Raw genomic sequence first — 288,358 nt, 5'->3', positions numbered from 1 at the left:
ATTTGGGATAGCTGGGTTTAAATCACAGGCTTATACAGATGTAGGATCTCAATTTGATCACTCTTTTGTTGCTGAGAATGTTCCTGCACAGCAGGGAATGCAAACGTGTAGTGTATTTTAGTTTTTAAAAGGCTTCTAAAGTTTGTCATTTACACTTTGAAATTTCAGACTTGATTTGCCCTAACGAAAAATTACAAAATGTCCATGAATTATAATCCACATAATAATTCACATTTACTATTGCTGCAGGATTATTTTCCTGCTGTAACAAACTGGCTCACATTAAGGTCCTACATCTGTAGGCATCTGTATGGGTTTAAATCAGCTGTCCCATTGAGCTCCTGAATCCTGTCACCGCAGATGTCAAGTGACAGGGCAAACAGACAGACGGGCATTCACACCAACAGAAGGCAAGGCACCTCTCTATGGCCTGCCCATATTACCACTTTGTATTCTTCTAAAGAGAGGCCAGACATATGCCACACAGACACTGAAGAAAGACCACAACACCAGCTGCAGCTAAAGAGGGTTAGCTTTGGGTTTTCTCAATTCCCCCCAGTAAAAACACACACTTAAAAATAAGTACTTTAAAAAGATATCATAACTACATTACAATCATGTTAGAGAAAGTTATACATACACTTAAATGTTCAAGGGCAATATTTATTTTCTACTAGCTAAGAGCAGAGCAACATTTACTATGTCATTTTTAAAGCCACCTACCTATACAATGGATTGGGAATAAGTATCCAGAAATACAAAACGCAAATCTATGATGAACACATATCTTTCACTCTTTGTTCATGGTATACATCTGAATACAGTTTTGGAAATGGGCTGTTGTGTTCATTTGGGGCCTCAGCACAATGATGTAGACCTTGGGCATGAAGTAGCCACTGAGTATACCGAGCACACTGGACACTATGGCCAGCACATGCATGGCCATGGCAAACTCCCCCCTGCTGACAAAATAGATTGTGAAGAAGCTGATCCAGGAGATCATGTATATCATGAGACTAACGGTGATACACTTGGCCTCGTTGTAGTTGGCTGGCAGGTCTTTGCCCATGTAACTGAAGGAGAAGCAGAGCATGCTGAGCAGAGAGACATAGGCTAGCTCTATCATGGCCCCGAAAGAGAGGGTGTTACTACACTCTGTGACGATGCTGTCGGAGTAGAAGGCCACATCCAGGGAGGGGTACGGGGGGTTTAGAGTAACACGGAGCACAGAGATCAACAACACTATCATGGAAACAACGAAGACGGTGACTTCAGGCCCGTGGTTCTTAGCCCAGGTATCATAGGCCCGGGGCAGCTTGGAGGACAGCTTAAAGATGCACACCACCTGGAAGGAGCGGACTGTGACGCAAGCCAGACACACGGTAAAGCTGAAGACGAAGAGCGGCTGCTTGAGAAGGCAGGCAGTCCGAGACGGGAGGTCAAAGTGGCACAGGGCACTGGCAGCCGCGGCGGTTAGGGCTAGAAGCATCACCAGGCAGGTGCGCCCGCCGGCCGACTTGGCCACAGGGGTGTGCAGGTTGAGGAGGAAGATGACCCCTGTCCCCAGGGTCATGAGCAGGGTCAGAGCCAGGAGGAGCAGCAGGGCGACAGACAGGGGGCCACCCCAGGCCAGCAGCAGGACCGTCCGATCTAGACACACCTCGCTCTCCGCTGGGGACCACTGGTAAAGCTCACACTTCTGGCACCTGGTGGATCCTATAGAGTGACATACCATAACATCAATGCTGGGGTCAGTTCAATATTTATAGTGCAGAGTTTCCAAAGATGAAGGGGCTTAGCTACATTCACACATTGAGATTAAAAGCATCCCCATAATTGAATGGATAGCAGTGATTACAACATCATCAGAGACTGTATTCCCATCATGTGCTATTCGAGTAGACTGCTAAATAGCTAACTAAATAGCTAACAAAATGTTTACACAGACTATCTGAGTTGACCTTTGTATTTTATTCTCTATGCACACTGACAGGGCCCTACACACTACACCCACTGATACTCCAACACACATATAAATACTCACTCCATCATTTGCTCACACACATAATATGCACATACATTTATACTGACTCTACACACACTCACATACAATCATCATATATGCTGCTGCTACTCTGTTTATCATATATCCTGATGCCTAGTCACCTTACCCCTATACATATCGACCTCTAACGATCCAGTATCCCTGCACATTGTAAATATGGTACTGGAACTGACCCTGTATATAGCATGCTTACTTACTTTATTGTGTTCTTCTTGTTTCTTATTTTTACATCTTGTGTGTTTTAGTTCTACCTTGTTATTTGTAGTATTACATTGTTATTGATTACTGCATTGTTGGGGTTAGAGCTAGCAAGAAATGCATTTCACTGTACTTGTGTGCATGTGACATTAAAACTTGAAACTTGAAAGCTAGTGCTACCACCTGCTATAGGAGACAGTTTATGGAAGGGCAACATATGCCACCTGCTGGACACTTTTAAACAGTAAAAATTTTATATTCTTTAACAGACAGGGCTTGGACAATGGATGAGCATACAAGACAACTGGTTGGTGTAATCTGTAATCTCACCAGTCTTGTTGAGGAAGGTTTGAGCAGCACAGGCCAGGCAGTCGAAGCAGCACTTGTGTTGTCCCGTCTGCAGCTTCCTGTGTCCTTTAGGGCATTCTGGGGAGCATATCGACGGAGGCACCTCCTAGACACAACCAGAAACACACACCGATGTTCCTAGTCCACCTATAACCAGGGTTTCCTCTTTCTATTTATATAGTACCCAAAACTATTCTAAAATGTAATCTGACAATGGGTATGATTATAATACTACTGTGTAAATGCTGTAATACTGAGCCTTTACTTTTCCTGTGTATCCGTTGTCACCATCCCATTCAATTTGAGCAGGGTCCACTGTTAGTTCAGTGGGGTCTGGTGTGTAAGAGCCCACTTCAAGGAGAGACCACTCTGTTCCCCTCCAAACCCAGGTTACGATGTCATATCCTGTGGGCGGGTCTCCGTTCTCATAAAAGTAAATAGAGGAGTTCCCAACAGAGAATCTCACCTGCTTCAACAGTGGCAGAAGCTGAGGGATAGACAGAAGATAAAGAACATAGCTGTGACAGTAAACATGGTTTACTGTAGATTTACAATAGTACATGGCAATCAAGTGTGTAGTGGACTTGTACTCCCTTTCTTTAGAGTGGGCTTTTTACATTTTAGTCATTTAGCAGACGCTCTTATCCAGAGCGACTTACAGTTAGTGAGTGCATACATTTTCATACTGGCCCCCCTGTGGGGTCTCCTGGTCACGGCCAGTTGTGACACCGCCTGGGATTGAACCCGGGTCTGTAGTGGCACCTCAAGCACTGCGATGCAGTGCTCAGATACCCACTCGTGAGTATCTGAGGGTGGTTTTAACCTAAAAGACTTGGAATTGTATCAACTCGCTACCCAAGGCTTTTACTTGCGACATATAGTTAAATGCACTAAAGAGGAACAATAGGTACATATTGAAGATGCGCATGCTCATCCACAGAATACTTTTACGTATCAATTTTCAAAGGATAAATCTAAGAACATTAACAACTTCATAGTTAAGAACACTATAACAATATTGAAGAAAATGAAACGTATTCTACAAGAATCAAAATTAATCCCTAAAAACACAACCTTATGGAACAATCCATGGATAGCATTTCAGAAATCACAGATAAATTGGTCCACAAGGAAAACTAAAGGCATAGAAACCGTAAATGACTTGGTAACAGGAAAGACATTTATTTCAGTGAGAGAATTATAAAGTAACTTTGGGCTACAGTAGATACAATACATGACCAGAAGTATGTGGACACCTGCTCGTCCAACATCTCATTCCAAAATCATGGGCATTAATATGGAGTTGGTCCCCCGTTTGCTGCTATAACAGCCTCCACTCTTCTGGAAAGGGTTTCCACTAGATGTTGGAACATTGCTGCGGGGACTTGCTTCCATTCAGCCACAAGAGCATTAGTGAGGTCGGACACTGATGTTGGGCGATTAGGCCTGGCTCGCAGTTGGCATTCCAATTCATCCCAAAGGTGTTTGATGGGGTTGAGGTCAGGGCTCTGTGCAGGCCAGTCAAGTTCTTCTACACCGATCTCGTCAAACCATTTCTGTATGGACCTAGCTTTGTGCATGGGGGCATTGTCATGCTGAAACAGGAAAAGGCCTTCCCAAAATTGTTGCCACAAAGTTGGAAGCACAAAATCGTCTAGAATTTCATTGTATGCTGTAGCGTTTACACCACTCCAGCCGACGCTTGGCTTGTGTGCGGCTGCTCGGCCGTGGAAACCTATTTCATGAAGATCCCGACGAACAGCTCTTGTGCTGACGTTGCTTCCAGAGGCAGTTTGGAACCCGGTATTGAGTGTTGCAACCGAGGACTGATGATTTTCACTCGCTACGCGCTTCAGAGGTCCCGTTCTGTGAGCTTGTGTGGCCTGCCACTTCGCGGCTGAGCCGTTGTTGCTCCTAGATGTTTCCACTTCACAATAACAACACTTACAATTGACCCGGGGCATCTCTAGCAGGGCAGAACTTTGCCGTACTGACTTGTTGGAAAGGTGGCATCCTATGACGGTGCCACGTTGAAAGTCACTGAGCGCTTCAGTAAGGCCATTCTACTACCAATGTTTGTCTATGGAGATTGCATGGTGGTGTGCTCAATTTTAAACACCTGTCAGCAACAGGTGTGGCTGAAATAGCCGAATCCACTAATTTGAAGGGGTGTCCACATACTTTTGTATATATAGTGTACGTCATGACTGTAAACACATCTTGCTTTAACAATTTAACATTTGCTAAACAGCACCCCGATAGACTACTGCAGCCTCACTCTACCCATGACAAAGTAATTTTTTTATCACGCGAAAATGAAAATAAATGATTTGGTTTCATTTTTATTATGGAAGATTGAATAAGTTATGTTTCAAATAGTTTGCTTGGAATGATTTGTAGCTATCGTCTCGACTATCTGTGCATTAGAGTCCATCCAACTCAGTTTCCCTGCCGGAAAAACGCGATTCCGTAAAGTGTATTCGCGCACGCAAATTCGAGCAGATGGTTTGACCACGTTTTGCGAGTGTAGGCTCACTTGACCGCAGTCAATATTGGGCTAGGAATCCCCCTCCAGAGTAGTACAATGGAATTGCAGTATTGATGAGGGCAAGTCCATTCTGTGAGACATTTAAGTTGTGATTTTGCGTGAAAATAACGTTTTGTTGTTGGCTTGTTGATGGTATACACACCTTACAGTGTAGCTTTATCAATTCCTACATTAAAAAACGACATATTTAAGCTCAGAACTTCATTTTAAAACCACGCATCAGTTCAACAACTCCTCCTTTCAAGACAGTAACATTACTTACTTTTTGACTACAGTACCACCATTTTGAAAACACTAACCTGCCAAGGTAGCACTTCAGACTTTTGGCATTCACCCAAGCCACAACCAAGTGCTTGGTGCAGTGCATGGGCCACAGCATATACAGCCTTGTAAACATTATAAGAGGATTTGATGTCATAGTCCTCCAAAGAGAAGTTTTCTGCTGCCATGCTGGAGAGGTCCATATTTTGCAAACATTCAACACTCAGGTCCATCGTGCCATTGGAGGTGCCACTAAGTAACTTTGGAACAGCATGGCTTTCGAACTCCTCAAACCCAGCTAAGGCTGCGTATTTGATGGAGATGCCTAGTACAGTCCCAATGGTGCGGATCCCTGGTATCCCCAACACTAGAGTGGCCACTGACCAGTCCTCTGTCCCTATCCACACCTTACCAGTTACACCCTGCTCTATGACAAACGGGAAGAACTGACTGACTTTGGTCTTGCTGGAGAACACAACAATAGTGTTGACCTTGGTCTTCACAATGTTCTTGACTATGTTCCTCATGGTCTGGTTGTTGGCGGAGGTGAGTTCGGGGATGACCCCTTGGTAGGCGATGCAGATGTCAAAGTGGGCAGCCTGATGGGAGAGACTCTCTATGCCCTGGAGGCCATAGGAGTCGTCGCTGCCCAGTAGAACGATCCAGGTCCAGTTAAAACGCACCAGCAGCTGGACCATGGCGTCCACCTGGTTCTTGTCACTGGGGATGGTGCGGAAGAAGGCTGGGTAGAGGAGCTTGTTACTCAGCATCTCATTGGAGGCTTCATAGGAGATCTAGGAAAAATATCACAGATAAGAGGAGGAGGAGGAGGAGGAGGAGGAGGAGGAGGGGAAGGAGGAGGGGGAGGAGAGGGAAGTAACGGAGGAGGTGGAAGAGGAGGAAGAGGAGGAGGGGGGAAGGAGGAGGAAGAGGAGAGGGAGGAGGAGTAGGGGGAGGAGAAAGAAGAGGAGGAAGAGGAAGAGGAGGAGGACAAAGTATAAAGTATAGATAGGTTCAAAAAAACCTAAGATAAGATCAAAATGAAGAGCAATAGAAGACTAAAACAAATGGTCACAACTGTATTCCATTCTCAGTCTAGGGAGCATAGAGATTAGCATCAGTTTTACTGGTGACCAAAAACTGGATTTAGAGAATACACTGTACCTGTGGCACTAGATAAGAGCCCAGCACTGCAGCAGGGGTGAAGGTGTAACTGCTACTATCAGGCCCGATCACTGCCACTGCCCTCTGGTCACCACCTGTCTTGTTCCCTAAAGTTCTCTGGTATTGTTGGGCCAGCATGTCCAGAGTGGCCAGCACACTGGCTGGTAGGTTGCAGGTGTCATACACCTGGTAACCCAGCGTTACCCCTGGGAGAAGATGCTGGTTTTTGGTGCCATTGTTGATCTCCTCCACAGCGAATCTCATGGCTTGTATCAAATGATAGCCATGTTTATTAGATTTGCCTCTGAATAGGATAATTGATTGCAAGCAGAATCAAAAGAAATGAAACCATGAATCCATTACTTAAAGAAAGTGTTTGATTCAAGTCACAATAACTCACTGATTCTCTATAATTAACTAAAATTCCAGGGAAATAGATTAACAAAATATGTCCTCTTGTGAGATCTTTGCTATTGGACTTACTCTTTACAGGCTCCCAGGTCTGGTAGGTTGGAGCTGGAGGTGGCCAACTTATGTAGGGGAAAGAGACCAGAGATGGAGTAGTCCCCTGGAAGCTGCAGACCGGTTCCCTCAGTCAGTTGACGGCCAGCCAGGATCAGAACCAACCAGCCCAGGACGACACACACACCACCACACACACTCATACCTCAACATCAACAAACCACAGCTCTGAACTGGAACTATGGGCATTCTACCTTTTTTTATAGTAGAATGGATGGATGGGTGGAGTGGAAAGAAGGTGGAATGGAGGGAGAGAGGGAGGGAGGGGATGTGGATGTGGATGTGGATGGTTTTGCATCTTTCCCAGTGATGATGATGAAGTAAGGAACATTTGCATTTTGAGATTGGTTTTTCGTACAGTAGAGTTAGCTTACCATTGAAATGAACTGCATGAATGTACAAGAGTAGAATCTTAATTTGATCACTCTTTTGTAGCCTACTTTTGGCCAGCTATAGCCTAACCACCGATCAAGCAACATAATGGACTAAATGTTCAAATCCTGTTGCTGCAGGATTATTTTGCTGTGACAATATAGGTCAAATTAAGATCCTAGATCTGTAATAGCCCATGAAAAAGGAGTCCGTTGTGTCAATATCAATCACAGGCAAGTGACAGTGCAATTAACTGGCGTTCGACTGTAGTTTCATGGTTGTATCAGTGGTATGTTGGACTCAAGGTCCAGACTGGGCTGCTAAAATGCAGGAGTGATTAAGGGAGCCACCACACACTTAAAATCAATGCAAATGTCAGATTGCTTTGACTGGAAAGTTAGCCACAACTTAAATCAGAGCTGGTATTTTTCCTGTCTTATCTGTTTTGTAGTGATTCTTGAGGGAGGGGGAAGGGAAATCATGATTAGAATATGTTGGGGGGGGGGAACACCTTTTCTAACAAGAGCACATCAGGGTACTAAAATCATTCCAACATATCTTCTGCTCCATTTTCCATGAGTGGTGGACAGTCAATATAGAAACCTTCCATAAGTTGTTATTGCTGCTATCACTGGTTAGGCTGAATTTCCATTCTCTATCCATTATTTTTAGCAAAACCACAGTGAAATTTGAGGCCCAGATTGTGCCCCATGTGTAAACACACCTTTAACCACTGACAGCCTATTTGCCTCATGCTCACACACTGCAGGATCTGCAAACTCAAAAGGAGACCACAGTTTCCCTTTGTTTTGACAGCAATATTAGACATTTTGTCAACCTCATTATTACAAATGCAAATGCCATGTAAAGTAAGAACATTGTACAAGCTTGGCAAAATAAAGTATTTCCATGTCCATCAACATAGTTGCACTGAGAACATTTGCCTAGATGTAGGTTTCCAGCCATGGGAGGGGCAAAAAATGCATCTGTGGTTTTTAGTGCTGAGAGATTAGTGCTTTTTGACAGGGGCGCAACTTTGGTTTTAGAAATGGGGGGACAAATTATTATGATTATTATTATTTTTTTGTGTGTCATAAAGGCAAGTTCACACATATACAGTACTAGCCAAAAGTTTGGACGCACCTACTCATTCTAGGGTTTTTCTTGATTTTTTACATTGTAGAATAATAGTGAAGACATCAAAACTATGAAATAACACATATGGAATCAAAAAAGTGTTAAACAAATCAAACTATATTTTATATTTGAGATTCTTCAAAGTAGCCACACTTTGCCTTGATGACAGCTTTGCACACTCTTGGCATTCTCTCAACCAGCTTCATGATGTAGTCACCTGGAATGCATTTCAATTAATAGGTGTGCCTTGTTAAAAGTACATTTTTGGAATTTCTTTCCTTCTTAATGAGTTTGAGCCAATCAGTTGTGTTGTGACAAGGTAGGGGTGGTATACAGAAGATAGCCCTATTTGGTAAAAGACCAAGTCCATATTATGGCAAGAACAGCTCAAATAAGCAAAGAGAAACGACAGTCCATCATTACTTTATGACGTGAAGGTCAGTCAATCCGGAAATTTCAAGAACTTTGAAAGTTTCTTCAAGTGCAGTCGCAAAAACCAAGAAGAAGACTGATGGAGTGCTGCATCAGATGACCTGGCCTCCACAATCCCCCGACCTCAACCAAATTGAGATGGTTTGGGATGAGTCGGACCACAGAGTGAAGGAAAAGCAGTCAACAAGTGCTCAGCATATGTGGGAACTCCTTCAAGACTGTTGGAAAAGCATTCCAGGTGAAGCTGGTTGAGAGAACGCCAAGAGTGTGCAAAGCTGTCACCAAGGCAAAGGGTGGCTATTTGAAGAATCTCAAATATAACATATATTTTGATTTTTTGGTTACTACATGATTCCACATGTATTATTTCATAGTTTTGATGTCTTCACTATTATTCTACAATGTAGAAAATAGTAAAAATGAAGAAAAACCCTTGAATGAGTAGGTGTGTCCAAACTTTTGACCGGTAGCGTATATATAAAACACAAGGAAATCATGTTTTTGACTGCACTGGGTCGTTAAAGACTCCACATATCCTGATTCCACCATCCTACTTAAGGACAGGAACCATGGGTGTTGCCCATTCACTCACGCTGACCGGCTCCAGTACTTTGTTTATGACTAAAGCGTCCAAGTCAGCCTTGACTTTTGGTCTGACAGCATTGAGGATGCCTGGTTGTTCTTTAAAAGTGCTTTCCTCTCAATCTCTTAAATAAGCATGCCCCATTCAAAAAATTCAGAACTAAGAACAGATATAGCCCCTGATTCTCCTCAGACTTGACTGCCCTTGACCAGCACAAAAACATCCGGTGGTGTACTGCATTAGCATCGAACAGCCCCCGCGATATGCAACTTTTCAGGGAAGTCAGGAACCAATATACACAATCAGTTAGGAAAGCAAAGGCTAGCTTTTTCAAACAGAAATTTGCATCCTGTAGCACTAACTCCAAAATGTTTTGGGACACTGTAAAGTCCATGGAGAATAAGAGCACCTCCTTCCAACTGCCCACTGCACTGATGCTAGGAAACACTGTCACCACCGATAAATCTACAATAATCGAGAATTTCAACAAGCATTTTGCTACGGCTGGCCATGCTTTCCACCTGGCTACCACTACCCCGGCCACCAGCTCTGCACCCTCTGCTGCAACTTGCCCATGCAAGACCTCTGGCAGTCTCTATGGGGGTGCCACAGGGTTCAATTCTCGGGCCGACTCTATTCTCTGTGTATATCAATGATGTCGCTCTTGCTGCTGGTGACGCTCGGATCCACCTCTATGCGGACGACACCATTTTGTATACATCTGGCCCTTCATTGGACACTGTGTTAACAAACCTCGAAACGAGCTTCAACACCATACAACACTCCTTCCGTAGCCTCCAACTGCTCTTAAACACTAGTAAAACTAAATGCATGCTCTTCAACCGAACACTGCTTGCACCCGCCCACCCGACTAGAATCACTATTCTCGGCGGGTCTGACCTAGAGTATGTGGACAATTACAAATACCTAGGTGTCTGGTTAGACTGTAAACTCTCCTTCCAGACTCACATTAAGCATCTCCAATCAAAAGTTAGATCTAGAATCGGCTTCCTATTTCGCAACAAAGCCTCCTTCACTCATGCTGCCAAACATGCCCTCGTAAAACTGACTATCCTACCGATCCTTGACTTCGGCGATGTCATTTACAAAATAGCCCCCAACACTCTACTCAGCAAATTGGATGTAGTCTATCACAGTGCCATCCGTTTTGTCACCAAAGCCCCATATACTACCCACCATTGTGACCTGTACGCTCTTGTTGGCTGGCCCTCAGTACATATTCGTCGCCAAACCCACTGGCTCCAGGTCATCTATAAATCACTGCTAGGCAAATCCCTGTCTTATCTTAGCTCACTGGTCACCATAGCAACACCCACCCGTAGTCTGCGCTCCAGCAGGTATATCTCACTGGTCATCCCCAAAGCCAACACCTCCTTTGGCCGCCATTCCTTCCAGTTCTCTGCTGCCAATGACTGGAACAAACTGCTAAAATCTCTGAAGCTGGAGACTCTTATCTCCCTCACTAACTTTAAGCATCAGTTGTCAGAGCAGCTTACCGATCACTGCACCTGTACACAGCCATTCTGCCAACTACCTCATCCCCATATTGTTATTTATTTTGCTAATTTGCACCCCAGTATCTCTATTTGCACATCATCTTTTGCACATCTATCATTCCAGTGTTAATACGAAATTGTAACTATTTTGCACTATGGCCTATTTATTGCCTTACCTCCATAACTTTTTTTTATTTTTTATAACTTACTACATTCGCACACACTGTATATATATTTTCTGTTGTATTTTTGACTTTATGTTTTGTTTACCCTATATGTAACTCTGTGTTGTTGTTTTTATCGCACTGCTTTGCTTTATCTTGGCCAGGTCGCAGTTGTAAATGAGAACTTGTTCTCAACTGGCTTACCTGGTTAAATAAAGGTGAAATAAAAATAATAATAATAAAAAGAAAATAAGGTATGGGCCATGCTTTCAGAAACGTTGGTTGTTGTCTGACTTAATGCTAAGCTTCACTGTAATGTATCTCATGCTGCCCAGCTCTCCATTAAATACTTCTCCATGTTTCTTTAAGATGGTGGGTAGGCCCGTGTCTCTGTGTGTTATTGTACGCACTGATGGCCAGTCCAGTGTGATTTGCTCCAGCCACGAACATCCCAGAAGCGATGGATAGTCTCATTTCACAACGTAGAGTGGCAGCTTTTAAGTTTGTACATTTATCTGAGCTGTGACCTCAGTGAGGCCTCTCACGGCAACAGATTTATCTGTGTAAGTCTGACACAGTTGAGGCTCCTCAGAGGAGAAAGGGGAGGACCATCCTCAGTGAATTTCATAAAAATTTTTATAGCGAGAAAAAAAGAAGAAACCCGCACACTGCTCTTGATAGTATCACTGCTCTTTAATAAGCTTTACGTATCGGCCTCAATTGCCTTTTTAAATAGTGAAACATTTGAAAAGTTATGCTTTTTAGAGAAAACTATACTAAATATATTCACGACACCAAATAATTGATTAAAACACACACAAAGGTCTACAGTAGCCTCAAAAGCACTCTGTAGGGTAGCACCATGGTGTAGCCGGAGGACAGCTAGCATCCGTCCTCCTCTGGGTACATTGACTTCAATACAAAACCTAGGAGGCTCATGCTTCTCACCCCCTTCCATAGACTTACACAGTAATTATGACAACTTCCGGAGGACGTCCTCCAACCTATCAGAGCTCTTGCAGCATGAACTGACATTTTGTCCACCCAATCAAAGGATCAGAGAATTAATCTAGTACTGAAAGCATAAGCTACAGCTAGCTAGCACTGCAGTGCATAAAATGTGGTGCGTAGTTGACTCAAAGAGAGAGAAAGACAAGAGTTGAACAGTTTTTAACAAATTAATTTCTTCAAAAATGAAGGAGCAGAGAGAGAGCTAGCAATATTTACTCATTTTTTTCCACTTTCACTTACTTAGCTAGCTAATGCAGCTAGCTAGTTAAGCCTACTCAAACACCTGGCTCAAACAGAGGGATGCTATGTTAGCTAGCTGGCTGTGACTATCCAACACTGGAACTCTTCCAAGTCAAGTCAAGGCTTTTGGTTGTACTAATTTATTGCCACTGGGCCCGTCGGTGTAACAGCTAAACTGCTTACTGACTGTACACTAATGTTACTGCATGATTGTAGTGGGTTTACTAACTCGTTAGTTCTATTAGTTATGTTGACTATGACATTACTTTAGCTAATATGGTGACAACGATGTAGGCTGTGTGTAGCGGTTAGCAGTTATGTTATGAAGGTTTGGCTTGGAAAGGTTTTTCCCCTGGTCACAGTCAGCTGATGTGTTGTGCATTGAAGTCCACAAGCGAAGGGAAAAGGTGAGAGGAGGAGAGCGTGTAGATGCGAGAAGGAATACAACGAGCTGTTTGTATGTGGCTGCTATGAAAGTGAACTGTGTTAACGTGATCAGGGGTGTATTTATTCCGCCGATTCTGTTGAAAGACTTTTCTTAAACGGAAGCAAACAGAACGAAACGGGGATAAACATACCTGAATTTGTCCAATAGAAACTCTCGTTTGCAACTGTTGGACTAATGATTACACCCTAGATCAGCTAGATGCAGGCAAGAGTGCGCAAGGCGGTATTGAATGTGTCACTGTCTATCCATGTGTCACTGTTTGCCACCTCAAATTTTTCTCTCGACTTGTGTGCACCTACCGTTGTAAATGTTCATTCATAGGCCAGGTTGTAGCAACCTCATGATAGGTATAGGTACAATTTGAGTATCATGTAGTAGCCTAAACCTATTGATGTTATGTTGAACTGGGTGAATGGAATATGAATGACAGTCATCCAATATGCTGTAATAGAAATAAGGCCATGCTCATAAAAACAACAATAGTTCCTATTGATCGCCCAGAGGAAGGTTTGGTCTATGTCCCATGAACTTGATGATAAACTTAATTACAACTATTTATTATGGAATCGGTGGCAGCTGGGAAAAGTGTCAAGAGTCAGACACTGTCTTATCAACATTTTCCATGAGTAAAAAACAATCAGGGAAGCTTTTTTCCTCTGAACCTATTCATGCCTTTACTGAGGAGGCAGAGAAGAGGTTGTTGCTCACGTTTGTCATCCAAAGTTTCCTGGGGGGAAGATTAGGAAGCCTCAAAAACCTCCAACTGGTGTCTCTGGCCAGAAAAGCTCAAGCAGCATTTCTTGTGGAGGCTTTTTGGTCTCTAACAACTCCCCACAGGTCTACGACAATGCTGTGAATCTGTTCACAAAGGCCATGGCCCAACAAATTATGGACAACTTCTCCCAGTTTTCTGATCCCTCAATTGCGATAGAGCCCACAGGAAAGCAAGGAATATCTCAAGATGAAGGCAACATCCATGTCAGAGAGGTGACGTCTGTTCTCCCCACTGAGTCTGCTGTTGAGAAACAGCTATGCCAGTTCTCCTGGCTGACCAGAAAGTCAAAGATGTTCAAGATAAACTCTAAAGTAGACGAGATATATGTCTAAGTTATCATTGAGCAGCCATGTGAAGTGTAGAAATATTCAAGAAATGTACTAACAATATTATCCATTAACATTGTATTTTTTTGTGGTAACAATTAGCGGTCCAAGAAGAGCAACAAGAAAAACAGCCAGGCCTCAGAGGCAGTACAGGACCAGGCTAAGATTTCCCCACGAGGATGACTATTACATAAATAAGTCCATACATTAAGACCCCTCTGCTCTAGGGTTATGTTTAAATACATAGTGTAAATAGTTTATAAAAAAGGTTATTGGGCTTTTATACAATTCCACTACCTATGCCTCCATCATTACAGTGAATAGAAAAGTTGGTGGGAAAATGTTTGACGGACACAAAATCATGCTCATGTCAACCCTCTCTCCTGTCTCTAACACCCAACATGGCACCAGAAACGGCCATGTCTCCACTACAGAAGCACTCCCTGTTTGTGAGGATGTTTTCAGCAATCAACTGTTTCAAAAAGTCCTTCAGCAAGACCTTGTAGAGGAAGTCTAATTATACACTCATTAAATATCATTGCATTTATTAATTATATAGCTTTGGTCTTTACTATATATATTTTCTGTCTAATATCTAATACCTCATTTCACACAGTGGTGAATGTAACGGTCTGAAATGTGTTGCAACATTCTAGTAATTCAGCTGAATTATATTTGTCATCAAGCAAAGAAAAGCACAAATTGAAATCTTACACAGTAGGCTATCAATTTGCTATCTGCCCCAAGAGAGAATGTTAAAATAAAGAGCAATCTTTTTATTAAATTACATTTTATTCAATATATGGTTGTCATACAGTACATTTGCAAGCATCAGCATTCAGCTGCATTCTGCACATAAAATACAAATACGAAACTTGCAGCCAGCAAATCCCTGGCAGCCATGACTTTTCCCAAAGAAACTAACAGATATATTCAAATAGTAATGTCAAAAATCATGAACAATTAAAACATGATTATCCTTTTTTATGATTCAAAATCGCTCTTTATTTTTTATTTTTTGGAGAGCATACAAACGATACTGAAATCTAGACAAACATCAATAACAGGCTGTGTGTATCATAAATAATAAATGTTAGTGCTAAAGTAGCATTTAACAAAAATAGAACAAACGTAATAAGGCAATTCATATTAATTCTGAGTCCAGCGTACATACAGTGGGGAGAACAAGTATTTGATACACTGCCAATTTTGCAGGTTTTCCTACTTACAAAGCATGTAGAAGTCTGTAATTTTTATCATAGGTACACTTAAACTGTGAGAGACGGAATCTAAAACAAAAATCCAGAAAATCACATTGTATGATTTTTAAGTAATTAATTTGCATTTTATTGCATGACATAAGTATTTGATCACCTACCAACCAGTAAGAATTCCGGCTCTCACAGACCTGTTAGTTTTTCTTTAAGAAGCCCTCCTGTTCTCCACTCATTACCTGTATTAACTGCACCTGTTTGAACTCGTTACCTGTATAAAAGACACCTGTCCACACACTCAATCAAACAGACTCCAACCTCTCCACAATGGCCAAGACCAGAGAGCTGTGTAAGAACATCAGGGATAAATTTGTAGACCTGCACAAGGCTGGGATGGGCTACAGGACAATAGGCAAGCAGCTTGGTGAGAAGGCAACAACTGTTGGCGCAATTATTAGAAAATGGAAGAAGTTCAAGATGACGGTCAATCACCCTCGGTCTGGGGCTCCATGCAAGATGGAGCCCCAGTTGTGTCTTAGCTCTCTCTAATAACACCTGTGACTGCTTTATGCCTCTCTCCCATGTCAATTATGCCTTGCCTATTGCTGTTTGGGTTAGTTCTTATTATACAATTTCACTGTAGAACCCCTAGTCCCTCTCAAACTACCTCATATAGTTCCTTTGTTCCACCCCCCATACACGCCAAGACCGGCTCAATCGATGCCTCCAATGACGCTATCTCTTTCATTGTTACCCAACGCTTAGGGTTACCTGAACTGTACTCATATCCTTCCATATCCTTTTCTGTACATAATGCCCTGAATCTTTTCTACAACGCCCGGAGAACTGCCCCCTTTATTCTATGTACCCAACGCACTAGAAGACCAGTTCTTAAAGCCTTTAGTCGTATCCTTATTCTAGTCCTCCTCTGTTCCTCTGGTGATGTAGAGGCTAACCCCTGCAGCCCCCAGTATCACTCCTATTCCCCAGGAGCTATCATTTGTTGACTTCTGTAACCGTAAAAGTCTTGGTTTTCTGCACATAAATATCAGAAGCCTCCTTCCTAAGTTTGAGTTATTCACTGCGTTAGCACACTCCGCCAACCCTGATGTTCTAGCAGTGTCTGAATCCTGGCTTAGGAAGGCCACCAAAAATTCTGAAATTTCCATCCCCAACTATAACATTTTCCGTCTAGATAGAACTGCCAAAGGGGGTGGAGTTGCAATCTACTGTAGAGATAGCCTGCAGAGCTCTATCATACTATCCAGGTCTGTGCCCAAACAGTTTGAGCTCCTACTTCTAAAAATCCACCTTTCCAGAAATAAGTCTCTCACTGTTGCCGCTTGCTACAGACCCCCCTCAGCCCCCAGCTGTGCCCTGGACACCATATGTGAATTGATTGCCCCCCATCTATCCTCAGAGTTCGTACTGCTTGGTGACCTAAATTGGGATATGCTTAACACCCCGGCCATTCTACAATCTAAACTAGATGCCCTCAATCTCACACAAATTATCAACGAACCTACCAGGTACAACCCTAAATCCGTAAACATGGGTACCCTCATAGATATCATCCTGACTAACTTACCCTCTAAATACACCTCCGCTGTCTTCAACCAGGATCTCAGCGATCACTGCCTTATTGCCTGCGTCCGTAACGGGTCCGCGGTCAAACGACCACCCCTCATCACTGTCAAACGCTCCCAAAAACACTTCAGCGAGCAGGCCTTCCTAATTGACCTGGCCCAGGTATCCTGGATGGATATAGATCTCATTCCGTCAGTAGAGGATGCCTGGTTGTTCTTTAAAAGTAATTTCCTCTCAATCTTAAATAGACATGCCCCATTCAAAAAATATAGAACTAAGAACAGATATAGCCCCTGGTTCTCCTCAGACTTGACTGCCCTTGACCAGCACAAAAACATCCTGTGGCGTACTGCATTAGCATCAAATAGCCCCCGCGATATGCAACTTTTCAGGGAAGTTAGGAACCAATATACACAAGCAGTTAGGAAAGCAAAGGCTAACTTTTTCAAACAGAAATTTGCATCCTGTAGCACTAACTCCAAAAAGTTTTGGGACACTGTAAAGTCCATGGAAAATAAGAGCACTTCCTCCCAGCTGCCCACTGCACTGAGGCTAGGAAACACTATCACCACCGATAAATCTACAATAATCGAGAATTTCAACAAGCATTTTGCTACGGCTGGCCATGCTTTCCACCTGGCTACCACTACCCCGGCCACCAGCTCTGCACCCTCCGCTGCAACTTGCCCATGCCCCCCCCGCTTCTCCTTCACACAAATCCAGACAGCTGATGTTCTAAAAGAGCTGCAAAATCTGGACCCCTACAAATCATCTGGGCTAGACAATCTGGACCCTTTCTTTCTAAAACTAGCCGCCGAAATTGTCGCAACCCCTATTACTAGCCTGTTCAACCTCTCTTTCGTAACGTCTGAGATCCCCAGAGATTGGAAAGCTGCCGCGGTCATCCCTCTCTTCAAAGGGGGTGACACTCTAGATCCAAACTGTTACAGACCCATATCCATCCTGCCCTGCCTTTCAAAAGTTTTTGAAAGCCAAGTCAACAAACAGATCACCGACCATTTCGAATCCCACCGTACCTTCTCCGCTATGCAATCCGGTTTCCGAGCTGGTCATGGGTGCACTTCAGCCACGCTCAATGTCTTAAACGATATTATAACCGCGATCGATAATAGACAGTACTGTGCAGCCGTTTTCATTGACCTGGCCAAGGCTTTCGACTCTGTCAACCACCGCATTCTTATTGGCAGACTAAATAGCCTTGGTTTCTCAAATGACTGCCTCGCCTGGTTCACCAACTACTTCTCAGATAGAGTTCAGTGTGTCAAATCGGAGGGCCTGTTGTCTGGACCTATGGCAGTCTCTATGGGGGTGCCACAGGGTTCAATTCTTGGGCCGACTCTTTTCTCTGTGTATATCAATGACGTCGCTCTTGCTGCTGGTGACTCTCAGATCCACCTCTACGCAGACGACACCATTTTGTATACATCTGGCCCTTCATTGGACCCTGTGTTAACAAACCTCCAAACGAGCTTCAATTCCATACAACACTCCTTCAGTAGCCTCCAACTGCTCTTAAACACTAGTAAAACTAAATGCATGCTTTTCAATCGAACGCTGCTGGCACCCGCCCACCCGACTAGAATCACTACTCTCGACGGGTCTGACCTAGAGTATGTGGACAACTACAAATATCTAGGTGTCTGGTTAGACTGTAAACTCTCCTTCCAGACTCACATTAAGAATCTCCAATCCAAAGTTAAATCTAGAATCGGTTTCCTATTTCGCAACAAAGCCTCCTTCACTCATGCTGCCAAACATGCCCTCGTAAAACTGACTATCCTACCGATCCTTGACTTCGGCGATGTCATTTACAAAATAGCCTCCAACACTCTACTCAGCAAATTGGATGTAGTCTATCACAGTGCCATCCGTTTTGTCTCCAAAGCCCCATATAATACCCACCACTGTGACCTGTACGCTCTTGTTGGCTGGTCCTCACTACATATTCGTCGCCAAACCCACTGGCTCCAGGCCATCTATAAATCACTGCTAGGCAAATCCCCGCCTTATCTTAGCTCATTGGTCACCATAGCAACACCCACCCGTAGTCTGCGCTCCAGCGGGTATATCTCACTGGTCATCCCCAAAGCCAACACCTCCTTTGGCCGCAATTCCTTCCAGTTCTCTGCTGCCGATGACTGGAACAAATTGCAAAAATCTCTGAAGCTGGAGACACTTATCTCCCTCACTAACTTTAAGCATCAGTTGTCAGAGCACCTTACCGATCACTGCACCTGTACACAGCCCATCTGAAATTAGCCCGCCCAACTACCTCATCCCTATATTGTTATTTATTTTGCTCATTTGTACCCCAGTATCTCTATTTGCACATCATCTCTTGCACATCTATCATTCCAGTGTTAATATCAATTGTAATTATTTTGCACTATAGCCTATTTTATTGCCTTACCTCCATAACTTGCTAAATTTGCACACACTGTATATTATATGTATTTCTGTTGTATTTTTGACTTTGTTTTGTTTTACCCCATATGTAACTCTGTGTTGTTGTTTTTATCGCACTGCTTTGCTTTATCTTGGCCAGGTCGCAGTTGTAAATGAGAACTTGTTCTCAACTGGTTTACCTGGTTAAATAAAGGTGAAATAAAAAAAAAGAAAAAAAAAAAAGATCTCAACTCGTGGGGCATCAATGATCATGAGGAAGGTGAGGGATCAGCCCAGAACTACACGACAGGACCTGGTCAATGACCTGAAGAGAACTGGGACCACAGTCTCAAAGAAAACCATTAATAACACACTACGCCGTCATGGATTAAAATCCTGCAGCGCACGCAAGGTCCCCCTGCTCAAGCCAGCGCATGTCCAGGCCCGTCTGAAGTTTGCCAATGACCATCTGGATGATCCAGAGGAGGAATGGGAGAAGGTCATGTGGTCTGATGAGAAAAAATAGAGCTTTTTTGTCTAAACTCCACTCGCCGTGTTTGGAGGAAGAAGAAGGATGAGTACAACCTCAAGAACACCATCCCAACCGTGAAGCATGGAGGTGGAAACATCATTCTTTGGGGATGCTTTTCTGCAAAGGGGACAGGACGACTGCACCGTATTGAGGGGAGGATGGATGGGGCCATGTATCGCAAGATCTTGGCCAACAACCTCCTTCCCTCAGTAAGAGCATTGAAGATGGGTCGTGGCTGGGTCTTCCAGCATGACAACGACCCGAAACACACAGCCAGGGCAACTGAGGAGTGGCTCCATAAGAAGCATCTCAAGGTCCTGGAGTGGCCTAGCCAGTCTCCAGACCTGAACCCAATAGAAAATCTTTGGAGGGAGCTGAAAGTGCCCAGGGACAGCCCCGAAACCTGAAGGATATGGAGAAGGTCTGTATGGAGGAGTGGGCCAAAATCCCTGCTGCAGTGTGTGCAAACCTGGTCAAGAACTACAGGAAACGTATGATCTCTGTAATTGCAAACAAAGGTTTCTGTACCAAATATTAAGTTCTGCTTTTCTGATGTATCAAATACTTATGTCATGCAATAAAATGCAAATGAATTACTTAAAAATCATACAATGTGATTTTCTGGATTTTTGTTTTAGATTCCATCTCTCACAGTTGAAGTGTACCTATGATAAAAATGACAGACCTCTACATGCTTTGTAAGTAGGAAAACCTGCAAAATCGGCAGTGTATCAAATACTTGTTCTCCCCACTGTATCAGTAGCCTGGTCCCAGATCTGTTTGAGCTGTTTTGCCAACTCCTATGGTTGTTATCATGCCAAACCAACCATAGGAGTTGGCTAAAGAGCACAAACAGATCTGAGACCAGGCTAGTATATCAGTAGGCACATGGGTATTATTTAAATTACCATGTCTGTTCATATTTACCCTCTGAAAATACTGAGTGACACCATGTTGAGGCCAGATGTACTAAACGTTGGCACTGGTACAATGTTTTCACCTGCTCGTTTTAGAGAGATTTGAACATAAACATTTAGGAAAAAGGTAAAGAAATGTTAAGAGAAAGAATGAGAGTAAATGAAGACAGTGTTGTGGTTTAGTTTTTAGCTTTGTATTTAGGTCTCTGTTTTCTTTGATTGTCTTCTGAAAATGATAGGTAGTGCAAATGCTTAGTATATCTGCCCCCAAGTCTTCTAGGCTGTCAGATTAATAGACTAATCATAACTGGCCAGCAAAAAAAGTAATGGAGGTTAGTCCAGAAAAATAAGGCTTGCTTATTGCATAGTACAGTACTTAAACTCAGTTTTACCCCTCCTGTGATGGCTGTGTCCAGATATGGGGGAAATAGGACACATTTACTGACTTTTACAGTATCTGCAAAGGCACTCCGGGCCTTCCTTGTATGCGCATAAGCAATGGCATCTACAGTAAGGCAATCTCAGAGTGCATCCGAATCTGACTTCAGTGTGTGAAGCCTGACCTCTTGTGTCTAGTACATGAAATGCAATTTCCCTGCCAACACTTATTCTGAAATATATCATATGGACCACTTTGATAGACCACTGGCTGAATATGTCCGGATTTCTGTATCTTAACATGGTTAGGATGAATACTGGGGTGAATACACAGTTAAATGACCATAGGTGTACAGTAAATTGAGTGTGTGTGGAGATACTCGTGTTGAGTAGGGGTGAACACTAGTCAGTGGTAGGCCAGTGAGAAGCAGTGAGGAAGAACCAAAACTGCACCTTGTTGAGGAATACAAGTTCATTCCTGTATGGGTAATAAACGGTGAAGCACCAATAGTTTACATTGAGTCCACAGGACTCCTCCTAGATCAACTGGAAACCTGCTGAAGGAGAGGGGATCACAGCATTTCCTCCATCATCTCCTCCGGATCAGGTGGTGGAGGGAGGGGCCGGAGGGTCAAGGGTCAGGGTTCAGTTATCAGCTGACCCCTCCTACTGCCTCTCCGTCCTTCTCCAGCTCCTCCTGGATCTCATCACTGTTCCCTGAGTCGCTGCTCGCCACCGAGCTGAATGATGGAGACTTCCTGTATCAGAGGAGGGAAATAAGGAAGATGTCAGTCATATCCTCTGTATGATTAGGCCTACTGTATTGACAGAGCAAGTCCAGAATGACTTTACTAGACTAGTGCTTGATAACATGTAAGGTGAAACAACTAACAATGTCTGATGGTAAATCCATTTTTTTGTACAAAAAACAACAATGAGACTGATTAATGTTGACGTTTCGGCATCAAATGGAAAAATGGCCAATTGCATTGAAATTACATTGTTTCTCATCATATGTGGAGAAAGAGGTGTGTCTGACCTGCCGTTGCCCCCTGAACCCTTGATGAGTCTTCTGCAAGTCTCCATCTGCACATCCAGGCCTCTCTTCATAGAACACATCTCCATGTACTCCTGTAGGTGACGGTTCATATCACTCTTAGCTGTAGCCAACTCATACTGGGGGGGATTGAAAGGAGAAGCAGAGGTTGAGGGATAAAGATGGGACTGTAGCCAAACATTAATAACAATGAATGACTAACACACAGGAGAGTGAGTCACACTACATTAACTGTGACCTCTGTTCTCTTCATCTCTCACCTCTATTTGCCCCATGGTCTCCTGGTACTCCTTCTCTCGGTTCTGGAAAAGCATCTCGGTCTCGTCGATCAGGCTGCCCAGACTGCCATCCTGAGAGGCCTAACAATCCACAACAGACCCATTTAAAGTGTGTACTGTAGCAACATTCAAAATACAGTAGTAGACTTTACTTTGCAAGTTTCAAGTTTTAATGTCACATGCACAAGTACAGTGAAATGCCTTTCTTGCAAACTCAAAACTCAACAATGCAATAATCAAACAAAATATCAAAGTTGGGTCGGAGCTTGCAAAACAGAGGTCATCCAGTACAGCGCCATCTTTTTGCAGCTTGGAGACTAGTGCTATCTACAATAAGCACTTTCATACAGTTAACATTCGTACAGTTGTAGAATGTAGATGGATAGATAAGGTAGATTAACATCGGTCGAACACACAGTTAAACAACACACAATTAGACAATAAACAATAAAATAAATTCAAATAAATAATTACACAGTTGTATTGACATATTTCCTTTACATTCTCTGAGGCCACTCAGAATAAAGGCTTTACAGCGCAAGGGCATGAGGTGATTAAATCATCAACAGACATTTTTAGTTAAAGTTCCCAGACACTGCTTTTGGATGAGCAGTAGGGGGAGCACTAACCTGCCCAGGGCCCTGCCCCTGTCCTTCTGCTGCAGCACAGGCGCCTGCAGTAGCGCTGGCTGCAGCACAGGGGGTGTTGTAGTTGGCGAAGTCCTCCCAGAGGAGCAGTGTCTCCCCATTCTCCTCCCAAGCCAGGCTGTCACAGTCGTCATCAAAGTCAAACGTTTCCCTCCTGGTGACAAAGGAATTATCATCTGAGCAAGTTCTGCATACAAGAGAGGGATGGAGAAGTGGGGAGAGGGAGGGACAGAGAAAAAGAGAGGAGACATGAAGGTGGAAAGGGAGGGGAGAAAAGAGAGAGGACAAAAAGAGAAGGGGGAAACCAAACCGAAAGGCATGCACATTTAAAAAGGGTTGCCAAATGAAGAGGACAGGGAAGAGAGAGAAAACAAACAGACAGACAGTGACTGACAGACAGATGAAAACATGACACAGTAACAAAGGACACATGAAACTGACTAGGAGATGCTATCTAACGAGACACTATGGTGGGGATATAATTCACAGAATCATACTGTATGGCTCAAACCACACAGTTAGTTGGATAACATATTGACCTTAGTCCTTGAACTAAACCAGGTCAAAATCGACATGTTCCGGGTCAACGGCAAAGATAAAATATCCAGCACTCATTAGCAATTTAGGCAAAACAGGAAGTTACATAACACAGGTCAAAGGTTGGGCCACTCACAACTGGTTGAGCATGCGTTTCATCTCGTCTGTGATGTTGAGTGACCCTACGACCTGCTCCTTCTCCTCCTCCTCTCCACCCCCAGACTCAGCTTCCATCTCAGGACTCCTCTCCTCACACACAGCCTTACGTTCTTTCCTCCTGCACGACGCAGCAGCAGCGCCCTGTGACAAACACACCACACACTAGTCAGCTGTGTGTGAACTCATTCATAGCACCTACTACATGTGTGTGAAGGGGAGTGAGAGTGTGTGTGTGTAAAATACAGAATTTCATGGACATCTTTATTCCTTCTTCATATGGAATGGCCCAATATACTGGCGTTTGACACTGTACCGTACATAAGCAAACATATCTATTTACCTTGCTCTCTGGGGGTGCTCTGGAGGGGCTCATGTGGGGACTCATGTTGAACATCTTGCTCATGTCTTCGGAGTTGCGTTGATGGGCCACATCACATAGCTTGGCCGTGATGTCAATGCGTCTGCAGATATCCATGTCCACCTTCATGGCCTTCTCCTGGATCGCAGTGTCCAATTCTGACATTTCCTAAAGGATGGAGTTGATTGTCACAGTCAGATAATATCCATGAGCTGAAGTCAACGCTTACATTTGCCTAATACTGTCAGAAAGAGAGTATCGTTTTCTGAGGCAACATTTTCCTATTACGTAGTTAAATCTAATTTGAAGGCCATGACTTGCACTTTAAAAGTAATAAACTAACTGAAAAGGCACTTAAAAGGTGCCATTGTTTGACAATAAACAAATGAACTTAAAAGGGTTCAGAAGTCACTGGGAAGGGCCAACAGTCATTGCGTGTGAAACAACAGTCTGGGTGGGTTTTGGCTAATCTGTGAGCGTAGCTACTCCAGACCACAGACTAGGAGAGTGTGGAGTGTTCATTAGAAAGCTGGCCAAAACCACAGGGCCTCAAAGAACAGGGGGAGGCTGTGTGAGGTGAGCCATAAGGGTTTCTCATCTCACTGCTACTCGGCCTCTGTCTGTCTGTCTGTCCGTCCGTCCATTTGTCCGCCCACCAACCGTTCATCTGTCTGTCTGCCTTTCTGTTTGTGTGTGCAGCTAATTTAGCTCCCACCAATTCCAAAGGAATTTCTTGGCCTCAGTGTTCAAGGGAGGGTGTCTATGTGAAGTATGATAAAAATGTGTGGTGAGCATTCTGACTGCCAGGCTGTACATATCACCTACAGCTGAGAGTGGCAGCATGCATCAGTTACAGAAGAGGTGGGTGGATGGATGGATAACTAAATGTACGTTGGGTGGGTGGTAATAAATGGGTGTAATTAAAAAATATACATAAAGTGTCAAAAAGTTGTATTAAAACAACTTACAGTAAGTTCAACCAGTCCACACAATTTAAAGTAGGTTGGGTGTTTCTAGTTTAAATGAAGCACACACTACTAAGTGATTACTTTGTACTTACTTTTTTACCATGCCATTTCTGTGTCAATAGGAGAATAAGGGAATGTTAAATAAATCCTATGCATCATTACTTACATTATCGGTCATGAGGCTCTTGAAGACCACCAGCTCTGTCTTGAGTCTCTCCACCTTGTCAGTGAGCTCCCCCTGAACCACCACAGACTCCTGGGCACTCTGGAGAGGGCAGACCATGGACACACAGCCACATCACACTCATCTCCTGACACACCAAGGTTCAATATCAAATCAAATGTATTTATAAAGCCCTTTTTACATCAGCAGATGTCACAAAGTGCTTATACAGAAACCCAGCCAAGCAATACATATGTAGAAGCACAATAAACTATTACACGTTTATGAATAACCATGCGTTAATTCTAAACCCCTTAAGGAGTTTATTCCATGTTTATCCCTTGTTTTCATTTTGAAAATGTGTCTTTAAACATCTTACAAACATTACAATTCAACTCCTATTGCAACAGTATCCCTTTCTCAAGAAAAAGTCTGCATAACATGTTGAAAATACATTTTATTACTCTACAATCCACTATTTTGATGCATCACAGCAACAAAATGTCAAAGTGGATTGAGTTCTGGGTTTTGGGCCAAGATCTCCAATAAAAGTAATCTGGAATTCAGCATTTTCTCCATACTGGTCCCCTGTGGGAATCAAACCCATAACCCTGGCATTGCAAGGACCCTACTCTACTAACTGAGCCACACGGGATACATATGTCAGAGGCATCCGGAGATAAGTTATCACAACTCCTGAATAGGTAGCTTACTGGCAGTCATGCAAAATACCCACACACATGACACAGAGTAGAGGTGTTCTTGCATCGGTTCCAAAAAGTTGGAGGACAATCAGACCCGGACGGATCCTATCATAAAAAAAAGAGGGACCAGGAACCGAATGGACCCGAGAACAATCAGACATAGACCCGTCTAGACCAGACCTGAGAGACATTTAAAATATATATCAGCCAAGTTGCTCTTCTGGTTAACAAATAGGTCTTTATATTTTGGCTACGCCTTCTATAAATAAATAAATTCACCTTATTAGCTAAAATAAATATGCTATAGGCTATGCAGAGCCGTGGTCAGGTCCACTCAGGTCTATCAGCTGTACTTACATAGACCCAAGACCCGATGACAATCAAACTGGACCCGACCCGGGCCTGAGGGAAAAGTTAGAATTTTGAACCCGGACCCGGATCTCGGGTATTCAGCTTCAGGTGGACCTGTGAAGACCTCTAACACAGAAGCTGAGCCTGCATCCCAAGAATCTGTATTTTCTCCCAGAGTGTGCACTTTTTCACTTCCTTTCATGGATTGTCCCTTTACGGACAATGCCGTTTGAACTTTGGATTTGAAAGGAAATGACTGGTATAAGAAATATGTTGGAAACTCCCTCTAGTCCAGCCCATGCCTAGATACTTCAGGAGAAAAGACACAGTATTGGGATGCAGTGAGCTAGAAGTGGGAGAGTGGTGTGGGTATGATGATTTAAGATGGCAGAGATGAGCGCTCACCTCCTGTAGTGTCTCCACCATGGCCTCCATCTGCTGGCGCTTAGACAGCTCCTCCTCCCATCTGGAACACATCACACACACACACACACACACACACGCACGCACGCACGCACGCACACACGCACACACACACGCACGCGCACACACACACACGTTTGTTTTACTATCCTTGTGGGGACCAAACAATTGATTCCCATTCGAAATCCTATTTTCCCTAACCCTAAACCTAACCCTTAACCTTGCCCTAACCCTACCACTAACTGTAACAATAACCCTTTAGCCTAAAATAGCCTTTTTCCTTGTGGGGACCAGCGAAATATCCCTACTTGTCCAAATGTTCCTTGTTTTACTGTCCTTGTGAAGACTTCTGTTCCCCACAAGGATAGTAAAACTAAAAACACACACACACACACACGGTTTGGTCAGTGCAGTCCCAGGGTCAGCCCTGTATACATCCTAACCCAGATTATTAGATCAGACGCCCCTGTAGCCTGTTTACTCACAACTGCCATGGGAGCGCAACAGGGCTGGGTTCAATTCTAATTGAAAGCAGTCAATTCAGTGATTGTAATTTTAAAAATCCCCAAATTAAAAAACTTTTGAAACATATTTTTATTTAAAGGTAATTGAAAATAGATTCAATTTTTCCCAATTTTGAATTGTTATTTAAGTTTACTTCCTGAATTGACTGCCTTGAATTCGAATTGACCCCAGCCGTGGAGCGCAAGCAATCAACAAACCATGATGGTGAAATCATCAACTTGGAAGGCAGAGAGTCTTTTCTACTCATTCAGCCCTTTTCTTTGTCCTCCGTTTCGTTTGTCCACTAAATGCACGGAGGACAGTGTTAATGTCAGGGCAGTCCATAACTGTCCACAGCATTACACTTCACCTACTGTAGCTTTGACCTTGTCCTTCTCACTGAGTCACAGCAACAACGTGACCAACTTTGGAAAAATTGACAAGCCATTATGAATTATCATATTGTGTCAGTCATACATCAAAAGTTACCAATGATGTAACTTATGTTGTGTGTGCAAGATAATGTCTAGGTTGAGTTTCCGCTGCCCCAAAGACATGTGAGCTTGTTATGTTGACATTGGCTCGTCTGCTATGTACATATACTTTTATATCAGTCTAAGCCCTGTATGGACAGTGATGACAGCAGCTTAATTAGACTAAGAGAGAGAGATGTAAAAGCCTTTAGGGTAATTCATCAAATAACATTGGACTGTTCTATATGCTATAACCATTTACCACCCTGTGGGCAAAGATTACTTACAGCGATTGGGAGAATAAAAGTGAAAAGGTGTGGGTAGTTGTATTGTATTTGCTCAGTTACACAATGCCACCCATTCAATGTTCTTAAACATTTTATTTGAATGTTTCAACATAATGCCCCCATAGACATCACTTACTAGACAATTATCCTTGGATACTGAGACAAATAGAGAACAGTGGCTCTCTTTTGAGGAACGCTACAAAATGGGCAAGGAAAAGATCTCACTGACAACACTATGCACTCAGTGGCCCCCCATCACCTTGAAGCATCAGGAGAGGGGTTGCCACTGCCAGATATGCTAACGACACAGGAATAGCCAAGAATCACCTCTTGATTAAATTACATCAGTGTGTTGTTTCAACCTAAATGCACTTCAGATTATCTCTCTCTTTCTCATTTACACATCAGTTAGGTTTACTATATGGCCAAGACATAATTCTAGATCAGATTATGTACACAGACTTTTATCAGTCCAAGAACTACTTGTCTTTCTGGAGAGCCGATCTGTGGAGAGATAGCTGTTTACTCAGTTAATATACAGTCAGACTGTGACTGAGATTCACCCCTGTATCCTCTTACTCTTTGGTTCCCGAGGCTTGTGACCAAAATGGAAAAACATTGAAGCTAAATTTAGAGGACATACAGTATCTAATCCAAAAACACCAAGGCTGTTAACTTGTCAACATGGATATGCTTACTTATACATGCCCTTTAGCAGATGCTTTTTTCCAAAGCGACTTACAATCACACATTCATACATTTTTATATGGGTGGCCCAAGCGGGTATTTAACCCACAATCCTGCCGTTGCAAGCGCTATGCTCTACCTACTGAGCTACACAGGTCCACCATGCTAATTTAGCAAAGGCCTTTTGACTTCAATGGTACAGTTTGATATACCATCTTCAAAGAAAGTGTTACTATGAACACAAAATGAAGCTAATAGTTTTCTTTTTGATCTGCAAAGTTGCCTTTGGGGATTTCATGCTAGAGGGGACTTGTGTGCTACCGTTCGTCACTTTTGCCAGCAGATTTTGGGTGGTCAGTTAAACCAGTGTTCTGCTCCAGGCTACTGATTTTCAAAGGTATAAAAAAGACAGGAAGGCTTGAGGAACTGGAGCAATGAAAGGGGACACCATTGTCTAGAAAAAGTAGCTCCTTATAACTAAGAGCCGTATTGTTTAACTACTGCCACCCATCCACTCACTCTTCTTTAGTATTTAAACTAACTAGGTCAAAACTGTAGTTCAAAAAAGGTACAAGCTTCTGCACAAGCTAAGCTGATATGACAATCAGAAACATTCATTATTAAAGTAGATGGAACGTGATATCAAGCATTCTACAGATAAAATATTCCAGACAGATCTCTTTCTCCTTTTAATGTATTTGGTGACTCACAAAGACACCAAAATAGGATAGGGGTTGAATTAAGGAGTGCACTCTCCATCTCTCTCTCTGCAGGACAGCTTGGGGCAGGGAGCGGAGGGGGGTGTTTACACAGCCAGACACCAATCCCATTAGGAGGCAGGTCCTTGTGCCAGGAGCCAGGATGCAGTGCTGGCTAGACACCCCTAACAGTAGCAAAACAACAGAACACACCCATCTTTAATACCACCATCCACTGGATAAGGATGGAACATGGGTGGGTTAGAATGGTGAAGGCCACTCTTAAAGCCACAATCTGTCATATTTCCAGCCACTAATTGATAATTTCAACTAATAAAATATAGGCTACACCTTTTTGGAAGAATATGGGATTAATTCAGAGGAAGCAGTCAACAGATAGTTTGCATGGGGCGTTATAGTAATCAGGTCAGTGGTCCCTGATCAGGGTTGGGTTCATTAGGGATAAATTTTGAAACAGAGTGAAAAATGGGGAGGTACTATCTGAACATTCCAATTCAGTTGCTTGAAAGTGTAGAGCCCATTTTAATCCTGATGAATATCAACAAGCTTCATACAAAAATAATTCATTCAAGGGTATAACATCAAGTGTAAAAAAAATGTTTGAACTTTGAACCTGAAATTCACTGGTCAAAGGCCGCCAATACCCCCTTTGTCAAAAAATAAGTTGCTGACCATACAAACCTAATTGGTAGCACTCATATTAACACTTTGTCATCAAAGTCAGCTCATTCTTTCAGCGCTCTTTCTTTTTAAAACACAGCTTTCTCTGTTTGTTGAAACAATGGGCCCTTGTTAAAGCCTCACAACGTTAATGAGTGGAACACACCATAACTCTGAAGTACATGTAGACCCAAAACTTCAAACAATCAAATGCGAATGAAGCCCTAGTTAATAAACTAATAAATATATGCCATTTAGCGGTCATGTTCAGTTTGGCACGTCATATGACAATGGTTTGTTAGCCCATACAGTTAAGTCAGAAATTAGATTGATGAATGCCCATGCATTGCCTAACAGCTAGTATTCCACAATCCAGGTTTATAAATTGGACCTTTATCCTGGTTACTCTTATTGACGGGCGCTTTGAGAGAAATCGATCACGAACACTCATTGGTAAATTAGGTTTGAATTTTCAGAGGCACAGAGAAGGAAAATAAGAGGCCCCTCTCATAATATCAGATGTTTTTACCATCGAGGACCACTTTGGAAACAAGTGTTTTATTTAATACTTTTAAGTGCTATCCTCTGGGAATACAATGTACATCTTGTTGTAGGCTAAATGTTTTTACCCAAATAAATTAAATTTGACGTGGTTAATCCACCTCAGTGTGTGTGTGTCCATAATGCTTTAATAAATAGCCTATATTTTAAATTAAAATGTGCATTACATTGGCACTGGAATTCCAACCCAGGGCTAAATAACCCTGACATTGCATTCCACTGGAGAACAACAGGGCAAGGAGCACCTGAGCCCAACAGAGAGGCAGATGGGATACTCCTACTCCTCTGACGGTCCTACTGTGGCCTCCATCGGGTTGGGCCTCCTCCTACACTGTTATATTATTCCACACCTATCAGAGGAGGCATGGGTCAGTGTGGAGTGAAACAACATGCGACCAAACCTGTATGAGTGACAAAGTAAAATACCTGTTGTACAATATTCCCTGCCATTCTGGGTGCTACTTCACTCACCTGTTCTGACATTTGCATATTCTCCGGTCAGAATCTGACTGAACTTGTTGAGTGTAGCAGTGCATTTAAGTACCTTATCATAATGCATACTTCCTTAATTAGGTGTGCATGCAAAGCAATGCACAACTCTAGATTTCTTACATACTCATTATTATTAGATTTATTCCGCTCGCTCTAGCGCTTAAATGACTTAAGCTATTAACACGAAACCAACTTCCAAATGTGCAGACTGCCCCAATATTTTTTTTCTAGCATTTATACTTTTTGTACTACAACAATATTTAAAAGTGCCATAGACTTACAGTGCCTTCAGAAAGTATTCACACCCCTTGACTTTTAACACATTTGGTTGTGTTATAGCCTGAATTTAAAATGGATTGAGATTTTGTGTCACTGGCCTACACAGAATACCCCATCATGTCAAAGTGGAATTATGTTTTTTTAAATTTGTACAAATTAATTAAAAATGAAAAGCTGAAATGTCTTCAGTCAATAAGTATTCAATCCCTTTGTTATGGCAAGGCTAAATAAGTTAAGGAGTAAAAATGTGCTTAACAAGTCACATAATAACTTGCATGGACTTAACATGATTTTTGAATGACCACCTCATCTCTGTACCCCACACATACAATTATATGTAAGGTCCCTCAGTCGAGCTGTGAATTTCAAACACAGATTCACCCACAAAGACCAGGGAGGTTTTACAATACCTCGCAAAGAAGGGCACCTATTGGTAGATTGGTAAAAATAAAAAAGCAGACATTGAATATCCCTTTGAGCATGGTGAAGTTATTAATTACACTTTGGATGGTGTATTAATTCACCCAGTCACTACAAAGATAAAGGTGTCCTTCCTAACTCAGTTGCCAGAGAGGAAGGAAACCGCTAGGAATTTCACCAATGGTGACTTTAAAACAGTTACAGAGTTTAATGGTTGTGATAGGAGAAAACTGAGGATGGATCAACAACATACTCCACAATACTAACCTAAATGACAGAGTGAAAAGAAGGAAGCCTGTACAGAATAAAAATATTACAAAACATGCATCCTGTTTGCAATAAGGCACTAAAGTAAAACTGCAAAGGATTTGTGGCAAAGAAATTAACTTTATGTCCTGAATAAAAAGCGTTATGTTTGGGGCAAATCCAACAACATATCACTGAGTACCACTCTTCATATTTTCAAGCATGGTGGTGGCTGCATCACGTTATGGGTATGCTTGTCATCGGCAATGAACAAGGAGTTTCTTAGGATAAAAATAAACGGAATAGAGCTAAGCACAGGCAAAATGCTAGAGGAAAACCTGGTTCAGTCTGCTTTCCAACAGACACTGGGAGACAAATTCACCTTTCGGCAGGACAATAACCTAAAACAGGTGAAAGCTATGATCCCTTATTGACGTCACATGTTAGATCCACTTCAATCAGTGTAGATAAAGGGGAGGAGACAGGTTAAAGAAGGATTTTTATGCCTTGAGACATGGATTGTGTATGTGTGCCATTCAGAGGGTGAATGTGCAAGACAAAATATTTAAATGCCTTTGAACGGGGTATGGTAGTAGGTGCCAGGCGCACCGGTTTGTGTCAAGATGTGCAACGATGCTGGGTTTTTCCACACTCAACAGTTTCCCGTGTGTATCAAGAATGGTCCACCACCCAAAGGACATCCAGCCAACGTGACAAAAGATAACTCACCAAACGTAACTCAAACAGTTTAAGCTAGAGATATAACATTTACATTTTAGTCATTTAGCAGACGCTCTTATCCAGAGCGACTTACAGTTAGTGAGTGCATACATTTTATTTATATTTTTCATACTGGCCCCCCGTGGGAATCGAACCCACAACCCTGGTGTTGCAAACACAATGCTCTACCAACTGAGCTACATCCCTGCCGGCCATTCCCTCCCCTACCCTGGACGACGCTGGGCCAATTGTGCGCCGCCCCATGGGTCTCCCGGTCGTGGCCGGCTACGACAGAGCCTAAACCAACTTTCTCATGTTCAGGCTATCCTAACTTCAAATTCTTAAAAACTCTTATCAACTATAATTATATAAATTAACTATAATTATATACATTTGCATAAAATAACTAACCAACAGTAACTCTTGAACCGTTCAAGCTATAGGGACCAAACGACATTTCACATGTTCAGGCTATCCTAACTTCAAATTCTTTAAAACGTTTATCAACTCTAACTATATAAATGTGCATAAAAACAACCCACCAATAGTACCTCTTGAACCGTTCAAGCTAGACACCAAACCAACTTTCACATGTTCAACCGATCATATCCTATCAATCAATTGATTGATCGTTCACAAGCTAGCATGCACACCACTTTTCTAGTTGTATATTGTGTTGTCGTTTTCTACTTTAGCACAGCGAATCTAGTTATTTTCCATTGCTAATTAATTTGCACATGGCGGCCTCATGCCCAGTAATTGGTACATGTATAGAGCATGTGTAGACAGTGTTCTTTATTATAGCTGCAGACACACAGATTGAGGTCAGCTTTTGAATGACTAGCAACATTTAGTGAAGGTACACTCTATTACAAGTGGTCCTTCGAATAGCTGGATTAGTACATCAGCTGCGCAATGGTATACTCCAGTGACAACTGCAAACACAGTGTCCCCGTCCCAGCAGGACCCGGCGGGTCCCGACACACCTGGAGGACTATGTGTTGAGCTTCCCTCCACAACACCATGTTCCAAAAGCAATGATGGAGCCATCCTACATGACAACATCAGAGGCATCACTCCCCAGCCAGGGGACTGGCATCAACTATTCAACTCCCCAGGTCGGGGAGAGAGAACACGAGGATGAGAGATTGCGACGCATGGAGGCATCTGTTGTGGACATGAGCAAGCAGATGAAGGAACTCTCAGTTGTTATGGGCAACCCAGCACGGGGGCCCTACCCCCACAACTACATATATCCTTATCTCAGCAGCCCATACCAATACCCCTCCTACATCCCGCAATACAGCAACCTCCCTCACCTGTAGCCTATCCCCATCCAAGCCCAAACACTAATACCGGGAGTCAGCCCAATTCACTCCCAGTGAGAAATCCTACAGCTGCTCAAGTTGAACTGACACAGCTGGTTCCAGCTTCTCAACCCGGGCCACAACCAGCTCCTCAACCCGGGCCACAGCCAGCTCCAAAACCCGGGCCACAGCCAGCTCCACAACCTGGGCCACAACTAGCTCCTCAGCCAGTACCACCATATCCAGTGCCTCCATTTGTACCTCAGCATATATCAATGTATCCCTATCCAGTGCATCCTCCTGTGCCCAACATGATGGAGATGGCCATTGCATCATCCTACGGTATCCCCAAGCCTAAACTACCCTCTTCATCTCTGGTAAGGAGAGTGACTTTATCATGTCAAAGAAGGGCCTGGACAGTGTACTCGGCCGACATAGGCACCTAACAGAGGACTACAAATACAAGGATTTGCTGGATCACCTTCAGCTGCCCAGTGCCTACCAGGTGGCTAAACGGTATGTGAATGATCCAACCCCATGTACCAAGTCTATGCAGGCCCTTCAGCAGAGGTACAGTCAACCCAGACAGTTGGTCCAGGGAGAATTAAAGGCCATCCTGAACTATCCTGCTGTCAAGCCCAGCGACGCCCAGGGGTTTGAAGATTTTTCCTAAGCCGTCAACACACTAGTGGGTCTTGAATTGCCTGGGTCTTCCAGGTCTGAACTAAGTTGTGGATCTCACGTTGACACATTGCTCACCAAGCTGCCCTCCAGCTACAGAAACAGTTACACTGAGCACTGTATATCCCGGGGAATCACCGCAGTGGCAGCAACAAAACCTACACACTACCGGATCTCGCACAGTAGCTCAAAAGAAGTGTCAGGCCATTCAAGTCTCCCGGTGACCTATACTAGCCAGCCAGACCTCCCACGAGTGGACTTCAGAGAGCAGAGATCCCACGACACAACACAAACAGTGTATTCGGAAAGTATTCAGACCACTTGACATTTTCCATATTATGTTACGTTACAGCCTTATTCTAAAATGGATTAAATGTTTTTTTTCCCTCATCAATCTACACACAATACCCCATAGTGACAAAGCAAAAATGAGTTTCTCCCATTCTTCTCTGCAGATCCTCTCAAGCTCTATCAGGTTGGATGGGGAGCGTCGCTGCACAGCTATTTGGCTGGTTCTGGCTGGCCCACTCAAGGACAGAGGCCACTCCTGCATTGTCTTGGCTGTGTCCTTAGGGTCGTTGTCCTGTTGGAAGGTGAACCTTCGCCCCAGTCTGAGGTCCTGAGCGCACTGGTGCAGGTTTTCAACAAGGATCTCTCTGTACTTTGCTCCGTTCATCTTTCCCTCGATCCTGACTAGTCTCCAAATCCCTGCCGCTAAAAAACATCCCCACAGCATGATGCTGCCACCACCATGCTTCACCGTAGGGATGGTGCCAGGTTTCTTTCAGACGTGACGCTTGGCATTCAGGCTAAGAGTTCAATCTTGGTTTCATCAGACCAGAGAATCTTGTTTCTCATGGTCAGAGTCCTTTAGGTGCCTTTTGGAAAACTCCAAGCGGGCTGTCATGTGCCTTTTACTGAGGAGTGGCATCCGTCTGGCCACTCTACCATAAAGGCCTAATTGGTGGAGTGCTGCAGAGATGGTTGTCCTTCTGGAAGGTTCTCCCATCTCCACAGAGGAACTCTGGAGCTCTGTCAGAGTGGCCATAGGGTTCTTGGTCACCTCCCTGACCAAGGCCCTTCTCCCCTGATTGCTCAGTTTGGCCGGGCGGCCAGCTCTAGGAAGACTCTTGTGGTTCCAAACTTCTTCCATTGAAGAATGAAGGAGGCCACTGTGTTTTTGGGGACCTTCAATGATGCAGAAATGTTTTGGTACCCTTCCCCAGATCTGTGCCTCGACACAATGCTGTCTCGGAGCTCTACGGACAATTCCTTTGACCTCATGGCTTGGTTTTAGCTCTGACATGCACTGTCAACTGTGAGACCTTATATAGACAGGCGTGTGCCTTTCCAAATCAAGTCCAATCAATTGAATTTACCACAGGTGGACTCCAATCAAGTTGTAGAAACATCTCAAGGATGATCAATGGAAACAGGATGCACCTCAGCTCAATTTCGAGTCTCATAGCAAAGGGTCTTAATACTTATGTAAATAAGGTTTCTATTTTTTATTTGTAATAAATTTGAAAAGATCTCTAAAAACTTGTTTTCACTTTGTCATTATGGGGTATTGTGTGTAGATTGATGAGGATTAAAAAAAAATATCCATTTTAGAATAAGGCTGTAACGTAACAAAATGTGGAAAAAGTAAAGGGGTCTGAATACTTTCCGAATGCACGGTACATACACATTACACACACGCGCACACTCACTTTTACACTCATCATTTGCTGCTGCTGCGCTGCTCTTTCTTTCTTTAATTATCATCATCATCATCATCTATCCTGACGCCTAGTCACTTTACCCTGCCTTCATGTACATATCTACCTCAAATACCTTGTACCTCTGCACATTGGTACTGGTACTCCCTGTATATACAGTGAGGGAAAAAGGTATTTGATCCCCTGCTGATTTTGTACGTTTGCCCACTGACAAAGACATGATCAGTCTATAGTTTTAATGGTAGGTTTATTTGAACAGTGAGAGACAGAATAACAACAACAAAATCCAGAAAAAACACATGTCAAAAATGTTATAAATTAATTTGCATTTTAAATGAGGGAAATAAGTATTTGACCCCTCTGCAAAACATGACTTAGTACTTGGTGGCAAAACCCTTGTTGGCAATCAGAGGTCAGACGTTTCTAGTTGGCCACCAGGTTTGCACACATCTCAGGAGGGATTTTGTCCCACTCCTCTTTGCAGATCTTCTCCAAGTCATTAAAGGTTTCGAGCCTGACGTTTGGCAACTCGAACCTTCAGCTCCCTCCACAGATTTTCTATGGGATTAAGGTCTGGAGACTGATTAGGCCACTCCAGGACCTTAATGTGCTTCTTCTTGAGCCACTCCTTTGTTGCCTTGGCCGTGTGTTTTGGGTCATGTCTATGTGAGGTCGTCGGAGGTCGTCGGGTAAGCTTGGCGTCGGGTAAGCTTGGCTTTATACATAGCTTGGGCTTTATCGAATAAGGCTTAAACTATGTATTTAGATTGTAGTTAGGTATTGTAGGTAGTTATCGTGGGTTGTTGTATGTAATTATTGTAGGTTAGTATTGTATTCGGCTATGCCCGGTGTAGCACGAAGCTAGCTAGCTAACCCACCACCTGGACTAGCTGGCGAGTAGCTATTAGCAACGGTATAGTTGTTTCACGCCTGAGAGTGCCTGTAATTACGCCAGCTGGCTGCCTACAATAATTACATACAATAATTGCCTACCATTCAGCTGTTTTCTAACCTCATTGTCTGAACCGTTAACGTTAGGTAGCAAGTGGCTACTGTGTTTAAAATTTAGCTAGCTTGTTGCTACCTGGATAGCTACTAGTAAACAATAGCTGGAACGACCGAGCGAACAGACGCGAACTGGCTGAGTCAATTCAGTGGCTAGCTTTGCACTTGGCTAGCTAACAGTAGCTGCTAGGGGTAAGTCATAACCTACATTTGTGTTTTGTTTTTTACATATTGATAGCCCGAGTCGTTCAAGGAATTCGGGACATGGGTGACTAGTTAACGTTAGTTTGGCTCTCTCTGTGTGTTCGTGCCGTGAAAGGAGGGGTTCTTCTTTGTCTGAAAGCAATGGCTAGCTAGTTTGCTAACTATTCTAGCTAACTAACTGGCTGAATAAGTTGACGACGGACTCGCTCAAGCTGTCGGGACTAACCCACAACGTTAGACACGGACACGAACGATCTGCTTGCGTGTTGATACACTGGTGGTTTGTTGTGGCCGAGTATTGGCGCTAAACCGTGTTGTTGGAGTCCGGCATGCTAGCTGGCTGTGGCGTCTTATGACTAAGTGCCTGGACGATTTTTCACGGAATAATACTGCACCTAGTTAGCTAGCTGAATAAACTAAGTTAGTCTATTCCTAGAAAACATTGAACCGCTGTAGTTTTACAACAATTATAGTTTCTGAGGTGGAAGTTGGGAGAGTTATATTTGGGAGTTGTGGTGAGGGAGGCCCCGCTCTCTCCTTTCCCAGATGTTTAGTTCATTTCATTCCGATCTCCTCTGCATTATTGTAGCCATCTGCTGCAGCCTGTCAACTATGCCTCTGCCTATCCATGTTCTCTCCTCTCCGCACAGGCTACACAAACGCCTCACACCGCGTGGCTGCTGCCTCTCTAACCTGGTGGTCCCTGCACGCTCCACCCACGTGGAGTTCCAGGTCTCAGGCAGCCTCTGGAACTGCCGTTCGGCTGCCAACAAGGCAGAGTTCATCTCAGCCTATGCTACCCTCCAGTCCCTTGACTTCTTGGCGCTGACGGAAACATGGATTACCACTGAAAACACTGCTACTCCTACTGCTCTCTCCTCGTCTGACCATGTGTTCTCGCATACCCGAGAGCATCTGGTCAGCGGGGTGGTGGCACAGGAATCCTCATCTCTCCCAAGTGGACATTCTCAATTTTTCCCCTGACCCATCTGTCTATCTCCTCATTTGAATTCCATGCTGTCACAGTCACTAGCCCATTTAAGCTTAATATCCTTGTCATCTATCGCCCTCCAGGTTCCCTTGGAGAGTTCATCAATGAGCTTGACGCCTTGATAAGTTCCTTTCCTGAGGATGGCTCACCCCTCACAGTTCTGGGGGATTTCAACCTCCCTACGTCTACATTTGACTCATTTCTCTCTGCCTCCTTCTTTCCACTCCTCTCCTCTTTTGACCTCACCCTCTCACCGTCCCCCCCTACTCACAAGGCAGGCAATACGCTTGACCTCATCTTTACTAGATGCTGTTCTTCTACTAATCTCACTGCAACTCCCCTCCATGTCTCCGACCACTACTTTGTATCCTTTTCTCTCTCGCTCTCCTCCAACACTACTCACTCTGCCCCTACACAGATGGTAATGCGCCGTCACAACCTTCGCTCTCTCTCTCCCGCTACTCTCTCCTCTTCCATCCTATCATCTCTTCCCTCTGCTCAATCCTTCTCCCTCCAATCTCCTGATTCTGCCTCCTCAACCCTCCTCTCCTCCCTTTCTGCATCCTTTGACTCTCTATGTCCCCTATCCTCCCGGCCGGCTCGGTCCTCCCCTCCAGCTCCGTGGCTTGATGACTCATTGCGAGCTCACAGAACAGAGCTCCGGGCAGCTGAGCGGAAATGGAAGAAAACTAGACTCCCTGCGGACCTGGCATCTTTTCACTCCCTCCTCTCTACATTTTCTTCATCTGTTTCTGCTGCTAAGGCCACTTTCTACCACTCTAAATTCCAAGCATCTGCCTCTAACCCTAGGAAGCTCTTTGCCACATTATCCTCCCTGCTGAATCCCCCCCCCCCTCCTCCCTCTCTGTGGATGACTTTGTCAACCATTTTGAAAAGAAGGTTGACGACATCCGATCCTCGTTTGTTAAGTCAAATGACACTGCTGGTCCTGCTCACACTGCCCTACCCTATGCTTTGACTTCTTTCTCCCCTCTCTCTCCAGATAAAATCTTGCGACTTGTGACGGCAGGCCGCCCAACAACCTGCCCGCTTGACCCTATCCCCTCCTCTCTTCTCCAGACCATCTCCGGTGACCTTCTCCCTTACCTCACCTCGCTGATCAACTCATCCTTGACCGCTGGCTATGTCCCTTCCGTCTTCAAGAGAGCGAGAGTTGCACCCCTTCTCAAAAAACCAACACTCGATCCCTCTGATGTCAACAACTACAGACCAGTATCCCTGCTTTCTTTTCTCTCCAAAACTATTGAGCGTGCCGTCTTTAGCCAACACTCTTGCTATCTCTCTCAGAATGACCTTCTTGATCCAAACCAGTCAGGTTTCAAGACTGGTCATTCAACTGAGACTGCTCTTCTCTGTGTCACGGAGGCTCTCCGCACTGCTAAAGCTAACTCTCTCTCCTCTGCTCTTGTCCTTCTAGACCTGTCTGCTGCCTTTGATACTGTGAACCATCAGATCCTCCTCTCCACCCTCTCCGAGCTGGGCATCTCCGGCGTGGCTCACTCTTGGATTGCGTCCTACCTGACCGGTCGCTCCTACCAAGTGGCGTGGCGAGAAGCTGTCTCCGCACCACGTGCTCTCACCACTGGTGTCCCCCAGGGCTCAGTTCTAGGCCATCTCCTATTCTCCCTATATACCAAGTCACTTGGCTCTGTCATATCCTCACATGGCCTCTCCTATCATTGCTACGCTGACGACACACAATTAATCTTCTCCTTTCCCCCTTCTGATAACCAGGTGGCGAATCGCATCTCTGCATGTCTGGCAGACATATCAGTATGGATGACGGATCACCACCTCAAGCTGAACCTTGGCAAGACGGAGCTGCTCTTCCTCCCGGGGAAGGACTGCCTGTTCCATGATCTCGCCATCACGGTTGACAACTCCGTTGTGTCCTCCTCCCAGAGTGCGAAGAGCCTTGGCGTGACCCTGGACAACACCCTGTCGTTCTCCGCTAACATCAAGGCGGTGACCCGATCCTGTAGGTTCATGCTCTACAAATATTCGGAGAGTACGACCCTGCCTTACACAGGAAGCGGCACAGGTCCTAATCCAGGCACTTGTCATCTCCCGTCTGGATTACTGCAACTCGCTGTTGGCTGGGCTCCCTGCCTGTGCCATTAAACCCCTACAACTCATCCAGAATGCCGCAGCCCGTCTGGTGTTCAACCTTCCCAAGTTCTCTCACGTCACCCCGCTCCTCCGCACACTCCACTGGCTTCCAGTTGAAGCTCGCATCTGCTAAAAGACCATGGTGCTTGCCTACGGAGCTGTGAGGGGAACGGCACCTCCGTACCTTCAGGCTCTGATCAGTCCCTACACCCAAACGAGGGCATTGCGTTCATCCACCTCTGGCCTGCTGGCTCCCCTACCTCTGCGGAAGCATAGTTCCCGCTCAGCCCAGTCAAAACTGTTCGCTGCTCTGGCACCCCAATGGTGGAACAAGCTCCCTCACGACGCCAGGACAGCGGAGTCACTCACCACCATCTGGAGACATTTGAAACCCCACCTCTTTAAGGAATACCTGGGATAGGATAAAGTAATCCTTCTACCCCCCCCCCCTTACCCCAACCCAAACCCCAACCCCCAAAAAATAAAAAATATAAATAAAAACTAACCAACATTTTTTTTTGTTGAAAAAATAAATAAAAAACATTGTAAAGTGGTGATCCCACTGGCTATAAGGTGAATGCATCTATTTGTGAGTCGCTCTGAATAAGAGCGTCTGCTAAATGACGTAAATGTAAATGTAAATGTCATTGTCATGCTGGAATACTCATCCACGACCCATTTTCAATGCCCTGGCTGAGGGAAGGAGGTTCTCACCCAAGATTTGACGGTACATGGCCCCATCCATCGTCCCTTTGATGCGGTGAAGTTGTCCTGTCCCCCAAAGCATAATGTTTCCACCTCCATGTTTGACGGTGGGGATGGTGTTCTTGGGGTCATAGGCAGCATTCCTCCTCCTCCAAACACGGTGAGTTGAGTTGATGCCAAAGAGCTCAATTTTGGTCTCATCTGACCACAACACTTTCACCCAGTTCTCCTCTGAATCATTCAGATGTTCGTTGGCAAACGTCAGACGGGCCTGTATATGTGCTTTCTTGAGCAGGGGGACCTTGCGGGCGCTGCAGGATTTCAGTCCTTCACGGCGTAGTGTGTTACCAATTGTTTACTTGGTGACTATGGTCCCAGCTGCCTTGAGATCATTGACAAGATCCTCCCGTGTAGTTCTGGGCTGATTCCTCACCGTTCTCATGATCATTGCAACTCTATGAGGTGAGATCTTGCATGGAGCCCCAGGCCGAGGGAGATTGACAGTTCTTTTGTGTTTCTTCCATTTGCGAATAATCACACCAACTGTTGTCACCTTCTCACCAAGCTGCTTGGCGATGGTCTTGTAGCCCATTCCAGCCTTGTGTAGGTCTACAATCTTGTCCCTGACATCCTTGGAGAGCTCTTTGGTCTTGGCCATGGTGGAGAGTTTGCAATCTGATTGATTGATTGCTTCTGTGGACAGGTGTCTTTTATACAGGTAACAAGCTGAGATTAGGAGCACTCCCCTTAAGAGTATGCTCCTAATCTCAGCTCGTTACCTGTATAAAAGACACCTGGGAGCCAGAAATCTTTCTGATTGAGAGTGGGTCAAATACTTATTTCCCTCATTAAAATGCAAATCAATTTATAACATTTTTGACATGCGTTTTTCTGGATTATTTTGTTGTTATTCTGTCTCTCACTGTTCAAATAAACCTACCATTAAAGTTATAGACTGATCATTTCTTTGTCAGTGGGCAAACGTACAAAATCAGCAGGGGATCAAATACTTTTTTCCCCCTCACTGTAGCTCCATTCTTGTGTATTTTATTTTATTCCTTGTGTTACTATTTTAAATTCTGCATTGTTGGGAAGGGCTCGTAAGCAAGCATTTCACAGTTAAGTATACACTAGTTGTATTCGGCGCATGATTTGCTCAAGTAAGCCACAGAAACCCAAGATGGCTACCATCTACCTTAACAGTGAACATGAGACACAGAGCGTTTCTCCTCCAACATGCAGTTCTCCATCCCCTGACACCGGTTCTGCTTCCACACCCAAGAGGAGTAAATGCAAGCCTTTTTGCCTTTACTGTAGTTCTGAGGATCACTTCCTAAACTCCTGCGCAGACTTCATCAAGTTGAACCCTGCTCAATGGGCTACATGGGTCCAGGACAAAGGCTACTGCTGGCGGTGTGTGGTCACAAGCCAGCGGACTGCACCCTTAAGAAATCCTGTCTAGCCTGTGGTGAGTTGCACCTGACTATCCTACACGACATGGCCATGACACAGAGCCACGCCCAGACTGTTGGCACACTCACAACTAGCGTTCACCTCAATAATTCTAGCCACTCAGGACGAGTCCTGCTGAAGGTCATTCCAGTCCGACTCTGGAACAACACAAAGTCAGTTGACACCTTTGCCCTACTGGATGATGGTTCAGAGAGAATTGTCATTCTCCCTGAGGTGGCCCACCAACTCGATCTACAGGGACCAGAAGAGCAGTTGGCAGGACAGTACAGTAGGACATCATCCAGCTCAAGGGCTCAACCGTGTCTTTCCAAATAGCAGCAGCCTCCAACCCCCGGGTAAGACATCCCATAACCAAGGCTTTCACGTGGACAAACTATCTCTAGCTGAACAGTCCTGACCAGCTGCCGCTCTAAAGCGCCAATATGGGTTCCTGCGAGGACTGCCGCTCCAAACCTTCGAAAGGGTCAGTCCAGGCCTTCTGATAGGATCAGACAACCCACACTTAAATCACTCCTACTCAGCCTGTGTGCCCGGGCCCACCAGAGAGATCCATCGCAGTGTGCACCGCACTGGGTTGGGCCGTCCAAGGCCCTACTGACCACCTCTCTAACTCAAGCCCAGTGGGCCGGCCCCCTAAGAGACCCATCTCTGCTTCACCTCCAAGTTCCTCCAAGCCTGAGGACTCCAGTGCTGCAGTGAATGGGCCCACATTCTGCGGCCTCATAATAGCCGTACCAGAGCCCAGCTACAAGGCCAGCCAGCAGTCCCATCATGGAGCAGTTGCCCCGAGGCCTTCATCCTCTGCTCCTCGCCAGCGTCTGCCTAAGGCAGGCAGGAGACAGCGCAGACGTCGACACCAAGTCCTCCCAATACAGAGGAACTGTTTATCACAGCCCTTACCTGACCAGCTCGTGTTGGTTGAGTTAATCATGTACAGCCCACAAAGCTCTGCAGGGACTTTTAGTTTAATTAGAAGTACGGCTTACGTATTTGGGGGCAGTTGTACAATATTCCCTGCCATTCTGGGTGCTTCTTCACTCACCTGTTCTGCGCATGCGGACATTTGCATATTCTCGGGTCAGAACCTAACCAAACTTGTTGAGTGCAGCAGCACATTTCCCCCTGGCACACCTTACCTTTTGTCGTTTGCTTACCGATAATAACTTTGTACATGTGTGCGTTCATGCAACAGTAAGTACCTTATCATAATGCATACTTCCTTAATTGTATATTGTGTTGTTGTTTTCTACTTTAGCCCACCGAGTGTAGTTATTTTCCATTGCTATTTGATTTGCACGTGGCGGCCTCATGCCCAGTAATTGGGACATGTACAGTGAGGGAAAAAAGTATTTGATCCCCTGCTGATTTTGTACGTCTGCCCACTGACAAAGAAATGATCAGTCTATAATTTTAATGGTAGTTTATTTGAACAGTAAGAGACAGAATAACAACAACAAAAATCCAGAAAAACGCATGTCAAAAGTGTTATAAATTGATTTGCATTTTAATGAGGGAAATAAGTATTTGACCAACCTCTCAATCAGAAAGATTTCTGGCTCCCAGGTGTCTTTTATACAGGTAACGAGCTGAGATTAGGAGCACACTCTTAAAGGGAGTGCTCCTAATCTCAGTTTGTTACCTGTATAAGACACCTGTCCACAGAAGCAATCAATCAATTAGATTCCAAACTCTCCACCATGGCCAAGACCAAAGAGCTCTCCAAGGATGTCAGGGACAAGATTGTAGACCTACACAAGGCTGGAATGGGCTACAAGACCATCGCCAAGCAGCTTGGTGAGAAGGTGACAACAGTTGGTGTGATTATTCGCAAATGGAAGAAACACAAAAGAACTGTCAATCTCCCTCGGCCTGGGGCTCCATGCAAGATCTCACCTCATAGAGTTGCAATGATCATGAGAACGGTGAGGAATCAGCCCAGAACTACACAGGAGGCTCTTGTCAATGATCTCAAGGCAGCTGGGACCATAGTCACCAAGAAAACAATTGGTAACACACTACGCTGTGAAGGACTGAAATCCTGCAGCGCCCGCAAGGTCCCCCTGCTCAAGAAAGCACATATACATGCCCGTCTGAGGTTTGCCAATGAACATCTGAATGATTCAGAGGAGAACTGGGTGAAAGTGTTGTGGTCAGATGAGACCAAAATGGAGCTCTTTGGCATCAACTCAACTCGCCGTGTTTGGAGGAGGAGGAATGCTGCCTATGACCCCAAGAACACCATCCCCACTGTCAAACATGGAGGTGGAAACATTATGCTTTGGGGGTGTTTTTCTGCTAAAGGGACAGGACAACTTCACCGCATCAAAGGGACGATGGATGGGGCCATGTACCGTCAAATCTTGGGTGAGAACCTCCTTCCCTCAGCCATGGCATTGAAAATGGGTCGTGGATGGGTATTACAGCATGACAATGACCCAAAACACACGGCCAAGGCAACAAAGGAGTGGCTCAAGAAGCACATTAAGGTCCTGGACTGGCCTAGCCAGTCTCCAGACCCTAATCCCATAGAAAATCTGTGGAGGGAGCTGAAGGTTCGAGTTGCCAAACGTCAGCCTCGAAACCTTAATGACTTGGAGAAGATCTGCAAAGAGGAGTGGGACAAAATCCCTCCTGAGATGTGTGCAAACCTGGTGGCCAACTACAAGAAACGTCTTACCTCTGTGATTGCCAACAAGGGTTTTTCCACCAAGTACTAAGTCATGTTTTGCAGAGGGGTCAAATACTTATTTCCCTCATTAAAATGCAAATCAATTTATAACATTTTTGACATGCGTTTTTCTGGATGTATTTGTTGTTATTCTGTCTCTCACTCTTCAAATAAACCTACCATAAAAATTATAGACTGATCATTTCTTTGTCAGTGTGCAAATGTACAAAATCAGCAGGGGATCAAATACTTTTTTCCCTCACTGTATAGAGAATGTGTAGAGAGTGTTCTTTATTGTAGCCTCAGACACGCAAGGTACTAATTACATCTTTTTTGTAGTATCCTACCATGTTCCATGTGCTTATGTACATTCTTCCACTAGTTATTTAGCTATAATCTGCATGCTAGTGAAGACGGAGAATTGCTAGCATGCACTGCTAAGACTGCCTCCTTTGAAGTTGCAGTCAAGGCCCCTCTCTTTAGCCTTCTGGCCTTTTCATTTAATAGCTCTGCCCTGCCCCCTTGTGGAGCTTTTCAGTTACCGTTTCCTATGTAAATCAATGTTGCATTTATATCTGTCACTAACAACTTTCCATCCACAGTTGTTTTGCTAGTAAAGTCATACCGTATTTTAAAAAAATAATCACGACAGCTGTGATGGAAAAAGGTAGTTTCGGTACAATTTTATAAATGCCGACAGATAATTTGTTCGTTCGACACGTTGGGATCTTTTTGTGTCTGTAAAATTAATTATGCGAGAAATGGTGGTGGAAATGCCTTCATACACAAATATATAACAACCATCATATTGATATAAACTTGGAGACACACAATGATATGGTGCGTGGTCCTCCCACTATGACTCGGGAAACCATGCAGTTTATTAGGCAACAGATGAAATAAGTTATAATGAACTTCACAGGGTGGTGAAAGTGCACAGTGATCATGATGCTTTCTAATAAATATCGAGGGTCTTATTCTGGTGACATGCTGATCGATGCTTGACTGCCGTTTGACAAATACAAATATTCTTGCTTTTATCCATAATAACCTCATCATGTACACTAGCCTACCAGCAAAGACTACCCAAACTGTATCTGCGAGCTGTTGGCTAGAGCGCACGTGCCAAGACCAGAGTAGGCATATTTGCTATTCAACGCAACAGTTTTTGTGACAAAACTATCGGTAGAGTTGAAAATGTGATGGAAACACATTGACCTTCTGATTTTTATTCGGTACATGAAAACCAGTGTTGCCAACTCCTCAGTAAGGAAAGTAGCTATTGGCTGTCCTAAAAGTTGCTAGAAGTCGCTAAATGACGCCATCACATCATTTGCATAATTGGCCATGTGCATGTAATTGTGATGGAAACTGTAGGAGAGAGGAATAAAGTTGTGGGAGAGACAAAAAGTGAGTAAAAAACACCCTACATTTACATCCCGCCCTGAATGTAAACCTGGGCGGGATCAGCCAGCGGCGGCTTCCCGCATGCGCGATTCATTTGCAGTCTGGATGCGGAGGGGTGAACATCTGCTCTGACTGCAGCTGGGAGGGACTGCTGCGCGAGGACTGGGCCGCCTGTGAGTGCTTTGGGACGGGGGTAACAAAACACCCACTGCTCGTTGAGAAGAGTAAGAACGATACGTGATTTCACGTCAGAGTCTCCAAAAGTCTCCAATAACACTAGAAAAATAATAATAAATCGCTAGATTTGTCGCTAGTCGCTGTTTTGAAAATGTGTCGCTAGAGGGGTCTGAAAACTCGCTAAATATAGCGACAAAGTCGCTAAGTTGTTAACACTGATAAAAACTTAAGCGACAAAGTACATTTTGTGTGCACTACGTCATCACGCACTGATTTTTATCCGGAACAAGTCTGTTGTGTGGAAACACACCACTGGTGGGAAAATGCGAATATTTTCTTTATGTGGATTTTTTTATATTCACATGAAAATCTGTAGCCAATTGGATAGAAACTGTGGGGATCTAGATGTGATGCCTAGATTAGAAGGAATGCATTAATGATTAAACATAATGGGTTTGTACTGTACTGATATAAATTGTTTCACATAACAAGCTGTGATTCATGTGAGGAACGTTAGGGGGTAGGATGAGATAAGAACTTGTGATTCTCACATACACGAACACTGCCTCTTTGTTAAACCATCATACTCAAGGACATGTGTACTGCAAAAAGGTGCTGACTCTACAAGTTGTGATGATAACAACTTATGCCTGGCAACAGTGTGCAACGGTGGAGCGCCAAGGGTCTGGGACCAGCCTGTGCGCCAACGATTGGCTGAGTAAGTCTAAACCACGCTCAGTCTCTACTCTGATTGGCCAGCAGGGAGCGGGAACTATCTCTGTCAGAGTATTTGAAGAAGAACTTAGAACAATGCATCAGTTCTCTGAGTGCCCTGTGTGGTATTTCAGTGGCCCCGTATATACGAACATCATATTTACCATTGAAGTGGTTTGCATTCATTAAAATACTAGTCTATTTTAGAAGACGTGTATTGACCTCTTTTGTTCCTAATACCAGATTTGAATTGACGCAACTTAACAAAACCTAGCTATTGTCAATGTGACTTATTTACTGTTATAGAAGATTAATATGTTACTTCATTGTAATATTGCTATATCCTGATATTGTATTTTAATCACAAATCATTTCTCTCTCTTTATTCTGTACTTTCAGAAACCACACACACACACACATTTATAACCCCCGTAAATATAATTGTCATTAAACATCATAGCTGGAACTGTAGTTGCTGACATCTTTCTTACTGATGAGGTCAGCTTTTGTATGACTAGCAACATTTCAATCAAATCAATCAAATGTATTTATAAAGCCCTTTTTACATCAGCAGATGTTACAAAGTGCTTATACAGAAACCCAGCCTAAAACCCCAAACAGCAAGCAATGCAGATGTAGAAGCACGGTGGCTAGGGAAAAACTCCCTAAAAAAGGCAGGAACCTAGGAAGAAACCTAGAGAGGAACCAGGCTCTGAGGGGTGGCCAGTCCTCTTCTGGCTGTGCCGGGTGTAGTTTATAAGAGTACATTGCCATTAAGGCCAGATCGTTCTTCAAGATGTTCAAACGTTAGTGGACGTACACTCCATTACACATGTAATCACAACAAAATAATTCACTAAACACTGGTAGATCTGAAAAGGAATGGACCTAGGGTCAAGTACATTTATTTTCAGTAGCATAATATGGCCAGTTAATTATTTGTCTTATGTTGTGGGTTGTACGAAAGGCTACTACGACTACACTTGTGTGTTGGGGTAAATTGTCTGAAACTGGTGCTTCTCAAAATTGTTGTTTTTGTGTCAAGTTTTAAAATAACATACTTAGCCTACACACTTACCATACAATAACAATTGAAATAGTTCTGGTATTAAAAAAGCAACAAATGAAACGCAGAAGCATAGTTCCTAAACTGCCAAGCCCTTCCTTCCAGCCTCCCACTTATCAATAAGAACATACCTTTGTGACAGTCTAGAATTGCGATTTTGTGAAGAATCATTGTGATTCACTCCCTTCAGTGTGTGTGTGTGTGTGTGTGTGGGGGGGGGGGGTTGTGGCATGATGAGTGTCTGATGGCATGCTGCCATTTAATTCCCAGTGCAGACAGGAACAGCTTAGGACTCTCCACTTCCCCTGCTCCCAGACCAGCTGTTCAAGACAATACTGAGGGGCCATAATATTACATCATGATCTTAACCCTCAAGCTACCAACATATTTCATATTTTGTCCTTGTTTTCGAAAGAAAAGCAAATTTTTTGTCCATTAAAATAACATCAAATTGATCAGAAATACAGTGTAGACATTGTTAATGTTGTAAATGGCTATTGTAGCTGGAAATGGCTGATTTTTAATGGAATATCTACATAGGCGTACAGAGGCCCATTGTCAGCAACCATCAGTCCTGTGTTCTAATGGCACATTGTGTTTGCGAATTCAAGTTTATCATTTTAAAAGGCTAATTGATCATTAGAAAACCATTTTGCAATTATGTTAGCACAGCTGAAAACTGTTGTGCTGATTAAAGAAGCAATAAAACTGGCCTTCTTGAGACTAGTTGAGTATCTGGAGCATCAGCAATTGTGGGTTTGATTACAAGCTCAAAATGGCCAGAAACAAATAACTTTCTTCTGAAATTCGACAGTCTATTCTTGTTATGAGAAATGAAGGTTATTCCATGCGAGAAATTGCCAAGAAACTGAAGATCTCGTACAACGCTGTGTACTACTCCCTTCACAGTACAGCGCAAACTGGCTCTAACCAGAATAGACAGGGGAGTGGGAGGCCCCGGTGCACAACTGAGCAAGAGGACAAATACATTAGTGTCTAGTTTGAGAAACAGACGCCTCACAGGTCCTCAACTGGCAGCTTCATTAAATAGTACCCGCAAGGTTAGCTCCAGGTAAATATTGCAATCCTTTAGCCACTCCTGGACCTGTGTCCAAAAACAAGCTACAAATGGACAGTACAAAAACAAATTATCTAATGATTCTGTCTCTTCGCAGCAAAATCTACAGAGCTGGGAAGATTGTCTCCCCCATATAAATAACATTCTATTGGTAGCAAGAATTTTATATAATCATTTAAAATTGAAAGATTCTAAGTTTTGAATCCGGTGTTGTTTTGCGTATCAGTTCATAAACACTATGCCATGGGATCGGTACGTCAAAAATCTCTTCCCAACTATTTTGCAATCTATATGGGACGGCTGTCAATCCTTTGGTCCTTAAATGAAACTGGTATACTTTTTTATTTATCACAGTTTTCTTTAACCAATTATGTTATTTAATGCAAGGCCGACAGACAAGTTCCTTACTTTCTCCCCCTTCCACTTTCCTCTTCCATTTTTGCGGTAAGGCTGCAATTATTTGGTTGTAATTTTGGGTAGAGCAGACATTTCCATATGTTTTTGTTAGCTGCATGTGTGACATAACTCCACCAGTCCTACCGATGATATCATTTACGAAGATTATACCTTTTTTAAACATTTTGTCAAAAAAAATAGTTTTTTTGTCAATTAGTATATTTGAGTTTAACCACAATATTTGTTGCATTATTTGTTCTGTCATTTCTGGACAATTAAATTGAAATTGCAACCAACTTTCTATGGCTTGTTTTAGAAATAGTGATATTTGGGAGATTATTTGCTTTTCAAATAACTGAAAGTGAGAGGTTGTAATTGGAATAACGGGAAAAAGGCCATTCTTGAACATTGGGTGAGACAATCTTACTAATTTGCTAGAGAACCAGTTCGGATTTAAGTATAACTTTTATATGACTGAAGCTTTTAGTGATAGGTCTAATGCTTTAATATTTAATAATTTCTGTCCTCCGAATTCATATTCATTATATAAATAGGACACTTTATTACCTAATAACAATATTTGCCAGTCTTTGTTTATGACAAGAGTTTTATGCTCTTTCTGATGTTTTATATAAAATATAATCAAATGAAATTGCCAGTGGCAGTGGCAGTTTTCCAGTACATTGTGATGATATGGCGTGGGTAAGAAATGACAGATTCAAGCCTTTGAGGCACTAGTCATTACTGTTCAAAACTGAGTGTAGAAACACTAATTACAAAAGTTACAGCTGGAGGGGGCTGGAAGGGTCTTGAACCTCTTGACAAGATCACTAGGTATTGTAAGGTAACTTACTGGCCTTATTTCAGAAAGCAAAGCACATCCTGCACTTCACTCTCACAAATCCCTTGCACCCATAACAATGAGACACACTTACATTGGATTCCCGACAGTGCCATCTCAGTTCTGACACCAGTGTAGCGAATTCAGAGGGTAGCCCAAACAGAACCTGGGTCCCTGCAACCATCAGCCCAACACCTTAAGCTTTAGACCAAGGGGCTGAAACCTCTGAACACAAGGTTGCTACAATTTGTATGTAAATGTAAAGTAAACAAGAACTTGTCAACAACCTATCAACAACTTCTCACCAAGTTCAACAAGGTCCTCAACAATCTGTCAAATAAGTAAAAACATTTGTCAGACACTTGGATAAGATTGTGAGATGCCTTGTTCTGAATGGCTTGATTGATTGCATCTTTGCAAAAGTTTGCTTGACAACTTAACAATTGAAAGGGTTAATTGAAAGTGACATCACTTACTTTTTTCTGTACTCGTCTCTATCTCTCTTGATTTTAGCTAACACATTGTACAGGGCTCGCAGTTCTGGGGTGACGGTGTCGACTTGAACTCCAACACCAACACCATCCGGCTGCATCCATGACACCCCGGGGCTGTGGAGCCTAGTCTCGAGTCGGTCCCCAAACCTCCTTGTGTGGGTGAAGTTCCATATCGTACCTGGTAGGTCTACCCGTTGCTGGAATCCAGCCAGAGACAGGTCCAAAGCGCCCGTTTGGGTTGTTTGTTCTCGGCTAAAGTAGGCTCTGTAGCGGGATTGCTCCAATGCTAGCTGTAGTTGATTTTCTAACAACTTGTTTCTACGCTCCAATTCATGAACTTTAGCAAGGAAACATCTAAATCGCAGGTTAAGGGTTTTCAAGGCATGAATATTGGAACCCAGATCGTTCCGTAGGGCACTAGACACCCTAGCACTAGTACCGGACGCTGGCGCTCCAACGGGGACCCCAGCGGCACCCGGAGATTGCGAACCCTCAGCAAAGGCCATCGAATTCATCATTTCGTTTGAGTTCAATGGGCAATACATTCAATAAAAAATCGCCACGGTATTCCGAGGGGCTTAACTGGTCATCTTCAATTAGCCTACTACTAGGCCTACTGGATTTTTCACCCCCGCCCTGCCGTACAAATAGGCCAGCCCTCCACAATGCGGTCCGCGATGATGTGATTCTTTGAAATGAGCTTATGCGACTACAAATCTCGCAACCATTGCTGTGAACGCCATGTCATTGTGTCATCTTGGGCAATGTAGGCATGTAGACTCGACATAAAGATAAAATACGTATGTCACCTTCTTCATGATGCTCTTGTTGAAGGCGAATGCATCTCCACGCAAAATGGTTAAGGACGCTATTTAGCCCCAGGCTATGTAGCCTGCGCACTTTCTGAACCCGCACCTTCTCCGTATTGCTGCTGATATTTTAACTAGTTTTTCCAAAGTCATTCGCATTCATTCATTTCTCCTGCGATGCCCATCCTTTTTAATAGAGTCGTCCCAGTGAGCCAGATGCTGCCGAAGAAGCCTGAAAACAAGGCTCTGACCCTATTACTGGTATTATGTTACAGCCAAATGAAAACACCCTCTCCACTGCTACGCCCCACCTGCCCGCCAGCTAACTTGCCTGAATATTCTGAAATAACTTTTTATTTATTTTTTAGAAAGATAAGCTTGAATCGGCATGTTTTAAACATATCTAAATGTAGCTTTCATAATGAACCAGAAAATCAATAGTTATTTCTGGTTGTTTATCAAAGTTATCTGGTCAACTCATAGATCCTGCTATGTATGTATGTACAGCGCATTCGGAAAGTATTCAGACCCCTTCCCTTTTTCCACATTTATGTTACAGCCTTATTCTAAAATTGATTCAATACATTTTTTCCCTCATCAATCTACACACAATACCCCATAATGACAAAGCGAAAACAGGTTTATAGACATTTTTCCAAATGTATTAAAAATAAAAAACATTAATACCTTATTTACATAAGTATTCAGACCCTTTGCTATGAGCCTCGAAATTGAGCTCAGGTGCATCCTGTTTCCATTGATCATCCTTAAGATGTTTCTACAACTTGATTGGAGTCCACCTGTGGTAAATTCAATTGATTGGACATGATTTGGAAAGGCACACACCTGTCTATATAAGGTCCCACAGTTGACAGTGCATGTCAGAGCAAAAACCAAGCCACGAAGTCGAAGGAGTTGTCCGTAGAGCTCCGAGAGCGGATTGTGTCGAGGCACAGATATGGGGAAGGGTACCAAAACATTTCTGCAGCATTGAAGGTCCCCAAGAACACAGTGGCCTCCATCATTCTTCAATGGATTGATGAGGGGAAACAACTATTTAATCGATTTTAGAATAAGGCTGTAACATAACAAAATGGAAAAAGTCAAAGGGTCTGAATACTTTCCGAATGCACTGTATACCCAGCTGGTGAGCTTCGCTGAGCTTATGCTGTAGGCCTACTGGCCATAATAATAAGAAACAATAACATTAGTCAAAATGCATTTTACTCCAGCTGCCAATTTATGCTACTGTAGACTTGACCTATAACTACTTCTATTTTATTCAAACACACCAAATAAAATTGTGGTAATATTAATTTAATTGAAAAGATTTTCCCCCTTTTCTCAGATTCACCAAATATCGCTGAAAGACTAACTGCGGACGAAAATGAATTCGGCACAAATGGACGGCACTGCGTTTAGCGGTCATGAAAGTTGGCTGCGGATTCAGCACCAAGGGAGTGGACAGCGCCGCGGTGCGGCCAGCTGTAAATGAGCTAAGATTACAGCACCTGAGTTTGGTGTGGCTTTCCCATTATTTTATGGAGGATTTAAAGAGATTGATTGGTTACGGTTTTTTGTACACAAATGAAGCATTATAATTGTATGTTCTTCCTAATGTACACACACACACACACTGAAACAGGACAGTTATCTAGAAAATATTTTATTATAATAATTTCTGTTGTTAAATACCCAATGGCAGAGTCGAGATATGGAAGAGACTCAATCAAAGTAGAATAAAGGACATTTATGATATGGCTCATATTTCCCAAACTGTATTAATATATCTTCTCAATATAATGCGCTGACAGTTCAAAATTGCATCAGTTAAAAATAAAATATTCCATTGGTAGAACAGTGAATTCCAAAAGATGTCCTCTATGGCTCACTCTCCAGTCTCAATGACCATGTCCTCCATCACTGTGGACTGTGTGAGCTGTCTCTATGAGATTAGTCTCTAGTGTGTAAACATATAGGCACTTTCTGTATGACTGGCCATTTGGCCTGTGGCCTGTGTGCAGTGGGGCAAACTGTAGAATAGGGCCTCGGTGGGCTGTAACAGTGGCTCCACTTCTCCTGCCCTCCTCTCCTCTCCTCTCCTTCCTCCGTTTCCCCAGGAGGGGCTATTTATTGCACATAACCTCGAATAAAAACAACATCAATGACAAAACCAAGACAACTTAAGAAAAGGATCACCATGTTAGATAATGTCTTGCAGTCCCTCTGCTTTTCATTGGTCTGTGTCTGTCAGTGCAGTCACCCCTTGGCCTCCTACTCCTCCTCTTCTTCCTTCTCCTCCTCCAGACCTAGACCTCGATGGTCTTGAAGTAGATGCGGGTGTAGATGGTGTCTAGCTGGCTGTGCAGGGCATGGAAGGAGGGCCGCTTGGAGGCCTCAGGGTTCCAGCACGCCAACATAATGCGATAGATGTTGGGGGGACATCTACTGGGACAAGACAACCTGTAGCCTGTCGACAGGAGCTCCAGCACCTCCTTATTGCTCTTTCCTGTGTGTGTGTGTGTGTGTGAGAGATCGAGAGCGAAAGAGGGAGAATAATAAATATTATTCAGAGGGAAATATTCAAAAGCATTTTTACAGATAGAGGTAATAGATTAACTGTAATGAGGATTGACTTTTCCTCTTGTGATATGTGTTGTATATGGTAAAAATAAGAATATTGTCTTGAAAAGATTTGACACACACACACCGTCGTATGGCATCTTTCCTCGTGACATCATCTCATAGAGCAGCACACCAAAGGACCAGACGTCAGACTTGACAGAGAAGCGCTGGTAGAGAGCAGCCTCAGGGGCCGTCCATCTCACTGGGATCTTAGTGCTTCTGCTGGCTGTGTACACACTGTCCTACACACACACACACACACAGAGAGGGGGGACATATCCAACCATTTATGTTGACTAAGAATTTCTTCATATTCCCATGGAAATGTGCCCCAAAAAATTGCTTTTTAAGCAAGAATCCTTGCTTTATCTGAGAGTGAACAATTTCTCATTAACCAGGATAAGTAAGCCCAACATACAGTATATTTTTCTAAAGCATTAGTTTACCTATAGGTTCTCTCTCTTCATTTCTCCATACATTTCACATTCATGTCACATCCATTATATCCTTACCTTAATGATCCGTGCCAGTCCAAAGTCAGCCACCTTACAGACCAGGTCATCTCCCACCAGGATGTTCCTGGCCGCCAGGTCCCTGTGCACGATGTGTCGGTCCTCCAGGTAGGCCATGCCCTCGCCCACCTGGCTGCCCATGTAGATGAGGTGGGCAGAGGTCAGTACATGACCCTCCGGCGCTGGGAACAGCACAGGGAGCACACGGGTTAGGATCTGTCAAGCATTATAAGGTCTGCATAGTTACTCAACTGCTTTAACATGTACATTTATTAGTTTAAAACGTTTCAATCTCAAATGGATCTTTGTCAGGTCACCTGAGTTGGAGCTATTTAATATGCAAGCCCTATATTAGTCCTGCTATTACATTATTTTTTTCAGCCAAGCAACCAATGACTGATGAGGTTTTTGAATACTTATGTTATTGGTCAAGCATAATCATCTGTTAACACACACACACTGAATGCAATGTAAAGACTGCAGAACAGAGGGGAGGGTGTGACTGACTCACTGCCCAGGTAGGACTTGAGGCTGCCCTTGGTCATGAGCTCAGTGACGATGTAGACGGGCTCTCCTCTGGAACACAGGGCCAGCAGCTGGATTAGCTTGGGGTGGTGAAGGTTCTTTAGCGCCTGGACCTCCTTCACAAACTCATCCTGCTTAGTGTCCTCTGCAGGGGAGAGAGAAACAGAGAGACAGAGAGAGGCTGACATCAGTGCTGTCCAGGTAAGAGTTTATGTGATAAGGAGCTTAGGACTGACCCTATGAAGCATTATAATCCCTTTATGAACCATGTGAGAGCCCTGACCTGAATGGACTGACTCAAAGTTAGAGAGTATGTAATTGTGTGTTTTGTGAATGCATGCGTTCCTGCCTTTTAGAATGTTTTGCCATTGCAGCATTTGCCCATCTGCAGTATGTCTTTGAAAATAATTCCCTCATCAATTGTCACTCAAATATTTGCCACAATTCTGCTTGTAGTGTGCTGAATCATGTATAACACTGTAGTTAATATGATAGCAGCGAGAGCTAGCATGCTTACCTTGTTTGAGCATCTTGATGGCCACCTTCTTGTTCTGGTTGATCCACAGGGCCTCCCACACCTCTCCAAAGTGGCCCTCCCCCAGCTTCCTTTGCAGTTTAAACTCCTCCCGAGGACGCTCCCAGGGCTCCATGTCAAACAGCTCCCTCTGGGGACACCACAACAACACTGTTACAAGCAGCCTCCATTAACTGGACACCACAACACTGTTACAGCCGCACAGAACTCAGCTGTGCTTCATTTTGTTTGCCCAGTACAATGGAACCAATGAAATAGTCCCAAAAGTGCAAACTACAAGGAAAATTATTACGCATGTCTGTCAAATAAAATACAATTGTATTTGTCACATGCGCCGAATACAACAGGTGTAGACTTTATCGTGAAATGCTTACTTATGAGCCCTTTCCCAAAAATGAGTTAAAAAGTAAGAAAATTAGCAAATAGAAATAGAAAACAGTAACACAATAGATAACAATAATGAGGCTTTATACAAGGACTACCGGTACCGTGTCAATGTGCAGGGGTACGAGGTAGTTGAGGTAAGAGGTAATATGTACATGTAGGTAGGGGTAAAAGTGGCTAGGCAATCAGGATAGATAATAAACAGAGTAGCAGCAGCGTATGGGAAGAGTGTATATGTGTGTGTGTGGCGTCAATATGCATGTGTGTGTGCAAAAAAGGGTTGTCACTAGTTACCACAGCCACAAGGTAAATATTGGTAATAGTAATCTTTTTTGAAAATTTAAGGTTAGGTATAAGGTTAGCATTGTGGTTAAGGTAGTGCAACTGTAGAATGTTTTGATGATCTGAGGGCCCATGCCAAATCTTTTCAGCCTCTTGAGGGGGAAGAGGCGTTGTCGTGCCTTCTTCACGACTGTGTTGGTGTGTGCGGATCGTGTTAATTTCTTAGTGATGTGGACACAGAGGAACTTCAAGCTCTCGACCCGCTCCACTACAGCCCCGTCGTGTGTGTGTGTATATGATGCTCAGATGGCTTTAGTACATTCAAAGATAGGGAAGTTTCTTTAAAAACACAAGCTCTTTTAAAAAGACAAATTTATTATTTGATACTTAGACTCATAGATAATAAAGTGCTACAAAAGTAGTGTGTCAATCAATAAATGATCAATAAATAATCTACAAAGGATGATTTATATATACTTAAATGATTACCAAGTTTACATTGTGATCGTCTTGGCAAATCAAAATACACAACATCAATGGTTAAATAAAATAAAAAATACAAATGAAATGTAACATCTTCTCCTTTCAATCTCATGAATAGATGAACTTGAAATAAACAACTGGCTTTCTTTTCCAGAGACTCAGTCTACATGTTTGTGTGTTTCATACAACAACAAAATGAGGAAGCCACAGAAGTGTCAAAACTGCATTAAAGACATGCTAGTCTTCGTATGAGCTTCTTATGTACTCTTCTTTTTAGTCAAATTGAACATGGAGGACAACAATGATTTTGGCACAAATTAAACTACACCTACAATCAAATTGTGTATAAAATTGCAACAGTATCAGTCTAACTGCTAAGAAATATAAATGCAAATACTATAGAAATTCACAAATTGAAAAGCAGAAAATTATGAAATAAGAAATTGTGAAATAAAAAGGCCCTGTGTGTGTCTGCGGGCGGGGCTTTCCACAGCCTCTGACTCAGTCACATCATCTCTGCTGGGAAGGAAGAGAGAAGAGACCTGAATCACGGAGAGGTCTCCAGTAAAAACAGCCTGATCACTGCTACTACACTACCGCTTCTTGATTCCGTAATTATGTCAAAGTGAACAGATAATTTTGTATGTTTTGATTTCGGGGAATATGTGGGCCAAAAACTCTGGATGTGTGTTTGTGATCCGGGTGGTACACACACCTGCTGTGCACATGGCTCATCCAGAGGAACTCCTAGACTCCTGGAGTTGTTCTGGTGGTATTGGATTAGCTCCCCCAGAGTGGCGAAGGAAATCTTGTCTGACACAAGGAACGCCCCGATCGATGAACGCTGGATTCGGAAATGGAACACTTTCCCATCGTTTCTGGCTGTGGAGGAGAGGGCAAATATGATTTGACTGTTTTATATTTTACACATTTCAAAAGCAGGGTGGTTTGTACACAATAACAGACACATTCCAAAAGTATTCCTTTTGAAATGTCTTCTGTCACACACACACTTGGCCAAAGTAATATTAGCAACAAGACATATGAGCATTGACTTGGACATTCCTCACTTGGCTTACAGTGGGTGATCAGATGAAGGTGGTTCTCAACTACGGAAGTACTTTATTGCCACCCATTGGTGAATGAACGGTTGCACTTCCTTTCCCACACATTTTTCCACTGGTATTTGTTTGCATACTATTTAATAGTGAAATTGTGTGGTAACAACATATAATAAAAAATTTGAACTCTATTTAATATAATACATGTAATTTAATAGGATCTCTGTGGGTAACAATGGGTCCTTTCTGCTATTTACTTCAATTAATTCAACAGAGCTACCCGGTAGGCTACCAAATGGTGCATATGGTGCTTGTGTTAATTAATTCCAAAGAAACAAACATGAAATTCACAGATTATTACCAAGTAATTAACATGTGACCATGCAATATGGGCTTACCGGAGATGGTGTATTCATCACTGTGGCTCTCGCTGATGCGCACCAGGAACGAGCCATCCTTATTCTGAGAAGCCAGGAGCAGTTTCTCAGCCTTCAGCCGGTTGATGTTCCCATAGTACCACCTCAACAGACGTAGACAGATGGATAGATGAACAGACAGACAGGGAAAGAGGAAGACAGACAAAAAAGAGACACATGCACAATTGCACACGGGAGCAGACAAGATCACACACACCGACACACTCACACAATAAGCACGACAGGCTGGCGAGATTGGATGAACATGATGAGGTAGGCTAAATTATAAATCTTATATTGTCCCCTAAAAAACAACCGCATTGAACCCCCCGAATATCAATGTAATCTAATAATTGATCTATTTCTCATACTCAAGCTGCTTTGAGTGGAAAAGTAGGTGTGGTTCATAGGCTAGACTCCATTCAGAGAGTAAGGAAGGCTATTTACACTAAATATCAAGAATGGCTGCGGCTGTGCTGTGCTGCAAACACTAGGTACATTTCCATGACACTTAGGTTTCACCTGAAACTCTTGTCAGGTGCGGGTGTGAGCTGAGTTGAAAGATTATCATTTGTTTAAAATGTGTGTATCCACTGCTGTACCTCCCATAGAGTCGTTCCTAAAGCTACAACTTGACTGCAGTTGCACCAATCTGAGCACAAAGACAGGAACTTTATTTGGAAACGGTAGCCACATACATAAATGTAATACAGTGACATTGTTATACACTACAATGCTGTCAACTGTGCAGTAGTGAACATGAAGGAAGGGAGGGAGGGGTGCTGTGTCACTTCTGTCAACACTGTCAACAAACACTGACATTATTTAATCTTAATTAGTTCTATTTGAAAGAATGATCATGCCAAATCTTGTTTTTGGAACCTAAAATAAAACATTATGTTAAAGATAGCCTACCCAGTAAGCAAAAATATGTTGAAAAAAACGTATAAAAGACGTACAGTGGGGAAAAAAAGTATTTAGTCAGCCACCAATTGTGCAAGTTCTCCCACTTAAAAAGATGAGAGAGGCCTGTAATTTTCATCATAGGTACACGTCAACTATGACAGACAAAATGAGGAAAAAAAATCCAAAAGATCACATTGTAGGATTTTTAATGAATTTATTAGCAAATTATGGTGGAAAATAAGTATTAGATCAATAACAAAAGTTTCTCAATACTTTGTTATATACCCTTTGTTGGCAATGACACAGGTCAAACGTTTTCTGTAAGTCTTCACAAGGTTTTCACACACTGTTGCTGGTATTTTGGCCCATTCCTCCATGCAGATCTCCTCTAGAGCAGTGATGTTTTGGGGCTGTCGCTGGGCAACACGGACTTTCAACTCCCTCCAAAGATTTTCTATGGGGTTGAGATCTGGAGACTGGCTAGGCCACTCCAGGACCTTGAAATGCTTCTTACGAAGCCACTCCTTCGTTGCCCGGGCGGTGTGTTTGGGATCATTGTCATGCTGAAAGACCCAGCCACGTTTCATCTTCAATGCCCTTGCTGATGGAAGGAGGTTTTCACTCAAAATCTCACGATACATGGCCCCATTCATTCTTTCCTTTACACGGATCAGTCGTCCTGGTCCCTTTGCAGAAAAACAGCCCCAAAGCATGATGTTTCCACCCCCATGCTTCCCAGTAGGTATGGTGTTCTTTGGATGCAACTCAGCATTCTTTGTCCTCCAAACACGACGAGTTGAGTTTTTACCAAAAAGTTCTATTTTGGTTTCATCTGACCATATGTGGTCCTCTGTAGCTCAGCTGGTAGAGCACGGCGCTTGTAACGCCAAGGTAGTGGGTTCGATCCCCAGGACCACCCATACACAAAAATGTATGCACGCATGACTGTAAGTCGCTTTGGATAAAAGCGTCTGCTAAATGGCATATTATTATTATTATTATTATTATTATTATTATTATTATTATTATTATTATTATTATTATTATTCTCCCAATCCTCTTCTGGATCATCCAAATGCACTCTAGCAAACTTCAGACGGGCCTGGACATGTACTGGCTTAAGCAGGGGGACACGTCTGGCACTGCAGGATTTGAGTCCCTGGCGGCGTAGTGTGTTACTGATGGTAGGCTTTGATACTTTGGTCCAAGCTCTCTGCAGGTCATTCACTAGGTCCCCCCGTGTGGTTCTGGGATTTTTGCTCACCGTTCTTGTGATCATTTTGCCCCCACGGGGTGAGATCTTGCGTGGAGCCCCAGATCGAGGGAGATTATCAGTGGTCTTGTATGTCTTCCATTTCCTAATAATTGCTCCCACAGTTGATTTCTTCAAACCAAGCTGCTTACCTATTGCAGATTCAGTCTTCCCAGCCTGGTGCAGGTCTACAATTTTGTTTCTGGTGTCCTTTGACAGCTCTTTGGTCTTGGCCATAGTGGAGTTTGGAGTGTGACTGTTTGAGGTTGTGGACAGGTGTCTTTTATACTGATAACAAGTTCAAACAGGTGCCATTAATACAGGTAACGAGTGGAGGACAGAGGAGCCTCTTAAAGAAGAAGTTACAGGTCTGTGAGACCCAGAAATCTTGTTTGTTTGTAGGTGACCAAATACTTATTTTCCACCATAATTTGCAAATAAATTCATAAAAAATCCTACAATGTGATTTTCTGGATTTTCTTTTCTCAATTTGTCTGTCATAGTTGACGTGTACCTATGATGAAAATTACAGGCCTCTCTCATCTTTTTAAGTGGGAGAACTTGCACAATTGGTGGCTGACTAAATACTTTTCTTCCCCACTGTATCTTCCGGACGTAAAAAAATATGTATTTTCCGGATGTTGAAAATACGTATTTTCCGTACGTTAAAAGGGGTTTTAAAATTATAGTTGAATTTTTTTTCCAGACGTTCAGATCAGGTTGATCTTCGGTTCCGAATGAACGTTGGAAATACATCATTTACAGACGTTGAAAATACTTATTTTTTGGTCATTGATTCTATGGCCAAATTTCAACAGCACGTACTGAAGATTGTTAAATATAATATTTATTATCGCTCCCATCTGTCAACTGCACTTACAGCGCATTCGGAATGTATTCAGACCCCTTTTTCCACATTTTGTTACGTTACAGCCTTATTATAAAATGGATTAAATTGTTATTTTCCCTCAATCAATCTACATACAATACCCCAAAATAATGAAGCAAAAACAGGTTTTTAATAAAAAAACAAATATTACATTGACATTAGGATTCAGACCTTTTCCTCAGTACTTTGTTGAAGCACGTTTGGCAGCAATTACAGCCTCAAGTCTTCTTGGGTATGACGCTACAAGCTTGACACACCTGTATTTGGGGAGTTTCTCCCATTCTTCTCTGCAGATCCTCTCCAGCTCTGTCAGGTTGGATGGGGAGCGTCGCTGCACAGCTATTTTCAGGTCTCTCCAGAGATGTTCGATCGGGTTCAAGTCCGGGCTCTGGCTGGGCCACTCAAGAACATTCAGAGACTTGTCCCGAAGCCACTCCTGCGTTGTCTCGGCTGTGTGCTTTGGGTCGTTTGTGCTGTTGGAAGGTGAACCTTCACCCCAGTCTGAGGTCCTGAGCACTTTGGAGCAGGTTTTCATCAAGGATCTCTCTGTACTTTGCTCCGTTCATCTTTCCCTCTATCCTGACTAGCCTCCCAGTCCCTGCCGCTGAAAAACATCCCCATAGCATGATGCTGCCACCACCATGCTTCACCGTAGGGATGGTGCCAGGTTTCCTCCAGACGTGACGCTTGGCATTCAGGCCAAAGAGTTCAATCTTTGTTTTATCAAACCAGAGAATCTTGTTTCTCATGGTCTGAGAGTCCTTTAGGTGCCTTTTGGCAAACTCCAAGCGGGCTGTAATGTGCCTTTTACTGGGGAGTGGCTTCCGTGTGGTCACTCTACCATAAAGGCCTGATTGGTGGAGTGCTGCAGAGATGGTTGTCCTTTTGGAAGGTTCTCCCATCTCCACAGAGGAACTCTGGAGCTCTGTCAGAGTGAACATCGGGTTCTTGGTCACCTCCCTGACCAAGGCCCTTCTCCCCCAATTGCTCAGTTTGTCCGGGCAGCCAGCACTAGGATGAGTCTTTGTTGTTCCAAACTTCTTCCATTTAAGAATGATGGAGGCCACTGTGTTCTTGGGGACCTTCAATGCTGCAGAAATATTTTGGTACCCTTCCCCAGATCTGTGCCTCGACACAATCCTGTCTCGGCGCTCTACGGACAATTCCTTCGACCTCATGGCATAGTTTTTGCTCTGACATGCACTGTCAACTATGGGACCTTATATAGACAGGTGTGTGCCTTTCCAGATCATGTTCAATCAATTGAATTTACCACAGGTGGACTCCAATCCAGTTGTAGAAACATCTCAAGGATGATCAATGGAAACAGGATGCGCTTGAGCTCAATTTCGAGTCTCATAGCAAAGGGTCTGAATATTTGTTTTTTATTTTTAATAAATTTGCAAACATTTATAAAAACTTGTTTTCGCTTTGTCATTATGAGGTATTGTGTGTAGATTGATGAGGGACAAAATGTGTTTAATCCATTTTAGAATAAGGCTGTAACGTAATAAAATGTGGAAAAAGGGAAGGGGTCTGAATACTTTCCGAATGCACTGTGTGTGTGTGTGTGTGTATTATATATATATATACATACACACACACTGAACAAAAATATAAACGCAACATGTAAAGTGTTGGTCCCATGTTACATGAGCTAAAATAAAAGATCCCAGACATGTTCCATACACACAAAAAGCTTATTTCGCTCAAATTTGGTGCCCACATTTGTTTACATCCCTGTTAGTGATCATTTCTACTTTGCCAATATAATCCACCTGACAGGTGTGGCATATCAATAAGATGATTAAACAGCATGATCATTACACAGGTGCACCTTGTGCTGGGGACAATAAAAGGCCACTCTAAAATGTGCGGTTTTGTCACACAACACAATGCCACAGATGTCTCAAGTTTTGAGGGAGCGTGTAATTGGCATGCAGGAATGTCCACCAGAGCTGTTGCCAGATAATGTAATGTTAATTTCTCTACCATAAGCTGCCTCCAACGTCGTTTTAGAGAATTTGGCAATACAGTTGAAGTCGGAAGTTTACATACACCTTAGCCAAATCCATTTAAACTCAGTTTTTCACAATTCCTGACATTTAATCCTAGTAAAAATTCCCTGTCTTAGGTCAGTTAGGATCACCACTTTATTTTAAGAATGTGAAATGTCAGAATAATAGTAGAGAGAATTATTTATTTCAGCTTTTATTTCTTTCATCACATTCCCAGTGGGTCAGAAGTTTACATACACTCAATTAGTATTTGGTAGCATTGCCTTTAAATTGTTTAACTTGGGTCAAACGTTTTGGGTAGCCTTCCACAAGCTTCCCACAATAAGTTGGGTGAATTTTGGCCCATTCCTCCTGACAGAGCTGGTGTAACGGAGTCAGGTTTGTAGGCCTCCTTGCTCGCACACGCTTTTTCAGTTCTGCCCACAAATGTTCTATAGGATTGAGCTCAGGGCTTTGTGATGGCCACTCTAATACCTTGACTTTGTTGTCCTTAAGCCATTTTGCCACAACTTTGGAAGTATGCTTGGGGTCATTGTCCATTTGGAAGACCCATTTGCGACCAAGCTTTAACTTCCTGACTGATGTCTTGAGATGTTGCTTCAATATATCCACATAATTTTCCTTCCTCATGATGCCATCTATTTTGTGAAGCGCACCAGTCCCTCCTGCAGTAAAGCACCCGCACAGCATGATGCTGCCACCCCCGTGCTTCACGGTTGGGATGGTGTTCTTCGGCTTGCAAGCAACCCCCTTTTTCCTCCAAACATAACGATGGTCATTATGGGCAAACAGTTCTATTTTTGTTTCATCAGACCAGAGGACATTTCTCCAAAAAGTAAGATCTTTGTCCCCATGTGCAGATGCAAACCTTAGTCTGGCTTTTTTATGGCGGTTTTGGAGCAGTGGCTTCTTCCTTGCTGAGCGGCCTTTCAGGTTATGTCGATATAGGACTCGTTTTACTGTGGATATAAATACTTTTGTACCTGTTTCCTCCAGCATCTTCACAAGGTCCTTTGCTGCTGTTCTGGGATTGATTTGCACTTTTCCACCAAAGTACGTTCATCTCTAGGAGACAGAATGTGTCTCCTTCCTGAGCGGTATGACGGCTGCGTGGTCCCATGGTGTTTATACTTGCGTACTATTATTTGTACAGATGAACGTGGTACCTTCAGGCGTTTGGAAATTGCTCCCAAGGATGAACCAGACTTGTGGAGGTCTACAATTTTTTTTCAGAGATATTGGCTGATTTCTTTTGATTTTCCCATGATGTCAAGCAAATAGGTACTGAGTTTGAAGGTAGGCCTTGAAATACATCCACAGGTACCACCTCCAATTGACTCAAATGATGTCAATTAGCCTATCAGAAGCTTCTAAGGCCATGACATCATTTTCTGGAATTTTCCAAGCTGTTTAAAGGCACAGTCAACGTAGTGTATGTAAACTTCTGACCCACTGGAATTGTAATACAGTGAATTATAAGTGAAATAATCTGTTTCTAAACTATTGTTGGAAATAGTACTTGTGTCCTGCACAAAGTAGATGTCCTAACCGACTTGCCAAAACTATAGTTTGTTAACAAGAAATTTGTGGAGTGGTTGAAAAACGAGTTTTAATGACTCCAACCTAAGTGTATGTAAACTTCCGACTTCAACTGTACGTCCAACCGGCCTCACAACCGCACACCATGTGTAACCCTGCCAGCCAAGGACCTCCACATCCAGCATCTTCACCTGCGGGATCGTCTGAAACCAGCCACCCGGACAGCTGATGAAACTGAGGAGTATTTCTGTCTGTAATAAAGCCCTTTTTTGAGGGAAAACTCATTCTGATTGGCTGGGCCTGGCTCCCCAGTGGGAGCCTTTGCCCTCTTAGGCCCACCCATGTCTGCGCCCCTGCACAGTCATGTGAAATCCATAGATTAGGGCCTAATACATTTATTTTCAATTGACTGATTTCCTTATATGAACTGTAACTCAGCAAAATCGTTGAAATTGTTGCATGTTGCATTTATACTTTTGTTCAGTATATATATATATATATATATATATATATATATATATATATATATATATATATATATATTAAAATAATTTCTGGGATGGTAGAAACAATTCTGTGTAAACTTAAATGACTAAAACCAGATAAAAGTATGTAGAAAAGATAATAAAACTATATATTTATTTATTTATTTATATAAGACAATCTTTGAGAAGTAACAATCACCAAAATAAAAACTAGACAGTCAGGGAGAATCAAAAATTCAAAAAATGTCATGGCATAGGGCCCCCATTGATTTTGTTATAATGTTGAGTCACTCAGCATAAGAACACGGTATAAGCCATGGTAAAACGTGTAGAATTGCAGGAAGTTTGCTTTAAAATCAAAACATTTCTCAGCTCCATTGCAAAATGTGTAGAATTGCATGGAAATTAGCTTTAAAACTGAAATGTTTTCTCTCAGCCCCACGACAAAATGTGTAGATTTGCAGGAAACTAACTTCTAAACTGTAAAATGTTCTCTATGCCGCATGGCAAAACGTGTAGAATTGCTGGAAATTAGCTTTAAAACAGCAAAAAGTTGGCTGCAGAGTCCACTATCCCCCCCCCCCACTAACTTTGCCACCGCTGCTGAAAAAAATCCTAGGGGAAACACTGCACTGAATTGTGAGTCGCTCTGGATAAGTGCACCTGCTGAATGACCAAAATTTTAATTTAAAAAACAAACACTTGCAAAGCATGCAGGGTATTATTCTAATGAACCCCACCCACAAACAAGTAGAAATTTGGTCGGTCCGGACCAGACCAAATCTGAACGAATCATAGACGTCTTGGCTATGTTTCACAAGTTGAACAGCACAGTACGGTACGGCACAGTTCAGTACGGTACAGGACAGTAGAGTTTTATTCAGTAGAGTCCAGTACAATATGGTACAGTAGTTTAATTCAGTAGAGTAGAGTACAGTATAGTTTAATTCAGTAGAGTAGAGTTCAGTACAGTTTAGTTCAGTAGAGTACACTATGCTGTACTATACTCTACTGAACTATACTTTTCTTTTATTGTACTCTACTAATTAAACTGTACTGTACCATACTGTACTCTACTGTGCTCTACTGTACTGAACTATACTTTACTTTTCTTTACTGTATTGTACTCTGCTGTGCTCTACTGTACTGTACTGTGCTGTACTGTGCTGTCCAAACTTGTGAACCATAGATGTCTCTGATTGGTTCAGATTTGGTCCGGCTCATCGAACATCTCATTCCAAAATCATGGGGATTAATATGGAGTCTGTCCCCCCTTTGCTGCTATAACAGCCTCCACTCTTCTGGGAAGGCTTTCCACTAGATGTTGGAACATTGCTGCGGGGACTTGCTTCCATTCAACCACAAGAGCATTAGTGAGGTCGAAACACTGATGTTGGGCGATTAGGCCTGGCTCGCAGTCGGTGTTCCAATTCATCCCAAAGGATTTCGATGGGGTTGAGGTCAGGGCTCTGTACAGGCCAGTCAAGTTCTTCCACTCCGATCTCGACAAACCATTTCTGTATGGACCTCACTTTGTGCACGGGGGCATTGTTATGCTGAAACAGGAAAGGGCCTTCCCCAAACTGTTGCCACAAAGTTGGAAGCACAGAATCGTCTAGAATGTAATTGTATGCTGTAGCGTTAAGATTTCCCTTCACTGGAACTAAGGGGCCTAGCCCGAACCATGAAAAACAGCCCCAGACCATTCTTCCTCCTCCACCAAACTTTACAGTTGGCACTATGCATTTTAGTGGAGGCTGCTGAGTGGAGAACGGCTCATAATAATGTCCGGAACGGTGCAAATGGAATGGCATCAAACACATGGAAACCATGTGTTTGATGCCATTCCACTTATTCCACACCAGCCATTACCATGAGCCCATCCTCCCCAATTAAGGTGCCACCAACCTCCTCTGATGCATTGGGGCTGGTAGCATTCTCCTGGCATCTGCCAAACCCAGATTCGTCCGTCGGTCTGCCAGATGGTGAAGCGTAATTCATCACTCCAGAGAACGTGTTTCCACTGCACCAGAGTCCAATGGCGGCGAGCTTTACACCACTCTAGCCAATGCTTGGCGTTGCGCATGGTGATCTTAGGCTTGTGTGCGGCTGCTCGACCATGGAAACCCATGTTATGAAGCTCCCGACGAACAGTTCTTGTGCTGACGTTGCTTCCAGAGGCAGTTTGGAACTCGGTAGTGAGTGTTGCAACCGAGGATATAGGATTTTTACGCGCTAAGCGCATCAGCACCGTTCTGTGCGCTTGTGTGGCCTAACACTTCACGGCAGAGCCGTTGTTGCTCCTAGAAGTTTCCACTTAACAATAACAGCACTTACAGTTGACCGGGGAAGCTCTAGCAGGGCAGAAATTTGACGAACTGACTTGTTGGAAAGTTGGCATCCTATTACGGTGCCACATTGAAAGTCACTGAGCTCTTCAGTAAAGCCATTCTACTGCCAATGTTTGTCTATGGAGATTGCATGGCGTTGTGCTCAATTTTATACACCTGTCAGCAACGGGTGTGGCTGAAATAGCCAAATTCATTAATTTGAAGGGCTGTCCACAAACTTTTGTATATATAGTGTATGTTTTAGCCAAATCAAGGCCCTTCCAGATATAGCTGCAGGAAGATGTTGCAGAGTGCTGCATTTTTTTTGCCCGAGCTATGCTAAAGAAGGCTATATTTGTCCTCTAATACAGGACTAGTAAAAGGCACAGCCCACTACTTTTGTGAAGAAAAAAATGTAATAATAATAATTCAAATTTTTCAGCAGCACCCCCTACTTCCCGCGGCTATGGGTCCTGAAATCAATTAAGGCCGGTCCAGATCATACCAAAAAAAGACAGCTGGTCCAAACAGGACCAAAATAATACGTCCAAAAGACGTCGCTGTCGGTTCATGCTTAGCGGGATACCTTCTTGGTAAACCTGGAAGGTTAAACATGATCCTACACAATATGGTGGACAATAGCCAATCAAACCCGAAACGAGTGAATGAAACATGGTGAAATCTCAACTGCATATTATGAATGAAACAATAATTAGGTTGCCCGCGCGCATAGACGCGCCACTCACTTGTGATTAGCGAACTCGTCCTGTAGAATGGCCACATATGTAGCCGGGACCAGTCCGGACTCCATCGAACCGGTAAGTTTTTTGGCAAGCACATAATCCCCCCTCTTTTCTATTACTGACAGCTTGTCACCTTCCTTGATAGTCAGCTCTTCCTCGCTCCTGGCTTCGAAATCGAAAAGAGCCGCATAGAGCTGAGTCTGTTTCTTCTTGGGTGACGGGGCACGGATATCACCTGAAATAGTGGGGATTTCGGCTGGTCGGGTCATATTTGGGTAATGGAATTCGGGCCATATCCAGTTCCATAGTCGACTAAAGCAGGGCATGCAACTACGACAACAACCTTCCATCCCAAGCCAGTCGCCGAGGTATCCAGTTTATTTTAGGGAACCACGACACTACGACGCGAAAATAAATGTGTTAATAGGAAAGCCAGAGGCCTATACAGTTTCGAGACGTCTTCGAGCTGCCCTTTATCTCCTTCACAGCAAACATAGTGCTGCATCAGCGATAAATAGGTTGATAATCAGGAGAAACCTGTTTTATGTTGAGATGGATCAGGGACACAATACTGTTGGCCGTGGGAATGCGGAAACGACATATTGTAGAGAGGAGACGATATCCATGTCCAATTGTGCCCACATTGGTCCTCAGTCATTTGCCAAGTGCGCCTAAAAAATAGGAAATAGCCTACCTATACTTGTCCTCCAATGAATGATAACCAAATACCGCATCTCTCTGGAATACGGTCAAAATCTCTGCACTGCAAGTGGCATTTGCTGAGCCAGGTCCACGAAATGCGTGCAGTCCCAGGGTTTTGGTTTGGAACACTAGACATTTCCCGCTGTCGCTACATCTGTGAACCTGTCCGCCTGCTGCTCGTGCTTGTCTATTAAATCAACAACACCCCAGTCCATCTACTATACCCTTGACTCTGGTGCAAGTGATCTAGTCGCAAGTGATCTAGTCAGTGCGTATAGGCAACACCCATGGTTTTTCATTCCCTATCGATTATACATAATTCCCTTTATCAAATTAATATACTAATAAATGTTTTTCTTAGCTTAGTTTTACTGTTAAAAAATAAAGATGCTGGTAACACAATTATAACATTTTGGTTACCACAGTGTATAATGTAGAGGTAGACTATATAAATATGGTAATGGTGTACACCTCAATTCCTCATTGGTTTGTAAATATATTGCTATAATTTGATTTCCTGTAATCAAATCAAATCAAATCGAATTTGTCACATATACGTGTTTAGCAGATGTTATAGCAGGTGTAGTGAAATGCTTGTGCTTCTAGCTCCGACAGTGCAGTAATATCTAACAAGTAATATCTAACAATTTCACAACATATACCCAATACACACAAAACTAGTAAGGAATGGAATTTGAGAAAATATACATATGGACAAGCAATGACAGAGCAGCATGGACTAAGATACAGTAGAATATTATAGAATAGAATGCAGTATATACATATGAGATGAGTAGTGCAAGATATGTAAACATTATTAAAGTGACTGTAAACATTATTAAAGTGACTAGTGTTCAATTTCTTAAAGTGGCCAGTGATTTCAATAGGCAGCAGCAGCCTCTAATGTGCTAATGATGGCTATTTAACAGTCTGATGGCCTTGAGATAGAAGCTGTTTTTCATTCTCTCGGTCCCAGCTTTGATGCACCTGTACTGACCTCGCCTTCTGGATGATAGTGGGGTGAACAGGCAGTGGCTCGGGTAGTTGATGTCCTTGATTATCTTTTTGACCTTCCTGTGACATCAGGTGCTTTATGTGTCTTGGAGGGCGAGTAGTTTGCCCCCAATAATGCGTGCAGTTGCCGTACCAGGTGGTGATACAGCCCGACAGGATGCTCTCAATTGTGCATCTGTAAAAGTTTGTGAGGGTTTTCGGTGCCTAGCCAAATTTCTTCAGCCTCCTGAGGTTGAAGAGGCTCTGTTGCGCCTTCTTCACCACACTGTCTGCGTGGGTGGACCATTTCAGTTTGTCGGTGATGTGTACGCCAAGGAACTTGAAGCTTTCCACCTTCTCCACTTCGGTCCCGTCGATGTGGATAGGGGGGTGCACACTCTGCTGTTTCCTGAAGTCCACGATCATCTCCTTTGTTTTGTTGATGTTGAGTGACAGGTTATTTTCCTGGCACCACACTCCCAGAGCCCTCACCTCCTCCCTGTAGGCGGTCTCGTCATTGTTGGTAATCAAGCCTACTACTGTTGTGTCGTCTGCAAACTTGATGATTGAATTGGAGGCGTGCTTGGCCACGCAGTCATGGGTGAACGGGGAGTACAGGAGGGGGCTGAGCACGCACCCTTGTGGGGCCCCAGTGTTGAGGATCAGCGAAGTGGAGATGTTGTTTCCTACCTTCACCACCTGGGGGAGGCCCGTCAGGAAGTCCAGGACCCAGTTGCACAGGGCGGGGTTCAGACCCAGGGCCTCGAGCTTAATGATGAGCTTGGATGGTACTATGGTGTTGAATGCTGAGCTATAGTCAATGAACATCATTCTTACATAGGTATTCCTCTTGTCCAGTTGGGATAGAGCAGTGTGATGGCGATTGCAATGAACACAATATAAATGTAAACGTATAGCCTACAATATAGCATTCATCTGTCAGTAGAGTACATGTTATCTTGGCCAGGTCACAGTTGTAAATGAGAACTTGTTCTCAACTGGCTTACCTGGTTAAATAAAGGTGAAATAAAATAAAAAAACATTATGTTGTGCAATTTACTGTATATAACAACAAAACAATACAACATATCCACTAAAGGTAATACTTATACATATACACTGCTCAAAAAAATAAAGGGAACACTAAAATAACACATCTTAGATCTGAATGAATGAAATAATCTTATTAAATAATTTTCTCTTTACATAGTTGAATGTGCTGACAACAAAATCACACAAAAATTATCAATGGAAATCAAATGTATCAACCCATGGAGGTCTGGATTTGGAGTCACCCTCAAAATGAAAGTGGAAAACCACACTACAGGCTGATCCAACTTTGATGTAATGTCCTTAAAACAAGTCAAAATGAGGCTCAGTAGTGTGTGTGGCCTCCACGTGCCTGTATGATCTCCCTACAACGCCTGGGCATGCTCCTGATGAGGTGGCGGATGGTCTCCTGAGGGATCTCCTCCCAGACCTGGACTAAAGCATCCGCCAACTCCTGGACAGTCTGTGGTGCAACGTGGCGTTGGTGGATGGAGCGAGACATGATGTCCCAGATGTGCTCAATTGGATTCAGGTCTGGGGAACGGGCGGGCCAGTCCATAGCATCAATGCCTTCCTCTTGCAGGAACTGCTGACACACTCCAGCCACATGAGGTCTAGCATTGTCTTGCATTAGGAGGAACCCAGGGCCAACCGCACCAGCATATGGTCTCACAAGGGGTCTGAGGATCTCATCTCGGTACCTAATGGCAGTCAGGCTACCTCTGGCGAGCACATGGAGGGCTGTGCGGCCCCCCAAAGAAATGCCACCCCACACCATGACTGACCTACCGCCAAACCGGTCATGCTGGAGGATGTTGCAAGCAGCAGAACGTTCTCCACTGCGTCTCCAGACTCGGTCACGTCTGTCACGTGCTCAGTGTGAACCTGCTTTCATCTGTGAAGAGCACAGGGCGCCAGTGGCGAATTTGCCAATCTCGGTGTTCTCTGGCAAATGCCAAATGTCCTGCACGGTGTTGGGCTGTAAGCACAACCCCCACCTGTGGACGTCGGGCCCTCATACCACCCTCATGGAGTCTGTTTCTGACCGTTTGAGCAGACACATGCACATTTGTGGCCTGCTGGAGGTCATTTTGCAGGGCTCTGGCAGTGCTCCTCCTGCTCCTCCTTGCACAAAGGCGGAGGTAGCAGTCCTGCTGCTGGGTTGTTGCCCTCCTACGGCCTCCTCCACGTCTCCTGATGTACTGGCCTGTCTCCTGGTAGCGCCTCCATGCTCTGGACACTACGCTGACAGACACAGCAAACCTTCTTGCCACAGCTCGCATTGATGTGCCATCCTGGATGACCTGCACTACCTGAGCCACTTGTGTGGGTTGTAGACTCCGTCTCATGCTACCACTAGAGTGAAAGCACCGCCAGCATTCAAAAGTGACCAAAACATCAGCCAGGAAGCATAGGAACTGAGAAGTGGTCTGTGGTCACCACTTGAAAAACCAGTCCTTTATTGGGGGTGTCTTGCTAATTGCCTATAATTTCCACCTGTTGTCTATTCCATTTGCACAACAGCATGTGACATTTATTGTCAATCAGTGTTGATTCCTAAGTGGACAGTTTGATTTCACAGAAGTGTGATTGACTTGGAGTCACATTGTGTTGTTTAAGTGTTCCCTTTATTTTTTTGAGCAGTGTATTTTGTAAAAACAACCCTTCCCTTATTACATCCCTGGCAAAATACAAAAATACCTTGGTTTCTGTTTGATAGATAGCACACTGTTTTATTAGTATATTTAGCTTTGTGATGTACAGCTTGGGAGAAAAAAAGTCACATATTTAAGTTTGGAAACATTTTACCTTAGCAGTGACATCACACTTAACAAAGCTTCATTTCAAATCATTGGTTTTTCATTAATCAAAGTGATATGTTAGGTAAAATAACCACCCATGCTGTTTTGCATTAAACAAACAGAAATATATTTTTTTTCTTTTTTTTTCAATCTTTAAGTTGCTTCACATATATATATTATCAACACTTCTAAAGAATAAAAATATTTAGCCACATGTACTGGAAAAAAGGTATCCACTGTTATATATAACACAATAAATATAAAAAAGAATAATTACTTTGATATAATTTATATGGTATCAAAGAGGGAAATGGGCCTTCAGTAAGACGTGTTAAAAAAGTGATGTCCTTTTCCTGAGGTTTTTGTCTGCAGTTGAGTTTTTTCTCACTAAATATACTAGTAGTCTAGAAAACCCTGCAAAGGGCATGTCAATGGCTTATAATTCACTGAGGAACAAATTCTCGTATATTGGTAAAGTGGTCACACCAGAGCTTCAGTTCACTGTGACTCACTGGTTTGTGTGTATCAGGTCAGCTAAGGAGAGGGCATTCCTTAAGCCAAGCACACAGCTCTCCCACAACCAGTTTCTAAATATGTGTACGTGTGACATTAACCTTATTTAGACACGGTCCCATTTCCCATCAATGTACAAGGTATCAGATTAACTTAAAACAGGGTGGAGAGAAATTACCAAATGAAATAAAACAAAACAACAAAAAATTATAGCAAAAATCTGTACATGTAAACATCACACTTCCACTGAGTCCAAAATCAGGAGGAAAATACAGTTTCACATTGGTATTAGGTACAAATCAAAACTGAGAAAGACAATCAGCTTCTGGTACAGTAGGTAAAGTGGAAAACCTAAAACAGAACCGAGGAATCCAAAGCACCACCAAATTATAAAATAAAACAGACTATGGTCGGAAAAACTATTTTAATTTCACTGTAGCAGTACACTGCCATGTTAGAAAAATAAAAAGTTACGTCTTTTTTTTTCTCCTTTCTTGTTTTTTATGTCGCGCTATACATCTGACCAAAGCAGATCTTTATTTTTAAATGTGTGTTCATTCGTGGTACCCTGACCAGCACCACACATATTTTTGCTCCTGTCCGAGTGGAACCATCTCTATTGGGGGGTGACATTTGTAAAGTCAATGAGGTCCAATGTCAGTTGGTGCTTAAAACAGTATGATCAGGGATAAGGGAATCACACCTTTCCCACACTCAAAACACTGCCCCTTCACTGAAGTGCTGACACTGCTGCATAGCATTCCCAGGTGGAGAGATACATACCGTAATCTGGGAGTTGGAGTTTCATGAAGGCCATGGTTAAGGCCGCAGACTTGGTCTGAGCTTGGTTGGCACTTTCTCTGGCATGTCAAGTTTTTTTGGCCCTAAGCAGGAGAATAATCATGGCTCCAATCAACAACATGTTTGATGCTAATCACAAGGTCAACAATGCTAATCTTAACAGAGAGCACTCCCTCAAGCATTTGGCAGGGTGTGGGTTTTGTGTTGGGCACAGATGTCACATCACTAAACGTGATGCTGGTCAGGTTGGTTGTTAAACGTGTTGACATCCTTGTTTGGAATGTACAGTATAGGCATACAGAGTAACTTCACTTGAGATGTTGGTATTGTACAAAATATTATTTGAAAATACCACTTACTTGCACTACAAAATATGTATAAAATAATAATAAAAATAGAAATCAGATAAAAATGTGTATCGACAGTGGGCAACTATGAGTGCTCCACTGCCATTGAGGAGCCAGAAGTTTGAGTAAGAATGCTGTGATTATGGCTGAAATACTCAAAGACGCACTGTATACAATAGCTGCACACAGAAAGGAATGGAAATGAAACAGTGAGCAAGTTACATATTCCCAAGATTGTCTTTTGCCTATTTTTACAGTATGTTTTCTTAACGTATGTAGCTGTCTGTGAGAAACTACAGAGCAAACCCCAGAGGTGCAAACGGAGGAGGGAGGAGTATTTAGCGAGAGCTTTACTATATAATCTCATCTCTTACCACCTTCTTAAAGATACATTTAATTGTCCCTTGTCTATATTACAAATGCATAACTTCACAATCTTCTTCTTCTTTTTCACTAAACCATATAGCAGACGTTTGTGGCATGTGACGTTACAAAATTCAGCAACTGGTCATTTCTAAAGAGGTAGGATCCATCCATCCATCGCTCTGTGTTGACCTGGGGTAGTAGGGAAATACAGAGGACGGCAAAACTGGCACTACCAACTGCTCTGTAAGATCAGAAACTCTTACAGCACTATGTACAGTTTGGCCACAGTGCTGCGTGTACTACTTGTCTGGCAATCCTTTGAAACCTCAAACCTGCAGTGGCAAAAAAGGCAGTTTTAAGACTGAAGTGAATAAGACAGTTAAGAGAATCCCCTTCTAAATTAATTCTAGCCTACCCAGACAAAAAAAACTGCATATTAATCTACTGTACTGAGAGAATTGTAGCCTAAGACCCCAGGGCATGAGCAGAGTGAAGGATGGATCCGCAGAAATGAGGGCGATACTAATAAGAAAACACATTTTGAAGCCATCACAGCCACATTGAGAGAGAACACAGTGAGGGGGTTTCCTCTTGACTGGTCATTTTGCATATTTCTCTTGTGTTTGTCGTTTTTTTACCCACTAAGCAGATTCAATCAAGAGCTTGCTCTGAGATAAAGAGGACTTCTTGGACTTTCTATCTAGGTATACTATTTCCATTAATGAAATATTTTTTCTTAATCAAATTGTACTCATTATGGAGATCAGATTTGACATTGCACATGTATGCTGGGCGGATAGATCAAGGTGTTGTTCTGTGGTTCAGTGTCGCCAGTGCTCCATTCAATCTCTCACAGGGGTCTTGACTAGATGGGATGCCGCTAATGTCATTAGTGACTTTTTGTAGCAGGTTAGGAGAACTTATGCAGCAGGTTAGGAGAATTAACATAGCAGGTTAGGAGAATTAGGTTAAGGTTAGGAAAAGAGTTAAGGTTAGCTAAAATGCAAAAATTCTCCCTGACGTGACTCGAATATACACGTTTTGACATCACTTTGACATTAGGGGAATCCCTTCTAGACATGACCTCTCACAGGCCACGGAGCTAGCGCACCTAAATCAATGGCTTTCATTTACACGATAGTGGTGGTCGTATGTGATACGTTGTACAACTCGCACTTTGGGCTCAGGTAGCCTCTTTTTTGTTAACACTATGCAGTCAAGGGCCAGGAATGTGATGATTATCAACTGCATTGCGATACTCTTCCTCTTTCCTTTAGTAGGACACACCTCACCAGTGCAAGATGGACCCCTGAACAAGCAGGGCCTTCATCACAGATTTCTGTTGCTTCAGTGTGCAAAAGGGAGCAAATTACAGTGACACAACATTGAGCCCCTTCAGGCCTGCCTCTTGAAGAAACATTTAGTATTTTATTTCTCCCATTCTAAAAAGGTACAAACCTCCCAGACTTTGACCGCACATTGTACAGTAAGATAGATAGGCCCAGATCACCCTTGTGAATGGCTGCAAGAGGAGCACATTGATCCTTATTATATGCCTCCAGAGGTTCATACTCATGAAGAAAACTAAAAAGAAAAAAGTTAATGTAAAAACAACACAGCCTTATGAAAGAACAAAAATATCAACCAGAGTGCCTAGTAGCAGAGAGAAGCAACTGACTCAGATGGCATGTCGTTTTCAAATATTAGATTTTTGTCTCTTATCCGTCTTCAGTAGTTCTTGCTTATTTTTGTTTGTGTTGTTGTCTTGAGGTGCTCTGGTTGTGCAGGAGGCTGGCGTCCTGACTTGAGGTTATAGGTCTGTGGCAAAGGTCCGGTCCATATAGCAGCAGCGTGGATTAATGGCCATCTCAAAGAGTCAATAGACAAAGAAATACAGAATTCCTCCCAGAACCAAGCTGGACGGAGCTCAGGTAAGGTTGGGTCGGGGGGGTATAGGTCCGGAGGAGTGGGGTAGGTTAGAGAGAGGAATGCAGAACCAGACCCAGAAAGAGACGGTATCATCGAGTGATGAGTGTTGACAACCAGGTCGGACAAACCAAAACCTGGAATTGATGGGGGAGCAACGAGCCATCAGGGGGTGGAAAACATGTAGATCTCTGGAAAAAAATCTCCAGCTATCTTCGGAGAGGTTCAGTCTCCCACAGAACATACTTCCTTGCCCCCAGTCCTTCACTTTACTGATGCTTCTAGAATCAAATATGGACTGAATATATACAGTACACAAATAACGGGACAAACAATACTTTGTTTGGGATCAAATTTGAACTATAGTTACAATATTTATTCTGGAATCTTCTTGAAATGGTTAAGACTTTGCTTCCTGCAGGTCTTTGAAAACACTGAACACATCAGGTACTGGTGAGCGTTGTGTGATGGCGCCACCCAGTATGAATGAAGTACTAGAACGGTTGGTTGGTAGATCTGAGGTATTTCCATGTGGAAAAGATGGCGTCTCCATAATGCATAAGTTAAAGTGTTGCTCCCAGGACATCAAGGTCTTTATTCCTCAAGGGGAGGTGAGGTCTGAATCAGGGGAAAGTGCTTTAGGACACAGACAGCTTATTTACAGCGAGCGTCTCTTTTTTTCTTTTTTTTCCCCAGTCTTCTTCTTTAGCCTCTGTTCCTTAACAAAGTGGTTCAAAGTGTCTTAGAGTTAGTGCTCTCTTTTTAGATCAGTCAACACCCCTTTTCAGTAGCTCGGAATGGAGCCAAAAGAAACGTAAATATTCTACAGGCTTTGAAAAAACAAAACAAAACAAATTCAAATCAAAGTATTTGTCATCAACAAACAATTTTTTTGTACTAATCAGGGAGTACTTTCATTGTTATTGGGGATGGCGAGGTTGGTGAGGGGATCTGTGTCCTGCAGCACATAGAGCTTCCTGGCACACAAAAAGGATCCACTTATTTTCTTCATACACAAGGGGGCGCTCTTCTCTCATTACAGCACAACCCTGCAGTGTTCCCCAGTGCACCAGCCCCACCAATCTCTCCCCCACACTAGGTAGACTAATTTCCGGCTGTCTGGGACTCTCTGTGTCATCCCTCTTTTTCCCACAAAGCTGTGAGAGTGATGGAGGGCTGTTATGATTGGGAGGGAGCGTGTTCCTTTACAGGTGGTTCAAGAGAGGGAGAAACACTGTTCCAAAGTGGTCACAGACAGTGCTCTTTCCCTCCACGCACTAATGCCAAAACAATCAAGGGGGTTTGGACTATTAGACTAGAGGAAGGTAGCACTGTTGCATGCCTTCTTTCCTGGCGATGGAGAGAATGTAAAGGTTGGTGGAGGAGGACGAATCACGGACAGATGGATCTGGTGAGTGGGAGAGTGGTTGGTCGGTTAGTTAGGGGTCGTGTGGGAGAGTCGGAGTGAGAGAGGGAGAAGGAGTGAGTCGGGGGGAGGTGGGGTTTTCATCTCAGTTCTGCTGCAGGATCAGGGTCTCCAGCTCGTCGGCCGAGCGGAGCAGGAAGGCAGCTGACTCGCGGTAGCCGGCGATGAGCTGCCGCACGGCTGTGATCTCCGTGGGGCTGAGCTGTGCCGAGGCCCCACTCCCTCCGCCGCCACCGCTCCGCCCGTGGCTGTTGGAGCTGGCCGATGACGAGTTGGACACCAGGGACTTCATGCTGAGGTCAGTAGGGCCTGGGGAAAGACACACTCAAATTAAGACACCTACTGGGGGCATTTTACTACAAATGTAACTCTTAGAAATCATAAATATGCATTCTTATCCACTTATCAACAGTAGGAAATATATTTTAGATGAGTTCCACCTGTATGTTTGTAAATGTTTGCTACATGCAAATACGGGCAAGAATAGTTTTCTCAATAGGTCTCAGTCCATTCTAAACTAGGCCAGTGATGCTGCTACAGTACGAGCAACATGCTTCAGGTAAGCTAAGGTATGCTGCTACTCTAAGATGCCATTCGCTGGCCAATCAAAGACGTGAAGCATGCTCTCTCACCGTTGCTCTGAGCAGTGGCGGTTGTCAAGGAGACAGGGTGTTGCATGCTTGCTCCCAAGCCCCCGTAACCACGGTAACTGTAGTTGAGCCCACCATTGATGTAGAGCTGGTCCTGGGAGTAGGCTGAGGCGGCCAGAGAGTAGGCAGAGTGGGCCAGGGAGGCCGGCTCGTGAGAACTGGGCTTGTCAAGTGCTATCTGCTCCTCCTGGGGGGAGACGAGAGAGAGTTTTCAGTCCCACTTTCACGTATATAATAAGAACAGACTTTGCCATTGGCTATTGGAAAACATCCACAGTACATCCATCCACCTGAGAAAATAGACACGTACACACACACACACACAACACACACACCGACTAACACACCGACGAACACACACACACACACACACACAGAGTACTCACATGTGCCTGGTAGACATCCAGGCGCAGCCTCTTGGCAGCCTTGCGTGTCTCGCTCTCACAGGCGGCTGCCAGGATGTTCTCAGCCATGGCTGAGGTGAGGTGAGGTGGGGTGGGTCGTGTCTGGCAGGGGAGAGACAATCAGCACAAATTCATCCCCACGTCAGAGCAGAGTACCCTTTTTAAGGTTGAATAAAGCTTGTTATAGCCAGTACTGTCTGCTCTTTGCTTAAGAATAGACAGTTATGCTTTGCTTGAATTCTTGCCAGAATAATCAACACTGCATACAGTAGTGTGTACACAGTAGGCACCATAATGTGAACATCCCAACATTGTGTGAAAATAACACATTGACCACAGGGGGGCAGTACAGAGCATATATAAAACACTAATAATACAGAACATTTTCAGAAGCACCTGCTCATTACAAAAAGTTTCCAACTCATCTATTACAGATGAAGCTCATTCCTAACCAGATTCATGAGCACTGACTACATTTTTAACAGAATATTTGACCAGGTAAGGAACAAAATTAAAGTATTATATCCTGATCTAAGAACCAATGTTGATACAAACCAGCAAAGAAAATCAATGATGATGAATCCTATGGGAGTACTGTTGCTAGACAGAGCCCAGACAACATCTATACATGGGGGATGGAGGGGGCCAGAGCAAATGGCTACCAGACCAGTCACACACAGGACCACGAGAGAGGGAGGGATGAGAGAGGGGGTATGAATGAGAGGGGTGAAAGATGAGAGGGAGAGAGAGGTGTGGTACGTCTAGACCAGCCACACACAGAATGAGGAATGAGAGAGAGACAGAGATGGAGGGATGAAAGAGAGTAGGAATGAGAGAAGGATGAGAGGAGATATGGTAGATGCGGTACGTACCTCCATGCCGTTCTTCTTCATGCGGCGGCAGGATTTGAGGTAGGTGCGGATGCGCTTGCGAGCACGCAGCTCGAACTCTGGGAACTGGCGGCTGCATGACTCGATGATGGCCTGGATCTTCTCCTTGGGCTGCTTTGAGATGGGCACCATGCGGTCCAGGTTCTCATCCACAAACAGACGCACAAACATCTGAAAAGAAGATTTAAAAAATCCTGTAGAAAAAAAGGTGTCTGCTCTGCTAGCTATTTGCTGTTTACAGTGCTCCTGAGGTGAAGGTCATGTAAAGGTGAGGTGAGAGGAGCTCTTACATTGTGTGTGTTTGTGTGTGTCTGTTTGCACATGTGTGGTGTGTGTGTGCATGTGCGCATGCTGTGTGTGTGGTTGAGGTGAGAGCAGCTCTTACGTTGAAGGCCTTTAGTCTCTCGGGGTCCATGCCCTCTGTGTCGTTGATCTTGTCACTGTCGTCGTGATCATCATCGTCATCATCGTCGGCCGCCGCTACGCCTCTGCTCACGGTCAGGTCCTCGGCACACGTCTCCATCTTCAATGAGTCGTAGCTTCCTGAGCTGTACTGAGGAGACTGTCACACACACACACATATAGGTGCACGTGCGCATTCACACACAGGTTCGTACACAAACACACACACATCAAAACACACATGCACAGGTGCACACACACACACAGAATAAGCACAGACAAAGAAAGAACAGACACAAAGCCGGGGTAAGGTTTTCACTCCGTCTGTATGCTAGGTGACATTGAAAGCACCCGGCACAATCTCAATCATGAGGAACACTGAAGACAGTGAGACACAAAACACTGCTAGCTGTTGTTGTGCCTAAACTGTTCTATTTGTCTGATCCTTCCAATGCGGCAAAGAAGATGCTTTCAAGGACAAGGCTGCATTGTCAGAGCATGGTGAAGTGTGTGTCTAATTCAATAGCCAGGGAGCAGGAAGGAAGAACCTTTTATCCCCTCTCTCCTTTCATACTGTCCTCCACTGACTCCTGTATGGATGTTCATCACAAGTACAGCAACACAACTAGGCTACTTCTCCTGGCACAGCCGCTCTCACTGCTCTCATGCACATTCTCTTGCTGGTTTTCTATCACGACTAATGTCTTGGATTCCGACCTGAGAGCGTTCTCAGAATGGTGTCTATTAATTCTCCATCCACTGGAAATTGATAAGTAATTGCAGTTTGGCGAGATCTCAATGGAATCTTCTCTCAGCTTTGTCCAATGCCCTGGCAATGAACCTCACCTTCTTGTGCATTCCTCACCCATCATAGTCGGTCATAGCAAGACATTGGTCATCTATAACAATGGCACACTGAGCTGTCAAGACTATTCCTCACACGGTACTGGTTGGCTCATTGCTCAACATTATCACTTTGTGTGTAATAAATCACCATTAGACCTGGGGTCAAATACTATTTGAAATCATTCAAATACTTTGAAATACTTTTACTGTTTGCTTAAGTCTGCCTGGAGTGCCAGATGGGCGAGGCTTGCAGTTTTACATACTATTCTATTGGTTCATTGCACCAGGTAAACTCAATCAATCCCAGCTAAAGTATTTTAAATATTTTCAAACACAGATCTGGGCAGAAGGCCTCACCTTGTTGCCGTAGTCCCTGATCGAGTCTCTGTCCAGGCGCAGCTCAGCGGCATGGGGGAGAGGCTTGACGGGGTACTTCCTGCGCAGCTCGTCTGGGGTGTCGGGCTGGAAGGGGCCCATCAGGGCAGACCCAGGTAGCCTGGTTTCACTCAGGTTGACTGGAGCCTGTTGGTCCTCGGACGATGAAGACGAGGAGGTGGTGCTGAAGTCAAGCGGGGCCGGGGGCCCGTTACCGTTTACCACCTTCCTGTAGGGGGTTCCCCCCACGCACCCTTCAGACCCCGGGGCTGCCCCGCCCGCAGACGGAAGGGTCATGGTGTGCATGCCGTTCCCGCTGCCGCTCTCCGAGGATGAGTCGTCTGTTGAAACAAAGGGAGGAACACCAGTTAGACTGGTAGAATCATCATCAGAACACTACACTGGAAACACACAGGGAGGAACACCAGTTAGACTGGTAGAATCATCATCAGAACACTACACTGGAAACACACAGGGAGGAACACCAGTTAGACTGGTAGAATCATCATCAGACACAACATCAGCTCCAGACATTTAGAGAGGGAGGGGAAATATAAAGTGTAGCCTACATCACACCTTGAGTATGAATCCCACCCTCAACCCAGCCAAGGCCTCAGTGTGTCAGTACCGCCAATTAGCAGTAGAGAGAGCTGTTGTAGTCAGTAAGAATGCCCATGGACTAATGCCCATGGAAGAATGCCCATGGAACACTCAGTGTGGTGGCTTTATAGTGCACTCAGTACAGTGTTACAGCCATGGTGCAGCAGGCAGGCAGAGAGGCAGGCAGAGAGACGTGTGCTACGGTGCTGTGAGTTAGTTAATTAAAGCCATCCAAGCAGGACCAAGGCCAGACAGTCAGTTATACTTATTCATGAGAGCAAGTACAGAGAGCAGAGAGAGAAGCAGCGCCACCTCCCCTGTACCCCAGTCACACACTGTATGCTACACACAATAGAACCAGGCAAACTAACACCAAGTCTGACCATCCATGAGCCCAGCTCGTCTACTTGTCTCTACACAGACACACACATCCCTCCCCTCCTCTCTCCCCACCAAAGAAAATGGTGCCCTCCCCATCCACCAGCCTGTGGTGAGCAGCTAGCTCCTTAACTCAACCAGAGGCAGCTACTAAATAAGTGATTGTTTAGTGCATGGCTCTGCCACTGAGCCACGCTGATGGATGGCCTGTGTGTTTTTCCACAGTCCTCCTTGTCCCCATCTCGGTCAGACGCACACACACACACACACACACACACACACACACACACACACACACACACACACACACACACACACACACACACACACACACACACACACAATGACTAGAAGTAGGAGGGGCTGTAGTATCTCTGTGCATTGCTGTGTAGTGCTCCACCACCTCTCATTGGCTAGTATAGGTTAGTGGTGGTGGAATGGGCCTAAGGACCCCTGCTTGTCCTCATCACACAGACTCCCATTCTCACAGACACACTGCCTGGCCTGTGTGCATAACCCTCTGAGTGGGACTAAGAGGGGCTCACGTGCCTCTCCCAGTGTGTGTGTGTGTGTGTGTGTAGATTTGGACTTAATGCCTACGTACCGTTTGGAGAGTGTGCGTGCAGTGAGGACAGTATTGGGGTCAGCTTTCCAAAGCCACCAACGAGGGAGGGGAGGGGAGGAGAGACAGCCAGACGCATAGAGCAGGTCAATGACAGAGAGGGAGGGGGAGGGAAGGAAAGGAGAGGGGGGAGGGAAGGGAGCTTGGGGAGGTAGGCAAGAAGCAAGGGCAGGGAGAGCAAGAAGGTAGAGATTTAGAAAGGGTGCAAGAGAGGGATCAGAGAGAGTTGGTTATTCCATGGTAGAGGGAGGTATGGGTAGAAAGTAGAGACCAGTGTGTGGGGATAGAGAGGGGGAGATGAGAGGCTAGGAACTAGGAAGGTGGTCAGAGGGGGGTTGGGGGTAAAGAGCAGGTCAGGGAGAGGGAGAGAAAGGCAGAGGGAAGAGGAAGAGAGGGGATGAAGCAAGGGAGAGCAGGAGGAGGGAGATAGTGGGAGGAGGGAGAGAGCAGGAGGAGGGAGATAGTGGGAGGAGGGAGAGAGCAGGAGGAGGGAGATAGAGTGGGAGGAGGGAGAGAGCAGGAGGAGGGAGATAGAGTGGGAGGAGGGAGCGAGCGGGAGGAGGGAGCGAGCAGGAGGAGGGAGATAGAGTGGGAGGAGGGAGATAGTGGGAGGAGGGAGAGAGCAGGAGGAGGGAGATAGTGGGAGGAGGGAGAGAGCAGGAGGAGGGAGATAGTGGGAGGAGGGAGAGAGCAGGAGGAGGGAGATAGAGTGGGAGGAGGGAGCGAGCGGGAGGAGGGAGCGAGCAGGAGGAGGGAGCGAGCAGGAGGAGGGAGAGAGCAGGAGGAGGGAGATAGAGTGGGAGGAGGGAGAGAGCAGGAGGAGGGAGATAGAGTGGGAGGAGGGAGCGAGCGGGAGGAGGGAGCGAGCAGGAGGAGGGAGATAGAGTGGGAGGAGGGAGATAGTGGGAGGAGGGAGAGAGCAGGAGGAGGGAGATAGTGGGAGGAGGGAGAGAGCAGGAGGAGGGAGATAGTGGGAGGAGGGAGAGAGCAGGAGGAGGGAGATAGAGTGGGAGGAGGGAGCGAGCGGGAGGAGGGAGCGAGCAGGAGGAGGGAGCGAGCAGGAGGAGGGAGAGAGCAGGAGGAGGGAGATAGAGTGGGAGGAGGGAGAGAGCGGGAGGAGGGAGCGAGCAGGAGGAGGGAGATAGAGTGGGAGGAGGGAGCGAGCAGGAGGAGGGAGAGAGCAGGAGGAGGGAGATAGAGTGGGAGGAGGGAGCGAGCAGGAGGAGGGAGATAGAGTGGGAGGAGGGAGAGAGCAGGAGGAGGGAGATAGAGTGGGAGGAGGGAGCGAGCGGGAGGAGGGAGCGAGCAGGAGGAGGGAGCGAGCAGGAGGAGGGAGAGAGCAGGAGGAGGGAGATAGAGTGGGAGGAGGGAGAGAGCGGGAGGAGGGAGCGAGCAGGAGGAGGGAGATAGAGTGGGAGGAGGGAGCGAGCAGGAGGAGGGAGAGAGCAGGAGGAGGGAGATAGAGTGGGAGGAGGGAGCGAGCGGGAGGAGGGAGCGAGCAGGAGGAGGGAGATAGAGTGGGAGGAGGGAGAGAGCAGGAGGAGGGAGATAGAGTGGGAGGAGGGAGCGAGCGGGAGGAGGGAGCGAGCAGGAGGAGGGAGCGAGCAGGAGGAGGGAGAGAGCAGGAGGAGGGAGATAGAGTGGGAGGAGGGAGAGAGCGGGAGGAGGGAGCGAGCAGGAGGAGGGAGATAGAGTGGGAGGAGGGAGCGAGCAGGAGGAGGGAGAGAGCAGGAGGAGGGAGATAGAGTGGGAGGAGGGAGCGAGCGGGAGGAGGGAGCGAGCAGGAGGAGGGAGATAGAGTGGGAGGAGGGAGCGAGCAGGAGGAGGGAGATAGAGTGGGAGGAGGGAGCGAGAGGCAGAGGCTGAGAGGGATGAAGAGAGATTGAGAGAAAGGGAGAGGCAAGAGAGGGGAGGGAGAGAGAGGGGGGAGAAGGAAGGTGAAGAGCAAAAAGGCAGGAAAGGAAGGTGTTAGAAAAAGAGAACGGGAGAACGATGGGGAGAGAAGGACAGAGAGGCTGTGGTGGTGGTGGGTTATGGCAGCAGAGGGAGGGAGGGAGGGAGGCAGGCGGTGTGTATTTATTCAAGTATAAAAAGTATTCATGCACAGAGAATAAGGCCAGGCTAATTCCTGCCAGCTCAACACAAATCCCCCTCAGCAAGACCGTGGTCGCCTGCTGGGGGAGTCACCGTCCTCTGCTGCTCTTAAAGGCACACGACACCCAGCTCTTTCCTGTATCTGTATCCTCCCTGTACTGTACTGTACTTTACTGTCAGCAGCACCCATTTTGGGTAACAATGAATTTGTATGCTACCTGTCCCTATCCAAATATACCAAACATGCCAATATGGCAAACATGTAGGCTAATTTACTCAGCATAGCACAACTGAAGATCTAGATGCTGAGACAGACAGACAGACAGAGTACACATAGGGTTATAGTACAGTTAAGACACAAACACACACACAGACAGAGTACGTTTAACACTGAGTAACAGTGGCTATGCATGTTGATGGAGACCAGACAGAGTAGAGGATGGCAGACTACAAGGCCTTTAGTAGTCTAGGAATGCAGAGTGCAGACAGACAGACAGACATGCTGCTAAAGTAATATGGGTGGACACTTCTGCTTTCTCCCACCCACAGCTTTAATGACTACTAATGACTCATAGGCTACATCTCAAATGGCACTATATTCCTTACACAGCGCACTACTTGTCTCTACTTGTCCTTCGCAGTGAAAATGTACACAGCGTGGTAAATATGATCACCTCTCCAGTCTCAACACAATGCTACAGTACAGGCAGCTAGGACCACAAACACTTTACACAACAAGTGTGGTTAGTGCCCTTGAAATAACTAGGAGGACACACTGTTTTTGGGCAAAAGGCAACAGATGAGATATGGGTTACGTCCCAAATGGCACCATATTCCCCACAGGCCCTGTTCAAAAGTAGTGCACTATGTTGGGAATAGGGTACCATTTGGGACACAACCAGTGTTGCACTCCAACCTAACCAGACATTAGGTATCAACACAACACACACTGAACTTTCTGTCCACCAAAGATTAATGTGGCTTTTAAAGAGGAGGACGGCAGAGCAACAAGTTACGCTAATTTCCTTGAAAGTTTGCAAGAGAGAAAGAGATAGAGAGCGAGAAAGAAAGAGAAAGAAAGAGCTAGGGAGGGATGGAAAGATAGGGGAGAGAGAGAGTATATAGTGGAGAGAGAAATGTGTGTCAACCACAGCAATACTCTCTGATCACTGCTCACGCATCACTGCTTTGAACACTGCTCTTCTCCTCTACCTGCAACTTTCCCTTTCTCTGCAATATAAAATCTAATCAAATTGTATTTGCCACATGCGCTGAATACAACAGGTGTAGACCTTACAGTGAAATGCTTACTTACAAGCCCTTAACCAACAATGCTGTTTTTAAGAAAATAAAAAAAGTGTTAAGTAAAAAATAGCAAATAATTAAAGAGCAGCAGTAAAATAAAATAACAGTAGGGAGGCTATATACAGGGGGTACCGGTACAGAGTCAATGTGCGGGGGCACTGGTTAGTCTAGGTAATTGAGGTAATATGTACATGTGGGTAGAGTTAAAGTGTCACGATCGCCAATAAAGTAGGACCAAAGCGCAGCGTTGGGAGTGAACATGATGACTTTAATGTAGAAATGACGACAAAACAAAACACGATCCGTAACGTCCTCAGTACACTGACTGAACATAGAACAAAAACCCACAACTAACACAAGAAAACCTACATCTTAAATATGGCTCCCAATCAGAGATAACGAGCCGACAGCTGACACTCGTTACCTCCGATTGGGAGTCATTGAATACAAACAAGGAAACACAACCACAACCTAGAAATAGACACAACAGAACTCCCCACCTAGAAATAAACGTGACAGACATGCAACCATAAAACATCACCCAAAACCCAACAAAACAACATACACCCTGGCTCAAATACACAAGTCCTGGAGCCAGAGTGTGACAGTACCCCCCCCTAAAGGTGCGAACTCCGGGCGCACCAGCATACAGTCTAGGGGAGGGTCTGGGTGGGCGTCTGTCCACGGTGGCGGTTCTGCCCCTGGTCGTGGTCCCCATCCCACCTTAGTCACCACCCGCTTCCCTAGCCTCCTCCACATTACCACCCCCCAACTACACCCCACTGGGTTAAGGGGCGGCACCGGACTAAAGGGCAGCACCGGACTACGGGGAAGTACCGGACTAAGGGGCAGTACCGGACTAAGGGGCAGTACCAGGCTGAATGGCGGATACTGGCTGGACGGCTCTGGTGGCTCCTGGCTGGTCGGCTCTGGCGGATCCTGGCTGGACGGCTCTGGCGGATCCCGGCTGGACGGCTCTGGCGGATCCCGGCTGGACGGCTCTGGCGGATCCCGGCTGGACGGCTCTGGCGGATCCCGGCTGGACGGCTCTGGCGGATCCCGGCTGGACGGCTCTGGCGGATCCCGGCTGGACGGCTCTGGCGGATCCTGGCTGGACGGCTCATGGCTGGCTGATGGATCTGGCTGCTCATGGCTGGCTGACGGATCTGGCTGCTCATGGCTGGCTGACGGATCTGGCTGCTCATGGCTGGCTGACGGATCTGGCTGCTCATGGCTGGCTGACGGATCTGGCTGCTCATGGCCGGCTGACGGATCTGGCTGCTCATGGCCGGCTGACGGATCTGGCTGCTCATGGCTGGACGGCTCTGGCTGGACAGGGCTGACGACGCACCCCGTAGGCTCGGGGCGTTGAGCAGGGACAGGCAGAACCGCACTGGGGACACACACCCCTGGCCCTACACGGGGATCAGGAACGGGCCGGACCGGACTGGAAACACCCCCCAGTACCTCTCTCCGTGCCTCCACACTTTCCATCCCCTTCGTAACCAGTGGCCCCCTTAAACTGGCGGCCATATCTGCCAACCTCTTGCACTCCTCCGGGCCGTACACCTTCTGCCCCGACGTCGTGAGCCCCCCCCTAAAAATTTTCTGGGGGTCTCTCCTCTCGGTGGACCAGGCCTCCATAGTCCTCTCCCAACCTTCGCTCCTCTGGCTCCACCACCCGTTATCCAACTGCCGCTTGGTCTCGTTGTGGTGGGTTTTTCTGTCACGATCGCCAATAAAGTAGGACCAAAGCGCAGCGTTGGGAGTGAACATGATGACTTTAATGTAGAAATGACGACAAAACAAAACACGATCCGTAACGTCCTCAGTACACTGACTGAACATAGAACAAAAACCCACAACTAACACAAGAAAACCTACATCTTAAATATGGCTCCCAATCAGAGATAACGAGCCGACAGCTGACACTCGTTACCTCCGATTGGGAGTCATTGAATACAAACAAGGAAACACAACCACAACCTAGAAATAGACACAACAGAACTCCCCACCTAGAAATAAACGTGACAGACATGCAACCATAAAACATCACCCAAAACCCAACAAAACAACATACACCCTGGCTCAAATACACAAGTCCTGGAGCCAGAGTGTGACATAAAGTGACTATGCATAAATAATAAACAGAGTAGCAGCAGCCTAAAAGAAGGGGTTGGGGTGGGGTGGGGTGGGGGGGCAATGCAAATAGTCCGGGTAGCCATGATTAGCTGTTCAGGAGTCTTATGGCTTGGGGGTAGAAGCTGTTAAGAAGCCTTTTGGACCTAGACTTGGCACTCCGGTACCGCTTGCCATGTGGTAGCAGAGAGAACAGTCTATGACTAGGGTGGCGGAAGTCTTTGACAATTTTTAGGGCCTTCCTCTCTCCCTCCTCTCCGATGTGATCAGGACAACATAGAACATCTGGAACATCTGTTTTTGGGCTAGGGGATAGGTCTGTTTCTATTCTATATGCATGCAGGATAAATGTAAAAAAGCCACATCCCTGCTCCCTCTAGGAAAAATAGAAATCCATCCCTGCCTCCCTCCATCCCTGACTCTCTCTCTCCTGAGGAGGCGTGCAGGAGGCCCCTGTGAATTCTGAATGTCACTTTGATACATGGGAGTGTTTAGCAGGCCGAGGGGCACTAGGGCAGAGGAGACTGTTTGTGTTTAAGACAGGTCTCAGAGAGCAAAGGACACATGCACGGACAGGTGCTTGCTCACACACACACCTAAAAAGACCTTGCGTCTCCAAACAGGAAAGGCCTCAGAGCACAAACACACTTCAACACACGCTTGCGCGCACACACACCTAAAACGCCTTCTAGCAGCCAGGGCAGAGGCAGACTCAGGGGACGTGGAGGGGGTGAGACAGTCAATCAATGTTTTACCCATGCTCCTCTCTGGGAGGCAGTCAAGGCGCTCCACAGCAGACAGACACAGGAAGAGGAGGAGGACGCTGTATCAGCCATCCTGACAATATTAATCTCCAACTGTTCTCACACACCACTGGGCATCAACACACATTTTTACATTTACATTTTAGTCATTTAGCAGACACTCTTATCCAGAGCGACTTACAGTTAGTGAGTGCATACATTATTTTTTTCTCATACTGGCCCCCCGTGGGAATCAAACCCACAACCCTGGCGTTGCAAACGCCATGCTCTACCAACTGAGCTACATCCCTGCCGGCCATTCCCTCCCCTACCCTGGACAACGCTGGTCCCAATTGTGCGCCGCCCCATGGGTCTCCCGGTCGCGGCCGGCTACGACAGAGCCTGGATTCGAACCAGGATCTCTAGTGGCACAGCCTTAGACCACTGCGCCACTCGGGAGGACACAAATGCACACACACACTGCAGTGCAAACCACCTTGTTGCTTTTGTTTCAGCTGATCAGAGACAACATACAGTATTATAGCAGCGTTTATCGTTTCAGACAGGTGCACACTTTCAAATCTACTAAGTCACAGTGTGAGCCTTTTCAATCAAGTCAACATTCATTGCTAGTAATCTACCCATTTCTAATTGAACACAAGATACAGTGCCTTCAGAAAGAATTCACACCCTTCACTTTTTCCACATTTTGTTGCGTTACAGCCTGAATTTAAAATTGATTAAATTGTATCACTGATCTACACACAATATCACATAATGTCAAAGTGGAATTTTGATTGTAGAACATTTTAGAAATTAATAACAAATTTAAAGCTGAAATGTCTTGAGTCAATAAGTATTCAACCCCTTTGTTATAGCAAGGCTAAATATGTTCAGGAGTAAAAATGTGCTTAACAAATCACATAATAAGTTGCATGGACTCATTCTGTGTTCAATAATAGTGGTTAACATGATTTTTGAATGACTCCCTCGTCTTTGTGACCCACACATACAATAATCTGTATGGTCCCTCAGTTGAGCAGTGAATTTCAAACACAGATTCAACCACAAAGACCAGGGAGGTTTTTCAATACTTCGCAAAGAAGGGCACCTATTGGTAGATGTATACAAATAAAAAAAGCAGACGCTGAATATCCCTTTGAGCATGGTGAAGTTATTAATTAGGCTTTGGATGGTGTATCAATATACCCAGTCACTACAAAGATACAGGCGTGCTTCCTAACTCAGTTTCCAGAGAGGAAGGAAACTGCTCAGGGATTTCACCATGAGGCCAATGGTGATTTTTAAACAGTTCCAGAGTTTAATGGTTGTGATATGAGAAAACTGAGGATGGATCAACAACATTGTAGTTACTCCACAATACTAACCTAAATGACAGATTGAAAAGAAGGAAGCCTGTACAGAATAAAACATATTCCAAAACATGCATCCTGTTTGCAACAAGGCACTTAATTAAAAAGGTAACTTTTTGTCCTGAATTCAAAGTGTTGTGTTTGGGGCAAATCCAACACAACACATGAGTACCATTCCTAATATTTTCAAGCATGGTGGTGGCAATGTTATGGGTATACAATGACTAGGGAGTTTTATGTCATTGGCAATGACTAGGGAGTTTTTTGGGATAAAAATAAACGGAATACAGCTAAGCACAGGCAAAATCCTAGAGGAAAACCTGGTTCTGTCTTCTTTCCAACAGACACTGGGAGACAAATTATATAATATAATATGCCATTTAGCAGACGCTTTTATCCAAAGCGACTTACAGTCATGTGTGCATATATTTTTACGTATGGGTGGTCCCGGGGATCGAACCCACTACCCTGGCGTTACAAGCGCCATGCTCTACCAATTGAGCTACAGAGGACCACACCTTTAAGCAGCAGGACAATAACCTAAAACACAAGGCCAAATATACACTGGAGTTGCTTACCGAGATGACATTGAATGTTCCTGAGTGGCCTAGTTACAGTTTTGACTTAAATCGGCTTGAAAATCTATGGCAAGACTTTAAAATTGCTTTCTAGCAATGTTCAACAACCAACTTGACAGAGCTTGAAGAATTTTGTACAATCCAGGTGTACAAAGATCTTAGAGACTTAGAGACCCAAAAGGACTCACAGCTGTAATTGCTGCCAAAGGTTTTTCTAACATGTATTGTCTCAGGGGGTGAATACTTATCTAATCAATATATATTAGTGTTTTATTCTTCATTATTTTTTAAATAAATGTTAGAATTTTCTTCCACTTTGACAGAGTATTTTGTGCAGATCGTTGACCAAAAATTACAATTATATCAATTTTAATCCCACTTTGTAACACAACAAAATGTGGAAAAAGTCAAGTGGTGTAAATACTTTCCTACAGTGTTTAGACGTGAGAGTAAAAAGAGAGCAATATATCACAACCCACTTGGTCTGTCTTAACTCCATTCCCTCCCCAGAAATGAGAGAGAAGCATTTTAATCAATATGATTTAATCTGTTGCGGCAATTCTATATTTTCTATAAATCAATGTTTCTATTGTAGTTGGCCTCTTGTACATTGATTTAAATAAACTGGACAGATTAAAGCCTGGCATTAATTAAGGGAATTGTTTCTTTAGTGTAGCGAAGGCCCAATAAATTAAATTCCCCTTTGCCGTGTAAACAAAACAGCCAGCGGTGGCGGCGGCACTCCGGTCTACACTGTGCAGAGAGAGAGAGACTCACCGCGTTGCTGCCTCAAAAAACACTGTCTGTCCACGATTCAATCAACTCAGTCTGACTGCATCAGAGGAACTAAAGCATGAAGCTACAGGGAGCTAACAATACTGCTCAACCATGTGGGAGAGCACACACACACTGAACACACACACAGCCATGTAGGAGCATACACACACGAATACGCACACACACACACACACACACACACACACACGTAAACCGTAAACACACAGTAATGTGCACTTAAAAGCGCACAACCTGGAGGCGAGTAGCGTCTATAGCCACTGACGCACTCACACAAAAGCATATTCAAATACTAGCCTAGGTTATATGTGCAAGGACTTTCAGAGACAAACAAACATGGAAACAGACATGGCAACAACAACATATAGGCCTAGGCCTAGCCTACATAATAACCAACTAGGCTATACACCAGGCAGTATTTTTGTTGAGCGGATGGTCAGGGGGCCGGAACATAATTACAAATAATTCCTAAACTGCAAATTGGCCAGGTAGCCATGATTAGCTGTTCAGGAGTCTTATGGCTTGGGGGTAGAAGCTGTTAAGAAGCCTTTTGGACCTAGACTTGGCGCTCCGGTACCGCTTGCCGTGCGGTAGCAGAGAGAACAGTCTATGACTAGGGTGGCTGGAGTCTTTGACAATTTCTAGGGCCTTCCTCTAACACCGCCTGGTATTGAGGTCCTGGATGGCAGGAAGCTTGGCCCCAGTGATGTACTGGGCCGTACGCACTACCCTCTGTAGTGCCTTGCGGTCTGAGGCCGAGCAGTTGCCATACCAGGCGGTGATGCAACCAGTCAGGATGTTCTCGATGGTGCAGCTGTATAACTTTTTGAGGATCTGAGGACCCATGCCAAATCTTTTCAGTCTCCTGAGGGGGAATAGGCTTTGTCGTGCCCTCTTCACGACTGTCTTGGTGTGTTTGGACCATGATAGTTTGTTGGTGATGTGGACACCAAGGAACTTGAAGCTCTCAACCTGTTCCACTACAGCCCCGTCGATGAGAATGGGGGCATGCTCAGTCCTCTTTTTTTTCCTGTAGTCCACAATCATCTACTTTGTCTTGATCACGCTGAGGGAGAGGTTGTTATCCTGGCACCACACGGCCAGGTCTCTGACCTCCTCCCTTTAGGCTGTCTCATCGTTGTCGGTGATCAGGCCTACCACTGATGTGTCGTCGGCAAACTTAATGATGGTGTTGGAGTCGTGCCTGGCCATGCAGTCATGGGTGAACAGAGAGTACAGGAGGGGGCTGAGCACGCACCCCTGAGGGGCCCCCGTGTTGAGGATCAGCGTGGCAGATGTGATGTTACCTACCCTTACCACCTGGGGGTGGCCCGTCAGGAAGTCCAGGATCCAATTGCAGAGGGAGGTGTTTAGTCCCAGGGTCCTTAGCTCAGTGATGAGCTTTGAGGGCACTATGGTGTTGAACGCTGAGCTGTAGTCAATGAATAGCATTCTCACGTAGGTGTTCCTCTTGTCCAGGTGGGAAAGGGCAGTGTGGAGTGCAATAGAGATTGCATCATCAGTGGATCTGTTGGGGCGGTATGCAAATTGGAGTGGGTCTAGGGTTTCTGGGATAATGGTGAGAATGTGAGCCATGACCAGCCTTTCAAAGCACTTCATGGCTACAGACGTGAGTGCTACGGGTTGGTAGTCATTTAGGCAGGTTATCTTAGTGTTCTTGGGCACAGGGACTATGGTGGTCTGCTTGAAACATGTTGGTATTACAGACTCAGTCAGGGACATGTTGAAAATGTCAGCAAAGACACTTGCCAGTTGGTCAGCGCATGCTCGGAGTACACGTCCTGGTAATCCGTCTGGCCCTGCGGCCTTGTGAATTTTGACCTGCTTAAAAGTATTACTCACATCGGCTATGGAGAGCGTGCTCACATAGTCATCCAGATCAGCTGATGCTCTCATGCATGCTTCAGTGTTGCTTGCCTCAAAGCGAGCATAGAAGTGATTTAGCTCATCTGGTAGGCTTGTGTCACTGGGCAGCTCGCGGCTGTGCTTCCCTTTGTAGTCTGTAATAGTTTTCAAGCCCTGCCACATCCGACGAGCGTCTGAGCCGGTGTAGTACGTTCAATCTTAGTCCTGTATTGACTCTTTGCCTGTTTGATGGTTCGTCGGAGGGCATAGCGGGATTTCTTATAAGCGTCCGGGTTAGAGTCCCGCTCCTTGAAAGCGGCAGCTCTACCCTTTAGCTCAGTGTGGATGTTGCCTGTAATCCATGGCTTCTGGTTGGGCTATGTACGTACGGTCACTGTGGGGACGACGTCATCGATGCACTTATTGATGAAGCCAGTGACTGATGTGGTGGCCTACCGAGTGGCACAGTGGTCTAATGCACTGCATCGCAGTGCTAGCTGTACCACTAGAGATCCTGGTTCGAATCAAGGCTCTGTCGTAGCCGGCCGCGACCGGGAGACCCATGGGGCGGCGCACAATTGGCCCAGCGTCGTCCAGGGTAGGGGAGGGAATGGCCGGCAGGGATGTAGCTCAGTTGGTAGAGCATGGCGTTTGCAACGCCAGGGTTGTGGGTTCGATTCCCACGGGGGGTATGAAAAAAATTAATATATGTATACACTCACTAACTGTAAGTCGCTCTGGATAAGAGCGTCTGCTAAATGAGGGCGAGGGAGAGCTTTGTACGCGTCTCTGTGTGTGAAGTAAAGGTGGTCTAGAGTTTTTTTTTTCTCTGGTTGCACATTTAACATGCTGGTAGAATTTCGGTAGAACGGATTTAAGTTTCCCTGCACTAAAGTCCCCGGCCACTAGGAGCGCTGCCTCTGGATGAGCGTTTTCCTGTTTACTTATGGCCTTATACAGCTCATTGAGTGCAATCTAAGTGCCAGCATTGGTTTGTGGTGGTAAATAGATAGCTACGAAAAATATAGATGAAAACTCTCTTGGTAAATAGTGTGGTCTACAGCTTATCATGAGATACTCTACCTCAGGCGATCAAAACCTCGAGACTTAGTATTAGATTTTATGCACCAGCTGTTGTTTACAAATATACACAGCCCGCCACCCCTTGTCTTACTGGAGTCTGCCATTCTATCCTGCCGATGTAGCGTATATCCCGCCAGCTGTATGTTATCCATGTCGTCGTTCAGCCCCGACACAGTGAAACATAAGATATTACAGTTTTTAATGTCCCGTTGGTAGGATAACCTTGATCTTAGGTCGTCCAATTTATTTTCAAATGAATGAACATTGGCTAATAGGATTGATGGAAGAGGCAGTTTACTCGCTCGCCGTCGGATCCTTATAAGGCACCCCGACCTACGTCCACGATATCTCCGTCTCTTTCTCATGCGAATGACGGGGATTTGGGCCATGTCTGGTGTCTGTAGAATATCCTTTGCGTCCGACTCGTTAAAAAAAATCTTCATCCAATACAAGGTGAGTAATTGCTGTCCTGATATCCAGAAGCTCTTTTTGGTCATAAGAGACGGTGGCAGAAACATTATGTACAGAATAAATTACAAATAACGCAAAAAAACACACAAAATAGTACAATTGGTTAGAGGGCTGTAAAATGGCAGCCATCTTCTCAGGCGCCATCTGCCAAGCCGCCTGTCATAAAGGCAGTGTGAAAGTGTGGTAACAGGGTGACATTGGTATAGTATAGGTATGAGAGATTCATCAGAAGAAAGAGTGAGAGCACAGAGTAAAGGCTAGTGGAGAGAAAGAGAGAGGGAGAGAGAGAGAGAGAGAGCGGGAGAAGGAGAGAAAGAAAGGAGAGTGCAGAGCACAGAGAGAGAGAGAACGAGAAAGTGAGTGAGCTAGAGAGAGAAAGAAAGAGAGAGCAGGAGATAATGAGAGCGAAACGGAGCGAGAGAGATAGAGATGCAGAGATGGATAGAGAGGAGAGTGCAGAGAGGAGAGTAGAGAGAGACGTGTGCAGGACGGGTCACTGAAGAGGAAGGTCAGGTCAATCTATTGCACAGGGATCACAGCAGCGTTCTGCCTGGCCTCTATGGGACCATGTGACTTCATGACATAGTGGCTGAGGAGGGTCACATGGTAGAGCCCTGTGACAAAAGTACAACCAATCGCACAAACATCTTCATTCAGCCAGGGCCTGGGAAAGCACAAACATTTATGTATGGGCTACAGTGTGTGTTTCAGCTTGTGTGTCTGTGTGTGTGTGTGTGTGTTAAAAATATGTCCCTGTGTGTACAACAGCCCCTCTGAGGACTGGCCCCCGCAGGGAGAGGGAGAGGCTGGAGCCCAGGCAGCAGTAACTCCTGTGGTTCCTGTGCCATCTGTACCTGGGCCAAGAGGAATGTGAATGAGAGGCTTTCCAGGGCCCAGCCAGGTCAAGCTTGTGTCTACAACACTAAAGAACATCCTAAAGTCAAACTTCAGCTGGCTCGCCTCTCTCCTTCAGACACTACTCACGGCATATGGCCCGGCCAGTGCAAATAATATTGCTAGCCGCTGTACGTCCTATTACATTTATACAATTATCCTCTTAGTTTTTAATACGGATGAATCGATTTCTTCTGTCATTAGCAGGGCCTAGGTGTTGATTAGACGGATGCGGTGCAGCGGTGGTGGTAGCCAATGGGAGGGCCCAGTGAGGGAGGGGACTGCTGGATGGAGAGGAGCGGGGGGTAGTGGAGGTGCTCTAATGCGGCGGCCCTGTCGTTTTTCATTTACAGCTCCAGTACGCTCTGACAGCTTGAGGCTTTTTTTCCCTCTCCCCTCAGAGCTGACCTAAGTGCGAGCAGTAACAGATGCTAATTCCTTCACTCCCACTTCCCCAATCTCCCCGAGGGGGGTGGGGGGTGACCGGAGTGGTGGATAAGAGAGGGGGGTGCGCTGACTCCCCTTCGCAGGATTACAATGGATTATCCCGCTAAGAAGCGGCACGAGCTGCTCCCCATGCCTGCGCAAGGCCCTGGCATCCCCATAGCAACAAGACATTCCCTGCTGCCCCTCTCTCCATCCCACCTCCCTTCATCTGTCTCTCCCCATGCCTGCGTAGGCATCAGTGACACCTGTCCCCCTCTGACAGCCCAGCCCACTCAGGGTGTGTAGCAGGGAGTAGGGGGGAGAGAGGGAGAAAGAGGGACATCACAGAGGGCAGAGGGGAGAGAGGGAGAGGGACAGCAGGAGACAGAGCAAGACCAGGGGGATGTGTGTGTGAGAGAGAAAGGGAGGGAGAGAGAGAATGAAGGAGCGATAGCAGCAGTGAGGCAGGAGAATGAGGGGAAAGGGAAGAGAGGGAATGAAAAGAGAGAAAAAGGGAGAGAGATGACAGGGAGTATGGAAGAAAGCGTGAGCATGAATAAGGAGGAGAGGAGGGGGGAGAGTGGCGAGCCTCCTGTAGGGTTTGTCCTCTACTGTCTCAGTAGCCCCTGACATGGACAATAATCTTCCCTTCTGACACCTGGGGAACAGGAGCCGCTCTGCGCTGAGAGACCCATCTGTGCAGAGACGCATTCCACACACAAACAGGGTATGCTAACATGTACACACCAGCACGTCACACACACAAATAAGTAGGCGGGAAAGCAGGCACACAGCCACACACGCATACAAACACACAAGCAGGCACACACACACCAGACACATACTGGACACACTACACCACCATATTATAGCAAAACCAACAATACAGTTAATTCTATTTAAAAAGACGCCAGTGCATGTGATCACAGGGAGTGTAATCAGGTTGATTGAAACTTGAAGGGCACTTCGTCAGTTTGGAGTTCAAAGCCACAGAGCCACATAATTAGAGGATGGCTCATCATCATCATCATCTACCACCACCATCTTTAACCTTTTACAGTCTAGGCCCTGTCTAACCCGGGGGGGGGGGTTAGACAGGATATGTCTGTCCTATATCTGAGAGATATAAGAAATATCAGGGAACTATTTTATAAGTATTTAACCCCTTATTTTTGGCACTAAACTATCTCCATATATACTTCCATTCATTTTTAAAACTGGTATCCCGGGAGGCCTTCAGACAAGTCTTGTGAGGATTGTGGGTGTCCTAGAGCAAAACAACCGACATGTACGTGTTCATGAGAGTCTCGCAGAGGGGTCACATTAGTATGTAGCCCAAACTGTTTGGATGCTACAGACAGAAGTTGGCAGATCGGCTGTACTGACTTCAGATGAGTCCCAAGACGTTTGTGGAGGTCGTAGAGCAAAACGGAGAACACCAATAGTTTGTATGCCAAACCGTTCAGACGCTATTGACGATTTAGTGAGAAGACCGATTTTCGGGATGTTTCATGGTCTGACAAACACAACTCTAGCTCTGCCACCTTTCACCGCAGATGCGGAAATGCGACAAAAAAAAAAACGGATCTCTCTAGCTTAAACTAACGGATTTTGAATGGGATGTTTTTATTATGCTAATTAGATTTTCGCTGGGCCGCGGAAATCGACTCTAGGGGGTTAATAAAGGGAAAGTCCACACACACACACAGCCTCCTCTCTGCCTCCAGCCCCATAGGGAACATGACTTAGAAGGAGCCATACCTACAATACAGTTCAGTAGGGGGAACAATAGTCTCCTCGACAGAGGGAACAAAAGCCCAGCATCTATCCTCTCCTGGAGGTCTGGCTGGCTCTGGATGGCCCATTCTTTGGGTGTCAGTGAAACGAGCCTCGGCGGGGCAGAGAGGGAGAAAGCCTCTCATTGTTCTGGGTGACACACAGATGCTGGCAGCAGTGGCTGAGTCGTGTTCTGGGGGCGGGGGGTGAGGCGGGGGATGTGGGGATCGGGATGGGTAGAGGGAGGAGGTATCACGGAGAGGCACAAAGCCACAGGGGAGGACAGTGTGTCCGCCTGCCTGCCCTACAACACGACATCAACCTCCTAGTGTTACAGTATCACCCACAACAACAGCACACACGCTCAACATTACTTCTTAGGGACAAAAGGAACAATGGCTATTCACAACACTACAAAAGATACAAATCATCATTACCACCACAATGATTATAATAATTCCAGATAATAATAATCCCATAATACACTACGCAGCATTACACAGTTGAGCTGCTTGCAAAATAGCCTACCGCAAATGCGGAATCTGGGCAGCCAATCAACTCAAAATAGGATATGATGATGAGCGCTGAGTAGTAAACAATGATGCCAGCAGCGTGAAGGGAGGCTGACTCAGTAGGGAGAAGAGACTGACTGACTGACTACAGGGAACAGAACATCTCTCTCTGATGGCTGGCCTTTAACCAAGTCAGCCTCATACTACTAACTACTAACTGTCATTTATCTCATTCAGGTAAGGTCCCTCTCTCTGGTCTCGCTCCCTCTTTCTCTCTCTCTCTTCCCGGGGATACTGCCCCAGCGGGTTGAGGGTGGAAGCAGGGCCGGCAGGCTGGATGGTAACCAGAGTCCCAGGCCTGGGTTGGGGCCTAGATTGGCTGAGGGCTGGATGGGAAGCAGGCATGCAGGCAGCGGCAGAAAGAAAAGAACAGGGGGCAAGGCTAGGTCTCCCTGCTGAATGGACATGATTGTACGCTATAAAAGGGGAGAGACAAAAAGCCCATTTAATGGCCTGGTGAAAGGAGGGACGGATGGCAATGCAGAGGAGGAGAGGAGAGTGAGGGGAGAGGAGGAGGATTCAGTAACAAGAGAGGAGTCCCGTGTAGCTCAGTTGGTAGAGCATGGTGCTTGCAACGCCAGGGTTGTGGGTTTCGATTCCCACGGGGGACCAGTATGAAAAAATGTATGCACTCACTAACTGTAAGTCGCTCTGGATAAGAGCGTCTGCTAAAAATGTAAATGTAGGAGGGATGACAAATCACACACTCTGCAGTCCCATGCCTCCCTCCCTACGCTCAGAGAGAGAGAGGCGCTTATTCAGCTTTATAGTCTGTCTGTACATTTAGCAGACGCTCTTATGTATCAAACAAAAACATGAAACACAAAATATATTCTGACGTACTGTATAGGGTATGGGACAAATAGGGATTTAGTAATAAGCCTGTACAATTAGGCCTATTCCAGCAAAATACAACATCCACTGTAAAAACAATTCTAGTGTTTGTGTCCCCAAGAATTTCTCTTAGATTGACATGATGGTTTTCTAAACCAGACAGGATCCACCTATAGATGATATATAGCTAGGTTAGAACTAATGGATCTGCTGATTTACAGAAACATCCCAATGTTTAATGACTCATTAGCCATTCTTCTGCTTCTCTCCCGTCACTCACCCACTGATCTACTGTTGCAACTGTAGTGTTGCTCTCCCACTCTCCTGAGGGAAGATAAGGGGAGGAGAACAGAAGAGAGGAAGAGAGAGAGAGAGAATACTAGATAGAGGATTTGGACAGTCTAACACACTAGCTACTGTACCTCGCATCTTTCTCTCCTCTGATGAAAGCAAATTCATATTGCATTATGTACGCGCCTAAAAAAGGAGAGTGGGGAGAAGAATCCACACAGATAGGTTACATCCAGTAATACCCCAGCCCCCCTCTCTTTAGAGGCACACAGACAGTCATTTGGTGCATTTGGTAGTCATCTTTCCCAGATTGAATGATTATCAATATTCATGGAGACGGGCAATCTGGAATGAAATAGCTTTCTGGGGAGGGGTGGGCTGGAGGCACCACCATCGTGACCATGATGAAGGCAGGGCACATCCATTTTTCCTGTACAGTATTCACGTATGTCGGGCTGCTTCTGACACACTAACGGGTGAACTAGGACTGGACACAATTGGTGTCAGAGGCTGGGAGCCAGACTAGTTACAGTATTATCAAGTGTACAAGTCTTGTCAACATGCACACTCCCTGGCAGTCAGTGGCATCTGACCAGAACAGAATGTCCAAAGAGAGGAGAGGAGAGGATGGGGGGGGGTTAACAATGGGCCACTCCCTTTGGACTGACACTGCAGCTTCAAAGCGGAGGAGAGGGAAAGAGACGGAGAGAAAAAAGGAGAGAGAGAGAGGGAGAAGCAGAGGATGGGGGTGGACTCTGAGGGCTGGGGGAAGGGCCTGAGAGGAACATGTGTGGTGTTAAAGGAAACATCTTCATTTTGCAAATGGGGAGAAGAGGGAGGAAAGAGTGGGAGGGAAGGAGATGGAGCGAGAGCGAGGGAGGAAGGAGGGAGAGAGGGAGATGGAGAGAGAGGGTGGACTAAAAAGAAGAGACAAAATGCAAGCAGAAGGGGGAGGGAGGGAGGGAGAGAGAGAGGGGGTTGGGGAACGAAGGCAAGCAAATGCCTTTTCCGCCAGTAGATATCCAATATTTCACAGCTAAAAGTGTTCACTCACATGCAGGAGATTCAATACCAGAGTACCATTTTTTTCTTTCTCACATCCTGAACCCAAGATACCTGTCTCTTATTCACATCTCTGTGCTAGAGAAGAAGAGTCCACAAACACACAGCACAAAATAGGCATAGATTGGACTGGCCTGATGCTGGTATATATTGTTGTATTGTAAGCAGAGGAATAGGACTTCTACTGAAGCACTGGGTTTTCATAACAAAGAGACACATAGAAAATCATACTGCACTTTAAGACCTTCCTTCAGCAAATGCTCAGTTTGGGGATGAAGCTCCAATTGAATTATATGATGGATAAAATTATCACTATAGCTTATTTAGTGTGAGCGATCACATGCATTTCTGAGAAAAAATATTGTACCCCCTGCGCGTCCCCTGTCTTTCAACCTTCCCCTCCCCAAACTTGAACAGAATGGATTATTGAAGGAAGGAGAACCCTAGATGAAATGTGGATTGTTCAGTCATCAGCAGTCAGGATGAGAGAGAAAGACTGCTCCAATACTGCAACAGTATTTATGCTACAAAGTATTTCACATTCTCCATGGCTGCACTGAAAGATCATACATTCACACAAGCATTCACACACACACGCACATGGACACACACACATACACACCTGCAGTGTCCACCAGGCCAATTACAGCATGATTCAGCAGCATGATTCTATTTAAAGAGCCCACATTCGTGCCCCCTCCTCACAATTAGGTGTATGTGTGTGTATGTACAGTGCCTTGCAAAAGTATTAATCCCCCTTGGTGTTTTTCCAATTTTGTTGCATTAAACCTGTAATTTAAATGGATTTTTATTCGGATTTCATGTAATGGACATACACAAAATAGTCCAAATTGGTGAAGTGAAATGAAACATTTCATAAAAATAAATAACGGAAAAGTGGCGAATGCATTTGTTCAGTGAGGGAAAAAAGTATATGATCCCCTGCTGATTTTGTACGTTTGCCCACTGACAAAGACATGAGCAGTCTATAATTTTAATGGTAGGTTTATTTGAACAGTGAGAGACAGAATAACAACAACAAAATCCAGAAAAACGCATGTCAAAAATGTTATAAATTGATTTGCATTTTAATGAGGGAAATAAGTATTTGGCCCCTCTGCAAAACATGACTTAGTACTTGGTGGCAAAACCCTTGTTGGCAATCACAGAGGTCAGACGTTTCTTGTAGTTGGCCACCAGGTTTGCACACATCTCAGGAGGGATTTTGTTCCACTCCACTTTGCAGATCTTCTCCAAGTCATTAAGGTTTCGAGGCTGACGTTTGGCAACTCGAACCTTCAGCTCCCTCCACAGATTTGACGGTACATGGCCCCGTCCATCGTCCCTTTGATGCGGTGAAGTTGTCCTGTCGCCTTAGCAGAAAAACACCCCCAAAGCATAATGTTTCCACCTCCATGTTTGACGGTGGGGATGGTGTTCTTGGGGTCATAGGCAGCATTCCTCCTCCTCCAAACACGGCGAGTTGAGTTGATGCCAAAGAGCTCGATTTTGGTCTCATCTGACCACAACACTTTCACCCAGTTCTCCTCTGAATCATTCAGATGTTCATTGTCAAACTTCAGACGGCCCTGTATATGTGCTTTCTTGAGCAGGGGGACCTTGCGGGCGCCGCAGGATTTCAGTCCTTCACGGCGTAGTGTGTTACCAATTGTTTTCTTGGTGACTATGGTCCCAGCTGCCTTGAGATCATTGACAAGATCCTCAGTGTAGTTCTGGGCTGATTCCTCACCGTTCTCATGATCATTGCAACTCCACGAGGTGAGATCTTGCATGGAGCCCCAGACCGAGGGAGATTGACAGTTATTTTGTGTTTCTTCCATTTGCGAATAATCGCACCAACTGTTGTCACCTTCTCACCAAGCTGCTTGGCGATGGTCTTGTAGCCCATTCCAGCCTTGTGTAGGTCTACAATCTTGTCCCTGACATCCTTGGAGAGCTCTTTGGTCTTGGCCATGGTGGAGAGTTTGGAATCTGATTGATTGCTTCTGTGAACAGGTCTATTTTATACAGGTAACAAACTGAGATTAGGAGCACTCCCTTTAAGAGTGTGCTCCTAATCTCAGCTCGTTACCTGTATAAAAGACACCTGGGAGCCAGAAATCTTTCTGATTGAGAGGGGGTCAAATACTTATTTCCCTCATTAAAATGCAAACCAATTTCTAACATTTTTGACATGCGTTTTTCTGGATTTTTGTTGTTGTTATTCTGTCTCTCACTGTTCAAATAAACCTACCATTAAAATTATAGACTGATCATTTCTTTGTCAGTGGGCAAACGTACAAAATCAGCAGGGGATCAAATACTTTTTTCCCTCACTGTATTCACCCCCTTTGCTATGAAGCCCCTAAATAAGATCTGGTGCACCCAATTACCTTCAGATGTCACATAATTAGTTAAATAAAGTCCACCTGTGTGCAATCTAAGTGTCACATGATCTGTCACATGATCTCAGTATATATACACCTGTTCTGAAAGGCCCCAGAGTCTGCAACACCACTAAGCAAGGGGCACCACCAAGCAAGCGGCACCATGAAGACCATGGAGCTCTCCAAACAGGTCAGGGACAAAGTTGTGGAGAAGTACAGATCAGGGTTGGGTTATAAAAAAACGTTTAACATCCCACGGAGCACCATTAAATCCATTATTAAAAAATAGAAAGAATATGGCACCACAACAAACCTGCCAAGAGAGGGCCGCCCACCAAAACTCACAGACCTGGCAAGGAGGGCATTAATCAGAGAGGCAACAAAGAGACCAAAGATAACCCTGAAGGAGCTGCAAAGCTCCACAACGGAGATTGGAGTATCTGTCCATGGGACCACTTTAAGCCATACACTCCACAGAGCTGGGCTTTACAGAGGAGTGGCCAGAAAAAAGCCATTGCTTAAAGAAAAAAATACACGTTTGGTGTTCGCCAAAAGGCATGTGGGAGACTCCCCAAACATATGGAAGAAGGTACTCTGGTCAGATGAGACTAAAATTGAGCTTTTTGGCCATCAAGGAAAACGCTATATCTGGCGCAAACCCAACACCTCTCATCACCCAGAGAACACCATCCCCACAGTAAAGAATGGTGGTGGCAGCATCATGCTGTGGGGATGTTTTTCATCGGCAGGGACTGGGAAACTGGTCAGAATTGAAGGAATGATGGATGGCGCTAAATACAGGGAAATTCTTGAGGGAAACCTTCCAGCAGGACAATGACCCAAAGCATACTGCTAAAGCAACACTCAAGTGGTTTAAGGGGAAACATTTAAATGTCTTGGAATGGCCTAGTCAAAGCCCAGACCTCAATCCAATTGAGAATCTGTGGTATGACTTAAAGATTGCTGTACACCAGCGGAACCCATCCAACTTGAAGGAGCTGGAGCAGTTTTGCCTTGAAAAATCCCAGTGGCTAGATGTGCCAAGCTTATAGAGACATACCTCAAACAAAACTTGTAAATAGAATGAAATAAACCCAAACTTGTTTCTCACACATGTAGCATAGGTTGTGAGCTCTGCAAACAACGTGTCCACTCCAACAATGAGAACGGTAAACGACTGTAATAATAATATATTTGGTATTTTATTAGGATTACCATTAGCTGTTGCGAAAGAGCAGCTACTCTTCCTGGGATCCACACAAAACATGAAACATGAACATAATACAGAACATTAATAGACAAGAACAGCTCAAGGATAGAACTACATCAATTTAAAAAAGGTACACGTAGCCTACATATCAATACATACACATAAACTATCTTACTTTTTGGAATGTAGTGTCAAAAAAGCAGAGCATGTCTTTATTACGGACAGACCTCTCCCCATCTTTACAACCATTGAATCTATATGTTTTGACCATGACAGTTTACAATCTAAGGTAACACCAAGTAATTTAGTCTCCTCAACTTGTTCAACAGCCACACCATTCATTACCAGATTCAGCTGAGGTCTAGATCTTAGGGAATGATTTGTACCAAATACAATGCTCTTAGTTTTAGAGATGTTCAGGACCAGTTTATATATATATATATATATATATATATATTGAATGCATTAACATAAATTACCATAACCAAACAAACCTTGTAGATTATAAATGATTAGAATTAACGGTAAATGTACTACTGGTGATATATGTAATGGTGAATTGATAGACACTAACAAACAAAGGGCAAACAATTCACACAATGAAGTTATGAAACAATGAATGCACACGAATTGGCGGGAGAGAGTACATCTATGCCACACTCCCCTTCTTTTTGACTCAATATTTGAAATTATTCCCAAGACACATTATCTTCACACATACTGTAGGTCTAAGGAATACTCTCACAAACGTTGTCAGGTCCAAAGCAGTAGCCATTTACAATTTCGAAACAAATGGTATTTCTACTTATGTTGTCAAATTGCTTAGTGTGACAAGGCAAATACTCTCGTGGCACGCATGCCTTACGTTGCCGATGCCTGTCTTAGAGTGATGGACTGTGCCATCCCCGCGGCCTCCACTATGGATTAGTCCACTGAGACAGGCGCGAATCAGACAGGTGTCTCGTGTGCTATAAAAAAAATTACAATAATTGCGAATGCTCAAAATAAAAAAATTGACCAACAGCCTATCGTCCAAACAATCGACCAGTCGACTAAATGGGGTTAGCCCTAATATATACATATAATCTATATAAATATACACTCAGGTGTACCTAATAAACTGGTACCGGGTCGGACCCCTCTTTGCCTCCAGAACAGCCTGAATTATTTGGGGAATGGAAACGTTGCTCAATTGGTATTAAGGGACTTAACATGTGCCAGGAAAACATTCCCCACACCATTACATCACTGCCTCCAGCCTGTACAGTTGACACCAGGCAGGATGGAGCCATGGACTCATGCTGCTTACGCCAAATCATGACACTGCCATCAGAATGATGCAACAGGAACCGGGATTCGTCAGATCAGGCAGTGTTTTTCCACTCCTCAATTGTCCAGTTCCACTGGAGCCGCTTCCTCTTGTTTTTAGCGGATAGGAGTGGAACCTGGTGTGGTCGCCTGCTGCAATAGCCCATCTATGACAAGGACCGACGAGTTGTGCGTTCCGAGCTGCCGTTCTGCACACCACTGTTGTACTGTGCCGTTATTTGCCTGTTTGTGGACCGCCTGTTAGCTTGCACGATTCTTGCCATTCTCCTTCGACCTCTCATCAACGAGCTGTTTTCGCCGCCAGGACTGCCGCTGACTGGATGTTTTTTGTTTGTCGCACCATTCTCTGTAAACCATAGACACTGTCGTGCGTGAAAAGCCCAGGAGGCCGACCGTTTCTGAGATACTGGAACCGGCGTGCCTGACACCGACGATCATACCATGCTCAAAGTCGCTTAGGTTACTCGTTTTGCCCATTCTAATGTTCAATCAAACAGTAACTGAATGCCTCAATGTCTGCTTTATATAGCAAGCCACAGCCACGTGAATCCCTGTTTGTAGGAGCGAACCATTTTCGTGAACGGGGTGGTGTACCTAATAAACTGGATGTACAGTATATACATATAATGGTGTGTAAAGACAGTATGGACAGTATATGAATAGAAAAGGTGTGCACAGCAGTAGTTATATAGGATGAGCCATGACTAGAATACATCATATACATATAAAGTGGGTAAGACAGTATGTAAACATTATTAAAATGACCAGTGTTCAATGGCTATGTACAGTTGAAGTCGGAAGTTTACATACACCTTAGCCAAATACAGTGGGGAAAAAAGTATTTAGTCAGCCACCAATTGTGCAATTTCTCCCACTTAAAAAGATGAGAGAGGCCTGTAATTTTCATCATAGGTACACGTCAACTATGACAGACAAATTGAGAAAAAAAAATCCAGAAAATCACATTGTAGGATTTTTTATGAATTTATTTGCAAATTATGGTGGAAAATAAGTATTTGGTCACCTACAAACAAGCAAGATTTCTGGCTCTCACAGACCTGTAACTTCTTCTTTAAGAGGCTCCTCTGTCCTCCACTCGTTACCTGTATTAATGGCACCTGTTTGAACTTGCTATCAGTATAAAAGACACCTGTCCACAACCTCAAACAGTCACAATCCAAACTCCACTATGGCCAAGACCAAAGAGCTGTCAAAGGACACCAGAAACAAAATTGTAGACCTGCACCAGGCTGGGAAGACTGAATCTGCAATAGGTAAGCAGCTTGGTTTGAAGAAATCACCTGTGGGAGCAATTATTAGGAAATGGAAGACATACAAGACCACTGATAATCTCCCTCGATCTGGGGCTCCACGCAAGATCTCACCCCGTGGGGTCAAAATGATCACAAGAACGGTGAGCAAAAATCCCAGAACCACACGGGGGGACCTAGTGAATGACCTGCAGAGAGCTGGGACCAAAGTAACAAAGCCTACCATCAGTAACACACTACGCCGCCAGGGACTCAAATCCTGCAGTGCGAGATGTGTCCCCCTGCTTAAGCCAGTACATGTCCAGGCCCGTCTGAAGATTGCTAGAGTGCATTTGGATGATCCAAAGGGAATTGGGAGAATGTCATATGGTCAGATGAAACCAAAATATAACTTTTTGGTAAAAACTCAACTCGTCGTGTTTGGAGGACAAAGAATGCTGAGTTGCATCCAAAGAACACCATACCTACTGTGAAGCATGGGGGTGGAAACATCAAGCTTTGGTGCTGTTTTTCTGCAAAGGGACCAGGACGACTGATCCGTTTAAAGGAAAGAATGAATGGGGCCATGTATCGTGAGATTTTGAGTGAAAACCTCCTTCCATCAGCAAGGGCATTGAAGATGAAACGTGGCTGGGTCTTTCAGCATGACAATGATCCCAAACACACCGCCCGGGCAACGAAGGAGTGGCTTCGTAAGAAGCATTTCAAGGTCCTGGAGTGGCCTAGCCAGTCTCCAGATCTCAACCCCATAGAAAATCTTTGGAGGGAGTTGAAAGTCCTTGTTGCACAGCGACAGCCCCAAAACATCACTGCTCTAGAGGAGATCTGCATGGAGGAATGGGCCAAAATACCAGCAACAGTGTGTGAAAACCTTGTGAAGACTTACAGAAAACGTTTGACCTGTGTCATTGACCAAATACTTATTTTCCACCATAATTTGCAAATAAATTCATTAAAAATCCTACAATGTGATTTTCTGGATTTATTTTCTCATTTTGTCTGTCATAGTTGACGTGTACCTATGATGAAAATTACAGGCCTCTCTCATCTTTTAAAGTGGGAGAACTTGCACAATTGGTGGCTGACTAAATACTTTTTTTCCCCACTGTACATTTAAACTCAGTTTTTCACAATTCCTGACATTTAATCCTAGTAAAAATGCCCTGTGTTAGGTCAGTTAGGATCACCACTTTATTTTAAGAATGTGAAATGTCAGAATAATAGCAGAGAGAATTATTTATTTCAGCTTTATTTCTTTCATCACATTCCCAGTGGGTCAGAAGTTTACATACACTCAATTAGTATTTGGCAGCATTGCCTTTAAATTGTTTAACGTGGGTCAAACGTTTTGGGTAGCCTTCCACAAGCTTCCCACAATAAGTTGAGTGAATTTGGCCTATTCCTCCTGACAGAGCTGGTGTAACTGAGTCAGGTTTGTAGGCCTCCTTGCTCGCACACGCTTTTTCAGTTCTGCCCACAAATGTTCTATAGGGTTGAGCTCAGGGCTTTGTGATGGCCACTCCAATACCTTGACTTTGTTGTCCTTAAGCCATTTTGCCACAACTTTGGAAGTACAGTGAGGAGAACAAGTATTTGATACACTGCCGATTTTGCAGGTTTTCCTACTTACAAAGCATGTAGAGGTCTGTAATTTTTATCATAGGTACACTTCAACTGTGAGAGAGACGGAATCTAAAACAAAAATCCAGAAAATCACATTGTATGATCTTTAAGTAATTAATTTGCATTTTATTGCATGACATAAGTATTTGATCACCTACCAACCAGTAAGAATTCCGGCTCTCACAGACCTGTTCGTTTTTCTTTAAGAAGCCCTCATGTTCTCCACTCATTACCTGTATTAACTGCACCTGTTTGAACTCGTTACCTGTATAAAAGACACCTGTCCACACACTCAATCAAACAGACTCCAACCTCTCCACAATGGCCAAGACCAGAGAGCTGTGTAAGGACATCAGGGATAAAATTGTAGACCTGCACAAGGCTGGGATGGGCTACAGGACAATAGGCAAGCAGCTTGGTGAGAAGGCAACAACTGTTGGCGCATTTATTAGAAAATGGAAGAAGTTCAAGATGACGGTCAATCACCCTCGGTCTGGGGCTCCATGCAAGATCTCACCTCGTGGGGCATCAATGATCATGAGGAAGGTGAGGGATCAGCCCAGAACTACACGGCAGGACCTGGTCAATGACCTGAAGAGAGCTGGGACCACAGTCTCAAAGCAAACCATTATTAACACACTACGCCGTCATTGATTAAAATCCTGCAGCGCACGCAAGGTCCCTCTGCTCAAGCCAGCGCATGTCCAGGCCCGTCTGAAGTTTGCCAATGACCATCTGGATGATCCAGAGGAGGAATGGGAGAAGGTAATGTGGTCTGATGAGACAAAAATATAGTTTTTTGGTCTAAACTCCACTTGCCGTGTTTGGAGGAAGAAGAAGGATGATACAACCCCAAGAACACCATCCCAACCGTGAACCATGGAGGTGGAAACATCATTCTTTGGGGATGCCTTTCTGCAAAGGGGACAGGACGACTGCACTGTATTGAGGGGAGGATGGATGGGGCCATGTATCGTGAGATCTTGGCCAACATCCTCCTTCCCTCAGTAAGAGCATTGAAGATGGGTCGTGGCTGGGTCTTCCAGCATGATAACGACCCAAAACACACAGCCAGGGCAACTAAGGAGTGGCTCCGTAAGAAGCATCTCAAGGTCCTGGAGTGGCCTAGCCAGTCTCCAGACCTGAACCCAATAGAAAATCTTTGGAGGGAGCTGAAAGTCCGTATTGCCCAGCGACAGCCCCGAAACCTGAAGGATCTGGAGAAGGTCTGTATGGAGGAGTGGGCCAAAATCCCTGCTGCAGTGTGTGCAAACCTGGTCAAGACCTACAGGAAACGTATGATCTCTGTAATTGCAAACAAAGGTTTCTGTACCAAATATTAAGTTCTGCTTTTCTGATGTATCAAATACTTATGTCATGCAATAAAATGCAAATTAATTACTTAAAAATCATACAATGTGATTTTCTGGATTTTTGTTTTAGATTCCATCTCTCACAGTTGAAGTGTACCTATGATAAAACTTACAGACCTCTACATGCTTTGTAAGTAGGAAAACCTGCAAAATCGGCAGTGTATCAAATAATTGTTCTCCCCACTGTATGCTTGGGGTCATTGTCCATTTGGAAGACCCATTTGCAACCAAGCTTTAACTTCCTGACTGATGTCTTGAGATGTTGCTTCAATATATCCACATCATTTTCCTTCCTCATGATGCCATCTATTTTGTGAAGTGCACCAGTCCCTCCTGCAGCAAAGCACCCCCACAGCATGATGCTGCCACCCCCGTGCTTCACGGTTGGGATGGTGTTCTTCGGCTTGCAAGTGCCCCCTTTTTCCTCCAAACATAACGATGGTCATTATGGCCAAACAGTTCTATTTATGTTTCATCAGACCAGAGGACATTTCTCCAAAAAGTACGATCTTTGTCCCCATGTGCAGTTGCAAACCGTAGTCTGGCTTTTTTATGGCGGTTTTGGAGCAGTGGCTTCTTCTTGCTGAGCGGCCTTTCAGGTTATATCGATGTAGGACTTGTTTTACTGTGGATATAGATAATTTTGTACCTGTTTCCTCCAGCATCTTCACAGGGTCCTTTGCTGTTGTTCTGGGATTGATTTGAACTTTTCGCACCAAAGTACGTTCATCTCTAGGAGACAGAACGCGTCTCCTTCCTGAGCGGTATGACGGCTGCATGGTCCCATGGTGTTTATACTTGCGTACTATTGTTTGTACAGATGAACGTGGTAACTTCAGGCGTTTGGAAATTGCTCCCAATGATGAACCAGACTTGTGGAGGTCTACAATCTTTTTTCTGAGGCTGATTTCTTTTGATTTTCCCATGATGTCAAGCAAAGAGGCATTGAGTTTGAAGGTAGGCCTTGAAATACATCCACAGGTACACCTCCAATTGACTCAAATTATGTCAATTAGCCTATCAGAAGCTTCTAAAGCCATGACATCATTTTCTGGAATTTTCCAAGCTGTTTAAAGGCACAGTCAACTTAGTGTATGTAAACTTCTGACCCACTGTAATTGTGATACAGTGAATTATAAGTGAAATAATCTGTCTGTAAACAATTGTTGGAAAAACTACTTGTGTCATGCACAAAGTAGATGTCCTAACCGACTTGACAAAACTATAGTTTGTTAACAAGAAATTTGTGGAGTGGTCGAAAAACAAGTTTTAATGACTCCAACCTAAGTGTATGTAAACTTCCGACTTCAACTGTACATAGGGCAGCAGTCTCTAAGGTGCAGGATAGAGTACCGGGTGGTAGCCGGCTAGGACAGTGACTAAGGCTAGTGGTGACTGTTTAACAGTCTGATGGCCTGGCGATAGAAGCTGTTTCTCAGTCTCTCGGTCCCAGCCTTGATGCACCTGTACTGTCTCCGCCTTCTAGATGGTAGCGGGGTGAACAGGCCGTGGCTCGGGTGGCTGAGGTCCTTGATGATCTTCTTGGCCTTCCTGTGACACCGGGTGCTGTAGATGTCCTAGAGGGCAGGCAGTATGCCCCCAGTGATGCGTTGGGCTGACCGCACCACCCTCTGCAGAGCCCTGCGGTTGTGGACGGTGCAATTTCCGTACCAGGCGGTGATACAGCCCGACAGGATGCTCTCGATGGTGCATCTGTAGAAGTTTGTGATGGTCTTAGAGGCCAAGCTGAATTTGTTCTGCCTCCTAAGGTTGAAGAGGTGCTGTTGCGCCTTCTTCACCACACTGTTTGAGTGAAGGGAACATTTCAGGTTATGAGTGATGTGCATGCCGAGGAACTTGAAGCTTTTGACCCTCTCCACTGTGGCCCTGTCGTTGTGGATGGGGGCATGCTCTCTCTGCTGTCTCCTGTAGTCCACAATCAGCTCCTTCGTTTTGTTGACATTGAGGGAGAGGTTATTTTCCTGGTACCACTCCACCAGGGCTCTCACCTCTTCCCTGTAGGCTTACCACTGTTGTGTCGTCAGCAAACTTGATGATTGTGTTGGAGACGTGCGTGGCCAAGTGAATATCGCCTACGTTAATTTAATGTTCCTCTTTAGGATCCATTGAGGAGAATGATGGAGCAGTTGAAAATCTACATAGATACTGTAGGTTGTTGTTTATCCTGCTATGTATGTATGTGTATTTTTACACAGTCTATGACACAAAAAGGTGTGTTCTCACTCTCACTGACACATAATGCAGAAAACACTGAGCGTAATTCCCCAGACGCGAACACACTGCTTTAATTTATGTGCATAAAGTAAATATTTCCCTGCTCCGATGCTTTCAAGGAACACACTGCTGAGTTCTACATTTCATCGCTTTTCTCTCCCACTGCCACATATTGATACAGATTGGATGCAGAAAAACGATAGAAGATAGAGGTACACTACATCACCAAAAGTATGTGGACACCTGCTCGTCGAAAATCTCATTCCAAAATCATGGGCATTAATATGGAGTTGGTCCCCCCTTTTCTGCTATAACAGCCTCCACTCTTCTGGGAAGGCTTTCCAGTAGATGTCGGAACATTGCTTCGGGACTTCCATTCAGCCACAAGAGCATTAGTGAGGTTGGGCACTGATGTTGGGCGATTAGGCCTGGCTCGCAGTCAGCTTTCCAATTCATCCCAAAGGTGTTCGTTGGGGCTGAGGTCAGGGCTCTGTGCAGGCCAGTCAAGTTCTTCCACACTGATCTCGACAAACCATTTCTGTATGGACCTCGCTTTGTGCACGGTGGCATTGTCATGCTGAAACAGGAAAGGGCCTTCCCCAAACTGTTGCCACAATGTTGGAAGCACAGAATCGTCTAGAATGTCATTGTATGCTGTAGCGTTAAGATTTCCCTTCACTGGAACTAAGGGGCCTAGCCCGAACCATGAAAAGCAGCCCCAGATCATTATTCCTCCTCCACCAAACTTTACAGCTATCTTTAGAAAAAATATATATTCAGCTAGAGTTATACTAACCTTTTTGCAACCCCTTTAGCTTTGCTAGCTAGCTTGCTGGCTAGCTACAGAGGTTAGCTGGCTAGTTAGCTACCGTAGTTGACTACTGCCATCAAGTTGTTGTTGTGTTCCACCGTTAGCAGAACGCATACTGGCATTTGACTACAGCGCAGGAAAAGGGAATCCGGACAGACTATGGACACGGTAGACACATTTAAATGTAGGTGTAGACGCATGATGTATTCGGAATTCCATGATCAGAACTCTATGATCAGAATACTAAAGCTGCATGAACTGTCAAGTCTAGACATGGCCTCTGTGTACAGTGTGTCAGGGTGTGTGTGGGAGGGTGAGGTAGGCCGTGTCTAGACTTGACAGTTCATGCAGCTTTTGTATTCTAATCATGTAGTTCTGATCATGGAATTCCGAACACGGCATGCGTCTACACCTACATTTAAATGTGTCTACCGTGTCCACAGTGTGTCCGGATTCCCTTTTCCCGCACTATATTCAAATGCCAGTATGCATTCTACAAATGGTGGAATAGGCCAAATTTGATAATAACACAACAACAACTGATGGCAGTAGCTAACAGCTGTAGAAAACTAGCCAGCTAACCTCTGTAGCTAGCCAGCAAGCTAGCAAGCAACACTAAAGGGATTGCAAATGGGTTAGCATAACTCTAGCCAAACAAAACATATATATTTTTTTATATTAGCTAGCTGGCCAGTACTTATGAGGCCAGGAAACACGTTCCTCAAACGCTAGGTATACACTTTCGGTAGCCTGATTGCGCCCAGACTGAGGAGAAATCCGCACACAATGCATCCCTGACCACCTCCTGAAGTGGTCAGACAGATCTGAACACAATCAGACCACAAAGCAACTTTTGTGCGTCTAGACCCGTCTTTTCAATGCGATCAAGTGTCAAGTGTAGACACGACCAGAGACCCCCATTCCATTCCCATACCGCACTGCTCTTGGCTACGGTAAATTAAATTTGTTGCAGATTTTTGTTCCGCATGAAAGACTCAGCAGGAAGGTGAAATCAATCTAGGTCACTGACATTTAGCGTGGCCACTCTCCTCTAAGGAATGTCATTAGGATTTTCATCATGTTTAATATGCAGCCTCTCGTGCTCATTGCGCTTGGTAGGCCATTGCACACCGTGCCTGCAGTGTGATTTAGCACTAATTCATTTTATTAAGCTCCTCCCTCTCTCTCTATTGCTGCGCTCACTCTCCGTTTTTTGGGGGAACTGCTTAGACACAGACACACCCCTTCTGGACCAATTAGGTCTTCTATTTCTCATCTTTCGCTCTCTCTCCCCTTGCTTCCTCTCTGTGTTTTCCATCTGTGTTCTCTCTCTCTCATCCTACTCTCCCTATCTCTCTCTTTGTCTCTCTCTCTGCTCTCTCTTTCCCTCTCTGTCCATCAAGAGGAGTGCTGCTGCTGATGTGACAAATAACATTTGATTTGATTTGCTCACTGTATCTCCGATTCTCCATCTCTCCCTAACTGACTGACTGACTGACTTCCTTCAAGGGAAAGAAGTCTGCTAGTAGAGGAAGTGCTGATGCTGTCAGTCACCACAAACCCATTCTCATTCACTTCAGAGTCAGACACCACACTCTTACAGTCCTCATGAGAAGTGCCCGCTATTTCCAAAGAAGAATACATGATTCAAATCATTACAGCTTTCAATCATCAGGTTTGGTGAGACTGGTGAGACTACTGTATGTGCACAGAACAATGTTTATGTTTGCACAAAACATACAAACAAATAAAAGGACACAACAACTGTAGGCTAGCTAGTCAGACAATCAGTATGCACTACGGTTCTTCACTGGGTTCACCAGGCATTCTCCCAAAGTGGAACACACACAACGCGTCCAGAAACATAAACTCAAATGACTTAGGGCCTAAATGCTGAATTCAGCTCCAATTTAAAAAAGGCCCCCCGGGGCCAAACTCCACCAAAAGTCATTCTCTCAGTCCACTGAGGTTTCCTTAATTAAATTATCTTGCTACAGAGTACAGCAGCACAGTACATTAATCACCATCACACCAAGGAATCTGCCTCATTTCATTCACATCTACAGTCACCGTACGTGCCAAATGGCACCCTATTCCATACATAGCGCGCTACTTTTGACCATGGCCCATAGGTAATAAAATGCCATTTGGGACACAGCCACTCACTCTGCCCATTCTCTATGATCCCCACTGACTGTGTATTTGTGACGAGTACTGAGGATACGAAGAGGCAGGACACAGACGCAGGAATTAACAAGGTCAAGGTTTACTCAAACAATGACAAAGAGAATTAACAAAGATAGAGTACATGACACGAAGCAAAACAATCACACACGACATCCCACAGAACAGTCCAGGGCTAAATAGGGGTAGTGATGAGATGATGAGGTGCAGGTGCGCTGGAGGTGATTAGGGTGCGTTGGGTTTCCATTCCGGTGTTGCAGAGGTGGTGCGCCCAGACTGGTGGCTCAGTAGACCGGCGAATCAGAGCGCCGGAGGGGAGCAACGGGAGGAGACGTGACAGTATTAAAAGAAAAGACATTAAAGATTCAAGATAAGACAAGACATTCTTCACCCTTCTCCTGAGGTGTGCAAGTGCACACAACCTGTCAAAGATTTAACAATGGTGGAAACTCCCTCTCCAGCCAATACGTAAACACTAATCCAAAACTTTTAAATCCATGATGGGACGTGTGCAAGTCCACACTTGGCCTCGCCTGGAGAAAGAGTCTTTAGACCAGGGGTTCCCAAACTGTTTTGACCCCATTTTGATTTTTAAAAGATTGTGACCACACCATGTGAAAGAAGTGACGTAATCAGCGGCCAATGTTTACTTTTTTAATTTGGGCTAAGACAGTCTATTACAAATCAGTCTGACAGTACTTTTGACAGTATTTCAATCTGAAGGAAGTATGGCTTTAAGTGACAGAAAGGTATAGGGAAGTTCAGAAGATCCTCAGGCAATCATCTTGATCTTCTGTGTAGAAAATAACATAATTGATGATGTTCTTTTCCCCCCAGTCTGATTTGTGCCTGGTCTTGTCCACTCTGTTCTAAAGAGTCCTGAGCGGCTTGGGGGTACATATACACTGAGTGTACAAAACATTAAGAACTCTTTCCATGACATAGACTGACCAGGTGAATCCAAGTGAAAGCAAAACATGTTTTCCTTTACCTTTATTTTAACAGGAAAGACATAGTGAGACCTAGGTGTCTTTTACAAATGCGCCCTGTACACTACCGGTCAAAAGTTTTAGAACACCTACTCATTCAAGGGTTTTTCTTTATTTTTACTATTTTCTACATTGTAGAATAATAGTGAAGACATCAAAACTATAACATAACACATATGGAATCATGTAGTAACCAAAAAAGGGTTAAACAAATCAAAATATATTTGAGATTTGAGATTCTTCATAGCCACCCTTTGCCTTGATGACAGCTTTGCATACTCTTGGCATTCTCTCAACCATCTTCACCTGGAATGCTTTTCCAACAGTCTTGAAGGAGTTCCCACATATGCTGAACACTTGTTGGCTGCTTTTCCTTCACTCTGCGGTCCGACTCATCCCAAACCATCTCAATTTGGTTGAGGTCGGGGGATTGTGGAGGCCAGGTCATCTAATGCAGCACTCCATCACTCTCCTTCTTGGTCAAATAGCCCTTACACAGCCTATAGGTGTGTTGGGTCATTGTCCTGTTGAAAAACAACTTATAGTCCCACTAAGCCCAAACCAGATGGGATGACGTATCGCTGCAGAATGCTGTGGTAGCCATGCTGGTTAAGTGTGCCTTGAATTCTAAATAAATCACAGACAGTGTCACCAGCAAAGCATCCCAACACCATAACACCTCCTCCTCCATGCTTTATGGTGGGAAATACACATGCGGAGATCATCCGTTCACCCACACTGCATCTCACAAAGACACGGCAGTTGGAACCAAAAATCTCAAATTTGGACTCGGTCTAATGTCCATTGCTTGTGTTTCTTGGCCCAAGCAAGTCTCTTCTTCTTATTGGTGTCCTTTAGTAGTGGTTTCTTTGCAGCAATTCGACCATGAAGGCCTGATTCACACGGTCTCCTCTGAACAGTTGATGTTGAGATGTGTCTGTTACTTGAACTCTGTGAAGCATTTATTTGTGCTGCAATTTCTGAGGCTGGTAACTCCAATGAACTTATCTTCGGCAGCAGAGGTAACTCTGGGTCTTCCATTCCTGTGGCGGTCCTCATGAGAACCAGTTTCATCATAGCGCGTGATGGTTTTTGCGACTGCACAAGTTCTTGAAATGTTCCATATTGACTGACCTTCATGTCTTAAAGTAATGATGGAGTGTCGTTTCTCTCTGCTTATTTGAGCTGTTCTTGCCATAATATGGACTTGGTCTTTTACCAAATAGGGCTATCTTCTGTATACCCCCATACCTTGTCACAACACAACTGATTGGCTCAAATGCATTAAGACGGAAAGAAATTCACAAATTAACTTTTAAGAAGGCACACCTGTTAATTGAAATGCATTCCAGGTGGCTACCTCATGAAGCTGGTTGAGAGAATGCCAAGAGTGTGCAAAGCTGTCATCAAGGCAAAGGGTGGCTATTTGAAGAATCTCAAATATAAAATATATTTTGATTTGTTTAACACTTTTTTGGTTACTAGATGATTCCATATGTGTTATTTCATAGTTTGATGTCTTCACTGTTATTCTACAATGTAGAAAATAGTAAAAATAAAGAAAAACCCCTGAATGAGTAGGTGTTCTAAAACTTTTGACCGGTAGTGTATATACACATTAAAATACAAAAACACAGTCATGGGAAGCACAAATAAAGCTATGATCCCATATTGATGTTACTTGTTAAATCCACTTCAATCAGTGTAGATGAAGGGGAGGAGACAGGTTAAAGAAAGATTCTTAAGCCTTGAGACAATTGAGACATGGATTGTGTATGTGTGCCATTCAGATGGTGAATGGGAAAGACAAAATATTTAAGTGCCTTTGAACAGGGTATGGTAGTAGCTGCCGGGTGCGCCGGTTTGTGTCAAGAACTGCAACGCTGCTGGGTTTTTCAAACTCAACAGTTTCCCTTGTGTATCAAGAATGGTCCACCACCCAAAGGACATCCAGCCAACTTGACACAACTGTGGGAATTATTAACATGGGCCAGCATCCCAGTGGAATTGTGTCTGTTCTGAGAGCAAAAGGGGGGAACTCAATATTATTAAGGAGTTCCTAATGTTTGGTATACTCAGTAGATGTGTTCCAGAGTGTCTTATCTTCAAGTGAACGGTTCAAGAGATAGAGGCACATTTGTAGGAAGAAAACAGAAACTGACGTAACCTCGGTTCTATGAATCAAGCACGATTTCAGAGAAGCCCAGGAGCCAGGCTTTCTTTGGAGTGGTGGATTGTGGATTTTGGTCAATGGGAAAGTTTATTTCTGGAGCTCGCCGTGAGTTGTGATTTGGTAGCTGCAGGCTGTCAGCACTCATGTGTCTGTGTGTGTGGATGGTCCGTTAGATGGATCCGCACGGGTTGATGGACACCTCCAGCAGAATTGTATTCTTACATCTGCTATGGGCTACGGCATCGCAAAGATATTCCCTAAAGTCCTACACTGGATTTATGGCAGATTTTAGGAACGGAATATGCAAACCAGAGTTTTCAAGGTGTTTGTGGGGGCTGCGCGTTGCAGTAATTCGGTAATTTTGTGGCTCTGGGGGTGTTTTCTATAGGGCCTGCCAAATCCGGGCTAAACTGAAATGCTTCGGCCATGCATCCGATCGCGGGTGGGGTGGCATTTCGGCAAAGCCCCAAAGCCATGTTTTCTTTGGAGGGGTGGATTGTGGATTTGTATTTTTTTATGTTAGTATCAATGTGGTCACAGTTGGTTCTTGTTGAAGAGGCAGCAGATAACGTTAGCTTGCTATAGCTAGCTATCCTCTTAATCCATTCTGAATGAATTTGTGGTTATTTCTATCTAGCTGGCAAAATAAGTGAGCTAGATTTTGTTTGTGTACTGCCATATGTCGATAACATAGCTAAGTTTGTCACTGGTATGGGCTAGTAAATATCCTAAACCTAACCAGTTAGACAGTGATAGCCGCAAGCTAAAACTGGGGAGAGAGGGAGGAGAGAATTCCCTTTCTGTTTCCTCTGCTGCTGGCAAGCTAATGTTCAGTCAAATAAGTTTTTCCACATGTAATTGATGAAATTAGATTGTAATTGTGTCAATATGTTGTGAATATAGTAGAACAATTCTCACAGCCGTTTTCCATACTAAAAGGTGAAGTGCCACTTGGTGCGCACCAGCTTACCATGTACAGTTGGCTTCAGACAATATGTTCCTCCACCGTGTGAGTCATAGAAATTACGATCTTGCGTTCGGGGCTTTCCGGCAGTGTTTGTGGTTTTTATATGCAGGGAGTATAAATTGTACAATTGTAAACTAACAACAACAAAAATCAAGTTAGAGCCCATGTATTTTAGTTAATATACAGAACCAACTACATATATATCTGATAAGGTCCATTATCTGCTACCTGGACTTTAAACCTAGTCACCAGGAGCCGGTTGCAACAGTCAGTTGTAGGCATATGGTAAAATGTAAATTCTAGGCCTATAATGGAGCAGGCGTAGGGTGTTTATTCAGGTAGGCTGACACAGACAGATTCCCAGGAGAAGTGGAAAACAAGACTTCCCACGCATTGTTGACTTTGTCTTTATTTCATTAAAGAGGCAATAGCCTAGTGTCTAGGCTAATGTTTTTGACTGGATAGCCAGTTCGGGATTTTTTTTATTTAGTATGGGCCCTAAATTATTCCTCAATAATGCCCAAACGGTAAGACAGATCTATAATGGTTTATTTATGGAGTGATTGGCATACATACACTATCCTTTGTTTGGTTATGGCGTTCTCACAGTATCTTTTTAGTCCTGCCTCTGGGTCACTTTTTACCATTTAGGCCTGTCTCACACTGTATCCTTTTAGTCGTCCCTTACTCTCTCCTCCTCCCTCGCTCAGTGTATCTTTTCAGTCCTCCCTCCCTTTCCCTCACTGTATTCCTCTGTCTCCTCCTTCCACCCTCTGTCTGTGTTTCCTTTCACAGTCCTTCCCCTCTCCAGGTCTCTCCCACTGTGCTGTGCTGTCTGAGGCCCTGCCTGCAGCATTGTGTTGTCTCTGGCCTTGAGATGTGTTTGACAATGCTGAGGAGAGAGAGAGAGAGAGAGAGACCCTCATTCCTGCTCTCCCTCCCACACAGCAGCCACACAAAGGGCCAGACTGTGGAGCCCCACCCGGCCCCGCTCCCACACACGGCCTCCGAGCCCGGCATACACAATGCCAGTTGCACACACACACACACACACACACACACACGCACACACACTGCCTCTACCTTAGTAGTCCAACCTGACCTCACAGCCAGAGGAAAACAAGGGGATAAACATTTCCCTCTGGCAGAATGGACTGCCAGGAAACAGCATTGGGAGAGTGTGTGTGCTCTGATAGTTAAGTAGAGAGAGAGCAGAGAAGGTCTGACTGGGTGTGTGTGTGTGTGCGTGTGTGTACACGTGTACCACTCAGCGATCACATACAGTTGAAGTCGGAAGTTTACATACACCTTAGCCAAATACATTTAAACTCAGTTTTTCACAATTCCTGACATTTAATCCTAGTAAAGATTCCCTGTCTTTGGTCAGTTAGGATCACCACTTTATTTTAAGAATGTAAAATGTCAGAATAATAGCAGAGAGAATTATTTATTTAAGCTTTTATTTCTTTCATCACATTCCCAGTGGGTCAGAAGTTTACATACACTCAATTAGTATTTGGTAGCATTGCCTTTAAATTGTTTAACTTGGGTCAAACGTTTCGGGTAGCCTTCCACAAGCTTCCCACAATAAGTTTGTTGAATTTTGGCCCATTCCTCCTGACAGAGCTGGTGTAACTGAGTCAGGTTTGTAGGCCTCCTTGTTAGCACACGCCTTTTCAGTTCTGCCCACAAATGTTCTATAGGATTGAGCTCAGGGCTTTGTGATGGCCACTCCAATACCTTGATTTGTTGTCCTTAAGCCATTTTGCCACAACTTTGGAAGTATGCTTGGGGTCATTGTCCATTTGGAAGATCCATTTGCGACCAAGCTTTAACTTCCTGACTGATGTCTTGAGATGTTGCTTCAATATCTCCACATAATTTTCCTTCCTCATGATGCCATCTATTTTGTGAAGTGCACCAGTCCCTCCTGCAGCAAAGCACCCCCACAGCATGATGCTGCCACACCCGTGCTTCACGGTTGGGATGGTGTTCTTCAGCTTGCAACCTACCCCCTTTTTCCTCCAAACATAAAGATGGTCATTATGGCCAAACAGTTCTATTTTTGTTTCATCAGACCAGAGGACATTTCTCCAAAAAGTATGATCTTTGTCCCCACCGACTTGCCAAAACTATAGTTTGTTAACAAGAAATGTGTAGAGTAGTTGAAAAACGAGTTTTAATGACTCCAACCTAAGTGTATGTAAACTTCCGACTTCAACAGTATATTCCGGTGATGATGGGGATTGACAGGAGACTCAGATACAGGCCAGCTATGTCAAGGAGTGAAACATTCACAAAATGAGGTGTCCAATGACATGTTCGTACAGTACGACAGGCCTGCAGGTATTGAGGAGCAGGCTTAGTCTCAACCCAACCAGGAATAGATAGTGGGGGTGAGGAGAGGAGGCTACCACAACAGGCAGCCCTCATGCAGCACTAAATGGGGGAGAGAAAGAGAGCGAGAGAGAGACCCAACCCCCATGATTAACATTAGAGGAAGGCACAGAAGAGAAGAGAACAGAACACATTTCTGGTGTTAACAGCCTTCCTACAGACTGCACCTCATTAACCTTTTCATGCGTGAGTTCCAAATATCTCTAACCGTTGCCCCTGCGTGAGTTTTTAATGCGCGTGATGTCAGAATGCTCTCACTGTTCTTGTGATTGTTACGCAACAAGACAGTTACCCACGCTGCCCTCAAACCAAGGTACGCTGCCTGCTAATTATCTATAGGCTATGTTTCATCTTGTCAATTTCTAATTATTTTCGAACAAGTCTTATTTTCTAACATCAGTTTGAATTGAGGTGTTCCGTCTCCTCGTTAATTCACATAAAAAGTAGCCCATTTCACTGTTGCGGACAATTTATGTTTGAAGCTTTACTGAGCCAGACAAAGTTCTCTCTTGAATGAGAGCCCAAGCACTTCCCTAGTGTTTCCCCAGATCAAGTATAAAGACATTGCGCATCTCTAGTCAGAACAGGCCTTGCACAAACGTTTTCCCCCAGCACATTTTCTGGCTGGCGCCCGCATTGCCTTCATGGTTGTTTTCCTTACAAATTGACTTTGAACATACAGTGAGGGAAAAAAGTATTTGATCCCCTGCTGATTTTGTACGTTTGCCCACTGACAAATAAATGATCAGTCTATAATTTTAATGGAAGGTTTATTTGAATAGTGAGAGACAGAATAACAACAACAAAAATACAGAAAAACGCATGTCAAAAATGTTATAAATTGATTTGCATTTTAATGAGGGAAATAAGTATTTGACCCCTCTGCAAAACATGACTTAGTACTTGGTGGCAAAACCCTTGTTGGCAATCACAGAGGTCAGACGTTTCTTGTAGTTGGCCACCAGGTTTGCACACATCTCAGGAGGGATTTTGTCCCACTCCTCTTTGCAGATCTTCTCCAAGTCATTAAGGTTTCGAGGCTGACGTTTGGCAACTCGAACCTTCAGCTCCCTCCACAGATTTTCTATGGGATTAAGGTCTGGAGACTGGCTAGGCCACTCCAGGACCTTAATGTGCTTCTTCTTGAGGCACTCCTTTGTTGCCTTGGCCGTGTGTTTTGGGTCATTGTCATGCTGGAATACCCATCCACGACCCACTTTCAATGCCCTGGCTGAGGGAAGGAGGTTCTCACCCAAGATTTGACGGTACATGGCCCCGTCCATCGTCTCTTTGATGCGGTGAAGTTGTCCTGTCCCCTTAGCAGAAAAACACCCCCAAAGCATAATGTTTCCACCTCCATGTTTGACGGTGGGGATGGTGTTCTTGGGGTCATAGGCAGCATTCCTCCTCCTCCAAACACGGCGAGTTGAGTTGATGCCAAAGAGCTCCATTTTGGTCTCATCTGACCACAACACTTTCACCCAGTTCTCCTCTGAATCATTCAGATGTTCATTGTCAAACTTCAGACGGCCCTGTATATGTGCTTTCTTGAGCAGGGGGACCTTACGGGCGCTGCAGGATTTCAGTCCTTCACGGCGTAGTGTGTTACCAATTGTTCTCTTGGTGACTATGGTCCCAGCTGCCTTGAGATCATTGACAAGATCCTCCCGTGTAGTTCTGGGCTGATTCCTCACCGTTCTCATGATCATTGCAACTCCACGAGGTGAGATCTTGCATGGAGCCCCAGGCCGAGGGAGATTGAAAGTTATTTTGTGTTTCTTCCATTTGCGAATAATCGCACCAACTGTTGTCACCTTCTCACCAAGCTGCTTGGCGATGGTCTTGTAGCCCATTCCAGCCTTGTGTAGGTCTACAATCTTGTCCCTCACATCCTTGGAGAGCTCTTTGGTCTTGGCCATGGTGGAGAGTTTGGAATCTGATTGATTGATTGCTTCTCCCTTTAAGAGTGTGCTCCTAATCTCAGCTCGTTACCTGTATAAAAGACACCTGGGAGCCAGAAATCTTTCTGATTGAGAGGGGGTCAAATACTTTGTTGTTATTCTGTCTCTCACTTGCTTAAGCTCCGGTGTGGAGCAGCTGACCGGTACCTGACCAGGCACTGGTGACCCAGGCACGGGTTGTGCCGGACTGACGACGCGCACCCCTGGCCTGGTGCGTGGAGCAGGAACGGGCCGGACTGGGCTGACGACTCGCACCCCTGGCTTGGTGCGTGGAGCAGGAACGGGCCGGACCGGGCTTACGATGCGCACCCCTGGCTTGGTGCGTGGAGCAGGAACGGCCCGGACCGGGCTGACGATGCGCACCCCTGGCTTGGTGCGTGGAGCAGGAACGGGCCGGACCGGGCTGACGACTCGCACCCCTGGCTTGGTGCGAGTGGCAGGAACAGGCCGGGCCGGGCTGGCGACGCGCACCGTAGGCTTGGTGCGAGGAGCAGGAACAGGCCGGGCCGGGCTGGCGACGCGCACCGTAGGCTTGGTGCGAGGAGCAGGAACAGGCCGGGCCGGGCTGGCGACGCGCACCGTAGGCTTGGTGCGAGGAGCAGGAACAGGCCGGGCCGGGCTGGCGACGCGCACCGTAAGCTTGGTGCGTGGAGCAGGAACAGGCCGGGCCGGGCTGGCGACGCACACCGTAGGCTTGGTGCGAGGAGCAGGAACAGGCCGGGCCGGGCTGGCGACGCGCACCGTAGGCTTGGTGCGAGGAGCAGGAACAGGCCGGGCCGGGCTGGCGACGCGCACCGTAGGCTTGGTGCGAGGAGCAGGAACAGGCCGGGCCGGGCTGGCGACGCGCACCGTAAGCTTGGTGCGTGGAGCAGGAACAGGCCGGGCCGGGCTGGCGACGCACACCGTAGGCTTGGTGCGAGGGGCAGGAACAGGCCGGGCCGGGCTGGCGACGCGCACCGTAGGCTTGGTGCGTGGAGCAGGAACAGGCCGGGCCGGGCTGGCGACGCACACCGTAGGCTTGGTGCGAGGAGCAGGAACAGGCCGGGCCGGGCTGGCGACGCACACCGTAGGCTTGGTGCGAGGAGCAGGAACAGGCCGGGCCGGGCTGGCGACGCGCACCGTAGGCTTGGTGCGTGGAGCAGGAACAGGCCGGGCCGGGCTGGCGACGCACACCGTAGGCTTGGTGCGAGGAGCAGGAACAGGCCGGGCTGGCGACGTGCACCGTAGGCTTGGTGCGTGGAGCAGGAACAGGCCGGGCCGGGCTGGCGACGCACACCGTAGGCTTGGTGCGAGGAGCAGGAACAGGCCGGGCCGGGCTGGCGACGCGCACCGTAGGCTTGGTGCGTGGACCAGGAACAGGCCGGGCCGGGCTGGCGACGCACACCGTAGGCTTGGTGCGAGGAGCAGGAACAGGCCGGGCCGGGCTGGCGACGCGCACCGTAGGCTTGGTGCGTGGAGCAGGAACAGGCCGGGCTGGGCTGGCGACGCACACCGTAGGCTTGGTGCGAGGGGCAGGAACAGGCCGGGCCGGGCTGGCGACGCACACCGTAGGCTTGGTGCGAGGAACAGGAACAGGCCGGACCGTACTGGGAACACACACCACTGGCCTTAAACGGGGATCAGGAACGGGCCGGACCGGACTGGCAATACCTCTCAGTACCTCTCGCCGTGCCTCTACAACTTCCTTCCCTCCTCTCACCAATGGCTCCCGTAACCCGGTGGCCTTCTCTCCTCGTCTCCCATTTCGCCCTGTGGCAGCCTCCTGCTGCCCAGTCGCCCATGCCGTGTGCCCCCCCTAAAAAATTTCTGGGGTTGCCTCTCGTCCGTCCGACGACGACACTGTTGACGCCGTTGCTCCTCTCTCGCCAGGGCCTTAATCTTAGCCCATGGCCCCTTGCCCCCGAGCATGTCCTCCCAGGACCACGATTTGCCCACCTGGGCCATCGCCAACCTCTCCAGCTCCTTTCCCGGCGCTTCCTCCCATGTCCAGGCCGCCTGCTCCTGGACACGCTGCTTGGTCCTGGTATGGTGGGATCTTCTGTCACGATCGTTAGAGAGAGTGGACCAAGGCGCAGCGTTGCAGGCAAACATATTTATTTAAAGAGAGTAAACACTCGAACAAAACAACAAACGATACGTGCAGTCCTACGGTATAGACCAAAAGGAACAAACCAACTGGAAAAAGATCCCACAACTATTGTGGGAAAACAGCCTCTATAAATATGGCTCCCAATCAGAGACAACCAGCAACAGCTGACACTTGTTGCCTCTGATTGGGAACCACTCTGGCCAACACAGAAATACAATACATAGAATCCCGACATAGACCAACAACACATAGAATATACACACCCTGGCTCAACATATAGAGTCCCAGAGCCAGGGTGTGACATGCTTTCAAGACAACTGTGAAATCTGAAAAATACTAGGTCAAATCATGACGTCAATGATCTTCAGGTCGGAAAGTCAGAGCTCTAGGAAAAGGCCAGAGTTCCCGAGTTGGAATTCAGAGTTGGATGACCGTTCAAAACTATTTTTCCCAGTCGGAGCTAATTTTTTCCCCAAGTTGCAAGTTGTCCTGAACGCACTGAAGTCGGAAGTCAGAGATTTCACAGTTCCCAGTTGTTTTGAACGTGGCATCAGATTGTAACTTTTGTACCTCAGGGTTGCCAGCTCAGACCCCCCTTTCCAGGGGTTTTATTTTAATTTAATTTTAATTTAGCGTATAAACTTCTGTTGTTTTTGCCCCCCATTTATTGATAAATCCCCCATCATAGTAATATTTCCTGCATTATATTCCCCCATGATACCTTCCCCCATTTCTACCCCCCATGGACTTGAAACCCCCCACAAATGAAATTAACCCCCCCACAAACCCCCCTAAAATGGTTTCATCCCTGTTTAGCTTTCGTGCTATGGTTAGGCTAGGCAGTAGGCTTGTATTTGGTGTGATTTGTCAAAAACGGTAAACGACTTGTCAAGTCATGTGCTCCGGTTCTTGTATACACTGTAACAAGTACATCAACGATTTGTAATATGCTGAATAGTGGCTAAACTAAGTTAATAGTTTTCAGGCAATGAGTGCAGCCATCTTTGACTTTGTTTATTTGCGTCTTATAGTGAATGGCATTCTGGGATTAGGGAGTTTTTGCCAAGTCAAACATAAACAAACATGGCTGCCATCATAAAGAATTTAGCTGCTGTTAGCTTAGCTGACACACATTCCTTTTCTAAACAACATTACATTAGTCTCTTGTGCTCACCAGAGATGTGGTACATTGTAAACTAGTCTAGCTGTTAGGTCGCTAACTTATGTTTAGTTTTTTGTCAGCGCAACATGTTATTTAGACTGGTTTATGGAATGGGTTTGGCTGTGGATGTGTTCCGTGTGATGCTTATCTTTCACAATAAAAGGTAGAATTGCTGAATAAAGTTTAAGACCTTTATTTTCCATCAGTACAAAAAAATATTTAGATGCTGTTCAGACAACAATGCTGTTTAGACGCGTTTGTTGCGTCATACGTTCTGTTGCTACTGTTCCAATCACATATTTGAGATCGTACGCTGCAGGGACCACTCAACAAGGATCACAAATACGTGATCATACACGTCAAAGGGTTAACAGGAGCCATGTTCTGAGATGACACTCATGGATCCGTACAACTGTACAAGCACACACATCTTTTCAGAGTTCTTCTCCTACTAATAATATTGACAATGGCACTAGACTATAATCCACACAGTAGCCTACACATAGAGCCTACTGTAGGCCTAATATATCATATTCTGGAGAATGCAATCGTTCCATTGAAGGCCTGCCTCATAGAAAAGGGGACAGAAAGGGAATGGAGAGAGACAAAAGAGGAGAGGCTGCTTCAGTTGTGTTGAGCCTGAGCTTTGTCACTTGTAATCTGGGAGGCTGGGGCAGGCAGAGGCAGGGTAGGTGGCTGGGCTGACTGGCTGCTGGATGGTGGGAGGGGAGGGGTGAAGGGAGATGGTGCTGATGGAGTCGGGGGTCTGCTGGTTATCGATACTGGCGCAGGAGGAGGAGGAGTCAGGAGTGGCCCATTATTTGTCTGTGAAGCACTGCACAAAGACTCTCTCCACAGCTAATAGCCGATGGGGGTTTTCTAGCCTTATGAATAACAATAGGAAGGGGAACGAGGTAGGTAGCACTGACACAGGCACACACTGCTGGAAACAAAGGAAAGTATGATTAGGCTATGTTCTGGGTCTGAACCTGTATAAACACAACAACAAACATACAAAGCCTTTCCTACCTTGCTTAAAATCACTGATGTAGGCTACTAAGTAAAAGCAAAGAGTGAAGCTGATATCGGTGAGTGTAATTATCCAATTTCCGAGGGTTCACCCTTGAAAGAGGTGTTTAGTATTCACTGTGTGAGCCAGCATTTGTTATACAGTGGTGGCTAGAGGGCGCTGTGTCGTGCCCATTATTTTAGGCCTCAACAGTCCATTAACAGCAGCCCACTCTGATAGCACCTTTACAGCCTTACAGCCAGCACCTTCCTCCCTGAACCACAAATTATTAACACTTTATGGCCTGCTGTAAAACTGCATGACCGCAATCAAGACGTAGTTCCGGTCTGTGCTTTAGCTGGCTAATGTTACACAGACCAACACAAAGATAAAGTAGATGCAAGCAAACTCAATGTAAAAGAAAAGTAGGCTGTGTCATTCTTGTTTTGTGGTTGTTTCATGAGGGGGGATGGGAACATACAGCACCAGAGGACAGGAGGACTGTCTGTCTGTCTGTCTGTGTATGTGACCTACTGACCTTTGTTCTCATTGTGTTTAATGCTCTCTTGTACAAGATGGAGGCAGTACCAGCCACTGAGCTTCATTCTGGGAGTTAAGTGCTGGCACTCTGTGGCTGCATGCTCTCCCCCTCCCAATCTCACTAGCCAGCACATAAATGCTATAGCCTACAGGCACACACACACACACACACAATTTTGCACATACTTGTACCTGCGTGCACATACACAGACAAGGGAGTGCACACACACAGACAAGCACGAGCGCACACACACAGACACACACGCACACAGGGCCAAGATTATAGCCTGCTGCTGGCGTCTCCTATCTGCCTTTTACACCAGAGCAAGGACTTTTCATAAAACACTTAAAGAACACACACACATATAAAAAACCCACAGCCACCAGCCACAACCTGTTCTCTACCCTCACAAACCACCACCAACCCCCCTCCTCCTCTGTGTGACACTGTCGAGTTCAAAGCCAACCACCAGCATTGTCTTGTTTTTCTGACGCTTTGTTTTTAGTACAAACAATACTCCAAAAGATGTTTAACAATAAGCAGAGGAGCATCTCTGTAGACACTCACTCTAACAATAGATAGACAACGATTAGGCCTACAACATGCCGGATGTTGAAAGCAGAGACATAAGGGATTAACTCTTGGTCCTGTACTTGTGTCATTTTAACACCTTGCCAGCCACACACTCAGCCAGTCAAGACCATTATTCACGTTTCTACTGTATACGTGCAATTTCTCCACATTGTCCATACACATTGCTCTCAAAGTTTGCCATAATCTTAGGCAAGATGTCTTTAAGTAGTTTAATTGACAATAGTTTGCAACGCTAGGGTTGTGGGTTCATTTCCCACGGGGTTCCAGTATGAAAAAATTATAATAATAATTATGCGCTCTGGATAAGAGCGTCTGCTAAATGACTAAAATGTAAATGTAAAAAAAGATAAGCAAACACATAGCATCACACACATATCATACTGATATTACACTCCACACTAACTCTAGTTAGACCTATGTCTATGACTGAGCTCTAAGCAAGGGAAAACAGGAGACAAGTATTAACACATAGCCTAGAGAGTGTCTGACCGGAGCAGGAAAGGGAGGGGACTGTGTGTGTACAGCCAGACTGTATAGCCTCTGACTGTCACGACTTCCTCCGAAGCTGCCTCCTCTCCTTGTTCGGGCAGGCTTCGGTGTTCGTCGTCACCGGCCTTCTAGCCACTACCGCTCCTCATTCCATTTGTTTTGTTTAGTTTATTACACACACCTGGTTCATATCCCCTAATTAGTATCTGTGTAAGTATTCCCTCTGCCCCCCCTTGTCTTTGTGTGTGATTGTTTATTGTGGAGGTCACTATAGCTCGGTGGAGCTGTATTGTATCTTTTATCGCCGGGATTTTCACCCTTGTGCCTTGTTTTCTCCAGTGCGCCGTATTTACAGCACTGGAGTCTTTTACGCATTGCTGAGTACCGCTGTACTGCCGAATAAACCATTTATTCTGTGATTTACCCTCCTGCGCCTGACTCCGTCCAAATCACCCGCTACAGAATCACATACCCAACAGCATGGAGTCAGCAGGAAACGGGAATATGCCTGGAGTCGTGGAGCATTCCAACATGCTAGCCAGCTTGGGCGAAGCGATGGATCGGGTTCTCCAGGTCTTCCAACACCTGGAGAGGAGAGGATCCGACCCTTCGGTACAGCAGAGCGACCGGATCCAGCCACCCACACCCCAACACCCAGAGGGATTCACCTATCCCGACCAAGGGAGTACGACGGGACAGCGGCCCGCTGCCAGGGATTCCTCCTGTCCACCATCAGCCTGGCTCCCTCGTCTCCTGCCTCTCGGGGAAAGCCCTGGAGTGGGCCAATGCGGTCTGGAATGAAGGAGGAGACGCGTTGGACAACTACGGGGCATTCGCTCGCCTCTTCCGGGCAGTCTTCGATCATCCCCCCGAAGGCAGGGGGCAGGGGACGAGGACCGCGCCAGACTTTGCCCTGGAGTTTAGAACTCTTGCGGCGGGGTCCGGATGGAACAAGCGGGCCCTCATCGACCACTTCCGGGTGCAGCCTGCGGGAGGACGTCTGAAGGAAGCTAGCCTTCCGGGATACCACGTTGACTTTCAACCAGCTGGTGGACATGGCCATCCGGTTGGACAACCTGCTGGCTTCCAGAGGACGTCCTGGAAGGGGCCTGCCGTTTCACCCCCCTGCAACCCGATTACGTTCCGATGGAGCTGGGTGGTGCAGCGATCCAGCAGAACGGAGGACGACATATCCAGTGTCACTCTTGTGGCAAGAGAGGACATTCTGCTGCACGCTGTCGTCAGGGTTATTCTGGATCTGGAGGCGGCAGGTAGGGCACTCTCGCGCCACCCCAGGTAGCGCAAACCCACACTCGGTCAGAGCCCTCTGCTGCGCACTTCACCATACACGTCAACTTCCCTGAGCACACGGTAGTTCCCCAGTGTAAGGCACTGGTCGATTCAGGCGCAGCTGGGAACTTTCTTTAGCGAATAGCGACAGGTCTTTAGCGAATAGGTTATGTATCAAATTGGTTCCCCTACCCATTCCATTGCCCATCAAAGCACTTGACAATCGACCAATAGGGTCAGGTTTTGTTAGGGAGGTTACAGCACTAGTCACGATGATTATGCAGGAGACCCATAGGGAGCAAATCACCTTTTATATTATTGAGTCCCCAGATTTCCCTGTTGTGTTGGATCTTCCCTGGCTCGCACTACACAACCCCACCTTTTCATAGCCGCAGAGGGTTCTCACAGGGTGGTCGCAAGAGTGTCAGGGTAGGTGTCTAGCTGTTTCCGTTGGTGCAACCACGGTGGAAATTCTAGACACTACCTCCACCATGCGCATTCCCCCCGAATACCTCGACTTGGCGCAAGCGTTTTCCAAAACGCAGGCGACCAAATTACCACCTCATCGGGCGGGGGATTGCGCAATAAACCTCTGGTTAGACGCTGTGCCTCCCAGGAGTCATGTCTATCCCCTGCTGCAGGCTGAAACGGAGGCTATGGAGAAATACATCTCCGAGTCCCTGCGTCAGGGGTTCATACGTCCCTCCATTTCGCCCGCCTCCTCAAGTTTTTTGTGAAGAAGAAAAACGGAGGTCTGCGCCCTTGCATTGATTACCAAGCACTGAACAAGGGGACAATACAATATAGTTATCCTCTACCCCTCATTCCATTTGTGATCGAGTCAATGCATGGGGCGCGCTTCTTCACGAAATTCCTTCCTCGGATACCACATCACCACCTCAGGTGTGGAGATGGAGGGAGACCGCATTTCAGCTGTGCGTAATTGGCCGACTCCAACCACGGTAAAGGAGGTGCTTTATTGGCTTTGCCAATTACTATCAGAGGTTTATCCGGGGCTTTGGCAAGGTTGCAGCTCCCATCACCTCTCTGTTGAAGGGTGGGCCGTCCCGGCTCCGCTGGTCTGCTGCAGTTGGCTCTGTTCACCTCAGCCCCGGTACTGGCCCATCCCATGCCATCATTACCGTTCGTAGTGGAGGTGGATGCATCCGAGGTAGGGATAGGCGCTGTCCTATCTCAATGCTCGGGCACGCCACCCAAGCTCCGCCCCTGTGCCTTCTTCTCTAAGAAGCTCAGCCCGGCGGAGCAGAACTACGACGTTGGTGATCGGGAGCTGTTGGCTGTTGTCAGAGCCCTGACCGCGTGGAGGCACTGGCTCGAGGGGGCGAAACACCCTTTCCTTGTCTGGACTGACCACCATAACCTGGCCTTGTTCTTCACCCGGTTTGATTTCATGTTGTCATACATACCAGGTACTAAGAACGTGAAGGCAGACACATGTCACGGCTGTACAACACAGAGGAGAGGCCCATAGACAACACACCCATACTCCCAGCCTCCTGCATTGTGGCGCCGGTAGTGTGGGCCGTCGACGCGGACGTAGAGCGGGCGTTACGCACAGAGCCATCTCCACCTCAGTGGCCAGCGGGGCTGCGGTACGTGCCGTCTCTTGTCCGTGATCGTCTGATCTATTTGGGACACAAGTCCCCCTCCTCTGGTCACCCAGGTATCGGCCGTACAGTGCTCTGCCTGACCGGGAAGTACTGGTGGCCTACCTTGACTAAGGACGTGAGGGTGTATGTCTCCTCATGCTCGGTGTGCGCCCAGAGTAAGGCACCTAGGCACCCCTCAGCGGGTAAGTTACATCCCTTACCAGTTCCACAACGGCCATGGTCCCACTTGTCAATTGACTTCCTCATTGATCTTTCCCTCTCTCAGGGTAACACCACCATCTTGGTTGTTGTGGACCACCGCCTCCTTCCTCTGCCCGGTCTCCCCACGGCCCTGCAAACTGCGGAAGCCCTGTTTACACACGTCTTCCAGCACTACGGGATGCCAGAGGACATAGTGTCTGACCTGGGTCCCCAGTTTATATCAAGGGTCTGGAAGGCGTTCATGGAACCACCCACTACACTGACTGAGTTTGTTTTTTCTCAATATGCATACTACCGTGCTCTGAGCACGCAAATTGGAGCAGGAAACGGTCAGAGTATGAGTCCAAATCAAAGTATGCGAAACGGAGCATGGAGGGCAGTTCTCAGATGTGTACTTCGTTTGTACACATTTTGAAGCATCGATGCAAGCTTCAACTTAAATATTCCCAGGACTGTTGACACAATATGATGCAACCATGTAAAAACGTATTCAACCTCTTTGTTATGGCAAGCCTAAATAGGTTCAGGAGTAAAGATGTGCTTAACAAGTCACATACTAAGGTGCATGGACTCACTCTTTTGCAATAATAGTGTTTAACATGTTTTTTTTAATGAATACCTCATCTCTGTACCCCACTCATACAATCCTCTGTAAGGTCCCTCAGTCGAGCAGTGAATTTTAAGCACAGATTCAACCACAAAGACCAGGGAGGTTTTCCAAGGCCTCGCAATGAAGGGCACCTATTGATAGATGGGTATAAATAAAAAAAGCAGACATTGAATATCCCTTTGAGCATGGTGAAGTTATTAATTACACTTTGGATCAATCACCCAGTCACTACAAAGATACAAACGTCTTTCCTAACTCAGTTGCCGGAGAGGAAGGAAACCGCTCAGGGATTTCACCATGAGGCCAATTGTGACTTTAAAACAGTTACAGTTTAATGGCTGTGATAGGAGAAAACTGAGGATGGATCAACAACATTGTAGTTACTCCACAATAATAACCTAATTGACAGAGTGAAAAGAAGGAAGATGGTACAGAATAAAAATAATCCAAAACATGCATCCTGTTTGCAACAAGGCACTAAAGTAATACTGCAAAAAATGTGGCAAAGCAATTAACCTATTGTCCTGAATACAAAGTATTATGTTTGGGGCAAATCCAATACAACACATTACTGAGTACCACTCTCCATATTTTCAAGCATAGTGGTGGTTGCATCATGTTATGGGTATACTTGTAATCGTTGAGGACTGGGGAGTTTTTCAGGATAAAAAAGAAATGGAATGGAACTATGCACAGACAAAATCCTAGAGGACAGCCTGGTTCAGTCACATTCCACCAGACACTGGGAGATTAATTCACGTTTCAGCAGGACAATAACCTAAAACACAAGGCCAAATATACACTGGAGTTGCTTACCAAGAAGACAGTTAATGTTCCTGAGTGGCCGAGTTACAGTTTTGACTTATAATCTACTTGAAAATCTATGGCAAGACCTGAAAATGGTTGTCTAGCAATGATCACCAACCAATTTGACAAAGCTGGAAGAATTTTGAAAAGAATAATGGGCAAATGTTACACAATCCATGTATGTACCCAGAAAGACTCACAGCTGTAATCACTGCCAAAGGTGCTTCTACAAAGTATTGACTCAGGGGTGTGAATACTTATGTAAATGTGATATTTCTGTATTTCATTTTCAAAACATTTGCAAACAGTCATTATGGGAAAAAAATCAATTTTATACATTTTGAATTCAGGCTATAACACAACAAAATGGGGAATAAGTCAAGAGGTATGAATACTTAAGGCACTGTATCTAGCTAATAACTATGAAGTAACAAGCTTGCATTTGCTTTATGTAGTTATCATGTTTCGTCTTTATTGGTCAAAGGAAATGCAGTAGCACTGGAGTGGGTAGTGCTTCTCAAATGCATTCTGTACAATCTCGTCCTCACAAGAACGTACTCAAGAGAACGTCCTCAGAGAACGAACTTGGAGCATGAGAGTGTGGAGAACGATAGTATTGGGAAACACCCTCAGTGTCTCAGGTTAGCCTAGCCTAGTGCAGTACATAGTGTACAGCGCCACATCCATCCATCATCAGGGAGTGCCTGTCCCTGGAGCAGGCAGACTAAAGCTCACACACTCCCCAGCCCCATGCAGCCCCAGCCCCCAGCCCTGACTCCCCCTCCATCCTCCCTCCATCAGCCAGCCCAACACAGCCAGGCAATATCCTCAAGGCTAGGAGGGACATAAAAGAGTGCGGTTGAGGGTTAGGATAATGAGAAAATGGAGTTCAATCAATCAATCAATCAATTTTATTTTATATAGCCCTTCTTACATCAGCTAATATCTCGAAGTGCTGTACAGAAACCCAGCCTAAAACCCCAAACAGCTAGTAATGCAGGTGTAGAAGCACGGTGGCTAGGAAAAACTCCCTAGAAAGGCAAAACCTAGGAAGAAACCTAGAGAGGAACCAGGCTATGAGGGGTGGCCAGTCCTCTTCTGGCTGTGCCGGGTGGAGATTATAACAGAACCATGCCAAGATGTTCAAAAATGTTCATAAGTGACAAGCATGGTCAAATAATAATCAGGAATAAATCTCAGTTGGCTTTTCATAGCCGATCATTAGAGTTTAAAACAGCAGGTCTGGGACAGGTAGGGGTTCCATAACCGCAGGCAGAACAGTTTAAACTGGAATAGCAGCAAGGCCAGGCGGACTGGGGATAGCAAGGAGTCACCACGGCCGGTAGTCCCGACGTATGGTCCTAGGGCTCAGGTCTCTCAGTTGGCTTTTCATAGCCGATCATTTAGAGTTGAAAACAGCAGGTCTGGGACAGGTAGGGGTTTCGTAGCCGCAGGCAGAACAGTTGAAACTGGAATAGCAGCAAGGCCAGGCGGACTGGGGGCAGCAGGGTGTCATCATGCCCGGTAGTCCTGACGTATGGTCCTAGGGCTCAGGTTCTCAGAGAGAAAGAGAGAACGAGAGAATTAGAGAGAGCATACTTAAATTCACACAGGACACTGGATAAGACAGGAGAAGTACTCCAGGTATAACCAACTAACCCCAGCCCCCCGACACATAAACTACTGCAGCATAAATACTGGAGGCTGAGACAGGAGCGGTCCGGAGACACTGTGGCCCCATCCGAAGAAACCCCCGGACAGGGCCAAACAGGAAGGATATAACCCCACCCACTCCGCCAAAGCACAGCCCCCGCACCACTAGAGGGATATCCCCAACCACCAACTTACAATCCTGAGACAAGGCCGAGTATAGCCCACAGAGGTCTCCACCACAGCACAAACCAAGGGGGGGGGGGGGGGGGGGGGGGGGGGGGGCGCCAACCCAGACAGGAAGATCACGTCAGTAACTCAACCCACTCAAGTGACGCACCCCTCCCAGGGACGGCATGAAAGAGCACCAGCAGGCCAGTGACTCAGCCCCTGCAACAGGGTTAGAGGCAGAGAACCCCAGTGGAGAGGGGAACCGGCCTGGCAGAGACAGCAAGGGCTGTTCGTTGCTCCAGCCTTTCCGTTCACCTTCACACTCCTGGGCCAGACTACACTCAATCATATGACCTACTGAAGAGATAAGTCTTCAGTAAAGACTTAAAGGTTGAGACCGAGTCTGCGTCTCTCACATGGGTAGGCAGACTGTTCCATAAAAATGGAGATCTATAGGAGAAAGCCCTGCCTCCCGCTGTTTGCTTAGAAATTCTAGGGACAATTAGGAGGCCTGCGTCTTGTGACCGTAGCGTACGTATTGGTATGTACGGCAGGACCAACTCGGAAAGATAGGTAGGAGCAAGCCCATGTAACGCTTTATAGGTTAACAGTAAAACCTTGAAATCAGCCCTTGCCTTAACAGGAAGCCAGTGTAGGGAAGCTAGCACTGGAGTAATATGATCAAATTTCTTGGTTCTAGTCAGGATTCTAGCAGCCGTATTTAGCACTAACTGAAGTTTATTTAGTGCTTTATCCGGGTAGCCGGAAAATAGAGCATTGCAGTAGTCTAATCTAGAAGTAACAAATGCATGGATTAATTTTTCTGCATCATTTTTGGACAGAAAATTTCTGATTTTTGCAATGTTACGTAGATGGAAAAAAGCTGTCCTTGAAACAGTCTTGATATGTTCGTCAAAAGAGAGATCAGGGTCAAGAGTAACGCCTAGGTCCTTCACAGTTTTATTTGAGACGACTTTACAACCATCAAGATGAATTGTCAGATTTAACAGAAGATCTCTTTGTTTCTTGGGACCTAGAACAAGCATCTCTGTTTTGTCCGAGTTTAAAAGTAAAAAGTTTTCAGCCATCCACTTCCTTATGTCTGAAACACAGGCTTCTAGCGAGGGCAATTTTGGGGCTTCACCATGCTTCATTGAAATGTACAGCTGTGTGTCATCCGCATAGCAGTGAAAGTTAACATTATGTTTTCGAATAACATCCCCAAGAGGTAAAATATATAGTGAAAACAATAGTGGTCCTAAAACGGAACCTTGAGGAACACCGAAATGTACAGTTGATTTGTCGGAGGACAGACCATTCACAGAGACAAACTGATATCTTTCCGACAGGTAGGATCTAAACCAGGCCAGAACTTGTCCGTGTAGACCAATTTGGGTTTCCAGTCTCTCCAAAAGAATGTGGTGATCGATGGTGTCAAAGGCAGCACTAAGGTCTAGTAGCACGAGGACAGATGCAGAGCCTCGGTCTGACGCCATTAAAAGGTCATTTACCACCTTCACAAGTGCAGTCTCAGTGCTATGATGGGGTCTAAAACCAGACTGAAGCATTTCGTATACATTGTTTGTCTTCAGAAAGGCAGTGAGTTGCTGCGCAACAGCTTTTTCTAAAATTTTTGAGAGGAATGGAAGATTCGATATTGGCCGATAGTTTTTTATATTTTCCGGGTCAAGGTTTGGCTTTTTCAAGAGAGGCTTTATCACTGCCACTTTTAGTGAGTTTGGTACACATCCGGTGGATAGAGAGCTGTTTATTATGTTCAACATAGGAGGGCCAAGCACAGGAAGCAGCTCCTTCAGCAGTTTAGTAGGAATAGGATCCAGTATGCAGCTTGAAGGTTTAGAGGCCATGATTATTTTCATCATTGTGTCAAGAGATATAGTACTAAAACATTTAAGTGTCTCTCCCGATCCCAGGCCCTCGCAGAGCTGTGCAGATCCAGGACAGCTAAGCCCTGGAGGAATACGCAGATTCAAAGAGGAGTCCGTAATTTGCTTTCTAATGGTCATGATCTTTTCCTCAAAGAAGTTCATGAATTTATCACTGCTGAAGTGAAAACCATCCTCTCTTGGGGAATGCTGCTTTTTAGTTAGCTTTGCAACAGTATCAAAAAGAAATTTTGGATTGTTCTTATTTTCCTCGATTAATTTGGAAAAGTAGGATGATCGAGCAGCAGTGAGGGCTCTTCGGTACTGCACGGTACTGTCTTTCCAAGCTAGTCGGAAGACTTCCAGTTTGGTGTGGCGCCATTTCCGTTCCAATTTCCTGGAAGCTTGCTTCAAAGCTCGGGTATTTTCTGTATACCAGGGAGCTAGTTTCTTATGACAAATGTTTTTCGTTTTTAGGGGTGCAACTGCATCTAGGGTATTGTGCAAGGTTAAATTTAGTTCCTCAGTTAAGTGGTTAACTGATTTTTGTCCTCTGACGTCCTTGGGTAGGCAGAAGGGGTCTGGAAGGGCATCAATGAATTTTTGTGTTGTCTGAGAATTTATAGCACGACTTTTGATGCTCCTTGGTTGGGGTCTGAGCAGATTATTTGTTGCGATTGCAAACGTAATAAAATGGTGGTCCGATAGTCCAGGATTTTGTGGAAAAACATTAAGATCTACAACATTTATTCCATGGGACAAAACTAGGTCCAGAGTATGACTGTGGCAGTGAGTAGGTCCAGAGACATGTTGGACAAAACCCACTGAGTCGATAATGGCTCCGAAGGACTTTTGGAGTGGGTCTGTGGACTTCTCCATGTGAATATTAAAATCACCAAAAATTAGAATATGATCTGCTATGACTACAAGGTCTGATAGGAATTCAGGAAACTCAGAGAGGAACGCTGTATATGGCCCAGGAGGCCTGTAAACAGTAGCTATAAAAAGTGATTGAGTAGGCTGCATAGATTTCATGACTAGAAGCTCGAAAGATGAAAACGTCATTTTTTTTTTTGTAAATTGAAATTTGCTATCGTAAATGTTAGCAACACCTCCGCCTTTGCGGGATGCACGGGGAATATGGTCACTAGTGTAACCAGGAGGTGAGGCCTCATTTAACACAGCAAATTCATCAGGCTTAAGCCATGTTTCAGTCAGGCCAATCACATCAAGATTATGATCAGTGATTAGTTCATTGACTATGACTGCCTTTGAAGTGAGGGATCTAACATTAAGTAACCCTATTTTGAGATGTGAGGTATCACGATCTCTTTCAATAATGGCAGGAATGGAGGAGGTCTTTATCCTAATAAGATTGCTAGGGTGGACACCACCATGTTTAGTTTTGCCCAACCTAGGTCGAGGCACAGACACAGTCTCAATGGGTATGGCTGAGCTGACTACACTGACTATGCTATTGGCAGACTCCACTAAGCTGGCAGGTTGGCTAACAGCCTGCTGCCTGGCCTGCACCCTATTTCACTGTGGGGCTAAAGGAGTTAGAGCCCTATCTATGTTGGTAGATAAGAGGAGAGCACCCCTCCAGCTAGGATGGAGTCCGTCACTCCTCAGCAGGTCAGGCTTGATCCTGTTTGTGGGTGAGTCCCAGAAAGAGGGCCAATTATCCACAAATGTTATCTTTTGGGAGGGGCAGAAAACAGTTTTCAACCAGCGATTAAGTGCTGAGACTCTGCTGTAGAGCTCGTCACTTCCCCTAACTGGGAGGGGGCCAGAGACAATTACTCGATGCCGACACATCTTTCTAGCTGATTTACACGCTGAAGCTATGTTGCACTTGGTGACCTCTGACTGTTTCATCCTAACATCGAGTTGACCCGTGAATGTAAAAATAAAATCATAAAACACTGTCAGGGTCAGAAAACTGTGTACAGTGTAAATTATGACCTCAGGGTTGGTCAAAATTGGAGCTCTATAAGTCTCTGGTAGGTAACACTTTTCACTTCCTCTTCTGGCATTAATCAATTTTAGGCACAAATAGCCAAGTGGAAGTGGCCATGTTGGGAGTATCTTGGGAAAACCAAAGGATTGGGAAATGTACTGTTTAGCCTATAATTGTGCCTGATATTAATGACACTGTATTTCTGATGACGTAGGACATTAGCCTGGTTAGTAAGCACAATGTTGACTAAGTCGTCATGTGGCAGCATCTCTCCTCAGCAGTGCCCAGTCCCAGTCCCACTTCAGGCCCAGCCAGGCCCTGTCCTGTCTACCTTGCCTCCCTCCATTGCCAGCCCAGTGAGTGCAGCACAGCACTGCGCCACACTGCACAACTCTCCCTCCGGGAGTCCCTACCCTCCTCCAGTATCAGGCTGTGGCTGTGTGAGTGACTGAAGTGTAGGATTCTGTGGGGCCAGGGCTAGAGCCGGAGTCAGAGAGAGCTTTATCTGATCTCATTTCCCTCCAACAAAAGCCCAATCCCCACGGAGAGGGCAGCAGGCAGGGGATCAGGCTGCTCTCAGGGTGCAGCATGCAGTAGCAGCACTGCGGGGGGAGGGGGTGGTGGGGGTGTAGGGTAAGGGAAACATGCAGACTAGAGCTCCTTTACAGGAGACAAACAGGAAAAGCATGGCGAGAGAGAAAGGAAGAGAGGAGAAACCACTAGGGTCTACTTCCAGAGAGCATTGTTCTGCTCTGTGTGTTATTAGGGAAAGCAAAAATAATTGTTCTGTTAGTTTAGGCTATACAAAATTGCATAGATGAAAGGATTTCTAACACTAATATTCTAATTGATGAGGTGTATTTGGTTATTCAGGGATCAAGGGAAAGTGCAGTATGCAAAGTGTAAATATATCTACGAGAGCAAGCTAACCTTCACCTTCAGGCCTATGGAGGGCTTGTCAGTGTTGTGGCCCAGAGTTCCTCCCACCTTTACCTTGCAGAGAGGGTGTTACGCTAGGCTAGAAGATTCTCTGAAGCCGGGGCTGTGGGGGTGGTGGTGGGATGGTTTTAACCCTTCTGTCCACGTCCATTGGAGGTGTAGTAGGCCTAACCCGGCAGATGGGTTCCTGGGTGATCTCATTTTATCCCTCTCTTGGAAACATCTGTCTCATCTTGTCAGCTCTGGATCTACTCTGCCGCCATTCCCATTCCCCACTGTGGAGGGATAGGATGTACACCATCATTTGGCTATGTTAAGACTGACAAACACAATAGAATATCTCCATAAGTGTAGGTAGGTAGACCTAGTCACTCACAGCACTGGACTTTATTGTACAATACTGTTGTAATACACTATATTGTACTACACTGTACAGCACTGCACTGCATTGATTGTTACTTGCGGAATAATAACATGCAAGTGGTGCACCGTAAATAATATTGAATATTCAATAATTATAACTTCATTAGACGTTATCACACATTAGGCCACACCATTACAACTGCACTGCACTCTGTTTTATATAGGTAGCAACATAACATCTATCCATAACATCTTGCTGACTCTAGCCATACATAGCAAGCTTAGTTGTGTGAAACAGGCAGCTATTTCACCCAAAACCAATGATGGCTATGAAAGGGTGCTGAACTGCTCTGAACCCTTCTGTTGTTGTTGCCGTCCTTGGCCTGCTGAGGCTAAAGCAGCTTTCGCAATACCTCGGGTCACTGGATGCTGCTGAGGAACCACCTTTAAAATGTAGAAAAACAAACACACTTCGTCGCTCCGTCCTTATCTAATCTGAGCCGTCCAATTGGGTATCGGGTGTTGGGTGTTGGGCGTGGGATGAAACAGGAGTGACTGATTTCAGAATTTTGAGATTTATGGGGCAACCTTTACGCCGGTTCTCTGAAATGCACCCTTCTACCCTCCCATAAAACAATAAGAGACATGCGTGGGGAGTGATCCCAAGGACACACACACACCTTGTACTCAGCCAGGGAATGAGACTGTTTTTTCTGGGAAGAGCTTAGTAGTTAGCAAGCAGAGGGAGGTCTCCAAACTCTCTATCCCCCTATGGCCTCCTGTGCAGCCAGCCGGAGGGAGTCACAACATTCTGAGGCAGCATCCAGCTAGTCACTAGTGCCTCATTAACACCAGGTTGAGACGCTGGTCCAGCTAAAAGTCAGTTATCTAATTGCAGTTTCCCTGAGAAAAACACTGATTATAAATATGCCAACAGGCAGGCACTCAATCACAGCTGGTGTTCATTCCTATAAACAAAACAAATTGTTACCTGTCTCTCTCCCTGCGAGTGAGCTTTTGCTTGTAATAATTAATTTACTTGCCTTATTATTTCTGTGTGTGTCGTGGGGGGGTTGTGGCCCTATCTCAGCGGAAAGCATCCTTCCTCTGCACAAATGAGGACACAACTAGTGGTAGACATCCTCCCACAACACACGCACACATACACACACACATTTAAGGTAGTTGGCATCTCTCAACAGCCTGTGAAATTGGGGGAAGGTGGGGATGTAGTCAAACTGGACAAAATAACAGCATACTCCTCCTATCCTGGTCCTCTCCTATAATTCACCTGAAAAGGCCTTTAGAACCCGAGCCCCAAGTCCCCGAGATGAACTTGGCAAACACACTCATAATCAAATAGAACATACACTGTGAAATGTCATATGTTAATGGCGCTGAATATTTAATAGTATTTCCATTAGGTTATCATATTATTATAGACACCATTTTTAGCCCCTCCCCTTACTTGCCTTGGAGCACCGTGCACTGTGGCGCTGCCTATGTGGGAAATCAGCTCTGATGCAGCAGTAGAAATACTGGTTTCATCCCATATGGCACCCTATTCCCTGGACTCTTGTCCAAGGTAGTGCACTATATAGGTAATAGGGTGCCATTTGGGATGTATCCACTGTTCTTCTCAACCTAATAGAGGCAGGCTTATTTTGAAGGCCTCCTAGCCTGCATCTGTCTTTAACTCAGTACTACAGTCAGGGACAGACAGTACTTGAGGAATCCCTGGCTTGGTGACATGGACCTGACACTATTAATGAGGCTTCTCAGGCGCTGTCACTCAAACACAATAACGTTTCCAATGGGTTGGCCATCTTTAATACCAATGGTGTCTATAGCCTAACACTTTGTTTTCTTCTGTTAGCGAAGGTCAGGTGTGGCAGATTTTTTCTATAGTCTATATTTTCAAAAATATATAAATATATTTTTGTTCAACTTCCTGTTCATTACACATCACATTAAGATATTACTTTGTAAACCTCATCAATCAATCAATCAATCAAAATGTCCTCATTTATCCAAGTAATTTATCTGGTTGGCACAGTACAGTATATCTGTAATCATCTAATTTCCCCAATAATACCTACTGTGTTCTTCTGTTAGCTTTTTGTGTTACTGATGTGAAGAAGTCTGTGGGGCTTATAACAAGTATTAGCTAGGTCTTATTAGGTCTTGTCCAATTAGAGTGTTTTGAAGCAGCGGTGCTACACTACCTAAACTGTTTAAAACAGTATATTCCAGCCGTCCATACAATATTTTGCCACCAGGCCTCCTCAGTTCATTACGCTGACTATAAGATAATGCAGCATTGCTATTCTCATCTATTTATTTTGTTTAACAGTTGACCTCGATCGCGTAGCTCGGGGTGAGGCAGATCAAAGTCATCCTGTCATTTTCAACTGCCCTACTTTCAGTGACTTCTAACACCTTAGGCAATGTGTGCCACTGGGCTAGAGGCTGCAGGAGTGTAGTGGTAGTGGTAGTGGTAGTATTCTGGTCTGCTCTCTCTGCCTTCCAGGGAGGGAAGCAGGGATGTAGACACTGTGCGGTCATCTCTACACATTTCTGGCTATACTCTGAGCTCCTACCAAGAGGGTTTTTAGAGAAATGTACAGAAATTACTCAGCCTGTCAGATGGTTTCTAAAGCCTACAGCCAGTTTACCCTTGCATTGTGTGTGTGTGTGTGTGTGTGTGTGTGTGTGTGTGTGTGTGTGTGTGTGTGTGTGTGTGTGTGTGTGTGTGTGTGTGTGTGTGTGTGTGTGTGTGCTCAAAGCTAGTCATAGTACTACACCCATGGACCATGTGGTCCGGGTCCCCTGTCCTCATATAGCATAGTACAGTCCTCCACTTCAGTGTGGGAAATCACAGTAGCTAGCTGAACGAGTACAGCAGTGCTCCGTCATTCATGTAAGAATCCAAAGCAGGAAACACACACAGAAACAAACCAACAACTTCCTAAATTCCTTGTAATGGGTGTACTTGGTTACTAAGAATGTCAACCCAAGTACAGCGTAATCCGCCTGGATGACATGTCTGATTGCCTGAGCCTTGTGGGCCCTTTCTCTCTGGTCCCTGGTGATGGAGGAAGTGCCTAGCACCTACCACAGAGTGGTACATCTTGTTGTCACAGACACTTGCCCAATGACCCTTCCAGTCACATCTCCAGTGAGAGCTCCTCGAGGGGCCACTCCACAGCTCAGCCAGTGGAGTGGCCCCTCAGGAGGTCAGTGCATCAGGAGCCCCTCTTGGTTCCCTCTGGAGCCCCAGTGCAATCATAGCCACTCTTAAGCACAGGGCCTGAGAATCTCTTGTGGGGCGCTCCTGGAATATGTCACAACCCTCAGAGTCAAAGTGTGACCCCCCTTCCCCCCACCTTGGAGAGCAGATAAATGGGACAGATGGGAGAGGAGCCAGTCCGTTCAAAATAGACAGAGAGGAGCAAGGTTTACTCCCTCTGGCAAATAATTCACAGTGACATAGCTAGCAAGTCAAGGTTGCCTGTCAAAGTTCTCTATTGGAGGGCCATATTGGAGGTTCCCATTAACATCTCATATTCTCAGACAGGAAACGTTAGGCTATAGGCTACAACACAAATGGCTAGCTAACAACAAGCCTTTCTGTATAGACGTTTCGACTTTAGACTTATTGAAGAATAGCAGATAAGATTTTTGTCTCCTAAAGTTAGAGAAGGAGAGAGCACGGCTGGCGGTGTTCTCCACTGTTAACTATTTGATTTATTAGCTTATTTTCGGCGGTGCATTCATCCGCCATGTGCGAAACTGCTCCCAGATCCCATCTGCTACTGCTTGCTGCTGCCGGGTTAAATAGGCAGCGAGCGGACATGTAATGATGGCTCTCTCCGGGAACATTACCTCTGCACATTCACCTGACAGCAGCAGCAGGCAACGCAGTGTCAATCACCACAGCCAAGCTGTTTCTCCTCAGCCCGCTGAAAGATGGAGTCATGGAAAGACATCATGGTGCACAGTAACACACGCTCGTACTTGTATTAAGGGGCAAATGTTTCCCTGCTCAGTACCACTCATACTGACTGTTACAGAGTGGATTAGAATACATTGACCTTTGGTCATGTCTCCACACAGAGTTCAAGGTGAACACCATTTAGGTGGTGGTGGTGGCTTAACCTGTCCCAGGAGGCCTTCTCTAGCTGGTCTAGAGGACCTGACAAGGCTCCCTGCCCCTCTTTCCCCAACCCCAACCATACCTCCATCCAACCCTCTCCGTTCACCCCCTTCCTCCCTGGTATGGGAACAGTAGCCCTTCAACCGTACCAGAAGCAGGGAGAGAGCAGCAGGGTGAGGCCCCCTTGATCGAAATTGATTCCAACATCTTCTCTCGCTTCACCCTGGCCTTTCCACTCTACTCACATCAAAATCCAAAGAGCTTGCTCTCTCCCAGCCTAACTAACACACTGATTGACTTAGTGTGAGGAGTGCATGTTGTTGTGGGCACAGTGTTGAACAGATAATTGTACTGTATCTTTATAGCAGCGGTACACAAATCCATTTCTTCAAAGCTCTCAGTTTTCCCCACCAACCATACCTATGAGGGATTTCATTTAAATAAAAGAGAGAGAGCTGAGAGAGGGGAGATCAGAGGAGAGAGAGAGAGAGAGAGAGAGCAACAGTAGTAGCTCTTTCTTACCGTCCTCCTCCTTAATGTGTGCGTTCTGGGGGCTGTGCATTCTCTCTCTGCGGTTCGGGGGACTCAGGTCTGAAGCAGGACCGTGATCAGCTGATATCCATGTGGGGTCGCTCATGTCAAAGTCCTCACTGCTCACTGATGTCTCATCCTGACGGAAAAAGACAGGGAGAGAGAGAAAGATTCAGTCATGTCATTCCGTGGACAGCTAAGGCAGGTGGAAGAGGGAGAAAAAGAGATTGGAAGATATCAGACGTTACGTGACCGGTTGCCAAAAGAGGCGGAATGAGGCTACCTTGTCTGTGACAGAAGACTACCTAAATGGGCTACTGACGGAGAGGATGACACTTTGCAGTAAGACAATTGGTGCGTGTCTGGACTGCTGAGTGTTATGTTGTTATAAATAAAATAAACAACATAACCGGCAACAATTTACTATTATGAGTGTGAGACAATGGACAAAAGTCAAAGACAGCCTGCCGTTGCACATTTGCAATATAGCAAAGTGTTAAGCATCAGTCATTACAGAAGCTCTCCCTTTTTAGTCACTGCATTAAGGCAAAGAGCACTACAGACAGAGGACTACAGACTAAACACAATAAGAACTCCATCTACCAGGTCCAGAAGCCTTTAGCAGCAGGCCTATACACCATTCATACGGAGCATTAAGAAAGATTCATTAAGCATTAGAAGTCCAGCTGAGGCTCCATGACCGGGGCAAAACCCGGGCAAAAAACCAACCAGCCTAATGACACCATAAGGGCTAAGGCCCCTATCTTAATTTCCATGTCAGAGCTGATTCTACATTCATTCTACACACATTCTACATTTATTCCACTCTTGTTTGTTTGACTTGTGTCAGTGAGGCTCCTCCGGTTGCAGCACAGATCGAAGAGGATCTGAGAGCCCGGCACTCCCACTAATGAGGTCCAGAGTGCTGCAGATAGCTGCCTTTCAGGCAACACAACAGACAGACAGTCAAGACACAGCCTTCACCTCAAACCTCAGACCCATCCACTGCACTTTATAACTTCTTATTAAGTCTTTCCATACACTTACAGTATGAGCTTGTGCAAGCACCTAGTCTCACACATCCACAACACACATGCGCACACGTCATATATCATGCACACACAACCGTACACACACGTCATATATAATGCACACACAACCATACACACACACTTCATATATAATGCACACACAACCATACACACACACGTCATATCATGCACACACAACCGTACACACACGTCATATCATGCACACACAACCGTACACACACGTCATATATAATGCACACAAACCATACACACACACGTCATATATCATGCACACACAACCGTACACACACGTCATATATCATACACACACAACCATACACACACATCACAGGAAGGCCAAAAAGATCATCAAGGACATCAACCACCCGAGCCACTGCCTGTTCACCCCGCTATCATCCAGAAGGCGAGGTCAGTACAGGTGCATCAAAGCTGGGACTGAGAGACTGAAAAACAGCTTCTATCTCAAGGCCATCAGACTGTTAAACAGCCATCACTAGCACATTTGAGGCTGCTGCCTATAGACATAGACTAGAAATCACTGGCCACTTTAAGAAATGTTTCATATCTTGCATTACTCATCTCATATGTATATACTGTATTTTATACTATTCTACGGTATCTTAGTCACATTAATAATGTTTACATATCTGCATTACTCATCTCATATGTATATACTGTACTCTATACTATTCTACTGTATCTTAATCCATGCCGCTCTGACATCGCTCGTCCACATATGTATATATTCTTAATTCATTCCTTACTTAGATTTGTGTGTATTGGGTATATGTTGTGAAATTGTTAGATATTACTTGTTAGATATTACTGCACTGTCGGAGCTAGAAGCACAAGCAGTTCGCTACACCCGCAATAACATCTGCTAAACACGTGTATGTGACCAATAACATTTGATTTGATTTGATTATCATGCACACACATCCGTACACACATATATCATGCTATCACTACTAGCTATATCTGTCTTTTTTCTGATTGAGCAACATGAAGGGAATACACACAAAAACAGACTCAAACTACACTGATTCACTAAAAAGAGCAGTGTGAAACAGTCTGAAGGGGACTGACTGTAAGTTTGTTTTCCAGGCGATGTTCAGGCCTAACACAAGCTCCTTCCGGTGAATGTTTTACAAATTGAACCTATATGTCACGATCAATAATGATGAAACCTATATGTCACGATCAATAATGATGAAACCTATATGTCATGATCAATAATGATGAAACCTATATGTCACGATCAATAATGATGAAACCTATATGTCCCAATCAATAATTATGAAACCTATATGTCCCAATCAATAATGATGAAACCTATTTGTCACGATCAATAATGATGAAAACTATACGTCACAATCAATAATGATGAAACCTATAAGTCACGATCAATAATGATGAAACCTATAAGTCATGATCAATAACGATGAAACCTATAAGTCACAATCAATAATGATGAAACCTATAAGTCACAATCAATAAAGATGAAACCTATAAGTCACAATCAATAAAGATGAAACCTATATGTCCCAATCAATAATGATGAAACCTATACGTCACAATCAATAATGATGAAACCTATAAGTCACAATCAATAAAGATGAAACCTATAAGTCACAATCAATAATGATGAAACCTATAAGTCACAATCAATAAAGATGAAACCTATGTCACAATCAATAATGATGAAACCTATAAGTCACAATCAATAATGATGAAACCTATAAGTCACAATCAATAAAGATGAAACCTATAAGTCACAATCAATAAAGATGAAACCTATAAGTCACAATCAATAATGATGAAACCTATATGTCACAATCAATAATGATGAAACCTATAAGTCACAATCAATAAAGATGAAACCTATAAGTCACAATCAATAAAGATGAAACCTATATGTCCCAATCAATAATGATGAAACCTATGTCACGATCAATAATGATGAAACCTATAAGTCACAATCAATAATGATGAAACCTATAAGTCACAATCAATAAAGATGAAACCTATATGTCACGATCAATAACGATGAAACCTATATGTCACGATCAATAACGATGAAACCTACACTGAGTGTACAAAACTTGAATATTGAGTTGCACCCCCCTTTTGCCCTCAGAACAGCCTAAATTCTTTGGGGCATGGACTCTACAAGGTGTCGAAAGCGTTCCACAGGGATGCTGGCCCATGTTGACTCCAATGCTTCCCACAGTTGTGTCAAGATGACTCAATGTCCTTTGAGTGGTGATACACACAGGAAACTGTTGAGTGAAAAACCCAGCAGCGTTGCAGTTCTTGACACACTCAAACCAATGCGCCTGGCACCTACTACCATATCCCTTTCAAAGGCACTTCAATCTTCTGTCTTGCCCATTCACCCTCTGAATAGCACACATACACAATCCATGTCTCAATTGTCTCAAGGCTTAAAAATCCTTATTTAACCTGTCTCCTCCCCTTCATCTACACTGACTGAAGTGGATTTAACAGGTGACATCAATAAGGGATCATAGCTTTCACCTGGATTCACCTGGTCAGTCTATGTCATGGAAAGAGCAGTGTTGATAATGTTTTGTACACTCAGAGTATATGCATGGCCTCTTCAGAGAGGACCAAATGAAACAAAGTGCCATAGGCAGTTGGGTGTGCATACTTTGTGTACTTTGCTGCAGTCATTAACAGCAAGAAAGGGATCACAGTCATACTGTAGTGCAGACAACACAAGGAACCTGGCTGTATCTCCATCTTTCCACAAGGAACAACAGACATCAGCCAACCCCCCCCACATGCCTACCCCACAGGACCTGTCAGTCACCCTCTGCCCACATGCAGGCTACCCAGCACGCACTCCAATTGGTTATCTTCTTTCACTTGCAAATTGACCTGTGCATTATTTATGAGTTTATGTGGATGGAGAGATACAGGCGTTCCCTAACTAACTGGTCCGCTGTTGAGTCGACCCAGGTGCAGCCCTTCCCTACAGCATGGCACAGTGGAACGCATCAAGACAAGGACAGGATCTAAGTACAGCACCGGTGGCCATATGTAGAAATTGTAGTAGATTGTCATTAAAACTGCTGTCACACTGGCCCTAAAGATAACAAATGTCCTTGGGCAGTGGAGAGGAGATAGAGAGGGGCTGAATGGAGAGGGGCTGGAGGGGTCTATGGGTCATCAGTCACTGGGAGTGGGAGGGGTCACGGCAGCATGTCCTATTGAGGTCAAGCAGAGCAGAGGAGTATGTAATCACCATTCTGACGAGATGCTGCTAGGTGGATGTCAACAGATTCTCAGCTACTGTACCTATGGCACTCAATCACACTGGAGGCTGCAAGTATTTGATAGCTGACATCAGTCTCACTATAGGCCTATATGTACAGTACCACACAAAAGTGAGTACACCCCTCACATTTTTGAAAATATTTGACTATATCTTTTAATGTGACAACACTGAAGAAATGACACTTTGCTACAATGTAAAGTAGTGAGTGTACAACTTGTATAACAGTGTAAATTTGCTGTTCCCTCAAAATAACACAACACACAGCCATTAATGTCTAAACCGCTGGCAACAAAAGTGAGTACACCCCTAAGTGTGTATGTTTTCTTCTGCCACAGTTACAACAACGAGTTAGGTTTACACACACTTCTTAGCTTAACAATCCTGACATCCTGAGTGAATACGCTGATGCCTGACAAGGACATAAAGTTAGGCTCGTCTTCTTTGTGGATTGACTGGTTGGTCACAATATATAACCTATATACTTATTATGGACACAGCATGTCTTACACTAATTATCTTGTTATTAGTTGTTGTTATTAGTCCCATCCTTCAGCTCCATTCAACACCTCCCATCTATCTCTTAACTCTTAACACCATCCATATTGGATTTCTATTTGCCATATATTTTTCAACTGTACTGTGATGTTTTACAAAAGTTCTGAACCTTTCTAATCTCATTGTTTCTACAGTTTGTGAATTGAAAATAAACATTTTTGCTAAAAGTATTATTATATTATTGATCAATTGACTATGACTTTTCAGATCACCCAGTAGTGCTATCTGCAGGGTCAGCTCCATGCAAATATTGCAATCCTTCAGCCATTCCTGGACCTGTGTCCAGAAACAAGCTACAAATGGACAGTACAAATGATCTAATGATTCTGTCTCTTCACAGCCAAATCTGCAGAGCTGGGAAGATTATATCCCCCATACAAATAACACTATTGGTAACAAGAATTGTATATAATAATTTAAATTGAAAAATTATACGTTTTGAATTTGGCGTCGTTTTGCGTATCAGTTCATAAACACTATGCCATGGGAGCGGTACGTCAAAAATCTCTTCCCAACTATTTTGCAATCTATATGGGACGGCTGTCAATCTTTTGGTCCTTAAATGAAACTGGTAAACTTTTTTATTTATTTATTTATTTATTCGTTTTTATTGTTTATTAATGATCCCACTCTAATGCTCACATCTCATCTACATGATGTCTCTCCCTGATTAATCACAGCCTGGGTGGAAGGAGACAGCAGGACCAACCAAATAACATCTCTTTGGGCTTTAATGAAATACAACAGCACCACTCCCTTTCTTAGGCAACATCAAATAGCCTGTGTTCAAATATCTAAGCCTAGGCTAATTAAGATCCAACCTAATCCTTTACATTGTGTGAATATGTGACTCGGTTTATCAGTTTTGTAAACACCTACTTGTCTCCATTCTGTATCAATCAATCAATCAATCAGATAGTCCAATCAAAGTTGATGATAGTTGAAAAGTGGATGAGGATTGGAACAGGCGAGGTGATGGACAGGCTGCTGGAAGGACACAGACAGATGAATATCAATGTCTGCTGTACAATATTAAACCACTAGACCTGTGTGCCAAAGGACTAATAGAAAGCAAAATAATTAACTGGGAGTGCTTCTATTTTTAACACGGTGGAAGAAGAGTAAAAAGCTTCCATGATCATTCTTCCATATCACAAATACACAAGTGGACTGTGAAGCTGAAGTTTTGTCAAGCACAGCAGAATGGATGAGGAGGAGACCCAGCTCTAGGACAACACTGCTTTGATATGGCATCTTGCTAAGCTCCTCATTAAATATTTTCGATATGGGACCATAAATGCAGTAAGTTCAATGATTGATGTGCCTTCAAACGAGTCGTAGGCTACGCTTTGCATACTGTCATTCACACATAAAAACATTCTGAGGCACAGGCTTGTTCATGATTTTCAATTCAGTCCCATTTTCCCCATGCATCTCCTTAAACATCCCAGTATTTATTTACCAAGACAATTAGGCTTAGCCCCAACACACTCCAATGTAAAGAAGACAGAGGACAGAAAATGACCCCTTGTGCCATCTGAAGTGCTTTTTCCACAGAGGCCGGAACTGAGAAAGTACATTTCAAGCTAATGCAGTTAGCAACCGGACCTTTCCTCTCTGCTCAGCTCTGCTCTGCTCTCATATCCAGGCAGCTCTCTAGACTCTGCCTATTGTTCTCTTAGTTTTAAAGTGTGTATTTTTTCTCCCTCCTCTCTTCTTCTCCTCCCATCACATGGATGCTGGTATTTCAGCAGTAGCAGCAGCAGCACTGCATTCTCTCCTCTATAAATAGGGAGGAAGGGAAAGGATGTTTATTGGCTGCCATGGAAACTGATCAGGAACAGTAAGCTTGGAAATTAAATTGATTCTGAACAATTCTGGTTCTGAGAAATTTGAAGAGGAGAGAAATGAAGCACAGTACGACTGCTGAAGACGAAGGGTAAAATACAAGGAGGATTCAGACTCTAGTCAATTCAAACATGTTCAGTAGGATAAATCCCAGTTTAACCAACTGGAAAAAAGTCAGGCATGACCAAATTAGAGAGGCCAGGGGCCATGTGGTAAGACTGAGTAAGACAGCCTTCCATGCAAATTGTGGTGTTTAATTTTTAATGTCTGCTAAGGAACATGGAGCAACATATTGATGTCATTACATTGATGGAAGTTACAATCTATCTGCAATATTAAGCTGATCTACCCCCCCAAAAAAGAACTAAAAAAAACAAAAAACATATTGATGTCAACAGCCATTAATGCAATAGAAGTTCCAAAATAGAGACTATTATCTCAAACTTGACAGGCTAATGACAGGTGTCAATCAAGCTAGTATCTAGGTGGATCTAGACAGATGTTATGAATGTCCTAGTATGTCTAAATGTCTTTCAATACCATTTTTCTTAGAAATCAATGAGGAAATTGGGGGAGCAGCTTCCTCTGAGCAGAGAGGTGATGATATTGATAAGTGTGTGGCGTTTGTTGGCTGGGTCGCAATACGAATCCACACACACACACACACATACACATACACACACACCTACCAGTCAAAGGAAGCCCTGGAAGGATTAACACGGTGCAGATGACAATTCTCCACTGCAAAGTATTGATCGCACGGAAAACCAGCCGTGAAGAGAGGAAAATACACTATACTGTGCATTCGGAAAGTATTCAGACCCCTTGACTTTTTCCACATTTTGTTACGTTACAGCCTTATTCTAAAATGGATTAAATTGTTTTTCCCCTCATCAATCTACACACAATCCCCCTTAATGATAAAGGAAAAAAAGGTTTTTAGAAATTTGTGCAAATCAAAAATTTTTGGGGTGCTGAAATATCACATTTACATAAGTATTCAGACCCTTTACTCAGTATTTTGTTGAAGCACCTTTGGCAGCGATTACAGCCTCGAGTCTCCTTGGGTGTGACGCTACAAGCTTGGCACACCTGTATTTGGGGAGTTTCTCCCATTCTTCTCTGCAGATCCTCTCAAGCTCTGTCAGGTTGGATGGAGAGTGTCGCTGCACAGCTATTTTCAGGTCTTTCCAGAGATGTTCGATCAGGTTCAAGTCCTCGGCTCTGGCTGGGCCACTCAAGGACATTCAGAGACTTGTCCCGAAGCCACTCCTGCGTTGTTTTGGCCTGTGTGCTTAGGGTCATTGTCCTGTTGGAAGGTGAACCTTTGCCCCAGTCTGAGGTCCTGAGACCTCTGGAGCAGGTTTTCATCAAGGATCTCTCTGTACTTTGCTCCGTTCATCTTTCCCTCAATCCTGACTACTCTCCCAGTCCCTGCTGCTTAAAAACATCCACACAGCATGATGCTGCCACTACCATGCTTCACCGTAGGGATGGTGCCAGGTTTCCTCCAGACGTGACGCTTGGCATTTAGGCTAAAGAGTTCAATCTTGGTTTCATCAGATCAGATAATCTTGTTTCTTATGGTCTCAGAGTCCTTTAGGCGCCTTTTGGCAAACTCCAAGCGGGCTGTCATGTGCCTTTTACTGAGGAGTGGTCCGTCCGGCCAATCTACCATAAAAGGCCTGATTGGTGGAGTGCTGCAGAGATGGTAGTTCTTCTGGAAGATTCTCCCATCTCCACAGACGAACTCTGGAACTCTGTCAGAGTGACCATCGGGTTTTTTGTCACATCTCCCTAACCAAGACCATTCTCCCCCGATTGCTCAGTTTGGCCGGGCAGCCAGCTCTCGGAAGAGTCTTGGTGGTTCCAAACTTCTTCCATTTAAGAATGATGGAGGACACTGTGTTCTTGGGGACCTTCAATGCTGCAGAAATATTTTGGTACCCTTCCCCAGATCTGTGCCTCGACACAATCCTGTCTCGGAGCTCTACGGACAATTCCTTCGACCTCATGGCTTGGTTTTTGCTCTGACAGGCACTGTCAACTGTGGGACCTTATATAGCAACGTCAGCACAACAACTGTTCATCGCGAGCTTCATGAAATGGGTTTCCATGGCCGAGCAGCCGCACACAAGCCTAAGATTACCATGCGCAATGTCAAGCGTCGGCTAGAGTGGTGTAAAGATCACTGCCATTGGACTCTGGAGCAGTGGAAACGTGTTCTCTGGAGTGATGAATCACAGTTCACCATCTGGCAGTCCGACGGACAAATCTGGGTTTAGCAGTTGCCAGGAGAACGCTACCTGCCCGACTGCATAGTGCCAACTGTAAAGTTTGGTGGAGGAGGAATAATGGTCTGGAGCTGTTTTTCATGGTTCGGGCTAGGCCCTTTAGTTCCAGTGAAGGGAAATCTTAACGCTACAGAATACAATGACATTCTAGACAATTCTGTGCTTCCAACTTTGTGGCAAAAGTTTGGGGAATGCCGTTCCTGTTTCAGCATGACAATGCCCCCGTGCACAAAGCAAGGTCCATACAGAAATGGTTTGTCGAGATCGGTGTGGAAGAACTTGACTGGACTGCACAAAGCCCTGACCTCAACCCCATCGAACACCTTTGGGATTAATTGGAATGCCGACTGCAAGCCTAATCGCCCAACATCAGTGCCCGATCTCACTAATGCTCTCGTGGCTGAATGGAAGCAAGTCCCCGCAGCAATGTTCCAACATCTAGTGGAAAGCCTTCCCAGAAGAGTGGATGCTGTTATAGCAGCAAAGGGGGGACCAACTTCATATTAATGCCCATGATTTTAGAATGAGATGTTCGACAAGCAGGTGTCCACATAATTTGGTCATAGTGTACCACCACTGACACAGACATGCACACACTCAAAAACACACACATACAGTGGCTTGCGACTTGGCATTTTTCCTATTTTGTTGCCTTACAACCTGGAATTAAAATAGATTTTTGGAGGGTTTGTATCATTTGATTTACACAACATGCCTACCACTTTGAAGATGCAAAATATTTTTTCTTGTGAAACAAACAATAAAAAAGAGAAAAAAACTGAAACCTTGAGCGTGTATACCTATTCACCACCCCCCCCCCCCCCCAAAGTCAATACTTTGTAGAGCCACCTTTTGCAGCAATTACAGCTGCAAGTCTCTTGGGGTATGTCTCTATAAGCTTGGCACATCTAGCCACTGGGATTTTTGCCCATTCTTCAAGGCAAAACCGCTCCAGCTCCTTCAAGTTGGATGGGTTCCGCTGGTGTACAGCAATCTTTAAGTCATACCACAGATTCTCAATTGGATTGAGGTCTGGGCTTTGATTAGGCCATTCCAAGACATTTAAATGTTTCCCCTTAAACCACTCAAGTGTTGCTTTAGCAGTATGCTTAGGGTCATTGTCCTGCTGGAAGATGAACCTCCGTCCCAGTCTCAAATCTCTGGAAGAGTGAAACAGGTTTCCCTCAAGAATTTCCCTGTATTTAGCGGCATCCATCATTCCTTCAATTCTGACCAGTTTCCCAGTCCCTGCCGATGAAAAACATACACACAGCATGATGCTGCCATCACTATGCTTCACTGTGAGGATGGTGTTCTCGGGGTGATGAGAGGTGTTGGGTTTGCGCCAGACATAGCGTTTTCCTTGATGGCCAAAAAGCTTCATTTTAGTCTCATCTGACCTTCTTCCATATGTTTAGGGAGTCTCCCACATGCCTTTTGGCGAACACCAAACGTGTTCGCTTTATTTTTTCTGTAAGCAATGGCTTTTTTCTGGCCACTCTTCCGTAAAGCCCAGCTCTGTGGAGTGTACGGCTTAAAGTGGTCCTATGGACAGATACTCCAATCTCCACTGTGGAGCTTTGCAGCTCCTTCAGGGTTATCTTTGGTCTCTTTGTTGCCTCTCTGATTAATGCCCTCCTTGCCTGATCCGTGAGTTTTGGTGGGCGGCCCTCTCTTGGCAGGTTTGTTGCGGTGACATATTCTTTTAAAAATGTAATAATGGATTTAAATGGCGCTCCGTGGGATGTTCAAAGTTTCAGATATTTTTTTATAACCCAACCCTGATCTGTACTTCTCCACAACTTTGTCCCTGACCTGTTTGGAGAGCTCCTTGGTCTTCATGGTGCTGCTTGCTTGGTGGTGCCCCTTGCTTAGTGGTGTTGCAGACTTTCAGAACAGGTGTATATATACTGAGATCATGTGACAGATCATGTGACACTTAGATTGCACACAGGTGGACTTTATTTAACTAATTATGTGACTTCTGAAGGTAATTGATTGCACCAGATCTTATTTAGGGGCTTCATAGCAAAGGGGGTGAATGTTATTTATATGGGGATACAATCTTCCCAGCTCTGCAGATTTTGCTGCGAAGAGACAGAATTATTTGATCATTTGTTTTGGTACTGTCCATTTGTAGCTTGTTTTTGGACACAGGTCCAGGAATGGCTAAAGGATTGCAATATTTACCTGGAGCTAACCCTGCAGATAGCACTACTGGGTGATCTGAAAAGTCATAGTCAATCGATCAATAATATAATAATACTTTTAGCAAAAAAAAAAGTGGTTCTGCAGGTGGTGACCACAGACCACTTCTCAGTTCCTATGCTTCCTGGCTGATGTTTTGGTCACTTTTGAATGCTGGCGGTGCTTTCACTCTAGTGGTAGCATGAGACGGAGTCTACAACCCACACAAGTGGCTCAGGTAGTGCAGCTCGTCCAGGATGGCACATCAATGCGAGCTGTGGCAAGAAGGTTTGCTGTGTCTGTCAGCGTAGTGTCCAGAGCATGGAGGCGCTACCAGGAGACAGGCCAGTACATCAGGAGACGTGGAGGAGGCCGTAGGAGGGCAACAACCCAGCAGCAGGACTGCTACCTCCGCCTTTGTGCAAGGAGGAGCAGGAGGAGCACTGCCAGAGCCCTGCAAAATGACCTCCAGCAGGCCACAAATGTGCATGTGTCTGCTCAAACGGTCAGAAACAGACTCCATGAGGGTGGTAGGAGGGCCCGACGTCCACAGGTGGGGGTTGTGCTTACAGCCCAACACCATGCAGGACGTTTGGCATTTGCCAGAGAACACCAAGATTGGCAAATTCGCCACTGTGCTCTTCACAGATGAAAGCAGGTTCACACTGAGCACATGTGACAGACGTGACAGACTCTGGAGACGCCGTGGAGAACATTCTGCTGCCTGCAACATCCTCCAGCATGACCGGTTTGGCGGTGGGTCAGTCATGGTGTGGGGTGGCATTTCTTTGGGGGGCCGCACAGAGGTAGCCTGACTGCCATTAGGTACCGAGATGAGATCCTCAGACCCCTTGTGAGACCATATGCTGGTGCGGTTGGCCCTGGGACTTAATGCAAGACAATGCTAGACCTCATGTGGCTGGAGTGTGTCAGCAGTTCCTGCAAGAGGAAGGCATTGATGCTATGGACTGGCCCGCCCGTTCCCCAGACCTGAATCCAATTGAGCACATCTGGGACATCATGTCTCGCTCCATCCACCAACGCCACATTGCACCACAGACTGTCCAGGAGTTGGAGGATGCTTTAGTCCAGGTCTGGGAGGAGATCCCTCAGGAGACCATCCGCCACCTCATCAGGAGAAATCTAGACCTCCATGGGTTGATACATTTGATTTCCATTGATAATTTTTGTGTGATTTTGTTGTCAGCACATTCAACTATGTAAAGAAAAAAGTATTTAATAAGATTATTTCATTCATTCAGTGTTATTTTAGTGTTCCCTTTATTTTTTTGAGCAGTGTATATATATATATGTGTGTGTATGTGTGTGTATGTGTATGTGTGTATGTATATGTGTGTAGGTATATGTGTGTGGCGCAGTGGTCTAAGGCTCTGCATCGCAGTGTTAACTGTGCCACTAGATCCTGGTTCGAATCCAGGCTCTGTCGCAGCCGGCCGCGACCGGGAGATTCATGGGCGGCGCACAATTGGCCCAGCGTCGTCCAGGGTAGGGGAGGGAATGGCCGGCAGGGATGTAGCTCAGTTGATAGAGCATGGCGTTTGCAACGCCAGGGTTGTGGGTTCGATTCCCACGGGGGGCCAGTATAAAAAAAAAAAAAAAATATGTATTCACTAACTGTAAGTCGCTCTGGATAAGAGCGTCTGCTAAATGACTAAAATGTAAATGTAAAATATATATATATATATGTGTGTGTGTGTGTATGTATATATATATATTTGCGAGAAAAAAAAACATATGGGGGATTGGAAGTGATGCAGACAATTCCATTGATGGAAGTTACAATCTATCTGAAATATTAAAGCTGATCTACCCCCTAAAAAAAAAGTATAAATTTAAATAAATTTAAAAAAGGGTGTGAATACATATTTACACGCCACTTTTCCGTTATTTATTTTTTTGAATTTTTTGAAACAGGTTCTTTTTTTAATTTCACTTCACCAATTTGGACTATTTTGTGTATGTCCATTACATGAAATCCAAATAAAAATACATTTAAATTACAGGTTGTAATGCAACAAAATAGGAAAAACGCCAAGGGGGATGAATACTTTTGCAAGGCACTGTATAACCCATTCATTACACTCAAATGGCAGATGTTCGTATGCACCTACAGCTCAAGCAAGTGTAACAGGGGGGCAGAAATACTTCAAATAGTCTAATCAAAGTTGATGATAGTTGAAAAGTGGATGAGGATTGGAACAGGCGAGGTGATGGACAGGCTGCTGGAAGGACACAGACAGATGAATATCAATGTCTGCTGTACAATATTAAACCACTAGACCTGTGTGCCAAAGGACTAATAGAAAGCATTCTATTACTATGAAGACTGGGCTGACAATAATAAATGATTCCCACCTGACCTTCATGGATCAGCCAGCAAGCCTGGTGGGAAGCTGTTTATGTGGCTGTTGAGTTCAGGTTGAACACAGCTAACTGAACAGGGCTGGTAGAGTCACACTGTGAGATTAGGCTGGGGCTGAAGAGTGGGGGAACTGCATCTGAAACTATATCTCCGCAGTCCGCAGTCAATTACTCTGCCACTGCATGTTACTATATCCAGTGCCGTCTGACAACAGAGAACGTGAGTGGTAAAAAAGGCAACAGACTACAGGGCGTCGGAAAGATCCGCGACTTGTGTTTTAGAATCTCAGCCGAATCAGCCGTTGGTACTGGAGAGTTAGAATGGTGTCCCATTGTTCCTGACCACAAGGCCATAGACAGACAGGATGCTCTTCTATTGGCACAATAAGTACAGCCAGTAACCGACAGACAGACAAACAGACATGAAGCAGAATGAGGAGCAAGAAACAAGATTACCAAGAGAAAAGCAAGTCCATAAATGTAATGCCCCCCTGAGCCTATTCATTACATTGGTGAGATGGTGTTGAGCCCCTGATGATAAATAGAGAAGGAGCAGGATGGAGCTTTGGGAACAAGGAAAGCGTGTTTCTGGGGATAGGCCCAGGCCTACATGAAGTGCATCAAGTGCTATTTGTATTTATTAAGGATTCCGATTAGCTGCTGCCAAGGCAGCAGCAACTCTTCCTTGGGTCCAGCAACATTAAGGCAATTGAATACAATTCAAAATATTACATGACATTACATTTCATAACACTTTTTACAACACATTAAGTGTGTGCCCTCAGGCCACTACTCTACTACCACATATCTACAATACAAAATCCATGTGCAAGTGTGTGTAGAGTGCATGTATGTGTGTGTCTGTGCCTGTGTGTGTCTCTCTTCACAGTCCCTGCTGCTCCATAAGGTGTATTTGTATCTATTTTTTAAATCTGATTCTACTGCTTGCATCAGTTTCCTGATGTGGAATGTAGCCATGGCTCTATGTAGTACTGTGCACCTCCCATAGTCTGTTCTGGACATGGGGATTGTGAAGAGACCTCTGGTGGCATGTCTTGTGGAGTATGCATGGGTGTCCGAGCTGTGTGCTAGTAGTTTAAAAACAGACAGCTCGGTGTATTCAGCATGTCAATACTTCTTACAAAAACAAGTAGTGATGAAGTTAATCTCTAATCTCTTGACATTAATGTTAGCTCTCTGTGTACATTTAAGGGCCAGCCATGCTGCCCTGTTCTGAGCCAATTGTCATTTTCCTAAGTCCCTCTTTGTGGCACCTGACCACACAACTGGACAGTAGTCCAGGTGTGACAAAACTAGGGCCTGTAGGACCTGCCTTGTTGATAGTGAGCTGCGCTTTATTATGGACAGACTTCTCTCCATCTTAGCTACTGTTGCATCAACATGTTTTGACCATGGCCGTTTAAAATCCAGGGTTACTCCAAGCAGTTTAGTCACCTCACCTTGCTCAATTTCCACATTATTCATTACAATATTTAGTTGAGGTTTAGGGTTTAGTGAATTATTTGTCCCAAATACAATACTTTTAGTTTTTGAAATATTTCTGACTTATTTCGGACTTATTCCTTGCCACCCATTCTGAAACTGACAGCAGCTCTTTGTTAAGTGTTGCAGTAATTTCACTCGCTGTTGTAGCATACATAGACACACTGGCTTTACTCAGAGTCAGTGGCAGGTCACTAGTAAAGATTGAAAAAGGTAAGGGGCCGAGACAGCTGCCCTGGGGAATTCCTGATTCTACCTGGATTATGTTGGAGAGGCTTCCATTAAAGAACACCCTATGTATTCTGTTAGACAGGTAACTCTTTGTCCACACTATAGTAGGGGGTGTAAAGCCATAACACATACATTTTTCCAGGAGCAGACTATGATCGATGATGTCAAAAGCCGCACTGAAGTCTAACAAAACAGCTCCCACAATCTTTTCATCATCAATTTCTCTGAGCCAATCATCAGTCATTTGTGTAAGTGCCGTGCATGTTGAATGTCCTTCCCTGTAAGCGTGATGAAAGTCTGTTTACTGTAAAATAGCATTGTATCTGGTCAAACACAAATTTTTTCAAAAGTTTACTAAGGGTTGGTAACAGGCTGATTGGTCGGCTATTTGAGCAAGTAAAGGGGGTTTTACTATTCTTGGGTAGCAGAATTACTTTTGCTTCCCTCCAGGCCTGAGGGCACACACTTTCTTGTAGGCTTAGATTGAAGATATGGCAAATAGGCGTGGCAATATCGTCCGCTATTATACTCAGTAATATTCCATGCAAGTTGTCAGACCCAGGTGGCTTATCACTGTTGATAGACAACAATACCTTTTTCACCTCTTCCACACTCACTTTACGGAATTCAAAATTACAATGCTTGTCTTTCATAATTTGGTCAGTTATACTTGGATGTGTAGTGTCGGCGTTTGTTGCTGCATGTCATGCCTAAATTTGCTAATCTTGTCAATGAAAAAATAATAGGCAAGATCTTTACTATGCATTAACAAAAGATACAAAATAAATGGACTTCCTGAATCATAGCGAACACAACCTGTAACCTTGTGCTGGGTCGGGCTGCCTCTAACAAGCTCAAAGCATTGGTGAACCCATTGTGACGAAAGCCAATTTGAACCCTGACTGATTTCAGATTGGCTGATCCTTCAGTTAGACATGTCAAAATGAAATAAACTGGGGCAAGTATTTGCTGTTAATATGGTGCTAAACATAACTGACACACAAGAACGTGACAGGAGTCTTTTCAATAACCCACACTAAGAAATAAACAGGCCTAGAGATTTCCCACACAGAGCTACTTTGTCATTCTGTAATTGTTCAGGTTAAATCGGTGAAAAGCAACACACCACAACATGCCACGTCAACAGTCCCTCTTGATGAGCACCGTCGGACAGGCTGAAAGTCCCCACAACAAAGGCTTCAGCTCTACCTCAGAGAAGCCGAATGGCTTTACTTGATGCAGATAGGAACAGACCGCCGAATTAGTGAATTCAGATATGTTTCTCAGAGAGACAATAGCGGTTATACAAATGTTAACTTTGCCTTCGCAAAAACATGGATGCACAACATCATTAAAGTGACAGGAGCACTCTGATCTGCTTTCACAAGACAAGGTTTACTGGATGTGATGGGTTGGGTTGTGGTGGGTGCTTTCAGGAACCTGATATCCTCTCAAATACAGAGACATCTACACACACTCTTCCACAATGGAAAGGGTGACTACTCCTCTCTCTCAGTGAGTACACTCTGCACTAGTTTATGTGCCTTAGTTACCAGTCAACATTGTCAAGAGTAGGCTACATCAAGGTTAAACGAACATGATGTTTCCGTTCGTGATGGGGGGGTGTGGAAATCGATACAGTTACACATCACGATATTACAACTTGTTTTTTCATGGCTCTCTCTTGTCCCTCTGCAGCAGACAAATGGTGAACAATATGGAACATCGAATCGCAATAAAATCACAGTATCGAATTGCAGTACATATTGAATCGTGATAATCACAATACATATCGTATCGGCACCTAAGTATCGTGATAATTCGTATCGTGAGTTCCCTGGCAATTCCCAGCCCTAGTTACCATGCCATGGTATGATTAGCCTAGTAGCCTATTCTATAGAATGAACACTGCAGTGCAGACCAAGGCAATGCACATTCAAATTGAATTAAGAGTGTAAACTGTAGGCTATGTATGAAGCAGCGTTAGTAATTTCACAAGAGGAATGGGGAAAGGTCACGCTTTCAATGACTTCCACAACCCCATCTGCTTTATCTTTATCCACCTGTCAATGCCAATCCAGTTTCCAATCATTTCAATGTGAGGACCGCCTGTTTTTTTATTAGTCATTTGATCTGAAAATGTTGACTTTGACTGACAGGAGAGAGAAAAACGGTGGTAAACAATGGCAAACAAAACCAATATGGGTGATTTCCAACCACCAGGCTATTTGAACAATTGTCCATGTATAGTTTCCTACTGGAAAAACAACAATCATTCTAAAGGCTCATGAAACCCAGAGTCATCTACAGCTGTGATAAAAAGCCATTATGAGGACCCCTATTTCTAACAAATACCCGGGGAGATTACTGTAGTGTCCAACACTCCTATTCCTGTTTAATCCAGTCAGGCGCAAATCTACCACAAATATGACGATTTGCCTTTCCCCTCTGGAACCAATCCTACGAAAAGAGGCAGGATTATATCACTCAGGGTCCAAACTGGACTGTGCTTGTTTCTGGTTAGGCTATACTACCAATGATGTAGCCTGTACCTAAACCAAACTGAGTGAGGTGCATGTGATTGGTAATGGTAAGTAAAGGGGAAGCAGAGCCTTGCACCAGCAGCACTGTGGGAAGGGTGTGTGGAGAGAGAGCGGTTCCGCTGGCTGAGCCTTACACACATCCCACTGTAGGCATGGCAGGCAGCACCAGTCGAGCACAGAGAGAGCAGCTGTGGGGAGCCAGGGGCAACAGGGAGCCTGGGATTAGATCCTCTGTCACCTCCCATCTCCCTCTCAAGAACTGCACACACTGCACTGCCTGTCCTGAGAGGAAACCAACTGGGATAAACCAGGATACTACAGTGGAGCCTATGGTGTGGTAACAAAACAAAGCGCTTCCACCATCCTCCACAGTCAGCCAGGCGTACATAAACATTACAGAAGTCTACATTTATCATCATTATCTTCCCAAAAACAGGGTAGAACATCATGTCAAATTAGCACGTCCTATTTTCATAGAGGTACTCCCTGGGAAGCGCGAAACAATAGGCTATACTGTGACAACAATACTGAGACAGATTACATTTTTTGGGGGCGAGGCAACGGAGGAGTGGGGAGAGGGAAACACCCACTGGCACAGTTCTGGAGCTTTGCTCAAGGGAAGGACTACTACACAGGCAGCCTCCCCTCCAACTGGCTGACTGACTCACAGGGGTCAGGCTTTATCCTTGTGAGGCTCTGGCAGAAGGCAGTGGATGATAAAGACGGTTTTAAAGCTATTAAGGCTTTGTCTGCTAGAAACCAGCCACCTTTAGGATTCAGCCAGCTAGGTTGTTGTGTTTCCTCAAATGTTTTCTGCCAACTTCATCCACAGAAAAAACATGTGACAGAAGAAAATACCCTGTTGCCATGGTAAATTACAACTGCAGTCACATTTAGTTGTGCAGGCAGTGACCTGGCTAGCAAAGCTAAGTCATATTATTTGACAGTACAGTAGCAACCATGGACTTAGTTTGTAACTTATTGGCTTATAAACATTTTGGTGTTCAAATTGGGAAGCAAAAACTTTAGACCCATGTCTCCCTTGGGCTACTATGGTGTCATAAGTGGTATGACAGGGCAGAGCTTCAAAGATATTAAATACATTATAATATTAATTGGCATTATGTTCCTTTACACAAGTTGAACAACACCAGCAATTTCACAAGCTCAAGTTGAAGTTGTGGGTTTCCTAGCTAACATTAAGCACATCACACAACTTCTGCCGGACATGCTGTTTTATCAGTATCACAGAGATCCTCTGTAGATGGTCAGTTCTGGAGCTAGCTATTTACTGTAGCTATCCAGCCAGCTAATTTGCCAGAGATGTTACAGACAACATGGCAAGAGATGCAAACGTTAAAGGGACAATCCTTAGTTGAAACAACAAAGCGTTTCCCCGCCACTGTTTCAGCAAAAAGCTGAGAGATGGGGCTGGAGAAATGCAACTACTCAAATTCATAGACAGAGCTATGGATGCATCAACTGACCATCCATGATATCAAAATTATAGTTTTAACCATGCTCAGGCTATACAGTGTTTGTTTACATTTACTTTGTTTACAAACAGTGTGACCTTAGTAAAATAAAACAAGCTTATATTTTGACTTCTGATAGGATGACAGTTTAACTAAGCTCAAGGTATTTTTAAGTTATATTCTTCAAGAATTAATGCCAATGGGAAGCTACATATAATTAATTTAAAAGTAAGAAAATTGATGTAGCAACTATTAGACCGTCGTTTTAACATTAGCTAGCTAGCTACGTTAGCTGCACCAATATACAGCTCTGGAAAACATTAAGAGACCACTGCAAAATGATCAGTTTCTCTGGTTTTACTATTTATAGGTATGTGTTTTGGGTAAAAATATTTTTTTTGTTTTATTGTATAAACTACTGACAACATTTCTCCCAAATTCCAAATAAAAATATTGTCATTTAGAGCATTTATTTGCAGAAAATGACAACTAGTCAAAATAACAAAAAAGATGCAGTGTTGTCAGACCTCAAATAATGAAAAGAAAATAAGTTCATGTTCATTTTTAAACAACACAATACTAATGTTTTAACTTAGGAAGAGTTCAGAAATCAATATTTGGTGGAATAACCCTGATTTTCAATCACAGCTTTCATGGGACTTGGCATGCTCTCCACCAGCCTTTCACATTGATGTTGGGTGACTTTATGCCACTCCTGGCGCAAAAATTCAAGCAGCTCGGCTTTGTTTGATGGCTTGTGACCATCCATCTTCCTTTTGATCACAAGTTTTCAATGGGGTTCAGGTCTGGAGATTGGGCTGGCCATGACAGGGTCTTGATCTGGTGGTCCTCCATCCACACCTTGATTGACCCGGGTGTGTGGCATGGCGCATTGTCCTGCTGGCAAAAACAATCCTCAGAGTTGGGGAACAATGTCAGAGCAAAAGGAAGCAAGTTTTCTTCAAGGACAACCTTGTACGTGGCTTGATTCATGCATCCTTCACAAAGACAAATCTGCCCGATTCCAGCCTTGCTGAAGCACCCCCAGATCATCACTGATCCTCCACCAAATTTCACAGTGGATGCGAGACACTGTGGCTTGTAGGCCTCTCCAGGTCTCTGTCTAACCATTAAACGACCAGGTGTTGGGCAAAGCTGAAAATTGGACTCATCAGAGAAGATGACCTTACTCCAGTCCTCTACGGTCCAATCCTTACGGTCTTTTGCAAACCTCAGACTGGCTCTTCTTTGCTTCTCATTGATGAAGGGCTTTTTTCTAGCTTTGCACGACTTCAGCCCTGCCCCTAGGAGCCTGTTTCGAACCGTCCTCGCCGTGCACTTCACCACAGCTGCCGTTTGCCATTCTTTTTGTAGGTCACTTGATGTCATCCTACGGTTGTTGAGTGACATTCGAATGAGTTGGCGGTCATCCCGGTCAGTAGAGAGTTGTTTTTGCCCTCTGCCGGTCTGTAGCTTTGTTGTCCCCAATGTCTGCTGCTTGACCTTGTTCTTATGAACCGCCGTCTTTGACATTTTAAGGATGGAAGCAACCTGACGCTCACTGTATCCCTCTACCAGTAAAGCCAGAATTGAACCCTTCTTTTCCTCACTCAAAACTTTCCTTTTCAACTCTTTTGGCATGGTCAATAGTTATTTTTTGATTAATATTACTTTTGAGGTACTATTAGCACTGTTTTTGCCATCCAGCTGGTCCTATTGCAAGAGTATAGTGATGACCACAGCAGTGGTTTTTATACTTTTCCTCATTAAATAAGATTTGGTTCAGGTGATCACCTAATCAGTACCTAATTCAGTAGAATGAGGTGTGCCTATGTTGGAATTCAACAGACACTGGAATGGAATGGCTGTCATACATGTAGACACATTTGCAGTGGTCTCTTAATTTTTTCCAGAGCTGTACACTACATGACCAAAAGTATGTGGACACCTGCTCGTTGAACATCTCATTCCAAAATCATGGGCAATAATATGGAGTTGGTCCCCCATTTGCTGCTATAACAGCCTACACTCTTCTGGGAAGGCTTTCCACTAGATGTTGGAACATTGCTGTGGGGACATTCTGCCACAAGAGCATTAGTGAGGTAGGTGGCATTGATGTTGGGCGATTAGGCCTGGCTCGCAGTCGGCGTTCCAATTCATCCCAAAGGGGTTGAGGTCAGGGCTCTGTGCAGGCCAGTCAAGTTCTTCCATACTGACAAACCTTTTCTGTATGGACCTCACTTTGTGCACTGGGGCATTGTCATGCTGAAACAGGAAAGGGCATTCCCCGAACTGTTGCCACAAAGTTGGAAGCACAGAATCATCTAGAAAGTAATTGCATGCTGTAGCGTTAAGATTTCCCTTCACTGGAACTAAGGGGCCTAGGCCGAACCATGAAAAACAGCCCCAGACCATTATTCCTCCTCCACCAAACTTTACAGTTGGCACTATGCATTGGGGCAGGTAGCATTCTCCTGGCATCCACCAAACCCAGATTCGTCCATCGGACTGCCAGATGGTGAAGCGTGATTCATCACACCAGAAAATGTGTTTCCACTGCTCCAGAGTCCAATGGTGGCATGCTTTACAACACTCTAGCCGACGCTTGGCATTGCGCATGGTGATCTTAGGCTTGTGTGCGGCTGATCGACCATGGAAACCCATTTCATGAAGCCCCCAACTAACAGTTATTGTGCTGACGTTGCTTCCAGAGGCAGTTTGGAACTCGGTAGTGAGTGTAGCAACCGAGGACAGATGATTTTTACACGCTACACGCTTCAGCACTCGGCGGTCCAGTTCTGTGAGCTTGTGTGGCCTACCACTTCGCTGCTGAGCTGTTGTTGCACCTAGACTTTCCACTTCACAATAACAGCACTTACAGTTGACCGGGGAAGCTCTAGCAGGGCAGAAATTTGAGTAACTGGCCTGTCGGAAAGGTGGCATCCTATGAAGGTGCCACATTAAAAGTCACTGAGCTCTTCAGTAAGGACATTCTACTGCCAATGTTTGTCTATGGAGATTGCATGGCTTTGTGCTTTATTTTATACACCTGTCAGCAACGGGTGTGGCTGAAATAGCCTAATCCACTAATTTGAAGGGGTTTCCACATACTTTTGTATATATAGTGTAAGTAACTACTGTATCTCGCTAGATGGTAACTAGCTAGTTAGCTAATGTTACCTGTCAAATGTTGGCAAGCTAACTCTCCCTAGCTACCTTCCTTCACTTACCTTAAATACCGTGTCTCGGCTACTTTGAGGCAATAATATCGACAGAGCTTGCTACCCCAGATAGAAACATAAATTGCTAACGGTATTAGCTAGCTAGAATGTTTAGCCTTTTTTAAAGTGGGTATTTTTTGTAACGGCTAGCTGGCCAACTGGGGGAATCGTCCCGGGCAAGGGTTACCATAGTAACATTGAATATCGAAATTGCAGCCAAAATGGAACTTCTGCTGCTACAATCACAATGTAGCATTGGACCACTGCATTGTTTAAAACCTCTGCACGAAATTCTAATAGCTACAATGTATTCTGCCGAGCCTTGTAAGTTTCTCGGCAGGTAATTAGGAGCAAATTGCTACAGTACGTAACCTACAGTAGTGATAAGGTTACACCGGCATTGGGTTACAGTACCAATGTAGATAGGCTGTGAGAACGCCGCACGCGCCACACTTGTGGGGGATTGTTCCCACTGTGCTTGGTAATTCTGCATCCCACAAGAGAACAATGTGACATATGGAATGGCCTGCGATGATACACAGTATGCACTGAAATATGCACTTCAACAGTATGCGGTTGCTGCCTAGCCTACATCAAAAGAAAAGGATGACTGACCACCATAGGACAATTTATAAAACGCAATTCTGTTGATTAACTCAAGTGATCATCGGATATTGTTTAATTGATAGCCTACTAGGGATGGATAATAACACATTTATATGCGATGTTAGATGACAGCTGCAGTACCTTCTTGGAATATATGTTTGATATTAATTTATATTGGAATGGTATTATAATAGCCTACTATTACATTTTAAGTTGTGAGAGGATCGAATAGATTGTTCACTTCTACAGCACACGTAATAATTGCATTGATACAAAATATAGTATATGCATTATATAAAAAGTCTATAAGGCATAAGGGTATTATCGAAAATAAATAATACACACCATTTGTATAAGTCATTCATTGGTTAGAAATTATTGTATATTTGGGTATTAATAAGCAGAAAAATGGGGAGGTGTAATTGCCACAACATTATTTCCCAAAGCTGCTGAAAATTGCTTAGCGCACAGCTGACCAGAGCAAAAATATCAACACAACCGTATCATGTAAAATAAATGCTTACCTTCACTTCTGATTGTGAATTTTCAAGTGTGAACGTCAAACCCCTCTCCAATTTCTCCACCTTGCGGGTCTCTTTATTTGCGTTTAATTCTAAAGACAATGTCCTGGTATGGGAGCGAGTACAGGACCCTCCAAGACTTGCACTGTCAACCAGCCCCAAAGATGGAGGCGGGGCAGCGGCAGTGGTAACCGACGTCACACGCCTCGTGCAAAATAGGACTGTAGGCAACAGTGCTTTAGAGTGGGTTCACTAAAGCCATTTAAATTGTCATTGGCGGCTTTAGAAATAAATATTTTACCACCGTCCATCTGCCTTTCCTCTCTCCCCTCTTCTCTTTGTTAATTCCCACACTGGAGTACAGTACAGTCAATTGCTTTGTGTTTCTTGTTCTACAAATGCCCACACCTAACTTCACATTCAATATTTTCACTTAAAAGCATTACCACAGAAATATGTAATTAATTAATAAAAAAATGTGTAGGCAAATAAGAGAGCGATCCACAAACTATCAATAGCCTACAGTAACTTACACATAAAGGAGGCATTTAAAGAAAAGTATATGCCTTAAGGTTTGACCCATTTCTATGGTTTGATCACACAATAGTCTTCCTTCATTCTGAAGGACTTTTTAGCAATTGAGTAAAAAGGTCTTAAAATGCCACTTTTTAAAAGATGCATACCATAACCACATGTGAGTCCCTTTAAAGGGAGTCAACAGATGATTTGTGTGCGGATAAGGGCGATGTACGCACCTTGAGACAGATTTATGGGGAACTTCTGCCACCTACAGGCGAAACCTGGAAAGTGTATGTATCAATAATACACAATTTCACCATGAAGAGCGAGAGTTGTCTGGATCCAATGCGATTGTCTTAAAACATTCGAACCCCGTAACACACATCTCATAGCATGTTGAATATTGATATGAGTGTAGACCCTTGAAATTGTTAATGCCACTATATATTAGAGCAGGTCAGCACCAAGCACTTTATCACAGTCCTTATAGTTACATTGACCAACACAATACATTGATTATAAGCTACATTCTCCCCAGTATAAAACGCATATAGTTCAGTAAGAGATCTACATTGTCTGCCCACAGCATTTGTCTTTTTCAATATGCAAATACTGACCTGTCTCTTTATTTGATCTTATAAATGGACTGCTTTTTATTCATCATCATTATCGTGAGGTGGGGGTGTTATTCCTCATTTTATAAAGTAGTCTTTCCTTTAACCGGTATCTTCCTATAGCCCCATAGTAATTATAGCCTACCTACCCCCGCCTCTCCATCCCCCCTGCCACCCCCCACCCCAAAAACGAAATGAGTTTTCTCAGGAGAAGACAGAATAAATGGGAAAACAGCCCATAAACGATAATGAACCATCCCTCTTTAATTCTCTCCCCCCTCCCCTGGTGGTGCAGGCAGAGACAGAGCCACCGCCCAGCGTCTGCAGGAAGGATGCTTGGTAATTTCCTCCATTATTGAATTGGGCTGGACACACACATTCTCTCTCTCTCTCTCTCTCTCTGCTCTGCTCTGCTCTGCTCAGACCCTGTAAAAAAAAAAAAACACACACAAAAGCCCATGACCTCTTTCACAGAGTGGTCATTCAATGAATGCCCTCCTCAGTGCCCTCTTACACCCTGGCGTCCTCCCCTCACCCTAACCCACCCCCTCCAAACCAAGCCCTCACTGCCTGTGTGCCCTTTTTTCATAGCTGAGTCATTGTTCCTCATTTCCTGCCTCTGGTGAGTACTGCTGCGCTGTTGAAAATCTTTCTGTCTCCAGCTAAAAGCCAGAATTAGACTTGAAACTGAATCTCAAGCACTTACGTGCCCAACACCCTGCCTTTCAATCCATCAGAGGATGGTTAGTTCTGTTCTAGTTGAGTCAGGAGACGGGGACCCTGCAGAGCACCTTGCTCAAGCGTACGCATGCCCATTCTTAAGTGAAACACTTGACAGTTTAAAATCACGTTTTAGGACATGTCTCAATTTAATGATACATTTTGTCTTAGATCAATTATAACATGAAAACCATAGTAAAATTGTGAACTGTTAGTAATTAGGGCGATTATTAACAATTTTGTTGGATCAAAGATGTGAGTACACTTACTTGCAAGGGAGACCTGGCCAAGAAGGCCGCAGCAAACAATACAACATTACAACATTTTTTAACATTCAGCACAACATAACGATCCGGCCTACAGGAAACATTTACACTACATTTACTTCTGTTCGTGTGCAAGGTGAACGGCATTGTCTAGCCGACAGGACATATTGGCATTCCTCTGCAAATTGGTACTCCAATGCTTTTCTCACACCTCAGTTAATTAGACTGCCGAGTCCTTGTTAATTGGAATGAGCTGAACCCCATTCCCTCCTTGGTTATCATACCAGGCATGCAAGTACACACTCGCCCATCCACACACACACGCACACACACACTTACATTCATGCACACACTTTCATTTGCGCACATAGATGCACGCACACACACTCTCGCGAGCACGCTTACAAACACACTCTCACGAGCACACACTTTCCTGTGTGCGCCTGATTGGCAGTCCTGAATGATTCCATGCTTTTTTACAGATAGCTAACCTGGCATGGGGGATGGAAGGTAGTGGGCTGTTGAGGGACGGGGGATAGGGGGTGTGTGGCACACAGAGAGCCTGATAGGAATGACAGTGAAGACGGCCTCTTCCATCTAATCTTCACCTATTCTGGACAACAGAATGTACACCAGGGATCATCAACTAGATTCAGCCGCAGCGGATGGTGAGGGGGCTGGAACATAATTACAAATAATTTATAGACTGCAAATTGACCGCAAGAAGCCCAAACATAAATAATAATAATATTTGACCAGAACATAATTTCTAACCTTGCTTACATTTGTACTGTATACGATCACAAATATCTCTCTATTATGCATGGGAATACTTTGGAACAGATGTCCTAAATTAAAATCACTTGGAGCTGATTTGCTGGTGTTTTTACAGTCTTTTATGTCCAACAATAATAGAAAGAGGAGTGGGAGGCCCCGGGGCACAACTGAGCAAGAGGACAAATACATTAGAGTGTCTAGTTTGAGAAACAGGCGCCTCACAGGTCCTCAACTGGCAGCTTCATTAAATAGTACCCGCAAAACACCAGTCTCAACGTCAACAGTGAAGAGGCGTCTCTGGGATGCTGACATTCTAGGCAGAGTTACAAAGAAAAAGCCATATCTCAGACTGCCCATCTTAATCTTTTATTTTTATTGGCCAGTCTGAGATATGGCTTTTTCTTTGCAACTCTGCCTAGAAGGTCAGCATCCCGGAGTCGCCTCTTCACTGTTGACGTTGAGACTGGTGTTTTGCGGGTACTATTTAATGAAGCTGCCAGTTGAGGACCTCCCACTCCTCTTTCTATTCTGGTTAGAGCCAGTATGCGCTGTTCTGTGAAGGGAGTAGTACACAGTGTTGTACGAGATCTTCAGTTTCTTGGCAATTTCTCACATGGAATAGCCTTCATTTCTCAGAACAACAATAGACTAACGAGTTTCAGAAGAAAGTTATTTGTTTCTGGCCATTTTGAGCCTGTAATCGAACCCACAATTGCTGATGCTCCAGATACTCAATTAGTCTCAAGAAGGCCAGATTTATTGCTTCTTTAATCAGCACAACAGTTTTCAGCTGTGCTAACATAATTGCAAAAGGGTTTTCTAATGATCGATTAGCCTTTTAAAATGATAAACTTGGATTAGCAAACACAACGTGCCATTGGAACACAGGACTGATGGTTGCTGATAATGGGCCTCTGTACACCTATGTAGATATTCCATTAAAAATCAACTGTTTCCAGCTACAATAGCCATTTACAACATTAACATTTCTGATCAATTTGATGTTATTTTAATGGACAAAAAAAGTGATTTTCTTTCAAAAACAAGGACATTTCTAAGTGACCCCAAACTTTTGAACGGTAGTGTATATATGGATATAATTTTTTTAATCCCCTGCGGGACATATTCGGCCCTGGGGGCCACCAGTTGGGGAACCCTGATGTACAGGCTACACCTTGGCCTTACCTGCTCATTGGTACTCATGCACTGGAGTTTCATCTGCTTCAGATAGGTGGTGGTCAGCGGCATGTTGTAGTCGATGAGATCCGGCACCAGTGATGTCGGTCTGTCATTCTCTGTGAAGATTGTACACAAAGTATTATGACTCTCATTCTCCCTAAATCTCATTCTTGAACCAAAACACATACAGGGTCACGTTCATTAGGCACCAAAATTTAAGAAAACAAACTGAAAGAGCGAGGCACTACCTGAACTTTAGAAATGCTTGTTTTCGTTTTAAGACGTTTTCTGTTGAGTCCCCTAATGAACATGACCCAGCTATCTGTACATGCACAAGCCAATGGACTCTGCCTGGGTGGCAGTGCTCTAAGTGGACACTAGAGGGCCATTTAATATGGGAGTACAGAACCTGAGGCTGCACTGTGGCCACTATAATAGCCTGCATACAGAACATGCATACAAACAAAAGTCATTTAAAAAACAAGAACATGTGCTGTCTAGTTTGCTTAATATAAGGAATTTAAAATGATTTATACTTTTACTTTTGATACTTAAGTATATTTTAGCAATTACATTTACTTTTGATACTTAAGTATATTTAAAATACTTTTAGACTTTCACTTTTTTTGTCATTTTCTATTAAGGCATCGTTAAGTATGACAATTGGGTACTTTTTCCACCACTTGCAGGAAGCTGCATTTGCCTCCATCATTCAGAGTGGTGATGGAAGGAATGGGTGGTCTCATCATTGAACGACAATTTGCCTGACGGTTTTGATATCCGTCCATCATGATCCAGTACACCTCTTTGCACAACAAACTGCTTAATTCTAATATGTAAATATACTTTTCTTCAAAACATTTTGAATTACCCACATTCCTCTAAAAACAGAGGCAAGAGGCAAAATTGTTGCAGTAACTTAAAATTATTAAGTAGAGAGAAATATGATGACAATTTAGTATATTAAATCACATAAATCATTTAAATTAACAAATCATTGAAACAACTTACATTTATTTTAATAAAGTATATGTTTTTTTGTTTTTTTGTCAATTTCAATTCACCCCAGAATACTTTTTTTAAGTGTGCATGTGTACGCCAGGTGGCGTGGCGAGAATCTGTCTCCGCACAACGTGCTCTCACCACTGATGTCCCCCAGGGCTCAGTTCTAGGCCCTCTCCTATTCTCTCTATACACCAAGTCACTTGGCTCTGTCATATCCTCACATGGTCTCTCCTATCATTGCTACGCAGACGACACACAATTCATTTTCTCCTTTCCCCCTTCTGATAACCAGGTGGCGAATCGCACCTCTGCATGTTTGGCAGACATATCAGTGTGGATGTCGGATCACCACCTCAAGCTGAACCTCGGCAAGACGGAGCTGCTCTTCCTCCCGGGGAAGGACTGCCCGCTCCATGATCTCGCCATCACGGTTGACAACTCCATTGTGTCCTCCTCCCAGAGTGCAAAGAACCTTGGCGTGACCCTGGACAACACCCTGTCGTTCTCCGCTAACATCAAAGCGGTGACCTGATCCTGCAGGTTCATGCTCTACAACATTCTCAGAGTACGACCCTACCTTACACAGAAAGCGGCACAGGTCCTAATCCAGGCTCTTGTCATCTCCCGTCTGGATTACTGGAACTCGCTGTTGGCTGGGCTCCCTGCCTGTGCCATTAAACCCCTACAACTTATCCAGAACGTTGCAGCCTGTCTGGTGTTCAACCTTCCCAAGTTCTCTCATGTCACCCCGCTCCTCCGCACACTCCACTGGCTTCCAGTTGAGGCTCGCATCTACTACAAGACCATGGTGCTTGCCTACGGAGCTGTGAGGGGAATGGCACCTCCTTACCTTCAGGCTCTGATCAGACCCTACACCCAAACGAGGGCACTATGTTCATCCACCTCTGGCCTGCTAGCCCCCCTACCTCTACGGAAGCACAGTTCCCGCTCAGCCCAGTCAAAGCTATTCGCTGCTCTGGCACCCCAATGGTGGAACAAGCTCCCCCACGACGCCAGGACAGCGGAGTCACTAACCACCTTCCGGAGGCACTTGAAACCCTAACTCTTTAAGGAATACCTGAAATAGTATAAAGTAATCCTTCTACCCCCCCCCCCCCCCCCCCCCCCACACCCCCCTATAAAAAAAAAAGAAAGAAGAAAAGTGGTTGTCCCACTGGCTATCATAAGTTGAATGCACCAATTTGTAAGTCGCTCTGGATAAGAGCGTCTGCTAAATGATGTAAATGTAAATGTACGTGTGCGAGAGAGATAGAAGAGGGTGGATTGCTCATAAAGAGAGCAGCAAAGCCACCAAATGACTGTCCCTGGCAGCTTCCACAAGCACGCAGAAACAAACAAGCAGCTTCTTTGACCAGAATCAGCTCTTACTCTATGTATAGATTACCTTCATTAAATCTTGTAATAAATAATGTAGAAATTGAGCAAGTTGAGCAAGTTGAGGAGACTAAACTGCAAGTTGAGGAGACTAAACTGCTTGGTGTAACCCTGGATTGTAAACTGTCATGGTCAAACATATTGATGCAACGGTAGCTAAAATGGGGAGAGGTCTGTCCGTAATAAAGCGTTGCTCTGCTTTTTTGACATTGCTATCAACAAAACAAGTCCTACAGGCCCTAGTTCTGTCATATCTGGACTACTGCTCAGTCATATGGTCAAGTGCCACAAAGAGGGACATAGGCAAATTAGTTGGCCCAGAACAGAGCAGCACGGCTGGCAGCACGGAGAGTTAACATCAATGACATGCATGTCAATCTCTCCTGGCTCAAAGTAGAGGAGAGATTGACTGCATCATTACTTGTCTTTGTGAGAGGTATTGACATGTTCAAACAACTAGCACACAGCTCAGACACCCATGCATACCCCATAAGACATGCCACAAGGGGTCTCCTCACAGTCCCCAAGTCCAGAACAGACTCCGGGAAATTCACAGTACTACACAGAGCCATGACTACATGGAACTCTATTCCACATCAAGTAACTAATGTAAGCAGTAAAATCAGATTTAAAAAAAACAGATCATACTACACCTTATGGAACAACGTGGATTGTGAAGAGACACACACACGGATACGCACGCTAGCACACGCACTCTACACACACGTACATTGTAATATTGTTGTATGATGGTATTATAGATTTTGTATTGTAGATATGTAGTGGTGTATTAATGTTATATGATGTACTGTTTTATCTTTTGTTTTATATGTAATGTAATTGCCTTAATGTGTTTGGACATTTACAGTATATGTAATGGGTGCATTAAACCACTAAGTGGACATCCTACATTAAGATGCTTGTGCATTTGAACTTATTTATACCATTTTTAAAGACTTCTCTAATATAATATATGATATAGCATATAACAAAATAACTGCAAACTCTTTATAACTGAACTGGTATACATCCTCTCTTGTATTGCATTGACATTATACTTCAAGTGCAAGCAATGGTCCGTCTTCCTCATCACATGACGTACAGGGTCTTCCTCTCCAAGGATCATATCGACTCTAATCAATCAGAGCTATCAAACAACCTATCACCTACAGTACACTCACTCTATCAATCAGTAATCGATTGCGCTCCTGTCTATTTATTTATTTATTTATTTTTACCTTTATTTAACTAGGCAAGTCAGTTAAGAACAAATTCTTATTTACAATGACGGCCTACACCGGCCAAACCCTGACGACGCTGGGCCGATGTTGGACTCTCAATCACGGCCGGTTGTGATACAGCCTGGAATCGAACCAGGGGGTCTGTAGTGACGCCTCAAGCACTGAGATGCAGTGCCTTAGACCACTGCACCACTCGGGAGGTATAGATTGTCTGCCTTGTATTTCCCCCCTTCAGGACTCCAGACTCCAGAACATTGTCCCTTAGTAGCTCAGCAGATAAATGAAACGACAGAGACTAGACTTGTCAGCTGAGAAACTGAGTTCAAAATGAGAACGGAGGAAATCAGCACAGGACCAGCGACCTAGGCTCGTATTAATAAAGCTTCTCAGATCTAGTGCTGATCTAGGATCAGGTCCCTCCTGTCCATGTAATCTTATTCATCAGGATCTAAAAGGCAAAAAACTGATCATAGATCAGCACTCCTACTCTGAGGGCTTTATGAATATGGGCCCTAACCTACACCTCCTTTGCACCTGTTCCTACTGCCTAACCAATATGTTATGATGAAGGTTGAAGAGACGAAGGATGAAAGACTGCCTGATGTCAATTTAAAAGAGCCCCTGCATAAAGTAATGAATTGCATTCAATAATTCAGCGCTGAACTTTTGCGCGAGTGGCTTAGGCGGAGAGGAGGGGGGTGGTGGATTGGAGGGGTTACAGGGATGGGGGTCGAGGTGGGAAGGGGTGGACCCCCATGGGGAAGGAAGCCAATTAGCTGCTCTCTTTATGAGCGACGCCCACTGTTAGCCGCTCAGCATTGACACAACACTGTGACAGACAGATCGGGCCTGGGAGCACTTCTCTTGCTGCGTTGTGTGTTTATGGGATGGAGATGAAGACAGAGGAGGGGGTTTGGTGAGGATAACTATTGTTCTGTTCTTGTGGGAATATGGATGTACCTTCCATATGTGAAGGTACATGACAGCCCCTCTGTCAATATGGGACCCTGAATATAGAGGGAATAAAATATGTATAAAATAGCAGGACAGCCATTGAAGATTTCACTCCATTTATTTCTCTCCCCACCATTTCCTTATTATTTCCACCCCATCTTTCTGTCCTACTCCAGATTTCTTTCCATTTCCGTCTTAACCCTGTCTCTCTCTCTCTCTCTCTCTCTCTCTCTCTCTCTCTCTCTCTCTCTCTCTCTCTCTCTCTCCTCTCTCTCTCTCTCTCTCTCTCTCTCTCTCTCTCCTCTCTCTCTCTCTCTCTCCTCTCTCTCTCTCTCTCTCTCTCTCTCTCTCTCTCTCTCTCTCTCTCTCTCTCTCTCTCTCTCTCTCTCTCTCTCTCTCTCTCTCTCTCTCTCTCTCTCTCTCTCTCTCTCTCTCTCTCTCTCTCTCTCTCTCTCTCTCTCTCTCTCTCTCTCTCTCTCTCATTTTTTTCCTTTGTTAAAAGCCCCTAATGGGCTAATTGCAGTGTGTTAGGAAGGAGGCAAGACACTCCAATGACTATTAGTTTAATAGGACTGGGGAGAACTGGGGGGGGTATCTGATGGAGGGGGTTGGGAGATGGGGGAATGGGGCGCCCTTTAGGGTGGCAGCAGGAGGAGGACGAATGGAGGAGGGGGCAAAGCAAGCAGTGCTCAAAACTGTTCTTTTTACAACTCGTATGAAAATCCCTGTCCATCTACATCCATGCTCTAAGAGTCTGCAGTATGCATACGCTGTCTTACAGACAGTACAGACGTAAGTAGTAATGTAGGCCTACTGCGGAAGCTTTACCAAATAGCCCTGAACAGAGCCTGGCGGAGCCACTAGTCAGTGGTCCAGGGAGAGACAGAGAGGTTGTTTACCTTTGAACTCTGCGCCGCCAGGGCTGATGTGCATCCTCTTCTGACACTCACCACAGCTCATCAGGAAACGGGTTACTGCCTCCCTGGGCAGGAAGGCATACGTCTCCGCAATCTGCCCATCAGAGAGAGAGAGAGAGAGAGAGAGAGAGAGAGAGAGAGAGAGAGAGAGAGAGAGAGAGGAGGGGGGGGAGCGAGAGAGAAGGGGGAGAGAGAGAGACAGCGAGAGAGGGGGAGAGTGAGATAAATAATTATATCACTACCAGAGCCATGGCTGATAAAGATGCTGCTATGCATGCTTCTAATAGTGAAATGGGAGAAAATAATAGGATAAGAGGAAAAGAGGGGAAATTAGACCTGTTTCAATAATGCTAGAACATAATGCCACATAGATTACTGTATGTGTGTGTGTGTGTGTGTGTGTGTGTGTGTGTGTGTGTGTGTGTGTGTGTGTGTTGTGTGTGCGTGAGTGTGTGCGTGCGTGTGTGTCTGTGTGCATTGTCTGAGCAGGGAAAGGGTAACATTGAGGTTCTTGGGAGAGATGTAATATCTTCCCCCTTCACCCCACACACAAAGGCAACATTATCTCAGCCCGTTACCACTGGGGGTGACTGATGACCTATCCCTGAGTGCCAAGATACATGTCAGGGACTTCCACTCCACTTCCGCATCTCTATCTCCTTGTGTGTGTGTTTGTGTGTGTGTCTGTGTGTCTGTGTCTGTGTGTGTGTGTGTGTGTGTGTGTGTGTGTGTGCTTCCATGCGTGTAACGAGGAGAGCGGGGTGCGGTCTAGTCTCTAAGAATAAAACGGAGAAAAATGTCAGTCACAGCCTTTGGTGACAGTTTGCACAGTCTCTTTGTCATTTGGCAAGGTGGCCTGGTGACACCAGATTATCTCTGGGAGAACTTTCAATGTATTTCCCTATGTCTCCCGCCCTTGCTGTCAACTTCCGATCTTTCCTTTTTTCACGCTGTTCCTGCAGTCATCCTTTCCTCCCCCTCTCCCCTTCTCTCTCAAACTGGCCTCCCTCTATCACTCCGCCCTCTGTGGCAGGCTGGGGTTGGGAGCAGGAGAAAAAACACAAGCTCGCCTCTCCCTCCTTCAGGCTCTAACAAACATCCTGGCCAGAGAGGTGCTGGTGGTGACATGAGGGAGGGGAGGAGGGGCGTGAGGGGGATCTAGAGGGAAGGAGGGGGCAGGGGTTTGAGTTTTAGTGAGGTATGAAAAGGGGACCTCACTGAAAGTTGAAGCTCATTTACTGCCATTCTATACAATAAAAACACTTTCAAATGCTATTTGGAGAACAGCATAAACAAGCCAAAATGACCGCAGCCATGATCACCTTGGCTGCTGTAGGTTAATTCACCTCAGTTGATCTACAAATTGTAATGTTATAGCCCTGAAAGGGGGGAAATATGAGTCATGATTCACACTGACATAGCATCATTGACTAAACAACATATTTAGAACTGTATTGTTTGCATTTTGATTGCATTTTAATGCAGGCCTATGGGGAAGATAGGCCATGTGGAGATATTCATAATGAAACATATCTTCCTAACTTGTTTGATAATATGAGTACACATTTTCTCAGGGGACCCCACATGGGGCTCCGACCCCAAGTTTGGGAACCCCTGTACTAACCTCTCTCTCTGCTTGCTTCCTCTCTCTCTGCCTCTGCTTCCTCCTGCATGCATTCCAGCCTGCCTGACATATCTATAAGCAACTATTTACCAGTTGTGCACTCCACAGGAGGTTGGTAGCACCTTAATTGGGGAGGATGGGCTCGTGGTAATGGCTGGAGCGGAATTAGTGGAATGGTATCAAATAAATGGTTTCCATGTGTTTGATGCCATTCTATTCCCTCCGTTCTGGCCATTATTATGAGCCGTCCTCTCCTCAGCAGCCTCCTGTGGTGCACTCATTCTCAGAGAGTCATTATTTGTTTGTTTGGGGGATGTATGTAGACACGGCAGGAGTCGCGGGACGGTTTTAAAATTGCCTTTTGTCCGGCATCTCGCAAACACAGTCATCAGCGTCTCTGCCTCTCTAGTTGCCTAGGTTACTTGAGCCGAGTGCGAGCTGGAGTAGTTTGTTTCACGTCTCAAGCCCTCCACCTGTGCCGCGAGAGGGCGGAGAGAGAGTTTGAGAGAGTGGTGAATGTGCTGCTAAATGGCAAATCCAGGAAGCAAATCCGGGGGACGCAGGCGAACATAACGAACAAACCACTGGTCATGATTCCACTCGTTCGCAAAGAGGCAGGCGAGATTAGAACTCAGTCAGATCAAGAATATAAGCGTTCTGAGCTTTGATCAATGCTGGGAGAAATATTTCGATGTTGACCCTTAATTGATTTTCTTTATTGTGTTCAACATATATTTATGTATTTATTTTTCAAATTAGAAAAAATTACCGCGGTCTGGACCTCTGCGGCCTCATATGTAGTTACGGCCATGGGAGGGGGTTGGGGGACGAGGCAGCGACTCCCCCCAGAGGGGTTGACTCTCTGTGTGTGACGACAGGCTAGCTACCACCACCATTGTCCTCCCAGTCCCAATAGAATCTCAGAAAGAGAGCCATGTAGCCTACAGAGTGAGACCGTGGGTCTGGAAAGGGCCTGTGGCGGTGGGTCTGCCCTGGGCCACCAATGCAGCTCTGTCTATCTGGTCTGGAGAACCATAAAGAGAGGAGAAGTAGGCAGCGTGTTGGCTGAGCAGCACTGCCAGCGAAGGACAGGGACAACCAGTCATATGTGTCCTGCAGTGTGGAATGTGTGTGTGTGTGTGTGTGTGTGTGTGTAATAAACATTTCATGGCCCACTGTGTGGCACAGTACCCTGGAAGCCATGGCAGTGTGCAGAGCATAAATACAGTAAATAGGCAGTGAAATAAATTGGAAGTATTCTGTTCATTACAAAGTCACAGCTCTGTTTACTCACTGCTCATTTTATACTGATATTCTTCATTTCATTCATTCGTTTCATTCTTATCTAATAGAAATGAAAATAAATCCTAAAAATTAAAGTACATGTTCTGTACAGTACTGGGGTGAAGAGTCAGTTACCATGTTCAACCAGAAGAAGGCAGTATCACCAATTGAGATGGCAAAGTATCCCAATACAACACACTGGGCAAATGTAAGGTTTTGTCCCATCTACTTTAGTACAGGGCGGAAGCACATTTTCCAATGGCAGACGTGTGAAATCTCCCCATTTGAAATGAAGCTAGGAAGGAACGATGGACAATGTTGCCCAGGTGTGTGCTTTGCACTGCGGTCATCACCCTTAATCTAAATATAACTAGACATCTGGCCTTCAGCGACTGTGGCGATGCTCAAAGAGAGAATTGCTGAATAGTTGTCAGGGGGAGAGAGAGAAATACCTTCTTCCAACGACCACAAGGTCAGCTTTGCACTGGAATCTAATATCCTTGCCAGACCCCTTTAATCTAAAGTGAGAAAAGTTTTCTTTCACACACACAAAATTAAAAAATCTTGGGAAGTTGCAGCATTTTCTTGTAATGAAGTGAGGTAAAAAAAAGTTACGGAGGCGGTACATGTCACAGAGATTGCGTTTTTTTCAGTTTTTGACTGGAAATGAATAGAAAGATTTTAGTTTATCTGAAATACAGAAAACTGCGGTTCAGTGAATGAACTAAAGAGAAAAATACATAATTGCCAACATGAATGTTCCGGGTCAATGGTGACGCCTGCTGTCTTGTAAGAAAATATTCAAAGGATGGTCTAGAAGTATTTTACAAATCTATTTAAACTATCCCATTCATTTCAATGGGATTCTGAGAAAGTGATTGTTAGTGTTATTGATTGTGTCTGAACACCAAAAACCAGATGGACGGAGAGAGAGAGAAACAGGTCACGAAACAGGAATGAATACTAAAGACCGAAAGAGGAACAGAGAACAGAACATATATTGCCAAATAATCATAAAGACAGGCGATTGAAAAAGAGTGTCCGATAGAAACAGAGCCAAGGGAGAGAGAGAGGCAGCAGGCTAAGATAGAGAGATACAGTTGTAGACACACAGGGTGACTGTGTGATAGAAGAGAAAGATTGAGTAAAGGGGAAGAGTGCGACAGATGGAGAGAAATATAAAGTAAAAGGTATTGAGATACAGGTAGAGAGAAAGATTGGGTGAAAGGAACGAGTGAGAGACAGTGGTAAAGAGGGTGTGTGTGATAGAGAGGTAGAGAGATAAAGAGTGTATTTTCACCGCTTTGTAGGTCTTCTTCTGTCCGGCGTGTTTGGGTGTTTTGCCGGGGTCGACGCTGATCTCTACATGCATGGCATAGATGATGTCAAAGAAGTCCTCCACCACTGCCACCCTCTTCAGAGAGGACTCTGACCCAGAGCCCCCGTCCACACACTGCAGAAGAGGAGGAGAGGAGGAGTGGTACTTTAGCAGGCTGTATCATTGGGATGAGGCCTAGAGCACAAGGCACCAAGCCTACACACAGACAAAGAAACACACACACTCACACACACACACACACACACACACACAATACCATATTATGTAAAGCAGCACTGCCACATTACGCCAACACATAACCTAAGAGCCCCCAATAGGTAAACAAATGAAATGGTCTCTTAAAATCATAGTCTTTAGTTTAGATAACCCTCATTTTCTTTCACAAAACAATAAAATCTCCTACTAACAGGACTCTGTGTAAAAGCCTGTAAAATTACTGATCATTTTCATGAAGACCATTAATAGTGAGCAGGGCTGTAACCAGGGTTTGAGTTTTAGTAAGGTCCAGAAGGCATTTCTATACAATACAACCATTTAAAATGGTATTTGGAGAACAGCAAAAACAAGCAAAGATTACCCGAGTCATTATCACCTTGGCTGCTGTAGGTTAATTCACCTCAGTTGATCTACAAACACATACAGTGGTTTGCGAAAGTATTCACCCCCCTTGGCATTTTTCCTATTTTGTTGCCTTACAACCTGGAATGAAAATGGATTTTTGGAGGGGTTGTATCATTTGATTTACACAACATGCCTACCACTTTGAAGATGCAAAATATTTTTTGTTGTGAAACAAACAAGAAATAAGAGAAGAAAACAGAAACTTGAGCGTGCATAACTATTCAACCCCCCCCCCCCCCCCCCAATTGGATTGAGGTCTGGGCTTTGACTAGGCCATTCCAAGACATTTAAATGTTTCCCCTTAAACCACTCAAGTGTTGCTTTAGCAGTATGCGTAGGGTCATTGTCCTGCTGGAAGGTGAACCCCCGTCCCAGTGTCAAATCTCCGGAAGAGTGAAACAGGTTTCCCTCAAGAATTTCCCTGTATTTAGCTCCATCCATCATTCCTTCAATTCTGACCAGTTTCCCAGTCCCTGCAGATGAAAAACATACCCACAGCATAATGCTGCCACCATCATGCTTCACTGTGGGGATGGTGTTCTCGGGGTGATGAGAGGTGTTGGGTTTGCGCCAGACATAGCGTTTTCCTTGATGGCCAAAAAGCTCAATTTTAGTCTCATCTGACCAGAGTACCTTCTTCTATATGTTTGAGGAGTCTCCCACATGCCTTTTGGCGAACACCAAACGTGTTTGCTTATTTTTTTCTTTAAGCAATGGCTTTTTTCTAGCCACTCTTCCATAAAGCCCAGCTCTGTGGAGTGTATGGCTTAAAGTGGTCCTATGGACAGATACTCCAATCTCCGCTGTGGAGCTTTGCAGCTCCTTCAGGGTTATCTTTGGTCTCTTTGTTGCCTTTCTGATTAATGCCCTCCTTGCCTGGTCCGTGAGTTTTGGTGGGCGGCCCTCTCTTGGCAGGTTTGTTGTGGTGCCATATTCTTTCAATTTTTTAATAATGGATTTAATGGTGCTCCGTGGGATGTTCAAAGTTTCTGATATTTTTTTATAACCCAAACCTGATCTGTACTTCTCCACAACTTTGTCCCTGACCTGTTTGGAGAGCTCCTTGGTCTTCATGGTGTCGCTTGTTTGGTGGTGCCCCTTGCTTAGTGGTGTTGCAGACTCTGGGGCCTTTCAGAACAGGTGTATATGTACTGAGATCATGTGACAGATCATGTGACACTTAGATTGCACACAGGTGGACTTTATTTAACTAATTATTTGACTTCTGAAGGTAATTGGTTGCACCAGATCTTATTTAGGGGCTTCATAGCAAAGGGGGTGAATACATATGCACGCACCACTTTTTTGTTATTTATTTTTTTGACTTTTTTGAAACAAGTTATTTTTTTAATTCCACTTCACCAATTTGGACTATTTTGTGTATGTCCATTACATGAAATCCAAATAAAAATCCATTTAAAATACAGGTTGTAATGCAACAAAATAAGAAAAACGCCAAGGGGGATGAATACTTTTGCAAGGCACTGTAGCCTATTAGCTATACAATTGTAACGGTATAGCCCTGAAAGGGGGGAAATATGAGTCATGATTCACACTGACATAGCAAAAGTGCAGAAACAATTTTTTTAGAAATTTATTGTTTGCATTTTAATGTAGGCCTATAGGGTATGTGAAGATGTTCATATTGAAACATATCTCCTTTTTTTAAAGTTCCTAACTTGTTTGATAAGATTAGTACAGATTTTCTCAGGGGACCCCACATGGGGCTCCGACCCCAAGTTTGGGAACCACGGTACTAACCTTTCTCTCTGCTTGCGTCCTCTCTCTCTGTCTCTGCTTCCTCTCTCTCTGTCTCTGCTTCCTCCTGCATGCTTTGCAGCCTGCCTCAACCTCACCACTGAGCACCACATCACTGTCTGTCTCAGTAGTCTACTCTCTCCAAAGCAACGTTATTATGAGAACTTAATAGCATATATTTTGCTCCTACTGAGGTAGGCTCCGTTTAACGTCAGCTTCTTACGTCACCCTTCTAGCTGGCTAAGTAATACTAGCCAGAGCCCTTCAACATTACTGCAATAGAAGTCTGCCGGCAGCTAGCCACTTGACTGACTGACATATCTATAAGCGACTATTTATCAGTTGTGCACTCATTCTCAGAGAGTCGGTTTTTGTTTGTTTGGGGGATGTCTGTAGACACGGCAGGAGTCTCCGGACGGTTTTTAAAATGGCTTTTGTTCGGCATCTCGCAAACATTCTGTCATCAGTGTCTCTGCCTCTCTAGTTGCCTAGGTTACTTGCGCCGAGTGCGAGCTGGGGTAGTTCGTTTCACGTCTCAGGCCCTCCGCCTGTGCCGCGAGAGGGCGGAGAGAGAGTTTGAGAGAGTGGTGAATGTGCTGCTAAAAGGCAAATCAAGGAGGCAAATCTGGGGGACGCAGGCGAACATAATGAACAAACCACTGTTCATGATTCCACTCCTTCGCAAAGAGGCCAGTGCGATTATAACTCAGTCAGATCAAGAATATAAGCGTTCTGAGTTTCGATCAACGCATGTGAGCAATACTTAGATGTTGACCAGTAATATATTGTCTTTATTGTGTACAACATATATATTTGTATTATTATTTATTTTTTCAAATTACATAAAATTACCGGGGTCAGGACCTCGGTGTCCTCATATGTAGTTACGGCCATGATAGTGTGGATGATGATGGTGGTATTGTAGGAGTTCTGTGCAGACACGCAAGCCCGCACGTATGCCAACACGCATGTACACACGCGCGCACACACACACAGGCTAGGAGAGAGAGAGAGAGAGAGAGAGAGAGAGTGGTGCTGGGATTTCTGGAAGTCTTGTTGGGAACGTCCTTATTCTCCCACAAGGCCAGTGGAGAGCTGTGTGTGTACTAGGGGGAGGGAGATTGGGAGGGGGATTGAGGGGGGATACCTGCCAGGAGCACACACACACACACACACACACACACACACACACACACACACACACACACACACACACACACAGAAAGTCTGTGTAAAACAGCAGGCGAGGCACAAAATGCACTTTAAATAGCTAGAAAGAAATGGCTCTTTGAAGTGTGTTTTTTTTTCATTGCTTTGTTTGGTTGGTTGTTTCTTTCACTGGCTGTTCAATCATTGTATTCTCCCTCCTGCCAAAGTGTGTGGTCAACAAACTGACATAATTTCAAAAACAGTTAAGGTAAGAGAGGTGAGGTCTTTTGTCTTTGTTCAGGATCTTCAAAATGACCACAGGTGGCAGAACCAAACTCTGTTATTTGTAGGCTACTCTCCACTGTAGAAAATATGAAGTGTATGTAGTAGTCAGGGAGTCACGTGCTAACAAAAAATTGATAAGGCTATCAACACCATATTGTAATTAAAATGTTGCATAGCTCAAAACATTACATTTAATGAAGTAATTTCATTCTCATTTTGTGGTTTAAGAATTCTTCATATTTACATCTTCACAATTTACAATGAATCTATCATGATCCTTTGCCTATCTTTACACTCATCCTGTTCAGAGCTCCAAACTCAAGCTCCTACAGCACAAAGCAACACATAACACAAACTGGTCCCCGCTAAAAAGGGTGGGGAAAAAACACTTCTAGTTCCTACCAGCGTTCCGCTCACCATAAGGCACAACTTGCTGCCATGACAACCGGATAGCCAACCTCTCGGGCAGGTGTGTGGGGCAGCGGGTCATGTGACACAGGCTGCACCTAGTAAAACTTGAATTTCGACAACAAGCAGAATGAACGGCGTGTGGGGGCTGACAGATTTTCACGTTATCCAAAATACACACACACACCACATTCTCTCTGTCTTGTTCCTCATTATTTGGTGTCTATTTCTCCCTCTCTCTCTATATATTGTTTTGGTCTCATGTCTCCACAGTCTCTCTCATCATGTGAGTATATTCCCAGTCAATGAGCTGGGCTGAGGAGATGTGTGCACGCCTCTAATCTGTTGCCCTGGCTTTGGCTTTGTGTGGGACTCACTGGAGCCGACAGGTGAACATGGGGGAGGTGTGTGTGTGTCCGTGCCTGTGTGTGTTGTGTTGGGGGGTAGTTCTCTCCCCATTACTGTGTAAAACATTGATCCTTGGGCACCTTTAACAGAAGCAACAGTCAGAGAGTCAATGAACTAACTCACTCACCCCCCTCCCCCTACTACTCCCCCTTCATCACCACACACACTCCTCCTTCCCCCTAAACTCCCTCTATCCTCTTGCAATCCTTCACCACCCTTTTTCTCCCCTTCTATATATTTTCTCCCAGTCTACCATTCCTTCTCTCTCCTTCCCTCCCTCCCTCCCTCCCTCTGCTGCTCTCCCTCTTTCGAGGTCTCACAAGCGGCAGGTAATGAGGGTTGCCATGGCAGCACGGAGCAGCGTGTGGAGCAGAGGGATGCATGCTTCTAAAGCACCAGCTCCCTTCATGGCCGCCGTAATGCCATTCAAACAATGGTGATGATGATGAGGATGAAGATGTTCTTTCTCATCGAAAGGTAGAGGCATCGGTGGGACAAGGGGACTGTTGTTGATTACTCTATAAATAATCCACAAGGCCCATTCCAGATAACATTGGACATTAACATAGGCTAGCCCTGGGTCTTATTCACAACAAGCTTTCACAGTCTCACGTCAGAATTAGTCATTCATCCATGTTTTTCAAACGTCAAATTTCGAAGTTGTTCCAAATGTCAAATTTCAAGGCAAATGCTTACGCTCATCCGCCATCCCCGTCCACAACACCCTAGCAAAGCCTACTTGAAGGTAACAGCACTGTTGCTCCTGCTGGCCGATTTCCACGTCATCTCCCGACGTCCTCAGACATGGATGGACGTTGAATACTGACTTGTATCACGGGTGACCTGCCTGCTTATTCATTAATATTAATAATAATAATAATAAATTACATTTCTAGAGCGCTTTTCATAAGAATCTCAAAGCGCTTCAAAAGCAAAAAACAAACAAGCAATACATCATCATGAGTAGCCTAGCTATAGTTAGCTAGGTCAACCCATAGATGCCAAGTCATTGAGTGCATGTATCCTCCAAAGATGGAGACGGTCAGTTCATGGCTTGATCAGAGGAAGGTGGTCAGGGAGATGGTTGATGAAGAGTCTGGTGACGATCATGTAGAGGGCTACTCTGGGAACCAGCCTGAGTCATGTAGCTACTGGACTTCTCCTTCACAATGTATGGTACCCACTTGGGTGATGCCTCAGCAGCTCTAGACGCCAGAAAGCTCACCACACACAGTTCAGAGTAGTAGTCAGTCATCCTCACTATGAGCCCTCTGCCTCAGCACTGCATTCCTTTACTGCATCTCCCATTCCTCTCAAGCTTCAGGTGACTCTTCAATTGATGAACATTAGCCACCAAACAGGAGAAAACGGACTGAAACAGGGAGGGACAACCAAAACTTGTCCAACAAGAAACACACATTTTTGTTTGCCGTTGCAAAACGTTTTGCTACAGTGTGTCATAATGAATATAACCCTGCTTTATAGCTTCTAAAGCTCCATGGCGTGCCCCTGTGCCAGCTCCAGCAGTAATGCCCTCTACAGGGAGGTCAGAGGAGAGGACTGCACTGGCCCGCACCACCACCACACCACTCTACCTCCAGGAGATGACTACTAGGGAATGACATGTGGGCAGCCTGCCTGTCTGCCCACTACCCCTGTGACTGCCTGGGACACATGATGACACAAATAGCCCCTTACGGTTGTAGGGCACATCAGCGGCCCGGGACGATAGCATGTGCGACAGCAGAAACCGCTGCGCACAGATATATGTGGGGCGGTGGGGGGCAGGGGTGGGTTGCACCTTAAGGCACAGCAAACAGGACAGTGGGCGCCCCCTCCCAACCACCACCACCCCCCACTCCCTGCCTGCCCGGCGATGGGGTCAAAGTCACAGCAAAGAGAGAGAGGGAGAGGGGGAGAGAGGGCTGTGGCAAAGCTGCCTGCCCTGCTGCATGCATGCCACACATGACAAAACAAACATACACATACATAAATATGTAGCCTATGTACATATAGGGTACAAGCAGCCTACACACACCCATGTATGCACACATACCAGCAGGGGCTCAACTTTCACTGGGGACGGGGGGTCCCCCCGACATTCTGAAATTGCATTTTTGTCCCCCGCAGTTTTATAATTGCAATGTGATACGAAAAGCGGCAACGGTATGCTTTAGGACCATGCGGACGCCTCCAAGCGGATTGGGTAGGCTGTTTGGAGTGTTCAGCCGGCTGGATTTAGGACAGTAGACACCGCAGAGCGGGCTGACAGGCTGTATGAAGGCAAAGCTTCTGGACAGCTGGCTGGACCAGCACGGGAGAGTTGAGCATAGGTCAGTGTGTATGTGTTGCGCTCTTTCACCGAGTTGTAAAAGAAAGCAGAGCAGAAACTGGCTACTCTTTAGTTGACTGATGTAGCTGGCAAGGTAACTGCTATTTAACTTTTTTTTTTTTACTAAACTAATGTTTATTCGCAGTGCTGAGCTAGTATTGTAACTGACATGTAACGTCAGCTACTGTTTCATACCCTCTCAACTGACAAGGTGAATGAATAAGCTACACTAGCTAGTAGCTACCACAGCCAGGTCAGCTCTAGCCTCTAGTTATCTGTCAGATAGCGATATGAGGTAGCTATTATTACTATCTAACAGCTGTTGATTGTACGGAAATATTTTGTAGCCTTTGTTTGTCCCGTTTAATTGAACTTGGCTAGCTTTCGCCAGTTGATATACTGTTAGAGAGAGAACTGGCCAAAAGTTGGCTAACGTTAGCTATTATTCTTGCCTCAATCACACTAGACCTGAATCAATGAAGAAACCATCGGCCAAACGATTGAAGATTGATATTCTGACGTTTTTTCAGTACAATTCGATTTTTATTAGTCAGTATGGCAATGTAACATTATTGATCTGTCAGTTTCCCTAGCTAATTCCCTACTGACACAGTAATAAACAGCTCTAACATTACAGGTGGGATTGATTTCTTCATCCCGCTCCCGCCCGTACCCACTGGCTTTTTGTCCAACTCCCACCTGCAAGAACTGGTCGAAAACCCAACCGCAGTCCTGCAATGTTATTTTAGAGAGCAGAGTTGGAGAGACTTGCACTTTCTCTTGAACTATTTTTATAGCCTACCTTTTAGGAGTGGGAAGATGGAGAAATATGGGTGATCAATATTTAGGCCTATTTCTAGGCAATGTAGTAAACTATAGCCTAATCATAGGCCTATTTAGGAAGTAAATTTGCTTGGAAAGATAATTGCCCTTGCTTCTCCGCCCATGCATAGGCAATAGCCTACTCTATTTAACTGAGACCACACGCGCACCTGAACTCGCAGGTATGGCTACTGAACTGGAAGCAGCAAGAATGATGACAGCGACACTTGCTACGTTTTGCATAGGCCTATAGGATATAGCCTACTTTTTAGGAGGACGATTTGCAGGCAGAGACAAATAAATGGGAAATCAATATTTATTGAAAATGAAAAGGCGCAACACTCGCTCACCATAGTAGCCTAACCTATGTGCGCGTTGTGCCTTTTCCTTTTCAATGATGATTAAATGTTTTGATTACACTTCGACCCACGTTGGTTGAGCGCCTTCCACTTCTTTCCGTTATTAATATTTATTTACAGACACTGTAGTAAACTACAGTCTAATCATATTTAAGTTGATTTTATATTCAAGTTAACTGCCACTTGATTCTCTGCCCATGTAGGCAGCTCACAACACTGCAGGACCTGTGTTTATTTTGCTTTATTCTGGGACAATGTGGACTGCCCGGACTTTCAATGTAGCAACTGTTTGCTTGCAAAGGACTATAGGGGCGAAGTGGCTACTCTCAGCAAACAAGTAGCAAACCTACTCAAGCTACTGGGGAACCCCGCCTACTTTTTCTTTCTCTTCTACCCCAGTAGCAGGACGCCGCTCTGGTCTGGTGGAAGTGTCGCCCTGTGTCGGCTCTCCACGGCCAACTGGCCGGTACTCTGCAGTGATCCCTCCTCGAAGGGGTCTCCCCCTTCCCTGGAGAACGGCGCTAGTAGGATGCTGCTGGATGACTTGGGGGATGTTGCTGTTCTTGACCCTACCAACCAGCCAAGGAGATATGTCACTCGTCGTGGAAGTCGAAGACAGCGTCCTCTGGCAACGGGAGCCCCCTTGGAGATGTTAAGCCCGGACCGGACACAGACCAGAAATGGCTTTGCCGCCCTGGATCCAGAGGTTCCGGCGCCATTTTCCCTAGGGGCTTCCAATTCGAGATCGGATCCAAAGGTACTTGCGCCTTCGTCCTCTGTTCTGTCTCCCTCTCCGGTGGCTTTTACCTCGGGCTCAGATCCTCAGAGCTCCCACCCTCATCAGAACGTGAGGCTGCCTGAGACTCCGGCCCATTCATCATCTACAATGGATACTACAGCTGGCTCGGGTCCATCGGGCCCCACCGCCCTTCGGTCCTCGAGGGGTTTGCGAAATCACTAAAGGCGAAAGAACAGCCGGACCTCCTCAGCCATTGCACCAGCTGTCGTCATCGATAGCTCTATTATAAGAAACATCTTGGTTCTCGGAGTAAAAACTCTGTGTTATCCTGGAGCACGAGTACAGGACATTACAAGGCTGCTTCCGATCGTTCTACGACAGATGCCGGGAGCTGACGCTGTCACAGTCCATGTGGGGTCAAACGACATCAGGAGGGCTAGCTCGGAACTTATGAAAATTGATTTTAAAGAACTGATTCTAGCACTGAAAGATTCCAAAAAGGGGCCAATCATTTCAGGTCCGGTACCATCGTTGGGCCGCGGGTGTGAAAGATTCAGAAGGCCACTGGCATTACACACCTGGCTAAAATCATCTTGGTTCCTGGACTCTGTCCATGCATTTCAAGGCTGCTTTGAGACAATGACGTATTAATGATCCAAGACCAGCTCAGTTAATCCCTACCATTGTGTCGCTGAGTTGTCATAACGCTGCATCAAATGTACATTATCCCAGGGGCGTTGGCAGACACAATGTAAGTAACTTATTTTAAGTCCCCCTAACTGCCCTGAATCCCTCTGTTGATCCTACAGCTATTGTATGCAGTAATCATGTGCCTATGAACCAGAGTTTTACTGTTAGCACTGAGGCGGTGTGCCCTAGTAGGAAGTCCACTGTGTGCAGCTCACCCTGCATTATCAGCTCCAATATAAATTAGCTTCCCAGTAAAGCATTTTTTAAAATCAAGCATCCCAGAAAAGTCCTAAAAATAGACCATAACTTGCTAGTAACAGATGACATTCATATTCTGACTATTTCTGAAACCCACTTAGATAATACCTTTGATGATACAGTGGTAGCAATACATGGTTATAACATCTACCGAAAAAGACAGAAATACCAATGGGGGCAGTGTTGCTGTCTATATTCAGAACCACATTCCTGTAAAGCTTTGAGAGGATCTCATGCTAAATACTGTTGAAGTAATATGGCTACAGGTTCATCTGCCTTACCTAAAGCCCTTTCTTGTGGGAAGCTGCTATAGACCACCAAGTGCTAACAGTCAGTATCTGGACAATATGTGTGAAATGCTTGATAAAGTATGTGATATCAACAGAGAGGTATATTTTCTGGGTGATTTAAATATTGACTGGCTTTCATCAAGCTTTCCACTCAAGAAAAAGCTTAAAATGTTAACTAGTGCCTGCAACCTGGTTCAGGTTATCAGTCAACCTACCAGGGTATTTACAAACAGCACAGGAATGAAATCATCAACATGTATTGATCACATCTTTACTAATGCTGCAGAAATTTGCTTTAAAGCAGTATCCAAATCCATAGGATGTAGTGATCACAATATAGTGGCCATATCTAGGAAAACCAAAGTTCCAAAGTTGGGCCTAATACAGTGTATAAGAGGTCATACAATTTGTTTTGTAGTGATTCTTATGTTGATGATGTAAATAATATTTGCTGGTCTGTGGTGTAATGAGGAGCAACCAGATGCTGCACTTGACACATTTATCGAATCGCTTATTCCAGTTACTAATAAGCATGCACCCATTAAGAAAATGACTGTAAAAACTGTTAAATCCCCTTGGATTGATGAGAAGTTGAATTATATGGTTGAGAGGGATGAAGCAAAAGGTATGGCAAATAAGTCTGGCAGCACAACCGATTGGCAAACGTACTGCAAATTGAGAAATCATGTGACTAAACTAAATAAAAAGAAGAAGAAACTATACTATGAAACAAAAATAAATGATATAAAGAAGGATAGTAAAAAGCTTTGGAGCACCTTAAATGAAATTATGGGCAAAAAGGCAAACTCAGCTCCATCATTCATTGACTCAGATGGCTCATTCATCACAGAACCCACTGATATTGTCACGATCGTCTAAGGAGGAGGACCAATGCGCAGCGTGGAAGGTGAACATATTTATTTAGCGAATGATCACACGATCAAAACAACAGACGATAACGTGATGTCTACGGTTGAACACAAACCAAATAAGAACAAGAAACCACAAACACAAAGGGAAAGACAGACAGTTTAAATATGGCTCCCAATCAGAGACAACCAGCTGACACTCGTTGCCTCTGATTGGGAGTCACTCAGGCCAACATAGAAATACAAACTAGAACTCCAACATAGCAATAGAATACATATAATTACACACCCTGGCTCAACATAACAGTGTCCCCAGAGCCAGGGCGTGACAGTACCCCCCCCTAAAGGCGCGGACTCTGACCGCGCCAACTAAATACCACAGGGGAGGGACCGGGTGGGCACTCCGCCTTGGCGGCGGATCCGGCTCCGGGCCTGATCCCCACTCCCTCTCCAACCCCCCAAAGTACCCCTGGTCCGGTCTGGCCCCGCTGGCCGGAGCTGGACTGCACACTGATGGAGCGGATTGCTCTAGCTCCAGCGTAACGCATCTGACCGGTGCCGGACCAGGCACCAGTGGAACAGGCACGGGCCGTGCCGGACCGACGACGCACACCACTGGCTTGGTGTGGGGAACAGGCACGGGCCGTGCTGGACTGACGACGCACACCACTGGCTTGGTGTGGGGAGCAGGAGCGGGCCGGACAGGGCTGACGAAACGCACCACTGACTTGGTGCGGGGAGCAGGAACAGGCCGGGCCGAGCTGGCGACACGCACCGTAGACTTGGTGCGGGGAGCAGGAACGGGCCGAGCCGGGCTGACGAAGTGCACCACTGACTTGGTGCGGGGAGCAGGAACGGGCCGTGCCGGGCTGACGAAGCGCACCACTGACTTGGTGCGGGGAGCAGGAACGGGCCGTGCCGGGCTGACGAAGCGCACCACTGACTTGGTGCGAGTGGCAGGAACAGGCCGGACCGTACTGGGAACACACACCACTGGCCCTACGTGGGGATCAGGAACAGGCCGGACCGGACTGGCAACACACGCCAGTACCTCTCGCCGTGCCTCTACATCCACCATCCCCTCTTCGACCAGTGGCCACCGTAACCTGGCGGCCTCCTCTGGCAACCCGCTGGGCCGCTCTATCGCGGCCTCCTGCTGCCCAGACGTCGTGAGCCCCCCCCTAAAAATTTTCTGGGAGTCTCTCTTCCCCGTGGGCCAGGCCTCTATAATTCTCGCCCAACTCTCGCTCTTCTGCTTCCAATCTCCGCCATTCAGCTCCTCATTCGGCTTGACCCAGTCTAAGCTCTTCCTCCACTGTTCCCAAGTCCACCCTCTCTGCTCCTCACTAGGCTGCTTGGTCCAGTTCTGGTGGTTTCTTCTGTCACGATCGTCTAAGGAGGAGGACCAATGCGCAGCGTGGAAGGTGAACATATTTATTTAGCGAATGATCACACGATCAAAACAACAGACGATAACGTGATGTCTACGGTTGAACACAAACCAAATAAGAACAAGAAACCACAAACACAAAGGGAAAGACAGACAGTTTAAATATGGCTCCCAATCAGAGACAACCAGCTGACACTCGTTGCCTCTGATTGGGAGTCACTCAGGCCAACATAGAAATACAAACTAGAACTCCCAACATAGCAATAGAATACATAGAATTACACACCCTGGCTCAACATAACAGTGTCCCCAGAGCCAGGGCGTGACAGATATTGCCAACTACTTTAAATATTTTTTAATTTGCAAGATTAGCAAATTTAGGCATGACATGCCAGCAACAAACACTGACACTACACATCCAAGTATATCTGACCAAATTATGAAAGAAAAGCATTGCACTTTTGAATTCTGTAAAGTGAGTGTGGAAGAGGTGAAAATATTATTGTTGTCCATCAACAATGACAAGCCACTGGGGTCTGACAACTTGGATGGAAAATTACTGAGGATAATAGCGGACGATCTTGCCACGCCTATTTGCCATATCTTCAATCTAAGCCTACTAGAAAGTGTGTGCTCTCAGGCCTGGAGGGAAGCAAAAGTCATTACGCTACCTAAGAATAATAAAGCCCCCTTTACTGGCTCAAATAGCCGACCAATCAGCATGTTACCAACCCTTAGTAAACTTTTGAAAAAAATGGTGTTTGACCAGATACAATGCAATTTTGTCACGGATTCAGCCGAGGCTGCCCCTCCTCCTTGCTCAGGCAGGCTTCGGTGTTCGTCGTCACCGGAGTACTAGCTGCTACCGATCCATGTATCTATGTTTGACTTGTTTTGTCTTAATTGGTCACACCTGTTTCCCATCATGTAGTTATGTCTTCCGTATTTAACCCTCTGTCTCACACTGTGTGTTGTGCGTGTTTGTTCATGTTTTGGTTGTCGTTAGTGTGCGGGTTTGTTCCCTCCCTGCGTGGAGTTTGTTGTTCATTCTTTTACATACGAGTAAAGTACGCCTTTTGATTAGCTCTGTGTCCTGCGCCTGACTTCACCTACCGCATTACACTGACGCCTTGACAATTTTACAGTAAACAAATTGACAACAGACTTTCAGCATGCTTGTAGGGAAGGACATTCAACAAGCACAGCACTTACACAAATGACTGATGATTGGCTGAGAGAAATATATGATCAAAAGAATGTGGGGACTGTTTTGTTAGATTTCAGAGTGGCTTTTGACATTATCGATCATAGTCTGCTTCTGGAAAAATGTATGTGTTATGGCTTTATACCCCCTGCTATGTTGTGGCTAAAGAGTTACCTGTCACACATAGTGTGTTCTTTAATGGAAGCCTCTCCAACATAATCCAGGTAGAATCAGGAATTACCCAGGGCAGATGTCTAGGCCCCTTACTTTTTTCAATCTTTACTAACGACATGCCACTGGCTTTGAGTGAAGCCAGTGTGTCTATGTATGCCGATGACTCAACACTATACACGTCAGCTACTACAGCGACTGAAATGACTGCAACACTTAACAAAGTGCTGCAGTTAGTTTCAGAATGGGTGGCAAGGAATACGTTTGTCCTAAATATTTCAAAAACTAAAAGCATTTTATTTGAGACAAATAATTCACTAAACCCTAAACCTCAACTAAATCTTGTAATGAATAATGTGGAAATTGAGTAAGTTGAGGTGACTAAACTGCTTGGAGTAACCCTAGATTGTACACTGTCATGGTCAAAACATATTGATACAACAGTAGCTAAAATGGGGAGAAGTCTGTCCATAATAAAGTGCTGCTCTGCCTTCTTAACAACACTATCAACAAGGCAGGTCCTACAGGCCCTAGTTTTGTCACACCTGGACTACTGTTCAGTCGTGTGGTCAGGTGCCACAAAGAGGGACTTAGGAAAATTACACTTGTCTCAGAACAGGGCAGCGCGGCTGGCCCTTAAAAGTACACGGGGAGCTAGCATTAGTTATATGCATGTCAAATTCTCATGGCTCAAAGTGGAGGAGAGATTGACTTCATCACTACTTGTTTTTGTAAGAAGTGTTGACAATCTGAATGGACCGAGCTGTCTGTTTAATCTACTAGCACACAGCTCGGACACCCATGCATACCCCACAAGACATGCCACCAGAGGTCTCTTCACAATCCCCAAGTCCAGAACAGACTATGGGAGGCGCACAGTACAGACACACACATACACTAGCACACGCACTCTACATACACATTGTAATATTGTTGTATGGTGGTATTATACTATTTGTATTGTAGATACAGTGAGGGAAAAAAGTATTTGATCCCCTGCTGATTTTGTACGTTTGCCCACTGACAAAGACATGATCAGTCTATAATTTTAATGGTAGGTTTATTTGAACAGTGAGAGACAGAATAACAACAAAAAAATCCAGAAAAACGCATGTCAAAAATGTTATACATTGATTTGCATTTTAATGAGGGAAATAAGTATTTGACCCCTCTGCAAAACATGACTTAGTACTTGGTGGCAAAACCCTTGTTGGCAATCACAGAGGTCAGACGTTTCTTGTAGTTGGCCACCAGGTTTGCACACATCTCAGGAGGGATTTTGTTCCACTCCTCTTTGCAGATCTTCTCCAAGTCATTAAGGTTTCGAGGCTGACGTTTGGCAACTTGAACCTTCAGCTCCCTCCACAGATTTTCTATGGGATTATGGTCTGGAGACTGGCTAGGCCACTCCAGGACCTTAATGTGCTTCTTCTTGAGCCACTCCTTTGTTGCCTTGGCCATGTGTTTTGGGTCATTGTCATGCTGGAATACCCATCCACGACCCATTTTCAATGCCCTGGCTGAGGGAAGGAGGTTTTCACCCAAGATTTGACGGTACATGCCCCAGTCTATCGTCCCTTTGATGCGGTGAAGTTGTCCTGTCCCCTTAGCAGAAAAACACCCCCAAAGCATAATGTTTCCACCTCCATGTTTGACTGTGGGGATGGTGTTCTTGGGGTCATAGGCAGCATTCCTCCTCCTCCAAACACGGTGAGTTGAGTTGATGCCAAAGAGCTCGATTTTGGTCTCATCTGACCACAACACTTTCACCCAGTTCTCCTCTGAATCATTCAGATGTTCATTGGCAAACTTCAGACGGCCCTGTATATGTGCTTTCTTGAGCAGGGGGACCTTGCGGGCGCTGCAGGATTTCAGTCCTTCACGGCGTAGTGTGTTACCAATTGTTTTCTTGGTGACTATGGTCCCAGCTGCCTTGAGATCATTGACAAGATCCTCCCGTGTAGTTCTTGGCTGATTCCTCACCGTTCTCATGATCATTGCAACTCCACGAGGTGAGATCTTGCATGGAGCCCCAGGCCGAGGGAGATTGACAGTTATTTTGTGTTTCTTCCATTTGCGAATAATCGCACCAACTGTTGTCACCTTCTCACCAAGCTGCTTGGCGATGGTCTTGTAGCCCATTCCAGCCATGTGTAGGTCTACAATCTTGTCCCTGACATCCTTGGAGAGCTCTTTGGTCTTGGCCATGGTGGAGAGTTTGGAATCTAATTGATTGATTGCTTCTGTGGACAGGTGTCTTTTAAACAGGTAACAAACTGAGATTAGGAGCACTCCCTTTAAGAGTGTGCTCCTAATCTCAGTTCGTTACCTGTATAAAAGACACTTGGGAGCCAGAAATCTTTCTGATTGAGAGGGGGTCAAATACTTATTTCCCTCATTAAAATGCAAATCAATTTATAACATTTTTTACATGCGTTTTTCTGGATTATTTTGTTGTTATTCTGGCTCTCACTGTTCAAATAAACCTACCATTAAAATTATAGACTGATCATGTCTTTGTCAGTGGGCAAACGTACAAAATCAGCAGGGGATCAAATACTTTTTTCCCTCACTGTATGTAGTGGTGTAATAATTGTATATGATGTACTGTTTTATCTTTTGTTTTATATGTAATGTAAGTACCTTAATGTATTTGGACCCCAGGAAGAGTAGCTGCTGCCTTAGAAGCAGCTAATGGGGATCCCTAATAAATACAAATACTCTATTTCAATGAGACCACACATACTAGGCACACTTGAACTCTCACGCCCAACTAGGAGAGATAGGCTACTGAAGTTGAAACAGCTAATTATTTTCATCTCAAAGTCATCTGTCTGACTGCCCGCTCCCGCCCACAGCATGAAAAATGCTGACCATTCCACAATGATCTCTGTCAGGATCCGCAGGTCCGGCAGGACCCTAGTGCAGTCAGTATACAACACTATGCTCATCATGTCTTAGCAGGATCAGATGTTGACAGGGGTCCCAGCAGGGTCAGACAGCCAGGGAAGACCAGTCTACAGAGCTCAGTTGAAATTTGCAGTAGGCCTATATTAACAATATCAGTGAATGATACAAAGTTCCATCTTGAATTGATGTGTAGACCTACTGTACAGTAGCTTAAGCTTAAAGCTACACTCTGGGATCTGGGAATAATGGTCATTTCAATTATTGAACCATTGATTCTATTGATTGATTCTATTCTTGGATAATATAATGTATAAATGTACACCAAGGTAATTCTTTGTCATGCCTCATTTTAGGAGGATCAGATGGTAACAGGGGTCTCAGCAGGGTCAGGCAGCCAGGGAAGACCTGTCTGTGATGGAGGTGTGCATTTTTGCCGATACAACACTTTATTCTCTCTGTGCAGCAAAAACTGGACAAGCCAGATGTTATTTTAAGGCAGACTGAAAAACCTCCAAAGTTGATTTCCAAACTGTATCAAGGGTTGATAGAGGCTTTTCCCGATTACATAAAACATTTAAAACAAAAATGTGAGGAAGCCCTGGTAGAAGCTATTGATGATGATGAATGGATACAGATAGGTTTGAATGCCCAGTCATGTTCATATCAGCTCAGACATAAATTACTGCAGTTTTAAGCCATCCATAGAATGTATATGCCAGTGAAACTGAATTACATGCACTCAGAAATGTAATTCCTCTGCTGGAGGTGTAAAACACAAAAGGGGACATATTTGCATATGTTATGGTCTTGTGAAGGCTGGCTGAATTCTGGCAAAGAGTATGTTCTTTTATCTCAGCATGTCTATAGATTCTCCCTTCACACTGTTTTTGTTTGCTTGGAAATGTTGATACTGGAGACTTATCTGAAGAAACTGTGTAACTTTAATTGGAAGGTTATCCTCCCACAATGTGAAGTTATGTATCACTAGATTTGATTTATTACAAGATTAAGGGTATACTGGGCAACTTTCATAACGTCTGGATCCCTTATATGGAATACAATACGACTGTATTGAAAACATGCCCACCTCAGGGGAGATACCTATTTAGGCAATCCCTAGCTGCTAGGCTGCTCAGTCCTGGTCCTGGGGGCCTGCCGTCCTGTGGGTTGTCACTCTGGCCTTCACCTAACACACCCAAAACCAATAATGAATGTTTCACTAAGATCCTAAAGCTGAGTGGGGTGTGTTGGGTTGGGGCGCTGCAGAGTGGTGGACCCCAAGGGACAGGACGGGGCAATCCAGGTATATTGTGTGCAAGCAAAAAGAGCTCTACAGTACTATTAGTCCTATGAGACTAATTATATGGAGGATTTGCTGTTTCTGTGTGTTAATGTATATTTGAGGTGTATGTGTATTATTATTATTATTATTTTTTTAACCTTTCCCTTGGGAATAAAAAAAATTAAAGGTGTAAACTGGGAAGGAAATTGTGTTGGGAGAGAGTAGAGTTATTGACTAAACTGGTGGGGGTTGGGCGCGCAGGCGGCTCGGGCTGGCTGGTCGGTCTGGCTGAAAGTTGATATAGAAGATGTCTTAATAAAGACAATCAAAAGTATTTTTATATTTTTTCAAGAGTTGTTCATTTGTTAGGCTATTGGTTAAAGATGCAACACAATATGTATTATTTAATTACCTTTGATCTAGTTCAGTCTTATTAATCACTTAAACATATTTAATAATTATATTTTACCTAGCTTGATGACAGTGGGCATTTTTGCTTACGTTTTGTTCTAAATGGAGACGGCATATTGGATTGTGTAAAAATGCAGGAAATACGTTTTAGATGCCCAAAACTATTCTGGGGGAGGACCCCCAGACCCCACACCAGATGATGTACCCCCCACTTCTAAAACCAAAGTGGCGCCCCTGCATACCAGTGACATGCATTCAGGGTAGGCAGTGCTTACCCTGTGATAATCTAATATAAAACGCTGTTCTGAAAAGCCAAATAAAACATAATAATAAATAAAAGAAAGTCATAATTTTTTGTTATCTAATGTTTTTTGCAAAAAATAATTTTTTTTGCTAAAACTGCATCAAAAGGAAAGGCGCCAGGGTATGCATGCCTTCCTCTCCATCCATTCAAATCGTTGACACACAAAGCCATTCCCGACTCCAGTCACTGTTGATGGACAGGGTCAGCATAGGCCTCACTGCTTTGCCTAGCTTCATTCATTGCATTGAGCGGATTACATTTTTTTGTGCATGTGTATTGCCTAAACATGTTGTGTGGGTAAGCTCTTCACATTTGGGCGTGTTTACATAATTTGGCACGCACATCCCTTAAACTCAATGAAGCTAGCTAGCTAGCTAACAAAAACAACCTACCAAAATTGACTGCACCTCAAACAATTTTCCAAGTTGGATTTCAAAGGAAAACTTGGTATAATTCAGCGAGGGAGACCAACACCTGCGGTTCCTGACCTTCATCAGAGGAATGGACAGAAAATCATCCGATCGTTTAAACAGGAGTGGTATGAACGAAAAAATACAGATTGTGTGGCTGCGCTACAAGTAGCCGCCATCCACAATGCTAAGGTAAAGGAAAACCGTGAGATTTTATTAGAGCAACATGCTACCTAGGAAAACAAGAGTTCACATTTCGGGGTTCATGATGAGAGTACAAGCTTTGGGAGTGTTAGGGAACTACAACTGCGTAGAAAATCTTGTAGCTCAAACATATGATGGGGCCTCAGCTGGAATAGGACCAGGGAAGGACGGCTGTCATCCTTGGCCCTCATGTCAATCGAGACAGAGACTTTTCAAACTCAAAAGGAATAAAGAAGGCTTTAAATTTACTTTTTTACTAGTGAAGGAAACCTAAATGCATTTTCCTTTGCAATTTGCGGGTTAGGCTATTGTATGTACACTCTTAGAAAAGAAGGCGCTATCTAGAACCAAAAAGGGTTCTTCGGCTGTCCTCATAGGATAACTCTTTGAAGAACCCCTTTTGATTCCAGGTAGAACCCTTTTTTGGTTCCATGTAGAACCCTTTCCACAGAGGGTTTTACATGGAACCCAAAAGAGTTCTACCTGGAACCCAAAATGGTTCTACCTGGAACCAAAATGGGTTATTCTATGGGGACAGCTGCAGAACCATTTCGGAACCCTTTTTTCTAAGAGTGTAGATTTATTTCCAATGCTTTGTCATTTTTTGCATTTGCCGTTCAGCTGTTTAGAGCGCGCCCATTGCTTTGTTTTTCATGTCGGCATTTGATCTGATAGCCTATACTTTAGTGGCTTTAATATGTATTTCATTTCCTAAAGCGGTCTAAATGTTTATGGTTTGGATTTACAGACAACATGACTTTGATGCATTTGATTTATCAAGCTAGAACTTCATTTTGATTAGCCCCTTTTTTGACATTTTGAACTGCATTTTTCAGTCATTTTGATTGTTGATATGGAAATGTAGTTAGAACCTTATTTATTATATATATATAATAAATAAGGTTCTATATATAATAATATTTCACATAATAATAATATTACTATGTGTGTGTGTGTTTGCGTGTGCCACTCGCGGTGCATTGGAAGAATTGTAAATCCATTGTGAAAGGCTATGGCGTTTGCATTGGAAACTATTCGGATGAAATGTGTCCATATATTGGTATTTTAGTGGCACCTATCGGTTGTAAATGTGGATGCTATCGATCTATGGCTGAGCTGAGTTGAGTAGTGTGTCATTTTGTCTGATGAAATTAAATCTGCCGCCATCGGAAGCTATCGCTTGTGTATCTTGGCTACATTGGTATTTACATTTGGTGAAAATAGTTTTTCAATTTCAGTTAATAGCATATGTCACATATTGGAGCTATCTGTTGTATGGTGAACTTGAGCTTCATCAAGGTTTATTTGTAACCAGTTCTTACCCAGCCACTGACCATGTAAATACTGTGCATACACGGGAGAGTTTTATGCTCGTATTGGACAGTTCTGCTGGATAGCATCCAAGTAAACCAAGGGATAGTCTGAGGCAGCAAGCAACACACACACACACACAAAATGTTTTGATAGATAGTATTGATACTGGCCCCTGACAAGAAATGAACAGAGTCAAACAACAAAGGATAGAAAGAAATGTCCTGTTACATTTCTGACAGGCTTTCAGTGTGAGGCACTGCGCTTACTGTGCTACCATCAATCGGGTGTTTATCTATGCATCACATCTCTCTTTCCCCCAACTCACTCCTTCTCTCTTCATCTCCCTGTGTGATTCCTCCTTTCACCCTTCACTCCCAAACTCCTCTCATCCCTTCTCTCACAATCCCTTTCTCCCACGCTCCATCCCCTTTTCCACCTATACCTCCATCTCTCTTCTTCCCTTTCGCTCTCTGTTTCTGTCCCTTCTCCGCCCCTCTGACCCCCCGCACTTCCAGGCCTGTGCTCCCTCCAGCGGCACAGAATAATTGTAGCCCCCCCCCCCCCCTCTGCATTTCTCTCGCTCTCTTTAACTCCCCCGTCCCGTTCCAAACAGCCCTGTTGCTAGGAGACGTGAGGGGTCGATTCAGTAAACGGCTGCCTGCCCCTCACACTGCCAGTCCACCCCCACCCCAACCCCCTCTCCGATGGGCGGCTCGAAATTGAGGGATCGAGGGAGGAGGAGGAGAGCTTAGTGAGTGTGTCCAGTCTCGGGGGCAAACAGACGCAGCCAACCTGCATCACATCCAGGATACACACACACGTCCTCACAAACATGGTCATCAAGGGCACACATGTAGACAAGCACATAATCACATACAAACACACACACACACACACACACACACTCACACACAGACACATACAGAGAGAAAGCCATCTCATCCACAGACACACTCCAAGCGTCAGAGGCACTGCTTAAAATAACAAGACGCAGCTGGAGTGATAACATCAAGGATAAAGCATCTCCTAACGATACTAACATACTGTAAGCAGCCTGGATTCTATCCACTGAGGTGTGTGTTTGTGGAGCCTCATGCCTTTATTTGTTTGCCAACAGTCATCAAGTCCACATATAGTACTAGTATATACCACTGCCATTTTCCTATTCATTCTCTTTATGCACCTCATCATTGTGTTGGGTAGTGGGAGCACGTCTTGGAAACAGGCTGCGGGCTGCTGGCAGGTATGGCTGCAGTGGAATGTGGCTCCACAAAGCCGACGCACGGTGACCTGCTTCTGTTCTGTTCTCTCCAGTCAGTCACAGAGAGAGGCGAGACACAGCACAGAGAAACCCCCTCAAGACGAGACGTCCAAGAAACACACTACAGATGGGCAATGGGTAGAGAGATGGAGGGGTGAGATAGTAGGCGGCTGGAGAGAGAGAGAGAGAGAGAGAGAGAGAGAGAGAGAGAGAGAGAGAGAGAGAGAGAGAGAGAGAGAGAGAGAGAGAGAGAGAGAGAGAGAGAGAGAGAGAGCTTGGAGACAGAGAGAAGGAAGAGGCTGCAGAAAAGGGATACGGATGAGTGTGTTGTGCTCACAGCTCTGTGTTAGCTCACAGCGAATAAGACAGCCAATCCCATTTTATGGGCCAATCTTCCCTAAATGGCTGCGTTAGTAAGCAAACTGTTGTCTGAATTACAGATCAGGGTGCCCACACGGCGCTCAGTGTGTACCAACCAGGGCAAGGCTCTGTCTGTCTGCCTGTCTGTCGTCACAGCTGGGTGGCACGGCTGGTGGCACAGCATTGCAGAATGGCTACATCTGCTCTCCTTCCTTCCTTACCTTGCTATCCCCATCCTGTTTTTCTCCCTCTCTCAAATCCTCTCTCCTTTGCTCTCATTCTGTAGATGGCCCTGTTATATCTCCCTCCTCCCCCACCTCTCGCTGTTTCCCCTGGTGTTCTCTTTCTTTACCCTATCCTTCCCCCTCTCACTCTCTCCTCTTTCTCCTCCTCCTCTCCGGACCTAGAGAATGCTTCATTATGTTAGCGTTAGTTGGGTTAGGGGGCTGGCGGGCTCCTCCTCTCCTCTCTCTCCCAGTGGAGGATTAAAACACTTGACAATCCCAATATCCCGCTCCAGACGCTCCAGATCGCTCCTCTCTGTCTCCCCTCATCCTCCACTCGTCCCTCCACTCCTCTCCCCACCGCCCCAGCGCACTCACATGCTGCCTGCCATGTTATATCGCCTGTGTTCCTATTTGTACTCATTTCTGCTCACTGTACCACCCAGCAGCAGGAGAAACACAACGCAACTACAAACATGGAATGAATGCCCCAGTAGCACACTTGCTATAGGGACTACCAATACACTGAGTATATCAAACATTAGGAACACCTTCCTAATATTGAGTTGCACCCCCGCCCCCCCTCCCCCTTTTTGCCCTCAGAACAGCTTCAATTCGTCGGGGCATGGACTCTACAAGGTGTTGAAAGCGTTCCACAGGGATGCTGGCCCATGTTGACTCCAATGATTCCCACAGTTGTGTCAAGTTGGCTGGATGTTTTTTTTTTTTTTCACCTTTATTTAACCAGGTAAGCCAGTTGAGAACAAGTTCTCATTTACAACTGCGACCTGGCCAAGATAAAGCAAAGCAGTGCGATAAAAACAACAACACAGAGTTACATATGGGGTAAAACAAAACATAAAGTAAAAAATACAACAGAAAATATATATACAGTGTGTGCAAATGTAGCAAGTTATGGAGGTAAGGCAATAAATAGGCTATAGTGCAGAATAATTACAATTAGTATTAACACTGGAATGCTAGATGTGCAAGAGATTATGTGCAAATAGAGATACTGGGGTGCAAAAGAGCAAAATAAATAACAATATGGGGATGAGGTAGTTGGGTGGGCTAATTACAGATGGGCTGTGTACAGGTGCAGTGATCGGTAAGGTGCTCTGACAACTGATGCTTAAAGTTAGTGAGGGAGATAAGAGTCTCCAGCTTCAGAGATTTTTGCAATTCGTTCCAGTCATTGGCAGCAGAGAACTGGAAGGAATGGCGGCCAAAGGAGGTGTTGGCTTTGGGGATGACCAGTGAGATATACCTGCTGGAGCGCAGACTACGGGTGGGTGCTGCTATGGTGACCAATGAGCTAAGATAAGGCGGGGATTTGCCCAGCAGTGATTTATAGATGGCCTGGAGCCAGTGGGTTTGACGACGAACATGTAGTGAGGACCAGCCAACAAGAGCGTACAGGTCACAGTGGTGGGTAGTGTATGGGGCTTTGGAGACAAAACAGATGGCACTGTGATAGACTACATCCAATTTGCTGAGTAGAGTGTTGGAGGCTATTTTGTAAATGACATCGCCGAAGTCAAGGATCGGTAGGATAGTCAGTTTTACGAGGGCATGTTTGGCAGCATGAGTGAAGGAGGCTTTGTTGCGAAATAGGAAGCCGATTCTAGATTTAACTTTGGATTGGAGATTCTTAATGTGAGTCTGGAAGGAGAGTTTACAGTCTAACCAGACACCTAGGTATTTGTAGTTGTCCACATACTCTAGGTCAGACCCGTCGAGAGTAGTGATTCTAGTCGGGTGGGCGGGTGCCAGCAGCGTTCGATTGAAGAGCATGCATTTAGTTTTACTAGTGTTTAAGAGCAGTTGGAGGCTACTGAAGGAGTGTTGTATGGCATTGAAGCTCGTTTGGAAGTTTGTTAACACAGTGTCCAATGAAGGGCCAGATGTATACAAAATGGTGTCGTCTGCATAGAGGTGGATCTGAGAGTCACCAGCAGCAAGAGCGACATCATTGATATACACGGAGAAAAGAGTCGGCCCAAGAATTGAACCCTGTGGCACCCCCATTGAGACTGCCATAGGTCCAGACAACAGGCCCTCCGATTTGACACATTGAACTCTATCTGAGAAGTAGTTGGTGAACCAGGCGAGGCAGTCATTTGAGAAACCAAGGCTATTTAGTCTGCCAATAAGAATGCGGTGGTTGACAGAGTCGAAAGCCTTGGCCAGGTCGATGAAGACGGCTGCACAGTACTGTCTATTATCGATCACGGTTATAATATCGTTTAGGACCTTGAGCATGGCTGAAGTGCACCCATGACCAGCTCGGAAACCGGATTGCATAGCGGAGAAGGTACGGTGGGATTCGAAATGGTCGGTGATCTGTTTGTTAACTTGGCTTTCAAATACTTTCGAAAGGCAGGGCAGGATGGATATAGGTCTATAACAGTTTGGAACTAGAGTGACACCCCCTTTGAAGAGGGGGATGACCGCGGCAGCTTTCCAATCTCTGGGGATCTCAGATGTTACGAAAGAGAGGTTGAACAGGCTAGTAATAGGGGTTGCGACAATTTCGGCGGCTAGTTTTAGAAAGAAAGGGTCCAGATTGTCTAGCCCAGCTGATTTGTAGGGGTCCAGATTTTGCAGCTCTTTCAGAACATGAGCTGTCTGAATTTGTGTGAAGGAGAAGCGAGGGGGGGGGGGGGGGGGCATGGGCAAGTTGCAGCGGAGGGTGCAGAGCTGGTGGCCGGGGTAGTGGTAGCCAGGTGGAAAGCATGGCCAGCCGTAGCAAAATGCTTGTTGAAATTCTCGATTATTGTAGATTTATCGGTGGTGATAGTGTTTCCTAGCCTCAGTGCAGTGGGCAGCTGGGAGGAAGTGCTCTTATTCTCCATGGACTTTACAGTGTCCCAAAACCTTTTGGAGTTAGTGCTACAGGCTGCACATTTCTGTTTGAAAAAGTTAGCCTTTGCTTTCCTGACTGCTTGTGTATATTGGTTCCTAACTTCCCTGAAAAGTTGCATATCGCGGGGGCTATTTGATGCTAATGTAGTACGCCACAGGATGTTTTTGTGCTGGTCAAGGGCAGTCAAGTCTGAGGAGAACCAGGGGCTATATCTGTTCTTAGTTCTGTATTTTTTGAATGGGGCATGTTTATTTAAGATTGAGAGGAAATTACTTTTAAAGAACAACCAGGCATCCTCTACTGACGGAATGAGATCTATATCCCTCCAGGATACCTGGGCCAGGTCAATTAGGAAGGCCTGCTCGCTAAAGTGTTTTAGGGAGCGTTTGACAGTGATGAGGGGTGGTCGTTTGACCGCGGACCCGTTACGGACGCAGGCAATAAGGCAGTGATCGCTGAGATCCTGGTTGAAGACAGCGGAGGTGTATTTAGAGGGTAAATTAGTCAGGATGATATCTATGAGGGTACCCATGTTTACGGATTTAGAGTTGTACCTGGTAGGTTCGTTGATAATTTGTGTGAGATTGAGGGCATCTAGTTTGGATTGTAGGATGGCCGGGGTGTTAAGCATATCCCAATTTAGGTCACCAAGCAGTACGAACTCTGAGGATAAATGGGGGGCAATCAATTCACATATGGTGTCCAGGGCACAGCTGGGGGCTGAGGGGGGTCTGTAGCAAGCGGCAACAGTGAGAGACTTATTTCTGGAAAGGTGGATTTTTAGAAGTAGAAGCTCAAACTGTTTGGGCACAGACCTGGATAGTATGATAGAGCTCTGCAGGCTATCTCTACAGTAGATTGCAACTCTAGACGGAAAATGTTATAGTTGGGGATGGAAATTTCAGAATTTTTGGTGGCCTTCCTAAGCCAGGATTCAGACACTGCTAGAACATCAGGATTGGCGGAGTGTGCTAACGCAGTGAATAACTCAAACGTAGGAAGGAGACTTCTGATATTAACATGCAAGAAACCAAGGCTTTTGCGATTACAGAAGTCAACAAATGATAGCGCCTGGGGAGTAGGAGTGATACTGAGGGCTGCAGGGCCTGGGTTAGCCTCTACATCACCAGAGGAACAGAGGAGGACTAGAATAAGGATACGGCTAAAGGCTTTAAGAACTGGTCTTCTAGTGCGTTGGGTACATAGAATAAAGGGGGCAGATTTCCGGGCGTTGTAGAAAAGATTCAGGGCATTATGTACAGACAAGGATATGGAAGGATATGAGTAAAGTGGAGGTAAACCTAAGCGTTGGGTAACAATTAAAAAGAGATAGCATCACTGGAGGCAACGATTGAGTCGGTCTCCGCGTGTATGGGGGGTGGGACAAAGGAGCTATCTAAGGCAGATTTAGCTGGGCTGGGGGATCTACAGTGAAATAGTACAATTAGAAATAACCGAAACAGCAATAAGCAAACCATATTGACATGGGAGAGAGGCATAAAGCAATCACAGGTGTAATTTGAGAGAGCTAAGACAACAGCTGGTAATGACGACACAGCTTGGGCTGAGGCTAAACATAAACAGGATGCGGTACCGTAAAAAGGAACAGTCCAGCAGGCATCAGCTGTATAGCTGAGTTATCATAAGGTCCGGTGAATAGCAATAGGATAGTTTGGAGGTAGTTCGGGGGTTGCTAAAGCACTAGCGAGCAAGAGGCCACTGCTAGCGTGTGCTAGCGGGCCGGGACTAGCAGATGGAATCTTCGTGGTCGACGTCGTAACGGGAAGCCTGTTGTAACCACATCAGATGATTTCGTCGGCAGACCAGTCGTGTAGGATCGGCGGGACTCCGTGTCCTTTGGGTGGTGGATGTCCTTTGGGTGGTGGACCATTCTTGATACACACGGGAAACTGTTGAGAGTGAAAAACCCAGCAGTATTGCAGTTCTTGACACAAACCGGTGTGCCTGGCATCTACTGCCATACCCCATTCAAGGCACTTACATTTATTTGTCTTGCCCATTCACCCTCTGAATGGCACACATACACAATCCATGTCTCAATTGTCTCAATGCTTAAAAATCCTTCTTTAACCTGTCTCCTTCCCTTCATCTACAGTGATCGAAGTGGATTTCACTAGTGACATAATTAAGGAATCATAGCTTTCACCTGGATTCACCTGGTCAGTCTATGTCATGGAAAGAGCAGGTGTTCTTAATGTTTAAAACTCGTTACCAAATTGGTAATGGAATTACAGAAAAATCAGTAATGGAATTATTGCAATTGAATGTGCTACAGAGGGAAACCATAGTAGTCACAAACCACAGTTGGGTCACCTACTGATCAAGGAGCTGATCTTGGACTACAGGAAATGGGGTGGCGAGCACGCCCCCATCCACATCGACAGAGTTGCAGTGGAGCAGGTCGAGAGCTTCAAGTTCCTCGGTGTCCAAATCACTAAAGATTAAAATGGCCCAAACACACACGCACAGTCATGAAGAAGGCGCGATACCACCGCCCTTGATCGCCTGGCGCTACAGTGGGTGGTGTGGACATCCCAGTACATCACTGGGGCCGAGCTCCCTGCCATCCAAGACATCTATATCAGGCGGTGTGGTAAGTGACTCTACACACACCCACAAACATACAAGCTGCTGCAACTCTGTTTATCTTCTATCCTATTTACATCAAATCACATTTTATTTGTCACATGCGCCGAGTATAACAGGGGTAGACCTTACCGTGAAATGATTACTTACAAGCCCTTAACCAACAAACCATAGTCCCTGGGGGGGGGGGGTTAATGTAAATAGTCTGGGTGGCCATTTGATTAATTTTTCAGCGGTCTTATGGCTTGGGGGTAGAAGCTGTTAAGGAGCCTTTTGGGCCTAGACTTGGCGCTCCGGTACCGCTTGCCGTGTAGTAGCAGAGAGAACAGTCTGTGACTTGGGTGACTGGAGTCTTTGACAATTTTTTGGGCCTTCCTCTGACACCGCCTAGTATATAGATCCTGGATGGCAGGAAGCTTAGCCCCAGTGATGTACTGGGCCGTATGCACTACCCTCTATAGCGCCTTACGGTCGGATACCGAGCAGTTGCCATACCAGGCGGTGATGCAACCGGTCAGGATGCTCTCGATGGTCTCCTGAGGGGGAAAATATGTTGTCACGACTGTCTTGGTGTGTTTGGACCATGATAGTTTGTTGGTGATGTGGACACCAATGAATTTGAAACTCTCAACCTGCTCCACTACAGCCCGTCATTGTGAATGGGGACATGTTCTGCCCTCTTTTTCCTGTAGTCCACGATCAGCTCCTTTGTCTTGATCATGTTGAGGGAGAGGTTGTTGTCCTGGCACCACACTGACCTCCTCCCTATAGGCGGTCTCATCGTTGTCGGTGATCAGGCCTACCACTGTTGTGTCGTCAGCAAACTTAATGATGGTGTTGGAGTTGTGCTTGGCCACGCAGTCGTGGGTGAACAGGGAGTACAGGAGGGGACTAAGCACGCACCCCTGAGGGGCCCCCATGTTGAGGATCAGCATGGCAGATGTGTTGTTGCCTATCCTTACCACCTGGGGAGGTAGGCAGAGGGAGGTGTTTAGTCCCAGGGTCTTTAGCTTAGTGATGAGCTTTGTGGGCACTATGGTGTTGAACGCAGAGCTGTAGTCAATGAACAGCATTCTCACATAGGTGTTCCTTTTGTCCTGGTGGGAAAGGGTAGTGTGGAGTGCGATTGAGATTGCGTCATCTGTGGATCCTGTTGGGGTGGTATGCGAATTGGAGTGGGTTTAGGGTTTCCGGGATGATGGTGTTGATGTGAGCCATGACCAACCTTTCAAAGCACTTCATGGCTACCGACGTGCTACGGGGCGGTAGTCATTTAGGCAGGTTACCTTCGCTTTCTTGGGCACAGGGACTATGGTTGTCTGCTTGAAACATGTAGGTATTACAGACTTGGTCAGGGAGAGGTTGAAAATGTCAGTGAAGACACTTGCCAGTTGGTCCAAGCATGCTCTGAGTACATGTCCTGGTAATCTGTCTGGCCCCACGGCCTTGTGAATGTTGACCTGTTTAAAGGTCTTGCTCACATCGGCTACGGAGAGCGTGATCACACAGTCGTACGGAACAGCTGGTGCTCTCATGCATGCTTCAGTGTTGCTTGCCTCGAAGCGAGCATAAAAGGCATTTAGCTTGTCTGGTAGGCTCGCGGCTGGGTTTCCCTTTGTAGTCCGTAATATATTTTGCAAGGCCTGCCACATCCGACAAGCGCCAGAGCCGGTGTAGTAGGATGCAATCTTAGTCCTGTATTGACGCTTTGCCTGTTTGATGGTTCGTCTAAGGGTATAGCAGGATTTCTTATAAGCGTCCGGATTAGTGTCCCACTCCTTGAAAGCAGCAGCTCTAGCCTTTAGCTCGGTGCGGATGTTGCCTGTAATTCACGGCTTCTGGTTGGGATATGTACGTACGGTCACTGTGGGGACGACGTCGTCGATGCACTTACTGATGAAGCCGGTGACTGAGGTGGTATAGTCCTCAATGCCAGTGGATGAATCCCGGAACATATCTACCTCAATCACTCCAGTATCCCTGCACATTGTAAATATGGTATTGGAACTGACCCTGTATATAGTATGCTTACTTACTTACTTATTGTGTTCTTCATATTTCTTTTTATTTCTCTGGTATTACATTGTTATTGCATTGTTGGGTTTTGAGTTTGACATAAATAAAAAAAATGCTACTGTCCTCCCTTCCACTGGCATACTGTTATGTTCAGCTCATTACTGTTTTCTTTCTCTTTCTGTCGTCTGGTGGTCAAAGCAAGAGTGGACAACCCCTCCCTCTCACTCTTCCTCCCTCTCTCGCTCTGTCTGTCACTCTCTCTTCTCTCACTCTCTCCAGTTAATGTCACCTCTCCCGGCTCTTACTGACATCTACCATGACACCTACCACCTACCCTCTTTCCATTTACTGTAACAAGCATCTTCATCCACTGAGCACCGACCGACACTGGACGTCCATGGACGTTGAAAAGTAGCTGAAATTTGGTCAGTCAGCCTTGGCTGGACAAAATATGAATCAATCATAGACGTCTATGTTTCACAAGTTTGGACAGCACAGTACAGTACAGAACAGTACAGTACAGAAAAGTATAATACAGTACAGTAAAGAAAAGTATAGTACAGTACAGTTCAGTAATGTAGAGCACACTAGAGTAGAGTAGTTTAATGTTCTGTATTGTACTCTACTCTACTGTACTGAACATATCTACTTTACTGTACTCTACTGAACTCTACTCTAGAGTGACTCTACTGTGCTGTGCTGTACTGTACTCTACTGTGCTGTACTGTGATGTCCAAACTTGTGAAACATAGACGTCTATGATTGGTTCAGATTTAGTCTGGTCCGGACCAACCAAATCTGGTCTGGTTTGGGGGCGGAGCTCATTAGAATAATAGCAAGTGTGTAGAATAATACCCAAATATGCAAAAGAGGGATATTGCCTATTTCTACCTTTGTGTACCTATTCAGGATACATCACCATGAAGAGAATGATATTCATATCCATAATTATGCATTCCTGTATAGTACAGATCAGGACTCATGATGTAATTCCATTATCGTAATTCCGTTACCGGATGCAAATCCACTTCACCTACTGTAGTTCAATAACCAAAATCAATGTTTTCAAACTCAAGGTGTCATGTCTTAGCTGACACTCCATTCTTTATGCAGACATCTTTCAATCTTAAATCGGAGCAGATATTTAACAGAGTTTTTGGAAAACGTGGTTGCATAGGAAACTGAGGGAGATTACCAAATTTTGCATCTGCACAGTTCTTCCAGTAAATGTGTTTTTGTGGAATATTCTGTGTAAATTGTTCAAAGTAGTCCTTGTGCATAGAGTTGTATGGTCTGCTAAACTTTGAAATCAATGGTTTTTGTTTGGCATACATTTTAAAGTGAAAATTCTGTGTCAAAGTGTAATTCCGTTACTGTGGAATTAACTATTTGTAGCAAAGCTGCAGTGTTGATACTGTTATTATAATCACTGTTGTCATTATAGTATGCTGTGGGAAGAGAGCGTTGCTTGTTGTGCTGTAATTACCCTGTAAAGACAGACAGGCACACAGGCAGACAGGCAGACAGGCAGACAGGCAGACAGGCAGACAGGCCCCATTCCCAGTGAGGAGCCGTAGCTGGGCTAATTATCCAGCGGCGTTGGCAGCAGGAGCAGAGAGGGGCACAGTGAGAGGAGGAGGGGCATGGGAGGATGGGGTTGGAGATGCAGTCCTTTGTCCAACAGCAGCATCCTCTCCTGAGAGTGACGGGAGAAAGAGGAGGCGTCATGGGGATTCACAAAGCCGTCCTCTAAATTTTTCTCTCCATCCTTAGCATTACCATACTATCATTCCCACACCCGATGAAACTAATCATGGTCCAGAGTGAAGACCTTGATTAGTTTAATATGTACTGTACATCAGGTGTGATACTGCAGGGTTGGACGAAAAACCTGCACTCCCAGTCAGCTGGAAAAGGCTATACGGACACTCCTGACCTGCGAATTTCAGAATTGGTTAAAAGTAGGTTTAGGGTTAGGGTCAGGGTTAAGGGTTTGGTAGGGCTGTCTGGGAGTGGTCTGAGTGGGAAGGGAAAAGATGAAAACTAGCTGTTATTGGCAGAGAGGTTTGGAACTCTTTCTTATTGGTCTATTAACTAATTTACCAGGCTGGCCAAAACTCCATCCCACCAAAACAGGCTAAAATTTCAGGCTGTCTTTTCAAATAACTCACACTAAAAGGGCATTATCATAATTTTCACAATTTCACAGTATTATTCCAACCTTAGTGTGGAAATATATATAAAACACAGGAAAATCACATTTTTGACTGCATTGGGCCTTTAAGGTTAGGGTAAGGGTCAGTTTTAGATTTTGGTTAGTCCTTTCGCAGGTCAGCAGTGTCCGTATAGTCTCTCCCAGCCAGGTTAGCTAGCTGGGTAGCGGAGAAGGGGGAGGACGGGGGAGGTGGTTAAAAATGGAGACCCAGAGCCAATTAAAAACGGTGTTAATTTTTCCTCCATTGAGACCCAAAGAAGCCGTTCACCATGGCAACTGTGAGAATGCCAGGGGGGAGGTGAGCAGAGCAGTGTTGCACAAGCAGTGACTTTGTGTCTAAGATGTAGAGAGCTAGAAGGCAGTAGGCAGCTGGGGACAGACTGACGCCACAGCTAAGCCACCACACACACACAGCAACACACACTGACCCACAAACACAGAATAACACACTCCCACACACACACACACACAACACACAAACACAAGTCTAAACAAGCAGCATAACACACAGCCACCTTGCAACCAAACCCAACACACACATTTACAGAGGGGACAAGGCCACATCCATAGGAACACACACAGAAAGCCACACAGGGACAAACACACAAAATCCACTTAGGCCCCCCTTGAACTCATACCACATCAACATCAGAATAGTATTTTGTGTGTGTATATGTCTGTTGGTGTGTGTGTGTGTGTGCCTGCCAGCGTGAGTGTTTTTGTACAGTTTTGTGCAGCCACACGACATCCCTCAACCAGAGGGGTAGTGGCTGACTGACTGCACCCAGAGGCCTCTTTGCTTCAGCTGGAAGTGGGTCAGTGTGTGTGTGTGTGTGAGAGAGAGAGTGTGTGTGTTTGTCACTGAGTACAGCAGAGCTAGCAACACAGCCAAACAGTGCAGAGTAGCAGGCCCTACCTGCTCAACACTAAAACACATAGATAAGGCCAACTCAACTGGTGTGTAGACGCTGAAAATCTGTCAATTCAGCAAGTGAATTTAATACAATTTTGACTTGAAACAATTTTGACTTGAAACAATTTTGACTTGAAACGTATAATTGAACTTCCAGAAAAGACAGCAGTACTACAGCAGTAGTAGTAGTTGTAGTAGTGACCAACCTATCCAGCATTGTATATGGTGTCCAGCTGATGGTCTGGTCTCTTGATGCTGTCCACATCTGACCTAAGCTCTCTTTGGAGAGGTGTATATGTCTAATGAATCCAGAATAAAACTTGATAGTAATTCATCCTTTTCAACTCGAATGGGATGTAATTGCCTTTTTGTTCACTGGTCTTTGATGAAAGCCATCCATTTGGCCTGTGAATGGGTCCTCTGGCCATGTGTGTGCGTGCATGCATGTGTAATATCGTATGTTGCTGCAGTGTGTGTGGTTTTCTAGACATTTGCACTAAAACATGCCTCAATATTTAACATAAGTAACACTGAACTGTTGGCATGTAAAAGCTGTTTTAGTATTTCAGTATGATGCTGTTTCAGTATTTCACTATACTTCAGTATGCTGCTGTTTCAGTATTTGAGTATGTGGTCCTGTAGCTCAGTTGGCAGATCATGGCACTTTGGCGGCACTTCACTTAACTCACGTAAGGCTGTCAAAAATGTCAAATTACCATCCAGTTGTCCATCTTTCATAAGCCAATTATTTATAGCTTCTCCTGCTTTCAAATAAGGACACAGCTAATAGTGTCGCACCCCTCCATCTTTCGAAAGATGGAGGGGTGCGACACTATTGGTTGACTCAGCCAACCACCTGGAAAAAAAGAGCGACGTCCAGGCAGTGCACGATCGAGACAGAACTATAGCTTGCTAGCAAGCCTACCTTCTCCAACTTTCTCCTGGACTATCAGGAGCTAAGATTACAAACAGAAATTATACTGCAATGGTGATATTAACCAGAGCCAACTTGTTTTCCAACAGTATCATTTAAATAGCAACCAATAACTTGTAGCTATCAATAGTTGCTGCTTAGCTTTGCTGCCTGGCAAGCAGAGGTGGGTAGTAACGCATGACATGTACTTAAGTACATTTTTGGAGGAACTAGTACTTTTCTAGTTACTCTCTGTGGGCTGTACTTGTACTCTTACTCAAGTAATTCCTAAAGGAAGTAACTTACTTTTTACTCCATTCAGTGGTGGGGGCAAACAACCCATTTTTTTTTATGCATGCCAGCAAGGCCACTACACAACACAACACTAAACAATACATTAATTGTACTATAACGGTGACAAACGGTCCCCACAAACTGTTAGGGCCTACATAAAGCTGTCCCAAAAGCAGAGTTTTCTTTCTTTATTTTATTTTACCTTTATTTAACTAGGCAAGTCACTTAAGAACAAATTCTTATTTACAATGACGGCCTACACCGGCCAAACCCGGACGACGCTGGGCCAATTGTGCGCCGCCCTTTTCAGCACCATGGAGTGAATCCTTACCACTGCTTCACCTGGCTATCAGCAGGGCCTTGTCTGGCAGCGAAACAGTTCATTCAGCCTCATTTGCTGCCTTTAAAAAAAAACATAGCTGATATGGCTGACTTGCTTAAACAAATGTGGTTTCTACTTACAATTGAGATGTAAAAACTATGGCATAAGGGGACGACGAGCGGATAAGAGGCAATCCGTAATTTCGATTAAGACATTAATAAGCGAGCTAGGACGGACGTAGTTTGGGGTCACATAAAAGTTTCCTTGTTTTCGAAAGAAAAGCAATTTTTTTGTCCATTATAATAACATCAAATTGATCAGAAATACGGTGTAGACATTGTTAATGTTGTAAATGGCTCTTGTAGCTGGAAACGGCTGATTTTTTATGGAATATCTACATAGGCGTACAGAGGGCCATTATCAGCAACCATCAATCCTGTGTTGCAATGGAACGTTGTGTTTGCTAATCCAAGTTTATCATTTTAAAAGGCTAATTGATCATTAGAAAACCCTTTTGCAATTATGTTAGCACAGCTGAAAACTGTTGTGCTGATTAAAGAAGCAATAAAACTGGCCTTGAGACTAGTTGAGTATCTGGAGCATCAGCAATTGTGGGTTCGATTACAGGCTCAAAATGGCCAGAAAACAAATGACTTTCTTCTGAAACTCGTCAGTCTATTTTTGTTCTGAGAAATGAAGGCTATTCTATGCGAGAAATTGCCAAGAAACTGAAGATCTCGTACAACGCTGTGTACTACTCCCTTCACAGAACAGCGCAAACTGTCTCTAACCAGAATAGAAAGAGGAGTGGGAGGCCCCAGTGCACAACTGAGCAAGAGGACAAATAAATTAGTGTCTAGTTTGAGAAACAGGCGCCTCACAGGTCCTCAACTGGCAGGTTCATTAAATAGTACCCGCAAAACACCAGTCTCAACGTCAACAGTGAAGAGGCGACTCCGGGATGCTGACATTCTAGGCAGAGTTGCAAAGAAAAAGCCATATCTCAGACTGCCCATCTCAATCTTTTTTTTTTATTGGCCTGTCTGAGATATGGCTTTTTCTTTGCAACTCTGTCTAGAAGGTCAGCATCCCGGAGTCACCTCTTCACTGTTATATACTTCTGGAGTAAGATAAGTATTTCTCTGATATAATTCTTCTGTTGAAATTGTGTTTTGAGGGCAAGTGCAAATGAAATGGCTATGTAGCTAACTACCTAGCTAGTTTGCTTTGGCTAACCCAGAATCTGACAAATGTTTAATCTCCTGTTTTTAGCTCCCCATATGATCTCTGCTTGTTGGCTGAATTGTGAAACATCTCAGTAAGCTTTTTGTGCCATATAGCTACTAGAAATCAATGTTTTTTGTGTGTTCCTTTTTATTTATAGCTTGTAGTGGCACAACTGAGGGGGAGGAGAATGGGCCAGTCAAGAAAAGACACTTCAAAGTGGAAAGGAGAGGTTCGGACGAGAAGGAGGCTGGAAGTTAAATCCACTTTGGCAATTGATATCTGCACTGTTTGATTATTTATTACTTACATGATTCTTACCTGAATACCTATCTTGTTGTTTAATTCCATGCTGAAATGTGTCTGATTTGCATACTAGTAACATGATTAATAGTGACATTTCAATATTGTTTGTTGTTTGACTGTTGTAATACTTACCTGATCCTCCTTGATATTTCATTCTGAGTAAAAAATTAAACATCACACTTGGTGTAAATCTTTTTAGTACACATTCACCATCACATGTACAGTCCTTGAAATGATATTGTGAAATAGATTTTCATTAATGCTTTTGAAATTGTGAAATTACTCCAATCTCTCGAGTACGTTTACCTTTTTATGAAATTGAGCACATTGATAGATATTAAGTCAACTTTGAATGTGACCGTAATTGAAACTGTACAGCCTACCTGTGCTGGAGGACATCGGCAAATGGTGCTGACAGGCTTAAATAATAAATGAATGTCAAATCAATTGCATTAAGTTTATGTCCTTTTTGTTTGCTGTCACAATTTACCATAAGGTGTAAAAAATTACCAAACTAAATTTGTAACTAGTACTTAAGTAGTTTTCTGACCTAATACTTTTTTACTTGAGTAGTTTCTTAAGAGGGCTACTTTTACTTGAGTAAATTACAATGTAAGTAACAGAACTTTTACTTATTAAAAATGTTCAGTACTCTACCCACCTCTGCTGGTAACGGTACAGCAACGTTACAGTAGCTCTAGCATTCATTTTCATAGGTAAGAGAACTGTCAAAGTTGGTGAGATCTAAAATATAAATGTAATCTGCTAACGTTACTAAGGTTAAAGTTATTGCCCATTTTGAAAATGCTATTCAGCTAGCTAAGTTCATTAGCTATCTAGCTAATGTTTGCTAGCTATGTACAGTGAGGGAAAAAAGTATTTGATCCCCTGCTGATTTTGTATGTTTGCCCACTGACAAAGAAATGATCAGTCTATAATTTTAATGGTAGGTTTATTTGAAAAGTTCAAGACATGAATAACAACAAAAAAATCCAGAAAAACGCATGTCAAAAATGTTATAAATTGATTTGCATTTTAATGAGGGAAATAAGTATTTGACCCCCTCTCAATCAGAAAGATTTCTGGCTCCCAGGTGTCTTTTATACAGGTAACGAGCTGAGATTAGGAGCACACTCTTAAAGGGAGTGCTCCTAATCTCAGTTTGTTACCTGTATAAAAGACACCTGTCCACAGAAGCAATCAATCAATCAGATTCCAAACTCTCCACCATGGCCAAGACCAAAGAGCTCTCCAAGGATGTCAGGGACAAGATTGTAGACCTACACAAGGCTGGAATGGGGTACAAGACCATCGCCAAGCAGCTTGGTGAGTAGGTGACAACAGTTGGTGCGATTATTCGCAAATGGAAGTGTCACGGTTTCGGCCGAGGCTGCCTCTCTTCCTTGCTCGGGCAGGCTTCGGCGCTCGTCGTCTCCGGAATACTAGCTGCCACCGTTGCATGTTTCTATGTTCGTTTGCTTTTGTCTGATTGTTGTTACACCTGTTATCGTTTAGTGTAATTAGTGTCCTATAAGTTCTCGTTGTGTTTGTCTAGTGTTGTGTGTGATTGTTTTCACTGTCGTGCGTTTTGCTGGACGTATTACTGTTTGCTCGGTTGAGCTGTTCTCCATTGTGTTTTGGAGTGTTTTATCGCACCTGTGTAGTGCGCCCGTTTTGTTTTCGCCTGCGTGCGGAGTTTCGCCTTCGGGCTAGTTTGTGCGTTTCTCTTGTGGATATTTCACTAAAGTCTTTGGACTGTACTTCTGCGTCCTGCGCCTGATTCCACCACCACACCCACCTACAGCAACATTGACAGGAAGAAACACAAAATAACTGTCAATCTCCCTCGGCCTGGGGCTCCATGCAAGATCTCACCTCGTGGAGTTGCAATGATCATGAGAACGGTGAGGAATCAGCCCAGAACTACACGGGAGGATCTTGTCAATGATCTCAAGGCAGCTGGGACCATAGTCACCAAGAAAACAATTGGTAACACACTACGCCGTGAAGGACTGAAATCCTGCAGCGCCCGCAAGGTCCCCCTGCTCAAGAAAGCACATATGCATGCCTGTCTGAAGTTTGCCAATGAACATCTGAATGATTCAGAGGAGAACTGGGTGAAAGTGTTGTGTTCAGATGAGACCAAAATGGAGCTCTTTGGCATCAACTCAACGTGTTTGGAGGAGGAGGAATGCTGCCTATGACCCCAAGAACACCATCCCCACCGTCAAACATGGAGGCGGAAACATTATGCTTTGGGGGTGTTTTTCTGCTAAGGGGACAGGAAAACTTCACCGCATCAAAGGGACGGGGCCATGTACCGTCAAATCTTGGGTGAGAACCTCCTTCCCTCAGTCAGGGCATTGAAAATGGGTCGTGGATGGGATTCCAGCATGACAATGACCCAAAACACACGGCCAAGGCAACAAAGGAGTGGCTCAAGAAGAAGCACATTAAGGTCCTGGAGTGGCCTAGCCAGTCTCCAGACCTTAATCCCATAGAAAATCTGTGGAGGGAGCTGAAGGTTCGAGTTGCCACATGTCAGCCTCGAAACCTTAATGACTTGGAGAAGATCTGCAAAGAGGAGTGGGACAAAATCCCTCCTGAGATGTGTGCAAACCTGGTGGCCAACTACAAGAAACGTCTGACCTCTGTGATTGCCAACAAGGGTTTTGCCACCAAGTACTAAGTCATGTTTTGCAGAGGGGTCAAATACTTATTTCCCTCATTAAAATGCAAATAAATTTATAACATTTTTGACATGCGTTTTTCTGGATTTTTTTGTTGTTATTCTGTCTCTCACTGTTCAAATAAACCTACCATTAAAATGATAGACTGATCATTTCTTTGTCAGTGGGCAAACGTACAAAATCAGCAGGGGATCAAATACTTTTTCCCTCACTGTATATCTATGTATTTGTTTATTCAAACTCGGTTGCTTGTAAATTTTTATTGTATATATTTACACCTTTTTTGGAAGTACATACCGGCCGTAACAGGACCAAATGAAGATAGTTGCTCAGCGAAATTCCATATTTGGTGATCAACGAACGTACACTGTGTGTACAAAACATTAGGAACATAGACTGACCAGGTGAATCCAGGTGAAAGATATGATCCCTTATTGATGTCACTTGTGTAGATGAAGGGAGGAGACAGGTTAAAGAAGGATTATAAAGCCTTGAGACATGGACTGTGTATGTGTGCCATTCAGAGGGTGAATGGGCAAGACAAAATATTTAAGTGCCTTTGAATGGGGTATGGTAGTAGCGGGTATGGTAGTAGCGCACCGGTTTGCGTGTGTCAAGAACTGCAACGCTGCTGGGTTTTTCACGCTCAACAGTTTCCTGTTTGTGTATCAAGAATGGTCCACCACCCAAAGGACATCAAGCCAAATTGACACAACTGTGGGAAGCATTGGAGTCAACATGGGCCAGCATCCCTGTGGAATGCTTTCGACACCTTGTAGAGTCCATGCCCCAACGAATTAAGGCTGTTCTGATAGTAAAAGGGGGAGCAACTCAATATTAAGAAGGTATTCCTAATGTTTTGTACATTCAGTGTATCTTTTACATTTTAACGCTTGCAGAGCTGGTGAATGGGAGTTTGAATCTGACCTTTCTGGGCATTAGAGAGGTCTCCAACACACAGATACTTGTTCACATAGGCCTATGACATTTTAACTTTGTGTTGATCTAGAAAACATACTGTATTACTAGACATACCTGTCATTAAATGTAGGCCTTTACTACTAATGAACAGCAACTTTATTATAATATTTGGCCATCAAATTGTCATTGCATATTGTAACAAAGAGACTATACACAGTGTCAAAGTCCCAAGCTGGGATCTTGTCAACCAATTACAACAGGTTAAGGAAAGTTCCAGAGAGAGGCAGAGTTCATCACACTTTGACTCAGTTTCGGGTGTGGGGGATGGGTAGTGGGGTGAGCTGCTTGAGAGTGCTGTGAGATGGTGGAGTCACCAGCAGGGGACTTCCCAACACAGGCTTCCTTATGTATTGTTACAGATAGAGAATTGTCCAATGCAGGTCTGTGGACAACTCTGCTCGGGGGGCTTCAGACGTGTCTGTGGATTTCACCCCCAGGAGATACAATTAATAAAGCTTACAGGCTTAAACAACATGTATTCTCTTTTCTGATTTACTGAAATTAGATACTATACTCTATCTAGCATTGTCTCTGTATTTCCCCCCCTATATTTTAAGCAGGTCTCTACCATTTTAAGCAGGCCAGCGCCTGCGTCTGTGTCTGCTGTTCAGACTCCTCCATTGAGGACTGAATTGAACTTGTTGTCAATGGTAAATATTACATTTTTTGTCACATTTCTCCTGAACTACTATGGCTCTGCTGCCATGACAGAACACTGATTCAGATAATCCTTTTGACAGGTGACTTGGTTTCCTCCTCTGTTCATTGAGACTATCAGGTTTTTCTCTTTAAAAAAAAAAGTTAAATAAGCAAAGGTTTGGGGGCTCTCATGTGTCCTGCAGCGAGTCCAAACCTTAACATGGTAAGGAAGCCTGCTCAGGTAAACAAAATACAGACTAACCTGTCAAAATCTTGGTTTGTATTGATCTGTTTTATAACTGTATAACCTTCAATAATCTTAATGCAACTACATATTTTTTACAGACAAGATGTCCGTAGCCCACCCAAGTTGTGAGTGCCTCAACCCTTCCTCTGGCCTCTGTGAATGCCCCCACCCCTACACAGCGTCTGAGAGTGCCCCAATCCCTGCATCGCTGTCTGTGAGTGGCATTTGACCTACTACATCATGCACTGTTGTCATAGAACTAATACCTAGAACTTACATAATTGGAGAAAAATAATTGTGTCATGTTTTAAATATCAAATGACCGTATTGTTGGTATTCATATACATTTTTTTCTTTATTTCCTTGATCATTTCAGCATGATGTGCCTAGGAAGCAAAATATGATATGGCTTAACCTAGAGCTAGGCGATATGGACAAAAATCCATTGCCTGAATTGATCTGATACCGATAAATAGAATAATAATCTGCACCACAGTGTTTTAAAAAGGGCCCTTTAAACTACTATTACTAGTTTAATGGGTGTAGCCATCAATTGCCCCATTAACAATCACACATATTAGCAAACTTCACATTTCTCTAGTATAGGCTACTTATTGTAATGAACAATATCAGCCAAAAGCCTGCGATAAGTGATCGGTATGGTAGGTGTCGATACTTTTCGGTTAATTGTCCCAGCTCTAGCTTAACCTGTCAAGAGCTTGTTTAATTACATACACTACCAGTCAAAAGTTTGGACACACCTACTCATTCAAGGGTTTTTCCTTTATTTGTACTATTTTCTACATTGTAGAATAATAGTGAAGACATCAAAACTATGAAATAACACATATGGAATCATGTAGTAACCAAAAAAGTGTTAAACAAATCAAAACATATTTTAGATTTTAGATTCTTCAAATAGCCACCCTTTGCCTTGATGACAGCTTTGCACACTCTTGGCATTCTCTCAACCAGCTTCACCTGGAACGCTTTTCCAACAGTCTTTAAGGAGTTCCCACATATGCTGAGCACTTGTTGGCTGCTTTTTCTTCACTCTGTGGTCCAACTCATCCCAAACCATCTCAATTGGGTTGAGGTCGGATGATTGTGGATGCCAGGTCATCTGATGCAGCACGCCATCACTTTCCTTCTTTGTCAAATAGCCCTTACACAGCCTGGAGGTGTGTTGGGTCATTGTCCCGTTGAAAAACAAATGATAGTCCCACTAAGCGCAAACCAGATGGGATGGCATATCGCTGCAGAATGCTGTGGTAGCCATGCTGGTTAAGTGTGCCTTGAATTCTAAATAAATCACAGACAGTGTCACCTGCAAAGCAACCCCACACCATCACACCTCTTCCTCCATGTTTCACGGTGGGAACCACACATGCAGAGAACATCCGTTCACCTACTCTGCGTCTCACACAGACACGGCAGTTGGAACTAAAAATCTCAAATTTGGACTCCAGACCAAAGGACAGATTTCCACCTGTCTAATGTCCATTGCACATATTTCTTGGCCCAAGCAAGTGTCTTCTTCTTATTGGTGTCCTTTAGTAGTGATTTCTTTGCAGCAATTCGACCATGAAGGCCTGATTCATGCAGTCTCCTCTGAACAGTTGATGTTGAGATGTGTCTGTTACTTGAACTCTGTGAAGCATTTATATGGGCTGCAATTTCTGAGGCTGGTAACTCTAATGAACTTATCCTCTGCAGCAGAGGTAACTCTGGGTCTTCCTTTCCTGTGGCGGTCCTCATGAGAGCCAGTTTCATCATAGCGCTTGAAGGTTTTGCGACTGCACTTGAAGAAACTTTCAAAGTTCTTGAAATTTTCCGGATTGACTGACCATGTCAATCATGTCTTAAAGTAATGATGGACTGTCGTTTCTCTTTGCTTATTTGAGCTGTTCTTGCCATAATATGGACTTGGACTTTTACCAAATAAGGCTATCTTCTGTATACCATCCCTACCTTGTCACAACACAACTGATTGGCTCAAACGCATTAAGAAGGAAAGAAATTCCACAAATTAACTTTTAACAAGGCACACCTGTTAATTGAAAAGCTGGTTGAGAGAATGCCAAGAGTGTGCAAATCTGTCATTAAGGCAAAGGGTGGCTACTTTGAAGAATCTCAAATATAAAATATATTTTGATTTGTTTAATACTTTTTTGGTTACTACATGATTCCATGTGTGTTATTTCATAGTTTTGATGTCTTCACTATTATTCTACAATGTAGAAAATAGTAAAAATAAAGAAAAACCCTGGAATGAGTAGGTGTCCAAACTTTTGACTGGTACTGTATATTATGTTTCAGTATGCTGCCATTTCAGTATATCGTTTCAGAATGGTGTTTCAGTATGCTGCCATTTCAGTATTCCAGTATGCTGCTGTTTCAGTATTTCAGTATGCTGCTGTTTCAGTATGCTGTTGACAGTTCATAGACGTGACAGTGGACCTACACACAACTCGCACTTGTAGAGGGAGTACACAGGTTTACTGGTGTCACTGGCATGGCAACCATTTTGCACAGCTTCTCCAATTAGATCTTTCAGCAGAACTGTGTGTTGGAGTGTATTTATAAATCCAATCTTTAAGCACAAAAGCACTTGAAGTTGTCACAGGGTGGAAAAACATTCACGAACACGGTCTCTGTCATTAATTTAATTGGAGAGGTTAGAGCGGGTGAGAATGAGATGGAGAGGAAACTGTAGTGAAGAGAAGTGAACTGTCCTTACGAACTAGATTTCTGTTGACATTTCACAGTGTACTGAATGGTCACTGAGCATTCAATTCATTCAAGGTCTATAGGCTAAAAACTGTAACATGACGTGTGTTAATGACACCAAATGACATCCAGCATGCTTTGGGAACATACTCCCAAGCTAAATTACATATTATACAGTAGGTAGAATACAGTAGATTCTGAGATAAAATGACACAGTGTAATGGCAAAGTAACTTACTTCCTCTCTGCGTGAAGCAAGAAGTGAAGTTTGACTTGGTCAGGAGTGTGGGTGCTGAGCACGCTCAGCAGGGAGGGTACTTACTGACACCAAGCCAATTAAAAGACTGGTTCAAACCAATCAATAACCCTGTCACGCACGCACATGCTCACACACCCAGTGTGCAAAGACACTAACCGTATAACCCACTGTCATGTTTCCTTTCCCGGCCCTTGAGGTCAGAACCATTGTGCTGATGCTGATTTTCATTCTGAGCCTCTAATCAAGGGTTGATTCAGACTTGGGACACCAAGTGAGAAGAATCTGGTCAATCTGTGACATTAATCATTCAATCAGTCAATCAACTACCAGGAAGAAAAGACAACCAGCAGGCTCAGAGTCAGATTTGAGTATCCTTCCCTGCTCTATGGGATAGATAGCTAACATCTGACAACATCTTTACTCCTGAACACTGGCAAGTACTGTGCTTGCCTGGCACTAACCCCATAGTTCTCTGGTCAAAAGTAGTGCACTATATAGGGAATAGGGTGCCTGTTCGGACGCACTGAGTGTGGATTTATACCCTCCAGACCCACGTACAAATCACACGACAGCGCTCCATGTCTTCTTCCAGGCAGTCATTTCACAGAGAGTGTAATCTATCCCTGATTATCTAAGAGGAGAGTCAACCCTGCCTGCCTGCCTGCTCTTGATAGTATCCTCACACTGTGGCTATCTCTCATTAAAATCAAATTCTACCACCATGCGTGTTTCAGCACACAGAGAAGCTCCATATGCATACACTTTCTTCTCCTTAAAAAGCAGATTGTCAGCTTTAAGCTTCACACAGGCTTCATAGCACATAGCTGGGGCTGCCGTTCTTGTCTCCTGCCTGCTATGCTGTTTGATTAATATGCTGCTTAAAGGGATAGTTCACCCAAATTCGAAAATGACATTGGGTTTCCTTACCCTGTAAGCAGTCTATGCACAAAGTACTGTATGACAGCAATCCATGCTTTGGTTTTGTTTACCTGGCCACGGTTTCAAATGCTCACGTTTTAGCATTTGTAGCATACATCCATTGCAAGTCAAAATCATCCTAAACTATCTAAAAATTGATAGTGTATAATTTTTTGGGGTCTGGGACTCTATTGGAGGGATGCAACACCATTCTTCCATGAGAAATTCCATAATTTGGTGTTTTGTTGATGGTGGTGGAAATGATGTCTCAGGCACCGCTCCAGAATCTCCCATAAGTGTTCAATTGGGTTGAGATCTGGTGACAGACGGCCATGGCATATGGTTTACATTGTTTTTATGCTCATCAAACCATTCAGTGACCACCCGTGCCCTGTGGATGGGGTCTTAGCCATGGTAGCTAAAATGATGGCCTGCCCAGCATTTTTCTATGCATGATGGGATGTTAATTGCTTAATTAACTGAGGAATCACACCTTTGTGGAAGCACCTGCTTTCAATATACTTTGTATCCCTAATTTACTCAAGCGTTTCCATTATTTTGTCAGTTAGCTGTACCTTGATTAGATAAGTATTCATCCCCCTGAGTCAATACATGTTAGAAACACCTTTGGCAGCGATTACAGCTGAGTCTTCTTGAGTAAGTCTCTAAGGCTGTGTTTACACAGGCAGCCCAATTCTAATATTTCTTCCAAATATGTGATGTGAAAAGATGTTATGTGATTGGTCAAAAGACCAATTAGTGGAAAAAATATCAAAATAGGGCTGCCTGTGTAAAACACAGCCTAAGAGCTTTGCACACCTGGATTGTGCAATATTTGCCCACTCTTTTCAAAATTCTTCAAGCTCTGTCAAGGTGTTTGGGATCAGGGCTAGACAGCAATTTTCAAGTCTTGCCATATATTTTCAAGCAGATTTAAGTCAAAACTGTAGCTTGGCCACTGGTAACTTGGCCATTCACTGTCTTCTTGGTTAGCAACTCCAGTGTAGATTTGGCCTTGTGTTGTAGGTGAAAGGTGAATTCCTCTCCCAGTGTCGGGTGTAAAGCAGGCTGAAGCAGGTTTTCCTTTAGGATTTTGCCTGTGCTTAGCTCCATCCCATTTCTTTTATCCTGAAAAACTCCCCAGTCTTGAAAATAAGGAGGCAGTTACTCAGTGATGTGTTGGATTTGCCCCAAATATAAGGCTTTGCATTTAGGCCAAAAAGTGTATTCCTTTGCAGTGTTTTTTTGTTGTTGTTGCAGTACTGTGTGTACCTGGCGCCGACGAAGATGGCGGCCTCGCGACTAGCTCTTAGGAAACTTTGCAGTATTTTGTTTTTTTATGTATTATCTTTTACATTATTAGCTCAGAAAGTGTTTTGCATCATTACATACAGCCGGGAAAAACTATTGGATATCAGAGCGGCGGTACCTCACCAGCATTACGACCAGGAAAACGACTTTCCCAAAGCAGATCCTTTGTTTGCTCTCCCCAGGGCAACTGAACTGATTCCAGCGGCTGACCCAAAACATCGCTGGTGGAGGAGAGGCCTGCTGGTCCGACTTAGGAGGCGCACACACCACCCACCGCTTCCAAGTATTCTACTCGATAATCTTCAATCTTTGGTTAACAAAGTCGACGAACTACGGGCAAGGATTTCTTTCCAGAGAGACATCAAGGCCTGTAACATACTCTGTTTCACGGAAACATGGCTCTCTTGGGATATTCTGTCGAAATCGGTCCAGCCAGACAGGAATAAATATCTCTCTGGGAAGCAGAAGGGCGGAGGTGTGTGTTTCATGATTAACGACTCATGGTGTAATTGTAGTAACATAGAGGAACTCGAGTCCTTTTGTTCACCCAACCTAGAATTTCTCACAATCAAATGCCGACCGTATTATCTCCCAAGATAATTCTCTTCGGTTATAGTCACGGCCGTGTATATCCCCCCAAGCCGATACCACAACGGCCCTCAAAGAACTTCACTGGACCTTATGCAAACTGGAAACCACATATCATGAGGCTGCATTTATTGTAGCCGGGGATTTTAACAAAGCAAATTTGAGGACTAAGCTGCCGAAGTTCTATCAACATATCGACTGTTGTACTCGCGCTGCTAAAATCCTCGACCACTGCTATTCAAACTTCCGGGATGGTTATAAGGCCCTCCCCCACCCTCCTTTCGGCAAATCTGACCATGACTCCATTTTGCTTCTCCCTTCCTATAGGCAGAAACTCAAAGATGAAGTACCCGTGCTAAGGACTATTCAACGCTGGTCTGACCAATCGGAATCCACGCTTCAAGATTGTTTTGATCACGCGGACTGGGATATGTTCCGGGTAGCTTCCGAAAATAATTTAGACATATACACTGAAACAGTGACGGAGTTTATCAGGAAGTGTTTAGGTGATGTTGTGCCCACTGTGACTATTAAAACCTACCCTAACCAGAAACCATGGATAGATGGCAGCATTCGCGCAAATCTGAAAGTGCGAACCACCGCATTCAACCATGGCAAGGTGACTGGGAATATGGCAGAATTCAAACAGTGTAGCTACTCACTCCGCAAGGCAATTAAACTGGCAAAACATCAGTATAGAGACAAAGTGGAGTCGCAATTCAACGGCTCAGACACAAGACGTATGTGGCAGGGTCTACAGACAATCACGGACTACAAAAATAAAACCAGCCACGTCACCGACACCAACGTCTCGCTTCCAGACAAGCTAAACACCTTCTTCGCCCGCTTTGAGGAACACAAAGTGCCACTGACGAGGCCCACTACCAAGGACTGTGGCCTCTCCTTCTCCATGGCCGACGTGATTAAGACATTTAAGCATGTTAACCCCCGCAAGGCTGCCGGCCCAGACGGCAACCCTAGCCGCGTCCTCAGAGCATGCGCAGACCAGCTGGCTGGTGTGTTGATGGACATAGTCAATCTCTCCCTTTCCCAGTCTGCTGTTCCCACATGCTTCAAGATGGCCACCATTGTTCCTGTACCCAAGAAAGCAAAGGTAACTGAACTAAATGACTATCGCCCTGTAGCACTTACCTCTGTCATCATGAAGTGCTTTGAGAGACTAGTCAAGGATCATATCACCTCTACCTTACCTGTCACCCTAGACCCACTTCAATTTGCTTACCGCCCCAATAGATCCACAGACGATGCAATTGCCATCACACTGCCCTATCCCATCTGGACAAGAGGAATACCTATGTAAGAATGCTATTCATTGACTATAGCTCAGCATTCAACACCATAGTACCCTCCAAGCTCATCATTAGGCTCGAGGCCCTGGGTCTGAACCCCGCCCTGTGCAACTGGGTCTTGGACTTCCTGACGGGGCGCCCCCAGGTGGTGAAGGTAGGAAACAACATCTCCACTTCGCTGATCCTCAACACTGGGGCCCCACAAGGGTGCGTGCTCAGCCCCCTCCTGTACTCCCTGTTCACCCATGACTGCGTGGCCAAGCACGCCTCCAAGTGTGGTGCCAGGAAAAGAACCTCTCACTCAACATCAACAAAACAAAGGAGATGATCGTGGACTTCAGGAAACAGCAGAGGGTGCACTCCCCTATCCACATCGACGGGACCGCAGTGGAGAAGGTGGAAAGCTTCAAGTTCCTTGGCATACACATCACCGACAAACTGAAATGGTCCACCCACGTAGACAGTGTGGTGAAGAAGGCGCAACAGAGCCTCTTCAACCTCAGGAGGCTGAAGAAATGTGGCTTATCACCTAAAACCCTCACAAACTTTTACAGATGCACAATTGAGAGCATCCTGTCGGGCTGTATCACCGCCTGCTACGGCAACTGCACCGCCTACAACCGCAGGGCTCTCCAGAGGGTGGTGCGGTCTGCCGAACGCATTACCGGGGGCAAACTACCCGCCCTCCAAGACACATACAGCACCCGATGTCACAGGAAGGCCAAAAAGATCATCAAGGACATCATCAACCCGAGCCACTGCCAGTTCACCCCACTATCATCCAGAAGGCGAGGTCAGTACAGTACAGTACATCAAAGCTGGGACCGAGAGAATGAAAAACAGCTTCTATCTCAAGGCCATCAGACTGTTAAATAGCCATCACTAGCACATTAGAGGCTGCTGCTGCCTATTGAAATCACTGGCCACTTTAATAATGTTTACATATCTTGCACTACTCATCTCATATGTATATACTGCATTCTATAATATTCTTCTGTATCTTAGTCCATGCCGCTCTGTCATTGCCTGTTCATATATGTATATATTCTTAAATCCCATTCCTTACTTTTTTGTGTGTATTGGGTATATGTTGTGTAATTGTTAGATATTACTGCACTGTCGGAGCTAGAAGCATAAGCATTTCGCTACACCCGCTATAACATCTGCTAAACACGCGTATGTGACAAATACATTTTGATTTGATTTGATATGATTTATTACTTTAGTGCCTTGTTGCATACAGGATGCATGTTTTGGAATATTTGTATTCTGTATTTTTTTGGGGGGTGGGGGGGGGGGGGGGGGGGGGGGGGGGGTCATTATTGTGGAGTCACTACAATGTTGTTCATCGATCCATTCTCAGTTTTCTCCCATCACAGCCATTGAAGTCTGTAGTTGTTTTAAAATCACCAATGGCCTCATGGTGTCATCCCTGAGCAGTTTCCTTGCTATCCTGCAGCTCAGTTCAGAAGGAAGGTTGTATCTTTGATGTGTCTGGGTGGTTTAATACTGTACATCATTCACAGCATAATTATTAACTTGAACCATGCTCAAATAAATATTCAATGTCTGATTAGTTATTGTTACCCATCTACCAATCACTGCCCTTCTTTATGAGGCTTTCGAAAAGCTCCTCGGACCCTGGTCTTTGTAGTTGTATCTGTGCTTGAAATTAAATACTTCACTGAGGGACCATACATTCAGTATGTTGTACAGTGCATTCGGAAAGTATTCAGACCCCTTTACTTTTTCCACATTTTGTTAAGTTACAGCCTTATTCTAAAATGGATTAAATAGTTTTCCCCCCCCTCATCAATCTACACACAATACCCCATAATTACAAAGCAATAAAAAATACAAATAAAAAACTGAAATATCCCATTTACATAAGTATTCAGACCCTTTACTCAGTACTTTATTGAAGCACCTTTGGCAGCGATTACAGCCTCGAGTCTTCTTGGGTATGACGTTACAAGCTTGGCACACCTGTATTTGGGGAGTTTCTCCCATTCTTCTCTGCAGATCCTCTCAAGCTCTGTCAGGTTGGATGGGGAGCGTCGCTGCACAGCTATTTTCTGGTCTCTCCAGAGATGTTCGATCGGGTTCAAGTCCGGCCTCTGGCTGGGCCACTCAAGGACATTCATAGACTTTAATGTTCAAGTTATCTTTATAGTCCCAATTGGGAAATGTATTGTGCAGTCAGGGTTAAACAATAAAAAACAACAACATTAAAAACAGTGACAACCATACAACCGATATACACATAACATGAAACAATGAGATCGATAAAAAGGAGCAATCATTTTGCAAAAGTGCAACAATAAATAGACATTTCATTTGATGTGCAGATTCAGAAGGTTTATGGACTGTGGGATAAAATAGTTATTGTATCTGTTGCTATTGAGTTTGGGAAGTCTAAAATGACGACCTGAGGGGAGAAGCACAAAATTGTCGAGGAGGGGGTGATCAGGACAGTCTAGGATACTGTTAGCTCTCCTCACCACTTGCTTTCTGAATGTCACTGAGAGCTGTGCCTGTTGCACCCCTATGACCTTGCTGGCCACCTTAACCACCCTGTCCAACCTATTTTTGTTGCAAACATTAAGATTGCCAAACCAGGCCACCATCAAGAACATCAATACGGATTCAATAAAACTCCTGTAAAACAGTGTCATCATTGTCAAGCTGACATTAAAATAATTCATCTTTCTCAACAACAACAAAAAGCCGCTGCTGTCCCTTTTTACAGATGGCATCTGTGTTCTCCTCAAATGTCAACTTGTTGTCCAGCGCTGTTCCCAGGTACTTGTAGGTACTGACCAGCTCAATGTCATTTCCCATGACCACAGTGGGTGTGGGGTTCAGTGGCTGCCTTATAAAGTCAATGGCCATATCTTTAGTTTTGGAGACATTCAGTTGGAGGAAGCAGTTCTCACACCATGACACAAAGTCATCTACCAGAGGCCCATGCTCAGACTCTCCATCCTGTAGTAGACTGACAATGACAGAGTAATCAGCTAACTTGATGATGTGCCTGTTTTCATATTCGCCAAGACAGTCATTAGTGTATAGTATGTACAGGAGAGGAGAGAGCACGCAACCTTGTGGGGATTCGGTGGAGGAGCAGAGCTGCTTTGACGTGACGTAATTTACTCGCACTTGTTGGGACCGGTCGGTAAGGAAGTCCACTATCCAGCCCACAATGCTCACGTCCAGCTTGAAGTGGGAGAAGAGCTTCTCTGCCAGTATGTGAGGCTGGATAGTATTGAAGGCCGACGAGAAGTCGATGAACAGAACCCTTGCATGGGTTTTTGGGTTCCTCCAGGTGCTTGTAGAGGAAGTTGAGTAGGGTTAGAGTGGAGTCCTCAACCCCCCACTTGGCCCTGTAAGCAAACTGCAGGGGGTCCAGGGAATTCTCAACCTGACGCAGTACATCCTTCTTGATTAGCTTCTCAAATGATGTCATCACCAAGGATGTCAGTGCCACCGGCCTAAAGTAATTTAGCACCTTGGGGGATTTGCTTTTTGCCATGGGAACACCAGTAGCATGCTTCCAGAGTTTTGGCACCTCCTGCAGCTTGAGTGAGAGCATGAACATGTGATGAAAATGCCACTTAGTTGTTCTGCACATTACTTAAGTACCTGTCCACAAAAAAAAGTACCTGTCCACCAATGTTGTCTGGTCCTGGGGTCTTTTTAACTTTGGTCTGTCTTTATAGGCTGGTGACACTCTGGATGCTAAATTCCATTTTGGGAGTAGCATCTCAGTAATTTCACCACTAATGTTCTGATTGTCAAATCTGAGATAAAACCCATTTAGCTCATCAGCCAGTCCTTTGTTTGAGTTAAAACCATCAACCTGTATCATCTTGTTTCCCTTGTCTTGTAGCCCATCCATAGATCTCATTCCATTCCAGGCAGCCCTAAGATTGTTGCTACTGAGTTCAACCTCAATCTTCTCCTTATATTTCAGTTTAGCCTTCTTGTTTTCTGATCTCACCTCAATTCTAGATTCCCTTTTAGCAGTCGCATTGCCCTCATAGAAAGCAGTATTCTTTTTACACAATAAGCCCTTCAATGACTTGGTAACCCAAGGCTTTTTGTTGGGATAAATATATTTTTTTTTGCTAGGGATCACTGTATTTTCACAGAAGGAGATATAACTGCACACCACATCAGTGAGGTCATCTATATTGTCGCTAGAGTCTTGAAACAGCCCAATCTGTGCAATCAAAACAGCCCTGGAATGCCAGATTGCTTTCATTGGTCCAAACCTTCACTTCCCGCTATTGCGCTTTCTTCCTCTTCAGCACAGTCCTATAGAGAGGCAGAAGATGCACTGTGTTGTGGTCAGATGAGCAGAGCGGGGCTCTCGCTATAGACTTGTAGGCCCCTCTGATGGAGCCATAACATACAGTTGAAGTCGGAAGTTTACATACACCTTAGCCAAATAATTTTAACTCTGTTTTTCACAATTCCTGACATTTAATCCTAGTAAAAATTCCCTGTCTTAGGTCAGTTAGGATCACCACTTTCTTTAAAGAATGTGAAATGTCAGAATAATAGTAGAGAGAATGATTTATTTCAGCTTTTATTTCTTTCATCACATTCCCAGTGGGTCAGAAGTTTACATACACTCAATTAGTATTTGGTAGCATTGCCTTTAAATTGTTTAACTTGGGTCAAACGTTTTGGGTAGCCTTCCACAAGCTTCCCGCAATAAGTTGGGTGAATTTTGGCCCATTCCTCCTGACAGAGCTGGTGTAACTGAGTCAGGTTTGTAGGCCTCCTTGCTTGCACACGCTTTTTCAGTTCTGCCCACAAATTTTCTATAGGATTGAGGTCAGGGCTTTGTGATGGCCACTCCAATACCTTGACTTTGTTGTCCTTAAGCCATTTTGACACAACTTTGGAAGTATGCTTGGGGTCATTGTCCATTTGGAAGACCCATTTGCGACCAAGCTTTAACTTCCTGACTGATGTCTTGAGATGTTGCTTCAATATATCCACATAATTTCCCTTCCTCATGATGCCATATATTTTGTGAAGATCACCAGTCCCTCCTGCAGCAAAGCACCCCCACAGCATGATGCTGCCACCCCTGTGCTTCACGGTTGGGATGGTGTTCTTCAGCTTGCAAGCTCCCCCTTTTTCCTCCAAATATAACAATGGTCATTATGGGCAAACAGTTCTATTTTTGTTTAATCAGACCAGACCAGACCAGAGGACATTTCTCCAAAAAGTACGATCTTTGTCCCCATGTGCAGTTGCAAACCGTAGTCTGGCTTGTTTATGGCGGTTTTGGAGCAGTGGCTTCTTCCTTGCTGAGCGGCCTTTCGGGTTATGTCGATATAGGACTCGTTTTACTGTGGATATAGATACTTTTGTACCTGTTTCCTCCAGCATCTTCACAAGGTCCTTTGCTGTTGTTCTGGGATTGATTTGCACTTTTTGCACCAAAGTATGTTCATCTCTAGGAGACAGAACGCGTCTCCTTCCTGAGCGGTATGACGGCTGCGTGGTCCCATGGTGTTTATACTTGCGTACTATTGTTTGTACAGATGAACGTAGTACCTTCAGGCGTTTGGAAATTGCTCCCAAGGATGAACCAGACTTGTGGAGGTCTACAAATGTTTTTCTGAGGTCTTGGCTGATTTATTTTGATTTTCCCATGATGTCAAGCAAAGAAGCACTGAGTTTGAAGGTAGGCATTGAAATACATCCACAGGTACACCTCCAATTGACTCAAATGATGTCAATTAGCCTATCAGAAGCTTCTAAAGCCATGACATCATTTTCTGGAATTTTCCAAGCTGTTTAAAGGAACTGTCAACTTAATGTATGTAAATTTCTGACCCACTGGAATTGTGATACAGTGAATTATAAGTGAAATAATGTCTGTAAACAATTGTTGGAAAAATTACTTGTGTCTTGCACAAATTAGATGTCCTAACCGACTTGCCAAAACTATAGTTTGTTAACAAGAAATTTGTGGAGTGGTTGAAAAACAAGTTTTAATGACTTCAACTGTAGGTCCAGGGTCTTGTTGAGGCGTGTAGGGCAGGTGACATATTGAAAGCTGTTATTCTGAGTTTTCTTCATGTTACAGTGATTCAAATCTCATAAAATATTATTGGGGGCATCGGGAGACACAGATTGTAGTTTCTGTGTCACAGTATAAATAAGATTGGCTTTAGGGTGAATGTAAACGACCGTGATAAATATTTGGGGAAACTCTTGTGAGATAGAAAGGTCTTACAGACACTGACAGTACGCTGGACAATAGAACGAGTCAAAATTCACCCAAGGCTGAAAATGGCAATAGAACGTTGGCTAAGCTGGAACACTAGCGCGAGCCCATAGCAAATTAATTGAATCGAACGTTCGCAGAGCCTATTTTGACTGGAATTATACTTAGAATTCCATTTAGCCTAAATGGCACCAAGAAATGTATACCTTTTCATTTCACCACTACAATCTGTTCTTAGGACGAAACTGAAAAATAACAATTTGTGTAGAAAGTAAACATCCACACCTCGATGGCGTCAACTGTGCTTATGTCTGCATAATGAGGAAGTAGTGAAAAATGGCAACTTCTGACTATTTCTGGTCTAGCAATCGATGACAACGGAGTACGCTGCCCAGCCTTACATAATTAGAAAGAGAAGATTGTTGTGATTAAAATGGTGTCCTACTTGAAAAAAATCACAATATACACATTGCGAGATATTTGGCAAAATATACCAGCATGCCTCTCCATAGGAAAACAATGGGGGGAACTCAGTGTTCCAAGGGCAAAAAGTATTTTGGGGCTAGCGTTTGACGACAACGGAGTACGCTGCCCAGCTTTACATAATTAGAAAGAGGAGATTCTCATGATTAAAATGGTGCCCAACTTGAAAAAATCTAAATATACACATTGCGAGATATTTGGCGAAATAGACAGACATACCTATATTTCCCCTATAGGAAACAATGGGACGACCTCAGAGTTCCATAAGTAATTTTTTGTTGTTGTTGACGTTTTAACTACCAGCAATTGATTCAACCTGGGCAGGTCTCATTGCCAACAATAGCGAAGCAGGCATTGTGACGTAGAACAATGGGCTGGGAATAAAACATTCGGAAGGTGAGTTGGTGCCACGGTGCTCAATAGAACTAATAGGAGCTGGCAGGGTGAAAAATGCCCTAAAATAAGGCCAGTTTTTTCGTGATTACTTCCAAACTACAGCAAGCAGCTGGGACATATGGTAATATTATGAAACTGGGATCCACGGCGGATGCAATGAACTAGTTTTTATCCTAAAAAAGCGTTGTTCAAAATGTTATGTGTCCAACCTACTGACAGAAGTTCAATATCAGGTAGACATAGTCTCTCACGGACAGTTACATTGTTGCAGCATTGGTGATTGATGTACAAGCAGACTCCGCCCCCCTGTGATTTCCCAGTCGCACCGCCGTCCCGGTCCAGTCAGAACGGACACCTACATCTGTTTATCTCCAAAGACGAGTCCATGTCTGCGTCAGTCAGCCAAGTCTCAGTAAAAGCCATAAAACAGGTGTCTCTGTACTCGTGATGATTGACCTTTGCCTGCAACTTGTCTGTTTTATTCCTCAAGGATTGCACGTTCGCCAGGATTATAAAAGGTAAGGGGATGCGGTTAGCCTGCTGCTGATGTTTAATCCGTAATCGAACACCTCCCTCCTCCCCCGTTTGCGACCACGGCCAGCCTTTTCACGGTTCTGATCATTAATCGGTTGCCAATACTTCCATTTGTTTCAGAAGAGACTCCACAGACTTGTTAAGGGATTTATCCACCGAAGCCGGGCGATCCCATTGTAGCAGGAACTCCCGTGAGTATTGTTTCAAGGCCCATAGCGAGATTCAGTATAATCCACCAAACGAGTGAAAAAAGTATCTCCATTTTACAAATGATCTCATAAAAAACACTTAGGACATTTGCCACATCGAACTGTACAAAACAGACTCACTTGGGACTTTACAAACAGTATAGTTACAGAAAGTGTAACAAAAACATGCAGACACACAAACACCTGCTGCCGGTCGCTATCTGGAGCCGCGCCCCAGTCTGATGTCCTGAACACTCTGGAGCAGCTTTTCATCAAGGATCTCTCTGTACTTTGCTCCGATCATCTTTCCCTGGATCCGGACTAGTCTCCCAGTCCCTGGCGCTGAAAAATATCCCCACAGCATGATGCTGCCACCACCATGCTTAACCGTGGGGATGGTGCCAGGTTTCCTCCAGACGTGACACTTGGCATTCACGCCAAAGAGTTTAATCTTGGTTTCATCAGACCAGAGGTGCCTTTTGGCAAACTCCAAGCGGGCTGTCATGTGCCTTTTACTGAGGAGTGGCTTCCGTCTGGCCACTCTATCATAAAGGCCTGATTGGTGGAGTGCTGCAGAAATAATTGACCTTCTGGAAGGTTCTCCCATCTCCAGAGGAACTCTGGAGCTCTGTCAGAGTGACCATTGGGTTCTTGGTCACCTCCCTGACCAAGGCCCTTCTCCCCCGATTGCTCAGTTTGGCCGGGTGGCCATCTTGTTGGTTCCAAACTTCTTCCATTTGAGAATGATGGAGGCCACTGTGTTCTTGGGGATCTTCAATGCTGCAGAATTGTTTTGGTACCCTTCCCCAGATCTGTGCCTCGATACAATTCCTTCAACCTCATGGCTTGGTTTTTGCTCTGACATGCACTGTCAACTGTGGGACCTTATATAGACAGGTGTGTGCCTTTCCAAATCATGTCCAATCAACTGAATTTACCACAGGTGGACTCCAATCAAGTTGTACAAACATTTCAAGGATGATCAATGGAAACAGGATGCACCTGAGCTCAATTTCGAGTCTCATAGCAAAGGGTCTGAATACTTATGTAAATAAGGTATTTCTGTATTTTTATTTTTTCTAAATTTGCACAACTTTCGCTTTGTCATTATGGGGTATTGTGTGTAGATTGATGAGGATTTTTTTTATTGAATCAATTTTAGAATAAGGCTGTAACGTAACAAAATGTGGAAAAAGGGAAAAAGCCTGAATACTTTTGTCGAACATCTCATTCCAAAATCATGGGCATTAATATGGAGTTGGTCCCCCCTTTGCTGCTATAATAATAATAATAATAATAATAATATGCCATTTAGCAGACGCTTTTATCCAAAGCGACTTACAGTCATGCGTGCATACATTTTTGTGTATGGGTGGTCCCGGGGATCGAACCCACTACCTTGGCGTTACAAGCGCCGTGCTCTACCAGCTGAGCTACAGAGGACCACATTAACAGCCACTCTTCTGGGAAGGCATGTTGGAACATTGCTGTGGGGACTTGCTTCCATTCAGCCACAAGAGTTGGGCACTGATGTTGGGCGATTAGGCCTGGCTCGCAGTCGGCGTTCCAATTCATCCCAAAGGCGTTCGATGGACCTCGCATTGTGCACGGGGCATTGTCATGCTGAAACAGGAAAGGGCCTTCCCCAAACTGTTGCCACAAAGTTGGAAGCACAGAATCGTCTAGAATGTCATTGTATGCTAGAGCGTTAAGATTTTCCATCACTGGAACTAAGGGTCCTAGCCCGAACCATGAAAAACAGCCCCAGACCATTATTTCTCCTCCACCAAACTTTACAGTTGGCACTATGCATTCTGGCAGGTAGCGTTCTCCTGGCATCCGCCAAACCCAGATCCGTCCGTCGGACTGCCAGATTCATCACTCCAGAGAACGCATTTTCACTGCAGAGTCCAATGGCGGCAAGCTTTACACCACTCCAGCCGACGCTTGGCATTGCGTATGGTGATCTTAGGCTTGTGTGCGGCTGCTCGGCCATAGAAACCCATTTCATGAAGCTCCCGACGAACAGTTCTTGTGCTGACGTTGCTTCCAGAGGCAGTTTGGAACTCGGTAGTGAGGGTTGCAACCGAGGACTTAAAATTTTTACGCGCTACGTGCTTCAGTACTCTGCGGTCCAGTTCTGTGTGCTTGTGTGGCCTACCACTTCAGGTCTGATAATAACAACACTTACAGTTGACCAGGGCAGCTCTAGCAGGGCAGAAATTTTACAAACTGACTGGTTGGAAAGGTGGCATCCTATGACAGTGCCACGTTGAAAGTCACTGAGTTCTTCAGTAAGGCCATTCTACTGCCAATGTTTGTCTATGGAGATTGCATGGCTGTGTGCTCGATTTTATACACCTGTCAGCAAATAGCCGAATCCACTAATTTGAAGTGGATTCGGGGACAGAGGAAGGGGTAGTCATTCACAAATCATGTCAACCCATATTATTTAACTTATTATGTGATTTGGTAAGCCAAAGTTTACATTGACAAAAAAAATGTGTGTGTGAAGACAGGCAGGATCCACAGAGCGGACAACAAAAAAACTCACTTATCCCCTGCCTCATCCCATCCCATCTCTCTCTTGTTATTTCGTTTCTCCCACTCCTTTCTCCTCCCCTCACCTACTCTCCTCCATCACTCTCTCTGTAACCCAGGACTCCTAAGTAACACAATTACTGCCAGTCAACGATTTACAGCTGCAAAGCCAGCAGATAGCTGTCCACACACTCACACACACAAAGGTTATTATAGTTTTGTGTTTGTATATTCGTTTTTAATTCTATTCATTTTCTATTTTTACTTGAAATTCAGTTTAGTTTCAGTTACTTTTCCGACTTGATTTACTAGTATTTATTCCGTTTTAGTTTGATAAAAACATTTATATTAGTTTTTTATATTATTTAGTTTCGGTTTTAGTGTTAGGGACAGAAAGTAAAAACAAATATTCAAAGGATGTTTAGGTTGTATTTCTTCCCTGTTAGCTAGTGATAGGTAGTAGTCTCTGAAATCCCAGACTGGGATTCTCTTGGACATAAAAAAAGTACATAATAATTAATCAGACAGACAACTCTCCCAACAAATCACAAGTTTGGGTAGGTGGGCCAAGCCTGAAAAATCAAAACGCGCATTCGAGAAGATCACTTTTTTCAAGTCGGTGGCCATCTTGGTCGCCGCCTTCCAAAGTCTGTTGCATTATGGGGATAAAAAATGTTGACGACTGCATTAACTTTAAAAAAAACATGTGATCAAAGGTCATGAAGTTTTGACTGCAGTCGACTGCAAGTTTCTGCAGTTTCTCTTCACCAACTTCATCCTGCAGCCATCACCTGCATTGTGGGCGGCTCTATTGTCAACCAATCATTAAGGTGTTTTTGTTTGACTCACGTGAACTTGACCAAAGACTTGACTGAAACAGAACCAACACTGCGCGATTCTTGTATACAGTGGACAAATGAATGTGATATTTGAGGCCCTCTAACCAATTAATAGTACAGTGTACAATAGTACACTTTTTAATTTTTTTTTATAGTACAATATATTTACAGTTTGTGAGTGTGCGATATGGGGGTTGGAAACATGTTTATTTCGACATTACAAAAAAAACTGGTATAAATGATGGCAACACTGCATTTGGAAAACCAGTGTGGATCTGACTTTCGGCTGTTGCAGATGCACGTCCCCCAACTTCACTCCTCGACTTTCGTCTGCAGTCGGTTGCGTCAGTCTTACCACTCAAACGAGCAGATTCTCTTTCTGTAGCCTATATGCAGACATCTCAGAATATCGTGATGCGACTGTAGATGATACAAACTACCCCTTGCGAAATGCACTCATTAGAAATAACCTCTGCGTTCTCCATCTCGCTAGCTAGCTACTACGGTGTGTACGGCAGGGATGTTGCTGCTAAGGCAACAAGCAGACAAGGCCGTGACTATAAAATGTATGCCAAACAAAAACCATAGATTTCAAAGTTTTAAAAAACATACAACTCTATGCACAATGACTACTGCGAACAATTTACACAGTAAATAATAATAAAAAAATACATTTACTGGAAAAACTGTGCAGATGCAAACGCTGTACCGGCACTGTTCTTCCTGTAAATGTGTTTTTGTAAAATGTTCTGTGGAAATTGTTAAAAGTAGTCCTTGTGCATTGAGTTATATGGTTTGTTAAACTTTAAAATCAATGGTTTTTGTTTGGTATACATTTTTAAGTGAAAAATCTGAGTCTCAGCGTAATTCCATTACTATGGAATTGCCCTAATACACAGGGAACACTAAAACACCCAACCATAAACACACTAACAGACATGTAGACAAATCAATTATGAGCACCTTCTCTACAAACCAACAGCTAACACAATGAGGGAATCTTGTATTTCACCTCAACCCCTCCAACTCCACAACCCAACCCTAACCCTACCCCGCCCTGCCACGCTCTGCCCCGCTGTGTGACTTTAACTGGGTGACTGCTGTGACTGCAGCCCCTCGGTTCAGAGAGGGGAGCATGCCCCCTGCTTCACCCCAGCCCTGCCCTTACCGCCCTCCTACCGCCCCCCAACAGACACACCAGGCCTCAGAGGGCAGGGGCAGGGAGGAGGGAGCCACACAACCAGAGGCCTTCCCATTCACGTCAATTTAGTCTTATTTATTTCTGCAGGATAAGGGCCCCTTTGAGATTAGAGAGATCCCAGGTCTGATAAGGGGGCCATCCCAATTAAGTTACCCCCGCGGGCCACCATTAAACCCTAGGCCATCGACACGTCACCGCCACGGAGGGCAGCGGGAGGAGGAGGGACATAGGAGGAGAGAGAGAAGGGGGTGGAAAGTAGACACGCACACACACACACACAGAGAACACACAGTGCATCCTCCCATCACGCACCTCCAACATGAGCATGCATCATACATGAACACACAAATAGCTCCTCAAACAAACAGACACACAAAACAGGCAGATAGTTTTACACAGACAGGGCAAAATAGATTGGACACACAAACTAACCCTTTAAACATTTGATACTGTAAGAGCCATCTCAGTTTCCTGTGCTGTACACTCCAGAATGTATTTTTCTATTATCCTGTTTTTCCCCCTCAGCCCAGAAGGGGAGCAAAGGATGGGTTGTGACTGAGCCATGGGTTATGTACATTAGGGCATCCAACGGAAAACGTTAAGAAGCGTTTTTGCAACAGAAAACAAAAAATGAATGTTTCTTATTAGACAACTCCAGGTAGTCCCTCCTTGATTCAGTCCGTTTTCTTATGTTTGGTGCTTAATGAACATGGCCCTGTAGTGTGGGGCTGCTGCTGGACACAGCTCTGACTGGGACAGACGCTCATGTGACCCTATGGGGAAAGATTTGCTCTATTGCTGGTAATTGCACATGATGCCAAACACAGAAACCTCATTGATGTCCATCTGTCTCCTGTTTCCACGGACATACGACATCTCGTTTGACCGTCTTAAATACCCTTCTGACTGACTCCTACTACAGTAGCCCTCACCTCCTACTCTTAATACCTGACCTGAGAACAGCTAAACTGAGGCCGAATCAAGTGTCTCAGAGTAGGAGTGCTGATTTAGGATCAGTTTTGCCTTTTGAATCACAGTGGATACAATTAAATGGACATGGGGGACTTGATCCTAGATCCGCACTCTGAGACGCTTGATACATACGGCCCCAGGAGATTGAAAAAGCTTGCTCATTTCTATGGCCAAATACTATAACTCAAGTCTTTGTATAAACAGAACACTGCACTTTTTTCTGTCCCTCTTTCTCTCTATCCTCCCGTCCCTCTCTAGTTAAGGTTACAGAATGCAGCTGACAGACAGCGTGCTGAGAAGAGCATGGCCACAGAGCAGCAACAGTTGATCAAACTGCACTTAGCAGTCAGGCCTCTCTAAGAGCAGGAGTAGCAGGTGAGAGAGAGAGAGAGAGAGAGAGAGAGAGAGAGAGAGAGAGAGAGAGAGAGAGAGAGAGAGAGAGAGAGAGAGAGAGAGAGAGAGAGAGAGAGAGAGAGAGAGAGAGAGAGAGAGAGAGAGAGAGAGAGAGAGAGGGCCCTCTGCCAGTGGAGGAAAGAGAAAAGCGTTAATACCTATTAATAGGAGCTGCCGAGACGCTGGTGTCAACTCCATGTGATGGCTAAGCTGTGCTGCTTCCTCTAAGCAACACACACTATTTTCTCTTCCTCTCTTTCTCTCTCCGTCCCTCTCTGTTTTTCTCTCTCTTTATCGCTGCCTCATTCTCGCTATTCCTAATGCTGTGTCTGTCCCATTTTTCCTCTCTCTCATTGTCCGTTGGTTTTTCAATGTGCTGCTACTGTGCTACACCTCTGTCTTGCTGTCTCCGCCCACTCTCTCTTAATAAGATCACACCTTGACACTTTTCATACTATCGTGCCGACCTGAATCCTACTGTGCTGGCTCATAATTTTTTTCCAGGCCTATGGTCCCAGCAACTATGGTGGATGCGGAAACAGGCCAGCACAGTTTGTCTCGGTTCGGGCCAGGAGTGTGAAAAGGCCACCTGTGTTTCCTTCACTAAAACCTCACTGAACCCTTCATCTCCCCATCGTTCCCCTGAGCGTTGATTCACATGATCTTATCCTCCGTTGTTACCATGCTAAAGGTTGCTAAAGGTCACATTGCTTACAGAGTGCCTGCTAGAGGAGCCTTTTCTGTCTTTGATTTGCCATCTAACGGCTGGTTGCTTCTCCTAAAAACATTAGTCTGAAGTCTATTTTATACGCTAGAGTGATGCCATCCTTCAGAGCAGTTTAATAAAATCCTACCAAAGATGATCCACACTATCCAGACATATATGCCAACACAGGAAAGTGAGGGAGCAGTACTACATGGCTGCCTGTTGCACAAACATATAATACCTGTATGTGAGGGAATTACACACACTTACACACACTTTCGTCTGTCATAAACACACACTCTAGTCTGTTGTGCGCACATGCACGAACGCATGTACACACGTACATATGTACACACACGCATGCACACGCACTTGCACACATACAGGCTGGGAGCGGGGCCAGTGTGTGTGGCGTCTTCCTCCAGGTTTCTCCAGGCCTCAGGCAGCTTTCCAGAGCTCTGGCCTCATTCATCCACACACTGCATACTATGCCATGACTCTACTGGCACTTAGAACACATTTACAATCTGCTCACTCAGGAATCTCACGTATAACCACACACACAAACGCCCCCGCACACACACACACACACACACACACACACACACATGCAGTCACACACAACAAATATAACAACCTACCCAGCTAAAAACACACATTCACCCCCCCCCCCCTTCCACAAACACACAGACACCCACACACACACACTAACAGTCCAACCTCCAATAGAAAACAAGCAGTCAAAGCTCATGCATCCCAACAGAACCCTGAAGGGAGCAAGACTGTGTTCCCATCATCACTATTGATCTATCTCTCCAGCATTAAACCTACGTTACACTCCACTTGTCGTGACCCACTGAAATAGAGTAGCAATAAAATAACAGCAGGTCTGGGTGAGAGCAGACTGCGTCTCACAGTCAGTCAGTCAAAATATGACCCTGCTGCCTCAAGACAAAAAGCAGACTAACTGCTACTGTCTTAGCTTCTGCCAAGACGCTGCTATGAGTGGGGTTGACTCTGTGTTTAGCTGAGAGCGGAATAACAGCTCCTTCAAAAAATGTCTGTATCCGGCCAGCACAAATTAGCCTACTATCGGAGTTCAGTAAGTCAACAAGTCATTTGACCGTCTGTCTGCCTGTAGCCAGAAGCTGGGTATATTTAAGGCATGTATTGTATACTATCTTTCCACAGAGAAACTTTAAACAGTGGCCATTTACAAATGGTCCGAAAGCAATCAGAGAGAGCCTTGACCCTGTTTGGAACGGAAGTAACAGACTCTGCACTTGTCTAGCAGCCTGTCCCCTATAGCTGACCAGACTCTCTATTGAATCCTTTCAGACAACCTCAATGAAGTCAGCTCAGAGGAAGAGAAGGAGATGTGGTGAGAGAGAGAGAGAGAGAGAGAGAGAGAGAGAGAGAGAGAGAGAGAGAGAGAGAGAGAGAGAGAGAGAGAGAGAGAGAGAGAGAGAGAGAGAGAGAGAGAGAGAGAGAGAGAGAGAGAGAGAAGAAAGAAAGAAAGAAAGAAAGAAAGAAAGAAAGAAAGAAGAGGAGAGAGAGGGGATAGAAAGAAATAGGAAGGGGGGAGGGGGAGGGAGAGAGAGAAAGCGGAAAGAGAGAGAGGGACAGTTTCAGAATAGCCTGTTCAAATCTAGGACAGACGCATTATCAAGAGGGGAGCAGACAGGAGTGCAATCTTTTCATGTGACTCAGATGCAGAGGCATGTAAATAAGCAACAGCAAACAGGTGCATTAGACAAGCTCAGCAGGTGAATGGGTGACTTTGAAATGTGTACTCATCTCTGTAAATCCATGATCTTGATGCATGATCTTTAGTTGTCCTGTCCCTGTCTGAACCTGGATCTATATAAACTGGCATTGAGGTTACATTGTCATTTATAGTCACAGATGTCTATCTTTTCAGGCCACTATACCCCCCTCAACTTTCAATATAAAAAAGTATTAGAAGAACATTGAAAGAATAGGCTGCAAAATTCACAAATGCAATTTTAGAATGACTTTCTAACCCTAGGCACAGGGGTGAAATGGAATTAGTTATTCCATTTTTGTCAGCTGTATCCTTGTCTGCATCACATATTTTCATGTTCATCATTGAAGGGCTATAGGAAATTGCGCATGAACAGAATTGAATTGATTTGAGACATAAATGGATAAGATGGTGTAAATATTGGGAACTGGCAAACCTACTCTATGCCAGTAATGAAATATCTCATCCGAATGTGTTTTTTAAATAATTGTATAATTTATTTTTCATTAGCCCCCCTCCGCTGGCCATGTGAGCTACAAACGCGCGCGCACGGGCTAGCGGTGGGATGGGCATCTATATATCCCTTCTCTCTCTACCCGGTCTCTTCAGCAGCACGACAACCATCAAAACGCAATCGGTCAAACCAATATGGCTTGGACGCCTGCCCTCACGTGTGCAAGCAAACACACACATACTTGACTATCATGCCATGAGGTGTCTCTGGATATTGGCTATTAGCCTCATTTTTCGTTGCTGCAAAAATCATTGTCAGGGCGATGCTATTTGCGCAAACCGCGTAGTAGCCTAATATAGAAGCGCTGCGCGCATGGTGGCACTGCCCGGCCCATGACAGTAGGGACGCGAATGAATGAGTGCCATCATAAGGTAAGAACGGACTATTGGGGTGGATCAAAGGTCCAGGGAAAGTTGTGGTAGAGCAGCGGCAGCGTGCGAGGACTCAATACACACATTTACATAGGCAAATATGGGCATCATCATAGACCGCACACACATTTACGCGCACAGTAATGAAAGAGGAACATTTACTAACCGTCGCCTTGATGGGGACGTACAGGACAGGTCTGTCAGCGGCTCCATTCTTGTTCAGGTCCCCTTGAATGGTCCCGACCTGGAACCCTTTGGACTTCACCCAGAATTTGAATTTGGCGTTGATGTGGTTGCTCTCGATGTAGACGGCATCCGAGTCGTCGGTGTGTAAAAGGGTCTGGATAATCTTATTGTATTTTCGCCGGGTGACTGTCTTTGTTTTACCCGAGTCCCCGTAAGTACGGAGACACCAGTCCTGAAATTCGCCGAACATCTCTCCTTCCAACACAACCGGGTTTCTGCTCATTTTGGGTAAATTCAAGCTGGGTTTTTTCGTTGACATGGTTTCTCTCTGATGTCCCTTTAAATAGGAGGACGGGTCTCAAAAATATCTCTAAACACTAATAATACACTATCTTATTCGATGTATGTTTCAATTAACCGTTAAATGTAGAAAGGGATCAATATATGAGTTAAATTGATATTCCTGCGAACAATGAGGAAGGATTCCAGGCTATGAAGATTGGTGTGCTCTCACACCTGTTAGCATAAACCGTTCGCCTCCTGTCCCAAAGGGTAATAACAAATGTCAGTAGCTCATATCCTGCTCTGAGGAACTGAAAGAGGGGCCGTCCTAAGAAACGGGTATCTCCCACCTGTGTGTCAATGGTCTCCAAGCTAATAAAGATTCGCCGTTTGAATATCACACTTTTACTGTCCCGGAGTAGACAATAAAACGTGGTAGCCTATTTTACGATAAATAAGGCTATATAATAAGACAGAGTGCATATCTGGCACAGGTCCGCTACTAATTAGAAGGATAGATAGCAGCCCGTGCTATCGTGATACCCACCTCCTCCCAACTCCACCTGATACCTATTCCACCTGTTTGAATCGAACTTGAATGCCGCCGTCCCGAACCATCTCCTGTAAGGCAAATCAAAGCGCATCGATGTCTCTCGTTTCTCTCCTGGATAAAGCGTTAAATTGATAAAGGATACATTTATGCGAATAGTAGGTATTATGGACAGGCTCTTGATCTTCTCCACTAGATATCACACACACACGAACCCTGTAGCGTCGATGGGACATGGGTGCGCGGTATGGCTCGCTAAAATCCAGGAAGTGCAGTCCCAGTAGCTGAAACGCACACAAAGCGGAGCTGCGCGACCGTCCCATGCGGGACTAAATAGAGCTCTTGGCACTGTTTCTTTCATTTGATGGACAATTGGACATGAAGAATTAATGTGTGTGTTTTCCCCCCACGTTTTCTTTGACCCATTGTAACGAAAACCGATTTCGGATGAAATGCAGGGTTTTGAGCCAGCACATGATTGGTAGGCTACATTGTAAATTATGAGCTATAATTTGAATCAAATTTGAATTCATATTTTATATTTTCACTACCCAGATTGTCATAACTGGATAACCTATTGAATTGGTATAATGATAATACAAAATACTATATATAATGGAATTAAGTAAACCTATGAATTAATTGATTAATAATAATACAAATAATAATTATAGGCATAGTCCTCACATATTTTATGTTTATTTGATATGAAAGATATAGAGAGGGGAGAGTTTGTTGAAATAGCAGTGCCGGATTCGAACCCACGCTGCAGCTATAATTGTTCTGGAGGCAGCGTCTTTTAGACAGCCAAACCATCCTAGGCCACAATATTCTGCTTAGAGTGACTTGACGCCACCTGATCTTTGTTTGTTTTAGAAAAAATGTCAGTTTAACTGTTTAGTTTTCTCTCAACAGTCAGTGGCTTTTGTGGCTCCATACAATCTTGTAGTCATTGAAGCAAAGCACAAAAACAATTCTGCTAAAAACACTTTCACAGAGCCCACACACATCCAATATACCCAATTTGACTCAAGAGTCCATAAATGCAATATTTTACCTATTCCTATTCTTCATTCACCAGGCCATGCATATTATTTTGTAGGCTACATACTGAACATGTCAGCTGTATAGTATATCATATAGTGATGGATAAAAACAAAAGTCTACATTCTCAGTTTACCTAAATAGGATACCTTACCCTAAAATACTTCCAGACTGTTATTAATATTGATAATAGCTCATAACATCCAATAGATTAGATGAACAGCCTACTTTGGCAACACAATACGTAAAACATAAGATCCCATTACAGCCCAATCACAAACCACCCAACATAATGTTGGATCAATGGCATTTTATGACCTAGTATATTGACCCACTATTTCTGCTCCCCCAGGTTAAATACAGCACAGAACATACAAGGTGCATTTTCCAAAATGAGAACCCTACACTCTTAGAAAAAAAGGTGCTATCTAGAACCTAAAAGGGTTTTTCAGCTGTCCCCATGGGAGAACCCTTTGAATAACCCTTTTTGGTTCCAGGTAGAACATTTTGATTCCAGGTAGAACCCCTTTGGGTTCCATGTAAAACCCTTTACAGAGAGTTTTACATGGAACCCAAAAGGGTTCTACCTGGAATCATAAAGGTTCTACCTGGAACCAAAAAGGGGGTTCTCCTATGGGGACAGTCGAAGAACCCTTCTGGAACCCTTTTTTATAAGAGTGTATAGCTCTTGCTGTAAGCCCCATACCATACTACATGTCATTCCCCAGATAGTAAAGGAAACATTGTATTTCATATATCAGTGTATGTATCCTAGCTGTATTAGGAGAAAGAGAACAATCTGGGGAAATCCCTATACTACTTATACCAGCACTACATGGTTAATTCACGACTTGATCCAACAGCCTCTAATGCTGTGTCAAAGGCTGTATGCTTTGGAACCACACCAGTGGAGGCAATGTTTTTGGGTTGGGCGTAACCTTGAGTTGGTACAGACAGGAGCATGGACACTGTGTGCCCAAAAGGCTATGTTTGTGTCAAATGAAGGGGCCCAGTCTGGGTGTATAAGCCCTGGGACAGGACATCCCAAACCCCCTCACACACTTAAACTGGCATTCTGTTTGAGAAAGCCTTTTTTTTGTGTGTGTGTATTGTTAGTGGTGGGCTGCATATTGAGATTGTTCAGAGAATGTTGCCCTTGAATTTGATAGACAATATAGACTACTGTAACCATTGGAGCTCACCATCAATGAAAGATACCAAATATGTGTCACACATGTCCTAATTTCTCGGGTACACCAAAATACATCACAACTTTATTACAGTTTATCTCAAAAGAATGTCTGTCAGTTACCTTGTCCTTTGGCCAATCAACTGTCTAAGTTGAAGTTCCGTTATTAAGAGCTTATCTACAGAACATCACAGCTTGTGTTGAAGTAAAAGTCATGCTTATTGCTCAATCACTGACCCTAGCAGCCAGTAGATCAGAGAGGACTAGAGTCCCGCCCATGTAGCCTGTAGAGCGGAAGGCTGGGATGCTACAATGGGTTGCTTTGAAATACCATTTAAATTACTGCCTCTCCTCCCTAATCTCTCTCCTCTGTATATCCAACTGTCTCAATAAATTAGAATACGTAAGGGGAATGGGATTTTAAAAGAATAATAAAAAAAGACCATCTAAATTAGTTCTATGGTTTGTGCATGAGAGGGGGGCATAGGGCACACAACAACGTAGCCTACATCTGGCAGTTCTCTGCAAGGCATTGCAGCACTGTGCTTGGATACCTGTGTCTATGTGTGCCTGTACAGTCAGTGCATACACATGTGCCTGATGTTGCCACAGTGGTCTCATTGTCTCTGCGTAGTTCCAACCCTCTCTCACCGCTGCTTGTGGGCCGTTGGGGTGACACCTGTTTCTGTGAAAAACAAGGCCCAACCAGGCCTCCTGAGCCCCACCATAGAATCATGGAGGAAACGGAATACAGCAGGGCAGGGGCTCCCAACAACAACAATCAAGATAGGCTACACTCAAAGCTAACGTTGCATTGACGTTACATTGACAGTCAACCATGTTTTTGGTGTGTTTTTTGGCTCATCTCTGCATGAGTGAGAGCCCCTGCCCCAGAGGAAGAAAGCAACGGAGGGGATGGAAATAGAATAGACCTCCACCATGGGAAGTGAAAGTGTATTACAAAACGTACCCGTCTTTCTCCTCCCTCATCGGCCTCCTTTTCCCCTTTTTTGTCTCGGGGCTCCTGGAACTGAGCGACCGACCGGTTTGTGAGAAAAATAGTTAGTCATGTGCGGTTAACCCTTCATTCCTGTTTCTGTGAAAGGTCTGATGAAATCATAACCGCTGGCTGGGGCCCGGGGCAGCTCTCAACTTTATGGGGCTGTCCTGACTGAGTTGGCTTGTTTTGGTTCTGTTACACTGAGCCAGTGAGGAGTGATTATCTGATACTGTCATTCAAACGTACAATATCTGTCTATTCTCTCACAGGTCAGATCTGTAGTAAAATAAACTTGTACGAAAGGACTGCACATTTTAGTTTTTTCCCTAGCACCAACACACTTAAAGGCCCAGGTCAGTCAAAATTACATTTTTCCTGTGTTATATGTCATGTATTGTAAGTGTGAGAAAAAAAAATCGGTGTTATTTCTTGATAGTTGCTGGTAGAAAATACAATCTACATAGGACCTTCTAATCAGCAGGTTTGCATGGGTGGGAGTTTCATGGGCGTCTTTCCATTGTGACATCAAAATGCTGTAAATTGGTTAATAGACCATTAAAAAAAGAGAGTTCCAAAAATCTCTGACAATAACAGGGAGTTTTCAGTTTTCCCCTCCCCACTCAGACCACTCCCAGACCAGACTCCTAGCAAAATTCTTGCTTGAGAAATAGTTTTTTTGCTAAAAAGCTACTTTCGTCCATTTTAAAATACATTTATTACAGTAAAGTATTTAATTGTTACCCAGAAATGATTTGATATTGATATAAAAACGGCTGCATTGGGCCTTTAATTGAACTAATCAACTCATAATCAAGCCTTTGATTAGAGTCAGGTGTGTTAGTGCTAGGGCAAAAATAGAAATGCGCACCTCTTTGGCTGCATTTACACAGGCAGCCCAATTCTGATATTTTTTCCACTAATTGGTCTTTTGACCAATCACATCAGATCTTTTTCAGAGCTTATCTGACTGGTTAAAAGACGAATTTGTGAAAGAAAAATAAATCTGAATTGGGCTGCCTGTATAAAGCAGCCTTTGGATCCCCAGGACCAGGATTGGGAAACACTGGAGTGTTGTAGCGTGTAATTGCATTTACATTGATGTACAGAAACTTCCCACTGGGCACAAACTGGTTGAATCAACGTTGTTTCAACGTAATTTGTCAACATATTGTGACGTGGAATCTACATAGATAATGAAAAAATTTATCAACTGTTGTTTTGAGGGTGAAATTTCAACCACAGGATTACGTCATCATTGTAACCCATTTTCAACATAGACAAACCTTGTATAAAATATGTTGAATTTGTACCTTTGAAACAATGTCAGATCTTCAACTTTATATCCACTACCAGAAAAATAAACTGTAGGCTGGATAGCACCTCCTACTACAGCTTAATTTGGTCCAGGGTTTTATCCAGGGTTTTAACCAAGCCCTTCTTAGCTTAGATATTTGTCACTGACTACTACCGATGTGCTATCGTGAGAATGATTATTGAGAGATTTCTTAATAACTAAATATATTCACTGTTGCTAGCGTAGTCATTCCAAAGAGTAGGTTTAACAGAGCAAATTAAATGTAACCATACGTTATAAGTCATATATCATCAATGATACTATTTTGCTCTATATAGCATTTGCAAAGTCATCAACAGCTATTGTTTCAATTCAACCCAAGGTTCCGCTAAAAATAGACAATACATATAGGCCTAGGGTTTCAAGCTTTGGTTGATTCCAAATTTGTCAAACAATTTGATTCACATCTCCATCTCAACCCAAAATCATAGTTAAAGAATAGGACTAAATCAAATCAAACTTTATTTAAAGCGCATTTAAAGTTTGATTAGATTAGATTTAGTCAGATTCTTTAACCTACATTTTTGGTTGAGATGGAGACGTGAATCCAACATTTCAATTATTCATTTGTAGACAAACTGGATATTAAATTGTGTTTGGTTGTTAACATTTGAAGGAGATGTATCTTCTGCTTGGATAGTTACATCTGTGCCGCTGACTTAGTGGCACAAATTGTCGCTACCCCTATTACTAGTCTGTTCAACCTCTCTTTCATAACGTCTGAGATCCCCAGAGATTGGAAAGCTGCCGCGGTCATCCCCCTCTTCAAAGGGGGTGACACTCTAGATCCAAATTGCTACAAGACCTATATCCATCCTGCCCTGCCTTTCGAAAGTATTCGAAAGCCAAGTTAACAAACAGATCATCGACCATTTCGAATACCACCGTACCTTCTCCGCTATGCAATCCGGTTTCCGAGCTGGTCACGGGTGCACTTCAGCCACGCTCAAGGTCCTAAACGATATTATAACCGCGATTGATAATAGACAGTACTGTGCAGCCGTCTTCATCGACCTGGCCAAGGCTTTCGACTCTGTCAACCACCGCATTCTTATTGGCAGACTAAATAGCCTTGGTTTCTCAAATGACTGCCTCGCCTGGTTCACCAACTACTTCTCAGATAGAGTTCAGTGTGTCAAATCGGAGGGCCTGTTGTCTGGACCTATGGCAGTCTCTATGGGGGTGCCACAGGGTTCAATTCTTGGGCCGACACTTTTCTCCGTGTATATCAATGATGTCGCTCTTGCTGCTGGTGACTCTCAGATCCACCTCTACGCAGACGACACCATTTTGTATACATCTGGCCCTTCATTGGACACTGTGTTAACAAACCTCCAAACGAGCTTCAATGCCATACAACAATCCTTCAGTAGCCTCCAACTGCTCTTAAACACTAGTAAAACTAAATGCATGCTTTTCAATCGAACGCTGCTGGCACCCGCCCACCCGACTAGAATCACCACTCTCGACGGGTCTGACCTAGAGTATGTGGACAACTACAAATACCTAGGTGTCTGGTTAGACTGTAAACTCAACTTCCAGACTCACATAAAGAATCTCCAATCCAAAGTTAAATCTAGAATCGGCTTCCTATTTCGCAACAAAGCCTCCTTCACTCATGCTGCCAAACATGCCCTCGTAAAACTGACTATCCTACCGATCCTTGACTTCGGCGATGTCATTTACAAAATAGCCTCCAACACTCTACTCAGCAAATTGGATGTAGTCTATCACAGTGCCATCCGTTTTGTCTCCAAAGCCCCATACACTACCCACCACTGTGACCTGTACGCTCTTGTTGGCTGGTCCTCACTACATGTTCGTCGTCAAACCCACTGGCTCCAGGCCATCTATAAATCACTGCTAGGCAAATCCCCGCCTTATCTTAGCTCATTGGTCACCATAGCAGCACCCACCCGTAGTCTGCGCTCCAGCAGGTATATCTCACTGGTCATTCCCAAAGCCAACACCTCCTTTGGCCGCCATTCCTTCCAGTTCTCTGCTGCCAATGACTGGAACGAATTGCAAAAATCTCTGAAGCTGGAGACTCTTATCTCCCTCAATAACTTTAAGCATCAGTTGTCAGAGCACCTTACCGATCACTGCACCTGTACACAGCCCATCTGAAATTAGCCCACCCAACTACCTCATCCCTATATTGTTATTTATTTTGCTCTTTTGCACCCCAGTATCTCTATTTGCACATAATCTCTTGCACATCTAGCATTCCAGTGTTAATACTATTGTAATTATTCTGCACTATAGCCTATTTATTGCCTTACCTCCATAACTTGCTACATTTGCACACACTGTATATATATTTTCTGTTGTATTTCTGACTTTATGTTTTTTACCCCATATGTAACTCTGTGTTGTTTTTTATTGCACTACTTTGCTTTATCTTGGCCAGGTCGCAGTTGTAAATGAGAACCTGTTCTCAACTGGCTTACCTGGTTAAATAAAGGTGAAATAAATAAAATAAAAATAAAAATTAGTCTGGCTTTAATTCCAGTTTCTCTACAAAGGTAACACTTTACTTGACACCCAGCGTCATAACACGTTATGACACAGACATAACTATGTCATAATATGTCATAACAGCTGCCATAACGTGTCATTACCTGTTATAATATGGTCATAACACTGTCATGACACATATTTAGACCGGTTGTGACATTTTGTGTTATTGTATAGCTGGTTATGACACCTACATCAGAGTGTAAAAACCCACAAAAGCTACCACAGTACTTATTTTATGGCTGGTTATGACACCTACATAAGAGTCTTAAAACCTACCACACAAGGCAAAACATTCCATTACACCATAGCCTACGTGTCAACAGTATGTTTATGTTATATATATTTTTGGGGAAATGTACCATATTAAATTATTATTGTAATTGCGCACACATTGATGTCAGACATACACCTACCCCAATGCTCTGTTGCTGATGACTGGGATGAATGCAGGAGCAGATTTCAGGAGCAGGACAAGACACCCTATTTTTGACTGATGACTGATATAAGGGCATGTATGTGATGGGCCTATCTGGCTTATATGATTATCATGGTCATAATGCTTCTTGACAGTGTCATAAAGTGTATTTTCGCAGTCCAAGTAAAGTGACACAGGATGGTCATAATGCTTCATGACAATGTCATAAAGTGTATTTTCTACAAGTTATTTAAAATATGATGAAAGAAGCATGACTGTAAAGAATTCATTACAACAACAACAAAGGATTTAAGAAACAAACTTTCAAACAAAAATAAACTTATTGGCAGGGAAAAACTAATTTGAATAAATGTGGGCTTTGACACTCTTATGTAGGTGTCATAACCAGCCATACAATAACACAATATATGTCACAACAGGTGTAAATACAGTACCAGTCAAAAGTTTGGACACACCTACTCATTCAAGGGTTTTTCTTAATTTTTACTATTTTCTACATTGTAGAATAATAGTGAAGACATCAAAACTATGAAATAACACATATGGAATCATGTAGTAACCAAAAAAGTGTTAAACAAATATAAAAAAAATATATTTTAGATTCTTCAAAGTAGCCACCCTTTGCCTTGATGACATATTTGCACACTCTTGGCATTCTCTCAACCAGCTTCACCTGGAATGATTTTCCAACAGTCTTTAAGGAGTTCCAACATATGCTGAGCACTTGTTGGCTGCTTTTCCTTCACTCTGCGGTCCAACTCATCCCAAACCATCTCAATTGGGTTGAGGTCGGGTGATTGTGGAGGCCAGGTCATCTGATGCAGCACTCCATCACTCTCCTTCTTGGTCAAATAGCCCTTACACAGCCTGGAGGTGTGTTGGGTCATTGACCTGTTGAAAAACAAATGATAGTCCCACTAAGTGCAAACCAGATGGGATGGCGTATCGCTGCAGAATGCTGTGGTAGCCATGCTGGTTAGGTGTGCCTTGAACTCTAAATCAATCACAGACAGTGTCACCAGCAAAGCACCCCCACACCATCACACCTCCTCCTCCATGCTTCACGGTGGGAACCACACATGCAGAGATCATCCGTTCACCTACTCTGCGTCTCACAAAGACACGGCGGTTGGAACCAAGAATCTCAAATTTGGACACATCAGACCAAATTACAGATTCCCACCGGTCTAATGTCCATTGCTCGTGTTTCTTGGCCCAAGCAAGTCTCTTCTTCTTATTGGTGGTTTCTTATTTAGTAGTGGTTTCTTTGCAGCAATTCGACCATGAAGGCCTGATTCACGCAGTCTCCTCTGAACAGTTGATGTTGAGATGTGTCTGTTACTTGAACTCTGTGAAGCATTTATTTGGGCTGCAATCTGAGGTACAGTTATTCTAATGAATTTATCCTCTGCAGCAGAGGTAACGCTGGGTCTTCCTTTCCTGTGGCGGTCCTCATGAAAGCCAGTTTCATCATTGCGCTTGATGGTTTTTGCGACTGCACTTGAAGAAACTTTCAAAGTTATTGAAATTGTCCTGATTGACTGACCTTCATGTCTTAAAGTAATGATGGACTGTCATTTCTCTTTGCTTATTTGAGCTGTTCTTGCCATAATATGGACTTGGTCTTTTACCAAATAGGGCTTTCTTCTGTATACCAACCCTACCTTGTCACAACACAACTGATTGGCTCAAACGCATTAAGAAGGAAAGAAATTCCACAAATTAACTTTTAACAAGGCACACCTGTTAATTGAAATGCATTCCAGGTGACTACCTCATGAAGCTGGTTGAGAGAATGCCAAGAGTGTGCAAAGCTGTCATCAAGGCAAAGGTTGGCTACTTTGAAGAATCTAAAATATAACATATATTTTGATTTGTTTAACACTTTTTCGGTTACTACATGATTCCATATGTGTTATTTCATAGTTTGGATGTCTTCCCTATCATTCTAAAATACGGGCTCCCGAGTGGCACAGCGGTCTAAGGCACTGCATCTCAGTGCTTGAGGCGTCACTACAGACCCTCTGGTTAGATTCCAGGCTGTATCACAACCGGCCGTGATTGGGAGTCCCATAGGACGGCGCACAATTGGCCCAGTGTCGTCCGGGTTTGGCCGGTGTAGGCCGTCATTGTAAATAAGAATTTGTTCTTAACTGACTTGCCTAGTTAAATAAAGGTTAAATAAAAAAAATATTTAAAAAAAATTATACAATGTAGAAAATAGTAAAAATAGAGAAAAACCCTGGAATGAGTAGGTGTGTCCAAATTCTTGACTGGTACTGTATGTGTCATGACAGTGTTATGACCATATCATGATAGGTAATGACAAGTTATATCAGCTGTTATGACATATTATGACATGGTTATGATCGTGTCATAACGTGTTATGGCACTGGGTGTCAAATAAAGTGTTACCCAGTAGTATTATTCAACCTTACAATGAGTAACACATCCATGGCCACATTTTGAGGTTAGCCTACAGTAACTATACATGTCTTCTTATGTACTCATAGAAAGCGTGTTCAAGATAGCATGCAAAGGTCACAGGTCTATGGAGATAATCTGAGCAGAATCTTGAACAGCGTTGATCACTTGCACGTGTAATCTCAACTACAATCCAGGTCATTTGGATGTGCTATTAGATTAAGCAGTGATAACACATTAAATTGTTGAATAAATACAAAATATCTGACATTGTATTCCCATTTGAACTTTGTTGTGCTTTTAACCCTCCCGTTGTCCTAGGGTCAAAATGACCCGCTACTGTGTTGAACCAACTTTATTTAATTTTAATATTTTTGGGATCATTTGTGAGAAGGAGGCAGTGAGACTTTAAAGAAAGTATCACTGCCTCCTTCTCACAAATGATCCAAAAAATATAAAAATTAAATAAAGTTGGTTCAACACAGTGGCGGGTCATTTTGACCCTAGGACAACGGGAGGGTTAAATGATGGAAAGCGCAGTGATAACACATTTGGAATTCCACAAACTTCTGGCTGTCTTTTCAAGTGGGTTCATAAAGGTTGAAATGTCATTGATCAACGTCTCAACCAAATATTACCCACATTTCCACGTTGAAATGACGTGGTGTGCCCAGTGGGATAGGCCTTCACACCACACAGAGCAATATACATATACCACATATGAACCCAAACTCTAGTCGATATCTACAATTCAACTCCACAAAATATGTCCTTTGTCCCTCCCTGTGCGTATCAAACAAAACATTATGTCAGCTCCTTTGGCCTCACATGTCCAATGAAAATGTAAAAATGGCAAATGCCTGAAACTAACCAGCAAAGAAAGCAATGATAGGCGACCTCAGTAGGCCACACATGTGCTACGAAAATGAAGAATTAGTATAGAAACTGACAATATGATTTCATAAGTGGAAATGCTATAGAGGTTTGTTTGTTTATGGTCATTAATAGGATGATTTGCACAGCAGGGAGTTATTGAGTCTAAATTGAACAGAGGATGATCCTATCTCTGAATTAGTGGTATGCAGAACAAACATTGCGCTGCCTTGCACGCACGCACACACACACACAAACACACACACACACAAACACACAGCCCTGCCTCAGAAGTAATGGAGATATTATCTTCTCCTAACCGGATTTCGTTGAGATTAAAAATCAACCCCATACTGACCTGCTCAGTACCCCCAAACTGCACGCACACACACAAAGCCAGCCCTTTTCAGTGAGCATCTCTTCCTCCCCCTGACCTAACACAGTAGTCAAATCAAGCCCTAATCCCCTTACCCCCTACACACACACACACACACACACACACACACACAAACACACACAGCTGAAATCCTACACTCAGAGAAAGTAAAAGACTACAAGAATCAAAGACAGAAAGAAAAGTTGAAATGTAGAACAGAAAAATATAGACACACACACACACACACACACACACACACACACACACAGTCACACACACACATAAAAAGACAGGCATACAGAGACAGACAAACCGAGACAGATACACAGAGACAGACACACAGAGACAGACACACAGAGACAGTGGCTGGGTTCTGCCCCTGGGCCGATGGCTGATGCATCCCCCCTGCCTGCCTGCTGAGGCTGTCCTGCTCCTGGCTCCACACACACAGGACCTCGATGCTCTGCTCCCTTTCCTTCCCTCACTCACTCGCTCGGCTAGCTGGAGCGCTGCGTTGCCATGACGGCAGTCAGCTGGAGGGACTGCAAGTGGGCGGTCAGGACGCCTGATCCCCAACATCCTGCCTCTGCCTGTGTGTGTGTGCAGGCAGGGTCCTAGGAAAGACTGTCACACACCAACAACATATTAGCACACACACTTGCATGCATGCATGCAAACACACACCGGCACACATTGATTTACACAGCTCGGCAAATAAAGCTGGAGATGTTATTTATTATGATGGTATACCAGCATGCACACAATAGGGGGGCATGCTGTGCGCGCACACACACGCACAGACATATATACACACACACACACAGACACACACCCTCAGAGAGACAGCCACAAAAGGTGGAAACAGTTAGAGCTTCGACACACATAGAAATAACCCACAGGTAGAACTGTGTCACTGAGGAGGTCTCTGTGCTGTGTACCAGATTTACTGCCCTCAATAGCAGACCTATACTGTACCAGAAAAAAATAATATATATATACTGTATGTTTTATTGTCACATACACCAGATAGGTGAAGTGAAATGTGTTGTTTTACAGAGTCAGCCATAGTAGTACAGCACCCCTGGATCAAATTAGGGTTAAGTGCCTTGCTCAAGGGCACATCGACAGATATTTCACCTTGTCTGCTCGGGTATTTTGAACCAGCGACCTTACTGGCCCAACCACAGTCAATCTGTCAGTCAGTCAGTCTGACTGATTCAATATGCAGATGCTTTCAGCCTTACATCACCATCTAGAACACATATAGAACACAGGAAACCAAACAGGGAAATACATGATCAATATCTGTTTTGGCTTGTTGCTCCAAGGTGTTGGTTCATAGTCGGCCTACATTTCGAGGAAGCTGCATATGATTGCTGGTAAGATATATCGGTAGGTTCTACGATAGATCTGTTGGTTCTATGATAAATAGATCTAGGTTCTATGATAAATCTCTATAGGCCTATGTTCTACGCAGTGCAGATGGAACGCCATGTATGCAGTAGAAAATAAGGACCACATTCTGAGTAAAATCCATAGATATTTTACTAAATAAATGTAGCCCAGTTACTGTTGTGTAATGAAACATATGCTGCTTTTCTTGCCCAGGGTTCACTTGGCAAAAATATCTCTGTGCCTTCCCTGGTTAAATAATAATGCAGGCAGACTTCTTCTTTCTTCCTCAAATAGTTGTTGTGACGATGCGGCCTAGCGCCAGCCTTTCACAGTGAGAAGAGAACACAGTTTTAATTAATCAATGTTCCCCCTTATTCTCCAGCCAATGCATTAGTTTGATTAACTAACTGTTGCCGAATTCATTCCTAAACATTTGTTATTACGCTGTATGAGGATAACCTCAGTATTTATAACATTATTTGCTTATCAAACTCATTTTCTAACATATATAGGCCTACACTCTTAAAAAAAAGGGTTCCAAAAGGGTTCTTCGCCTGTCCCCATAGCAGAACCATTTTTTGGTTCTGCGTAGAACCCTTTTTGGTTCCAGATAGAACCCTTTTGGGTTCCATGTAGAACCCTCTGGAAGGGGTTTTACATGGAACCCAAAGGAGTTCTTCCTGGAACCAAAAAGGGTTCTCCAAAGGGTTCTCCTATAGGGACAGCTGAATAACCTTTTTAGGTTCTAGATAGCCCCTTTTTTTTAAGAGTGTAGGCTAGTCCCTATTGTGGTTGGAGATATGAGCAGCTCGGTTCTGTGTTTGTTTGGTTTCAACGTCACCGTCAATTGCACTCACACAATAATGTGGTTTCTGAAAGTTTATTCAAACTCAGTTTACGTGGTCTGCTAATTATGCATTTTGCAGTAGTTAAAAGTAATTAATGACAAACTTTAGAAATGTTAATTGCCAGCTAATTTGGTATGTTTCCCGCGCGTCCAACGCTCCCAGAGGGCTATACTACGATTGAAGCTAGATTTACTCAGGGTTTTCTATCTAGCCAGCTTCAGTTAGCTTCACATTCCAACTCAGGCTTCATCTGTACTACGACAGTGGTTGTAACTACGCCTACATGTTGCACGTGGCTAGTCGAACGCTGAACTCTTCATTGAGACAATGCTGAAACATCAATCCATTTTCAAATGTGCCGAAATCAAGAAAGAAAAATTAAGAACAGCTACTTTCCTGCAATTCTACACATGTGAAGCTTTATAGCTAATCTCATGCTATTCTACACATTTTTCCATGAGGCTGAGGGAAAATGTAGCCGTTTTAAAGCTAATTTCCTGCAATTCTACACATTTAGCAATGCAGCTGAGAGAAGTTAATTAAAGCTAAAATATAGGTGTGTTGACTGTGATAAAGGCACTGGATTATGAGCTGTCTTGTTTAATAAATGAACAAATGAAGTAGGCAGTGGCATGGTCCATATAGCCATAGAAGCACAGTGACATACTGTATGCCTCAATGCGGTCATATTCGTGGCTTAATGGGGGTGTGGCTTTCAGTTAGTTATTTTTGGTCACCCATCACATGAGAGTGAATATTTTATTTTATTTTATTTAACCTTCATTTAACTAGGCAAGTCAGTTAAGAACAAATTCTTATTTACAATGACGGCCTTCCAAAAGGCAAAAGGCTTTCTGCGGGGACGGGGGCTGGGATTAAAAATAACAAATAAAATAAAAATATAGGACAAAACACACATCACGACAAGTGAGATACCACAACACTACATAAAGAGAGACCTAAGACAACAACATAGCATGGCAGCAACACATGACAACACAGCATGGTAGCAACACAACATGGCAGCAGCACAACATGGTAGCAGCACAAAACATGGTACAAACACTATTGGGCACAGACAACAGCACAAAGGGCAAGAAGGTAGAGACAACAATACATAATGTGAAGCAGCCACAACTGTCAGTAAGAGTGTCCATGATTGAGTCTTTGAATGAAGAGATGGAGAGAAAACTGTCCAGTTTGAGTGTTTTTTGCAGCTTGTTCCATTCGCTATCATTCCAGTTAATGGGAATGTCATTCCAGTGCACTGATGATGTTTGCATGTTTAGGTAAAAAGAGAAAATAATGTCCCATTTGGAACACTGACAAGTTAAGTGGAGTCGCAATTCAACAGCTCAGACGCGAGACGTATGTGGCAGGGTCTACAGACAATCACGGATTACAAAGGGAAAACCAGACACATCGCGGACAGAGAAGTCTTGCTCCCGGACAAGCTAAACACCTTCTTCGCCCGCTTTGAGGATAACACAGTGCCACCGACGCGGCCCGCTCCCAAGGACTGTGGGCTCTCGTTCGCCGTGGCCGACGTGAGTAAGACATTTAAGCGTGTTAACCCTCGCAAGGCTGCCGGCCCAGAAGACGTCCCTAGCCATGTCCTCAGAGCATGCGCAGACCAGCTGGCTGGAGTGTTTACGGACATATTCAATCTCTCCCTATCCCAGTCTGCTGTCCCCACTTGCTTCAAGATGTCCACCATTGTTCCTGTACCCAAGAAAGGTAACTGAACTAAATTACTATCATCCCGTAGCACTCACTTCTGTCATCATGAAGTACTTTGAGAGGTTAGTTAAGGAACATATCACCTCTACCTTACCTGACACCCTAGACCCACTTCAATTTGCATACCATCCCAATAGATCCACAGACGATGCAATCTCCATCGCACTGCACACTGCCCTATCCCATCTGGACAAGAGGAATACCTATGTAGGAATGCTGTTTATTGACTATAGCTCAGCCTTCAACACCATAGTACCATCCAAGATCATCATTAAGCTCGGGGGCCCTGGGTCTGAACCCCGCCCTGTGCAACTGGGTCCTGGACTTCCTGACGGGCTGCCCCCAGGTGGTGAAGGTAGAAAATAACACCTCCACTTCGCTGATCCACAACACAGGGGCCCAACAAGGGTGCGTGCTCAGCCCACTCCTGTACTCCCTGTTAAATTTTTTTGTCATTTTAGTCCTTTTTTAGCAAACGCTCTTATCCAGAGCGACTTACAGGAGCAATTAGGGTTAAGTGCCCTGCTCAAGGGCACATCGACAGATTTTTCACCTAGTCGGCTCAGGGATTAGAACCAGCAACCTTTCGGTTACTGGCACAACGCTCTTAACCACTAAGCTACCTGCCTCCCCATGTTCACCCATGACTGCGTGGCCACGCACGCCTCCAACTGAATCAAGTTTGCAGAAGACACAACAGTAGTAGGCCTGATTACCAACAATGACAAGACAGCCTACATGGAGGAGGTGAGGGCCCTGGCGGAGTGCTGCCAGGACAATAACCTCCCCTTTTATTTATCTGATTGGGTGGACCTAGCTCCCCAGTGGGTCGACCCCGGGGGCAAAATGAGTTTGACACCCCTGATTTAATCAGTCGTCTGAAGGAGAGGGATGATGACGCAATCTTTGCATGAGGGAGGGAATTTGATTCATTAGTCCTCAACTCATGACTCAGACACTTCATTCAGGATAAATGGAGTTAGTCCTGAGTTAGCCTGCCCGGGAGCAGGTTAGTTCTGACGGATTCATTGCCAGAGAAATGTACCTGGCTAAAAAAGGTGAGCCACTTTAATGGTACTGGTTATCCCGAGTTGAACTCAGAGTTGACCAAAGTTACCTCGCTAACTCCTCAAACCATGTACAGTTGAAGTCGGAAGTTTACATACACCTTAGCCAAATACATTTAAACTCAGTTTTCCACAATTCCTGATATTTAATCCTAGTAAAACTTCCCTGTCTTAGGTCAGTTAGGATCACCACTTTATTTTAAGAATGTGAAATGTCAGAATAATAGTAGAGAGAATTATTTATTTCAGCTTTTATTTCTTTCATCACATTCCCAGTGGGTCAGAAGTTTACATACACTCCATTAGTATTTGGCAGCATTGCCTTTCAATTGTTTAACTTGGGTCAAACGTTTTGGGTAGCCTTCCACAAGCTTCCCACAATAAGTTGGGTGAATTTTGGCCCATTCCTCCTGACAGAGCTGATGTAACTGAGTCAGGTTTGTAGGCCTCCTTGCTCGCACAAGCTTTTTCAGTTCTGCCCACAAATTTTCTATAGGATTGAGGTCAGGGCTTTATGATGGCCACTCCAATACCTCAACTTTGTTGTCCTTAAGCCATTTTGGCACAACTTTGGAAGTATGCTTGGGGTCATTGTCCATTTGGAAGACCCATTTGGACCAAGCTTTAACTTCCTGACTGATGTCTTGAGATGTTGCTTCAATATTTCCACATAATTTTCCTTCCTCATGATGCCATCTATTTTGTGAAGTGCACCAGTCCCTCCTGTAGCAAAGCACCCCCACAGCATGATGCTGCCACCCCCGTGCTTCACGGTTGGGATGGTGTTCTTGGGCTTGCAAGCTCCCCCGTTTTCCTCCAAACATAACGATGGTCATTGTGGCCAAACAGTTCTATTTTTGTTTCATCAGACCAGACCAGACCAGAGGACATTTCTCCAAAAAGTACAATCTTTGTCCCCATGTGCAGTTGCAAACCGTAGTCTGGCTTGTTTATGGCGGTTTTGGAGCAGTGGCTTCTTCCTTGCTGAGCGGCCTTTCGGGTTATGTCGATATAGGACTCATTTTACTGTGAATATAGATACTTTTGTACCTGTTTCCTCCAGCATCTTCACAAGGTCCTTTGCTGTTGTTCTGGGATTGATTTGCACTTTTCGCACCAAAGTATGTTCATCTCTAGGAGACAGAACGCGTCTCCTTCCTGAGCAGTATGATGGCTGCGTGGTCCCATGGTGTTTATACTTGCGTACTATTGTTTGTACAGATGAACGTGTACCTTCAGGCGTTTGGAAATTGCTCCCAAGGATGAACTAGACTTGTGGAGGTCTACAATATTTTTTCTGATGTCTTGGCTGATTTCTTTTGATTTTCCCATGATGTCAAGCAAAGAGGCACTAGGCCTTGAAATAAATCCACAGGTACACCTCCAATTGACTCACATTATGTAAATTAGCCCATCAGAAGCTTCTAAAGCCATTACATTATTTTCTGGAATTTTCCAAGCTGTTTAAAGGCACTGTCAACTTAGTGTATGTAAACTTCTGACCCACTGGAATTGTGATACAGTGAATTATAAGTGAAATAATCTGTCTGTAAACAATTGTTGGAAAAACTACTTGTGTCATGCACAAAGCAGATGTCCTAACCAACTTGCCAAAACTATAGTTTGTTAACAAGAAATTTGTGGAGTGGTTGAAAAACAAGTTTTAGTGACTCCAACCTAAGTGTATGTAAACTTCCGACTGTATATAGTAGAGGGCTCTGGTCTATATCTAGGTTGAAGATATATGCTATGGGCGTGTTCCTCTCCCCAGGCGTTGCTGACGCATGCCAGATGTTACAACGCCTGGATAGGTATTTTACGTATCAGCTAACCACACGTCGATGAAGTGGCATGCAACCATTGCTGATGCATGCAACGTCTGAGTAGGGGAACGCGACCTATGTACATTTTCAACCTAGTTCTACAGGGGAGGCGACACGCCATATTGGGTGCATATTCATGTCGGTTCGGAAGCGCCAATTTTAGGGCAAGGGTTTAGTTTCTCCCTGTTTGTTATTTTGATAATATCCATGTACGAGCTCTGTATTATTTTTTGTTGATGAAATATAGGGGTATTAATTAAGAATGTCATTCCATTTACAGTGGGGAAAAAAGTATTTAGTCAGCCACCAATTGTGCAAGTTCTCCCACTTAAAAAGATGAGAGAGGCCTGTAATTTTCATCATAGGTACACGTCAACTATGACAGACAAAATGAGGAAAAAAAATAAAGAAAATCACATTGTAGGATTTTTAATGAATTTATTTGCAAATTATGGTGGAAAATAAGTATTTGGTCAATAACAAAAGTTTCTAAATACTTTGTTATATACCCTTTGTTGGCAATGACACAGGTCAAACATTTTCTGTAAGTCTTCACAAGGTTTTCACACACTGTTGCTGGTATTTTGGCCCATTCCTCCATGCAGATCTCCTCTAGAGCAGTGATGTTTTGGGGCTGTCGCTGGGCAACACGGACTTTCAACTCCCTCCAAAGATTTTCTATGGGGTTGAGATCTGGAGACTGGCTAGGCCACTCCAGGACCTTGAAATGCTTCTTACGAAGCCACTCCTTCGTTGCCCGGGCGGTGTGTTTGGGATCATTGTCATGCTGAAAGACCCAGCCACGTTTCATCTTCAATGCCCTTGCTGATGGAAGGAGGTTTTCACTCAAAATCTCACGATACATGGCCCCATTCATTCTTTCCTTTACACGGATCAGTCGTCCTGGTCCCTTTGCAGAAAAACAGCCCCAAAGCATGATGTTTCCACCCCCATGCTTCACAGTAGGTATGGTGTTCTTTGGATGCAACTCAGCATTCTTTGTCCTCCAAACACTACGAGTTGAGTTTTTACCAAAAATTTATATTTTGGTTTCATCTGACCATATGACATTCTCCCAATCCTCTTCTGGATCATCCAAAAAGCAGGGGGACACGTCTGGCACTGCAGGATTTGAGTCCCTGGCGGCGTAGTGTGTTACTGATGGTAGGCTTTGTTACTTTGGTCCCAGCTCTCTGCAGGTCATTCACTAGGTCCCCCCGTGTGGTTCTGGGATTTTTTCTCACCGTTCTTGTGATCATTTTGACCCCACGGGGTGAGATCTTGCGTGGAGCCCCAGATCGAGGGAGATTATCAGTGGTCTTGTATGTCTTCCATTTCCTAATAATTGCTCCCACAGTTGATTTCTTCAAACCAAGCTGCTTACCTATTGCAGATTCAGTCTTCCCAGCCTGGTGCAGGTCTACAATTTTGTTTCTGGTGTCCTTTGACATCTCTTTGGTCTTGGCCATAGTGGAGTTTGGAGTGTGACTGTTTGAGGTTGTGGACAGGTGTCTTTTATACTGATAACAAGTTCAAACAAGTGCCATTAATACAGGTAACGAGTGGAGGACAGAGGAGCCTCTTAAAGAAGAAGTTACAGGTCTGTGAGAGGCAGAAATCTTGCTTGTTTGTAGGTGACCAAATACTTATTTTCCACCATAATTTGCAAATAAATTCATTAAAAATCCTACAATGTGATTTTCTGGATTTTTTTCCCTCAATTTGTCTGTCATAGTTGACGTGTACCTATGATGAAAATTACAAGCCTCTCTCATCTTTTTAAGTGGGAGAACTTGCACAATTGGTGGCTGACTAAATAAAAATTATCCCCACTGTATCATGTGAGTAATGCTGTGATGTATATTAGAGCGACAATGTCCCCTCTCTGTGAATTGAGTTTGTTTGACCCAATCCAGGTAGGAGGGTTACCAACTGGTAGGCTATTTCTGTCAGTCTGTTGCAAACCTTCATGGCAAAAGTTACTCACCTATAATGTACTTGCGAGATACTTGATGTAAGCTGTAGGCCTGGGAAGAGTGTTTTCAAGACAGCTACAGTGCCTTGCAAAAGTATTCATCCCCCTTGGCGTTTTACCTATTTTGTTGCATTACAACCTGTAATTTAAATGGATTTTTATTTGGATTTCATGTAATGGGCATACACAAAATAGTCCAAATTGGTGAAGTGAGATTAAATAAATAACTTGTTTTTAAAAAATCAAAAAAATAAATATCGGAAAAGTGGTGCGTGCATATGTATTCACCCCCTTTGCTATGAAGCCCCTAAATAAGATCTGGTGCAACCAATTACCTTCAGAAGTCACATAATTAGTTAAATAAAGTCCACCTGTGTGCAATCTAAGTGTCACATGATCTGTCACATGATCTCAGTATATATACACCTGTTCTGAAAGGCCCAAGAGTCTGCAACACCACTAAGCAAGGGGCACCACCAAGCAAGTTGCACCATGAAGACCAAGTAGCTCTCCAAACAGGTCAGGGACAAAGTTGTGGAGAAGTACAGATCAGGGTTGGGTTATAAACAAATCTCAGAAACTTTGAACATCCCACGGAGCACCATTTAAATCCATTATTTTTAAAAATGGACGAATATGGCACCACAACAAACCTGCCAAGAGAGGGCCACCCTCCAAAACTCACGGACCAGGCAAGGAGGGCATTAATCAGAGAGGCAACAAAGAGACCAAAGATAACCCTGAAGGAGCTGCAAAGCTCCACAGCGGAGATTGGAGTATCTGTCCATAGGACCACTTTAAGCTATACACTCCACAGAGCTGGGCTTTACGAAAGAGTAGCCAGAAAAAAGCCATTGCTTAAAGAAAAAAATTATCAAACACGTTTGGTGTTCACCGAAAGGCATGTGGGAGACTCCCCAAACATATGGAAGAAGGTACTCTGGTCAGATGAGAATAAAATTGAGCTTTTTGGCCATCAAGGAAAACACTATGTCTGGCGCAAACCCAACACCTCTCATCACCCCGAGAACACCATCCCCATAGTGAAGCGTGGTGGCAGCAGCATGCTATGGGGATGTTTTTCATCTGCAAGGACTGGGAAACTGGTCAGAATTAAAGGAATGATGGCGCTAAATACAGGGAAAGTGGTGGGCATGTTGTGTAAATCAAATGATACAAACCCCCAAAAAATCCATTTTAATTCCAGGTTGTAAGGCAACAAAATAGGAAAAATGCCAAGGGGGTTAATACTTTCGCAAGCTACTGTATATATTCTAACTTTTTCTTGTGTTTTTGTGGAACCATTTGTATGTATCCAAGTCAACTGCTGAACACTATCACCTTGCTGTAAATAAATAATGTGACTTTACTGTAAAGACTGTTGTCTAGCACTATCCTGCCATCTCTCTGCCATCCATCCAAGACAGCATCCCACAGGTAGGCTAGACACCAAAGGACCGGTTGGTTACAAGATGTTAGGCTAGTGTACAGTCCACCCACTGATCCATAACCATGGCTGTAATAATTGTGGTGTCTGAGGCCTGTACAGCAGGCCATAATGGCTATTTAACAACCTTCCATCCATCTTACGTAGAAACTCAACAAGACGGCATCCCATGCTCCAGGGCCCCATACAGCGCTTCATTAATCCATTATTTTTTCATACAGTATCAATCTAAAACAACTGTAGCTCCGAGGAGACATTATGGAACGTCTACTCCATAAGTAAACCTCTGCAATATTCATTACTAACGATGCTGTTGTGCACAGGGTAATTATGGCCAAGACTTGGTCAGGGTTGGTGAGTAACTGATTTCATGTACTTAGTTACATGTCATCTGATTACAAAAAAATGACCTGTAATCAGTTACTTTACCAGCAAAAATATTGTAATCAGATTACAGATAATTTTGAAAAAACGAGATGATTACTTCTTGGATTACTTTTAAATTCAGAAAATATGTTTACGAGAAAAAAATGAAATATGACACCTTTCTATTTTCTCAATAACATTCAATTCAGCATTTAAAAAATTGATAATTTTTTTCTAGATTTTCTCAGGGTTTGTCTTCAGTAATCAGATTACGATAGTGAGTTTGGGTAATCCAAAAGCTATGTTGGACAGGTAACTAGAAACTGTAACGGATTACATTTAGAAAGTAACCTACCCAACCCTGGACGGGGTAATAAATACCAAACATTTCATTAGACTGTATAGTTCTTTGTTGATGGAGGATGATTCTGTGTGTGCGTATGCGTGTGCGTGTGTATGGGCCAGATGCATCTGTGTGTGATGCAGTCTTGTGTGTAGAGTGTAGAACAACAGAGATATCCAGCGAGATTCTCGTCTCCATTGAATGTGGCGGAGCAGGTCAGAGTATGGTCCTCACACAGAGCTACAGGGGACAGCCTTCTGAGCTGTGAGTTCACCTCTCCACTCACCCTCTGCCTCCCTGCTTCTCACTCTCTCTCACTCGCCCTCTTTCCCTCTCACATCACTTTTTCCTGTTTCCTTGCTGCAGGCTGGAAGGGAGGGAGCATACAGGCTCAGCTCAGCATCGTCCCATCCCCCCACTCGGAGCAGGGCACTGCCTCCCCTAGAACCCCCCCCCCCCCACCCCCTGATGAAGATATGCAAATCTACGAGCGCTGGGTAGGCTTGTCCCTGCCGGTCAAACAGACACGTACTTGATCTTCACAACTGAGTGTCAGTGTGCAGTGTGCAGTGTGTGTAGGTGGGGGGGGTGGTGGGGGGGGGGGGGGGGGGGGGGGGGTGCATGTGTGCATGTGCTTTCGTGTGTGTGTGTGTGTGTGTGTGTGTGTGTGTGTGTGTGTGTCAGACCTGGGTTGAAATAGTATTTCCAATATCTCAATTACTTTCAGATACATTCGAAGTAGGTATTCAGATATATTTTATTTGAAAAGACAAGTATGAATGTATTTGGATAATCACTTGGAAAGTACTTGAAAATGCTAAAATACACTGACTCAAATACACTCCCATACATTTATCCCAGGTATTGGAAAATAGTATACTCTCAAATACAATTTGGTACACTATTTGGTTTTTACAAGTAACCATTCAAATACTCAGATAAAAGTACTTGTTTTGGGCTGTGTATTTGAAAATACTAAAATACCAAATACTAAAGTACACATGTATTTGAAACCAGGTCTGGTATGTGTGTGTGTGTGTGTGTGGCGCCATAATAGTAGGGCTGACCCTGTAAAAAAACACATTTCACTGCACCTATCTGGTGTATGTGATAATAAAACATCTGTGTGTCTGTGTGTGTGCTTCGTTGTTCTCATGCGTGTGTGAGTGTGAGAGAGAGAGCGAGCGAGAGAGCGAGAGAGAGAGCGAGAGAGAGAGAACGAGAGAGCGAGAGAGAGAGAGAGAGAGAGAGTGAGAGAGAGAGAGAGAGAAAATACAATTGTGAGAATTGAGAGATTGTGTCTGTCTCTGTTCCACCATGTCCCCAGGTGTGCAGGCCAGGCACAGTAATCCTGGGATTGCCTAAGATTCAAGGACAGGATAAATAGTAATGACAATGACCAACACAGATTCTTCCACACTATGAGAAACACACATAGGCCTATACACATATACACCCCTCCACACACACACACTAATAAAAGGAAGCCTTTATCAGCTTGCTGAGCTACACATTGAGTCCATCTGTCTAAGGAAGATGTCACAGAACCTATTGACTCACATGACCTCTGACCTCAGCCAGCCTATCAAGCCATGCCCCCAGGTCAGGCCCGACGTGTGCGTCCTTTGTAGCTGCCTTGATGGGGCTTGGGTGTAGGGATGGGGTGGGGTGGGGTGGAGTTAGAGGGGACCCAAGCAGCGGATGGAGGTGAGTCATTTTACACAAGCTTTCACGCGGCAGGTAGCCTAGCGGTTAGAGCGTTGGGGCAGTAACCGAAAGGTCGCTAGTTCGAATCCCCTAGCAGACAAGGTGAATATTCTGTTGATGTGCCCTTGAGCAAGGCACTTAACCCTAATTGTTCCAGGGGCGCTGAACAATGGTGACATTTCCAATTAATACATGTGTACAATGTGTGAAATAGGACAAATATAAGCACCCACCAAATTATTATTACTGTCGGCAAGTCCATTTAGCTGTAATTAAAAGGACAAGCCCCCTGTCCAGGTGTTCTGAACAAGCCCCCCCTCCTTCCTCTTTTCATCCTACTCTCCCTCTGGCGCTAAGCCCTATCCCTTTCTCTGTGTAACCTGTTGTGATTGCACCTGCCAGGTCCAGGGAGAGGAGAGAGCTGTTAACAATGATTACATCATAGCCCAGACTTGGATATTTGCCTCATTGATTTGAGTTTTTCTTTGTAAACCAGGGCTCGATATTTCAGTTTCTTCATCGTAAAGTTCCAGTGGTTTGTCAATGTGTGTGTGTGTGCGGCGTGCATTCAGTGCTTACAGAGTTACACAAAAAGGAGATAAAAAAAAAATAGCAAACAGTTGTTTACATACACAATAATGACATAAAGCATGCAAAATAGTGTAATTGTCCGTAATTTACATGCTTATCCACAACTGTACTGATGTTAAAATACAGCACACCGTGTTATAAAAACAGACTGGCCACACCAATTATCCATCAGTAGGTACAGTATCTATCTATCCTTTTGAACTACACCAAATGTTATTTGTCCCTATTTGTCTCTGACTCACTCAGTGGTCTGGTCTGGTGTGTGCGTGTGCGTGTGTGTGTGTGAGAGAGAGAGGGAGATAGAATGAGAGAGAGAGAGTGGGAAAGAGAGAGAGACAGAGAGGTGGGGGTGCTTCTGTAGAATTTTCCCTGTATACCTGTTCTCTGCCTCCAGCCAGTCTCTCTCAGCTCTTTCTGACCCCCATTGATCAACAGCTGTGCTCACCTTGTCAACCTTCCTTCCTTCCTTCCTTCCTTCCTTCCTTCCTTCCTTCCTTCTACTCTCAGATTAAACTAATCTCTCCCTCTCTCATCTCTCTCTGCAATAAACGTTATTCAACTCACACCTTCTTTTTACTCTCTCTCTTTTACTTTTCATCACATATCTCAGTCTCTTTATCTTTCGTCTCATCCCTCCTGATCTGCATGTGGACATACAGTGCAAACATAGTTGTCCTTAGAGGATTGGATGAGCCATTTGTTGTGAAAATGTAAATATTTATATAATATCACTCTCGTGGAGTTTACCAACTCACACCTTTCTCATCTGTTCCAACAGAGTCAGGTAATCTTCCAGTTCCTAAGTCACAGGTGGTGCCTTGAACCTGAACCCTGAACACTGCCCTCCCACTCCCATAGAAAGGACAGTCTGTCTCTGTGAAGGCCATGTTAGATTCTAGTGCTTGTCCTCTATGGACTGTTAGTAGAGCACATAACCCGGCAGCCTCAGGCGATGTGTGGATCTTCCAATCACAACACACACACAAAAACAAACACACGTATCATGGCACACAGATCATGTATGTAAAGCATGTTTACACACTTCAGTGATTATTGAACCTGCATACAGTACATACACACTGAGTGTACAAAACATTAGGAACACCTTTCCAATATTGAGTTGCACCCCCTTTTGTCCTCAGAACAGCCTCAATTCGTTGGGGCATGGACTCTACATGGTGTCGAAAGCGTTCAACAGGGATGCTGGCCCAAGTTGACTCTGTTGCTTGCCACAGTTGTATCAAGTTGGCTGGATGTCCTTTGGCTGGTGGACCATTCTTGATATACACGGGAAACTGTTGAGCATGAAAAGCCCAGCAGCGTTGCAGTTCTTGACACACTCAAACCGGTGCACCTGGCACCTACTACCATACCCCGTTCAAAGGCACTTTAGTCATTCACCCTCTGAATGCACACATACACAATCCATGTCTCAATTGTCTCAAGGCTACACTGATTGAAGTGGATTTAACAGGTGACATCAATAAAGGATCATAGCTTTCACCTGGATTCACCTGGTCAGTCTATATCATGGAAAGCAGGTGTTCCTAATATTTGGTATACTCAGTGTATATACTACATATATAGCCTATAGGCCTGCTATTGACCAGTGAAGTATGACCCAAGGCTCCTGTCCTGCTGCTCCCTTTAGTTCCAATTGATGCAGAAGTTACCTCTCTGTCCTACCAATGGCTGATACAGTAGATGAGTAGACGATGGTGGGATTCTTGGTAACAGTAGCCTTATAACATATTTTATAAAAGATTGAAGGAATATTTTCCATATGGGCATTTTGTACAAGATCAATTATGTATTTGTCTGTTCACCCCCCAACCCTACCATGCCACAAATCAACATAAAAACATCTCTTGATCCAAAACCATTGTCTCTGCAGCCAATATGTATGGAGAATGATTGTGCAACACTGCCCTCTGGTGTTACATTAGTGCAAGTGCAGCTCATAAAATCAGCACGTCTCTGTCTGATTAGTACTATATATTGTTTTCGGATCCCATTGTTTGAATTTCACCTTAAACAAGTCATCTTATTCTCTAGAATGTGAGAGTAAATGTGAGAATAAACCTAAATGTGAGGCCTTAACACTGTCATTGATTCTCACCTCCAACCCTTATCCTCACCTATCCTCCACCATATTCATTGTTTCCACATACTAGAATACATACCAGTCTTATTCTTGGGGTCTCATTGTGATCATTATTTGACATAATCCCCTCCTGCTTTAGCCCTCCCGTTGAGAAAAAAATCACAGGATATGCATAACGTCAGTAACTTATAGTTTTCACAGAGAATAATAACAGTACGACCTATGTGTATTCACATCAGCCACCCATTGCAAGAAACCTCAACTCCCCTTAATAAAATGAAACAAATCAGGATTTGAGGTTCTTTCTTTCATGATCATCAGCATGTGTGGCTGGTGTTTCAGGAAGAAGAGTGATCGAGTTAATGGTAGTGATAGAGAGTGAATGGTAGTCATATAGAGTGAATGGTAGTGATAAAGAGTGAATGGTAGTGAGAGATAGTGAATGGTAGTGATAGAGAGTGAATGGTAGTGATATAGAGTGAATGGTAGTGATAGAGAGTGAATGGCAGTGATAGATAGTGAATGTTAGTGATAGAGAGTGAATGGTAGTGATAGAGAGTGAATGGTAGTGATGGATAGTTAATGGTAGTGATAGAGAGTTAATGGTGGTGATTGATAGTGAATGGTAGTGATATATAGTGAATGGTAGTGATAGATAGTGAATGGTAGTGATATATAGCGAATGGTAGTGATAGAGAGTTAATGTTAGTGATAGAGTTTTAATGGTAGTGAAAGAGAGTGAATGGTAGTGATAGAGAGTGAATGGTAGTGATAGAGTGCGAATGGTAGTGTTAGAGAGTGAATGGTAGTGTTAAAGAGTGAATAGTAGTGATATAGAGTGAATGGTAGCGATAGATAGTGAATGCTAGTTATAGAAAGTGTATGGAAGTGTTAGATAGTGAATGGTAGTGATACATAATGAATCGTAGTGATGCATTGCATATGGTAGTGATATAAAGTGAATAGTAGTGATAGATGGTGAATGGTAGTGATAGAGTGTATGGTAGTGACAAATAGTGAATGGTAGTGATACAGTACAGTGGGGAAAAAAAGTATTTAGTCAGCCACCAATTCTGCAAGTTCTCCCACTTAAAAAGATGAGAGAGGCCTGTAATTTTCATCATAGGTACATGTCAACTATGACAGACAAATTGAGGAAAAAAAATCCAGAAAATCACATTGTAGGATTTTTAATGAATTTATTTGCAAATGATGGTGGAAAATAAGTATTTGGTCACCTAGAAACAAGCAAGATTTCTGGCTCTCACAGACCTGTAACTTCTTTTTTAAGAGGCTCCTCTGTCCTCCAATCGTTACCTGTATTAATGGCACCTGTTTGAACTTGTTATCAGTATAAAAGACACCTGTCCACAACCTCAAACAGTCACACTCCAAACTCCACTATGGCCAAGACGAAAGAGCTGTCAAAGGACACCAGAAACTAAATTGTAGACCTGCACCAGGCTGGGAAGACTGAATCTGCAATAGGTAAGCAGCTTGGTTTGAAGAAATCAACTGTGGGAGCAATTATTAGGAAATGGAAGACATACAAGACCACTGATAATCTCCCTCGATCTGGGGCTCCACGCAAGATCTCACCCCGTGGGGTCAAAATGATCACAAGAACGGTGAGCAAAAATCCCAGAACCACACGGGGGGACCTAGTGAATGACCTGCAGAGAGCTGGGACCAAAGTAACAAAGCCTACCATCAGTAACACACTACGCCGCCAGGGACTCAAATCATGCAGTGCCAGACGTGTTCCCCTGCTTAAGCCAGTACATGTCCAGGCCCGTCTGAAGTTTGCTAGAGTGCATTTGGATGATCCAAAAGAGGATTGGGAGAATGTCAAATGGTCAGATGAAACCAAAATATAACTTTTTGGTAAAAACCCAACTCGTCGTGTTTGGAGGGCAAAGAATGCTGAATTGCATCCAAAGAACACCATACCTACTGTGAAGCATGGGGGTGGAAACATCATGCTTTGGGACTGTTTTTCTGCAAAGGGACCAGGACGACTGATCCGTGTAAAGGAAAGAATGAATGGGGCCATGTATCGTGAGATTTTGAGTGAAAACCTCCTTTCATCAGCAAGGGCATTGAAGATGAAATGTGGCTGGGTCTTTCAGCATGACAATGATCCCAAACACACCGCCCGGGCAACGAAGGAGTGGCTTCGTAAGAAGCATTTCAAGGTCCTGGAGTGGCCTAGCCAGTCTCCAGATCTCAACCCCATAGAAAATCATTGGAGGGAGTTGAAAGTCCGTGTTGCCCAGCGACAGCCCCAAAACATCACTGCTCTAGAGGAGATCTGCATGGAGGAATGGGCCATAATATCAGCAACAGTGTGTGAAAACCTTGTGAAGACTTACAGAAAATGTTTGACCTGTGTCATTGCCAACAAAGGGTATATAACAAAGTATTGAGAAACTTTCGTTATTGACCAAGTACTTATTTTCCACCATAATTTGCAAATAAATTCATAAAAAATCCTACAATGTGATTTTCTGGATTTTTTTTCCTCATTTTGTCTGTCATAGTTGACGTGTACCTATGATGAAAATTACAGGCCTCTCTCATCTTTTTAAGTGGGAGAACTTGCAGAATTGGTGGCTGACTAAATACTTTTTTTCCCCACTGTATATACTAAATGGTAGTGATAGATAGTGAATAGTAGTGAAATATATTGAATGGTAGTGATAGAGAGTGAATGGTAGTGACACAGCAGATAGTGAATGATAGTGATACAGTAGATAGTGAATGGTAGTGATAGAGAGTGAATGGTAGTGATAAATAGTGAATGATAGTGATAGTGAGTGAATGGTATTGATTAGAGTGAATGGTAGTTATAGAGAGTGAATGGTAGTGATACAGTAGTTAGTGGATGGTAGTGATAGAGAGTGAATGGTAGTGATATATAGTGAATTTTAATGATAAATATCGGATGGTGGTGATAGATAGTGAATGGTAGTGATAGAGAGTGAATATTAGTGATATAGAGTGAATGGTAGTGATAGATAGTGAATGGTAGTGAATGGTAGTGAGAGAGAGTGAATGGTAGTGAGAGAATGAATGGTAGTGATAGAGAATGGTAGTGATAGACAGTGAATTGTAGTGATAGATATTACATGGTAGTGATAGAGTTTGAATGGTAGTGATATAAAGTTAATTGGTAATGATAGATATTGAATGGTGTGATAGATAGTGAATGGTAGTGATATATAGTGAATGGTAGTGTTAGAGGATGAATGGTAGTGATAGATAGTTAATAGTAGTGATAGATAGTGTATGGTAGCAATAGAGATTGAATGGTAGTGATACATAGTGAATGGTAGTGATATAGAGTGTATGGAAGTGATAGATAGTGAATTCTACTGATAAAGTAGATAGTCTATGGTAGTGATAGAGAGTGAATGGTAGTGATAGATAGTTAATTGTAGTGATATATAGTGAATGGTAGTGATAAAGAGTGAATGGTAGTGATAGATAGAGATAAATAGTGAATGGTAATGATAGAGTGTGAATGGTATTGATAGATAGTGAATGGTAGTTCTCGATAGTGAATGGTAGTTCTCGATAGTGAATGGTAGTGATAGATAGTGAATGGTAGTCATATAAAGTGAATGGTAGTGATAGATAGTGAATGGTAGTGATAGAGAGTGGATTTTAGTGATAGAGATTTAATGGTAGTGATAGATAGTGAATTGTAGTGATAGATAGTGAATGGTAGTGATAGAGAGTGAATGGTAGTGATAGATCGTGAATGGGAGTAATAGAGAGTGAATGGTAGTCATATAGAGTGAATGGTAGTGATAAAGAGTGAATGGTAGTGATTGATAGTTAATGGTAGTGATATATTGTGAATGGTAGTGATATACAATGAATGGTAGTCATAGAGAGTGAATATTAGTGATATAGAGTGAATAGTAGTGATAGTTATTGAATGGTATGGATAAATAGTGAATGGTAGTGATAGATAGTGAATGGTAGTGAGTCAGTGAATGGTAGTGATAGAGAATGGTAGTGATTGACAGTGAATTGTAGTGATAGATATTGCATGGTAGTGATAGAGTTTGAATGGTAGTGATATAAAGTTAATTGGTAGTGATAGATATTGAATGGTGTGATAGATATTGAATGGTAGTGATAGATAGTGAATGGTGTGTTAGATAGTAAATGGTAGTGATAGAGAGTGAATGTTAGTGATAGATAGTGAATGCTAGTGAAAGAAAGTGTATTGTAGCAATAGAGATTGTGTCACGCCCTGGCTCTAGGGACTCTTTTAAGTTGAGCCAGGGTGTGTAGAGTTTATGTTTTGTGCTCGTTGTGTCTCGTCTAGTTTTTGTATATCTATGTTGGCCAGAGTGGTTCTCAATCAGAGGCAACGAGTATCAGCTGTTGCTGGTTGTCTCTGATTGGGAACCATATTTAGTCAGGTGGTTTTCCCACAGTGTTTGTGGGATCTTGTTCCGTGTTGGTTTGTGTTTTGCACCTGTGGACGTCACGTATCGATTTGTTGTTTTGTTCGTGTATCATTTAATAAATACGTATGTTCACCTTCCTTGGTCCTCTATATTCGACGATCGTGATAGAAGATCCCACCAATACAGGACCAAGCAGCGTGCCCAGGCAGGAGAGGAGAAGCGGCGCCAACCGGGCAGTCGTCGGACAGGCGAGGGGCACCCCCAAGAAATTTTGAGGGGGGGCACATGGCAGGGACGACGGGGCCACTGGAGGCAGGTAAGGGGCGAGTTGGTGGACGAGGAGAGAAGGCCACCGGGTTACGGGAGCCATTGGTGTATAGAGGGAAGGAAAATGTAGAGGCACGGCGATAGGTACTGAAGTGTGTTGCCAGTCCGGTCCGGCCCGTTCCTGATCCCCGTGTAAGGCCAGTGGTGTGTGTTCCCAATACGGTCCGGCCTGTTCCTGTCCATCGCGCCAAGCCTATGGTGCGCGTCGCCAGCCCGGCCCGGCCTGTTCCTGCCCCTCGCACCAAGCCTATGGTGCGCGTCGCCAGCCCGGCCCGGCCTGTTCCTGCTCCCCGCACCAAGCCAATGGTGCGCGTCGCCGGCCCGGCCCGTTCCTGCTCCCCGCACCAAACCTGTGGTGCGCGTCGCCAGCCCGGCCCGGCCTGTTCCTGCTCCCCGCACCAAGCCAATGGTGCGCGTCGCCAGCCTGGTCTGGCCTGTTCCTGCTCCCCGCACCAAACCTGTGGTGCGCATCGCCAGCCCGTGCCCGTTTCACCGGTGCCTGGTCAGGTACCGGTCAGCTGCTCCACACCGGAGCCTGAGCAATCCGCTCCACCGAAGTCCAGTCCAGCTCCTGCCAGTGGGGCTAGACCAGACCAGGGGCACTACGGGGGGGTTAGTAGAGGGTGGTGGTCAAGCCCGGAGCCGGAACCGCCTCTGAGGAGGAATGCCCACCCAGCCCTCCCCTGTTCGGTGATGTTTAGGCGCGGTCGCAGTCCGCGCCTTTAGGGGGGGGTACTGTCACGCCCTGGCTCTAGGGACTCTTTTAAGTTGAGCCAGGGTGTGTAGAGTTTATGTTTTGTGCTCGTTGTGTCTCGTCTAGTTTTTGTATATCTATGTTGGCCAGAGTGGTTCTCAATCAGAGGCAACGAGTATCAGCTGTTGCTGGTTGTCTCTGATTGGGAACCATATTTAGTCAGGTGGTTTTCCCACAGTGTTTGTGGGATCTTGTTCCATGTTGGTTTGTGTTTTGCACCTGTGGACGTCACGTATCGATTTGTTGTTTTGTTCGTGTATCATTTAATAAATAAGTATATTCACCTTCCACGCTGCGCCTTGGTCCTCTATATCCGACGATCGTGATAGATTGAATGGTAGTGATATAAAGTTAATTGGTAATGATAGATATTGAATGGTGTGATAGATAGTGAATGGTAGTGATATAGAGTGAATGGTATTGGAAGATATGGAATAGTGTGATAGATAGTGAATGGTAGTGATATAGAGTGAATGGTAGTGGTAGAGGATGAATGGTAATGATAGATAGATAATGGTAGTGATATATAGTGAACGGTAATGATAGATCGTGAATGGTAGTAATAGATAGTGAATCGTAGTCATATATTGTGAATGGTAGTAATAGAGTGAATGGTAGTCAGATAGAGTGAATGGTAGTGATAGATAGTTAATGGTAGTGATATATAGTGAATGGTAGTGATATATAGTGAATGGTAGTCATAGAGAGTGAATATTAGTGATATAGAGTGAATAGTAGTGATAGTTAGTGAATGGTATGGATAAATAGTGAATGGTAGTGATAGATAGTGAATGGTAGTGAGAGAGTGAATGGTAGTGATAGAGAATGGTAGTGATAGACAGTGAATTGTAGTGATAGATATTACATGGTAGTGATAGAGTTTGAATGGTAGTGATATAAAGTTAATTGGTAATGATAGATATTGAATGGTGTGATAGATAGTGAATGGTAGTGATAGATAGTGAATGGTAGTGTTAGAGGATGAATGGTAGTGATAGATAGTTAATGGTAGTGATAGATAGTGTATGGTAGCAATAGAGATTTAATGGTAGTGATACATAGTGAATGGTAGTGATATAGAGTGTATGGAAGTGATAGATAGTGAATTCTACTGATAAAGTAGATAGTCTATGGTAGTGATAGAGAGTTAATTGTAGTGATATATAGTGAATGGTAGTGATAAAGAGTGAATGGTAGTGATAGATAGAGATAAATAGTGAATGGTAATGATAGAGTGTGAATGGTATTGATAGATAGTGAATGGTAGTTCTCGATAGTGAATGGTAGTGATAGATAGTGAATGGTAGTGAAAGATAGTGAATGGTAGTCATATAAAGTGAATGGTAGTGTTAGATAGAGAATGGTAGTGATAGAGAGTAGATTTTAGTGATAGATAGTTAATGGTAGTGATAAATAGTGAATGGTTGTGATAGATAGTGAATGGTAGTGGTAGAGGATGAATGGTAGTGATAAATAGTTAATGGTAGTGATATAGAGATAATGGTAGTGATAGATAATGAATGGTGGTGATAGATAGTGTATGATAGGGATAGATAGTGAATGGTAGTGATAGATAGTTAATGGTAGTGATAGAGAGTGAATAGTAGTGATAGATAGTTAATGGTAGTGATAGAGAGTGAACAGTAGTGATAGAGAGTGAATGGTTGTGATAGATATTGAATGGTAGTGATAGATAGTGAATGTTAGTGATAGATAGTGAGTGGTAGTGATAAAGAGTTAATGGTAGTGAAAGTGAATGGTGCTGATCTAGATTGAATGATAGCGATAGATAGTGAATGGTAGTGATAGATATTGAATGTTAGTGATAGAGAGTGAATAGTTGTGGTAGATAACGAATGGTATTGATAGATAGTGAATGGTAGCGATAGTTTGTGAATTGTAGTGATAGATAGTGAATGGTGGTGATATATAGTGAATGGTAGTGATGGATAGAGATACATAGTAAATGGTATTGATAGATAGATAGTGAATGGTAGTGATAGATAGTGAATGGTAGTGATAGATAGTAAATGTTAGTGATAGATAGAGATAAATAGTAAATGGTATTGATAGATAGATAGTGAATGGTAGTGATAGATAGTGAATGGTAGTGATAGATAGAGATAAATAGTAAATGGTATTGATAGATAGTGAATGGTAGGGATTGATAGTGAATGGTACTGATATAGAGTCTATGGTAGTGATAGATAGTGAAAGGTAGAGATACAATAGATAGTGAATGGTAGTGATAGATAGTGAAAGGTAGTGATAGATAGTAAATGTTAGTGATAGATAGAGATAAATAGTAAATGGTATTGATAGATAGATAGTGAATGGTAGTGATAGATAGTGAATGGTAGTGATAGATAGAGATAAATAGTAAATGGTATTGATAGATAGTGAATGGTAGGGATAGATAGTGAATGGTACTGATATAGAGTCTATGGTAGTGATAGATAGTGAAAGGTAGAGATACAATAGATAGTGAATGGTAGTGATAGATAGTGAAAGGTAGTGATGGATAGTAAATGTTAGTGATAGATAGTGAATGGTAGTGATAGAGAGTGAATAGTAGTGATAGATAGTGAATGGTAGTGATGGATAGTGAATAGTAGTGATAGAGAGTTAATGGTAGTGATAGATAGGGAATGGTAGTGATGTGGAGTGAATGCTAAGGATATAAAGTGAATGGTAAGTGATAGGTAGTGAATCGTAGGGATTGAGAGTATGGTAGTGATAGATAGTGAATGGTACTGATATAGAGTGTATGGTAGTGATAGATAGTGAAAGGTAGTGATACAGTTGATAGTGAATGGTAGTGATAGCTAGTGAATGGTAGTGATAGATAGTGAATGTTAGTGATAGATAGTGAATGGTAGTGATAGAGAGTGTATTGTATTGATATATAGTGAATGGTAGTTATACAGTAGTTAGTGGATGGTAGTAATAAAGAGTGAATGTTAGTTATAGAGACAGAATGGTAGTGATAGAGAATGGTAGTGATAGACAGTGAATGGTAGTGATAGATAGTGAATGGTAATGATAGCGAGTGAATGGTGTTGATATAAAGTGAAATGTACTGATAGATACTGAAAGGTGGTGATAGATAGTGAATGGTGGTGATAGAGAGTGAATGGTGGTGATAGATAGTGTTAGTGATAGATAGTGAATGGTACTGTTAGAGAGTGAATGGTAGTGATAGATAGTGAATGATAGTGATATAGTTAATGGTAGTGGTAGATATTGAATGGAAGTGATAGAGGGTGAATTGTAGGGATAAATAGTGAATGGTGGGGATATAGCGTGTATGGTAGTGATGGATAGTGAAAGGTAGTGATAGATATTGAATGTTAGTGATAGAGAGTGAATAGTTGTGGTAGATAACGAATGGTAGTGATAGATAGTGAATGGTAGCAATATATAGTGACTGGTATTGATAGATAGTGAATGGTAGCGATAGTTTGTGAATTGTAGTGATAGATAGTGAATGGTGGTGATATATAGTGAATGGTTGTGATAGATAGAAATACATAGTAAATGGTATTGATAGATAGATAGTGAATGGTAGTGATAGATAGTGAATGGTACTGATATAGAGTCTATGGTAGTGATAGATAGTGAAAGGTAGAGATACAATAGATAGTGAATGGTAGTGATAGATAGTGAAAGGTAGTGATAGATAGTAAATGTTAGTGATAGATAGAGATAAATAGTAAATGGTATTGATAGATAGATAGTGAATGGTAGTGATAGATAGTGAATGGTAGTGATAGATAGAGATAAATAGTAAATGGTATTGATAGATAGTGAATGGTAGGGATAGATAGTGAATGGTACTGATATAGAGTCTATGGTAGTGATAGATAGTGAAAGGTAGAGATACAATAGATAGTGAATGGTAGTGATAGATAGTGAAAGGTAGTGATAGATAGTGAATGGTAGTGATAGATAGTGAATGGTATTGATAGATAGTGAATGGTAGCGATTGTTAGTGAATGGTAGTGATAGATAGTGAATGGTGGTGAAATATAGTGAATGGTAGTGATAGCGAGTGAATGATAGTGATAGAGAGTGAATGTTATTTATAGTGAATGGTAGTGATAGATAGAGAATGGTAGTGATAGATAGTGAATGGTAGTTATAGAGGGTGAATGGTAATGATAGAAAGTCAATGGTAGTGATGCAGGGTGAATGGTGGTGATACAGTAGATAGTTAATGGTAGTGATAGAGAGATAATGGTAGTGATAGATAATGAATGGTGGTGATAGATAGTGTATGGTAGGGATAGATAGTGAATGGTACTGATAGATAGTTAATGGTAGTGATATAGAGTGAATGGTAGTCGGATAGAGTGAATGGTAGTGATAGAGAGATAACGGTAGTGATAGATAGTGAATGGTGGTGATAGATCGTTAATAGTAGCGAGATATTGTGAATGGTAGTGATAGAGAGTGAATGGTAGTGATATATAGTGAATTGTAGTGATAGATAGTGAATGGTACTGATGTAGAGTGTATGGTAGTGATAGATAGTGAAAGGTAGTGATAGAGAGTGAATGGTAGCGATAGATAGAGAATGGGAGTGATAGACAGTGAATTTTAGTGATATATAGTGAATGGTACTGATATATAGTGAATGGTAGTCACAGAGA

General features: G+C 44.2%; 4 protein-coding genes across 4 annotated transcripts; all 4 read right to left on the bottom strand.

Annotated features, from left to right (window-relative positions):
* Window positions 1-705: 705 nt before the first annotated feature.
* LOC311149875 (taste receptor type 1 member 1-like) lies at window positions 706-7,249 on the bottom strand (the record flags this gene model as incomplete). Its single annotated transcript, XM_084187115.1, has 6 exons — window positions 706-1,716; window positions 2,594-2,717; window positions 2,877-3,098; window positions 5,459-6,214; window positions 6,585-6,888; window positions 7,068-7,249. 6 exons carry the CDS (start codon window positions 7,247-7,249, stop codon window positions 791-793), a joined length of 2,514 nt encoding a protein of 837 aa, XP_084043241.1. The 3' UTR covers window positions 706-790.
* Window positions 7,250-21,797: 14,548 nt separating this feature from the next.
* LOC311149637 (intermediate filament family orphan 2-like) lies at window positions 21,798-52,414 on the bottom strand (the record flags this gene model as incomplete). The annotated part of the gene is made up of 9 exons (XM_084186830.1): window positions 21,798-21,903; window positions 22,185-22,321; window positions 22,463-22,561; window positions 23,110-23,314; window positions 23,801-23,964; window positions 24,164-24,349; window positions 25,316-25,414; window positions 26,773-26,833; window positions 51,879-52,414. The coding sequence occupies 9 exons, from the start codon at window positions 52,412-52,414 to the stop codon at window positions 21,798-21,800; spliced, it is 1,593 nt and encodes a 530-aa protein (XP_084042956.1).
* A 2,600-nt stretch (window positions 52,415-55,014) lies between these two features.
* On the bottom strand, window positions 55,015-70,206 carry LOC311149385 (tyrosine-protein kinase Srms-like; the record flags this gene model as incomplete). Its single annotated transcript, XM_084186564.1, has 8 exons — window positions 69,694-70,206; window positions 59,511-59,632; window positions 58,767-58,933; window positions 56,885-57,032; window positions 56,354-56,512; window positions 55,843-56,024; window positions 55,416-55,572; window positions 55,015-55,214 (listed from the first exon to the last, which is right to left on the bottom strand). The coding sequence occupies exons 1-8, from the start codon at window positions 70,038-70,040 to the stop codon at window positions 55,015-55,017; spliced, it is 1,482 nt and encodes a 493-aa protein (XP_084042690.1). The 5' UTR covers window positions 70,041-70,206.
* Window positions 70,207-79,701: 9,495 nt separating this feature from the next.
* Window positions 79,702-251,066, bottom strand: LOC311150416 (nucleolar protein 4-like; the record flags this gene model as incomplete). Its single annotated transcript, XM_084187887.1, has 11 exons — window positions 79,702-79,925; window positions 80,249-80,453; window positions 80,653-80,772; window positions 81,543-81,731; window positions 81,946-82,122; window positions 83,166-83,524; window positions 148,066-148,213; window positions 175,875-175,984; window positions 181,363-181,474; window positions 185,589-185,741; window positions 250,728-251,066. 11 exons carry the CDS (start codon window positions 251,064-251,066, stop codon window positions 79,702-79,704), a joined length of 2,136 nt encoding a protein of 711 aa, XP_084044013.1.
* Between the last annotated feature and the right edge of the window lie 37,292 nt (window positions 251,067-288,358).

The sequence above is a fragment of the Coregonus lavaretus genome (assembly GCF_964263955.1).
Source record: "Coregonus lavaretus genome assembly, chromosome: 22".
Lineage (NCBI taxonomy): Eukaryota > Metazoa > Chordata > Actinopteri > Salmoniformes > Salmonidae > Coregonus > Coregonus lavaretus.
The sequence above is the reverse complement of the archived record's forward strand: the minus strand, read 5'-3'. Positions and strand labels throughout refer to the sequence as shown.